This window comes from Tursiops truncatus, chromosome 4 (genome assembly GCF_011762595.2).
Source record: "Tursiops truncatus isolate mTurTru1 chromosome 4, mTurTru1.mat.Y, whole genome shotgun sequence".
Lineage (NCBI taxonomy): Eukaryota > Metazoa > Chordata > Mammalia > Artiodactyla > Delphinidae > Tursiops > Tursiops truncatus.
Window position 1 is genome coordinate 76,130,437 of NC_047037.1, and position 288,057 is coordinate 76,418,493.

At 40.1% G+C, this 288,057-nt stretch overlaps 8 protein-coding genes, 1 long non-coding RNA gene and 1 pseudogene across 19 annotated transcripts in view; 5 read left to right on the forward strand and 5 right to left on the reverse strand.

The window, feature by feature from the left end:
* PARP14 (poly(ADP-ribose) polymerase family member 14) overlaps positions 1-12,122 on the reverse strand; it is a 48,336-nt gene extending 36,214 nt beyond the window's left edge. For all 4 annotated transcript variants that reach the window (XR_004526392.2, XM_073804171.1, XM_033855760.2 and 1 more), the window contains exons 1-4: positions 11,921-12,122; positions 6,708-6,832; positions 5,925-5,958; positions 2,581-2,823 (exon numbers count right to left, since the gene is read on the reverse strand). Coding sequence is in view for 3 of the 4 variants with exons in the window: in XM_073804171.1 (XP_073660272.1) it covers positions 2,581-2,823; positions 5,925-5,958; positions 6,708-6,832; positions 11,921-12,107 (589 nt within the window). In the remaining variant the exon portion in view is untranslated. The remainder of the gene's footprint in view (positions 1-2,580; positions 2,824-5,924; positions 5,959-6,707; positions 6,833-11,920) is intronic.
* A 15,040-nt stretch (positions 12,123-27,162) lies between these two features.
* On the forward strand, positions 27,163-27,720 carry LOC117312225 (large ribosomal subunit protein eL30 pseudogene; annotated as a pseudogene).
* Positions 27,721-36,501: 8,781 nt separating this feature from the next.
* Positions 36,502-45,090, reverse strand: DTX3L (deltex E3 ubiquitin ligase 3L). Of its 2 annotated transcripts, none has more exons than XR_002173919.3 (5): positions 44,760-45,090; positions 43,708-43,910; positions 40,304-41,839; positions 39,390-39,877; positions 36,502-38,817 (listed from the first exon to the last, which is right to left on the reverse strand). XR_002173919.3 is itself a non-coding variant. In XM_019923199.3 (5 exons), the coding sequence occupies exons 1-5, from the start codon at positions 44,959-44,961 to the stop codon at positions 38,748-38,750; spliced, it is 2,229 nt and encodes a 742-aa protein (XP_019778758.2). In that variant the 5' UTR covers positions 44,962-45,087; the 3' UTR covers positions 36,502-38,747. The 2 variants fall into 2 exon arrangements, 1 of the variants encoding a protein (XP_019778758.2); XM_019923199.3 differs by having other exon boundaries at positions 39,660-39,877; positions 44,760-45,087.
* PARP9 (poly(ADP-ribose) polymerase family member 9) lies at positions 45,011-77,214 on the forward strand. Of its 3 annotated transcripts, none has more exons than XM_019923197.3 (11): positions 45,011-45,135; positions 50,182-50,263; positions 51,067-51,100; positions 53,734-54,578; positions 56,575-56,802; positions 58,086-58,286; positions 61,288-61,351; positions 64,111-64,476; positions 68,231-68,367; positions 68,981-69,155; positions 76,725-77,214. In XM_019923197.3, the coding sequence occupies exons 2-11, from the start codon at positions 50,249-50,251 to the stop codon at positions 77,093-77,095; spliced, it is 2,436 nt and encodes an 811-aa protein (XP_019778756.2). In that variant the 5' UTR covers positions 45,011-45,135; positions 50,182-50,248; the 3' UTR covers positions 77,096-77,214. The 3 variants fall into 3 exon arrangements, with proteins under 3 accessions (XP_019778756.2, XP_073660274.1, XP_033711657.1); XM_073804173.1 differs by having other exon boundaries at positions 45,078-45,135; positions 50,185-50,263; XM_033855766.2 differs by lacking the exons at positions 45,011-45,135; positions 50,182-50,263 and having other exon boundaries at positions 51,072-51,207.
* Positions 77,215-90,218: 13,004 nt separating this feature from the next.
* KPNA1 (karyopherin subunit alpha 1) lies at positions 90,219-161,868 on the forward strand. Its single transcript, XM_019922367.3, has 14 exons — positions 90,219-90,358; positions 116,317-116,450; positions 129,555-129,662; positions 132,651-132,750; positions 134,822-134,916; positions 141,625-141,756; positions 143,002-143,090; positions 143,456-143,555; positions 144,284-144,447; positions 146,518-146,596; positions 150,355-150,480; positions 152,833-152,960; positions 158,731-158,909; positions 160,377-161,868. The coding sequence occupies exons 2-14, from the start codon at positions 116,322-116,324 to the stop codon at positions 160,562-160,564; spliced, it is 1,617 nt and encodes a 538-aa protein (XP_019777926.1). The 5' UTR covers positions 90,219-90,358; positions 116,317-116,321; the 3' UTR covers positions 160,565-161,868.
* LOC141278586 (uncharacterized) lies at positions 155,202-169,767 on the reverse strand. The gene is made up of 3 exons (XR_012331505.1): positions 169,638-169,767; positions 161,103-161,939; positions 155,202-158,415 (listed from the first exon to the last, which is right to left on the reverse strand). It is a non-coding gene; the product is annotated as an uncharacterized lncRNA (long non-coding RNA).
* Positions 169,768-169,858: 91 nt separating this feature from the next.
* Positions 169,859-172,656, forward strand: WDR5B (WD repeat domain 5B). Of its 3 annotated transcripts, none has more exons than XM_019922368.2 (2): positions 169,859-169,938; positions 170,388-172,656. In XM_019922368.2, exon 2 carries the CDS (start codon positions 170,461-170,463, stop codon positions 171,448-171,450), a length of 990 nt encoding a protein of 329 aa, XP_019777927.1. In that variant the 5' UTR covers positions 169,859-169,938; positions 170,388-170,460; the 3' UTR covers positions 171,451-172,656. The 3 variants fall into 3 exon arrangements, with proteins under 3 accessions (XP_019777927.1, XP_073660275.1, XP_033711658.1); XM_073804174.1 differs by having other exon boundaries at positions 169,879-169,972; XM_033855767.2 differs by having other exon boundaries at positions 169,882-170,001.
* Positions 172,657-174,345: 1,689 nt separating this feature from the next.
* On the reverse strand, positions 174,346-210,512 carry FAM162A (family with sequence similarity 162 member A). The gene is made up of 5 exons (XM_019922369.3): positions 210,357-210,512; positions 183,325-183,447; positions 180,468-180,576; positions 177,290-177,398; positions 174,346-174,568 (listed from the first exon to the last, which is right to left on the reverse strand). Exons 1-5 carry the CDS (start codon positions 210,388-210,390, stop codon positions 174,476-174,478), a joined length of 468 nt encoding a protein of 155 aa, XP_019777928.1. The 5' UTR covers positions 210,391-210,512; the 3' UTR covers positions 174,346-174,475.
* A 1,143-nt stretch (positions 210,513-211,655) lies between these two features.
* MIX23 (mitochondrial matrix import factor 23) lies at positions 211,656-233,710 on the forward strand. Of its 3 annotated transcripts, none has more exons than XM_019922371.3 (6): positions 211,656-211,782; positions 212,574-212,781; positions 221,493-221,618; positions 226,375-226,521; positions 231,196-231,255; positions 233,389-233,710. In XM_019922371.3, the coding sequence occupies exons 3-6, from the start codon at positions 221,508-221,510 to the stop codon at positions 233,437-233,439; spliced, it is 369 nt and encodes a 122-aa protein (XP_019777930.1). In that variant the 5' UTR covers positions 211,656-211,782; positions 212,574-212,781; positions 221,493-221,507; the 3' UTR covers positions 233,440-233,710. The 3 variants fall into 3 exon arrangements, with proteins under 3 accessions (XP_019777930.1, XP_004315195.1, XP_019777931.1); XM_019922372.3 differs by having other exon boundaries at positions 211,666-211,782; positions 212,574-212,731; XM_004315147.4 differs by lacking the exon at positions 212,574-212,781 and having other exon boundaries at positions 211,662-211,782.
* A 15,128-nt stretch (positions 233,711-248,838) lies between these two features.
* Positions 248,839-259,695, reverse strand: CSTA (cystatin A). The gene is made up of 3 exons (XM_019922868.3): positions 259,540-259,695; positions 252,520-252,621; positions 248,839-249,085 (listed from the first exon to the last, which is right to left on the reverse strand). The coding sequence occupies exons 1-3, from the start codon at positions 259,603-259,605 to the stop codon at positions 248,957-248,959; spliced, it is 297 nt and encodes a 98-aa protein (XP_019778427.1). The 5' UTR covers positions 259,606-259,695; the 3' UTR covers positions 248,839-248,956.
* Positions 259,696-288,057: the final 28,362 nt, after the last annotated feature.

A 288,057-nucleotide genomic window follows, 5' to 3' on the forward strand; every position in this document is an offset into this window, starting at 1 on the left:
CCTAAAGCTTCCAGTCTCTGAACAGCAATGCACATAGGAACGTGTTACCTGGACTGCTGACACTGAGTCTTGCGCCTGCCTCTAGTCACAGCCCCTTCCACCCCTCCTTGACATCACCACCTGAAGGCACTCTCTACAATACAAATCTCCTCATTTCACTCCTTCCTCGGCTCCCCATTACCTGCAGGCATGAGTTCAAGCTCCTTGGCTAGGCTTACAATGCCCTTGGCTATCTGACTTCAAACTAATTTCTAAATGTCATCTCTTGTTATTACCGACCATTCATTTTATTTTCCACACTGCCACAAAACCCAGTGATTATTTTGAAAACTACATTCTCTTTTGCCTTTGTATATACAATTTCCTCTGTCTAAAGCGCCCTTCTCCAATTTTTTTACCCTGGTCCTGTTCCTCCTTCCAGACTCAGCCCAATTATCTCTTTCAAATTAATAAATATTGACGGTGAGCCCATGATGTAACAGGCTCCGGGCTAGGATCCGGGGATAGAGGGGATGGATATAACAGCTCCTTGAAAGTTCACCATCCAGGAGGGAGGAAGTCTTGAAAGCAAACAAATGGCCTATTTGGGGATCAAATGAGGTGGGAAGATTAATACTGGGAATCAGACAAGGATTCCCAGAGTAAGTAGTCACTGATCTGAGTTTTGAAGGATGAAGAAGAGTTTACCGGATATTTAAGGGGAGGAAACATTTCAGGCAGAGGGACCAGCAGGGGTGTGTAGCAACACAGCACATCTGAGACCTGATAGCCTGGTACTGCTGGAGTATAAACTTCAAAGAAAAACCAAGCCACCATTCTTGTGTCCTCTTTCCTCCCATTCCCCACAGCCTGCTGTTCACAGATGAGGGAAGCAGCTTCTCCTCTTGCATCTTCATTGTTCACTTATGAATGGATTTCCTCCCTGCTCCACACAAGTTCCTCAAGAGCAGGAACCAAAAAATTCATCTATGTACCTACAGCAAGACAAGTACCTGGCACGTAGTAGGTATCAAGATTTTTGATCAATGAACAAAAGCAAGTCAACTTAGTTTTACCTTTATAAGAAATAATCATAAATTTGAATAATAGCTCCCTTTATTGAGTCCTTATCATGTCTCAGGTACTATGTTAAGAGCTTTTCAAATACCATCTTATTTGATCCTCACAGAAACTGTATTAGGTAAGTATTATTGTCCCCATTTTATAGATGAGGAAAGTAAAGCACACAGAGGGTAGTAACGTGGTCAACCTCAGATAATTAGTTAAATGGTGGAACTAGAATTTTGACTTCATGACCTGTGCTGGTTGATTAAGATCAACCATTCCACTGCCATGGCCGTGGAATGGTGAGGGCTTGGATTTGGAAAATTTCCTTGACTTCCAGAGATGGCTCTTCCAATCTCAGAAACTGTCCACAGACTCCTCACATAGACCTTAAAGAGCACTCACTTTCTGCGTCACATGCACTTACTCATCCCTGCATATGTGACAACCATGAAAGTATTTCCGTAAAATGTTACAAAAAACCCAAACGAACTTTTTAGCCAACCCCACTAAGGAAATATATGGTAAAGGGGTAAGAGAACAAGCTCTATAGAGGTGGGCTGCTTCAGTTCAAATCCAGTTCTTCCAGTTATTAGCATCTCTGTCTCTGATTATCATCTCTGTGTCTCTGTCTCCTCAACTGTAAGATGAGGAATAATAATAATCTCAAAAGGTTGTTGAAAGGAACAAATAAATTAATACATGGAACAAACTTAGCATAGTACCTGACTCATAGTAACACTATATGAGTATTTGCTGTTATTATTACTCTCCAATAAGTCCAGTTTAGTAACACAGATCAATATTTACTCCTCCCAATGAGATAACACATGGGAAAACATTGAGTCCTTTGCTTGGAATCTCTTTAATAACCTGACTTTAGATTTCTGTTTCGGTGTGTTATTTCCGTCTTTCTGTCTGTCTGTCTCTCTCTCTCATGCACACACAAACTCATACAATAAAGTTTGACTTATTAAACATATCAGAGGGACTTCCCTGGTGGTGCAGTGGTTAAGAGTCTGCCTGCCAATGCAGGGGACACGGGTTCGAGCCCTGGTCCAGGAAGATCCCACATGCGGCGGAGCAACTAAGCCCGTACACCACAACTACTGAACCTGCACTCTAGAGACTGCAAGCCACAACTACCGAGCCCTGTGCCACAACTACTGAAGCCCGCGCGCCTAGAGCCCATGCTCTGCAACAAGAGAAGCCACCACAATGAGAAGCCCGCGCACAGCAACAAAGAGTAGCCCCCGCTCGCCACAGCTAGAGAAATCCTGCGCACAGCAACAAAGACCCAACGCAGCCAAATATAAATAAATAAAATGAATAAACTTATTTAAAAAAATCAGAATTTGGTTTCAGAACGAATTTGCTTCTCTTTCAAAATAAGAAAGCATCTGTATTAACTTGGAGTCCTCTCTTACTAGCTATTAGAAAGAGTGAAGCTTTCAGAAACGTTCCGTAATCTAGGTGTCCCAAATCCCAAAGTGTAGTGCAAGGTAGGCTGACAAATGGAGCATCCTTCGATCTTACCAGTATATTTTTGAAAGGTAACTACAGCAACATTAAAATCTTGTATTAATTCCACTTCAAAGTCATCACTGGTCAGGCCACTTATGTTCTCCACTAAGAAGATTAGCATCATATCAGTCACATTTGCCTTCAGATTTTCAAATGCAACCAAAGAGGAAATATTTTCACATTCTTTGGGGGCGTCTTCCTTTTTTTCTGATCTTCTGTTGAGAGAGATATTTGCATCTAGTTCTTCTGATGCATCTGATTTTAGGGAGACAAAAAGGGTACAAGATGTTATATTTATCTACCGTGTTCTTAGCAAAATAAATTATCATAAGCTAATTACACTGCCCTGTTCCCTTCCTGGTCTCTTGGCTAACTCAAATAAAACATATCTTAGGGGACTTCCCTGGTGATCCAGTGATTAAGAATCCCCCTTCCAATGCAGGGGACATGGGTTCGATCCCTGGGCAGGGAAATAAGATCCCACATGCCGCAGGGGCCGCAACTAGAGTGAAGACCCAACGCAGCCAAATAAAAAAATATATTTTTTAAAAAAAACAGATCTTAGAGGACTTTTAGCTTAATATAATTAAAATAAAAAATAGTACTTAATTGTCTATTAATATGATGATGATTATGTTCAATTTTATTACACTCTTTTCTGCCTTGTTTCTCTAAGGAACCTGCCTTGTTTTTCATAGCACTTGACATATATTTCTATCACAGCACCAAATTACAGTTATTGAACCAAGCTACTCCAAAGCAAGGGACATATTTATTCATCTTTGTATGGATGGCATATGGTATATAGTTGAGGCTCAATAAATGTTTGAATTGGAGAATTACTGCTTAGGTCACTGGAGAAGAGCAAGACTATCCCATGCCCATATTTGGGCATCACCTAACACATTATGCTCTGAAAAGCAATAATTTCCTATCACTGGAGAGAAAAAGGATACTTACGGTGAATGACTAAGGAATGCACATGGAAGATAAAATGGCCCAGAGAATTATGGGTATACCTCAAACTTACAGAATAGCAACCACCCAAGCCAGCTTGTTCTGCTTCATCATTGGCCATAAGTGAGTTACATATACAGTTGACCCTTGAACAACACGGGGAATAGGAGCATCAACCCCCTGCACGGCCAAGTAACTGCGTGTAACTTTGACTTCTCAAAACCTTAACTACTAATAACCCACTGTTGACCAGAAGCCTTACTGATAACATGAACAGTACAGTCGATTAACACATATTTTTGTATGTTATATGTACATCTACATATATTTTATGCATTCATGACATAGCTAATTTTTTCTTAATTTGTTCAATATTTCTACGCTATGCAGTTCATCTGTGAGTTTTTTCAAATTTCCAGAAATTTTTCAAATATATTTATTGAAAAAAATCCACGTATAAGTGGAGCCACGCAGTTCAAAGCCGTGTTGTTCAAGGGTTAACTGTATACAGGAGGTCAGTCTCACTCTGATTGTGCAATGAAGCATAATGAGTATGTTATGATCTTTAGACATTCTGTGAGCAACTATCCAATTAGCACCCTTATGTTCAAGGCACTGGTTGTGTGGAGATGGGTGCATACAAAAAATGCTAGAAAAGGAAATTACCAGTTTTCTAATGGATGTATACAAAAATAAATAAATAAATAAGAAATGGAACTGACATTTGTAAATGTTTATCATGGCAGAGTAAAATGCTATGTGCTCACCAAATCCATTTTGTTTCCTTCCTAGGCAACATTTCCCAGACTTCCTACAGTTGAGTTCCTACAGTAGAGTTCATGTGGCTAATGGAATATGGGTGGATCTGGTGAATTCCATTTTCCAGACCTGGCCAATCAAATCTCCTTTATGTGAATCTCCTTCTCCCTTGCAGTGACCTTGAAGGCCACATATCACAGATAACGGTGTCAAAAAGATGGAAGGAGCCTGGATTCCTGAATAATTGTGTGAAGCAGTCTAGACTCCCCCCACCACCCTAGCTGCCGACTACACTGAACTGTGATCTGGGGGGCTTGTTTGTTACAGCAGTTAGATGACCCTGACAAAAACTCCTGTTATGTGCTGGATGTGACACCACACAAACACACACTCATGCCAAATAAAAAATAGCTTAAGGATTCGATAACAACATAAATTAGCATTCAGTGAGACAGGCATGACAAACCAGAACGACTACCGGAGTCGGGGTGAGCTATATGAGCTCGACCCTTGACTCTGCCACTCTTTAGCCACGTGACCTTGGGCACATCTCTTAATTACAAAATGAGATGATTGGACTTAAGTGAATGGAAAGAGCCTTTCCACCAATATAGTTTATAACCCCATGACTATTAGAAGCTTCATCACAAGAGTGGCTTGGTTGACTGCCAAATAAAGTCAACTTGATTGTGTCAACGATCAAGCCAAGAATCAAACCAGGGAGATGAAGGAACTGGGCTGGCCTGGAGTGGCTTCAGAGAAGAGGAAGAACCTGAGTAGATCCTGAAGACTATCCTAGAATTTAGGTAGAGAAAAGTGGAGTAGAATGTATTGTGAGCAACAGAAGTATAGGCAGAGTGCCGAGACTACACCAAAACCATTTAGGAAATGGTGGCAATTTGACAAATGAAGCTTAAGGAGCACTTGTGCAGAGGTGTAAGAAATGAGGCCACGTATGTGATATCATATGGTATTTGTCTTTCTATGTGGAATCTAAAATACGACACAAATGAACATATCTACAAAACAGAAACAGACTCACAGACATAGAGAACAGATTGGTGGTTGGCAAGGGGGAGGAGGGGTAAGGGAAGGAAGGATTGGGAGTTTGGGATTAGCAGATGCAAACTATTATATATAGGGTGGATAAACAACAAGGTCCTACTGTATAGCTACTAGGTTGCTGGCTGTTTCCTACAGCAGATGGGACGAGAAGAGCTGCCGCTGGTCTGGAGAGCTACACCCACATCCTGCACCCAGCGCTCAGAAAGCAACACTAACTGACTTAGCCACACACAGCACCCACTGTCACATCATGTCCTTGCTTCACAATGGCTGGATGGGCACAGGTAGACTCTGAAGGTCAGTTCATCCACCTCCCGGGTACCTCTTTATCCTCCCATCAATTGCAAGGTGTCTCCCAGCCCCCACAGAGAGAGCTGTTCCCATCCTTCTGACCTGAACCCTTAGGGCTCAAGAGGCAACCCTTGCACAACTGGCTAGGAGGATGGAGATGATGCAGCCCAAAGCATCTCTCAGCTAACAAACCCTGCCTTGTGAAGTCAAGAAGAGAAGGATGACCTCCGCAACACATAGTGTTTAATATTGAAAGCAAAACTGCCTGGTGGATGAAAAGTTACCTGATTCTTTGACACGTTCTTTGGTCTTGGATTCCTGAAACCCAAACAATAAAGTAGCATTAATAAATTACTAATAATCTCTTTACATTAAGAAAGTGTCCCTAGGACCAGACTGGAGATGTAGGGTCTACAGAAATTATAACTAAAAGCACAGGCAATGATGCTGTTTAATATATAGCACACAAATCACCTGTAAAAACGAGTCACAAATAAAAGAAACCCCAAAGGAGCACCAAGTGTCTGAGGTAAGACCTAAGTCAGAGAAATAATTTAGCTCATGTTCGTTTTCCCATTTAACATCTATTGAGTGTGTACTATTAACAAGCACTAGGCCATGTGCTTTCCTAAGGCTGTCTCATTTAATCCTCACAACAACCCAATAATCCAAAGAGGTCAGTACTACTACTATCCCATTTTACACTTGAGGAAATACTTAGCACATTACAGTATAGATCGCTGGCCCCTCTAAACCATGTGAAAATGAAACCAATATAGCAAGTACCTGGGACAAACAGACCCAAGATTTTACATCTCAAACCACCATTATGGTAACCCCCCAATCTTGAATTTTCAAAAGCGTCAAAAATCAAACAAAAAGTGCTTCTTCTTCCATTATTTCATACCTACCCTATCACCACTCTCACTCCCTCCACATCTGTAAGTTGCTTTCCTCACCCCAATTTGAGTTGTACTTCTCATTCCACTGTATTTCCTCATCGTGGTTCCCATCCCACACACCTTGGGAGAACACCCTACTTCCCTTGTAATCACCCCTTTCCTTACCATTTTTGGAATTTTCCCCTCCTGGACTTCATCCGTGGCTCTGGGCAACTGGACAGTTAACTTGAATGTTCCTTTTCCTGGCCATACTAACTCGTGGTTCTCTCTCGCCAGAACTTGCTGCCGAACTGAAATTTTTTAAAAAAAAAAGGCAACTGTTAAAGCAATCTTTGTTCACAAAATTATTCTGTGATTTCTGTAGGCTTCATCATCATCAGTCAACGGCTTGGTCAGTTTCTCAAGAGAGGCTATGTGTGGTGAAAAGGGGGAAGTTTAGCAAGCAGACACAGATTTGAATTCTATCTTTAAACTTACTTTTTTAACCCTGAGCGTGTTCCTTAATAAGCCTTATTTACAAAATCTCAGTCTTCTTGTCTATTAATTGATGAAGACTGTCTTGTGTGGGTGTTAACATGGATTAGATTCAAGAAACATTATAAAGAACTTAGTACAGTATGTGATGCCCAGTAGGCACTCAGAAAGGTAACATTATTTATTCTACAGTGAAAGGAAATAATTAAAGCATCCCTCACTGTGAGCCAGGGATGCTAGGACATGACATTATGAAAGCCATGTTTTAGGAAAGTGACTCAGGTGAACATAAGCAGAATAGCGAGGAGCCTCATTAAAAAGGTATTTCAATCAATTCTTTAACCTGTGATGATAAGATGGGAGAGATTCTTACCAAAAAAAAAAAAAAAATTAACACATATTTGGCAGCTGGGCTGTAGTGGAAGAAAAAAATGAACAGTGGACATGAGTCCAAAGACCTGGATTCAAATTCCAACTCTGCCACCAACTAGCTGTGTCATTGAGAAAATACCTTAACTTCTTGCGTCTCAGTTTCCATACGTGAAGCAGTGTCTGTGAATGAATTTTGTGACACCCATAAGAGCTGTGTAACTGTAAGTTATTGTACAATTATAAGAAGGAGCAGTCAGAGAGAGAAAAGGAAAAGCGGTGTATCTGAGACAGTGGAGAACAGGGAATGAGTGAGTTTACAGGAGGAGGCCTGGCCAACGTAGTCAGGCGGTACGAAGAGGTCAGGGCGAAGGAGAACCCTGGAGAGTGCCCTGCATTCACAGGTGTGGCTCTGCTATGGATGTTGGGCTACTATGTTGTATTCTGATATGGTTGCCTGCTGAGGCTGAAGATACAGGTAGAATCTTTCATCAAAAGGGACTTGAGGCCTTCCCTGGTGGCGCAGTGGTTGGGAGTCCACCTGCTGATGCAGGGGACATGGGTTCGTGCCCTGGTCCGGGAAGATCCCACATGCTGTGGAGCCGCTGGGCCCGTGAGCCATGGCTGAGCCTGCGCGTCCGGAGCCTGTGCTCCGCAAGGGGAGAGGCCACAACAGTGAGAGGCCCACGTACCGCAAAAAAAAAAAAAAAAAAAAAAAAAGGGACTTGAATAGCTTTCCCACCTCAACCATCCATGCAGAGGATGAGGGAGGTAATGACTTAATTGGATGCCACCTCAAAAACAGGCCTCAAAAACAGTATGAGAAGGAATGCCAGACTCTAATTTCATTCTTTGTGAGCAGGGTGGTGTTTTTGCATGGACTCCTGATAAGCTGTCCTAAGCTGGAGTGAGGACTAAGGACTGGATAGGACCCCTGAGCCCAGAGAGCAGGCTAAGTTTTATAAGCCAAGCTATCTAGAGTCATGGACCTCTGTGTTACATTCCTTTTATTATTCCCTATACTTTGGTAGAGTCCTGTCCAGGTATCTACATGTGCCAGCGTGTTCTGAGATTGTGTGTAATATGTATGGCACAACTATTTTAAGAGAGCAAGTGGTAGCAGTAACAGCAAGTGATCCGCAACAAGGAGAAAGTGAATCTGGGAGGAAGAAGAGCTGAAATGCTGCCATCTAAACACCCTTACCCATGTGGACAGGCTCTCTTCTGCACCAATCTCAGACCATCCATATTTAATTTAAGGAGAAGCTGACAATAATCAGGAGCAAAATTATGACCAGAAAAGATGATAAACGTACACATCTGAAACAGGATTTAAAATCGTTTTTTTATATAAATTTTTTTTTATTTATTTTTGGCTGAGTTGGATCTTCGTTGCTGCACGCGGGCTTTCTCTAGTTGCAGCAAGCGGGAGCTACTCTTCGTTGCGGTGCGCACGTTTCTCATTGCAGTGGCTTCTCTTGTTGCGGAGCATGGGCTCTAGGCACGCGGGCTTCAGTAGTTGTGGATCGCAGGCTCCAGAGCTCAGGCTCCGTAGTTGTGGCGCACGGGCTTAGTTGCTCCGCGGCATGTGGGATCTTCCGGGACCAGGGCTTGAACCCGTGTCCCCTGCATTGGCAGGCAGATTCTTAACCACTGCGCCACCAGGGAAGCCCGGGATTTAAAATCTGACAAGGCAATTTACACTCGACTTTTCGGAAATTCAGCCAATTATACAGAAGTACACAGCTTCCAAGTAGTTTCTGTTTGCTATCCACTCATTTCTACAGAGGAGTGCTTTGGGGCTCATTCTTATTATGTGAATGATAAGAATCAAGTTGTGTTACACTATAGGCCTGCACCTGTTGTGGCCACTTCCTTCCCTGGAGGGCAGAGGGTGTTCCTGTGGAAGAAGACCTTTGTCCCAGGGACAGTGCTGGGGTAGGTAATATGATGTTAGCAAACTCCTGACCACTTGCTTCTGAGAAAGCCATTCCTCTGGGAGGAAACCAAAACTGAACAGGGACTTTCCACGCCTAAGAACTTTGACCATACAAAGAGCTGCACTAAGCTGTGAGTGTGGCTGGGTGGGTACTACTGCAAGAAGGGCATTAGAGCAGTCTAGAGGTGGGTGAAGGGAGAAAGCAGGCTGGGAGATGGGAAGGAAGAAACCTCGCAGGGAGACTGAAATCACTTCTGCTTTGAGGACTAGAACAGAAAGATGTTATCACCACACAATTATATTTTTGCTGTTTGTATTTTTACGAGGTTTGTATTTTCTACAATTATTTCCCTTTTTGTTCATTCAGGGTCATCAACAAACAACAGGGATTCTCAGACTTTAGCGAATCAGTGTCACCTGGGGTGCGGTTAAACATGCAGATTCCCACCCACCCCACACTCAGGGTACCTGAGTCTCTAGGACAGAGCTGGGAATGTGCCTGTTTAACCCGTTGTGATTTGGATGCAGGGGGTCTGTTGCCGCAATGTGAGGACTACTCTGGAGGATAATGGGATTTTAAAGAAGAAAGAAGTGTCCCTAAGGGCCAGGTCCATGGTGGTGTTGATAATCGGAATCAAAATGGTAAAATCCTTTGAGGAAAAGTGAAGCCCCGGGGAAACGGCTTACATTGCACAGATGCCCTTTTGAGCATTGCTTGGTGAAATTAACCCTTGGAAAACTTTTTGACATTGTTCTAAGGGCTCTGAGTCAGGCAGGTCTCCTGACCCCTGCCCACCTCGCTTCCTTCACACGGGTCTGTGCACCCCTCTCTTCTCTGGGTTTCATTCTTTCCTTTCTGCATCCCTGCCCTAGAGCATTCCAATTGCTCTGATGGCCTCGTAAGGCTCCTTGCTTCTCCTCTGACCCAAATGCTTCTCCAAATCCAGCAACAGGAAGGCAGGGTCAGTGGTTGCCCACATCCTTGCCTTTGAGATCCTGATGAAAAAAACTGTGCACTGGGAGAACAGCAGGTCATGTGCTTCCCAGTGCAGACCTGGTAGGTGTCTCGAGCAAGCAGATAACTGGTGGGTACTTGTCCTCCCGCTTCCCTAATAGCAACAGCATGAGGAGAGGTTAACTCAGCTGCTCAATTGCCTATGGGGAGGGAACTTCCCCCTCAAAGTTCAAAACTCCTAACCCTCAATCAACTCAGAATGCCACCCCTGCTCCCAGCCTGAGGACCACCCTGAAACCGACTGGAGAGGTTCCAGCAGACCCTCGACGAAGATACGGTGCACTGATCAACAGTACCTGCCTTTCCCCTCCAATAAGTCTCTATATTTACATGCAGACAATGAGATTCTAGGCAGTGCTTCTGCCCCTCTCCCAAGTGATCCCAGAATCACCGGGAATCCCCACCATGGGGAAATCCCTGTGACTCCTCACATTGCTTAGCTCCCTCCATCCTTCCCCATCTAAAAAATAAGAGAAAGCACAGGGGCTCTCCCTCTCTCTCTCTCCCAAGCGGAGCATCCTGTAGAATCAGTTACCAAATCCAGACGGTACGCAAACATGCATCTTCCATCCCCATGCTGACTTTCCTTGTTCAAGGGCTCACTGGTCCTCACTTGGACATTGCATGACACTCTTCAAAGGTCTGATGTCCATGGTCTCTCCCAACAGAAATCACTGTACTTATCTGCAACCAAACTTATCTCCCAAAAGTATATTTGGACATGGCTCTCCCCTGCCTCCCTGTGGGGGAAAGTTCATACTCCTTAGCACGTCATGCAAGGTCCTCTTTTATCTCAACCCAATATTCTATTAGCCTTAATTTCCACCCCACTTCTTTTTAAAAAGGAAGTTTAATAAAAGAAGGCCTAAGATTTTTTAAAATACAAGCACCCCCTTTGTAATCTTATAAAATTTCCCAGATCCCACCTGTTCTTTTTAGAGCCAGTCTCCAGACCTCGCTTGTGCACAGAGATAAGGAAAGGGCTCATTCCTCAAACCAAAGCTGCCCAAGGGCGCCCAGCACTTCCCTGCAGATGCCTTTGCTCTCCCGTCCCCAGCACTGTAGTCAGCTCCCATCTGAAGAGCCCTCCCCAGTATCTCGCCTATCAAGAACTGAATTCACCCTCAGGAGTCAGTTTAGATGTGACTTTCCTGGAAACCTTCTCTTCCCTTCAAATTGTGTTCCCATAAAACCTCTGGAGTTCCAGAACTGCGGCTTTCATAGGAAGAAGACAAAAATTGCAATGGCATTGCAGCTCTGCCCCTAACACACGATGCCACTACACGATGTAGCCTCGTAAAATGAGGTGGGTGCACCAGCTCTCAGGCAGCTCCCTTCAGTCACACGGTGCTAATGTTTATTTAAACCACCTGGGAGGTCTGCCACCAGCTCCGGGAGCGCCTGGAAGCGCCGCGCACGCAGCGTCCCCGACGCGTCTTGTCTATTCTGCGCGCCCCACGCTCTTTCCTACACCTGCTGCCGGAGCCGGACGAAATCTCCCGCCCCGCGCCCCAGCCCCAAGTTTCCCTGGAAGGAGAGCCCCCGCTGTCCCCTCTCCCCCGCACCCCTTGCCCCCCTCACCGTCGTCGAGGTAGAAGAGCACAAGGTAACGAGGCGGGCTCCCCGGCGCCTGGCGGACCTCACACTCCCCGCCTCCTGATCTCTTCTGGCTCTGGAAGTACATCTGCAACTTGGTGCTCAAGTTCTTCGGGGGGTGAGGACCCCAGGACCCTTCGACCAGCAGCGGGAAGGAGCCAGGCGCAGCCATCCTCCTCTCCGCTGGTCTGGCTCCGACTGCAGGCCCCTCCCAGATCCCGGTGGTTAAACATCTTTCGCTTTCGTTTCCCAGAACACTCCTCCCACCTTTAGTTCCTGCTTTTGGAACTTCCCCAGCTGCCCCAAGCTGGGACTAGAAACCACCGTCCTCCCGACGCCTCCTCCCCAATTCTTCACCTTCATCTCTGGACCACGGCAGAAGGTGGTATCGCCTTCGTGGCCTCCCTGCATCTGTATACGCGGGACCCTAAGCTCAGGGCACTCTCTGCCACTCACCCAAGCCACAGGTGAAATCAGCAGCTCTGGTCACTGGACCTTGCGGAAACACGAAGAAAGCTTAATTTTTGCCGCAGGCCGCCATTTTACAAACTCTGATTCTTTAGAATGTCTGGGGCCCATTTTCAGTCTTCTTTCGACAGTCACCTAATTATCAGAATTTTACCTTGCTTCCCTCCTGACCTGTTAATATTCTGTGTCTAGAGACGTGGGGGAGACAGTACATTCACAGCTGTCTTTTTATGGAATACTGGCTAGGTGCCACGCACGCTGAATGGATTCAACCAACAGACACCGTCTGTGCCCTCCCTGCGCTCATGAAGCCGTGGGGATGCAGAGCAGTTAGGACACAGTGGAATAAGTGCTTTTGGAAGGAATACGCAGGTGTTCCTGGAACAAATTAGGAGGGGCTCCTAGCCCAGGTGTGGGAGCTCAGGGAGGGTTTATGGGGAGGCAACATGGAACCTGAAGCCAAGGGTGATTGGAGATAACCTTGGCGGGTGGGGAAGAGGGGAGTTCCGTGTGATTTACTTGTATGGGATCCCTTGAGCTGCTGGGCGGTAGCCAGAATAGAGGCAGGAGGCCAGCCAAGTGGCTACTGTAGTGTCGCAGGGGAGAGATGAGGGTGACTGAGACCAGGGTACTGATCCAGGAGGACAGAGAAGGGGTGGGGTTCCGAATTGATACTGGACTTGCGGAAGGATGTGGAAAGCGAGAGCAGACACTCAAGCGTGATTCCATGGTCATCCATGCATGGCCTGAGCAGCTGGCTAGATAAAGTGGCATCTACCCGATGGGAGCACTAACGTGGGACAGACGCTAGGAATGTGTGTATCCTTGACCATAGTAAGGGAATGTTTCAAGTGAGAAGGAGGGATCATCATTCAAATCAAATACAACCAATACATCAGGTGAGAGAAATGTCTCTTGGACTCAGAGGACCTGGCAAGCGCTGTCTTCTGGTGAGGAGGGAGTAGAGGGCGGTGTACAGAGATCCGAAAGGAAGGGAAGGGAGGCAGCAAGCGCTGTCAGCTCTTTCCAGAAGTGTGACTGTGAAAGGGAAGAAGTTAGGTAGCAGCTTCTGGGGTTATAGGATCTGGGAGGTGTTGTTATTTTTGTTTTTTGGCTTTTAAAATATGTTTAAGCTGGAAGAAGCTTAGAAATGTTTAAATAGTGTTAGAAAAGTAAAAGGAAGGTTGAGGACACAGGTTGTGGGAGAAGGTGGGAGGGGATCCTGGGGGCATTGGCCCAAGGAAGGGACACTTTTCCCACTGCACCAGGAAGGAGGAGCTGGAGTACAGAAGTAGGTGATTTTGAATGACTGCCGATGGGAAGGTCTGTAAGTTCTCTCCTGATAGATTCTGTTTTCTCTGTGAAGAAGGTGATGAGGCCTCTTAGGCACTGCCAAAATTAGAGCTGCTTCTCCCTGTAGGGCTGGACCTTATGTATTATCTCTTAATCACAATGAAACAAAATTTCAGGAAGAAGAGAACCAGAGATGGGCCAAAGAGAGGTTACAGGACTTTAATTTCTGATGCATAATAATGCTAAACAATATTCAGCTATTTTCTCCTACTTGCAGCTTTCTTCCTGCAGGTGGCGCTCATCATCCAGTCCAAACCACCCTGGGCCCCTGCAGGGGGAAGTGGGGAAGATACAGAACGGCCAGCCAGGGCTCTCAGCCACAGTGGTGACTGTTTCTCTTCAGGGCATTGTCACCCTTTCCCTTCAAACCACAACTAAAATCAGCACTCTCCTTTAACCAGTTTGGGTTAAACTGGGCAAACAGTTTATCTTTTTCCTCACACCATCGTTTTACAAAAATAAAATCAGAAATAAACTATAGTAGAAGTTGTGGCAGGCCATTTCTGGATTGCTTTCAAGGATTTATTTAATTATTAGCAGTGTATTTTGTCACACATGGGCTGCTCATTATTCCTGGGTTGACTGGGAAGAATCTATCAGAGGATCGGGATGTCAGGTCTTGAAAGCCAAGGGAAAAAAAAAATATTCTAGAAGGAGCAAATTGCTAACCATCATTAGCCCCTGAAGTACTTTGTCTTCTCTCCTCAGTCGTTTTGACCCTTTTCATTTGTTGAACCCATACCCTCCCCCCTCCCCCAGTGTGCTTATCCTCTCTCAATTCTCTGTCTCCATAGGGTGTTTGCCTCCTGAAACTCACTTCCTTCCAAGGAAGCAAGCATCCTCTCAGGGCCTGGGGGAGAGCAGATTCCAGCAGAGAGGCGGCCATGTTTACGTGGCTGTTCCCTGTTTGTCTTTCCACCAAAAAGTCCTGGCTGATCTTAATAGAACAACCCACATCCGCATTTGGGGGCTGAACTTCCCTTTCTCTGCTTCATCTAAATTTCCCCTTTCAGCCTCTCTACAGACTTCTATAACCTAGCATCAGACTCCTTTCAAGTTCTCCACAAGCCAGCATCAGGCCCCCCATTTCTCCCGCTGAAGTATATATTGGGGAAGGGGTTGGCTTTCCCATCTGTCCTGAATCAGTGAGTTGTGAGCACCTCATGCCGAACTCTCTGCCTCACTTTGCTCCTGCAACTGCTGGCCTGGTCCCCCAAAACAGAATGTGACCTCAGAAGTGAGGCAAGCTCCCCTGCCTGTTACCACTCCAAGTTCAGTCCTCAGATGGAGTCACCTGATGGACACGCACCAGTTTGTGGACTTATTCCCTGTGCTCCAATCCCTTTTAGGAGTTTCATCTTCTTCACTCTTCCACAAGGAATGTCTCTGATGCCCCCACTCTCTAGTATGGTAATCCCTAATGGTATATTTTCCCAAATAAGAGTCATTTAGGGGCTTCCCTGGTGGCGTAGTGGTTAAGAATCCGCCTGCCAACTTAGGGGACACGGGTTTGACCCCTGGCCCGGGAAGATCCCACATGCTGCAGAGCAACTAAGCCCGTGAGCCACAACTACTGAGCCCACATGCCACAACTACTGAAGCCCGTGTGCCTAAAGCCCATGCTGTGCAACAAGAGAAGCCACGACAATGAGAAGCCCACATACCACAACGAAGAGTAGCCTCCATTTGCCTCAACTAGAGAAAGCTCATGCGCAGCAACGAAGACCCAACGGAGCCAAAAATAAAAACAAATAAATAAATGAATTTATTTTTTAAAAAATAAGGGGTGTTTCCAAGTGAAAAAAGGTCATTGAGGTTCATTAATACTATAGTTGCTGGGAAGTGGAGGGAGACTTCTGCAGAAGAGTCCAGAGCCGACTTGATCTTTCCAAGTTCATGTGATGGGAAGAGTAAAGCAGAGTAAAGATCCTTCTTGGCCATTCAGTAGGTACTGAATCAGACAGACATGCACGTGTCTCAAGACAGGCATTAACTATCAGAGAGAGTACAACCTAGATCATACTAAAAAAGAAAAGCATACAATATTTTATTCCTACACCATATCATGCATGATCACCAGTGATGTGCTGTTAAATATTGAACAACTTGCTCTCTGGGAAAAAAAAAAAAGTTTACATTTATGTGTACGTTATTATAAATTTTACTGACATAAAGGTTGTATAGCACATAGTTTACAAATAATAATAAAATGTATAATATTCTTTATTGTAAATTTCAGATAGTTGATTCTCACTGAATGTTTCAAAGATGTTTGCCCAACTCTCATATTTGTAGCCAATCTATGGTTGCAATTGATGAATGAGGGTAGTTCTGATATAAACGTTGGTCGTTGGTCGATACTTTTGTCTACACTAAAAAGGGAGATGAAGATGAAACAATGAAGACATGTGTCAGAATTTGTTATTTGTCAATGCCATGGGCTCCTTCTTTGCTGAATGGGATAATAGTTTTCAACTACCAGAAGAATAATTCCTTTACAAGGTTATGGCTACAGACATGACATACTTTTAAATTTAGTCTGCCTTATTAACATATTCTCCATTACTTTCTTAAGTCTTCATCAACAAAACAATAAATTAAGCCCTGATTTGTAGCGCTTTTCAATTCCATGGTGTAAATATTCTCACCATGGCTGATTTTAAGCTCCCAGTGTGATAGCACTGAATGCAGAGTTGGGAAGAGATGAACAGTAGCATACCATTGTATAATACTTCTCCCATACAGTAGACACAAGTAACTCAAGAGTACAGATAATAGTAAAGTGTAGTGAAATAATTAGAAAGTGATGAATCTTTTAAAAATATAATCCATTTTATTATAAGTTTATACAATGTAATTCTAAATAATGGTTTTTAATAACTGGCTCACAAAATTTTTGAAAATTGAAGAATCAGTTCTGGTGAGCCAGTATGACTTGTACCTCCAGCACAAAACCGTACTACTCTTTTCACATCAGAGGTAGTATTATCAGATAGAGCAGCTGGTATGCTCTCGCCCCTCCCAGCTCCTCCCACACACACCTTAGTACAAGTGTTATACTGATATTCTCCTAGTCAAATAGGCTTTAAAGCTGATTGCTTCCTTTCATTCCTATGGACAATTAGTCACCAAGACATTCATTAATCTGTTCATTACTTTTGAGAATTCTACCCTGGAAGAAATAAAAGGGTAATGAAAATCATGAAACAAGGACAAATGTAGTTTAAAATGTTAAAGTGTAATAATTAATACAACAAACTTATGAGAAAATTAATATTACCTCCATTTTACTAAGAGGAAACTGGGGCACAAAAAACGTTAAATATCTTGCCCCAATGTCACACAACTAGTTAAAGGTTAAGCTGGGATACAAACCCAGGCAACCTTACCCTAGAGCTCAACATTACGATACCCTTGCACAGTGATGTTCTGCTCAGATCCCTTCTACAGGGTAATAAACCCACTCCCCAGCTGCTGGTCATATCAGCTGTTGACAGTTCACAGCAGGATCTCTCACTCGCCTTATCTTTGCTTCATCTTTCCCATCAACAGTTTCCTCATGGCAGAGAATATTTATATCTCCTACATTTGAGTCCAGTTCTACCCACAGGCTACGTTAACCATATCATACTTATGTGGCCCAAATAGCAAAGCTGTGATAGTGAGGGTGTAGGGAAATGGGGTCTCTCATGTGGTGGGTGATTTGTTAATTTCCCCTTGTAATTTTGCCACTTTTTGCTTATCTGCTTTTGCTTAATTTAAGGCTATATTGGTTCAAGATTTTTATATCATCCAAGTGAATTGTTTCTTTTTGTCATTAGTGAGTGCTGTTCTTTCTCCTTTATTAATTCTCATTGTCTTAAAGTCCATTTTGTCTTATATTAAAACCACTTTAATTTGGTTAGTCCTTGCTAAGTGTTACAGATATCTTGAGTAGGTTGGCCGCTTACTCAAAGGCAGTCCCTCCTTCCTTGTTAGGAGCAAAGTGCTGAGGTAAAGGAAGTGCCCCTTCAGACACACACTTGACTCTCGGTTCCCTTCTCATGGAATTGGTTTAGGTACGACCTGTGATCCAGTTCTAGGCAAAGAGATACAAAGGGAGTCTGCCATCCATTCCTTATATAGAGACACTTAACAAGAAATCTCTGTTCCCTCCTTTTTGGGGGATGTTATCCGGTGGGATATGCTGATGAGAGATACTGCAGCCAGAAACACTGAGAATGGCAAATTGAAGAGAGAGAAAGAGTCCAGGTCCTTGAGGGCATAATCGAGGTACAGAATCAGCTCTAAAACCACCTACCTCCAGATTTCTTATTGAGTCAGTAAACGTCCTTGTTGTTGAAGCCCCCTTTAATTTTATATTCAGTTGCCTACAGCTGAAAACATCAGCCAGTCTTGGGGGAGGCAGTTCTCTGCAGGCTCAGATGAACTTCCAGGGAGGGATGAAGCTGTGACCTGTCAGCAGCAGATGTTTCGAGCAACTGAGAGAAACGCTAGTCATTCCTGAAATGAGGATACAAGAGGAGACACCCTTGTATCCTCTTCAAGGTATTAAGAGTTAGGGTAATATGATGGTTAAGGTCTGGGTCAGACAGACTTGGGTTCAAGAGTTATTCTGGATTTTACCAGCTATGTGACCTTGGGCAAATTAATCAAAATCTATAAATCTTGGTTTTCTCAACTTTAAAAAATAAGTTTAATAGTACTCACCAGGAAAAGTTTTTTTCAGGATTATATAAGACAAAAAGATAAGTATATAAAGAGTATCATATACTGTCTGACTTCACGTGTTTCAATTATGCTGTTTTTTTCCTCTACTCTTTCTCTATTTTTGATTGCATTGTTTTCTGCTTTTATCTCTACGGTTGTCTTTCTTTGGTTTGTTTTGGGTTTAACTTGCTCTTCTTTTTCTAGTTTCTTAAGATAGAAATTTGTACCATTGACTTGGGACCTTTCTCTTTTTTTTGTAAGCATTAATGTTATAATGTTATAATTTTTCCACTAAGTACTGCTTGAGCGGCATCCCATCCTTTGTTTGAGGGGGAAGGTAGGGAGAGGGTGATGAGGAGTGATGAGGTGAAGGCTTCCTTCTGGGGCTCCTTAGAAAATGCAGAGGAGGGAATCCCCCGGTGGTCCAGTGGTTGGGAGTCAGCGCTTTCACCGCAGGGGCCCATGTTCGATCCCTGGTCAGGGAATTAAGATCCCGCAAGCTGTAAGACATGGCCAAAAGAAAGAAAGAAAAGAAGAAGAAGAAGATGCTGCACTGGAAATCTTGGTTACCAGCTCTTGCTCCCAGATCATATCAGTTCTGTGGAAATGGCTAATAGTGGATTTTAGCCCTTAAAATCTATCCTTTGTCTTCTATATAAACCACAAAGTTTTCATTCACTTAACTTTATGAGTAAATATGACTACTTCTGGCTTTAATTAAGGAAAAATTGTAATTGAGAACTACAATTTACAGGTGTAGACCATCAGAGAGAAAAATATGATTTAAGTACATGTACGACAATGACATTGTGTTGGGGGTCCCTATACCACCCCTTGGCTTCAGTAATTCTCTAGGAGGACTCAAAAGATTCAGAGTACAGAAACACTCAACAGTTGCGATTCATTATAGTGAAACGATACAAAGCAAAGTTAGCAGTGGGGAACAGAGCATGAGGAGACTCTGGAGGAGAGATGGTCTTCTCCCAGTGGGGTCACATAAGACGCACTGAATTCCTCAAGCACTGAACTGTGACCATGCATGTGAAATGTCTACTAGGGGGCCTATTACAGACTCAGTGCCCAAGGTTTTTATTTGGAGCTGATCATGCAGGCAGCCTCTACCTACCACATACCAAAATTCCCGACTCCTTAAAGGAAAGCAGGTATTCAGCACAAATCCCGCTGTCTGTACAGACAGGCACTCTGTGAGCCACTCTTTTTATCAGTTAAGGAATTGGGAGACCCCTCCCCAAATCAAAGATCAGACGCCAACCAGGATCAACCTTACAAGCAGGCCTTTCTAAGGATAACTGTGTTAATTAACTCTTTCTGCATAAGCATGTTCCTGTCAAATCAATTGGATTAAACCACATTCTTCAAAGCAGTAACTTGAAATATAATGTGGTCACCTGGAATTACAAGCTTTTTATAACTAAATAAGCCATAGGGTACAGGAAAAGTGACTTTTAACAATGCACTATCCAAATCTGTTTTTATTAAATCCTGTGCCTTTACTAATTTTACTTTAAAAATTTTCCTCAAGTCCAGTGAGCAGTGGTCAAATCCAAACTCAGCCAAAAAGAGAGTCATAAAAATGCAGTTCACAGCCAGAAACTAAAATATTCAATTCACAGACTTGAGTTGACACAACTTTGCCCACAATTTGGCCACATAGCCAGAAATTTCAGAATAATTCAGAGGTTCATAAAAATCATTCCCCAAACTCCAGGGAGACTATGTCATGTTCTTGAGTCTCCTCTCTTATAGCTCAGTCAGTTCCACTTGAAACTCATTGCTCTGGTGGGAACCCTGAGGTTTGAAGTCCAAAGTCACTCAGAAACAGAATGGATGATCCATACTCAGCCACAGTTCTAATCTTTTTTTTTTTTTTTTTTTTGGCTGTACGCGGGCCTCTCACTGCTGTGGCCTCTCCCGTTGCGGAGCACAGGCTCCAGACGCGCAAGCTCAGCGGCCATGGCCCACGGGCCCAGCCGCATCACGGCATGTGGGATCTTCCCGGACCGGGGCACGAACCCGTGTCCCCTGCATCGGCAGGCGGACTCTCAACCACTGCGCCACCAGGGAAGCCCAGTTTTAATCTCTTTTGAGGTGCTCACAGTGATGCACCACCCAGGGTCCACTTTAAGGAGGGACTTGTTGACTCAGCTGCAGGAAGTGCTATCAGCCAACAGCCTTCAGCTTTCAGCCCACTAGGGATTACAGCAGCCGCAGAGCTACCTTGCCCAGGGTCACGCCCTTCCTGGGGCAGCCCCCATCCAATGACTGATTCAAGTGGGAATATAAAGACCCAGCCTTCCCAGCCAAACGTGGGACAACTCTGATGGACCTTTTTTTTTTTTTTTTTTTTTTTGCGGTACGCGGGCCTCTCACTGCTGTGGCCTTTCCCGCTGCGGAGCACAGGCTCCGGACGCGCAGCCTCAGCGGCCATGGCTCACGGGCCCAGCCGCTCCGCGGCATGTGGGATCTTCCCGGACCGGGGCATGAACCCATGTCCCCTGCATTGGCAGGAGGACCCTCAACCACTGCGCCACCAGGGAAGCCTTGATGGGCCATTTTAATGCTCAAGCACCCCTTGGGGTCAACTGAGCCTGTCTTCAGGCCCGCATTGCAGCTTGACCTCTTTGCCCAATCCAGCTTTCTCTGTCTCTCTTCTACAGGTGCTGACCCCGAGGGCATTCCTTAGTAAACATCCTGTATGTTACATTTTATGTCAGCAGCTGACCCCTGGAGAAGCCAGCCCATAACGTAATTGGGTAGGACATTTTGAAGCATCTTTTCATTCCATTGAATGAAGGCAGATCAGCAACTGGGACCAAGGGCCATCCGCTCAATCCATGTGTCTTTCCCAGCCCAACCAGAGCACCTTCTGAAGAAATCAGCAGTGTCCTTCCTCCTCGCAGTCTCAAATTCAAGGTATTTGGATGTTATATTATCTTCGGTCTGAAAGTACAATCTTGTGAGTTAGTCTACATACAAGAAGGTGCATATCTTACAACCCTTACATTCTAGAGGTCTTTGTTCTATGGAAGAGGTTTGGTAATTTTTTCTGTTTCCATAGGCCAGTCTTATGCCTGAATTAAAAGAAATAAAATATCTATCCTACATATCAACTTCTTCCCTAATTGCCGTAATCTGTCAGTGAAATCAAGACATGAACGTAAAGAAATTTCAGTATAAATTACTCTCTTTCTATATCCAGCAGTGAACCTAACTTTTAAAAATTCTTGGCACACAGCAGGAGCTGAGTACATTATTCCAGTTATCTTTTGCTGTTTAACAACCCTCCCCCAAATATAGTGATATAAAACAATGACAATCACTTGTTACTATTATCTCTCCAGATTCTGGGCTCACATAGGCAATCTCCCTCAAGTTCTCTCGTGTGCCTGTGGTCAATCTGTGCGTGAGGCTTGAGTCGTCTCAAAGGCTGTTTTAGCCTGACACGTGTCTGGTGCCAAGACTGGGACAACTCAGACAGCTGGGGGCTGGAGCAGCTGGGGCTCCTCTGGCACCACCATCAATATGTGGGCTCATCACGTGGCCTCTCCAGCATGGCAGCTTCAGGGTAGCTGGACTTCTAACACGGCAGCTCAGCTCCTAAGGCGTGTTGAGAGGGACAGGGAGGGAAAGAGAAAGAGAGAAGAGAGAGACCAATGCTGTATCACTTTTTATGACTTAGCCCTCAAAAGTTACGCAGTGTCACTTCTCAGCATTCTGTTCATTAGAAGTGAGTCACTAAGGCCAGCTCAAATTCAAGGAGAGAGAAATAGACTCCACTTCCTCACAGGAGGAGTATTTATAAGAACTTGATGACTTTTTTTTTTTTTTTTTTTGCTGTACGCGGGCCTCTCACTGTTGTGGCCTCTCCCGTTGTGGAGCACAGGCTCCGGACGCGCAGGCTCAGCGGCCATGGCCCACAGGCCCAGCCGCTCCACGGCATGTGGGATCCTCCCGGACCGGGGCACGAACCCGTGTCCCCTGCATCAGCAGGCGGACTCTCAACCACTGCGCCACCAGGGAAGCCCTGCTGACATGTTTTAAAGCTACTGCATATGCCAAACCTTCTCCTTTTGAGCAGAAAAGCAGTTGAGCCTCCTTTGTTTCTTTCTTAGCTGGTGTTGCATTCTGACCACGTGATCCTGTTTCTGTGTACATTCCAGAAAACTTACAAGAAAAATGACAAGAGCCAACATTTATTTAGAGCTTATTTTGTGCTGGTAATCTAAGTTCCCAAGTTCTCGATCCTGTTTTGAATTATCCTTCACTTAGTATCCAAATAAAATATCTCAAGTCCCCATCCACTGCACTGCGGGACAGTCCCTCCCCAGTATAGCTCTTTTCAGTGGACTACATTTTCCAGAGAAGGTCCACATTGAAATCTACTTCTTGGCTCCTGTTTCCACACTGCTCCTGTGCTAGAGACACCATCCCCTCTTTTTCCCCCAAATCATCACTAGCACGTTCACTGAAGGTTTGGACTAATTACATCTTAGTGCAGGAATCAACTTCCAGGTCAACGTCACTCATAAATATTTCCAGGAATTCATCAGCCATTTCCTACCTAACCATCTCCTCGCTCCGTGTTAACATGGAGAGGTCCTCTCCCACTCTCTAGATCAGCAGTTAAATGTTGGTAGCCACCCAACTGAAGCCTGCCCCAAGACCTGCTTTCGAAATTTGCATTAGATGATAACATTGTAACAGTGTGAGTTTCCATTAAACCTCAGATTTCCAGCTTCTCTCGGGAAAAGGCAGGACAGGTTACCAACGTTCGGTTTACCTCCTCGCATGTCAGCAATCAAGTAAGTGTAGCCAGTATCATCCGATCCCTGGCTTCTGGTCATTGAAAGTTCCTTTGGCCCACTTCATTCATTACAGTAACCTCCAGCTCCTCTAGACATCTGGGTTTGCAACCCCTTGCCCTAAGATCCACTTCCTCCTCCACCCCTTCCCCATGTTCCCAGGCCCCTATCGCTCCTCTTTAGAACCCACACAAACCCAAAATTCCACTCACTTTATGATACTAAATAACTCAGCTTTTTCATTATCTTGCTCATACACCTGGTCAATTAGACCAGGGGTCAACAAGCTTTTTCTATTAAGAGCCAGATAGTAAATATTTCAGGCTTTGCAGGCCATATGGTCTCTGCTACAACCATACAGTTCTTCTGTCATGGACCAAAAGCAACTGTTGGGGAAATATTAAAAAACGTATCTTCTGCCAACCCAGAAGACCTCTCCACAAAGTAGAAGAGAAAGAAAATAGTTTTATTATTGATTAAGTATTAAACCAGAGTGTGGTACTCATCACAGGCAATCCACTAAAGGAATTTAGAAGACAGACAGAAATCTCACCTTTATATATAGCCAGGCAGATACAGCCCGTTAACACGCATGGCCTCAAGAAAAATAACTAGTCCTCAAGTGAGAGGCCCTGACAACACCATTTGTTACACACAATTCATCCTAAATTCACCTGGTAATTGGGGTGTCCATCTGTGTTAGCTAATTGCCTTTATCCAAAAGAATAATACAACTTCTCACATCTCTATGACCGGTAGGTAGTTACAACTTGGAGCCAGTTGCTGGTGAAGTTAGGCTCCTACCCTCCCAGGGAAATTGGGAGATGGAGTTCCACATTCCTTGATGACTGCATTTCAAAGAGATGGTTCCCATATCTTTGAGAAAACACTCTTAGGTTGTAAAACTGACCAGAGGCCTTTTTTAGCTTTCAAAAGTTTTATGTACATCTCAAAGGGACAGAGAAAGCATTAACAATTGCAAGTTTTCTAAAGCTGAAATGGAAAGTGGAGGGGAGATTTCTTCCCTTTTCAACACCTGAGCAAGTTAATTTTTAAATTCATCTTTGATCTTATGCAGCCATAGAATGTATGTAAACAAAGGAGTATGGCTGTGTTTCAATGAAACTACTGTGGACACAGAAACTTGAATTTCATTTAATTTTCACATGCCATGAAATATTATTCCTCTTTTGATTTTTTTTTCTGAAACCATTTAACAATGTAAACACCACTCTTGGCTTGCAAGCCGTGGGGTGGATTTGTTCTGCGGACCATAGTTTACCAACCCCTGACCTAGACTCTGACAGTGATGGGGATTCCACATAAGGTGCTTTCCTAAAAACAGTGAACCACGGATTTTGCCACTGCCTTGGAAGCCAGTAGTCAGCTGCTGTCAGTTTTTTGTTTTAATTAGTATTTCTACTAGACTGTACACATTTAGTCCCTGTATTAATTTCCTAGGGCCGCTGTAACAAAGTATCACAAACTGGGTAGCTTAAAAGGAAAGAAATTTATTCTCTCACAGTTCTAGAGCCAGAAGTCTGAAATCAGGGTGTCAGCAGGGTTGGTTCCTACTGTAGGCTCTGAGGAAGAAGGCTTTTCATGACTCTCCCCTAGCTTCTCATGGTTGCCCTCAGTCCTTGGCATTCTCTGGCTGGCAGCCTCACCACTCCATTCTCTGGCTCCATTGTCACATAGTGCCTTCCTGGCATCTGCCTGTGTCCAAACGCCCATCTTCTTGTAAGGACACTAGTCATCAGATTAGGCTTCACCCTGATGCAGTATGAGCTCCTTTCAGCTTGATTACCTCTGAAAAGACCCTGTTTCCAAATGTTACAATTATGGGGTTGGGGTTAGGACTTCAACATACCTTTTGGGGACAAAATTCTACCCACTGCCATCCCACTTCTCAGATTACTTTGTGGCATGTGGCTAAGACCTAAGAGTTCCTTTCTGCTCATTTACTAGGAAACATTCCTTTTTTGCTAACAGTCTTAGTTGAACTAAAGGGCTGCAGAATATGCCACCCCAAAATATGACTGTAGGAGTTCAAGGTGTGCCACCCCTAAAACATCCTGCTTTGGTATCTTGATTATTCTGAGCTGTAGGCACATATAAAACAGCGAATGCAGGGCGAGGCTTTCTCTGATTCCCCTTATCTGCCTAAAGACAGATCCTCCAAAAGGAACTCGGTTGTCATAAATCCACCCACACCCAACCCCACACCCCCCAGAAGTTTCATCAGCCAGGGGTGATCAACTCTTTTTGCAGGAGAGGGTACTGGAAGTTAACACCTCACCTAGACACACTTTGTCACAAACTATGATACCATTCATCTATCCTTCTAAGGGCCCTTCATTTTTCCTAAAATTCATTTACTCTCACCTAAGAGATCTACATCCACCTCCTCTTTCCCTATTAAGATGGTATTTAAGTCTGGATTCTAAACCACCTCGGGTAGTTATTCATTCTCTCTGGGTATCTCCCACATATACATGAGGTATACATGCAATAAACTTCTGTTTGTCTGTCTGTTGTTAATCTGTCTTTTATTACATGGGTCTCAGCCAAGAACTCAGAAGGGTAGAAGGAAAGTTATTTCTCTTCCCCTGGACTAGGGTGAGCCACTCGATCATCATTTACCTATGACCTTTAGCTGCAGTAAAGTTCACATAACCAAACGGAAACAACACCATCTTTCCATCTATCCGATCAAGAAGGCAGCAAATAACTGTATTTCTGTAAGTCAGTTCAATGTCCTGCAAAGAAAATCTTGCTCTCATTAGAGCAATATTAAATTCTTCTGAAATGTAATTTTAGCAACTTTACAGAATAATTCACTCCAAGTCTGTTGATCTTAACCCGACTAGAAACATCCCCTCTATCTGTCCTTTTGCCTCCTTTACCTCTACGTATTCATTGTTCTTTTACCATTATAATGGGTGTGTATACACAATTTGGTATTCTTCCTCTTATGTAATGTGATTTAGCCAAATGTTTTCTATTTCCTGCATCATATTTATATTTATATTTTTAGTATATCACTAGAGTATATCATTTTGATATATCACAGTTAGCTTCTATATTTTGGCGTTGTTAGGATCTTAGCTTTCTTTCAGTGTTTCAATATCATAAAATAAACATTGTTTATGTAGACTTTTGGTTTTTATTAAACATTATTTCCTCAGGATAAATTCTATTACTTAGTGGGGGGGTTAGGCATATTTATGATTCCTTCAATAAAGTACCATTTTGCCCTTCAGAAAGACTGGCTCCATTTGCATTGCTATCATTAATGGATGATATCTACTTTCCTCAAGATTTGCAGGCTTTGGGTTTTATCACTTTTCAAAAGTTTTTCTAATTGTATTTTTAGGTACAAAATGAAACTTCCCAGTAGGTGAAGTATTACCAACAAGGTTGACTGACTATTTTAAAAATCATGATTTAAGATCATGTTTCTCTTGTGGGACTATCTTTTAATTATTTGTTTAAGGGACAGTTGGTATTTTTGCCCCTTTATATGAGCTCTTTATACTTTTCAGTTATTGAACTTTTGTGTTTACGTGCAATTTCTCCATTCTTCTGAATTTTTAAAATCTTAGCTTTACTGATGTACTTTCCACCAAAGCTAAAACTATCTAAGTAATGAACCTGTCCAACTCTTTTCATTTCTATTCCATCAAAAGTCAAAAAGTGATTTCCTCTAGTGCTAGTCTGTTCACATACATGAGAGTGTATTTGTTTTGATTTTTAAGCATTTAACTTTCAATCCATCTGGAATTTTTTGGAGAGTATGGTGGAGGGTGTGGGTCTTTTTAATATTCTCATTATTGATATTCTTATAAACCAAGGGTCTCAAATTGGTTACCAACAGATTTCAACGTCTCCTTTCTCGACCCCTGGCCATCTTGGCGGCTGCTCTTGGTTGGGGGTGTCCCGCACCCGAGGCAGGGAGATGGTGGCTGCAAAGAAGAAGAAAAAGTCACTGGAGTCAATCAACTCTGGGTTCCAACTCGTTATGAAAAGTGGAAAGTATGTGCTGGGGTACAAGCTGACTTTGAAAATGATCAGACAAGGCAAAGCGAAACTGGTCATCCTCGCCAACTGCCCAGCCTTGAAGAAATCTGAAATAGAGTATTATGCCATGTTGGCCAAAACTGGTGTTCATCACTACAGTGGTAATAATATTGAATTGGGCAGAGTGTGTGGAAAATACTACAGAGGATACACAATGGCTATCACTGATCCAGGTGATTCTGATATTATTAAAAGCATGCCCGCACAGACTAGTGAAAGGTAAATCATGCACAATTTTTCTTTAATAAAACTGGCCAGAGCTTGTTTTTAAACAAACAAACAAACAAAAGATTTTAATGTCTGCTAGGAAAAATTCTTCTCATGACTCCTTTTGAACCTAGAATACTCTGATGTTCTTGCCCATTTATTTTTCCACATAAAATAAAAATTACGTGAATTCTATGAAGCATTTTATTTCTAATCAGTGGCTGGTCACCTGAATCCAATAATGTCATGTCCTGTTCTGAGTTGAGGCTGAGTTGCAGCCCTGGTAAGGCTCGGTCTACCTCAGTTTTACTCCTGTCTCTTCAGGATTTTTGGCAGAAATCCCCCTGATGAGTCCAGAATTCTAATCCTTGTCTCACAAGATTTTGGAAGGCTCTGTTCTGCTTGCAGAAGTTTTCTGCTTCTGTTTTCAGAACTCTAGACTCGTGCATCCCCAGAATTTAACAGATGTTCTGAAGGGACCTCCCAAATCTCCTGCCATAGCTCTGCTGAGCTGCCTCCCAGCTCTGCTGATCTGGTCTTCCCTGGGTGCGAGCCCTGGGATCATCAGCCTCGGGCCCACGCCCAGAATCAGCAACTAACACCTGGGTGAAGTGGCTGCAGAAGTCAGCCCTCCCTCTCCAAGATTCTCCCTTTCTGGAGTCTCAGCCCCTCCGGTTCTCTCTCGTTGACTCAGCAGCTCTCCTCTGCCTGAAAATAGATGATTTCTCTATTTTGTTTCAATTTTCTGGCTGTTTTAGGTATGAGGGCTGGTCTGTCACAGTCTAATCCAACTCAGTTAGAAATAAGTTCATTTCATCTTAAACATTTTCATTGTATCTTCTTATATTTTAAAACCAAAAAAGTTTCTAATTGAGATATATATTAAAAAAAAACCCACCATGCCACTTCACACCTACCAGGATAACTAAATCAAAAAAGGCAGACAATAATAAGTGTTATCTAGGATGTGGAGAAAGTGCAACACTCATACGTTGCTGATGAGATATTAAATGATACAACCACTTAGTAAAACAGTTTTGCAGTCCCTCAGAAAGTTAGAGTTTACTACATGATCCACAAATTTCACTCCCAAGTAGGTACATATTCAAGAGTGAAACATATGTCCACACAAAAGCTTGTACACATATGCTATAGACAAAATCTTTGTGTCCCTCCAAAATTCATAAAGCCCTAATCTTCAATGTGATGGTATTTGAAGTTGGGGTCAGATGGGAGGTAATTAGGTTTAGATGACATAATGAGGATAGAGCCTCCGATGGGATTAGTGCCCTTATGTGAAGATGAAGAGAACAGATCTCTCTGTCTCTCTCTTTCTCTCTCTCCACTATGTGAGGAAATAGCAAGAAGGGGTCATCTACAAATCAGGGAAAGGGCTCTCATGAAGAACCCAATCATGCTGGCATCCTGACCTCAGATTTCCAGCCTCCAGAACTGTAAGAAATTAATGTTTGTTTTTTCAACCACTCAGTCCATGGTATTTGTCATAGCAGCCCAAGCTGACTGAGACAACAAATATTCATAGAAGCTTTATTCACAACAGTCAAAAATTAAACAATCCATCATCTCCAAAATATACAAATAGCTCATGCAGCTTAATATCAAAAAAACAAACAACCCAATCAAAAAATGGGTGGAAGACCTAAATAGATATTTCTCCAAAGAAGATAGATGGCCAAGAGGCACATGAAAAGATGCTCAACATCACTAATTATTAGAGAAATGCAAATCAAAACTACAATGAGGTATCACCTCACACGGTGAGAATGGCCATCATCAAAAAAATCTACAAACAATAAATGCTGGAGAGGGTGTGGAGAAAAGGGAACCCTCTCGCACTGTTGGTGGGAATGTAAATTGATACAGCCACTATGGAGAACAGTATGGAGGTTCCTTAAAAAACTAAAAATAGAATTACCATATGACCCAGCAATCCCACTACTGGGCATATACCCAGAGAAAACCATAATTTAAAAAGACACATGTACCCCAGTGTTCACTGCAGCACTATTTACAATAGCCAGGTCATGGAAGCAACCTAAATGCCCATCGACAGACGAATGGGTAAAGATGTGGTACATATATACAACGGAATATTACTCCACATAAAAAGGAACGAAACTGGGTCATTTGTAGAGACATGGATGGGCCTAGAGAGTGTCATACAGAGTGAAGAAAGTCAGAAAGAGAAAAACAAATATTGTATATTAACTCATATATGTGGAATCTAGAAATATGGTACAGATGAACCAGTTTACAAGGCAGAAATAGAGACACAGACATAGCGAACAAACATATGGACACCAAGGGGGGAAAGGGGAGGTGGGATGAACTGGGAGATTGGGATTGACATATATATGTATATATGTATAAAATAGATACATATATGTATAAAATAGATAACTAATGAGAACCTGCTGTATAGCACAGGGAACTCCACTGTACAGTAGAAACTAACACGATATTGTAAAACAACTATACCCCAACAATTAAAAAAATTAAACAATCCAAATGTCCATCATAAATGAATGGATAAATAAAATGTGGTATATCCATACAATAGAGTATTATTTGGCAATAAAAAGTAACAAAGTTCTGATACATTCTACAACATGAATGAACCTTATTTGATCACTGTGGTTCTACTTATATGACAGTCTGAAACTACAGGGACCAAAATCTGACCAGTGTTTGCCAGGGGCTCACCTGGAGTGAAGAGGTTGATTACAAAGGGACTGGTGGGAATCTGGGGGAGTGTTGAAGTTCTTTTATATCTTTGTGTCTTGTGGTTGTTACACAATTGTATACACTTCTCAAAAGCCACAGAACTATATACTAAACAGTATGAATCTGCTGTATGTAAATTATACCTTAATTTTTAGAAATATAGGAAAAGTCAATTAGTTAAATAATTAGTTAAAAGATATAGTGAATGAGAAAAGCTCATTTACAACAGCAAGAAAAAAGATAAAATATATAGAAACAAACTTAAGAAATTTCTATGTAAAAAAGCATGAACACTCTTTAAAGCACAAAAGTAGATCTGAACAAACGAAATGGTGAGAACACCTCAGCACCATCTCAAGATGTCAGCTCTCTGCAATCTAATTTACAAGTTTAATGCAATTCAAATAAAAATCCCAGCGAGCTTTTTTTTTGACATTGGTCATAAATCAGAAGCCTATCCTAAAGTTCATAAGGAAAGAAAAGTACACAAGAATATGGAGGAGAACATTGAGATGGAAGAGCTCTGTAGGGGGACTAGTCCTGACTTTAATGTATATACAAAGCGTCTCTAAAACGGATGAATAAACAGGTCAATGGAGCAGTCAGTGGAACAGAAGTTCCAGAACAGCCAAACTACACCTAAAACTCTAGTATATGATAAATAAAGGTGGTATCTCAAGTTACCGAGGCAGTGATAATCTTTTTAATAAATGCTGTTTGGATTTAAGTATTACCAGAGATAAAAATATGGATACCCATTCAGAAAAAAAGATAAAATTAGATCCATTTCTCAAAACATACACAGGAATATACAGGAAACATACACAGGAAGTTTATTAAGGAATAAACTTCAAATGGATCAGAGATCTAAATGTAAGAAATAAAGCATTACGAATAGAAAAAAAAAGCATGGGGAGACTATAACCTACATGTGATGTAGGGGAAAGCTTTTAAAATGTGACTAAAAGTCCAGATGCAATAAAATGAAAGATTGGTAAATTTTACTACATAAAAATAAAAAACGTTTGCCTGGCAAAAAAAAAGCCACAATAAACAAACTCAAAAGACAAATGACAAAATGAGAGGAAATATTCATAGGATACATCACAAAAAATGACTAATATCCCTAACTTATAAGGAAAGTTTAAAATCTTGGGGGAAAGAGACCAAAAATGCTATGGAAGAGACTACGCACAACTCTCCTCTCCCAGGAAAAGCCAGGGTGGTGAGCACCTACCCCAAGACAGGTGTAGAAGGACCGAGGCCTCTGCACCGCTTTGCCCACTGCGAGGCAGAGCGTCGCGCGTGCGCAGGACGCCTGGTGGGACAGCAGGATCTCCCCTTCCTCCCCGCCCCCCTGGAGCCCCTCACTATCCAACCTGAGGAAAAGCGCCAGGAAGAGGACGGGATCCCCGGCTCCTGGCGGAACTCTAGCTCATGGCCTTCAGTCTTTTTGGGCTGAGGAGGTACAACTTGGAGGTCAGTTCTTCAAAGGGTCGGGGGCCCCAGCACCCCAGGACGCTTAGACCAGCAGCGGCGGGGGCGCAGGCTCAGCCCTCCTCAGCTCTGCTCATCTGCCCGCACTGTCGGGCCCTGCCCCACCCAGCAGGCTGTGCCTTGATCTTCTTTTGCTTTCTTTTCTTTTTTTTTTTTTTCCCCCCCCGGTACGCAGGCCTCTCACTGCTGTGGCCTCCCCCGTTGCGGAGCACAGGCTCCGGACGCGCAGGCGCAACGGACATGGCTCACGGGCCCAGCCGCTCCGCGGCATGTGGGATCTTCCCAGACCAGGGCACAAACCCGTGTCCCCTGCATCGGCAGGCGGACTCTCAACCACTGCGCCACCAGGGAAGCCCTCGCTTTCTTTTCTATGAAAATCGCTTATAGCTGTTTTACGATTATGTCACCTTTTTGGGACAGATGTTGCTGTTAGACAAATTCTGGGGTCAAAATCCTGGACTCTATAATTCATTAGTTGTGTAGACTCAGTCAACTGCATCTGTACAATGGGCAGAGCTGTAACTACTTCATGATGTTGTCATGAGGTTTAAATGAGATAATGTCTGTAGAGTGCCTCGCATATTTTATTTTAAAAAATCAATATTAGTTCCCATTTCTGCTGGGCAACCCATTTCTACCCCACCCCACTTTCCCTACACACTCATCCTCAGAAAAATACACTGGATCCTTTACATGCCCCCTAAGACAGGGATAGAATCAGGTGTCCCTCCGGCCTGACATTATTTAATGTCATTCAGCCAACATGTAGTGAAGGCCCTGGCATCGTGTTAAGATTATAAAGATGATTTAGACACGGATCCCTTCTCTCTGGGGTAAGTGTATTAGTAAGGGGAGAGAAAAGCAAAAAGAAAGAATACACATTTACTTGCTGTACCTTGAAAGGTCCTGGCGGGATGTAGATGGTATACTCAAAATGGGTAAGTGGATTTTGATATCACATCTGCATTAATAGAGATATGTGTAATATATTAGGAAACCAGAGAAAAGGTGGTTCATAATTTGGAGACAAATTAGAAAGAAAGTTTCTATACTAGTGGCATTTGAGTAAGAACTTGAGAGATGAAGAGGAGATTTGTAAGAGGAGAATGAGGTGCTAGGCCATGAGAGGGAGAGAGAGCAAGAGAGAGTGAGAGCACACCCTTGTGCGCAGAGCAAAGGCCAGAAGAATAAAAGTATAGACTGTGGTTTGGAAGAGTTGGTAGCCTGGTGTGAGTGAACCATTAGTGGCTTGGCGGGGAGGAAGGGACATGAGGTAAGCAAAGTAGAATGAAAAATACTTGACGGCCATGCTGTGGAGTTTGAACTTTATTTTCTAGGTCAGTGTCCTCAAAATGTGGTTCCCAGACCAGCAGTATCAGCATCATCTGGGACCTTGTTAGGAATGAAGATTTGGGGGCACAACCTCACATCTACTGGGTCGGAAACTCTGGGGGTGGGTCTTAGCAATCTGTGTTTTACTGAGCCCTCCAGGTGATCTGACACGAGATCAGGTTTGAGAAGCACTGCTCTAGACATCAGGGAGTCACTAAAGGCACTTCATCAGAGGAGTGATGCAATTAGAGCTGTTTTTTCAAAAGATAGTTTGAGGTGAGAGGAAGAAGGGGGAAGGGGACAGAGTCTTTAGGGGGCATTCCAGTGATTCTGGTGAGGGAACAAGGAAGATGCCAACTGGACAGTGAGCTTTGAAATGTGGGAGAGGCAGGACTGGTGACAATAGATTTGTGGGGTATGGGTGTGGACAAAGAATGTCACCTGCCATTTCAGTGAAGAAAGGATGTTTTGGCTCTGAAGCCATCAAACACTGCAGCTGTCTTCCCCCACCCCTGACCCCCACAGTGCACCCCAAGGGGAATTCAGGGTGGAGAAAAAGAGGATACTGGCTCTAGATAGTGAAGATGCATAGTTTCGTGCTTTTCTATGTATATGGCTTATTGAAATTTTCCTTTGATATGCATCTTAACTTGAAAAGCAGTGGCACAGGGTGGGGTAAGGGGTGAGAACCCAAGGTATTGCATAGCATTTTATCTTAGTTTGTTCTCACCTTCACTGACCTGATGTGCACCTCCCCAACAAATTGTTACCATCTTACTCTTTGCCTAGGGCTCTGTGTTTTAGAGGCTGCAAGTCTCAATTAATAGAAAAGGAAATAGTGCCCAACTCCCATATGGAAATCAAGGCAAAAACAGTACCAAACCAAAAGATAAGTGTAAGGAAGTCCAACAAAAGTTTGGTTTTTCTCCTAATGGCTGCTTTGATGCTATCTGTGATGTTGTGATTTATAATAAGAATATATGTTTGGTCTTCATCCCCATTTCTGGCACTGAGCTCCTAAAACCCTTGAAATTTCCGCAGTGCTGAGAGTGAAAAGTGTTCTTTTGTTATGTTAATGAGGTGACTTTTGGGAAGCACCTAAGGTTGGGGGCTGGTTGCCAGAGAAACCAACCGTGATTAGAGGGTTGGAACTTTCAGTCCAGGGAGAGGAGAGGGACTGGAGATTGAGTCCAATCACCAATGACCAACGACTTAATCAGTCATGTCTATGTTTTTAAGCCTACATAAAAATCCAAAAGGACGGGGTTTGAAGAGCTTCTGGGTTTCAATTCACTTGGAGATTTGGGGAGAGTGGCTGTTGTCCAACTGAAGTTCGTGTGCCAGATGCACAGTGAGGCCAAACAAACTGAAATGTTGGAGTTTGGAATGGAGAAAGGTTTATTGCAGGGCCAAGAAAGGAGAATGGACGGCTCACGCTCAAAAGACCCAAATTCCCTGATGGTTTTTGGGGAAGAGTTTTTATAGGCAAAATTGGGTTGGGGAGAGAGCTGCAGGGTGTGTGACCTCCCTCTGATGGTTTGGTGGGGAGGTAACTGGGTGGTTGGTGTTCCTGGAATCTCAATCATCAGCTGTCTGGTTCCACCCAGTCTGAAGTCCACATGCTTGTTTTCAGCCTGAAGTTACCATCCTCCACCTGGGTGGGGACCTTAGTTCCTGTAGAAGAACTCAGAGATGATAAAAGAAATTTTCACATGTTGAGGTAAAGGGAAGTCCTTCTGGCTTATGCATGAGTTAACTTGAATTTTATGCTAACTAGAATAGCCAGTTTGTGGCCTATCAAACATACACTGTACATCTGCTTTAATTATTAAAGAAAAGGGTGCATTGACCAGAAGTAAAGAATGTCCATGTTAAAAATAAAGATTAAATGCCTCCCTTCCTGGGATGCCAATGCTGGTACTCCTTTGATGATGAGAATACCTTCCCAGGTGCGAAGGCCATACTACTTGCTGTGTACGTCTTGATGTTTTTTGGGTTTTTTTTGTTTTTGTTTTTGAAACCTTGAAGGAATGTATCCCTGACTTGTTGGATGTTCTTTGTTCTGACAAGACATAAAACTGTGCTGAAAACCATGCTTCTCCAGAGCAGGTCTCAAGAGTTATCTGAGAGGCTGTCTTCTGGGCTATAGCCCTCAGTTTGGCTCAGATAAAAGCCTTTTCTATTCCTATTATAAATCGTTTACTTATTATTTTTGTGGACAGAGATATGTATCCGATTGTTATGTATGCCCCTTGAGGAGGAACCAGGAGCCTGCCCATTGCTGCATTATTGCTTCTTGACTGCCTTTCCTTTGTTTCTACATTCCCTCACTCCTCTAATTAGTAACTGTTTGAATCTGCCCTTTGGAACTCAGGGAAGGTCTAGGAGGCTGAAACCTTTTTCCTACAAACAAGAAATGGGGGACATGGAAATGCTTTCATACCCAGAAGAGCCCCACAGGGTTCTGCTCGGTTTCGTGGCGCACCTGGAAAAGGCATGGAAGCTCCATGCCCTTTCCCCATAGGCATCTCTTCCATCTGACTGTTCCTGAGTTATATCATTTTATAGTAAACCAGTAATCTAGTGAGTAACCTGGTTTCCTGAGTTCTGTGAGCTGCTCTAGCAAATTACTTGAACCCAAGGAGGGGGTCATGGGAACCTCTGATTTTATAGCCATTGGGTCAGAAGCACAAGAACAATCTGGACTTGCAATTGGCACCTGAACTGGAGGGCAGTCTTGTGGGGCTGAGCCCTTACCTCTGGAATCTGATGCTATCCCCAGGTGGAAAGTGTCAGAATTGAGTTGAATTGTAGGACACTCAGCTGGTGTTGGATTGCTTCGATGTATGGGGGAAAATCCCACACATTGAAACTGGATGCAGAAACTTACTATCTTTAGGGAGACATCAAATATCTCAATATTATTTGTAATTCTCTTTTTTTTTTTTTTGGAGAAAAAGGTGCCCTAATTTGCTGGGGCCTAGTGAGCCATTTCAGTAATCCAGCACTAATGCTAGAAAGGTGAAACAAAAACTCTTGCAGCAAGGAGGGGCAAGTGTAGTTCGATGGGTTATTATGTAGAAGGAGAGAAGTGATGAAACCTGCAGCCTACCTTTACCTTTGTAGTAACCTATGTGTTAAGGAGGAAAAATACTAAGAAATGTGATTTTTACAGCTGAACGTGGCAGCAGTGAAGTCAACAGTAAAGTTCTATTGTGATACTATTTAGCAAAAGCTACACACAAAATCAAGCAAAGACCTCTGCCCACATGGTATGTTGTACACTGTATGTATTGTAGGAAACACCCAGAATCTAAACCTAAGGAAAAAGAAGTGGGAAGGAACGCAATCTGGTCCTAAAATGGATATAACTTTATTTATAGCAGATATCAATGATAATACCTTCCACAGAGCAAGAGCAGTAATCCGAAGGCTCACCAACCACACTAGGAAACTTGCGTACACGTTGCAATCAAGGATCCAGACCTTAGCAGGGACCAAACTTTTGCTTTTTTGAAGCAAATTTAGCTAAAATATCCATAGATACAAAACAATCATAACTCTAAGACTTTAATGAATCACCAAAAACTAAATGTCTAATCTGATTTTTTTAAAAAAGACATATCATTTACCTTAAACTTCCTCAACTCTCTGGACAAAGAAAAAGATTCTGGGTTTTTAAGTTCTTCAAACAGGAATTCCTCAGAGGAAATCTGCTTTGAGCACTGTGCAGGAATCCATTTCTGAGAGAAGCTCAGAATAATGGGGAGTCCTCAGCCTCCTCCATGGAGGAAAAGACCCCTGTAGGAGACAGTACAGCTCTAGGGCACAGAAGCCTTGGAGCCAGACTAACTCCTTCGAATCCCAGAACTTCTGCTTATTAATTATGTGATCTTTGTCAAGGTACTTATCCTCTCTGTGCATGTTTTCTCAGTTATGAAACAGGGATGCCAATAGTATCAATCACACAGATATAAAGCTCTCATAAAGGGGACAAAATAAGTATACAATATTAACTATTACTGTCTGACCAAAAAAACTGTGTGTACACGTATCTTTAGGAAAAGAAAATGACATCTCTTTCATCATTTTTGGAGAGAGGCTGGGACATGGATAACGAGATAGTATGCTATTAAAACTTTCTTCTGACTTGAGGAACCATTTAAAAGTAAATTTTGACATGTCCGTATTCCTTATGGTAGGCACGACTCTAGCCTTTTCTCTGTCCAGACAATTTTAGGGAGACATATTTTAAGGGAGAAAGCACTGACGTGGTAGGACTTAGCAAAAGGGAGGAAAAGGGTTTTTTCTCATTTTTCTCATGAGAGTCTATGGAGATTCCTGTGATTTATCTGTTAAAACTGCAAGCGGGGTATACATAAAAGTACAATAGGGCTTCCCTGGTGGCGCAGTGGTTGAGAGTCCGCCTGCCGATGCAGGGGACACGGGTTTGTGCCCCGGTCCGGGAAGATCCCACATGCCGCGGAGCGGCTGGGCCCGTGAGCCATGGCCGCTGAGCCTGCGCGTCCGGAGCCTGTGCTCCGCAACGGGAGAGGCCACAACAGTGAGAGGCCCGCGTACCGCAAAAAAAAAAAAGAAAAAGTACAGTTATATCCAGAGGGAAAAATGTTCAGAGATGGGTAGCATTACTGGGGCAGGGGAAGTGCACACCATATGGCAGGTTATAGGAATCAGCAGGGAGCAAGGACAAAGTTAGAGGCCGGTCAGAGTTCAGAGGTCATGAGTTCTGGAGTAAGAAACTCCGTTTCCCAAATAAGTGGTGAGGACTCCAGAGCTGTCTTCCTTACTCCTGCCTCTGCCAAAGATTTAGGGAACATGTTTCTCTGCGGGGTTACTAGCAACTTGAGTCAGGCAGCAAACATTTATTAAGCACCAACTGTTCACCAGGCTCTGTGTTGTCAAAAATAATAGCCTTATTCCCTTTATTACCAAGGTTGCTCTGTCTCTGTCCTGGCCACTCCTCTGGCCATGGTGCAGGGAGGTTAACGGAGGTCTCTAATTTTCCATAACCAAAGCCTTCCTCCCACCCGACCACCCTTCACATTAAGGTTTTACTTTTAGGGTGGGGATCAAAGAGCAAACAGACAAAACTGAGGGACTACCCGAGAGATGGCAATAAAAGGAGGATCCACTGACAGCTGGTACTTCAGCTGAACAACACAGAAGATGATTTCAGATCCACAGAACTCCACCCCTCTAGCCTCCACAAAGATGACACGAGAATGAGGCACACTACCTCTGCAGCAAGATTACACAGATCTTCCAGAAAATGTAACACTCCAGAAATGACAGACCAGCAGATTCTTACTCTTACACAAAGCACTTCTTTTTTTTTTTTTTTCTGGCTGTGCAGCCAGGATTTTAGTTCCCCAACCGCAGGATCGAACCTGTGCCCCCTGCAGTGGAAGCGCTCGGAGTCCTAACCCCTGTACCGCCAGGGAATTCCCCACAAACCACTTCTTGAGATGAAACAGTTTTAAAGGTGTTTTTACATAAGGATTTAGATTAGAATTTACTCTGCTTCTTCAACTGTGCCTTTTGCAAGCTTGGCTCAACTTATCCTTCCAATACTCTTCTTACTCAATTCCTTTATCCTTCAGCTCCTGTTTGACGCGTTTCAGATAGCCAGGATCAGGGTAGCCATACCTGCAGAAGAAAAAGGCCCTTAGCTTCATCACAGATGGTTTTAAAGAATCTGTACAGTAGGTCCCTGGCATTAGCATTCAGTGTTGCAAGTATTCACAAGCAATCCTGAAGGCTGATTTGTAAGTGTGCTGCTGTGAGTCATTTCGCTAGTGAGCAGGCCTAGCTGTCTGCCCAGGATCTGCATTCCAACAAGACTTTAATTTTCAGCTCATGGTAAGCAATAACTCTTATAAAGTTATAATATACTATATTTTTAGGGACGGTAATCATTTTGCTACAGGAAGATTTTCAAATTTGGGAAATTAAGTCTTAAGATGTATTCCCTTTTGAATATTAAGGGTCTGAGGTATTCTATCTGAATTTCATAAACAGCAATTGGATTGCCCATAATACAACTTCCATCCCCATTAAGTAAGACTTTTTCTAGAGTTCTGTTAGCCAAGTGAATTTAGGATCTCTATGGACTCATGGGAGGGGAGGGTAGAAGAAAGGGTGATCTTAAAAGAAGACGAAGTAAATAACATTCCTAGGATCTACCCTTCAAATAGACATGAAACCCCAAATTAAATCACCTTAGATACCATTCATCTTGGATTCTGAAGATCTGCTGCCCACTGATGCAAAATTTATTAACTGTATGATGCTTTGTGGTTGGGAGGGTAGAAGGTCATAGGAAGCAATCTTTCTGTCTTTGAGATTATCACCCCAGATGAGCATCTGTCAAAACACTGCATCCAATCCCACTGCTAGAAACTGTCTCCTTGCAGTCACATCCTCAAATTGCCATGTTTTACGACCTCTAAATTCTGTTTAGCAGCCATTCTGTTTCAAAAGCTTCTCACCTTTCTGGTCCCCCAAACCTGGACGTTTTGTGGTGGATATCATTCCACGTAATGACATCTGAGACTCCTAATACTCGAGAGTCTCCCACTGTGAAAATCAGTTTTTGGTCAAAGGCCCTACGAAGCAGATGCAAAACCTCTCTTCCTTCCTCGTTATCAGGCAAGTATGCAGTTCGACATATTCCAGAAAATCTCTTTCCTGGGTTTGGGTGCTCTTTCTATATGAAGGCGAGAAAATGTCACATGAAAACATTGTGTCAGAATTTTATTAGATGTGTAGATGTGTTCATATGCATATAGAACAAACAAAAATCAACAAAAGTATTCAAGGTTTGCTCACGTTCCCCATATAATTCATATTTCTCCTCTTTCCCCAAGTTCATGCTGGGAACACTATCCACCTTCCTGACTTCCCCCACTCCAGTGCACAATCACCACCCACCCTTTCTCTGCCTTAACAGACACAAAAGATACCTAAATTATAAGTAAACATTGTTACCGTTATCAGCATTTAAAATCCTTGCATATGACCATGGAGGTAACTACCTGGGAAATCCACTGTCTAATTGGTAACAGAACAGTCCCCGTGGCTCTGGTGATCCCAGCACACTGGAAAGAAACCCATGGACCTCAGAAACACTTACTGTTTGTATGCCTCCTTCGATACTGTAAGTAATCACAATGGTGCCATGGGATTCATAACCTGGAAGTGAGTCTCTTTTGAAAATGACATTCATGTTTCCGTCTGGCTGATTCCCTTTCTGGACACCATAGGAAGTCTGGCACAAAGGACAGACTGGCTTATATGACAAGGCTTTCTTGATACAAGGGCTGCAGAAATCATGCTTGCACTTTGGGAGCACTTGTCTGTTACTAATGGTGTTCAAACAGATGGAACAGATGTCCTTTTCCTTGTCCACTTCTGACACCTCAGAACTGGCAGAGCGCTGCGATGTTGGTGAAGCTGTTTTTGAATCATTACTATCCGTGTCCGTGGGTGTTTCATTCCATTTCTCTCTAGCTAATGGAGACGTTCCCCCTCTGTTTAAGACATACTGTTTTGCCTTTGTAAGGTGATTTGGCAACCCAATCAAAGTCACTGACTCTTGATTTAGCACAAAGTCTACACCTGGATGCCTTTTTCGAAAGTCATCAGAGAACTTGGTCCCATGTAAGTGCTTTCTCTCCTTGCCCAAAAGTTTCAGCAAAAGAACTTCTCTCATAATCTGACCTGAGACATGTTGATAGGCATCAATGAAACTTGAATAAGCATGCACAGATAGATCTAACTCCTTGGTTTTAGGTTCAAATAGAATGTAGGTTTTCTGACTTGTTCCCAAAACCCTACTTTGAGTGTCGTACTTCTTTTCTATCTGTGATATCTCCTGGAGTAACTCTGCTTCTAAAAGCTTATAGTGAGCAGTGTCAACCTCAATTCCATTCATCATGTGCTTGGGAGTCGATATTTTCACAGGTGCCTCGACAAGACTTTCAGAGATTTCTGAGGCAAGAAAACGTTTGGCAGCTGCAATGTCATATGTGGTCCCAAGGAGAGTTAATTCTCCTCCTTTCTCCTTTATAAGGAGCCTTGTAAACTGGTGACTTAATTCCTGTTTGATTTTGTGTGCCTGCTTACTGTCTGCCAGAGTAACACATTCCTGCTTCAGAGTCTTCACACGCTTCTGAAATTCTCTGACAAAAGACTCGCAAGCTGCTTCGAGGTTACCTGATTGACTTGAGGTGATGTCTAAACAGACCATATTCGGAGAACTCTTCTGAGTTTTAATTTTTATCCCAAACATTTTCTCTATTGAGTATATTTTATCAGGGCAGGTGTATGTGAAGTATTCAAAGAAAGCCAAGGGAACTTCAAAATGGTTGCTTTTTTCTTCCGACCTGGTTTTTGGTTCAGAGGGAGAAACACAGCTGTTCCCGTCCTGCTGATGGAGTGGCTCCCTCTCTGTTGTCAAAGGGGAAGATTCTCGTTTCTGCTCCTTTTCCAGGAGTTGTTCACTCAAGAAGCCATGTATTTTTTCAATATCTCTGAAGTCACCACGCACTTTCTCAATTCCTTCATGGCCCTTCACTCGCTCGACACTGGGGCAGAGAATGGCGATGTGTTCCCTCTGCTCTTCAGAGAACAGGTGACAGTTCAGTTCAGCTGTGACAGTAAGAAAGATCTGAAATTTTAAAAGGGAACAAATAAAATCTATTAGACATCCAGGTCTACGCTCCTCTCAGGAGAATGTCTAGAGACTAGAGAAATAACCGCTGTGACTTCTTTCCAATCCTTTTTGCAAAGCATGCAATGTATTACAACCCAGAGGCACCCAGCCCTGTCTGTATATTAGAATGGCCTGGGGAGAAAAAAAAAAAAAAAACACCCAAGGCCCAAGCACACCTCCAGAGATTCTGATGTAAATGTAGAGCCCGGGCACTAACATTTTTAAAAGTTCCATGGACAGGAAGTCCGGATTCTAGAGCTGCCACTCTTGCTTTGACCTTGGGGAGTAGGGCAGGGGGAAGGCACTTTGTTCGACTTTCTGGGTAAATTGCTGTGTCTCTCACTGAAGAGTGTGAGCCTGGGAGGGAGCCATAAATCTGAGGATGATGTTTTTTCCTATTATTGTTTTTTCTCTTCTGCCCTCATCCTTCTTTCTTTTTTTCTCTTTTTAAAAAACAAAACAAAACTAACCCCCTAACTGCATGCAATGTTGCTGGGCCCTCTAAACCCTGGCCTTTAGAAGCTCAAGTATAAGACAAACACCAGATTAGGTGAAAAAGGACAGAGGCAAATTGAATGTAATATAAAAGCAAGATTTCTAATGTTTTGTTCTCCCTCGAGGTCTTTGCACAAGCTATTTCCTCTGCATATAACATCCTTCCTCTAGATCTTCAAAATGTTTCCTGAATCCAGCCACTTCTCACACCTCCGTCAGGACCACCGGAGTCCAAACCATTGTCACCTTGCGCCTGGCTCACTGCAACCCCTCCTAACTGGACTCTGACCTTCCACTTCAGCCTCTTCCTAGATTCTGTTCTCCACACAGCAGCCAGAGTGATCCTGCAGAAATGTGAATCAGATCACTCTATTGCCCTGCTTAAAACCATCTAAGGAATCTCCTAACATTTAAGTTAAAATCCAAAGTCCTAACCTTCATCCCTCAAAGACCTGACTTCTAGGTACCTCTCCAAGTTCCTCTCTCACTCTCTCTCTTGCTCTCTGCCCTCCAGCCATGCTTATCTCTCTCTTTGAAGCTCTTGGGCTCAGGATGTGAGCTCCTGTCTGGATGTGTGTGGGGAGGGGGGGAGGGGGGGTGTCAACTTTACACTTGTTTTTTTCCCTCTGCCTAGAACCTTCTTCCCCTAGAAATCCACTTAGCTAGCTCCCTTACTTCATTTGTGTCTCTACTCAGAGGTCACCTCATTTGAGAGGTTTTTCCTGATATCCTCTTTAAAATAGTAGTCCTGTTACTATCATTTATCCTGCTTTATTCTTCTTCCTAGCAGATATTTATCACTGGCAGATATTTTATTCCGTATCTATATGTTTACTATTATTGTCTGGTTCCCTCACTAGAATGTAAGGTCCCTGAGGGCAGGGTCTGCTGTGCTCCTGGCTGATCTCCAGCTCCTGTGACAGTGCCTGGCACACAGTAGGCAGTTGATTTGTCCAATGACTCTGCATGGCTGGCCCCTGCTCATCATTCAAGTCTCAGGCCAAATGTCACCTCCTCAGAGACTCTGACTTCTGGTCGGAAATAACACAGATTCCTTCTCCTTCCTTGCCCTGGCCCTGTCAAGCTCTAAGGCGAAACCCCATTATATTTTCTCCTTAGCACGTATCACTCTCTGAAATGGTTTTATTTATTTTGTTTTCTTGCTTATTGTCTTTCTATGTACCTCTCCCCAGCAGGGACCTGTCTGTTGTGTTCACCTCTGTGTCCCAATGTCTACAACAGTGCCAGGCTCATAATGAATCCTCAGCAAATGGTCCTTGGACTGGAGAGTTAGCTGCAGGAACATACCTAGCTCCTTCAATACTCACCTTCTGGACACAGGAATCCACAGCGCTAGAAATGTCCTTTTCATTTGAATGCTTCTCACCGGGGCTTGCCCCTTTTTGTGACTGTGTCAAAGAAGACATCCTGGTGTTCTCTGCTGCATTGTCATTGGGTTCCAGGAATATAGTCACAGGTTTGTTGTCAACCACAATTTGGTGCTTTCCTTTCTTCAACACTCCCTCCTTACCTTCAGTGGAGACATTAAATACATACATACACATAGAAATGGGAGCAATTTCAAATAATCCTCTTACTCATGCATCTGTACCTTGCCCCAACAACCCTGCCAGTAAGGGCTGCTCCCTGCATATCCTGGAATGGTGGGTTGGTGATAAGGTGAGGGAGCTATTCAAAACTCTAAAGTAGGCAGCCTAAGTTCTACTGTAGAAAGGAAAGCTTAATGATAATGGAGTATCGTCCACTCATTAAAAGTCATGTTCCTGAAACTGTTGCCAGTTCCCCATTTCCCTGACACTCATTCTGAATTAAGTGAAAACAGCAGGAATCAGAAGTGTAGACTCAGTTTTAGAACTACTATGTGTTTACTGACATTCAGAGGAAAAGGCTGGGAGGAAATATATCAAAATGTTCACATTGTTTCTCTCCAGGTGGTTTTCTTTATTCTTTTCTCCCTTTTCCCTAGTGAGCATATATAACTTTTCGAATTCTCAAAAACAAAAAAGTGGAATAATTATGTAAAACATAAAAGTGAAATTCCTAAGTGACAAGGGCTGACAGGCATCTGGGGGTGGCAAGCGTGTTCTGAGAGCTGAGACATAGGAGTCACGGCGAGGAGACTGCGAAGTATCAACTTTAAGGCACAGTCGGCCCAGGTCAGAGACTGGGCACTTGTGAGCTCTGTCCTACTCTCTGGGTTTGCGCCTCTTGCCAGCAGGACCCCCAGGTTCCTGTCCCCCACCAGACTTTCTCCCGCCCTCTCTCCTAGGTCAGCTTGAACTGGGTCTGCATGGAGCCCCCCACCCCTCCCCTCTTCCCAAGGACGGTGGTTGCCCCCCAGCCCGGGCCCGCAGCTCACTCGCCCTATGCACGAACTGCACCCGGAAGGTGTCCGAGTTGGGGTCGTTGCGGTCCCGGGCCTGCACGATGCACTCCCCGCCGCCCGACTCCCGGCTCTGGAAGTACTTTTCCAGCTTCCATGGTAGGCGGGTGCCGGGATGCGACACCCGCACGAGCAGCGGGGACGGCGGGCAGAGGTTCGAAGCCATGGCTCTCCGCATGGGGATGACGCCGCGACTCGCGACGCCGCTGTGCCGGGCACTGGCAGGGGTGCGTCGGGCCCCGCCGCCCTGGAGCGCAAAGTTTCAGTTTCGCTTTCCCGGAGATCTCTCTCGGTTCCCGGCAGAGCCGCACCCGCTCCTCTCTTCGCTGCCCTCCCTGCCGCGGACTGCCGGGTGAGTAGGTCCCGTCCCCTGTTCCCGGGGCGGTAGGGCGCCGAGGCGCCCGGGTCTCCTCTCCTGCGGACTCGGGCGGGGAACGGGCCGGGGAGAAGCGGTCGAGAGACGCGCCCAGGGCCAAGCCTCCCCTGGTGAGGATGGAGGCTGGGCAGATGCTCAAGTCAAAGAAAGTTTCTCCCGAGTTTTTGATTCCTTTTAACTCTTACTGTTGTTACTATTATTTGCAGCTGAAATGTAATTCATATTCTGAATTCAGGTTAAACTTACCTACATTTTTTAAAAATTTGAATTTGTTCACCTGCGTTGTGACACATCACATGTTACCTTCTCTAACGCTATGCTTTAGACTGGCTCTTGGGGCTTTTCTGCTCTCATTTCTCTGTTTGGCCAATACTGAACTGCATGCTGTGCCCTGTGTACTAGGGAATAAAGGTGAAAGGGGAGGCACCTGACCTCACCGGCTGGTAAGGTGAGGTAGACTTGTGACTAAAAAAGCAAAATCTCTTGAAGGCCTTGATAGGAAGTTTGAAGAAGAATCTTAAAAGAGAGAAGGAGAGGGAGGGATGGGGAGCATCAAAAGCACAGAGACCACTGCATCTGAAGCACAGAGGGGACACTGAGGCCTTGGGAAGCCGTGATGAGTAAGGGAGATGACAGAGGAAGGGTCTAGACCAGTGCTGTCCGATAGAAATATAATGTGAGCTACATATTAATTTTAAAATTTTTGGTAGCTATAATTTTTAAATTACAAACAGGTGAAATTAATTTTATGTTATTTAGCTCACTATATCCTAAATTAACCATTTAGGCATGTAATCAATGTTAAAAACTTATTAATGACATATTTTACATCCTTTTTTGTCATCCTGAGTCGTTGCAATCCAGTGTTTATCTCACATTTACATCACCTTTCCGTTGTGATTAGCCACATTTCAAGTGCTCAAGAGCTACGTGTGGCTAATGACCCACACTGGACAGCACAGTTCTAGACAGTGAAAAGTCTTCAAGATCGGTTAACGAGATATGGAAGGCTCGTAGGCAGGGCAAGCAGGAGAGTGACATGTAGATGTGCATTTTAGAAAGCTGGTGTTGACAATCATGTGAAGGACACATTTCCATGCAGGGATGAATGGAGGTGGAGAGGCCAGAGGTAAGGTTTTTTTGCACGTGGCTGGTAAGACTGGAAATGGGTGAGTCTTTATGAAGAGCAATTTGGCAGTGCTATCAGAATTACGACTGCATATACATCCCTATTCTGCAGTTCCACTTCTAGGGATTTGTCCCGTTTATTGATTAGCACCTCTGTGAAGTGACCTATGTACTAAGTTGTTCTTTACAGCCTTTTTTATAATAGTAAAAGATTAGAGGGCTTCCCTGGTGGCGCAGTGGTTGAGGGTCCGCCTGCCGATGCCGGGGATGCGGGTTCGTGCCCCGGTCCGGGAGGATCCCACGTGCCGCGGAGCGGCTGGGCCCCCGTGAGCCATGGCCGCTGAGCCTGCGCGTCCGGGGCCTGTGCTCCGCGACGGGAGGGGCCGCGGCAGTGAGAGGCCCGCGTACCGCAAAAAAAAAAAAAAAAAAAAAAAGATTAGAAACTCCTTGTGTCCATAAAAGAGGGTACTAGCAGTTGAATAACTTATAGTGCATCTATGCAATGGAATGCAATGAGCAGTAGAAAGAAGGAAGACCCTCTCTATGTGCCAACATGGAAAGATCTCTAGAATACATTAAATGGAAAACGGAAGATGCAGAGCAGTGTGTATAACATGCTACCTTTTGAGGATGGGCACAGGCTCTGAAGAGCACTCTGACCAAGGTGAAGTCCCAGAGCTTCCTCCCCATGAAGGCAAAGACCCAGAGGTGAAGGAGAGTTTGGAGAACATCGAGTAGTTTCGCAGCACTGTAGTTCCGCCGGAGCATTGGGTATGTAATGGGGAGGCTGGGAAACGGATATGGCAAAGAGACCCTTGAATGCCAGGCTGAAGAGCTTGAGCTTTACCACAGGTGATGGAGTCTGCTGAAGGTTTTGAGCAGAGAGTGCTTTTCAAATAAATGCCTTCTTTGTGAGGAAAAAAAGATGCTTTTGTGTAAAAATGCTTCTGGAAGGACACAGGAGAAGCTAATAACAGTGATTGCCTCTGGGAAGGGAATTTAGTGAGGGGAGTAGGAGGGAGCCTTTTATAGTTTCAAAATTTGAACAATTCAAACAATAAAACATAAAATTAAGTACATTTAAATGTTTAAAAAGAATGTATTGCCATAGCTCAGGCAAGGGGCCCTGAGGCCCTGAAGTGAAGTGGTAACAATGGGCAAGGAGGGTTGGGCCGTATCTGAAAGTGATTTAGGTGGACAAGACCCAGTGATGAGTTGAATATGGGACAGAAGAGAAGATTCTAGATTTCTGACTTGAGTGGATGAATGGTGTATCATTTACCAAGCTGTGGAATCTAGGAGATAAAGCATGGATTTTGGAGGGGGTTGGGTGAGGGTAGGTAGCGGTGCGGGGAGTGGAAATGAGGAGACTATGGGTCCAGTTTTGCACAGGCTGTGTTTGAGGGGACTATGGGACGTTCAGGTAGTCTTGAAAAGTGAGACTTAGGAGAGCCTAGAGATACAGATGTGGGAGTCATATTTGCATCTGGTGAGTTGAAGTCGTGAGAGTGGATGAGATCACCCTTTGAGGGTGTACAGAATGAGCTGAGATGTGCCTCTTGACAAAATCCTGGGACAGTTGACTGAGGCTGAATCCAGGGGAAAGGTCTGTAAAGGCAAAGTGAGAGATAACAAAAGAACCAAGGGAAGATGGTATAGGAGAAGCCAAAAAGCAGAGGTTCAGGAATCAGAGAATGAAATGAAGAATGAAACTATAGAGAGAGGTCAAATAAAGATTAGGACAGAAGAGAGTCCACTGGGGTTAGCCACGTGGAAGACACTGCGAGCAGTTTCAGAGGAGGCTGGGGATGAGCTGGGAGTCAGACTGCAGGGGGCTGAGCAGACAGGTGGATGGAGAGTCAGCTCCTTCATGCTGCCCATGAAGAGAAAGGAACATAGTAGGAACCAGTGATGGAAAGCTGGGAAGGCTTTTGTTGCTATTGTTGTTAAAATAAAATAGAAGAGATTGAATGTTTTGGACAATACGCTCCTTGTTTTTAATTTCTTTGGGGTTAAAAGAGTGTCATCCGCCACTGTCAAGTCTATCCCAGAGCCCTTGAAGCCTGGTCTGAACAAGAGTATACCCAGAGAAAACCATAATTCAAAAACAACACATGCACCCTATGTTCATATCAGCACTATTTACAATAGTCAGGACATGGAAGCAACCTAAATGTCCATCAACAGAGGAATGGAAAAGAAGATGTGGTACCTATATGCAATGGAATATTACTCAGCCACAAAAACGAACAAAATTGGGTCATTTGTAGAGACGTGGATGGATCCAGAGAGTGTCATACAGAATGAATTAAGTCAGAAAGAGAAAAGCAAATATCGTATCATAAAGCATATATGTGGAATCTAGAAAAATGGTATAGATGATCTTATTTGCAAAGCAGAAATAGAGACATAGACATAGAGAACAAATGTATGGATACCAAGGGGGGAAGGGGTGGGGAGGGAGGGCTTGGGAGACTGGGATTGACACATATACATTATTGATACCATGTATAAAATAGACGGTTTCTGGGAACATACTGTATAGCACAGGGAACCCTACCTAATATACTGTGGTAACCTAGATGGGAGGGAAGTACAAAAGGGAGGGGATATCTGTATGTGTATGGCTGATTCATTCCGTTGTGCAGTGGAGGCTAGCACAACATTGTAAAGCAACCATACTCCAATAAAAATTAATAATGAGAAAAAAAGAAAACAAGTGCAACATCATCTAAAGAAAAACCCACTGGAAGCCCACAGTGGGAGCAGATGCGGCAGTTTTCCTTCTTTTGTGAAAACAGCAGTGCCCTCTGGAGGCAAAAATGCGTCTTCTCCCTGCATTTTTGGATTATACTTGGACTTGCAGCTTTTCCTGACATGTAAGAATAATCCTCCTGCCAATGCAGGTCACACGGGTTCGAGCCCTGGTCCAGAAAGATCCCACATGCTGCGGAGCAACTAAGCCCGTGAGCCACAACTACTGAGCCTGCACTCTAGAGCCCACGAGCCACAACTACTGACCCCAGATGCCTAGAGCCCGTGCTCCGCAACAAGAGAAGCCACTGCATTGAGAAGCCCGCGCACCACAACGAAGAGTAGCCACTGCTGGCCGCAACTAGAGAACCTGTGCGCAGCAATGAAGAACCAACAAAGCCAAAAATAAAATAAATAAATATTACCAAAAAAAAAGAAAGAATGATGGTGCTCTGATGCTGTAGAGAGTCGCACAAAATTTTCCTATTGTAGAGGCATCAGAAATCATTTCAGAGGCCTAGAGGCAACTATGTGGAAACAAGTGTGGGCAATGGTGTCTTTAAGCATTTTTATTATTATTCTCCTCAAAATTCACAGTCTTTCATTCCTACCTGTTAGAAGGAAAAATTATTAAAATATGTTTTCCCACGGTCTCTGATTTTTATCCAGACAATCCCCTTTCTAATTCGATCAGAGATATTTATCACAAACTCAGTAACGTATGTCCTCCACAGGCATAAGCACAGTTCCCTCTCTTTGGACACCTTCAGGGGTCTTCACTCACCCATAGGCTGGTTTTTTCCTCATTGCTCTTTGAATGCTGTGCATAGTTTTACTATTTGGTATCATCATCCTCTTCTAAATATGTAAAAGCCTGCTTCGTCCTTTAAGGCCTGGCTCTAGCCTCACCTTCCTCATAAAGCTTTCCCTGCTGTAGCCCATACAGTTATTTCCCTTCTTTGAATCTCTCTGTAAAGGATAGAGGGTAAACAGTAACAACAGCAGCAAAAGCAATGTGTGCATCTTCACCAAGTGAAATTAAAAGTCACTCAAGATCAGAAATCTTGTTTAGTCTTCCTGTTGTGTATTCTCACCAAATTCCCTAAGATGCTCATCATATTACATCCTATTCATTCCTAGAAGGAGGCCGCCACATTTGGGAAAGACAAAACAGAGTAAACATTGAAAGACCCCAGAGACCTGGAGGATGGACTTTTCCAAGGTAAAAAGCATAAATGTATATAAGTAATAAACTTTGATCAGCCCGTGAATAGTTCTTCCTGTAACAGCAAAAAATCTGGGGTCTTCAGTTATAACTGGTATACTTATTTGGTTTTACTCTCCCAGTAAAAGTTTTCTCTTTCCCCATGCGAGAGATGGGGACTCAGAATATGCTAGTATAATCAACAGAGTCAACATGAGGATGGGTGATTTTTAAAAAAATGTCACCTCAGTATCATTTTTATTCTCTCTACTCATTCAACAATTCTACTTTTGCAGCACGCAGGGAGGAGGAGGATGGAGGAGGAATAAAAATAAGGGACTAGGGAAAAGGCACCTCATTTGTTTATCCTGAAAATTCCACATTCAGGCTTGTATCATGAAGTAAGCAATTGAAAGTGGTAGATGGGGAGGTGTAGCTGATGAGGCTCATGTCCCCATGTTGTTCTGTCTAGAGAAACCCCACAAACCTTTGGAGATTGGATCCTGTGAGAGTTTTGGGTCATTTTGGTCTGTGACCTTTGAGCCTTTTCAAGTGGTAATCTCCAGACCCTCATCCCATCCAGAATTAAAAGTGCATTGGCCTCTAGGGAAGCGGGGTAGAGTCAGTGTTGGCTGGAACATTTAGTATTTCAGGTATCTCAGGCACACTGATTAAACAAACAAACGTGTTCCCCTTCCCCCTCAAACCCAGTGTTCTTAGGAAGGTTTCTGTTGCTTTGTGTTTATGAAGCGGTATTTGTTATCAGTAATCTGTAAATCATTCGGTCTCAATTTTTTTTAAACCACTCTCACTTTTCACAGGGTGTCGGAGCAGCAGCTTACAATGAGAAATCAGGTAGGATCACCTCACTCCCACTCTTGTCTCAGAAAATCTTTGCTCATATCTTTCCTCAGTGGAGAAAGGGGAATACAGAGGAGACTATCTCCCCCACAGATGCTCAGGTGCGTGACTGCAGGACCTTGTGGGGACCGGGCATATGCCTCAGAAGGGGGACTGCTTCAGAAGCAATGTGGCACCAGCAGATGTGTTCCCTTAGGGCTCCCGTTGATCTTATCCTTTGCCCACAAGATGTGAGACCCTTCTGACCACAGCCCTAGAACTGAAACTGTTGATAAGAGGTGACCCACTGATTGTCTCCTTGCTCAACAAGGCTTGTAAGAGCCAAAACGGGGGCTTCCCTGGTGGCGCAGTGGTTGAGAGTCCGCCTGCCGATGCAGGGGACGTGGGTTCGTGCCCCGGTCCGGGAAGATCCCACGTGCCGCGGAGCGGCTGGGCCCATGAGCCATGGCCGCTGAGCCTGCGCGTCCGGAGCCTGTGCTCCGCAACGGGAGAGGCCACGGCAGTGAGAGGCCCACGTACCGCAAAAAAAAAAAAAAAAAAAAAAAGAGCCAAAACGGAACCTGCCTAAACTTGGGTGGCCCACTTGAGATTTTCAACCAAAGCACAAGCCTGTTGGCTCGGACTACTCATGTGCTGCTGCTTTTAGGTGATTGTAATTGAGGTCACCAGAGGTCTTTCTAGGTGGCTCAGATTAGAAATGGGAATTGAAGTAAAAAATAATTACTACACTATAATCTGTTTTAGGGCACACATTTTTTTCACATCTCTGAAGTAAGGCTACTCTCTACCCACTGATAGGTTTAGTTGGCATCGTTTTTCCTTTCTCAGTGGCATATAATAATGATGCCCTAGACCCCATGAAATACACTGGCACAGGTTGGGTTCTCCAGGACGCGGAAACTGAGATGGAGTTAGGAATGCAGAAGGTAAAAGGAAAAGAGAAGAAACTGGATTGGGCAGGTGGAACCATCAGACTGTAATGTAAACCTGGCGAAGCTCTGCCAGTCCGGGCTTCCCTGGTGGTGCGGTGGTTGGGAATCCGCCTGCCAATCCAGGGGACACGGGTTCGAACCCTGGTCCGCAAAGATCCCACATGCCGCGGAGCAGCTAAGCCTGTGCGCCACAACTACTGAGCCTGCGCTCTAAAGCCCGCGAGCCACAACTACTGAAGCCCGTGCGCCTAGAGCCCATGCTCTGCAACAAAAGGAGCCACTGCAGTGAGAAGCCTGCGTACCACAACGAAGAGTAACCCCTGCTCACCGCAACTAGAGAAAAGCCCACATGCAGCAACTAAGACCCAATGCAGCCAAAAATTAATTAATTAATTAATTAAAAAAAAAGCTCTGCCAGTCTGAGGTTGCTCATTGGCGGAGTCCCACATTGGACATCAATGGCCTTGTTCAACCATTGATGGGAGCCACCCTGAGAATAGCGTGACCTGGGTTGGAAGGCTGAGATGGGCCCTGAGGGGCTAACAACTGGAGGCTGTCAGCTAACCATACTGCCCCCTTCACTGAAGGGGGATCTGAGCAGCACATCATCTTGCTGCCACATGCAGTAAATAATTTTTAGCCAATCAGTTTTTGTGTTTTTTTTTGGCAGTATGCGGGCCTCTCACTGTTGTGGCTTCTCCCGTTGTGGAGCACAGGCTCCGGACGCGCAGGCTCAGCGGCCATGGCTCACGGGCCCAGCCGCATCACGGCAGGTGGGATCTTCCCGGACCGGGGCGCGAACCTGTGTCCCCTGCATCGGCAGGCGGACTCTCTACCACTGTGCCACCAGGGAAGCCCAGCCAATCAGTTTTAATTCCACCAAAATCGCGCTACAAAACTAGAGTATGATGGAGAATTGTTTACTGTCATATCATCAGTGCTCCGCCCATGTGCTGGACTATGTCCCCAGGAGCATCCTCGACCAATGACTGATAAAAACTGGACAAATATCCCAGCTCCTTTACCCCTCTGGTGACATAATTCTGAGACACATGGTCTAAACTGTCCCCCTGTGGAGTTAAAGCTTCATTTGCTTTGTAACACCCATTTTATTCATTTCTTTCCTTTCCCTGTCTCACTTTCCCACTCTCCTCTTCCCATCCCACACCCCTGGTGTTTTCTGGGATAACCTCCCAAATAAACTTACACTCAAACCTCCGCCTCAGAATCAGCTCCTAGGAGAACCCAAGCCAAGACACTGACAAAGGCTAATGAGTTATGAATAAAGCCTCCACATATTTTTGACTCATAAGTAAGTCCTTTCTAATACTTGTGCCTTAAGCATGGGTCTTCCCACACTTGCCATTTTTATGTAGATTTTTAAAATCTATGAGCCCTGATATGCACAATTTTAAACCACCATCATTGTATCATAGTAGCTACCACTTATTGAATATTTACTGTATGCCGGGCACACGACTAAGCACTTTATGGTGACTTACCATTGAAAACTCTTGGATATCTTTGGTCTAATTACAGGTCTAGGTGAGAGGGAGAATCAGGAAGGGGCCTAGAGGAAGCTTGTCTTTCCTCTTGCACAGAAGAAGCTCAGTCTCCTGGTGTGAAGTAGAATTACATCCTTTTCAAAGGGACGCTTGCTCATTTCTTTATTTTTTATCTTCTCTCCCTTTCCAGAGATTGATAATCTCAGAGAAAACTACAGTCGGCAAATTTCCATTAATCACAATGACTTCAAAATTTTAAAAAATAATGAGAGTCAGCTGTGGGAAGTCCTCCAGAAAAAATTTAGCTGTATCTTTACCCTAGTTTCTCCAGCCCAGGAAGGTAACAGTGAGTCTCTACAAGTCTTCAGAAAAATGCTGGTGCCCAGGCTAGAGTTATCTGTCTGGAAGGATGACCTCACCAGACATGTTGTTGACGTTGTGGTGAATGCAGCCAATGAAGACCTCATTCATGGGGGAGGCCTGGCCCAGGCCCTTGTGAAAGCTGGCGGCCTTGAAATCCAAGAGGAGAGCAGAAGATATGTTTCCTTATGTGGCAAAATTCCAACTGGTGGCATAGCTATCACAGGAGCAGGGAAGCTTCCCTGCAAACTCATTATCCATGCTGTTGGGCCTCGGTGGGGGTTAATGGATAGACAGGAATGTATCGATAAACTGCGTAGAGCCATTATAAATATTTTGGATTTTGTCAATCATAATGGGTGCCTTGAGACAGTAGCTATTCCAGCCCTGAGCTCTGGGATTTTCCAGTTCCCTCTGGATTTGTGTACACAGGTCATTGTGGAAACTATCAAGCGTTATTTCCAAAACATGCAACTAGCCAATAATTTGAAAGAAATTCACCTGGTAAGCAATGAGGACCCTACTGTTGCTGCCTTTAAAACCATTTCAGAAGCCATCCTAGGGAGAAACGAGCTGGGGTCCCGGGTGAGTCAAGAAGCCACCGACCTTTTCAATACTATGGTTGTGAACAACCTGACTCTCCAGATTGTCCAGGGCCACATTGAAATGCAGGAAGTAAGTCTTTGTTTTATTCTCTTGCACTCCCAAAGGGTATCCCTGAACTGTTTGTTACCTATCAAGTATGTTTTGAGCATATACTATTTCAAACACGGTTTAGAAAGCATCTTCTTAAGTAAGGTTAAGAGTATGGATTTCATAGCCAGACCATTTGGATTTCAATACTAGCTTTGCCACTTACTAACTGGGTGACCTGAACCAAATTACTTTACGGTTTGATCCTCAGTTTCCTCATCCGTAAAATAAGGATAATAATAGCACTTATATCTTAGAGTTGGAATCAATACACATAAACTGCTTAGAATAAAACTTGGCATGTGGTAAGTATTTATAATTATTATTGCCATTATTCTTAGGCACCATGAGGAAATAGAACAATCTTTGATTCTGAGGAACTTAAAATCTATTTTATTCTTTTTATGTAAAAAGATTCTCTATTTGAAAAATCTCGTTAGGGAGACAAACCATCTGAACATTTCTAAAGCAACCTAGCAATAATAAACAAAAAAGTCTTAATACAAAGTGAATTCATATTTAAGAGTATATACATTTGTGACAAGAGTGGAGTGTAGTAGATCAAGAAGGATTACTTCAGAAGATGTGAGTTTTAAATTGGCAGAAGAGGCCTGGGTGGTTAGAATGACGGATCAGAGAGATACAGAGGAATTGACAGATCAAAAGTAGTAGGCTGGACCAGTCAGGAGACCTAAGCGGAGCTGTAAATCATATTCTGAGTATATGGCTCTGTGCCAGGAGCTGTGGAGGATACAAAGTGTAACGTAGCATTTAGCCAGGGATCATAGGGCACAAAGGTGAGGACCCTGACAGGGAGGGGAGAGAGTCAGGGTAACAGTGAACCTAGGTACTTCTGAATTAGTGCAGCTTCTCTGCCAGGCAGGGAGTAGCTCGAAGGTGGAAATCGTGGCTTGTTCATCTCTGTAGCCGTGGGGCTGGTCTCTGGGCATGCAACTGGGTGTTCAACAAATTACCGATGAGTAACTGAAGGGGGCAGCAGGGAGCAAGGGTTGCAACAGAGGAAGAGAGAGAAAGAATATAAGGCTATATTCTCTATTTTTCCCCTGGATCTGACTCTCCTATGGACACAATCAAATAGACTTAATCACAAGTGAAAATATGCCATTTATTGCCTGCAAGACAATTAGAAAGAAGACTGCGGGGACCCCATGAGATGAAATATTCATTTGATAAATCATTAATATGCCAATTTAAAATTAAAGTGGAAACATCCTGGTTGAGTAACTTATCCCTTTAACTAAAATTTTATTGTATTTAATTATTGCCAACACAAGGAACTTTAAAATTTGTAAAGGATGCCAATGCCCCCGACTTGCAAATTCTGATTTCACTTTCAAAGTGACACATTCATTAACATCCATGAGAAGTACCGAGGTTACCCCCAAAGGGAGCCAAAGCCATCAGGATAAATTGGGGGATCTGGGGACCCCACCAAGAAGGAGGCCTATTTCCCACCAAAGACTTTTATGTCCCATTTGTGCTTTCTTTCACCATGTACTACTTACCTTAAAAAACACAAACTTTAGGGGATAGAAACTGCCTGAGAAATTTTATTTTCACTCTGTAAGACAAAATGAAAATTCACATAGAAACAGCAAAAAGTGATGACAGTGGGGCAGAGAGTGAAACCACTTATGGATAAAGCTTAAAACAAATCATAGAGAATGCTGTGAATCTGGGATATTGGGGGTATAAGCCAGCAAGGGGCTGACAGATGTTTGCAATAAAACTTGTATCATCTACATACTTTACCTAATTTCTGACTAGGACAGACAGATTCATGGCAGTCAAATGATCACGCTTTGGAAATTTTATATCCATTATTAAGTGATATTTCTGTGGATTTAGGATTTTCAAATGTATTTTTCAAAGCTCTTCAGGGAAATAAAGATTTAAATTAGTCATTTAAAAAAAAGTAATTTAACACTGAATCTTGTTCATTTTTTTCCCTTTTCAGACGAATGTAATTGTTAATTCTGTATATACACATGGTGGTCTTAGAGCTACATCTGTGTCAAAATCAATTCTACAAGCAGCAGGAGATGAAATAGAAAGGGAATTTAGCCAAAATATGACTAACACACCACTAGATTCCCAGTTGGTACTGGTCACAAAAGGATTTAAATTGCCCTGCAAATATGTATACCATGTGTTGTGGCCTTCAGGATATTCTGAACAAAAACTGGTAAGGTCAAAATAAATTTATCTTTCTGTATCTCCAGAGTCTATGTTGTCTGTTGAATTTCCATCCTGTGATTACATTCATGAAATGTTATTGTCAAGTGGAATAATCCCCATTCTCTAGTACTCCTGTGAATACCTGAAATACTAAACAGGTATTGCTGTCACAAGTTATCTTAAGAAGTTTAATTTAAAATACCACCTAACCCATGTCTAAATTTTAAGTGGACCTACCGCAAATAGACACAGAAACATCAGGGCTCCCTCAGTCTGCACACTTGTTCACGTCAGCGCACCCAGTGACCCTGTAGGCCTTTTAGTAGTGGGCCTGGGATTCAGCCTCTCCATATCTCCTGCCATCTGTTAAATTCCAGGAGTACCTGGATCTCCCTTCCAATACCATTCCAGTCAAATCTATCGCCTGTGGCGTCTGTGCCTGTGGTGGAGCTTAGCTTTCTGCCTGACTCTACAACTGAGGGACGTAAATTACATGCATTAAAGAATAGGGGGAACCTACTGACAAGTGGAGAGAGGGAAACTTAATCCCCTTTTCTAACTTTGTCTATCTTTATTTTGTCTCCATTTCTGGTCTTCTCTTGTTTAGAGAGCCCTCAAATCCCAAATTGGTCCTCCAGTCACTCTCTACCCCTCAGTTTTTACTACATTAGTAAAACCTTCCTACATTAGTATAACTAATATATATTAGTGTAATTAGTATATGTAATTAGGATAATATATATTAGTATAATGTAGGAAGGTTATTAGATAACCTTCCTACATTAGTATTCAGTTTGAATGTTGAAACATTGATGGAAGTGTAAATCTGCCAAAAATAAATTATGTAACAGATCTTAATGACATTAAATAAATGTTGCTTACTTACTTTAACCTTTACCTCCTTTTATTAAAGCTCTTTATTTAGAGCTTTAAATAAAGCCTTTTATTAAAGCTCTTCTGACCCAGAAGTGGCAGGTAAGTGGGGATAAACTGAAGGTTGGCTCTCTAACCTGGGGAGAAGGCTACATAAACTGAGGGAAATCACGATGCTCAGACGTACTGAATGGCACAAAATGGACCACTTTCTGAGCCCTTTCATTTCTCATCATCTAACCTTATAGCTATAATGGGTCCCCTATGGAGTGGTACCTTTCCTGTCCTCTGAGGAGGGATGGACATGGCCCTGAGGAATAGTGGAGGCTGGCATTGTAAAATACAGGCAGGATTAAGGGGTAAGTGAAGTCTTATTTTTGACTCAAGGCTGATGTTGAATTTGTGTTTTTCCTGCAGACATTGGAAACTGCAATGAAGAAATGCTTGGGAAAATGCCTTGAGCTAAATATAACTTCCATTTCCTTTCCTGCCCTTGGGACTGGAATCTCTGAAGCAGCAGAGATTATGTTTAATGAAGTTTTAATGTTTGCCAGACACCATTTGCAACAATTAACTGTAAAGTTTGTGATCTTCCCAAAAGAACAGCAGTTATATAAGGTAAGTTAATGTCTTAGAAATGTACTTCAGTTCGTTTGTTCATTCATTCACTCAACAACATCTGTTTAGTATCTCCAGAGTAAGACACGGGGCCTGTTAAGTACTGTACAGCATGGTGATGGTCTAACTTGGTGAAATTTAATTTTTATAAATTGCTCACTTCTGACCTAGTAAAGAATGTCATTGTACAAGCCATGTTAACCTCACTACCTAGCTTCTCTTTTGTCCTTTATTGGCATTTATTCTTCCCTCTGCTCCTTAAAGGTAAGGAGCCTCCTAGTTTTATGGGGTCCCCTACTCCTACCCCTTCTCTTTCCCACCTCCCAGGCTGTCTCCGTGTGGGTGGTTGCCATTTTCTCTCTCCCTACAAGGAAACAGACTTGTTCTATCTTGTTCTTTTCTGGAACAAGTGTAAAGGTTCTTATTCCTCTTGCTGCCTCACTAGACACAGGGAGGTTTGTAGTGTTTACTGATTTCCATTGCTGATGTCAAGCTAGCCATGTTACATCACTGAAGAAGGAATTGGAAAGAGGTGTTCACAGTGGGGTCTCATGAGCCAGTGTAAGCCAGCTCCAGTACACCACTGTCTCATCCACAGCTGACCTGAAAGATTGGTGAATTACCCAATGAAGTAGCTTACCTTCTTGACAAAATTAAACATCCTGTCATTCGAATGAAGTTCACCAGTCCTCCCCCCGCCCCCAGCAGAGGACTGTTACTGGGCCCAGATAGGTGCCCTGAGTACATCTCTGGACTGTCCATAAAGCACCACATCCCTGTAAGAGGAATGAACCACAACTAGAAAAGAAGGCTCTCATTCTCTTCAACATACAAACAGAAATGTAAATGGCGGTTCAACAATACAGAAAAGATCAACCACAGTCTGAGGGCTCCCCCAGGGGCTAATAATAACAGTAGTTGCCATGAGTTGCATCAGCCAGATACTGTGCCAAGAAGAAGCTGTCTCTCTTCATTCTCCCCTCAGTCCCATGATGAAGCCACTATTGTCATCTCCATTTTACAAATGGGACCAGAGGTTAATATGTACTCACCAATCCAGTGGCTGAGCCAAGATACCAACCTGTGTCTGTTGGTCTGACCCCAAAGCCTGTGTTCTGAACCACTAAGCAAAACCACAGAAAAAATAACTTGAAAGATGATACAGCTTTCAGTTTTGTAACTCAAAGGAGAAGATTATCTTACAAAGTAACTTATGTTATACCCTGAACATTGACCATTCCTTCAGGCTTTTTTCAATGTTAACACTACATTATATCCATGTGGAGGTATGACGTGCACATACACATATGTGTACACCTCTGGTCTTCTGCTAAGCACATCTTTTCTTCCTAAATAAGTCTTTCAATGAGGGGTGTATGTTCAGAAAGATCAGAGGGCAACTTACACAGTTCTTCACAGGGGGCATTACCTTGGCAAGGTCCCTACATTCCAGAAAATGGATTTGTCAGGCATCTAGAGTGGACCTGACTCAGGAAGACCAACCCATACTGAGCTCACAATAAAGTGATATTTATGTTCACACACTCATGAATTTCCAGTTCATGGATGACAATGAGTAAATAACTCCCCAGCTGACTGAAATACTGTGTTCACTCGTATTTCATGATGATAAGGGTCCTGGGTGCCACTGAGTATCTGTAAAAGGCCATGAACAGTCATTCATTTGGTTATTTAACAAATATGTATTGCATATCTACCTTGTGCCAGACATCACGTCTCAGAAAAAGGAACTCCTTACTAGGAACACATTCCTCACATGAGGTGTTAGTCATTCGTGGACAGAGCTGGAAAAACTGCCAAATTCTTGTCCTTTGGATCTACTTTTCCAAACTACTTGCAGCCTGTCTGCTTGTTATCCACACCCTCTATGTTATTGATACTGATTAAGTTACAGTTTTCTTTCACATTCAGTTCAAAAGCCTTGCCTAAATGATTTCTAACCCTGCAACACACACTGACTTTGAAGTGACTTTGTAAGAGAACTGATTTTTATCCATGTTGTGTTTGGCAGCTGTTATTAGTCTGTTTATCAGCAGATAATGTTATGTCATTTGTTTTGAAGGGCAGGGAAGTCCCTCCTTGTTATGACCTCTCCAGGTACTAAATAAGCATGGTAAGATTGAGGGCTTTTTTGCTCTGTAAATAGCAGCTGCAAATATAATTTATGAAGAAAAAGTACTACAGATTAAGAAACTTCATTATTAAAGTTCAGATGCAATGAAAAATGTAGTCTTTACTACGTTATTTACCATCTTTTTCAATGAAGAATTACTGCCAATTGCATCAACTTTAAACAAGGAAGACCCTGGGCATGGTGGTTCCAAACCCTAGGAGAGATGAGTTTTTTCAAATAGATACTATGTTAAACGATCTACCTGGCAATATACATAAATCTTTGTGTGTAGACTGTCACATACTAATAATTATAACAATAGCTAACATATTGAATAGTTATAATATGCTGGGTACAATTATAAGCACTTTACAGGAATTGATCATTTATTTAATCTACAAACAAAGCATGGTGTGTGTATCACTTTTTAAAATGAATTTGTTTTATTGATTACAAGAGCATCTTCCTCTGTCTTCTTCAGTGACATATCCACAGCTTTAGTTCAGTGCCTAATGTGCAATTAGCAAGGCATTAATATCTATGAATGAATGAATAAATGAAGAAATGATATTTTGCCTTGGGATGTACATTCTCCTTCTTTGTATGCCAGATTTTAAGGTGTTTTTGTTTGTTTTTTCTTTTCCATTTTTCCTATACTTGTTTCCCCTACATGTTCTAATAGAGTGCAGTGCCGCACTTGCTGTTCCCGAGGACTTTCCTAAAGGCTGCTTTAGATTTGTGGCAGTGGAAATGGGGGATGAAAGAGTGGATGAGGTCAAGTATGTGAGTGTAGGCAGAGAGAGGGATTTTGATGACAGTGGCTAAAAGCCCCACTTAGGACTCTCGTCTCTGTTTTGCTTCTCGTAGGTTTTCAGCACTGAAATGGAAAAGAATAAGTTGAAGCTGCAGGGTCTCAACAATTACCCTGGTGGTGAGTAAGAAACTCACGGATCTAGAAATAGAGTCTACCATCATAGGCTCATTCTATTCTTGATCATCCGAACTAATGGAGGGGAGAAGATGAATAAATAAGCCAAACATGTTTCATTGTGCTCCTGCCTGGATACCAATGTGCTCTATACCTGACCATGATTCTGTTTTTGCTCAGTCTAGTTTCATGATATGAACAGAGAGAAGCTAAGTTGAAGTAGGTAATCCACAGTGTGGGTAGTTCGTTCACAAATAGATGTCTATTTTTTTTTTTTCCATAAGCTTACTAAGCCAGTTACGCTTTCTGATTTGAATGGAGTGCCATCTAAATGGGGTTACTTATTAGTAATCATAGAAAATACATCTAAGTAATACCAGATAATAATAAGTGGATTAAACCAATGCTACCCAAACCTGAGTAATCATTGGGATTGTGATGGAAACTTTAAAACAAACAACAAACAAAAATATGTATGGCCCAACTCTACAGATTCTGATTCAGGAACTTTGGGTCTGGGCCAAACATGTATATTTTTCAATGCTTCCTGGTCAGTTTTGCTGCAGAACCAGGTCTGGGGATCACTGGATTAAACCAATCCTGGTAGTTGTTGGAGAAGGATTAACTTTGTCTTATAACTCCATTCCTGTAGAGGAGTTTGAGTGGACTGAGATGGAACTGTGTCATGACAACTAGGATGTGTACTTCTGAAATAGTCTTTTAATCCACAGTGTTCTATAGATGTTAAGAACACCAGACATTCAACCAGCAATAGAAACTATTAGGCTATTTTCTATTAGGGTCGAAATGATTTGCTTATACCCTTTATTAGAAGAGTTCACTTTTGGACATTCAGTGTCCAGCAGTGTTGGAAATGAAGAAGAGGGAACTTGAAGAGCTCTGGCCTGTGACTGCACCTCTTATGAACCTATTTATCTATCTGTAAAATGGTGATAATGAGAGATTGTTGTGAGGATAACTGGAGATTATGTAAAAATGTTCTGTAAATTACGAAGCATTAAACAAATGCCAGGGGATAAATAATGAATGAGAGGATGGACAGACTCCCAAGCTGGCCTAGAAGAGGGAGAGATGCCCTTTGACTGGAAGGGAGCAAGAATGGCTTCATGGACAAGATGGTTCTAAGTTGGGCTTTGAGGATGGCAAGATTTTCAATGGCCAGAGTTGGTGGGGGTAGGGCACCCAAAGTGAAGAAAACTCACAGAAGCAAACAAATGCACTGCATGTTTGGGAAACCACAGTGACTCTAGGGAAGTTAGATAAGAGGAGTTTTAGGAGAGGATAATATGCAAGAGGAACATACAAATGTCCCTATATCATTAATCTGAAAAATGGGGCCAGGCGTTGCCATTTACTTCAGTAATTTTTGAGGACATCGATAAAGGAATTATAGTACAGGACAGTAACAGACATTAATAATGATTAATGACGATGATCTCAGATTATTAAGGAAAAGTTAAACTATTTAGGAAGGCAGGGAAGTATGTTTCTATTATAAGTATTTAACTAATAAATAGTTAGAGTGAATTATGTTTTGGTGCTAGAAGAGACTCCTTGAGTGATTTCAATAATTTAGTTACCTAGAAGAACAACTCTTCTTTCCTAATAATGATGGATAAATGAAATATCACCATGCATTGTTTTTATTTTCTCCTAAAAATAATATAAGCTCCCAGGCAGAACAAGCGTTTTTTTAAAAAGTATGTCATCAATATAAGAATCTCTGTCACTTTTTACTGTTGTCTAAAACTTTGGCTTTTATTGTTACCAGAGGGAGGCCATTCTCCCCCTCCTACTTTTAGGTATGTCCTGGTACTTTTTCATAGCTCCTGGTACCACCCAACTGCTATAATCAGGGGAAAAGATGCTAATGACCACTACTGTCCTGAGATCACTCACTGGGAAGCAGAATTGTATGAGCACTGGAGTCAGGTTGCCCACACACCTACCAGCTCCCTGGCCACCACTTACAAGTCCTATTACTATGGGCATGTTACTTAGTAACTTTCTGAATCAGTTTCCTCATTTGTAATATGGGTCCTACTAATAGTACGTATTTCATAGGATTGTGAGAATTGAATAAAATAATACATGTAAAGCACTTAGAATAATGCCTAGAAATATTAAGTGTTCAACTTACTTTTTCCCCTCAAAGTATGTTTCTGAGATTTATCCGTATAGTTAAAGTTCACTCCTTTTCATTGCTGTAATATTCCATTGTTTAGCAGCACTAAACTCCAAATGTTGGTTGTGGAGGTGCAAAATGTCCTGTCATATACAGATAAGACATAAAAAGGAATCCCAGGTAGTGAAATTATGGGTATTTCTTTGTTTCATTATACTATGATAATTTCCAATTTTTCAAAAATTGGCTTTATCTATGGCTTTCAGAGATATTTGATTTTAAACCTGGTGGTAACAAGAGTTTAGGGAAAATCCCATTCAGCAAGAAATAATAGTTGGTTAGCATCCAGGATGAGATTACAAGGTGAACTCATCTGTAAATTGACAAATGCAACACAGCAGGGGCAAGACATGATAAGCTAAACTCTGTGTCCCCAAGGAGACTGTAAACTATACATTTAGATTTTCTTTGTACCCAGCAAAGCTCTCAGAGGTAGGTACTTAATTGAGGCTGCTACTGCTAAGGATGCTCAGGGCAAACAGTGGCTATGGTGTTTTGTTCTGTACTGGTTTAAAACCCACCTGCCTTCTGTGGTTGCTTATGATAGTGTTTTCAGTCCCCCAGGGGACCAGAGAGAAGAGAGAAAATAGATTTCCTGTCTTCAATCTGATGGGATCCGATCAGGAAAAGATAGATGAGGCCCAAGCGTGGATCCAGAGGATACTGACCCTCCAGGACTACCACATCATTGAGGATATGCATATCCTCTACCTCGGGAAAAAGAAACATGACTATTTGTCTGAGCTTCAGAAAACCTCATGTGTCTCTATCTCAGAGATGATCAGCCCGGGAAAAGCACAGTTAGAGATTAAAGGAGCCCAGGCTGACCTCTTTAAGGCAGTTATGAACATTGAACTAATGCTGTGTGAAGTTCAAGAGGAAATGGCAAGAAAAAAGGAGCACATCCTTTGGAGCTTGTCAGGTGAGTAACTTTCAATTAAGTTGGAAAGTCAGCCCTTCCAACTTTTGGGCGTGAGCGTGCATGTGTGTAAGTGAGTGAGAGATAGAATGGAAGAGGAGAGAGAGCAAACCATGCTGGGTCTGTTAGGCCATAACTTTTATAACCGTTTTTTGGCTCTTTCTACCAGCAGGGTTAATTATTAGTAAATGAACACACACACACACACACACACACACACACACACAAACACACACACGATTGGGTTTACTGATGATGACATGGATTGCCTAAGAGGCAATTATGAGGAAAGCCCAGGATAACCCAAGACCAGGCTCTAGGGAAAAAAAGTACATCCCTAATTCTGCAGATGGAGCATTCAAATGCAGACACATTCCACTTACTTAATTCATTTCTTTAATAGAGTTTTATTGCAATTATTTATTGCTGACAGCGTTAGGAGCCCTAAAATTACTTTGAGCCTTCCCACCAGAGTAAATTTCATTGGTACTGTGAGGTCCACTCAAGTATCACTCATTCAATGGGGCAAAACCCATCGGGATGACTGTGGGAATTTGGGTCTGGAGAGATCCTTTCAACTTAGCCCTAGAGCTAATTGAGAGATCATACCATTGAAAATACTGTCTTGGGAAATTGAGGCTTATTTCTTTCATTTATTCAACTAATGTGTATTGCATCCGTGTTATGTGAAGCATTGTGCTAGGTGCTTGGGATACAGTGATAAGATGAACATTGTTCCCACTCAAAATCTAACTGGGGGGCTTCCCTGGTGGCGCAGTGGTTGAGAGTCCGCCTGCCGATGCAGGGGACGTGGGTTCGTGCCCCGGTCCGGGAAGATCCCACATGCTGCGGAGCGGCTGGGCCCTTGAGCCATGGCCACTGAGCCTGCGCGTCTGGAGCCTGTGTTCCGCAACGGGAGAGGCCACAACAGTGAGAAGCCCGCGTACCGCAAAAAAAAAAAAAAAAAAAAAATCTAACTGGGGAAACTGAGAGGTAAGCAGGTTAGTTATGAACAGGAAGGTGAAAGTGCTCTGGAAACAACTAGGTGAGGCACCTAACCCAGACTTGGGAGGTAAGGGGAAAGCTTCGCAGGGGATGTGTCACAAATGGAGAAGTGAAGAATAGGTAGGAGTTAGTAAGGCAAAGAAAGAAACTTTCAGGAAATCAGACCATAGCTGGGCCTAGGTTATGCAAGACTTTATAAATCACATGAAAGTATTCAGAGTTTTTCTTGAAACAAATGGAGAGCCTTGAATGATTTTAAGCAAAGACAAGGTCAGACTTGTATTTTAGAAAGATCACTGGTTGTAACATGGAGAGTGACTTTAGTGCAAAAATTCAGATGTAAAACTTCAGAGAACGTCTTATTTTCACCATGTGTTTGTAAAAATAGTTCAGGCAGATATGGTCGAAGTGAGTGGGAGTTTGCAATAAATGTTGTATCCATAGTCCACAGAAAACCCAATGTCAAAAAACATGGACAAAAACAATACTTAAGAATGAGACCCAAGATTATGATTTCTACTTAGCTCTTAAAACATAGTGAATGTGGGTGTTTAAACTGACATTGACACTTCTCAAGACAACAAGGTAGAAAATAACACTGATGTCCTGTAATGCTTGTGGCATTACTTTAACTGCATTCGTAAAGTTGGCCCATTCTCCTAGCTGTTGGCAATTTAGTCATGTTAAGTCCCTTGCTCTGCTGCAAGGTGGCATTTTTTGGCAGTTGATGACTAAGCATATTATTCTACAGCAGCGTTTCAGAGGTTCATAGAGACTCACCCCCTCTTAATCAGGTTAAGATCTACATTAACAAAATGAATAATTTTTTTTTTTTTTTTTTGCGGTACGCGGGCCTCTCACTGTTGTGGCCTCTCCCGTTGCGGAGCACAGGCTCCGGACGCGCGGGCTCTGCGGCCATGGTTCATGGGCCCAGCCGCTCTGCGGCATGTGGGATCTTCCCGGACCGGGGCACGAACCCGCATCCCCTGCATCGGCAGGCAGACTCTCAACCACTGCGCCACTGGGCAAACCCAAAATGGGTAATTTTCAAATGAGTTATTACTACAGGGAGCATCAGCTATCCACCAGAACAGTATGTTTTAAATAATAGAAGTTAGGCATATGCTCCTCTTTTATGGTTCTCTTTTAATCCTTCCTGGTGAGTGTTTCTGATGGCAGGACTTCGTGGATCTTTGAGTTTCCGGTGCCCAGCTCAGTGCCTGGCATGTAATAGGAGCTCAGTAAATGTTTGCTGAACTCAAGAGAACTGAACTCTAATACTATACTTTATAAATGTGAGCTATTGCTCTCCAGATTTAATTTACAGTCTCTTTGAAATGTCTTGGCTTTGGTGTTCCTCTGCTATGGAGTTATGTTCCTCCTGCTTTCCTGCTTTCTGGATTTACAGCTTGGCCCTCTATAAGTTTCTCTGAATTTATCATCTGCTTTTTGTGGTTAAATTGAGCCCACTCAATTAGATAATGTGCTAGGGATTAGGTCATTTTAGTATACTTGGTCTTAAGTCAAATGGAAAGTAAACTGAAAGAAAAGAAGCCTTTTTTGGTGTTTTCATATGTCCATCTGTGTATTTAGTCCAGTAAGGAGCTCCTTTGGGCAATAATAGGTTGTCCCTTGAATGTAAAGTAGGAAAGAAGTTAAGGAAGGAAAGAAGGAAGAAAAAGAGGGAAAAGGAAGGAAGGGAGGAAAGACATGACACCACAAACTATTAATCTCCAAATTTTGTTCTTGGTTGGGTGGCCTATGAATAACATATATACTAAATATTCTGCCTTGCCCCTTACAGAAAGCACTGGTGAAAGCCAGGTTTATAATCTTGGATCTGTACTTATTAACTTTGTGATATTGAGCAAGTCACTTAACTTCTCTGAGTTTCAATTTCCCTATTTGTAAAACTGTGTTAATTATTTCAGTGGTGGTTTGTAATACCCAAATGAGGTAGAGATACAAAACTGTTTCGAAAACTTTGAAGTATTACATAAATGTCATACCATTTTCCATCACCCCTTAACATTTTCTTATGCTTATGTTTTTTGTTGATTGGCATCCTGGCTAGAAATACAAACATTTCCTATTAGCAATACAACTATATATCATCATTACAGCATTGATGGGGGGAGTATATATTAATGCTCTTTTTTCTCTTATCCCCTCAGCTTCATAATCCAAATCATCTGAGGACAAATTTATTTATTTATTTATTTATTCTGTGGGAGATTCTGCCTCCCATGGGATGTAACTTTTTTCTTGAGCTCGATTATTTTATTTATTTATTTATTTACCCGCACCCCGCGGCATCTGGAACTTCCTGGACCAGGGATCAAACCTGAGCCCCCTGCAGTGGAAGTGTGGAGTCTTAACCACTGGACCACCAAGGAAGTCCTGAGGACAGATTTATTAACCCCCTATTTTATCCTATGACTTCTCATGGTATTATAGCTGTCCTTGCATGTCCTAAACATATGAGGCATACAAGTTAAACTGCTTATATATTCCTCCAAGTTTTTATAATTTGTTTCATTTAATTTCTGTTTATTTATTTATTTACTTATTTGGCCACGTGGCACGGCTTGCAGGATCTTAGTTCCGCGACCAGGGATCGAACCCAGGCCCCGGCAGTGAAAGCACTGAGTCCTAACCACTGGACCGCCAGGGAATTCCCTCATTTAATTTCCTTACAAACCTTTCCCTCTCACAGAGCACTGAGACAAAGTTTTATGTTACCCATTTTCAGGGCAGCAGACTGATCAGCAACCAGAAAACCAGAATCCAATGAAGGAAAATGCATTTTTGAAATGCCTGAAGATTTCAACTCGAGAAATTCAGGATCAAAAGAAACAGTTTGAAGACTGTGGTTTGTGGGTTATAAAGGTATACTTAATTAAGGGAAGAATTTGACTTATCTGCTCTCACTTGGTGCTACAGCCAAAAGAAGAACTCCCCTGCTAATGTCTCTAAGCTAGCTGCTCAATGACCTGGAATCCTAGGAATTAGTCTGAAAGGAGGGCAGGGATGGGCAGGTATGAGAGGTATAATTGGAATCAAGTGGTAGACATGATGTCAGGATGTACGGAAGCATAGACCAAGACTCAGAGATAAGCTATCTGCCTGTCTTGAAGCAAAATAAAAGAAACGCAATAGCATTTATCACACTTATAATTATTTACCTATTTTTAGCTCTCACTAAACTATGAGCTTTAACAGGGCAAAGACTGTGTCTGCAGTTGACCATTTCATTACCAGCTATCACATAATGATTGCTCAGGGAATTTTTATCGAAGAGGGACAGGGAATTTTGAAGAGATAGAAGTCAAAATAGGAGAGGGTTGGGGTCAGGAGAGACTCTTAGCAACTTTATGTGAAAAGCAAATCACATGCAAAGTAATATGCACATAAGTGCCTTTATTTTTGAAGCAGAGTAGCAGGCAATTTAAGTAGCAGTTCTCCAGTTTCTTTTTCAGTTTTTCATTTCCTTGGGCTGTAGGTGGAGAAGGTAGACAATGCACTTCTCATGGCTGCCTTCCAGAGAAGGAAGAAAATGATGGAAAAGAGAACCCATGGGAAACCTGTGAGCCACAGGTTGTTTCAGCAAGTCCCACACCAGTTCTGCAAAATGGTATGCAGAGTCGGCTTTCACAGAATGTACTCCGTGCCCTGCGGTAGGTGTCAGTCCCTCATAATCGGGGTTACTCTATGCGGGAATTGGTGAGCAGACATCAGCAGATGACTGACCACTAACAGCATTTGTTGCTTTGGTAAGGGGGTCATTTACAGCTGGGATTTAGTGGTAAAGTTATTTGGAAAGGGTCATATTTAAAATTTTTCCTTCACGTATACTGTGGCTGGTGGCTTTTATGTTGATGAAAGTGTTTGCAGTAAGAGCTACAGTTCACTGTTTTTCCCCTTTCTGTGTTTGTGTCCTATCTGCAGAGAGCACCCTGGAGCTTTTTTTTTTTTCTTATCTCAACGAAATTATTATCAACACTACCAAACAATCTTCCTCCCTTAATTAAAAGAGCATTTTCCTGAATATAATAAAGTTGGTTCTTTCTCTTTTTTTTTTTTTTTTGCGGTACGTGGGCCTCTCACTGTTGTGGCCTCTCCCGTTGCGGAGCACAGGCTCCGGACGCGCAGGCTCAGCGGCCATGGCTCGTGTCCCCTGCATCGGCAGGCAGACTCTCAACCACTGCGCCACCAGGGAAGCCCTGGTCTTTTCTCTTCCATCCTCTTCATTTCCAGTAGCTGCCAGCGAATGAATTAGGCATCACCTTAGTTATGGGGGTTCTACGTGTAGTAGCTTCTATGTCTCAGCTGTACAAAAATATTTCATACTTTACTGCTATATTTTCTCTTTTAAATCTCTCCATAAGAAGCTAAGAAGTTTAGTAATCATCATGGAGGATACTAGCGAGGCAGCTTGATTTTGCCTGGTCCATTAAATATGTCGCTTTTGATCTTCACCTTTCAAATACATAGCATGATCCTTGCTGCAGAGCCTACTCCAAGGCTTGATTTCTGGAAAGCAAAGGGTCTGGAAATGATCTCTTTGCCCCAGAGAAAACATAAGCAGTACCCAGGGTAAAAATTGGACCTGAACAATTTTTCACCTGGGGGTAAAAATTGATAAATGAATCCCCACCAAGAAGTCTTGGAGTGTAACCAGGAAAGCGATGATCAGTATGATCCTTTCACTGGCAAAATCTTAAAAATTCACGACTTCCATTTGCTCCTAAACCCATTGTAACTGGCATCTCTGCACTCCACCCCTGCCCCTCCTATTTCGACTTAAACTACTCTAAGAACATCACAATCCTCATATTTTTCAAATCCGGCGAGTGCCCTCTTTTCATTTCTGTGGTAGACACTGCTAATTGCCTACCCAACATCTGTGCACATGTTTCTTCCCCAAGTAGCTAAGACACACACCATCCTCCCAAGGAAGACTGTCACAAAGTCTCATCTTAGCTTATCATCAGCCTCAAGTCCAGACAGTACTTTCTTAAAGCTTAAAGGCAAGGTAATTTTCCTAATACATTCATTACACAACGATATGCGAGGGAGCAGGAAAACCGCAATAAGAACTCCCAGTTCGAAAGGGGAGAAAGGAAAACACACAAGTCACTGGTCTATACCACTAACCACGTGCTGCTGGACCGGTATAGTATTCTATTCTGGGAGTGGAGTAAGACCTTTGTTTTGCACTCTGGGAAAAATCTTCCTTACGTATTGCCGCCCTTGGTCATTTCTAGGTGAACTGCCTACCAGGGGTCTATGGATTGCCCTAGGGATCTAGAATGCTCCCAGGCTACTGATAGCTGGACTTGTAGTTTTTTTCAACCATACGATTCCTTTAAAAACTAAGCAGCATGAGGCCTGTTTGTTTCTGGTCAAGTTTGTGTCTTTTTAACCCAGCCAAATATCTTGTCTCCATCTAGTCTTTAAGCCTCAAGATTCTGGTCTTTTACCTACTGGCCTCTGTGCTCCGCCCACTTCCCTAGCCATTCGCTTAGCAGCTACTGTCTTGAGGGAATTCAGGCAATTCAGACTCAGTGGGGAGATAATACTCATAATGTGACCTGTGCCAATGTGTCTGGTGAGAACGTTTAACTGAACGTGCCTGAGAAACCCTGGAGACATCAGTTTTGTCACCACTGAGCAAACTCATTTTTTTTAACCTAGTTTTCATTTGGAGTGTAAAGGCTCCTGGCTTTTTCACACCTGCATGGTTCCAAATTATGGGACTCTCAGTAAACTTAGATGCCACGTGCCGGTAGAGGGGGCTTCTATTAACAAAGCTTTATTTATTTTTTTCTATCTTGCATTCTAGCCAGTTCTATTCTGAATTCATCTCTTGCTTGTAAGACTTGGATGAATGCAGCAAGAATGTGCCTGCTTGCAGTTTCTTTATTGGATTCATTCATTCATTCCATAAGTATTTATTGAAAACCATTCTAAGAGTCAGGCCCTTTGCTAGGTGGGAGGGATACAACAGTGAAACAAAATAGAGTTCCTGCCCTTATAATTTATAATCTAGTGAGTCCATCTGTTGTCCTTTTTTTAAATATTGGTATTTTCTGGAGTTCTGAAGGAACCTTCGCTCTTTTTCCTCTACAATGTCCCCCTGCGTGATTATACCTATTCCCATGACTTCAACTCCTACCTCTATGGTGATGACTTGCAAATTTGTAACTCTAACCCCCTACGTTTCTCCGGACCCACAGGCCCATATTTCTGTCTTTTGGACATCTCTACCTAGATGTGCCATAGCCACCTCAAACTGAACGCTTTTCTTGGCCATACTTTTCCTTAAGAAAGGGGCTCCCCCCACCCCACCCCCCATACTCCCTAAACTGGCTAATACCCCCATCCATCTACCAGGTCTCCTAGGCTGGAAACTTTATCATCCTCCATTCCTTCCTTTCTCTCACTCTCATATTGAGGCAGTCATGCAGTTCTAGTGATTCTCAATAAAATTCTCAGTCCAGACTTACCTCTCTGTTCCTACTGCTTTAGTTCATCTTCCCCTAAGCCTAGACCATTACCTGGTCCTTTCCTTGCCTCAAAACCATCTGACCTGTCCTTTACTCTGCTACCAGAATTAGCATGCTAAAAAATTACACGCCCGTTTAACATCTACATTTTTAGTTGCCTACAAGGTAAAAAACCCGAACTCCTTAGCAGAGCATTTAAGGCCTTGGACCCACGTTATTTCACCAGCTTATCGCTTACTATATTCCTCAACACACTAGCTGTGAACTTCTTAGAGCTTCCTAAATACGTGCTGTATGCTTTCATGCCTCTGTGCCTTTCCATGTGGAATGCCTTCTGTCCTCACCCTTTCTAGTCCTGCGAACTCCTCTTCCTTCTTCAAGATATAGTCCAAATGGCATCTCCTGTTTGACACCTTCTGCAGCTCCTGCAGGCCCAGCAAGTTGCTTCCCTGTGTGCTCCTGTACTTCCTTCATTGCTTTGTTACATCTGTAAATCTAACAAGTACAAAAATTTACAGTTCCACACATCTCAGGTGTGGGACTTGTTTTCTTTATGGTTCTATAACTGAACTTTAGCTTTCATGCGCCCATGTCCACAGATATGGAAAACTCCATCTTGACAGTTCAGGATGAACTCAGTCATTTTCAGAGTTTTCTTAGTCCATTTGGGTTGGTTTTTTAAAAATATTTATTTATTTATTTATTTAGCTGCATCCAGTCTTAGTTGCGGCATGTGGGATCTTTTAGTTGCAGCATGCGAACTCTTAGTTGTGGCATGTGGGATCTAGTTCCCTGACCAGGGATTGAACCCAGGCCCCCTGCATTGGGAGCCCGGAGTCTTAGCTGCTGGACCACCAGGGAAGTCCCCATTTGGTGTTTAAACTCAGTTCCTGCAAGGCTTTGCCCTTTCTTCTCCTAATATCCTTGAGATTGCTCTAGATGGTGGGCAGGCATTGTGGGGAGGGTGGTCTAGCTTATGGCCCCCCATCTGTCTTCTGCCCCCAGTGTCCTCTGGTAGGTAAGCCACCCTGGGCTTTGGTCATTAGCACCTTCCCAGACTTAAATTTCCGATGCCCTTTGCTCTTAAGTAGTGTCTACACAGGCTGCTCTGTTTTTCATGCCGGGGGAAATCGTTTCCCGGCCAGGTCTGTGCGCCTCCTGCAGCACAGGAAACTTTTGAGTGTGCTTATCCTCCAAGCTGAAATGCGGGCTCTTGCGGGGGGCTGTCCTCACCTGTTCTGGACATCTTCCCAGCCATTGCTACTTTCCACTCAAGTGCCAGGCTGGGTGAGGGGCTGCACTCAGCGGGGTCAGGCAATGGTCCCTTCTGCTGTGGAAGTTCCCCCAGTTTCTCTGAGATTTCTATTATTCTGCTCCATCTTGGCTCCCAGGGCTCTTTCAAGGGAGTGAGGCAGTAAAGTGAGCAAGTTCTCAGAGTCCCCAAGAGTTCTAGTCATGTCCTCTCTGATTCTTCTCTTACTACCAGGTAGAAGGAAAAACTTTTATCTTTCTTTTTTAAATTAACTTATTTATTTATTTAGTTTTGGCTGAGTTGGGTCTTTGTTGCTGCGTGCAGGCTTTCTCTAGTTGCAGCGAGCAGGGGCTACTCTTTGTTGTGGCGCGCAGGCTTCTCATTGCGGTGGCTTCTCTTGTTGCGGAGCACGGGCTCTAGGCGTGCGGGCTTCAGTAGTTGTGGCACGTGGGCTCAGTAGTTGTGGCTCGTGGGCTCTGGAGCACAGGCTCAGTAGTTGTGGTGCACAGTCTTAGTTGCTCCACAGAATGTGGGATCTTCCCAGACCAGGGCTCGAACCTGTGTCCCCTGCATTGGCAGGCGGATTCTTAACCACTGCGCCACCAGGGAAGCCCAAAACTTTTATCTTGAAGTAAGAAAACTGCTTCAGAATATCTTGTATTCTTTCCTCTCTCATATATGGTATAAACTCCATGCTCTAAATCCTTCAGGCTTTTAGCCTTTTGGTTCAAAAAAACTCCTTTTTCTCTCTCAGAAAACCTAACTCTGAAAGCCAGACTTTTGTGACTATATTCTCTGCTTGATTAAAAATAATTTTGTCATTTATGTATACATACATGTATATATCATATATATGTATATTCAATTGAGTTTGTTCTAAATTTTATTCTTTTTGCCTCTGAAGTGATAAGTAGCAAGAACTCAATGGGTAGAGGAACGAGGAGCAAGAAGAAACCCCCAAAAAAGAAATCTTTGAATTTTATCTCAAAATATGTTCTTGCCACATAAAATTGTACTGTATTTTATCTGTTTACATGTGGGGAGTTCTCTTTGTGAACATGTCTTAGCCACTTTTGAAGCTCAAGTCCATCGTGGTAGCCACTGGCCACATGTGGATATTGAGCACTTAAAATGTGGTTAATCTGAATTGAGATGTGCTGTAAGTATCAAATACAGACTGGATTTTACAGACCACTGCCAAAGAAAAGAATGTAAGATATCTCAGTAATTTTTATGTTGATTACATGTTGAAATGATAACATTTTAGATATAATAGGTTAAAAATGTATTATTAATTTTACCTTTTTTAATGCAGCGAGTAGAAAATTTAAAATTACATATGTGGCTTCCATTACATTTCTTTTTTTTTTTTTTTTTTTTTTTTTTTTTTTTTTTTTTTTTTGCGGTACGCGGGCCTCTCACTGTTGTGGCCTCTCCCGTTGCGGAGCACAGGCTCCGGACGCGCAGGCTCAGCGGCCATGGCTCACGGGCCTAGCCGCTCCACGGCATGTGGGATCCTCCCGGGCACGAACCCGTGTCCCCTGCATCGGCAGGCAGACTCTCAACCACTGCGCCACCAGGGAAGCCCTCCATTATACTTCTATTGTTCAGTGCTGCTCTAGAACCTGAAACAGTGTTTGGTTATGTCCCAAGTAAATGTAAAGAAAGAGAGAGGGAAGAATGGAAGGGAAGGAGGGAGAGAGAATATGGCTTCAAAGAAGTTTTCATTTTTTTCCCCCTCTAATAGGGGTAAAGAGGGCATTAAGCAGGGATTATTATCTTGAGGACCAGAGTTTGGCCCTCAGCTTCCTGAGAGTTCTTAATATTCCAGAGAAGAGAAGACAGATGACAAGCATATATATCAATGTGGCATATATTCCAGGGGTTGGAATAGGGCACATCCTCCTTGTATCACAGTATTAAGGATGCCTGATGAATGGAAAACTTCCTGGTGAGCATGGACCTAGATCAAAAGCGTGTAGAAATTCTCTGTGGGCTATTTTGCCAGGCTCATGCTCTGGGTGATCACTGCCTATTTCTGTTGGCCCCAGCCTTCATGCTGCTTCTCAGTGGTTCCCTGCACCCCACTGACCTGCTCTGGGACTGGCCCCAAGCCTGATAGCCATTCTCAGTGTCCATGGCCCCACTGATGCCACCCTGAAACCAGGACCTGTCTATGTGTATGGATGCAGAGTTCCCAGTTTACAGGCCACTGTGGGCTGGGGTGTAGGGAGGGGAGGACATGGACCAGAGCCCAGACTGTTCTAGGCTCAGTCCAGCCTTAGGAGTCTTTCTGTGACAGGGTTCATTCAGTAACTGCCTCAGGGCTTGGTCTGAAGTCAGGCTGAGGGGTTGGGATGTGACGGGGTCGGCCTCCAACTGTGGCTGAGGTTCAGGGAGCTGGACACACCTTTTCTTTCTCTAATATTCAGCCATGCTGTCTAACAGACGGGCAGAGTTTTAGTGCCCTGCATTGTGTCCAGGCCCAGGACACTTGCTCATACCCAGTAAAGTGACTTCAAGCCTCAGATCTAGAGAGGTTTCTGTTCCTCACTGGGGTGTGTCTCAAGGGCCAGAACTAATGGGGCAGGTGAATGATTATATGGAGTGATTTCAGGGACACCAGGGAAGCTGCTAGAACCCTCCAAATGCTCCTTCCATCTGTCTGGTCAATACTGACATCCCTCAGTTAGAGATTCATCTATTTGGATTAGCTTTTGGAACAGGGAAAAATCCCTAGACTAAGCGCCAGTAGATGAGGAACCAAGTCTCATCTTTGCCTCCTATTTGAGGTTGGTATTACCACACCTATCCCTGCCCCACAGTAGAGAATATCCCTCTAGTAACCAGATGTCTGTGTCCCCAAAATCCAGAGTGTCTCCTCCTGAACAATGTAGCATGCACACTAACGTTACTTCATATGCTCAGCATTCCCCTTATTTTGACATATTTTTCGTGTAATGCTGTCCATGAATTTGGAAGACACTTTGCCTTTCTTACATGCTTTTTTCACTAGCTCTATTCTCAAGAGTTCTAGACATATCCTTATTTGCAGCTTGTAGAAGTCAGGCCATGTTCTAATAGAAACAGAACCTTCCCTACATTATGCTGTCTTTATTAGCTGCTCGGCTGGTAAGTTGACTTAAGTCATACTCTCACTGAACCTCAGATTTTTCATGCTATATGGAGATCCTACCCAAATCACGTATTAATTGAAGATAATCAATGTAAAAATGCTTTGTAAATCATAGACTCCTCTATAAACTCTAATGGTATATTAAGATGTAAGCTATCATTATTTTCGTGATATTAGTGTTAATTTGCCACAAGTGAACAACTTTGGGTGTCTTTGCTACAGACACAGGGACTTGAGAGCAGGAAGTGGTGATTATTTGGAGGACTAGGGAGTGAATACATTTTAGTACCCAAATAGGCAATGTGATTTGTCAGATCATAATAATCTTTAATTTTTTTTCTCTTATCAGACCCAAAATATGGAGCTGGAATATACTTCACCAAGAACCTCAAAAACATAGCACACCAGATCAAGAAAACATCCGCCACAGATAAGCTGATCTATGTGTTTGAGGCCGAAGTACTCACAGGCTCCTTCTGCAAGGGTCATCAGTTTAATATTGTTCCCCCACCATTGCATCCTGGAGCCGTAGACTGCCATGACAGTGTGGTCGACAATGTTTCCAGCCCTGAAACCTTTGTCGTTTTTAGTGACACACAGGCTGTGCCCCAGTATTTGTGGACTTGCATCCAAAGTCATGTACAGGATTACTCAGGACAAATGATGCTGTCTCCACAGCAGCCTTGGAGGAAACTCTCAAGTGGCAGCTCTGTTGATTAACCTCCACATCATTTTAACAACAGGTATGACCTTCCTTTGGAGGAACTAACCAAATAATGACCATCAGTGACTCAAAGAGTGGTTTGAATATGTCAAATAAACTATCATCTTAGCGCCTTCATCTTTGTCTTCCTCTCTTGGGGTTGGGGTGGGTAGATAACAACTAAAACACTCTTAGGACCTCTCCCTCTCCTTCAAGTTGTCCTTTTATCTTCTTTACCATAGGCAATAGCAAAAATGTTTTACATGTAGTGAAGAGATTTTCCAGTATATAATCCAATCCTTTTATTTTGTAAAATGATGATAGTGTAACATATTAAGACGGCAAGATGATTCTAGATTTTCCAGAGAATCTTATAAAGTGCTTTATATATCAAAATATATCACCTTTGTCAAAGTAACTGGCTCTGAAAATTATGTGTAAAATGAACTTATTTGCAGTGGAAGGACACCAGATGGCCAATATTCTACTGCTACGCCTTTTGGATTCAGCTATTTCAAGTAATGCCACTCAGGCACCATGAGGCTAAATTATTAATTCACCAAATAGATCTTGGTCACCAGATGTATGTATTTCAGTCACTTTCTTGGTGCTGGGGCTACGATGCTGGACAAGACAAATGTCTTCCTAAAGCTTTCAGCCGAAATAATCAGAAAGGCAGCTATGGACAACTTAACAAGTGTGACTCGGTATAACAAAAGAGGAATTACAGATTCTTTGGAAAAATTTAAGGAGGAGAAGCATAAATTAATCTGGGGTTGGGAGGAAGTCCTTTTAAAAAAAAGTGAAACTCAAGTTGAGACCTGAAGAATTTTTAAGATAGGCAAATTAGGAACGCAGCACATTGGGAACACAGTTGGAAGAGTATTCTGTGCAGCGAGCTCTTAAAAAGGCTGAATCTACTGTGACTGTGGCCATATTTGACTTCAGATTTCTGCAATGTAGTGGCCAGCTAATCTCAGCATGCATCTCTTTCCTATTCTGAAATCAATATCTCTCTATACTTCCAAACTTCCCTGACCTTCACATCCTCAACCTCTTGTCTAGAATACTTCCTCCTCCTCATCTTACCTTAGCCAGCATTCTTCATCTTAAAAGAAGCATGTTTATTGTCTCATATGTTACTGCCCTTGAATATGGGCAAGAGGAGTCCCGCCTTGGACTTCTGGTTTGAGAGGGTCTCACTCTCAACCTTCCTCCGGCCATGCCCATCTCCACAAGGTGAGGAATGCACAAGGTCAAGAGAATGTGTCCATTTGGAACCTGCGCACCTCACTTCTAAGCCACCCACTAGGTACCTGGAACTCTAACTTCCCGCCTACACAGCTTCAAGTCTACTTCCAGGACTCTTCTTTGGGTCTCTCTCCCAAGGGTAGACTATGCCACAGTCTGCATCAAGAATGGCCATGGAGTGTTTTCAAGGATGGAGCTTGGACATGAGGGCTGAGGTGTTCACACGCCTGTGCATGAGGCTGTGGTACAGAGCTGAGGGTGAGAGGACTGATTTGAAAGATCTAGCATATGTTTAATAGAGATGTCAAAAGATAATGGAGGAGAGGCAGTGTTCACAAGGGTAAGAAAAGAAACAACCCATACCAAGAAACATAATGAAACTGTAGGCCACCAAAGAGGTGATCTTAAAAGCAGGCAGAGGGAACAGTCAAGCTATGTACAAAAGAATGACAACTAGACTGACAGTAGGCAGTATAATGTCCTCCCTCTGCTCATTGCAAAGATGTCCACACCTTAACCTCCTGAATCTGTGAATATATTACCTTACATGGCAAAAGGCATTTTGCAGATGTGATTAAAGTTACCCTTCAGGGTCAGGGGAAGGGATAGTTAGGGAGTTTGGGATCAACATATACACATTGCTATATTTAAGATGGATAACCAACAAGGACGTACTGTATAGCACAGGGAACTCTGCTCAATGTTATGTGGCAGCTTGGATGGGAGGGGAGTTTGGGGGAGAATGGATACATGTATATGTATGGCTGAGTCACTTTGCTGTGCACCTGAAACTATCACAACATTGTTAATTGGCTATACCTCAATATAAAATAAAAAGTTAAAAAAAAATGAAGTTACCCTTCAGATGGGAAGATTAACCAGGATTATCCAGGTCAGCCCAATCTAGTCACATAAGAGATGGCAGCATGAGAAAAATTTGATGCCCTGTGCTTGTTCTGAGATGCGAGGACCAGTGAGAAGCTTCTAGGAGCTAAGGGTGGCCTCTGACAATCAGTGAAGAAAGTGAGAAATCAGTTCTTAAACTGCATGGAACTGAATTCTACCAACACCTGGAGTGAAAAAGGAAATGGACTCAAAAGCTTCCAGAAAGGAGAGAAGCCTGCCAACACTTTGATTTTAGCCCAGTGAGACCTATGCCTGACTTCTGACCTATAGAACTGTGAGACAGTATAGTTGTGCTTTTATAAGTCACTAAAGTTGTGGTAATTCGTTATGGCAGTAATAGAAAACTAATACTGAAGCCTGAAGGCATTTGTTGAGGGCTGAGAAAAATGAACTGTTAACCTAGAATTCTGTAATTAGCTAAGCTTTTATTTTGCTTTAATTCTTTTTTTTCCTTTCTTTTTTTTTTTTTTTTTTTTTGCGGTACACGGGCCTCTCACTGTTGTGGCCTCTCCCGTTGTGGAGCACAGGCTCCGGACGTGCAGGCTCAGCGGCCATGGCTCACGGGCCCAGCCACTCCGCAGCACGTGGGATCTTCCTGGACCAGGGCATGAACCCGTGCCCCCTGCATTGGCAGGCGGACTCTCAACCACTGCGCCACCAGGGAAGCCCTTGCCTTAATTCTTGAATAAAGACACTCTCAGACCACTGAAGACTGAATTTACCAACAAAAGATAAACTCTTACTTAAGGAATTTAAAATTTAAAGGATATAATTCAGGGAGGAGGGAAAAAACAAAGAAAAATCTAAGCTTCAAGAAGTCATGGTAAACAAAAAAATGGTAAATGTGTAAATGGTAAACAATCACTGTCTTTGTAAACAACTAATAATTTGTGGAATAAAATAAGACTGAAATAAAATACTGAAAAAATGAACCATGTAAAATGTTGGATTAATGAATATAGTTAAATAGTTAAAGGGATTTAAAGTCCTTGTGTCATTCAAGAGATTAGCATTATTAAGGGAAGCCACTAAAAGAGAAGTAAAGCACCTAACTTCTAAATAGTAGACCAAAAATTTAAAAATTAAAAAAAAAAAAGAATTAAAAAATCCAAAAAAGGCAAATCAGGGAAGACGGAAAAAAAGAATCAGAGGGAAAAAAAGTGAGACAACACAAAATGGAAGAAATAGTTCCAAATACGTAAGTGATCATAATATGTGTAATTTGAACTAAACTTGCTAGTTAAGTCACAGATAGATTGGATTTTAAAAATCCAACTACAGAGCACCTAAATACATAAAGCAAATACTAACAGACATAAAGGAGAAATTGACAGTAGTACAATAATAGTAGAGGACTTTTAACACCCTACTTACATCACTGGACAGATCATCCAGACAGAAAATCAATAAGGAAATATTGGCCTTAATTGACACATTAGACAAGATGGAATTAATAGATATATATAGAACATTCCATCCAAAAGCAGCAGACTATACATTCTTTTCAAGTGTACATGGAACATTCTCCAGGATAGATCATGTGCTAGGCCATGAAACAAGTCTCAGTAAATTTAAGAAGATTGAAGTCATACTGAGCACCTTTTCCAACCAAAATGGTATGAGACTAGAAGTCAATTACAAGGAAAAAACTGCCAAAAACACAAACATATCGAGGCTAAATAATAGGCTACTAAACAACCAATAGGTCACTGAAGAAATCAAAGAGGAAATTTTAAAATGCCTGGAGACAAATGAAAATGAAAATGATCCAAAATCTATGGGACACAGCAAAAGCAGTTCTAAAAGGGAAGTTTATAGTGATACAAGCCTACCTCAGTAAACAAGAAAAATCTCAAACAATCTAAACTTACACCTAAGGAATTAGAAAAATAAGAACAAACAAATCCCAAAGTTTAACCTTAAGTTAAAGAATGTTATTAGGGGTAAATGACTACTCAATAACCAAAGATTCAATTAACTGGGGATAGATATAATGATAGGCATATAATGATGGTAATTGAGGTAATAACATAGCCTCACACTACATAAAGCAAAAACTGACAGAATTACTGGAAAACTGACAAATCCACTATCTTAGAGATTTAACACAGCTCTCTCAGGACCTAGCAGACACTCAGTTAAAAAAAATAGCAAGACTATAGAGGATTTGAAGAACACAGTTTTAACCTAATGAACATATACAGAACCCTCCACCCAGCAATTAGAGAATATATATATTCTTCTCAAGTATACACAGAACAGTTATACATATTGACCATATTCTAAGTTCAACACTTTTAAGATATTCTCTATTGGACTGTGTTCTCTGACCATCATCCATCATGTAATTAACTTAGAAATCAATAAAGAAAAAACAATAGCTTAAAAATAAATACATTTGGAAATAAGATATACACTTCAAAATAACATCTCATGGGTCATGAAAACTTAACAGAAATTGGAAAATATTTAGAACTGAATGTTAATGAAAATATTACTAATACAATTTTTGACATAAAACTAAAATAGTACTTAAGTTATAGAAACTTAAAGCTTATATTAAGAAAATCTATAGGCATAAATTAATCAGTTAAGTAACCAATTTAAGGTAAGAAAAGAAAATCAGGGGCTTCCCTCATGGCACAGTGGTTAAGAATCCACCTGCCAATGCAGGGGACATGGGTTTGAGCCCTGGTCTGGGAAGACCCCACATGCAGCAGAGCAACTAAGCCTGTGCGCCACAACTACTGAGCCTGCGTGCCACAACTACTGAAGCCCATGTGCCTAGAGCCTGTGCTCTGCAACAAGAGAAGCCTTGACAATGAGAAGCCTGCGCACTGCAACAAAGAGTAGCCCCCGCTTGCTGCAACTAGAGAAAGCCCACAAGCAGCAACAAAGACCCAACACAGCCAAAAATAAATAAATAAAATAAATAAATTTTAAAAAAATAAAAAAAAGAAAATCAAAATAAACTTGAATAAAAACAGAAAATAATTAAATAAAAACATACAACAGAGAAAAATAATAAAGTCAATAGCAGTTTCTTTGCAAAAATTTAAAAAAATAGACAAAACAATTTAATGCTAATACATTGAAAATTTAGACAAAATATAGATTTTCTTAGAAAAAACAACTTACCAAAATTGACTGAAGAACTAGAAATCCTGAATTTTCTAATATCTATTAAATAAGTTGAATTAGTAATTAAAATTTTTCCTAACAAGTAAACAAGTAAATACAACAGGCTAAGATGATTTAACTAGTGAGTTCTCCCAAATCTTCAAATAACAGATAATTCCAATCTTCTGGAATTATAAACATAAAATCTTCTAGAGAACAGAAATAAGGAACCCTCCCCAACAAATTTTTCAGAGCTAGTTTAACTTTGATACCAAAAATAGACAACAGTACAAGATAGGAAAAGTACAGACTGCTTCATTTATGTTAATAGATGCACAAATTCTCATCAAAGTATTAATAAATGTAATTCAGCTCTGTATAAATAAATCATGGTCAAGTTGGGTTTATCTCAGAAATGCAAAGATAGTTTAACTTTAGAAAACCTGAGATGTAACTTACCATATAAATATATTAAAGGGTATGCACATTTCAATATATAGAGAGAAATCATTTGGTAAAGAATTCATAAAAGGATATCTACCGAAAACCTAGAGCAAGGATCGTATTTCATGGTAAAACATTAGAGTGATTCCCTACAAAATCAGGAATGAGACACTGGATGCTTCCTATCACCACACCTTCAGCGGTGCATTAGAGCTCCTGTCAAACACGTTAAAGAACAAACAAAAAACACTAAAAATGGAGAAACAAAAATGTCATTAAATCACAGAAAATATGATTGTCTATAGAAAATCCAAGAAAATCTGGAGACAAATTATTAGAATTAATAAAAGCACCCTGCAAGATTCTAAATAGAAATTTATATAAGTCAATTTCATTTCTATGCATGAAAAACAATAAATGTAAAGGCTTTTTTTTAAACCAGTATAATAGCAACGGCAAAAAAATAAGGTAACTAGAATTAAATTTAACAAAAGTACAAAAACTTCCGAAAAAAATTACAAGACGTCATTGAAAAGCATTAGAGAAGACCTAAATAACTGGAGAGATATACTATATCCTCACTGAGAGGAAGACAATATAATAGCAATGTCTGTTCTCCAAAAATTAATCTTATCAATTCAATATAATTTCAATCAAAATCAGAGGAGATTTTCTTCATAGAAACTGATGGAGTAATTATAAAACATATCAAACAAAAAGGCCCAAGAAGAACCAAAGCAATTTGAAGAAGAAAAACAAAGTGGAAGTGACTTGACCTACAACATATTATGACTTATTATACAATTACAGTAATTAAGATGTGTTATTGGTGTAGGGATAGACAAACAGACCAACTGAATAGAATAGAAAGCTCCAAAACAGACCTGTGCCTATATGGAAACTTGAGAATATATGTATCTCGAATATATATATCATATATGTATTGAATACCCCCCAAAATACATAAATTTATATAATACATTTGTATATTTGTATAGTTGCGATATATATATCTCAAGTTTATATATTATATATACTATATAAATTTTATAAATATATAAAAAATTCTGCACATTTATGATGCACTTTTCACATTGCAGGTTTTACGGTGTCAATACTTTTATGATACATTAAAATATTTTCAGTAAATATTTGCAATTAGAAGCTAAGTACCATTTAGAAATCAGAATTTATGAGGTAAAGAATACAATTGATTTCTTATTCAAGTTTCCATGTTCAAGTCTAAACTATTTGTTTCTTGCATTTTTGCTCACTGGTTCTTTTTATTTTCTGAGTATCATGTGACTATAGGCATACTTTTCTCAATATGGAGCCCTGAGTGTGTATATATATATGAATGACAGAGGTAAAATTGCAGATCACTGGGAAAACAATGGACCAACCTCAGCAAGTGGTCTTGGACAACTGATTAAGGAAATGGAAAACAGCACATTAGGATCATGGCCTGGGGGGGTTCCCTAGATGCCAAGCCTGAGATGGGGATTCTTGTTCAAGTGACTTATTGGGAGAGTGCTCTCAGGAATGTGGGAATAAAGGAGACAGTCTAAGGCAGGGGGAAAAGCTAGTAAGAGTGCTGTCTCAGTTGAAGACTAGCTTTAGTCTGATTACATGGGGAGGCTCTAGAGCACACATAGTACCATTAGAGTAAGTTGAACACTGTAGCAATGGTTGGCCTTTTTTACTCTGATGTCAGTTATTGGCTGAGGTTTGTCCCTGGGGAAAGGAGTGGGAGCCTTGTAGCAAGCTGGCTCCTGTTAGCCCTGCAATTCGTCAGAGAAGGGGGCAGCTGAAAGTTATCAGCCAGCACTCACAGCAAGTGGGGGAATGGGTGTACTGGCCAGATGAATGGAATACATTTGACCAGTACAGGTGGGAAAGAGGGACAAACTGTTCTGATTTGCCTGACCTTCTGGGTTTAAGCACTGAAATTCCTACATCCTGGGAAACCTCCCAGGACACACAAAAAAATCCTGATCTGGCTTCCCTGGTGGCGCAGTGGTTGAGAGTCCGCCTGCCGATGCAGGGGACACGGGTTTGTGCCCCGGTCCGGGAAGATCCCACATGCCGCGGAGCGGCTGGGCCCGTGAGCCATGGCCGCTGAGCCTGCGCGTCCGGAGCCTGTGCTCCGCAACGGGAGAGGCCCCAACAGTGAGAGGCCCGCGTACCACAAAAAAAAAATAAATAAAAATCCTGATCTTTTATGATCGGTGTGGGAAGTTGGGGGAAAAGTACAAAACCATATATCCCCAAAAATAGAGGCTGAAAGCAACACTGCTTATTGTGTCAAATGGATACAGCACAGATTGTTCGACTTCTATAGTCTCTGTCGTTGTTTTTTTTCCCCTGTTCACTGATATTGGTAACCATGATTTACAGGTCACAGTAATGATCATCCATTGTTGCATCATTCTGAGGGATGCGACCAAAGTGTGCAGTTTAAGTGCATTGTAATCATAAACATTAGCAATACATCTTTGGCTTTGCCTATGGACTAACCATTGTGCCTCATACAAGTTAAATTTTTTAACATTATGAGTGCGATGATCATGTTTTATAAGAGAGTGATTATAATACCAGCAACAGCATGATGACATCGCTGAAAGAAAGCTCAACGACTGTGTAATATGAATTACATATGGAAGGACAATGTAACTGATTATGAAGGTAAATAACAAAAACAGAGCATACTGTGCAATATGCAGAAAAGAGTGTGGGATGTGTATGGCGGAGAAGGGGATGTAAAAGCACATATGGAGACTGAAATTTACAAGTCCAGGATGAGACAGACAGGTACTTCAAAATCAATCAAAAGTTTGTTTAATTTCTCCCAAAGACACCAATGCTCAGTTGAAAATAGTGGCTGCTGAATTAGCTTGGGCGTATCACATGAACCAATATGCATTATTGTATCATGCCTTTCATTGCTCTATGGAACGGAGTAAGGTTTTATTTCCTGATTCAGAAAATGTCTCCCCTAGCTCTTAAGGTAATTTTACTTGAAAAATGGAGTTTCAAATTGTCTTCTTGATGTCTAAGATTTTAATGAAACCACAAACACATAAAACAAAGTGTGTTATATCTGTCCAAAGACAAAGTAGACTTGGCTTATTTATTTGCTTTCAGGGCAAATGTTAATTTTGACAAATTCGATTCAGTCTCTAAACTTCTTACCGAAGAAAATGAAACGATCTCATCGGCTAAACATCTTATACAGAACACTGTTTAAAGAGGGGTGTGGTTTGCTTACCTGCGATACAGAAGTTTTCATAATGAAAGTGTCTGGGCATTTCAGCTTCCTCAAAACGTGCGGAAGCATTTAACGACATTTTTGACTATAGAAATGGCAGGAGACAGCTTCCTTAAACATGTACCTACAAGATGGTGATCATTGTTGCCAGCCATAGAAAAGACATTATAATGTCAGCCTGCCATGAAATCATATTTTCAAAGCGTGGAACAAGAAGAATGTCCTGCTCCAATTTGGAAATACATTGAGGATGAGAACGGAGAGAAGAATTACAGTGAAACAGAAATAAACATGCTGGTTCTCCAAAACTGTCTGATAATCCTTGAAGAGGTCATAAGAAGTCTAGAAAAGGATGAAGCATCTGAATCTCAATTATTCAATGTTATATGTAGGTTGCGACAAAAACTTCAAACAGAAAAAAAAGGACTAATTTTTGGAAATAAGACTTTCAGAACTTTAAAAAAAAGTCCCTAGAAAAAAGTAACCAAATTAAACAGGACTTTCTGAATTTCTTCACTAAAACTGTAAATTTATTTGAAATCTAACTTCAATTTCACAAGTTCAAATTACCTCTATGCTTTAAAACCATTTTTTCTGGGGAAGAGAGGTTTAACTTATGATAACATACAATGTGCTTCAGAATGTTTTAAAAACAATGGGCATTTTAGATATAGAAATGGTTAATTTATACATGCAAAGGACCTGACTGACAAACAGTTGGTTTACCAAAGCAAGTCTGTAGATACAAAATGGGTGGACATTCTGGAGAACCAGAAACAAATTCCTACAAGTTTAAAAACCTGCTGCATTAGTAATTAAAATCCTAACTGTTCTATGCTCAAACACTTTTGTTGAGGGAATGTTTAGCTTGATGTCATCTGTGCCAACAAGAATCAGTGCAATGCAGGCAGAGGAATCAGTGCAATGCAAGTCAAAACTAATTTTATATTTGGCTGTATTTGGTTTTACCATTACATAAAAGAAAAGATGTCCTAAAGGCTCCAGGCAGTTCAGAGAAATATTGATGAAAAAGGAAACAAAAAGAATAAAAAATATCCCACTCTATCATGGGACAGAAACATGTCATTTCTTAAAACTGTAATAGGAGTAATATCTGTTTAACAAGTTCTACTGTATATATACTCTCCTTCATAAAATTCCTACGTTTATGTATCTTAATATACATATAGAATATAGAATAATATAGCCTACAAAATTTGAATATGTGATAAAGAGTTTAAGAAAGAGTTAAAATAAGTTGCTGAACCAGAGGACAGGAAGAAACATAAAAATATTATGCTGTATAGCACAGGGAGATCAGCTGGGTGCTTTGTGACCACCTAGAGAGGTGGGATAGAGAGGGTCGGGGGGCGGGAGACGCAAGAGGGAAGAGATATGGGGATGTATGTATATGTATAGCCGATTCACTTTGTTATACACAGAAACTAACACACCATTGTAAAGCAATTATACTCCAATAAAGATGTTTAAAAAAAAATATATATATATTATGCTATAAAAGGTTGTATTTTTCTCACAAATTATTTTCTTAATTAGTCCTTGTATTAATTATTATTAATTGCCACTTTTAATGAGTCCTATTGCTATTTTAAGTAATAGCATTTATGCAACAGAAAAAAATACAACGGAATATATCATTGCAAGTAAAAACTTATTTTTCGTGTTTTTATGTTAATGTATGTGTCTAATTATTATGTATTTTCACACCCATCCATTTGGCAAAAATAAAAAAGACATTTCCAAATGTTAGCAAGGTTGTTTAGAAAAGAAAACCTTATCAGCTACTTGTGGAGCATAAGCTGGCACAACCACTTTATGAAATAATCTGGCAATATCTAGCATATTACTTTTCCATCGCTGTGGAAAAAAATACCAGAAACCTAGTGTCTTAAAACACATTTATTATCTCACAGTTTCTGTGGGCCAGGATTACGGGCACAGCTGAGCTGGTTCCTCTGCTCAGGGTCTCACAAAGCTGCAATCAAGGTGTAAGTCACGTTGTCTTCTCATCTGGAGGCTTGACTGGGGAAGAATCCACTTCCAAGCCGTCTCAGGTTGTTGGCAGAATTCATTTCCTTGTGGTTGTAGGGCTGAGGGCCCTGGCTTGCTTACTGGCTGTCAGCTGGAGGCTGCACCCAGGTGCTAGAAACCATCTGCAGCTCGCTGCCACGTGGTCCTCTCCATAGGCAGTTCTCAACGTGAAAGCTCGCTTCTTCAAGGCCGGCAAGAGAGTGTCGAGCTCTGGTCTGCTAAGACAGAGACTTATAATGAAATGTAATCATCCTTGCCATATTCTATTGGCCAGAAGTAAGTCAAAGCTCCCACCCACACTCAAGGGGTAGGGATTATACAGGGTAACAGCAAGGGGCAAAGATCACGGGGGCCATCTGAGAATTCTGCCTGTCACATCTCGTAAGGTTAAAGATGCAATGTCTTAGGATCTAGCAGTTTCCCTGTACACACAAAGACACGTACAAGAATGTTCACAGCAGTGTTGTTTGTAATAGCAAAACTACTGTTCTATAATTTAAAATTAAAAATAAATTTTAATACAAAAAGATATAGTCAGAGAGACATTAACTAACAAAACATCATGTATGGTATGATAACATTTTTGTAAAAGTAACATATATATAGGAATTCTGCTTCAGCAATGGGCTACTGTTGTTGTCTTGAACAAATCCTCCCACCACAGAGAATAGCTGGACAAAATATAAAAAACATTAAGGCACTGAAGAGCTACCACAGCAGTGAGAATCTGTGGATCCAAGATCTGGAAGAAAAGAAAGGGAACCCATGAGAGGTGAGCCTGATGTTTGCTGTTACTTTTCCACTTGAAGTGATTGCTAATTCTGAAAGCAGTGGCTGAAAAACTGAGTAGAGCTTCTGACTGTCCCATGGGGCTGAAGAGGTTGGGTCAAGGAAGAGAGGCCCTCGTAAATACCCCAGACTTTTGGTCCAGACCCTCACGGGATGCTCTAACTAGGAATAAGGGTGAACTAGAAAGAAACTAGTTTTCACAAACACTGAAGTCCAGCTCTGAATAATATTAGCTCCTGACTGGAATAAAGTGATCTGTCCTCAGCTTAGCTGCGGTCACGCACACTTGCCTCCAAGTCTCTCCCTTAGAACACATTCCCTTTCCCCAGTGCCCTTGCTCAAACTCAGCTCATCCTAGAAAACACACCGTTAGTGGGGAATACTGACGTGGCAGAAAGAGATCCAGGACAAATGAACATCGCATAGCCTAGGATTCAGGCAGTAAGGTCCTCTCTCCCACACTTATGTTATAGAGCTACCCCATTTCTTTCACCTTGCTTCTCCGTGGGTGTTTAGATTGATTTGATAAACCAGGTTGCATGTGAGACTGTATTCTGTGACCTTTGCTTGGCTGGCTTCAGTCTTTCTTCTTTTGAAGCCACTGCTCAAAAACAATTCGATTAAGCTCAAAGAGAATTCCATCAGATTTAACAGTAACAACTATTTGTCCCAAATTTTCGTTTGAGAGCATTTATTGAGAGTAAAGCAAGCATTTGTGTTTCATTTAATTTCTTAATGATTTTTGATACTGCTTATATACATTATCAGGCAAAGGGGACGGGAGAGAACTAAAAAAGGAAATACACAAAAGTTTCTCAAACATGCTGCATGTGAATGCCTTAGGCATGAAGCGCGGACTTATAACTCTTTTTTAGTAATCCCTCAGGCTTCATTCATTCCATTATTTACTCAGTAAACGTGTATTAGGTAACAAGCCTGTCAGAGGCTATAGACAGAGGTGAGCAAGGATCGATACGCCCTGGAAGAGCTTCGAAGACAAATTTGTAGACAAAACTTTGCAATTCAGCCTAAGAAGTACTGTTTCATTGTCACTCCAGAATGACTCTCCAACCTTCGCCACTAACTGCGAACCTTGTCAACCAGACCTCCTTCCCGACGCCAGACTCTCCACTGGTTCCCGGCTAACCGCTGGCGCTTCGCGAGAAGGACGGTTGGAAGACTACAACTCCCGGCAGCCTCTGCAGCAGAGTGGTGGAGAGGCGCGCGCAGGCGCGCGGGCCGGCCCCCGCGCGCAGGCGTACTGCGAACGCCGGCTGAGCTGGGTCTCGCTGTGCTGGGTGCGCGGCGGTGTCGGCGAGCGAGGCCTGGTGAGCACCGCCGAGGCGCGAGCTGGGTCTTCGAGGTTGTGTGCGGGAGAGGCACGGCAGGCGAGCGAGCGAGCCAGAGGCTCACCCCAGCAGTGGCACCGGGATCGGCTGCCTTGAGCTTGGTGAGTGCGGGGCCCCGGCGGCCCCCGGCCCCTCCCCCTCCCGCCGGGGACTCCGGCGGATCCGGTTGTGTGCGGGGGAGGCCCCGCGGTGAGGGCGGGCCGCCGGCAGTGCTCGAGCTCGGGTTCCTGGGCCTGGGCGCTTGCTGCGCGTCCGTGCGTCACGGGCCAGGCAGTCCCAACGGCCGCGCGGCCCGCTGAGAGGACGGTGGGGGTGGGGAGCATTGGTTCGCCATCGGGAACGCCGGTGGAGGCGAGGCGAGGCAGGGCGGGGCGGCGCGGCAGTGGAGCTGGAAGCAGCGTCGGGGACTGCGGGGCGCTGAGGCAGCGGGGCGGAGAGGAGGGAGTGCGGAGCCAGCGCCGCGGCCCGGCGCGAGCGAGCTGGGGGCGTGGGTGGGCCGCACGGAGTGCGGCGACTGAGGCAGGAAAGAGCAAGGGGTGGGGGGCGTGTAAAAATCCTAACCGAGGCCGGAGGGGACCGTCTCGGGAATTCACAAGTTACAGCCCGAGCCGGAGCCGGTGGTTTGGAAGTGGGGGGGGGGGGGGGCGGGCGCGGTGCGGGTGGAGACAGACGGAGGACTGCAGTTTACAGATGTCATAACAACATGGGCCTGAAGCGTCTGACAGGGGTGTGGTAATTATAGGAATGACAGAACTTCGTCTGCACACAGCGTGTGTCAGTGGTGATGCAAGGGAAGCGGCGAGGTATTCGATTAAGCTCAAAATGGGAGGATGAAACTGAAGGATGACTGGAGTCTGGGAAGTCGTCATGAAGGAATGTTTTAGGTTTGAATGGAAGTATATGTAATGTTCCACTTTTAAGCTCACGATGTCAAAATAGTTAATTTTTTAAGGTTTAAATTTAGAATAAACAGTTGGGAAGTATTTTTTTCTAAAACATACTATTAAATAACGTTTCTACCTTTTTCAAGCCTTTTTTCGTTTAGTGAGCACTGCCTTAAAAACCCCTATTTCTTCGCAGTAGATGAGTGATTCCCCGCCCCGCCGCCGCCCCCCCCCCCCCGCACGTTGCTTCAAGGCTCATTCTTGACATTGTTTTTTTCTTAACTTGTTCTTGTGTTTGTGATATTTTGAAAGTAATTCACAAGCTAGTCCCCCTCCATTTTAAAGATTGAAGAGATGAAATTTTAACTTTTCAAAGCAAATGGAGAATGAACTCTATTGTACTTTTACTGAAGTAATTTATTCTTGGAAGGCACTTTTATGTGTAATACCGGATTTTAAGGTGGAGAACATGAGGAAAGGTAAAGGAATTAACATTTATTGAGCTCCTTTCCAGATATTGTGCTAAATACTTTTTGTACAGTAAAACGTTAATGCTTACAGTAACTCTGAAGTATGTTATTTTTTCCTTTTCTGCAGATTAAAGCTTCTAGGGTCAGAGAAGTTAGGTAACTTACCTAAAGTGTTCCAGCTCTTGTTAGAACCAGCCTTAGAACCAGAATCACTGCTAATTTAGGAATTATTTCTCCTCTCCTTGCATACTTCTTGGTTGCATTTTCTTTATTTGGTCCATTAATTCAGCGAATACTTGGAGTGTTCATAGGCCTTGAGACTGGGGATGTAGACATGATCAAGACACTGTTCTTTTTTTTTTAAACATCTTTATTGGAATATAATTGCTTTACAATGGTGTGTTAGTTTCTGCTGTATAACAAAGTGAATCAGCTATACATATACATATATCCCCACATCTCCTCCCTCTTGCATCTCTCTCCCACCCTCCCTATCCCACCCCTCTAGGTGGTCACAAAGCACCGAGCTGATCTCCCTGTGCTGTGCAGCTGCTTCCCACTAGCGATCGTTTTTACATTTGGTAGTGTATATATGTCCATGCCACTCTCTCACTTCATCCCAGCTTACCCTTCCCCCTCCCCGGGTCCTCAAGTCCATTCTCTATGTCTGCATCTTTATTCCTGTCCTGCCTCTAGAAGACACTGTTCTTGTGTCATGGAATTTATAGTGTTGCAGGGAAGACTAACAAATAATGAGTAAAAATATTGACTGCATGACATTTTATCAGTCAAAATTGAGCAGAAACTGTAGCAAAGGAAGTTCAAATGGAATCAGACAACATAAGCCTTGAGGAGTTTACCTGTTGAATTAATGATGAAGTCTTGATGATTTATGATTTAGTGTTTTTAAGTCTTGTCAGATTGTTTCTAGAAGTATGTATGCTTTGTATAAAATCAACTAAGACTTTTGGCCATGCAAGTAAAGGTGACTGACATAGTGATGATAAAGATAATTCCCTGTTAATCTCTTTGTTTTAAGGTTTCTGTACTTTGCAAGGTATTCTGAATTCAGCCATAATAATGGAAGAAAACATTGGAAATGGTAAACAATTCAATTAGCTGACTGGGGGCTGACTTGCCTCTATTCTTGTTGCAGTGAGCAGGAGGTGGCCCCAGGATAGTGAGGTACCAGATAGGACCTTCATTAGGAAATTTTAAGTCCTTGCAGTGAAAGAGCAGGGATGAAGACTCGTGGAACGTACAGTTTTTTTTGTTTTTTTTTTTTTGCGGTACGCGGGCCTCTCACTGTTGTGGCCTCTCCCGCTGCGGAGCACAGGCTCCGGATGCGCAGGCTCAGTGGCCATGGCTCACGGGCCCAGCCGCTCCGCGGCATGTGGGATCTTCCCAGACCTGGGCACGAACCCGTGCCCCCTGCATCGGCAGGCAGACTCTCAACCACTGCGCCACCAGGGAAGCCCCCCGTACAGTTTTTTGTTTGTTTGTTTGTTTTTAAAGATGATAACGACCCTACATGACAGACCTTAGTGACAAAATGGTTCTGATCTAGTGTAGTAGACTAATTGGGACAGTTCTTGAAAGCAGGCAATAATCCAAATGTGGATAATGGGGATAATCTCCTTCACATAACAAGAATAATGCTGCTCTTCATATACAAAGATAAGTCTGCTTACTCATCATGATTGATTTTTCAGCATGAGGAGGGATATGTGCTGAGTTGTCCATGAGTCTCTGTATTCTGTGACCAGCAAGGCAGCTTGGGGTCAAAATGGGGGTTTTTAGCTAGGGAGCAGAAAGACAAGCAAAAGGTACTAACATCTGTTGATGGCTCAAGCACTGCATCAGGTGTTTTCACTTAATTACCCTTGCAAACCCACTTTGAGAAGGTGGCTACAGGTACAGGATGGTTAGGTAACTTGCCCTACTTCACAGAATAAGTGAGGGAGCTGGTATTCAATCACAGGGCTATTTGTACTATGTTCACATCAATCATTAAAGCTTGATTTTTGTCTTGGTTTGCAGTGCAGTCTCCAGCAGAACAAACTAGATGCAGTTTGTTTAACATCATGAAATGATATTGTGAAGATCTGATTTACTAAAAGCTGAAGGGCTATTGGAGTTCCTTGCTTTACTGCCATTAAAAAATACAATTTTTAAATTAGAATATTCTCTGAAAACAACTGTCCTGTCCTAGCCTCTGCACTTTAGAGGCCACCAATTTCCTTCTTTTAGCTGTTTCCTCTTTCATATTTATAAATAACTTCTATTGCTATTTCTTGATACAGCAGTTTTAGACATTATCTATTGACTTTCCTCCACATTTACACACTGCCTCTCCCATCCTTTTAATATAGTTATCACAGGTGTTTATTAAGTCAACGTTCAGTTATAACTATGTAAATGTTTATAGCTGAACCATGTAGTATATTGTGATATCATTTCTTCTCTTAACCAATTTTTGTTTTTCCAGGAGTAACACCTTTTTTTCCCACTTCCATTTCCGTGAGATAGCTGTCCTGGAACCTTCTGTTCTTTTAATGCAATCTGGACTGGTTACTTTCTAGGTATACTTCACAGCTGTTATCCTGGAACTTTTCTTTATGTCGCCCTTAAAATTCTCTTTGCCCTTCTCCTGTATTGGATCTCTTGTTTCCCATATTTTCTTAACTTACAGAGAAAGGGTACCTGGGAAGCGAAAACTTTCTGAGATCTTGCATGATTGAAAAAAATCTATATTCTACCTTAACATTTCATCAGTAATCTGGCTGGGTATAAAAACCTAGGCTTAAAAAGTTTGGAAGTCATAGCTCCATTGTTTTCTGCATTTTAATGTTGCTGTTGAAGTCCAGAGGTGTTCTTATTCTTCATTTGTATGTGACCTTCCCTGTCTTCTCCAATCTCCAGAAGCTTTTAGGGTATTATTTTTAACCCCTGAAATTCCATAATGTCCCTAGATTTGATTGTTTGTTTGTTTGTTTTCATTTAAGGTCACTTGATGGACCCTTACAAGCCGAGGATTTGTGTCCTTTAGTTTTGGGAAATTTATTTATTATTTATTATTATTATTGGGGCCTTAGGTAAAAAGAATTTGAGTTAATTATGCTTCCCAGTTCTTGACACTATCATCAAACTATACAAGGTCCTTTAAATTTTTCTCTTTCATTTCTGAGCCCTACTTCCATTACCCTTTCTAGTAGGCACCCACTGCATTGTGGCTGATACATTCCTTGATTGTATGTGAATCATTGTGAAATATGTAGTGCGTTTTGTGTATTTAGTTTATATATTGTGCTATAGACCTTGTTCTGTTTCTTACTCTTTTTACTCAGCATTGTTTGGAGACCTTTCTGTTTCGTTGTGTGTACATATAGTTGTGTATAATGTAGAATTCCATAATGTGCATCTACCACATTTTACTTTTTATTCCCTAATCACTGACACCTGAGTTGCCTCTCTGGCATCACAAGTGCACTGTGGTAAATATACTGTTACTTGTACATCCTTGTGGACCTGTGTGAGAAGTTCTTTGGGATGTATGCCCAGGAGTGGGATTCCTGGGTCATAGAATAGGAGAACTAGTTTATGTGCCTGCTAGCAGTGAGGAGTTTTCTTGTTTGCCCACATCTTTGACAGTACTTGGTTTTATCCAACTTCTTAATTTTTGCTAGTCGGGTATAAAGTGGTATCTCATTGTTTTAATTTACATTCTCTGATAATTAATGAATTCGAGCATCTCTTGTATCCATTCAGGTTTTCCCTTTTGTTAATTGTCTGTTTTGTACTTTGTCTATCTTTCCTTTCCGCGCCCTGTCTTTTTTGTTTGTTTGTTTGTTTTGGCCGTGCTGTGCTGCGCAGCTTGCAGGATCTCAGTTCCCCGGCCCAGGGATTGAACCCAGGCCACAACAGTGAAAGCCCAGAATTCTAACCACTAGGCCACCAGGGAACTCCTGTCTTTTTTTTTTTTGATTTGCAGGAGTTCCTTGTGGAGGTCTGTTGGTTTTAGGATTGGAAAATATCTTTTATAGGCCTGTCATCTTTCTGTTAGTTTTGTCCATGGTGTCTTTCATTGAATGAATACTCTAAATTTGATGCATTGTTTCTTTGATAATCTCTTTCTCATTTGATTTTTTGTCTGTCTTGGAATTTGTATTATTTGGGTCTTAGAATTCTTAGGTGGTTCTTTTAATTTTCTTTTCCTTCCTGTTTTCCATCACTTAGTCTTTTTGTTCTGTTTCCTGAGAGATTTCTTTAATGTTATCTTACAGCCCTTCTATTGAATTGTTAATTCCTATCCATATTTTAATTTCTTAGAGCTCATTCTTATGGTATCTTTATATTATTTTATAGACACTATAGTCTTCTTGAGGACAGTATTAATGATTTTTTTTTTTTTTAAAGTTTTGTACCCCTCATTGCTCTGTTTCTTCGAAGTTCCTTTGTTTCCATTGCAGTCTTTCTCTGTAGAGGTTCTCATGGATGTCTGGTAAACTTACGGTTGTCCATTCCTATTTAAGAGTGAAGTGCTAAAAACTGAATTGGAAACTATAGGTGTGGCTTGTTAAAGGGTGGACAGGGTAGCTGTGGCCATTTATAGGGGGAGGGGACTCTCATAGTTCTTTTCTCTTGGGCTTGTCAATTTCCTTGAGAAAGAGAGCCTCCAACTAACACAACATTGTAAATCAACTATACTTCAATAAAATTAAAAAAAAAAAAAGTAAAAGAGAGCCTCCAGTCTTGCCTGGAGGATACACACCTGGATGCCAAATTCTGAGAACTTGTCTTAGAAAAGAAGCTGGCGTTCTCACTGTTAATTGTGTTCATGTAATCTTATCTTTTGTATAGCACATCACCTACACTGGAGTCCCTCATTTTAGAGTCTCTCTAGTTTAGTTTCTTCAGAGTAATGCTCTCAACATCCATAGGGGCTTGGGGATGGACTGTTGCCTGGCTGTGCACAATGGAGGAGGAAGTCTGAATGTGATGGCTGTTTTGTAGACTTTCAGCTAACCTGCTAGTTTTTAGTCCTGTTCCTCACTCTACATTCAGAGATGCCTGGGGTGGGGGGGCGGGGGCTCCTGTCTGTGAAGCTTCCTGCTTGTGGGCAGTGTGAATCAGCTTCTTTACAGGTGCTTAGGCTTCAGAGTTCTCCACTTCACTAGTAAAATATCATTAGACCATCTTTTTAAAAAATTGATTTATTTGGCTACGTCAGGTCTTAGTTGCGGCACATGGGATCTTCGTTGCAGCATGCGGGGATCTTCCCTTGCTGCGAGCGGGCTCCAGAACACACAGGCTCAGTAGTTGTGGCACGCGGGCTTAGTTTCCCTGCGGCATGTGGGATCTTAGTTCCCCAACCAGGGATCGAACCCATGTTCCCTGCATTGCACGATGGATTCTTAACCACTGGACCACCAGGGAAGTCCCAGGGCCATCTGTTTTAAGGCTTCTAAAAAGTTTTTGACATCTCATCTGTCACCTCTGATTCTCTCCTTTTGTGTTCTATCTTTGTAGTTCATCCTTTTTTTTAAAAAGATAATTTTGGTATGGATTAATCTACCAAATCCATCATTTTATTTCTTTACATGAACTCTTTATTTCTGGCCTGTTCATTCTTTCCATGGCATTTGAGTGTTGTACGCTCAGTACTTTGTTTAGTATTGAAGATTAAAATTAAATTTCTGAGCTTCGAGTTGTTAATATGTTTTGGGAGGAAAGCACATACATCCTGTAGGTGCTAAATCTTAATTTAAAACATTAAAACCCTTATAAGTGTACATGTAATAGATATATTAGATTCAGTAATGGATATGAATTGGATAAAGGCAAGTTTGCGCTTCCCCCCCCCCCCCCCCATGAAGGAGTCCATTATGCCATTTTTGGGGAAAGATTTCTCTCTAAAAATATCCAGCTCTAAGGGGGAAGTAGTTTTTCCCTTTCATAAAGACCTGAAGTATTCAATTAGAACTTTGATGAAATAACAGCATGTTGAGTTGATAAAATTCTAGCCAAAAGTAAAGAAATTTAATGTTTTAGTTAGGCTGGGAAGCCTCATTGTAGTAAATATAATATATGCTTCCAGCTTTACTTTTTGAAAGTTTTTCTTATTGTGTAAGTAGTATATTGCTTACTGTAGAAAATTTGGAAGAGAAAGAAGAATATTAATTTCCACTTAAGATTTTTGTATTCTAAGTTATAAAATGTTTTAAAAAGTATAGAGAATAGTATAAATTGGGGTTTTGTTCCTACCACCCCGATTTGTCATGTGTTAATGTTCTGTTTTTCTTAATTCGCAGTATGTTATGATTATGTCCCATAGCCAAGCCCTCGTTTTGGAATTTTTAGGTTTACAGTTTTTCATTGTAAGTCATGCTGCTGTGAATATTCTTCTACATACTGCTGATTTTATGGCCTTTGTGTACATTCCGAAAGTGGAATTACTGAATCTTGGGGTGTGAATTCCCCAAATCTTTGGTAAATATTTTCCTTTAAATGTTTGGATATTGAGAATGTCTCTGGGGAACCTTGCATGTTGGGAACCTGTAGATACTGGAAGTGAGGTCAGAATTCAGGGTCAAAGGTTTTTAGTAAACATCTCAGTTGAAGAAGGTCTGAAGCTGGGGCATGAAAGAAAGTAGGGATTTCTATTAGGTTAATGGAGTTAGCGCTATGAGATGTAATCAGAGGTGAGCACCTACGAATCATATCTGTAGCATTGACTTCTCACAGAGGAGGCTTATTGCAGGGTTTTTCAAACCTTGCCTCCATTGAACGCAAGAATGTTGTCACTAAAATAAAGGTACTCTAATAATTTTACTGGGAAGAAATGGGTAGGATATTTTAAATGTCATTTTTCTTTCCTAATTTTTATTAAAATATTTTAAAGGGACCCACTGCTACTTGACTAGAAGTTAACAACAGATGAGTAATTAATATTTACAAATGGGAGAGCATGTACTCTGGGGTGCAGGCTCACACCTCTCCATTCTCTAATGAAAACATAGGTTCAAAAAACATTCGCAACTGAACTGAAAATTTTTTATACTTAAAATTCATTTATGCTTAAATTTATAAACCTGTAACTTGCTTTTTTTGTAGTCATACTTTCTTGTGGTCTTTGGTTTTTTAGTATTAAATACACATCATGTTTTCTAATAGAATTATACTCACTTTATATGATGGAATTAATAAGTATACTAACATTTTATAGTGTTGAACAAAGAATACTGTGAATGTTAAATATTCACAATGGTTAGGGGCTTACTGACTGCTTGGATTGACTCAGCACACTGAATATATATACCAATATATATACTTGAATATAATAAAAACATAAAAAGATCTACACTCAGTGTGTTTTGGGAATAGATTGATGAAAAATGAAAAGAGTATCAAAGCCAAGGGAACTTGTAGGACAAAGAAGTTCAGATTTGATCTAAGTAGTGCTAAAAACTCATTTTAGGTCCTTAGGCATTGAAGTTATATAGTGAAAAAGGTGTTGAGATAAATCTGAGAGCTGTGCAAAGGATGAATTGAAGAGCAAAGAGACTGAGGTTAAGGAAGGGTGGTTAGAGCTGTTGCAGTTATCTAGCTGTAGGATGACAGGGACCTGGATCAGACTGGTAGCAGTGTGAATAGATAGGAATAGATAAAATCACTCTGGATGGAATAATAAGCAAAATTTGATAATTTTAACTAAATAGACATGAAGGGGAAATTGGGAGATTTCATTTTGGAAGAGTAGAGTACACTTCTATTTTACCACCAGTTTTGCATCTTGTTTTTAACTTTATTGCTTTTTTGGCTTTATTTCCCTAGAAAACAAGAGGAAAATGGGGCATAATGGCTTTAATTTTAAAGGCTTCTGCTTCCTGAGAGAGTGAAAAGTTATTGACAATAACTTAAGTTTTTCAATTAATCACTTAGGTGATAATATCCTAAAAATATTTGCTTAGGATAAATATAATTTTCTCAATACTATTACATGTTTTTTTTAAATCATAAACCTCTATAGATTTTATTTCATTTGTTATCTAAGCTCTCTTCAATCCAACTGAAGCCTACATTTCAGCTGTATTTTGCATTATTTTCCAATAAAACTTTTGCTCTGCTATAGTGATTTTGAGTTGCATGCAGATGCATATCAGAATTCACTTGGGAGTCTTTAAAAGAAAAAACAACACTAGAGACCTCGTGTTTGCCTCAGACCTATTAATCAAACTCTTCGGAAGGACAGTTGAGGCGTCTTGTTTTTCAAAAAGCTCTCCCACTTGGCAAACATAATCTCTTTCCCCTGCTAAGAGGGGAACCCAGTCTCATTTATGAATATCAGAGAAGAAATCGTTGATTTTTTAAAAAAAATATTGACTTTATTTGTTTGAGCAATTTTAGGTTCACAGTAAAATTGAGTGGAAACTACTGAATTCCCATCTACTCCCTACGCCTGTACACCCAGTGCCCCCACCATTGACATTTCCACCAGAGTGGTACATTTGTTATAATCCAACCAACACTGACACATCATTATCACCCAAAGCCCATAGTTTACATTTGGGTTCATTCTTGGAGTTGTACATTCATTCTGTGGGTTTTGACAAATGTATACTGACATGTATCGGCCATTATAGTCCAACAGAATAGTTTCACTGCCTCCAAAATCCTCTGTGCTCTGCTATTCATCCCTTAAACCCCTGGCAACCGCTGATCTTTTAACTCTCCATAGTTTTGCCTCTTCTAGAATGTCATAAAATTGGAATCATTTGACAAATACAATACCCACCCCTACCCCCAAAGAGGAGGGTATTTTATTAAATAATCAATCTTATGTGTGGATACTGATTTAGAAATTTTTAAGAAAACTAACAGAATTAAAAAGAATGATACACTATGACTATTAAAAAAAGTAAAGCCAGATAAGGACAACATAAGAAAAAAAATACAGGCCATTATCCTTGAGGAACACATATGCAAAAATCTCTACAGTGATATATCACCTCACACCAGTCAGAATGGCCATCATCAAAAAATCTACAAACAAATGGTGTGGAGAGGGTGTGGAGAAAAGGAACCCCTCTTGCACTGTTGGTGGGAATGTAAATTGATACAGCCACTATGGAGAACAGTATGGAGGTTCCTTAAAAAACTAAAAATAGAACTACCATACGACCCAACAATCCCACTACTAGGCATATATGCTGAGAAAACCATAATTCAAAAAGAGTCATGTACCACAGTGTTCATTGCAGCTATATTTACAATAGCTAGGACTTGGAAGCAGCCTAAGTGTCCATCGACAGATGAATGGATAAAGAAGATGTGGCACATATATACAATGGAATATTACTCAGCCATAAAAAAAGGAAATTGAGTTATTTGTAGTGAGGTGGATGGACCTAGAGTCTGTCATACAGAGTGAAGTAAGTCAGAAAGAGAAAAACAGGGGCTTCCCTGGTGGTGCAGTGGTTGAGAGTCCGCCTGCCGATGCAGGGGACACGGGTTCGTGCTCCAGTCCGGGACGATCCCACATGCTGCGGAGTGGCTGGGCCCATGAGCCATGGCTGCTGAGCCTGCGCGTCCGGAGCCTGTGCTCCGCAATGGGAGACGCCACAACAGTGAGAGGCCCGCGTACTGCAAAAAAAAAAAAAAAAAGAGAAAAACAAATACCGTATGCTAACACATATATATGGAATCTTAAAAAAAAAAAAATGGTCATGAAGAACCTAGGGGCAGGACAGGAATAAAGATACAGACCTACTAGAGAATGGACTTGAGGATACTGGGAGGGGGAAGAATAAGTTGGGACAAAGTGAGAGAGTGGCATGGACATACATACATTACCAAATGTAAAATAGATAGCTAGTGGGAAGCAGCCGCATAGCACAGGGAGATCAGCTCGGTGTTTTGTGACCACCTAGAGGGTTGGGATAGGGAGAGTGGGAGAGAAGGAGATGCAAGAGGGAAGAGATACAGGGATATATGTATATGTATAGCTGATTCACTTTGTTATAAAGTAGAAGCTAACACACCATTGTAAAGCAATTATATTCCAATAAAGATGTTGGAAAAAAAAAAGAGTCATACGCAATGAGGCAAATGGGATTTATCCTTGGGGTACAAGGATGGCTCAACATATTCAAGTCAATAAATATGATACACTACATGAACAGAACGAAGGATAAATGTCATGAGCATCTCAATAGATGCAGAAAAAGCATCTGACAAAAATTCAACATCCTTTCATGATAAAAACTCTCATCAAATTAGGTGTAGTAGGAATGTATGTTAACATAATAAAGGCCATATCTGAGAAGCCCACAGGTCTTTTATCAAAAAGACAGAAGATAATAAATGCTGACAAAGATATGAAGAAAAGGGATCTCTTGTGTACTGTTGGTGGGAATGTTAATTAGTGCAGTTTACTGTGGAAAACAGTATGAACTTTTGTCACATAATTAAAATTAGAACTGCTGTATGATACAGCTCTTCCACTTTTGGCTATATATCCAAAGGAAATCAGTTATCTCGTAGAGAGAGTTGCACTCCCATGTCATTGCAACATTATTCGCGATAAAACAAAGACAAGGAAATAATCTAAGTGTCTATAGATGGATGGAAGGGTAAAGAAAATGTGGCATAAATGTAAAATGGAATATTATTCAGCCATAGAAATATGAAAATCCTGCCTTTTTAACAGTATAAATAGACCTTAAGGTCATTATGGTAGGTGATAAATCAGACAGAGAAAAATACTGTATGATCTCATTTATATGTGGAACATAAAAGAGTTGAACTCACAGAAGCAAAGAGTAGAATGGTGGTTGCCAGAGACTGAGGGGGTAGGAAAACTGAGATGTGAAAAGGTACATACTTTCAGTTATAAAATGAGTAAGTTCTGGGGGTCTAATGTGCATCGTGGAGACTATAGCAAATAATACCGTATTATATATTTGAAGTTTTCTAAGAGAATATATTTTAAGTGTTCACACCACAAAAAAGAGAAGACTATGTGATGTCATAGATAATTTAAATAGCTTGATTATGGTAATCATTTCACAATGTATACGTATATCAAATCATCACATTATATACCTTAAATATGTACAGTTTTTATTTGTCCATTGTATTTGAATAAAGCTGGGAAAAACACAACAAAAATGGTGTTGATACACCTGAACATCCATATGCAAAAGACTGAAACTTGACCCAAACCTCACACCTTAAACAAAAATTAATTCAAAATAGATCGTAGATGTACATATAAAACGTTAAGGCCGTAAAACTTTTAGAGGAAGATGTAGGAGAAAATATTGATGACCTGAGATAGAAAAGAGTTTGCAGATGTGACACCCAAAGCATAAAAGATAAATAAAAATAATAAATTGGACTTTATCAAAGTTAAAATATTTAATTTGTGAAAGATATTATGAAGAGAATGACGAGGAAAGCTATAGGCTGCAAGAATATTTAAAAATCACTTATCTCACAATGTACTTATATTCAGAATATATAAGAGCTCTCAAAACTCACCAATAAGAAAACAATCAAAAAGTAGGCAAGGACTTCCCTGGTGGCGCAGTGGTTGAGAGTGGTTGAGAGTCCAATTATATTGGCCATGAGCCATGGCCGCTGAGCCTGCGCATCAGGAGCCTGTGCTCCGCAACGGGAGAGGCCACAAACAGTGAGAGGCCCGCGTACCGCAAAAAAAAAAAAGTAGGCAAAAGGATTGAACAAATGTTTAACCAAAGAAAATATATGGGTGACAAATAAGCACATAAAATGATGTTCATCATCATTAGCCATCAGCGAAATGGAAATTAAAGCCGCAAGATACCATTATACAAGCTGTTAGAACGGCTAAAATAAAAATATCAAATGCTGCTGAGGATGCAGAGAGACTGGAAACCATGCATTACTGGTAGAAATGCAAAAGAGTATAGACAATCTGAAAACAATTTGGCAGGTTTTTTAAAAAAATCAGTTTAAAACATATATTTGCCATATGGCTCAGGCATGCCACTCCTGCTTAGGCTATGATAATTCATCTTCATACAGCAACCTGGACATCAATGTTTATATCTTCTCTACTTATGATCTCCTAAAAAAGGGAGTAACCTAATGTGATCAACAAACTGAGGTCCATCTCTACGATAGAAAACTATTTTGCAATAAAAGGGAATAGATTATTAACATGAGACAACTTGGCATTTTTCTAAGGGAAAGAAGTCAGTCTCAAAAAGTTATATACTGTATGATTCCATTAGTATGATGATCTCAAAAAGACAAAGCTGTAGTGATGGAAAAAAGATCCATGGTTGCTGGGAGTTAGAGGTTGGGGAGAGTGTGACTACAAAATTATATCACAAGGGAGTTTTCTGAGGTGATGGAACAGTTGTATCTTGGTTATGGTGATGGCTGAACAAATTTATACATGTGTTAAATTTATAGAACTGTATACAAAACAAGTCAATTTTAATGTATGTTAAATAAAATTTAAATTAGTGTAAAAAAAAGATAACTAACAGAATTAAAAAGAATGATACACTGTGACCAAGTGTGTTTATTCCAAGAGTCAAAAATCATTGACTATTAAGAAGTGTATTGGGGCTTCCCTGGTGGCACAGTGGTTGAGAGTCCGCCTGCCGATGCAGGGGACACAGGTTCGTGCCCCGGGTCTGGAAGATCCCACATGCCGTGGAGCGGCTGGGCCCATGAGCCATGGCCACTGAGCCTGCGTGTCCTGAGCCTGCGTGTCCGGAGCCTGTGCTCCACAACAGGAGAGGCCACAACAGTGAGAGGCCCGCATGCTGGGAAAAAAAAAAAAAAAGTGTATTAATATATCACCATATTTAATATGTCAACGGGGATAAACAGTGACCATTTTAATAACTGCCAAAAGGCATTTGATCTAATTCAACACACATTTCAGGTTTTTAAAACTTCAAAAAAATAGATATGGATGGGTGGTACTTAGATGTGATTTAAAAATATATATATATCTCAATACTATGACACGACTGGAGCTATAATAAATTGGTGATAGGAATGCGTGATGTTACAGCCACTTTGGAAAACAGTTGGACAATTTCTTGTAAAGTTAAACATGTACTTACTCTATGACCCAGCAGTTTCACTCTTAGGTTTTTACCCAAGAAAAATGAAATCATTTATCTAAACAAATGCCATATGTGAATGTTTATAGTAGCTTATTCATAATCACCCAAAACTGCAAACTAGATGTCCATCATCTGGTAAATAGATAAACAAATTGTGGAATACAATGGAATACAATTCAGCAATGAAAGGAATCAATTACTGATAAATGCAACAGTATGGAGGACTCTCAAATTAGTTAATACTGAGTAAAAGAAGCCACACACAGAAAGCTACCTGTTGTATGGCTCCATTTGTTTGACATTCTGGAGAATGCAAAATTATAGGGACCGATTGCCTGGGATTGGGGCAAGTGGATTTACTAGAAAGGGACCTGACAGAATTTTTTGTAGTGAGGAAAATGTCTATCTTAATTGTTGTGATATGTACTTAAATGGCAAATTTTACTCTATGTAAATTATACCCCAGTAAACATGACCCTTTGAAAAATCCCCACTATAGAGTGTCAGCTAAAGTATCAGAAACAGAATTCAGTAGCTGATTTAATTCAGTGGCTGGCTTTAAAAAATTAGCATATAGTAATGAATAATTTTCCTATAAAAAAACAGTAGCCAGTTAGAATATAATGGAAGGAAGCATCACATTTATCATTGTAACAAAAGAGATAAATGGAAATACATGTTTAATTTCTGACCAAGAAGATAGAGTATTGTAAAGATGTTTGCTTAATCTGTGAATTGAATGCTATCTGAATATCAAAGGTTTTCTTTTTCCCCCCTCTTAAGACTGAAAGGATTATCTGGACCAAGGGTTCTCATTTTCTTTTGGTCTCAGAACTTTACATTTATTGAGGACCCTGAAAAACCTTTATGTTACTGTGTATCTGCAAAATTACTGCATTAGAAATAAAAACAAAATTTTAAAACACAGGAATACACAGCAAACATCCCATTAGGCACCAGACTGATGCCATCACATTACCACGCCTCTGAAAAACTTATGAGTGAAAATGAAAGAAGCATATAACTAAGAGTATTATGAAAATAGTGTTCATGAGAAGCATTTTTTTCACATATCACATTGTCAAATGTCAAAAATTTTGATTCAGTCGTGGGTTAGTGATGGTGATGGGGAACTGTTAACACTCATATTCACTGGTACATTGATGCAATATTTTAGAGGGAACTTTGACAATATCAAAATTTTAAGTGAACATATTTTTTTTAACATCTTTATTGGGGTATAATTGCTTTACAATGGTGTGTTAGTTTCCGCTTTATAACAAAGTGAATCAGAAGTGAACATATTTTTGACCTTGAGGTTCCACTGTTTAGAATTCATTCATGGATACAATTGCAAAATATGTACAAATACATGAAAAAGTATTGGTTACAGCGTTATTTTTGACAGAAAATTGGAGTCAAGCTTAATTGTCAGTTATGTGTAGGGTCTAGTTATTATGCTACAACAATTAATTACTATATTGTTAAAAATGATAAAGCTTTATAGGCGTTAGTATGGAAAGTTGTCAAAAGTTGAAGCAAAGTGCAGAACTGTGTATAGAATTGTTCTGTCAGTATACAGTAATAACCAAAAGGGTGTGTATGTGCTTGTATAACCACTTCTTGAAAGGATATACAGAGAACTTGATGGTGGTTACCTTTAGAAACAATGGGGGAAGTACACTTTCATTTTTCTTTTTATACCCTTCCATACTGTTTGGATTTCTTTTTTTGTTGAAATGTTTTGAAATTCAAAGGCACAAGTGCACTGTATGAATGGTAGGTAGAAATTATTAGAATGCTGGAGTCATTTGTGATTTCTTGGATACTGAAATCTAACCAAACAAGAAAGAAAAAGAAAACCAAGAGGCCTTTGCATTTCTCTTGTTACCTACCTCTTTTAAAGAACAGTTTCTCTAATCAAACATGACTTACTACTGTTCTCATCAGTTGTTCTTTCTAACGTCTGTGCCTTTATCTTGTACTCTTCGTGGGTCTTTTGTACTGTTTCGTGGGTACTTTTGTACTGTTTTTTGTACTTCGTGGGTCTTTTGTACTGTTTTGTGGGTCTTTTGTATTGTTTCGTGGGTCTTTCTCTTTTAGCCTCAACTGATGATTCCTATCTATCCCTCACAACCTAGCTGAAACACCATCTTCTCTATGAAGCCACCCCTGATCAGTTTTGTCAGACAGGATCTTTTTTTGAACCTTTAGAGCTATTTATAGCCATTTCGTCACTACACAAATATCAGGTATGATCTATATATGGGCCAGACAGTGGAAGTATGCTTTCATATGTTATTTCTCTTTACCATATAAGGTATTATCTCCATAGTGCAAATAAGAGAAACCAAGATTCACAGAAGTTTAGTACCTTCCCTACATCTTGGTGCTAAGAAGTAAATTTGAAAATCGGGCTTCAAGGCCAGACATCTTCTCTGGACTTGCTTCTTACATCACTTTAATAAAAAGCAAATGAATAATTAATTTTTGTGTGACCATTTCTTTCCTTCTAGAGTTTTTGTAGTTTAAAAAATTTTTTGAAATAATTCAAAGCTTACAGAAGAAATGTACAAAGCCCTCCTGTTTACCTTTCATCCACATTCCCCAATTGTTCATTTTACCTTTTGCTCCATTTGCTTTATCATTTCTTCTCTCTGTATATGTGTACTATGTTCCCAACATTGCCTTTCCTTAACTGCTTGCCCTTCCAGCTCCATGTTGAATCTAGGCTTCCAATTATTTAAGTCTGATTGGTTTTGGTCTTGTTAAACTTTATCCAGGTCTTGCCCTGTTACTATACTACTATACCTTTAACCTGAAACTTCATTGCAACACTGTTGCTGTTATGCTATATTGTGGTATTTCAGAACCAAAATGCTGCCTGCCTCAGGAATACAACTCTTCTCTGTGTCATTTCTCAGCACCATTAGTTATGATTCCTTCAGAATTATTTGCAAATTCTCATCTGCGTTGCACCAATCTTTCAGTCCAATCTGACAAAATACCACTGGGTATATGTATTAGTCTGCTTGAGCTGCCATTAAAAAGTACCACAGATTGGGTGATTTAAACAACAGAAGTTCATTTTCTCATGGTTCTGGAGGCTTGAAGTCCAAGATCAAGGTTCCAGCAGGGTTGGCTTCCAGTGAGGCCTCTCTTCCTGACCTGCACGTGACCACCTTCTGTTTCCTCACGTGGCTTTTTCTCTGAGCACATGGCGGTGGGGCGGTGGGGGGCAATGGGTGTAGATAGAGATCTCTGGTGTCTCTTCTTCTGATAAGGACACCAGTCCTATTGGATTAGGGCCCCATCCTTATGACCTCATTTAACCTTAATTATCTGTGAGCCTCCTGAATCCTTACCTATGAGAATAATAATTCTTGCCCTGTAGGGTTGTTTTTTGTTTGTTTTTAAGAGATTCAGGTAAAATAGGTGATGTGACACAGCACAGTATAAATCAATGATTCTCAAACCAGGCTTGCATCAAAGTCATCTTCTTAAAAATAACTGTTTCTTTGACTTCCAGTCTGATAGCATAAGAGCCCTGCAGATCTGCTCCCTAGTACAACTGAGGAAAACTATTAAGAAACAACTATTTAGAGCTTTGGAAATGGTCCTAGGGTATACAGTAAATGTGGAGCAAAGGTTTTCTTTCTGGGAGAAGCAGGATGAGGATTTCTCATCCTGCCCCCAGCTGCCTGCTGTTATGGCTAAGTTTTGGGAAAATGTGTTGGAGAGGTAGGGGGCTACTGTCCAGTCGCCCCTTGTGGAACAGAGGCTCTACCTTGGTAACAGAGTTGCTGAGCATACTAGAGAACAGATCATCTTTTCCCTGTCTTATAAGATGGTAGATCCATGTCAGGAGAGACAAGCTGAGAAGACCTCAGGTTGCTACCTATCCCCCACAAAATACTCAGTTGCTAAATGTGTTGTCACTCAGAAGAGTGTGCTGTTGTCCACACCTTCATCTTGAGAGCCCTGGTTCAGAGATTTTGCTTGGGGGTAGGGGTGAGAAGCAAGTCATGAAACAGCTCCTAATCTCTTCCTCAAGGCACTGACTTCATTTGCAGTAGAGCTGGAGAAGTTCAAACCTAAGGCTACTTTCAGAAACAGTGGAGATTGTGGTGAAAGGCACTTGGGAGATTTGTAGATTCAAAAAGATCCAGGCTAAACTGCAGGCCATTGAGCTTGCAGCAAGAAACTGGGATAAGAGACAGCTGGAAGGAGGCTTCCTGGGGACAGAGTTAATGTCAAACACTGACCTGAAACTGCTCCTTCTAAGGAGCCTGAATTTGATTGGATTCCTCTGCAGAGCAATTTATGCCTGAAGCCGTTTAAATCAGTAGAGCAATCAACTGGCAGTTAGTGGAGGTTAATAGCTGGGAGTAGTCAGGGAAAGTGAGTCCTGACAGATTACTGTATGGCAAGATGACTGTGGGCATATCTAGGTTATGTCCCCCTGAGGACCAGCATCAGAGGCTTAACAGTGCAGGGGGCTGGGTGTGGGGTGGGATAGTAGACTTCTTTAAAATAAAACAGCAAGTTACTAAACAAGCAAATAAAAATATAAAACCTCATGGGTGGGGGAGTATACCTAGAGTTGCTACAGAGTATTATATAAGATGTTGAGTTCCCAATAAAAAGGTAAAAGATGTGCAAACAAAAACAAAACCCAGGAAAGTATGGCTAATACACTGGAAAAAGCAGACAACAGAAACTGCCTGTGAAAGAGAACAGATGTTGGATTTAACAGACATAGACTTTGAAGTACCCATTATGAATATGTTCAAAGAACCAAAGGAAACCTTCATTAAAGAAGTAAAGGAAGGTATGATGACAACTAATATCAAATAGAGACAATCAAGAGATAGAAATTCTAAAGAAGAACCAAATGGAAATTCTGGAGTTGAAAAGTAACATAACTAATGAAAAATTAGTTATAGGGGCTCAATAGTAGATTTGAACTGGTGGAAGAATGAATTAGCAAACTTGCCAATAGATTGATAGAAATCCAACGAAGGGAGAGAAAAAAATGAATAAAATTGAAAAGAGCCTCAGAGAAATGTGGGGTAACCTTTTTTTTTTTTACATCTTTATTGGAGTATAATTGCTTTACAATGGTGTGTTAGTTTCTGCTTTATAACAGAGTGAATCAGTTATACATATACATGTGTTCCCATATCTCTTATGTCTTGCGTCTCCCTCCCTCCCACCCTCCCTATCCCAGCCCTCCAGGCAGTCACAAAGCACGGAGCTGATCTCCCTGTGCTATGCGGCTGCTTCCCACTAGCTATCTACCTTACGTTTGGTAGTGTATATATGTCCATGCCTCTCTCTCGCTCTGTCACAGCTTAATTAAGTGTACCATGGTATACATGAGAGTACTAGAGGAAGAGGGGAGAAGAAAAGCGGAAAAAGTATTCAAGGAGATAATGGCTGAAAATTTCTCAAATATATTGAAAAACACTGACCTACATATACATCCAAAGAGCCCAAAGAACTTCAAGTAGGATTAATGTAAGAAAATCTGCAAATGGACATATCAGTGTGAAAATGTTGAAAATCAAAGACAAGGAGAGAATCTTCTGAGCAGCAAGAGAGAAACAGCCAATTACTTACAGCCGACTTCTTATCAGAAACAATGGAGTCCGGAAGGTGGTAGAATAATATTGGGTTGGCCAAAAAGTTCCTTCTGTTTTTAAGTAAAAATAAAGGACACATTTTTCATTTTTACCAAGAGCTTTATTGAACAACGTATGCACCGTTTTGTTCCACTACCTTCTCCCATTTTTCAGGCAACTTCATAATTCCATCTTCCTAAAACTTTTTACCTTTTTGAGCAAAGAACTGTTCCAGGTGCCTTTTACAGTCTTCCAGGGATTGAAATTTTTTCCATTAAGACAATTTTGTAAAGACAAAAATAAATGGAAATCCGAAGGTGCAATGTCTGGTGAATACAGCAGATGAATCAAAACTTCCCAGCCAAGCTGTAACATTTTTTGCCTGGTCATCAAAGAAACATGTGGTCTTGCATTATCCTGATAGAAGATTATGAGTTTTCTGTTAACTAATTCTGGATGCCTTTTCATCAAGTGCTGCTTTCAGTTGGTCTAACTGGGAGCAGTACTTGTTGGAATTAATCATTTGCTTTTCTGGAAGAAGCTCATAATAGAGGATTCCCTTCCAGTCCCACCATATACGTAACATCAGCTTCTTTGGATGAAGACTGGCTTTTGGTGTGGTTGTTGGTGGTTCATTTCGCTTGCCCCATGATCTCGTCCATTCCACATTATTGTAAATATCCACTTTTCATCACCTGTCACAATTTGTTTTAAAATAGTGTGTTTCTGTTACGTTTAAGTAGAGAATCACATGCAGAAATACTGTCAAGAAGGTCTTCTTCGCTTAACTTACTGGAACCCAAACATCAAAGTGATTAACAACCAAGCTGGTGCAAATGATTTTTAACGCTTGATTTGGATATTTTGAGTATGTCGGCTGTCTCCCGTGTGGTATAACGTTGATTGTTGTCAATTAATGTCTTGTTTTGATCTCAACTTCAACTGGTCTACCCGACTGTGGAGCATCATCCAGCGAGAAATCTCCAGCACGAAACTTCATAAACCACTTTTGACACGTTCGATCAGTCACAGCACCTTCTCCATACACTGCACAAATCGTTTTTTTGCGTTTCAGTTGCGTTTTTACCTTTCTTGAAATAATAAAGCATAATATGCTGAAAATGTTGCTTTTTTCCCTCCATCTTCAGTATTAAAATGGCTACACAAAAATTCACCAACTTTGATAAGTTTTTTTTTAATGCACGCTGATATGACAGCTGTCACAATATAATCTTAACAAAATTGTTTCGAATGAAGTTAAAGACAACTAAGCGCTACTAGAGCCAGCGTACAGAAAAAAACAATGAACCTTTTGGCCAACCCAGTATATTCCAAGTACTCAGAGACAAATACTGTTAACCCCAATTTTTTTATATCCAGCAAAGCTGTCCTTTAAAAATGAAGGTAAAATACTTTGCAGGTAACAAAAACTGAGAGACTTTGTTACTAGCAGACTTGCCTTGCAAGATGGCTAAGGGAAGTTTTTTAGGCTGAAAGCAAGTGACCGCAGATGGTAATTTCAATCCGCATGAACAAAAAGCACCAGTAAAGGTAATGATGTAATTTTAAAAGAGAGTGTATAACCACATATATTTTTCTCCTTTGTTCTTAAAACTGATTTAAAAAGCAGTTGTGTAAAATAATGTATATACAGTAAGTTCCCTACATACGAATGAGTTCTGTTCCAAGAGCATGTTCGTAAGTCCAGTTTGTTCATCGGTCCAACAAAGTTAGCCTAGGTACCCAACTAACAATCAGCTATATAGTACTGTACTGTAATAGGCTTATAATACTTTTCACACAAGTAATACATAAAAAAACAAAAAAAGAAAACATTTTTAGTCTTACAGTACCGTACCTTGAAAAGTACCATAGCACAATACCACAGCTGGCATACAGGGGCTGGCATTGAGTGAACAGGCAGGAAGAGTTACTGACTGGAGGAGGGAGAGGAGATGGGAAATGGTAGAGCTGAAGGATCATCAGCAATAGGGGAAGGAGGGCAAGCTGCAATTTCACTCACACCTGACGTTGATGGCACAAGTTCTGATTCCTTGCTGGATTCAATTCTATCTTCCCTCTTGAAAAAACGACCCAGTGATGTCTGGATAGCTCTTTTTTTTCTCATCATAGGTGACATGGTAGCACTGGATTGCATTCTGAACAGCTGCTGCAACCTTCGTGTACTGTTCTACATTTGGGTGATGTGCCTCAAAAACTAACTGCCTCCTCAAATAAAGGAAATGCCCTTGCCGTTTCCTGCATCATGAATCTCTTCAATTCTTCAGTTACTTTTTCTTCCTCTTGTTGCTCCACTCTCTCAATATTTTTACTTTTGTTTCCATTGTTATTGCTTGGCGCTTCTTAGTGGTACCAGCTACATTACTGCTGCTTTTATGCTTGCTTCTGGACATCCTGGGCTTGAAATAAAGATACTGTACTACTGTACTGTATGCAGTACTCTACAGTAAAGTATATAAAAGCACAACCACTTGTAGAGGATGCATACACGTGACAATTTACACCAGACACATGAACTAGCTTACATGATTAGACATGCAAACGCACGTTCACATCTTTGAAAGTTTGCAACTTGAAAATTTGTGTGTAGGGGACTTGCCGTAATGAATTCTTGGGCCCATAGAAATGTAATGTATTTGAAATGTATCTGCTAATAACAGCTCAGGAGGTGAGTGGGAGCAAAACTATCTTAAGCTAAGGAAGTAACTGTGTAGATGATAAAGTAATAATTATAACTGTGTTGTTGGATTTGTAACATTAACATGTATAACAACAGTATAATAAAATGGGGGGAAGGAAATAGAATTATATAGCATAACATTTCTATATCTCATTGGAATTAAGCTAGTGTAAGTCTGAAGCTGATTCTAAGTGAAAGTGTATGGTAAGCCCTTGAGCAACTACTGGGGGGAAAAAAACTAAAAAAATACAGTGAAAAAATCACTAAAGAAATTTAAGTGCTTCATTAGAAAATCAATGCAAAGAAAGCAGTAAAAGAGTAATAAAGGAATGAAAGACATGAGACAGAAAATGAAAAATGGAAAAGCAGTCATCACTCCAACTATATCAGTAATAACACTAAATATGAATTGATTAAACAGTCTAATTAAAAAGGCAGAAATTGTGAGGCTGAATCCAACTATATGCTCTCTATAAGAGACATACTTTATTTATTTATTTATGGTTGGCTGTGTCACAATGTGGGATCTTAGTTCCCTGACCGGAGATTGAACCCGTGCCCCCTGCAGTGGAAGCGCAGAGTTCTAACCACTGGACTGCCAGGGAATTCCCTGAGACATACTTTAAGTTTAAAGATACAAATACACTGAAAGTATAAGGATGGGAAAAGATAAACAAGTAGCAACCACAAGGAAGCTGGAGTGGCTATACTAATATCAGAAAAATTAGACTTTAAAACAAAAAAGGTTACTAGTTTTGAAAGAAGCAAAACTATCTCTGGCAGGGCTTCCCTGGTGGCACAGTGGTTGGGAGTCTGCCTGCTAATGCAGGGGACATGGGTTCGAGCCCTGGTCTGGGAGGATCCCATATGCCGTGGAGCGGCTAGGCCCGTGAGCCACAACTGCTGAGCCTGCGCGTCTGGAGCCTGTGCTCTGCAACGGGAGAGGCCACGATAGTGAGAGGCCCGTGCACCACGATGAAGAGTGGTCCCCGCTTGCCACAACTAAAGAAAGCCCTCGCACAGAAACTAAGACCCAGCACAGCAAAAATAAATAAATAAATTACTAAACTCCTACCCCCAACATCTTCTTAAAAAAACAAACAAACAAACAAAAACTATCTCTGGCAGATGACGTGATCTTGTATGTAGAAAATCCTAAAGAATGCACTAATAAAATAGCATTAATAAACAAGTTCAGTTCAGCAAGGTTGCAGGATACAAAAATCAATTATAAAAATCGATTGTATTTATATGGATTTGTCATGAACAATCCAAAAGTGAAATTAAGAAAATAATTCCATTTACAATAGCATTAAAAAATACTTAGGGGCTTCTCTGGTGGCGCAGTGGTTGAGAGTCCGCCTGCCGAGGCAGGGGACATGGGTTCGTGCCCCGGTCCGGAAAGATCCCACATGCCTGGGCCCGTGAGCCATGGCCGCTGAGCCTGCGCGTCCGGAGCCTGTTCTCCGCAACGGGAGAGGCCACAACAGTGAGAGGCCCGCGTATCGCAAAAAAAAACAAAAACAAAAAACTTAGGAGTAAATTTAACGAAAGAAGTGTGGAACACTCTGCAAACTACAAAACATTGTCGAAAGAAATTAAAGGTCTAAGTAAAAAAAAAATTGCGTTCATGGGTTGGAAGATTTAACATTTAAGGTGGCAATACTCCCCAAATTGATCTACAGATTCAGTGCAGTTCATATTGGAATCCCAGGTGACTTCTTTGTAGGAATTGACAAACTGATTCTAAAATTCACATGGAATAGCAGTGTATCACGGTGAGTCAAAACAATCTTGAAAAAGAATAAAATAGGACTCATACTTCCTGATTTTAAAACTTACTACAAAAAAGATACGATTGTGTGGAATTGGCACAAGGATACACATATGGATCAAGGGAATATAATCGAAAGTTGAGAAATAAAACTATAAATATGTGATTGACTAATTTTCAACAAGAGTGTCAAGACTGTACAATAGAGAAAGAATAGTTTTTTCAGTAGTGCTGGAACAACTGGTAGCCACATGCAAAATAATGAAGTTGGACCTTTACCTCGAACCACATAGAAAAATTAACCCAAAATGGATGACAAACCTAGATGTAAGAGATAAAACTCTTGAACTCTTAGAAGGAAACTGAGGGTTAAGAATCCCTAAGTATGGCACTAAAAGCATTGAGCAACAGAAAAAGAAATTGATTAATTTGGATTCCATCAAAATTAAAAACTTTTGGTGCTTCAAAATTCATGAGAGGGTTTTAACAGTAGATTTGATCATTAAGAAAGTGAAAAGACAACTATAAAATGGAAGAAAATATTAACAAATCATGTATCTGACAGGGACTTCTGTCTAAAGAACTCTTTAACAGCTCAATGGTAAAAAGACAACACAATTTTAAAATGGGCAAAAAATCTGAATAGACATTTTTTATGGAGGATATGTAGTTGGTAAATAAATATGTTAAAAGACATCTATCCCACTAGAATGACTAGAATCAAAAGGTTGTGATGCTTTGCTCTACACCTGAAACTAATACAATATTGTAAATCAGCTGTATTTCAGTTTAAAAAAAAGTTGTGATAGCAGGTGTTGGTGAGGATATGGAAAAATTGGCAACACTGTATACTGCTGATAGGAATGTAACATGGTGCAGCCACTTTGGAAAAATAGTCTGGCAGCTCCTGAAATGATTAAACAGAGTGTATAGGCATATACCCAAGAGAAATGAAAACATAAGTCTGCGTAAAAACTTGTCGACAAGTGTTTATGGAAGCACTAGTCATAATAGCCCAAAAGTGGAAAGAACCCAAATGTCCATCATTTGATGAGTGGATAAATATAATGGAGTATCTCCATACAATGGGATGATATAATTCAGCCAAAAAAAGGAGTAAAGTACTAATATATGCTGCAACATGGATGAACTTTGAAAATACTGTGCTTAGTTGAAGAAGCCAGGCACAGAAGATCACACGTATTCTAGTCACATGAAATATCCCGAATAGGAGCGATAGCTTTTTTGAGGTGGTGAAAATGTTTAAAAATTTACAGTGGTGTTGATTTGCACATAATTGTGAATATACTAAAAGACACTGAATTGTACACTTTAATAAAGCTGTTAAAGTAACCATTTGACATTCCTGTGGGGTGGGTCTGAGCATGTATATGTTTAAAAGATTGAGCTATTGAAGTAACAGAGCTCTTTATATTCAGCTGAGCTCATCTGTTCCCTCCCTCCCTCTTATTTTTGTAGAAGTCATGACTACCCCAGGAAGAGAGAACTTTCGCCTGAAAAGTTACAAAAATAAGTCCCTGAATCCTGATGAGATGCGCAGAAGGAGAGAGGAAGAAGGACTGCAGTTACGTAAGCAGAAAAGAGAAGAGCAGGTAAGTCCTTTACCCTTAATTAATTTCTCTTAAAACACTTAATGTTTCTTTTTAATCCTGACAGCACTGTCCTGTATTTTAATTTTAACAATGTTTAATATATATGTTTGTGTGGTGTATATCCCCCTCCCAACTATAAAATCAACATGTTTTAGGGGTAGGGGAGTGGAGGTAATGAAAAACAGAATACAAGAATGAAGAAATCTCTCAGGTTCTCATGTTCCCAACTACTATTTAATATTTTGGGGCTTCCCTGGTGGCGCAGTGGTTGAGAGTCCGCCTGCCTGTGCAGGGGACACGGGTTCGTGCCCCGGTCTGGGAAGATCCCACATGCCGTGGAGCGGCTGGGCCCGTGAGCCATAGCCACTGAGCCTGCACATCCGGAACCTGTGCTCCGCAACAGGAGAGGCCACAACAGTGAGAGGCCCGTCTACCGCAAAAAAATTAAAAAAAAATAATATTTTGGCCTATTTGTTTTATTTTTCTAGAGCTCCAACTTCTTTAAGATTTTATGTGTTTATTAATGAATTCTCAAGTGACCAACAGAACGTTGCTTTTCATTCTGAGTTTTAATCTGAAAGTTTATAAACATGTACAAAAATAAAGAATGGATAATGAACCTCATAAACCCACCCTTTGGGTTCAGTAATTATCAACAGTTTGCTGTACTTGCTTTGTGTCTTTCTATCTTTATGTTTCTTTATTAGGTAGTATTTTGAACAAAATTTCAAGGAATAAGTCTTTTCACCCCTGAATTCTGTATTATTCATAAGGACATTTAGGACAAGGATTTTTGATCATTTTTAACCTGAGAATGTCTACAGGGGAATCTGAGACTCAACTTCTCTTTACCTTTCTCTTAAAATGCTTAGGACAAATGGTCCATACCTTTTGGCAAGAAAATTTAAAGGCAGAACACTTAGGTGACTTTTTTTGCTAAGGCTTGAGCTTGGAAGGACCATTTGACCCCCACACTATGAAAGCTCCATAAAAGGCAAGTGAATGAGTCAGAATCCTTCATACCTGAGAAATAAGGCAATTTGTTATAAATAGTTTACAGTTATAAACGTGAGTTATTCAACATACACTGTTCTTTTGGGTAACACTGCACTAGATAATCCAATTATTTGAAGTTCAGGAGTGCATTACAACCTCAGTGTTTTATTTGTTTGGGCTGTAGATGTTTGAATCACTTTATCATTATTACTATTGGCAGGAGGGCAATGAGTTTGTAATATTGTAATAGAGTTTATATTAAATGCAGCAAATCAAGTTATGAGTTCTTAACATTCTGCTTTACTGTCTTTGAAAGCAATCACTTATTCATAAAAGGATGAGTTTCTCTTGGTTTCTTGTTGCATCTTTATTCATCTCTGTGTCTTATTCGAAGTGGAACCTTTTCTTTGCATGAGCTTTTATTTAGCTTCTATTTTGGGGGTAAATTTCAGGTATTACAACAGCATTATTTTATATTTACATGTAAATGTGAATACATGTATGTACGCACACAAGCACAAGTATAGGTCTGAATATAACCACTAGCTTATACATTATATTTGGCATAAAGGCATTTGAAGATATAGTAATGACAGTCTGCCATTAACAGTGTTTATTTTATACTGTTTCTTCTTGGTGACAGGGAATTCATGTTATTAGACTTCATTGTAAAATTTATATAAACAAAAAGTAAGTTTTTCATATTCAGTTGCCTGAAGGCAGATGCTCTGTCAGGTCGCAAGTATGGCCCCACTTACCTGACTAAAAACATTTGTAATTGAAGTACTGTCATCTTCATTGTATGAGTCTGAAACTGCTAGGGCTTTAATAGGTTTCTGTGATAAGTTTCTGGAATATTGCTCTATATAAAATCTTAATTTTGTTGTTTCATATGTGCCGTGTTATGTAAGGAGAACTGTAAAGCAAATCAGGCTTCTTAATATCACAGCAGTACTTGTTTCACACCTAATTTGTAAAATAGTAAACATCAGTAATATACAGATTCATTTAGGTACTGTTTGCCTTTCCACAGTTGCTTAGTCATCTATCTGGAGAAGTCACAGGCTTAGGCCAGCTGTGCAGCTAGATTCGAGGGTAGTACAGGAATTGATGCTGCCAAGTACACAAAAGATAACTGCATCTTTTAGAGCTTTCCTTTCAGCAGACTAGCACTTAATATTTGTTATTTAGGCAGCACTGTATAAATGACCTTTATTTATTTGACACCAGCAGACCAAACTAAAATTTATTTTTTGGCAAAAATTTTACTAGTTGATGTCATTCTGATTGAGCCAGTTTTATAATTTTTTATGTATAAAAAGATGAAATTTGCATTTACTATTAAAATATTTTGAATTAAGCAGACTCTTGCTAACTCAATGTGTGTAGGTAACATAATGATGCTAAGAAGTTTGTAAAAACCATAGTGATAAAGAATGGAGGCTTGATTGATGTTTTTAGTTACAAGAAATATTTTGTGAAGTAAGCAAGTTGATAAAACTTGTGGACAGCCAACTTTTCCCACTGAATAACTTGTTTACAATTTCAGTCAACATGTAGTCTGTACATGGTATACAAATCATGATTATTTTGGCCATTTTTGTCTTTTTTAAAACCTATTTTTTTGAGACAACAGGGATGGACTTTGAAGGCATTATGTGGAGTGAGATAAGCCAGACAGGGAAAGACACATGCTTATATGTGGAATCTAAAAACAAAAAACAATAATACCCAAACTCATAGAAAAAGAGATCAGACTTGTTATCAGAGGTGGATGACTGGGGAAGGGAGAATTGGAGGAAGGTGGTCCAAAGGTACAAACTTCCAGTTATAAGATAAATAAGTATGAGGGAGGTAATGTACAACATGACTGTAGCTAACACTGGTGTATGATATATAGGAAAGATGAATAATTTTTTTTCTTTCTTTCTATTGTATCTATATGAGAAGATGAATGTTAGCTGAACCTGTTGTGGTAGTCACTTCATAATATACGTAAATCACACCATCATGCTGTATACCTTGAACTTATATAGTGATGTATGTCAATTATTTCTTAATAAAACTGGTCAAAGAAGCAGATGAAAACAAACCAACCTATTTTTCTCTGAATAATACGTGTACATAGTTGAAAAAATTAAATAGTCCTAAAATACTTGAAACCAAACCAGCAGTGTTCTTGGTCTCATTCCCAAGTAAACCACTTTCAACCTCTCAGCTATTCAACGTGGTTTATATACTGCTACATTTCTGAGTAATATGTGTATGTTACTATATGTCTTTATCAATTTAAAGTATTATCTATTGATGTTCTGTTATAGTAGGTGAGGATTTAAGCTCTTAAACCACTCTTTCCCTTACCTGTGTATCTTCCTAGTGTAGAGTTATATTACAATATGTAAGAATTCACTGCTGAGCTGAATAGTATACTGTGGTTACATTTCCTTTCTTTTTTTTTTTTTTTTTTTTGTGGTACGCGGGCCTCTCACTGTTGTGGTCTCTCCCATTGCGGAGCACAGGCTCCGGACGTGCAGGCTCAGCGGCCATGGCTCACGGGCCCAGCCACTCTGTGGCATGTGGGATCTTCCCGGACTGGGGCACGAACCCGTGTCCCCTGCATCGGCAGGTGGACTCTCAACCACTGCGCCACCAGGGAAGCCCTACATTTCCTTTCTTAATACTTTGTTTTTTCCTGGGGTTAATTGTCTCATTTTTTAACTGCTTGGCTTTCTTCTAATTCCTGGCTGTCTTCTCTTTCCTACAGTTCTTTTAAATTATTTTTGTCTGATTTTCTACTTGGTTAAACTTCTCAGATAATTTCAGTTCTATTTCTTTACTCTAGAGGCCTTCATCTTATATTTGTTGTCCTCTTGCTCCAGTCGGTATTGTTTATCCTGTGGGCTTGTTGCATAGCTGTAGTCTTAGGTAATTTCTTAACTTCTTTTCTTGTCATCCTTGTGATGTAAATAGTATTGTGTTTTTGATTTTGAATTCCATCATACCATATTAAGGACCCTGCCTGTGAATATAAATTTTGCATTACCAGTAGATATAATTTTAGTGATTAGGTTTGATTTTTGAGTCATGTAAATGTTTTAAGTAATTGTAAAACAAAACTAAATCAACATGAGGGAGGCTATCCTTAAAAATAAAAGTAATTAAAGGACGCTTACTGTGTATCATGCTTGTTGTGGTTAAACTACATAGAAAGGAGTTATTTAATAAACTTTAAAATATGGCAATATGATTAATTATCTATATTGGGATATATCGTAAGGACAAAAAAGTATAAACAAATCTTTAACTGCTTTTTGTAATCATATAGGATTGATATTTATTCTGAAACTATATATTCTTATATATAAACAGAGCAAATAAGTATTTATGTATTTAATACTAGGAACCTGGATTTTTTTAGCTTAAAATATGGAAATGTAAAGTCAAAGAAGTTACATAAATTTGAATTGGTAATATCACTAGGGATTCATTATATATAGTCCTAGCCACATCAGTCAGACAAGAAAAAGAAATAAAAGGTATCCAGATTGGACGGGAAGAGGTAAAACTGTCATTATATGCAGATGATATATGATATACTCTATATAGAAAACCCTAAAAACTCCACACAAAAACTTTTAGAATAAATGAATTCAGCAAGGTAGCAGAATACAGGATTAATATACAGAAATCTGTTGGCATTTCATTGCACTAACAACGCAATATCAGAAAGAGAGTAAAAAAACAATCTCTTTTAAAATAGTGTCCAAAAAAAAAAAAAAAAACCTAGGAATAAACCTGACCAAGGAGGTGAAAGACGTATACCTTGAGAACTATAAAACATTGACGAAGGAAATTGAAGACGATTCAATGAAATGGAAAGATATCCCATGCTCTTGGATTGGAAGAATTAGTATAGTTAAAATGGCCATACTACCCAAAGCAATCTACAGATTTAATGAGATCCATATCAAATTACCCATGACATTTTTCACAGAACTAGAAATCTTAAAATTTATATGGAACCATAAAAGACCCAGAATTGCCAAAGCAATCCTGAGGAAAAAACACAAAGCTGGAGGCATAACCCTCCCAGACTTTACACAGTACTACAAAGCTAATCAAAGCAGTGTGGTGTTGGCACAAAAATGGGCATGGATAAATAGAGAATAGAGAGCCCAGAAGTAAACCAACACACCTACGGTAAATTAATCTTTGACAAAGGAGGCAAGAATATACAATGGAGAAAAGAAATTCTGTTCAACAAGTGGTGTTGGGAAAGCTGGACAGCCTCATGTATTGATAAATCAGTGAAGTTAGAACAGTCCCTCACACCATATACAAAAGTAAACTCACAATGGCTTAAAGACTTACATATAAGACATGATACCATAAAACTCCTAGAAGAGAACATAGACAAAACATTTTCTGATATAAATCATACCAATGTTTTCTTAGGTCAGTCTCCCAAAGCAAAAGAAAGAAAAGCAGAAATAAATGGGACCTAATCAAACTTAGAAGCTTTTGCATGGCAAAGGAAACCATAAACAACAAAAAAAGACAGCCTACATAATGGGAGAAAATATTTGCAAACGATGTGACCAACAAGGGCTTAATTTCCAAAATATATAAACAGCTCATACAGCTCAACATCAAAAAAACCCCAAAAAAACCCCAATCAAAAAATGGGCAGAAGACTTAAATAGACATTTCTCTGAAGAAGACATACAGATGGTCACATACGCATGCACACACATACACACGCGCGTGTGTGCGCGCACAATGGAATATTAGTCAGCCATAAAAAGAATGAAATATTGCCATTTGCGGGAACATGGATGGACCTGTAGAAAATCATAGTTAAGTGGAGTAAATCAGACAGAAAAAAAAGACAAATATATGATATCACTTATGTGAAATCTAAAATATAATCCAAATGAATCTATATACAAAAGAGAAATAGACTCAGACATAGAAAACAAACTTACGGTCACCAAAGGGGAAAGAGAGGTAGGGGAGGGATAAATTAGAAGTATCGGTTTCACAAACTACTATACATAAAATAGATAAGCAACAAGAATTTACTGTATAACACAAGGAACAACATTCGGTATCTTGTAATAACCTATAATGGAAAATGATCTATCTTTAAATCACTTCGCTATACACCTGAAAATAATACAATATTGTGAATCAGCTATACCTCAATTAAAAGCAAAACAAAACAGGAAAACAGACATCAAGCATTCAATGACAGTAATCTCTAGAGATGGGAAACAAATGAGGTGAGCTCTACAACTTGCATCAGCTTGCTGCCTGAGAGTTTCCAAGTTTCAACACAGGGAAGGGGAACTAAGGCAGAGCCCATAGATTGCTTGAGTTGAGACAGAGCTGAGTCCTGGGACACCAAAACAAATGGAGTTCATAGGATGGAATACCAGAAAGGACAGACCTTTATACATAGAGAACTGGAGATCTTCAAAGGATTTCCTTGAATATTCAGCATGTACTGATCACATATGTTTGAGGAAACTACCCAAGGCTGGAGAAATACCCAAATGGATTAGAGGGAACAGTGCCTGGCACTTGTACAGGGCTAAGAATAGTGCCTGTTCCCCTAACCAGACTGGAATAATACTTGGGGCATTAGGTATTCAAGAGAGTCTTGCCTCAGTAGTGGAGATTAATTAGCCATAGACTTAGTACTGCTTCAGACCTACCTAGCAAATCATAAAAGCAAGATCCAAGAAGATCACACTGTTTCCATATTACTTAGCTACATATCAGAACAACGCCCAAGAAAATTTATAGGAATACAAAAATATCCAGTACCCAACTAAGTCAAATTGACAATGTCTGGCATCCAAACAAAGATTACCAGGTGTACAAAGAAGTAGGAGAACATGATCATTAATCAGGAGAACAGTCAAGTAACTGTACTATGTTCAAAACATTAAGTAGAGGCATAGAAGATAGAAAAATGACTCAAATTGAACTTCTAGAGAAAAACTACGATGTCAGAACAAAAATACACAGATAGGATCAGTGGTAAATTGGAAATTGCAGAAGAGAAGATTAATGAACTTCAAGGGATAAGACTAGAAACTATCCAAAATGAAAAAGAGAGGTAGAAGAATACACGCGTGTGCACGCATGCACATGCGCGCATACACACGGAAGAGCAGACATCAGTGAGTGATGGGACAACTTATAAGAAACCTAATACATGGTTTGGGTCCCTGAAGGAGAGGAGAGAGGGTGGAAGAGAAAAAAATGTTTGAAGAAATAATGGCTAAAAACTTTTCATAATTATTGAAAACTATAAACCCACTGATCCAAGAAACTCAGTGAATTCCAGCCACGAAAGACATGAAGAAAACTACACTATGGCATGGTATAGCCAAACTACTTATAACCAGTCATAAAGAGAAAGTCTTAAGAACATCCAGAGAAAACAGTCGTGTTATATAAAGAAGAACAAAGATAAAGTTGACATCAGATTTCTCATTAATAGTGTATAATGCAAGCCAGAAGACAGCAGAAAAACATCTTTAAATTACTCAAAGAAAGAAACTGTCAACTTTAAATTCTGTAGCTGGCAAAAATATTTTTCAAAAACTATGGTGAAACAAAGCTGTGTTCAGGCATACAAAAACTGAAAAAATTCATCACTACCAGATCTGTACTACAAGCAATGTTGGAGGGTGTCCTTTAGACCAGGGGTCCCCAACCCCTGGGCTGCAGACTGATACCGGTCCGTGGCCTGTTAGGAACCAGGCCACACAGGAGGTGAGTGGTGGGCGAGTGAGCGAGTGAGCGAGCGAGCGAAGCTTCATCTGCCACTCCCTACCACTCCCCGTTGCTTGCATTACCACCTGAACCATTGTCCCCCTGCCCCAGTCCGTGGAAAAATTGTCTTCGGTCCCTGGTGCCAAAAAGGTTGGGGACCGCTGCTTTAGACAGAAGTTAAATAATGCCCTGAATTACTTTGAAGTAAATCCCAGACATCAAATTATTTCATTTATAAATACTTCAGTATGTATCTCTGAAAGATAAAGGCTTACCAGAGTAGTACAGGCATACCTTGTTTTATTGCACTTTGCTTTATCATGCTTCACAGATATTGTGTGTGTGTATGTGTTTAATAAATTGAAAGTTTGTGGCAGCCCTGCATCAAGTGTGTTGGCATCATTTTTCTAATAGCAGTCGCTCAGTTCGTACCTCTATGTCACGTTTTGGTAGTTCTCACGTTTCAAAGTTTTTCATTATAATTGTATTTGTTATGGTGATCTGTAATCAGTGATGTTACTTTTTTTTGATATTGGAAAAAGATTATGACTCGCTGAAGGCTCAAGTGATGGTTAACATTTTTTTGCAATAAAGTTTTGTTTTGTTTTGTTTTATTTCGGCCGCACTGCACAGCACGCAGGATCTTTTAGTTCCCCTGACCAGGGACCGAACCCGTGCCCCGTGCATTGGAAGCACAGAGTCTTAACCACTGGACCGCCAGGGAAGCCCCAGCAATAAAGTATTTTTACATTAAGATATACATTGTATTTTTTAGGCATAATGTTTTTGGGCACTTCCTATAATATACTGCAGTATAGTGTAAACATAACTTTTACATGCACTGGGAAACCAAAAAATTTGTGTGACTCACTTCATTGTGGTGGTCTGGAACTCAACCTGCGATATCTCCAAGTCATGCCTGTGTTATCATACCTTAAAAAGTTAACAGTTCCTTAATATCAAGCCTCTAGTCAACACCCATCAGTTTTTCACCTCAAGCTTAGTAACCTTTGATGGTCATTACCTAGATCCATTACTTTACCAGGAGTTGCAGTGATCATTTTATCATTCCTTCTGCTTTTATTAACTAGCAGGTCACTCTAAAGAGGAGCTTTTCCTCAACAAGTTTTTTGTTTTCCTGAATTACTAATCATATAGGAAAGAGAAATACTTGATTCTCTCCCTTTGTTTTCAAAATAATGAGTTGGTTCCTTAGCATCCTCCAAGGGGAGCAGTAAAGGGTGAGTGTGTATTAAGACATTATCAGGGGACTTCCCTGGTGGTCCAGTGATTAAGACGCCATGCTTCCACTGTAGGGGACATGGGTTCAATCCCTGGTCAGGGAACTAAGATCCCGCGTGACATGCCCTTGGCGCACCTAAAAATAAATAAATAATTAAAAAAATTATTAGAAACTCATAGTGTTTAACATAATAGAAGTATTTAAATTTATTTCAGCTATTACTCTTTTCTAACTAAAAAAAAAAATCTTTGTGGTATACAATATGTCATACGTTATTGACAGTGTCAATATGTCATTGATATATGTCAATGTAGTTGACATACAATGAAGTGCACAATTTGATGAGTTTGAACATGTGTGTATATATATATCTGTGAAACTATCACCATAATTAAGATAGTGAATATGTTTATCTCCCCAGACTTTTCTGGTACACCTTTATGGTACCTTTTCTCTACCCCTCTCATCCTATCTCCAAGCCACTTCTGATCTGTTTCTGTCACCACTCGTTAGTTTGCATAAATGAAATTATACAGTGTGCATTCTTGTTTGTCTGGCTTCTTCTTTTTTAATCTTTATTTTGAATGTTTTATAGAATTTATTTATTTATTTATTTTTGGCAGCATTAGGTCTTTGTTGCTGCACGCGGGCTTTCTCTAGTTGCGGCGAGCGGGGACTGCTCTTCATTGCCATGTGTGGGCTTCTTACTGCAGTGGCTTCTCTTGTTGAGGAGCACAGACTCTAGGCGCACAGACGTCAGTAGTTGTGGCATGCAGGCTCAGTAGTTGTGGCTTATGGGCTCTAGAGCGCAGGCTCAGTAGTTGTGGCGCATGGGCTTAGTTGCTCTACGGCATGTGGGATCTTCCCGGACCAGGGCTCGAACCCGTGTCCCCTGCGTTGACGGGTGGATTCTTAACCACTGTGCCACCAGGGAAGTCCAATTTCACTACCTTTTAACGATTTCTGGTGTTTGTCATTTCTTTTCTTTTTTTCTTTCTTTTAAACTTTATTTTTTAGGCTGTGCCTTGCGGCTTTTGGGATCTTAGTTCCCCGACCAGGGGTTGAACCCATGCCCTCAGCAGTGAAAACACAGAGTCCCAACCGCTGGATTGCCAGGGAATTCCTGGGTGTTTGTCATTCTTTTTTTAGATCTGTATTTCATCTGGTATCATTTTCCTTATGTCTGAAGAACATCCTTTAACATTTCCTCACAGAGCTGATCTGTTGGTGATGAATTCTTTTGCATTGCTGAAAAAAGTATTTTACTTCCATTTTTAACAGTTTCTCTCCCCTCCTTTTTTTTTTGCGGTACGCAGGCCTCTCACTGTTGTGGCCTCTCCCGTTGCGTAGCACAGGCTCCGGATGCACAGGCTCAACGGCCATGGCTCACGGGCCCAGCCACTCTGTGGCATGTGGGATCTTCCCAGACCGGGGCACGAACCCATGTCCCCTGCATCGGCAGGCGGACTCTCAACCACTGCGCCACCAGGGAAGCCCCTCCCCTTTTTTTTTGGATTTCTTTTTTTTTTATAATAGTACTATGGTTGATTTACAGTATTATATTAGTTGCAGGTGTACAACATAGTGATTCAATATTTTTATAGATTATACTCCATTTAAAGTTATTATAAAATGATGGCTATGTTTCCCTGTACTGTACAATATATCCTTGTTGCTTATTTATTTTATACATACTATTGATAGTTTGTGTCTCTTAATCCCATACCCCTATCTCATCCCTCTCCCCTTCCATCTGCCTATTGATAAACACTAGTTTGTTCTCTATATCTGTGAGTCTGTTTCTCCTTTGTTATCTACAATTGTTTGTTTTATGTTTTAGATTTCACATGTAAGTGATAACACAGAGTATCTGTTGTTGTCTTTTTCTGTCTGACTTATTTCACTGAGCATAGTACTCTCTAGGTCCATCCATGTTGTTGCAAATGGCAGAATTTCATTCTTTTTTCGTTTTTTGAGGAACTTCTATAGTGGCTATCCCAGCGGTCACTTGTGATACTTTAACTGTGTTTGATCCACACTCTCTGGTTTGCATTGTTTCCAGCAGCAAGTCTGCTGTCAGTCTTACCTTTGGTTTCCCTGCATGCATGTAAGATGTCTTTTTTCCTTTGGCTGCTTTATCTTTTATTTTATCTTTTTATTCCTGATTTTAAACATTGATATAATGTCCTATCATGTTTCCTTCATATTTCTTCCTGGAGTTCTTTGAGATTTTGGATTTGTGGTTTGTATTTTTCACAGATTTGGAAAAGTTTTGACCATTAATTTTCCAAATACATTTCCCTACCCCCATCCTTGGGGCTCCAATGCATGTGTGTAGTAGGCCACTTGATGTCCCACAGCTGACTTATGTTTTGTACATATTTTCTCAGCCTTTTTTCCATCCCTTTTATTTTGTGATGGCCTTAAATTCACTAATCTTTTCTTCTACAATATCTAATCTGACGTTAATCACCTCCAGCATACTTTTCATTTGAAAAATTGTACTTTTTATATCTAGGTGTTTGATTTGCCTTCTTTTTTCATGTATTCCTATCTCCTTCTCATGGTTATACTTTCTTCTACTTTTGAATACATGAAATATATTTATAACAGCTATTTTAATTCCTTGTCCAGTTCTTCCATGTTCCGTTTATAGGTGATTTTGATTGATATGATTGCTTTTTCTTTTCCTCGTGGGTGGTCTTTTCTTACTTCTTTTGCATGCTTATTAGTTATTGATTGAATGCCGAGCATTGTAAATTTTACCTCCTTTGTCGGAGTTTTTTGTATTCTTTTAATATGTGTAATTCTGAATTTATCATTGGATGTAGTTAAGTTACTTGAAACCAGTTTGCTTTTATGTTTCATTGGGCTGGACCAGAACAGTCTTTAATCTGGGACTAATTTATCTCACTACTGAGTCAATACCCTTCTGAGTATTCTCCTTAGTGCCCCATATATTGGGAGGTCTTTTCAATTAACAGCTAGGTGAAACATGAATGATTGCTTGACCTGTGTGACCTTCAGAATTGTTCTGCATGCTCCTTGAAGGCAGTTTCTTTTCCAGCTTTGGACCTTTTCATCACACACCTGCGCTTGTTAGTACTAAGCCAGTAAAGACTTAAGGGGAACCTTTCACAGATTTTTGGAGTTCTGTGTTGATCGCTTGTCTTCAGTACTCTGCCTTGTAGATTCTAGGTGTCTTGGCCTCATCAGTTCTGAATGCTGTCTCCTCACTTGAGGGGGCTTCTAGACCCTGTTTAGGTTCACCCTACCTGTGCTGCAGGCTGGAAACTCCATCCAGGCAATTGTAGGACTAACCTTGTTTCTTTTCTTCTGAAGGATCACTGCCTCTGTTGTCTGTTGTCCGATGTCTGAAACCTATGATTTTAGGGATTTCGTCTGCTTTTTTTAGTCATATAGGGTGAGAGGATAAGTTATTATTACTCTGTCATGGCTTAATGAATAAGTGTACTGCCTAGGATGTAACGGAAGGCATCTTAGTGAGTTGCCATTAGCGAGAACTATTCTCCTTTGCCTGCACAAATTAATGGGTGCTTTAAAAGTAGTGTTCAAGCAGAGGTCATTTGTCATCATTGGTTGTGGACAGGTTGGGAAGGTCAGGAAGCCTTGATCCACTGTCCTTTAGGGTTATGAGGGAGGTATTAAGTCATTCTAACAACATTTTTATCCCATTTCCCCTGATGTATTGGTAAGACTATCCTATCACCTACTTCAGTAGTGAAGAGGGAAATGACCAAGCATGCCTCAGCTCCTTTTTCAACCTTATGTGTTTTTTTTATATGTCATGTAGTGTCAGGCCTCTCTTAGTAAGTTTTACCTCATCAAGGGTTGGTGATAGTATGTTGTGATACTTAATTGCATTAGATTATAAGACTGGAGAATTCTGAAGTAGTTCCTCATCAGGAAGGGTTGAAGGTGGCACAAATGTTAGAATTTTAAAAATGATTTTCAAAAAGCTCCATCCTTATTGCTTTTTTAAAAGTGGGGTGCCTAGTGTTTGGATGTTGAACTACCTTGTGTTAGAATTATTTTAGTAACAGACTTTTATTTTTCAGTTATTCAAGCGAAGAAATGTTGCTACAGCAGAAGAAGAAACAGAAGAAGAAGTTATGTCAGATGGAGGCTTCCATGAGGCTCAGATTAATAACATGGAGATGGCACCAGTAAGTGGGATAATGAAAGAACCTCTTTTTACTCTTTTTCTGATGAAGATATGAGGTTAGATCTTTTTTGGAGTTTAAAATAAAAAGGTTAGGGGAGTTCCCTGGTGGCCTAGTGATGAGGATTCTGGGCTTTCACTGCAGTGGCCCATGTTCAATCCCTGGCTGGGGAACTGAGAGCCTGCAAGTTGTGTGGTGCAGCCAAACAAAAAAAAAGGTTAGATGGCTATGAAAAGTACTTGGCATTTCAGTTTTAAAAGGAAACTATATCTGTAAACTCGTGGTTCATAAATGTTTATTATATTTTGAATAACATGCAGTTAAACAGAATTAACTAATTATGAGATCAATTCAGCTATTAAAACTTAAAAGGATAATTATAAAATTATTCCTTAAAAGTTGATAATAAGCAATACTTTAAAGGAAATCCCAATTTGTTACTCATTCCAAGTACAAAATTGGACATATTCATATGATTTTAAAAACTGATTCCACATCACAAGAATTTTCTATTGTAACCCATTTTGTAACTTTCTTGAGGTTGCATAAACAGATAAAAATTATGCTTTATTTATATGGATCACCCCTGTCTAGATTTCCAGTTTATTTTGATCAATTGTATATGTTTTAATAGATCATATATATACATGGTTTTCAAAAAAAGAAAAATCTTTTTCTGCTGCCTTAGTCACCCAGTTTCTTTCCCCACTGGCAACCACTGTTAGTAGATTCTTATTATTCCTTTTGAGAAAAACCCCTCTCTTTTTTTTGGCAAATAGTAGCATATTCACAGTATTTTATAGATTTTTTTCTCTTTTTTTACTTCATAGATATCCAGTTTTTATGGACGAGCTTTCTTTTGGAATTAGAGCAGTTTAAATTGCTTTGGAATCTATGTAGACGTTATTGCCAACACTATTATTTTGTGAACTCTTCTAGGCTCTTCAGGAAGTTGAAGAGTTTTTTCTCTCTCTCTCTTTTTTTTTTAAAGTGGACGTTAAATGATTATGAAGTATTTTGTGGACTGTATTACTCAGGGTTCTACAGAGGAAACAGAACCAATTTGGGGGTGGGGGGAGAGGAAGAGAGAGATAGATTGATCCACCAGTTGTTTGATTTTAAGGAATTGGCTCATGCAATTGTTGGAGCTGTTAAGTCTGAAATATGTAGGGTAAGCCAGGAGGTTGGAAATTCAGGTAAGAGTTGATATTATAGGTTTTTTGTTTTTTTTTTTTTGCCACGCTGGGTCTTTGTTGTGGCATGCAGGTTCTTCTTCGCTGTAGTGTGCGGGCTTCTCTCGTTGTGGCATGCAGGCTTAGTTGCCCCGCAGCATTTGGGATCTTAGTTCCCCGACCAGGGATTGAATCTGCATTCCCTGCATTGGAAGGTGGATTCTTAACCATTGGACCACCAGGGAAGTCCCGATATTGTAGTTTTGAGGTTGATTTCCTTCTTCAAGAAACTTCAGTCTTTGCTCTTCAACTGATTGAATGAAGCCTACCCATATTTTGGAGGATAATGTGCTTTACTCGGGTGTACTGATTTAAATGTTAATCACACCTAAAAAGTACTTTCACAGTAACATCTAGATTGGTGTTTGTCCAAACAACTGGGTACCATAACCTAACCAAGTTGACACATAAAATTAACTGTCCCAGTGTATTCCTTGTCATTGTGGCATCCATACCCAACTCCTTAAACCATACTGAGTCTCAGATAAAGACAATGACAAGGTCATACCTCCTTGTAACATGATACAGCTATCCTGCATGCAGCTGAAAATGCACTAACCTTTTCCCCAGAAGGGGAAAAGTCCTTGGGTGATACTTACTTCTCTCTTGGATATCCTGTAACTTAAATACTCTGATGTGAAGTTAACAATATTTAAATACTATGAATGTAAAGTCAATACATCTTATGTTATATGATAAGGGGATAAGAGAGAGAAGAAAACAAAGATATATGTGGAAATATAATCATAGCAAAATCATACAGGTACTTTTGCTTATTCAGGAATCAGACTTACAAGTTTCAAAGTAGTTACTTTTCTGACTTGTAAGAGCAGAATGCTTCATTCTCCCCATGGGTTATTCTTAAGTGTTAGGTATTGCTTACCAACCACCTTGCATGTACAACTCAGTGCAGCTTTCTTCACAGTTTATCTTGTTGACTGTTACCCTTCATGAAATGATAAGAACTTTATTTCATTGTGACAAATGATCCTGAGAAGAAAGTTTAACCACTAATGCTGAGGATGGCTTGTAGTGGGAAATGGGAAAGTGCTAGTAAAGCAAGAAACTAGTGGGAAACTGAAAAGTTTTAATAAGGCAAGAAAATAGAAATTTTAACTAAATTTAAGAGTCAGCTGTTGAATTTGACAGTGGCTAGAATCTGTGATTTATATAAGACTACTCTATACTCATTCAGTAAATATTTGTTGAACGTCTAAAGTATGCCACCCATCAGGGATGTAGTGGTAAGATAGACAGGGTGTTTTGCTTTCATGGAGGTTACAGTATACTGGGGGAACCTAAGCAATAAACAGATAACTAAGAAGAATAACTGATAACTGAAAAGGGCTGGGCATAGGATTAAAATAAGAGTGATGTGATCACAGAGATAGAGTAGCTGCTTTAGATTTGAAGGTCAGGAAAAGCCTTCTTTTATAATTTAACATTTAATCTGAATGACAAGGAGCAGCCAGCCATGTGATGAGCAGGAGAGGAAGAATAATAAACACCTTGTCTTAGTGTTTACTACTAACATTACTTTCTCACGGTTGTGAGCTTTTTAATGATAGACAAAGATTTTTGGCTTCATCACATTATTAATCATCTCATACATTTATATATGCAAAGATTATCCTACCGTTGTGTAACTCTTGTAGATAAATATAATTAACTCAGTAACTTGGCCGCAATTTGTACTCTTCGTTTTCCTTTGAATTTAAGTTAAAATTTTATTATATTTGTTTTTTGTTTGTGATTCCAGGGTGGTGTTATTACTTCTGACATGATTGAAATGATATTTTCCAATAGCCCAGAGCAACAGCTTTCAGCAACACAGAAATTCAGAAAACTGCTTTCAAAAGGTGAGTTCTGAATATGTTAAGTATATTTTTCATTTATTTACAAAGTATTACTTTCCCATAATCTGTTTTTCACACTACAGATAACTTGCTTTGGAGTATCTCTATCAACAGAATAAAAGGACACATACAGACATAGGTATATTATGAGCCATGGCTAATTTTTGAATTTCCTTTTTTATTTGTGTGATCTTACCAGGACCAGAAGGCAGCATTATTTTCATTTCTGAGGTATCTTATAAAAGATCTTAAAGTGATAAGAACAGTAGCAGTATTTCATGTTAATTCAAATTGAGAAATTCCACTCTTTTTTAAGAAAAACTTAAACTATCACTTGAAAGAGTAGTGATTGTTGATTCTAATGTTAGCAGTTTATCGCTGAAATTTAAGTATGGATTTATTGGTGGACAGGATAACTACCTTTTTGGTGTGCGTGTGTGTATAATTAGGGTAGAATGGGATATGATACTTCTTGTTATCTGGGCAAGTGAGAACTCTGGAACTCTGAGCCATATTAAAATGTTGATAGTAAATCAGCATTAAAACAGTTAACCACCCCCTCCCCCGCATAATAAGTTATGGTTGTTTGGAGTCATCAGTGATAAATTAATATATCCCTTGAGGTTAACTGGAAAGAAAACCTACTACCAGAGCAAAAAGTAATTGCTTTTTGGATGACAACCTGTTAAAAATAGCTGAAGGCCATTATCATATTACCGTCCCCACCCTTCTAAAAATGTCTTATCTCTTTTCAGCATGCTGAGATGGGTTTCTCAGATAATGTGGTTTTCCAAGGTCTTTCAACACTCTGCTACTTTCCTGCATGTATTCTAGTTTGCCAGCCATTCCTCTTAAAATGTGATAATTAGAATACAGTACTCCAGATGCATTCTTATTACTCTAAGGTGTGGTGGGAGATTGCCTTCATTGTCCTGAAACTATACATTCCAATAATGTACTCCAGGCTAGCATCATTTATTTTGGTTTATTTTGGTAGTCATGGCATAGTAATGTTTCATTGCATTTTCAGCGATCTATACTCCCTAGTACTTTTCTTTATGAACTGTTTTGAGGTTTCGTCTGTGAAGTCATGTGGATTTTTAAAAATTGCTTTAAAAAAATCTAAAAGCTGAATTTTGCTTTATCCCTGCTGTTTTATTGCTATTTTAGGCTTATTGTTATTCTTTCTATAAGTTGTTTCTGTAATCTAGCACGTTAACTACTTCATTTTTATTGTCATCATCAAATTTATTTGTTGTGTTTATACGAATGGTTGATAAAAATGTTGAACCAGGCAAAGAACATGTCATTAGAGCTTGCTGCAAATTAACATTGAACCATTAGTCATCCCTTCCCAGTACAGGCCATTGACTTAGCTAAGAGTCCCTAGTAGTACTGTAATCCAGCTGCCATTTTTCTTGCGTAGCTACATGAATGTCATCAAAAACTTTGTCAAATGTCTTGCTGAAATTACAATGCTAATCGTTTAGGACATTTCTAATCTATTTGTCCAACAAGTTTCTATTGAATGATTTTATTTATAAGATACTCTATTGTCATAAATGAAAAAGATTAATTTGGCAAGTCATTCTTAGTGAATTTCTGCTGACTCCTGCTTATCACTACAGCAGTAAAATTAGATCCTGCAAGCACAGAATCTCCTAATCCAGTTTCTTCGGACAATTTATGTTAAATAAAAAAGAGAGACTTAAAACCCATACACAGAAAAAGGGTTAGAAGGAAGTATACCAAAATAATAACAGTGGTTGTCTTTTGATGTTTTTCCCCATACTTTCTAAGTTTTCTAAAATAGTAGAGGCAGTAATTTTAAGAATTCTGCCCATCATATTTCCATGTTAAGGCTTCCCTTATTATGAAACCTTTTAAGCTACCCTAGTCTCAAAGTGACTGAACTCAGTTTTACATTTTTTTTTCTGTTTTGGATTTACAATATGAAAGAGATGCTAAAAATGGAGGGAGGGATATTATGAAGTAAGTTTGAGCTTTATAAAGTCCTTGCCTTGAAATCAAAGGATTATTTTTCTTCTTTCCTTTTATTTTTATGGGGAGACAGAACCTAATCCTCCTATTGATGAAGTCATCAGCACACCAGGAGTAGTGGCCAGGTTTGTGGAGTTCCTCAAACGAAAAGAGAATTGTACATTGCAGGTGCGGACCATTTTCATTTCTTGCCTCATATCTTAATTCCCTTTACAGAGTTACATTTTGTATTCAGATTTGTTACTTATTTTAATCTATATGAAGGGTTAGTTTTTTGATACTGATGTTCCTGACAACCACATTGCAAGCTGCTTTGATAGCTTTGTTAACATCCAGGCTCTTGGTTTTACTCTTTAAAATTCTTGTTACTTTTTATTTTATGATGACTATGGATCATACTTACCTGGTAGGGAATTGTTTGCAGTAGAGGAGCCATTATAAGGACCTAAGTGTGGACTATGTAAAATCTGGTTCTGAAGGATTTTTAGATTGTACTTGTTGGGTTTCTCAGGGCTGTGTAACATGGGCTAGATCAGAGACTCACTGATCCCCAAACCTGGTACTAATTAATCCTTCCCCTGCACCCCTGGCCCCACCCCAAAAGAGCTGACAAGGATGTAGCCTTGTTGGGAATGTGTGTGCTTTCTCCTATGTTAGTTTACTGTATTAGTACTGTTGTAGAGGGGTTCCAAGAGAAAATTCTACAGCTTCTGGATTAGATAATTTTTACAGCAAAAAGAACCAACTATCAACTGACTCTCATCTTGGGAGTTATCTAGAAATTTAAAAATACTGTATTGTTCCTGAATAAAGTTGGATCTTAAGTAAACTAGTAATTAAGTAATTCAGTAGCTAGACTTCCTTGGAGTAACCAACTGAATCAATTTCTGAGTTATTCTTTAACAAATACCTGTAATTCCTAAATTCTCACTTGTAGGATCTAATCTGAGTGGCTCAGGCCCTTTAGAAAGATTCTGTAACTATAAAGATTGGTTAGGTCCTACATAGATTACAAAATGGGGTTATTTTTCCAAGTAAATATTTGCTAATAACAAGTTAATCATAAAGATAACTTTCACCGCCATGTTTACCTTTGCCTTACTCTAAGGGTGTAATAAGGACTGGGGCATCTTTATAAGTATAAGTAACAGCTCCTCTCCCCAGGTTCCTTACTGTCCAGAGCATTATTGATAATTCATAAGACTTGATGCTTTGTCTTGATATTTTCTCTCCTTTCCTCCCATCCCATCCTTCTCTCTCTTTTACTCTCTTTGTTGCGGTGATGAGTTCCTTCCAGAGGAAAAACAGGAAGTCCAGAAAAGGTAGAGTACTTCAGTGTCCCATCAGTTTTTCTTCTCCAGTTTGACATTTACTAATCCCCAAGTTCATTTGAATTAAGATTCTGTTTTGTTGGCTGCTTCCTGGATTGTAATTCTGGTCCCCATCTAAGGCCAGGATCACCAGACACCTGGAAAATAATCAGGTTCACCTAGAGAGCAAAGAAAGAGGACTTTTCTCAGAAAAAAAGGAAATCCAGACAACCAAGACTGCAGAGAACAGAGCCTGAGCCCCTTAAGCAACCTGTCAAGAGAACCAGAGGGACCAAATGAAGAGCCTTACTGCAGTTTATCATTTGAAAAGCTTTGTAGGAAGAGGGAGGTAGGGAAAATTTATCATTTTGTTCATGTGGAAGTATGTTTCTATCCTGCCTCTGACAATGAGAGTAATTCAGAGATATTAAATTTACGTCTGGACTTAGCAGTTTTTAGTAGGTGGTTGCAGAGGTCCAGTTCCTTAATGTGTTAAAGGAAGATGGTATAACTTTCTAGTCCTAAAAAGAAAAATGTCAGAGAATTTGGTCTTTCCCCATCCCCACCTTCTCCAGTATTCCCTAAAGAGCACAGTATATTCTCTCAGGCAGTGCCCTCTCCTGGCTAACACTTGTAAATTCTACATCATTTTTGATTTTGTAATCCTAGAGTTTGTATCTTAACACATCTGAAGATGAAAGCCTTCAGAAATCTCTAATTTGCTTCTATCAGAATTCTCAGATTCCACCCTTGTGCAGCCTAACTAATAATTAGGCTGAAAGATTGAGAAATGATTCCTCTGGAAGTGACCACCTCGTGATTTTCACCTTAGCGATCCAAAGACTCTAGAGATAATGAACCTGTTTATTATATAAAGGTCATCATCCCCAGCTTTTCTTCTGTGTGCATTTAAGCACAATATGGTGTTCTTTCTCCAGTGTGACTAATGGGTACCCTTGACTACCCCAGAAGCAGGAGGAGCAAATATATTGATGGAGACCTTAGAGCCAGGAGACTTCATTGTTAAATAATTAGACGTGCTCTGGGAAGCTTGGAGGGTATTCCTTCCTCTGTCTTCTTGGAGAGCGCTAGGATGTGAGTTATCCATGATATTCCTACCTGCTTATTAGAAGTTTGAATAGTGTGTCTTTGGAATGGGGTGTTTGCCATTTCTCTTCTAGAAAGAGAGTAATAATATGTAGTCATGATAGCTAAACTCAATAATAAATCACTGGACAAACTTATTCCCTTCATTCCATACATAAAGAACTGTGAATCCTAGTGAAGGGCTTCTTCACTTTCTTTCTGGCTTTCCTTATCAGTGGAATACTGCAAACCAGGGAGATAAAAATGCCTGCTTTTGGCAGTGCTACCTAGATACTCACTTGCCCTCAAATGAGATGAATATGGGTGGAATCTAGGACTTTGGAAGCCGACTCTGCCGTTTAACTAACAGCATTCTCAAACACAGTGACATGCAGGCCTCAGCCATACATGAGAGCCTTGACATGAGATTGGTCTGCCTTATGGTGTATTCCCTGGGCCCACTTGGTTTGTTTTTTTTGAGTCCAGGTCCAACATCTTTGTACTGTCCTTTGCAGTGCTGAGATGGTGTATTCCCAAACCTTCTTATAGAAGCTTATAAAAATAGCTAGAAATAAGTAAATTGCTTCCTAGTTCCAGTCATTAAACAGATACTCCTCTTAAAGTTGTAAATTTGAATTAAATTGGTTTAGTTTTCCCATTTCTACCTTTCTTGTCCACACTAAAAGCTTAATGTGGTAAACTGCAGTTAAGCCTTCATCTTCCTATGTTTTTTCCCCATCTTCATTGATCCCTCTACCTATCTTAAAAGGTTGCTCAGATGACTCAGGCACTGTTCTCTGCAGAGTTTGATATCTGGATTTATTTTTCTGATGTGAGCCTCTCTTTTCACTTGCTCTCCAGGTGAGCCTGGCATTTGCTAGGAACCAGAGTGGAACCGGCAAAGTGGCCAGCAACAGAGTCCTGATCCAAATGGAGAAAGGGAACCAGGCGTACTTCAACCTGGAGTGGGAAACTTGATAGGAGGTCAGAAGTACTTCAGTTTTGGATTCTCATTTTCCTTATTTTAAGGAACTGAGCACCAGAAGGTAGAGATTGAGAAAGGAAAAAGAGAACATACCAAAATCTTCAGCGTGCCCTTCAGATTTCAGTTGTAGCCTTATTTAGAAAGTTCTGGACAGTGAAAAATAATAGTGGAATTACAATTTGTAAGCAATCACAGCTGCATGACAGGTTGTTTCCTTGCATGATGCCATTCTTGGAACACTAAGAATATAGTAGTTTAAAACAACAAAGAGGAGTAAAGATTATAATAATTTTGGGTACTACTTTAGGTGATACCATTTCTTAAGTTTTTTTCATTTCATCTTGTTGCTGAGTTTTTCTTGAGTTACATGGTTACTTAAATTACCTTTTCTGGCCATTTCTGTTATAACTTTATGCAATTGCTTTTGGTATCAACTCTGGACATTCCCATTTCACAACTCTCTTTCATGTTAAAATCTAGTCTGGGACCTGAGACGGAAATGTTCACCCCACTCAAAAAAATAAAGACTGCGATACCCAGTGAAAGAGAGACTACATAGTTCAAAGTACAACCAGTTTTTTTGAAACATACTTACATATTAAACACATTTGAAAGTTGCTTCTTCCAAGACTTTAATAGGGGTCTATACTCATGAGGAATTCTCAGTCTCTCTTTCTCTCTGCCTCTCTCTCTGTTTCTGTCTCTCACTCTCTCTCCTCCCGCCTCCTTCTCATGTCACACATATACACATGGGTATAGAAAATTGCACAAATAGAGCTTGATAAGTTTTTACAAGGTAAACATCACAGTAATCAGTGCCGTGTGTGTGTGTGTGTGTGTGTGTGTGTGTGTGTGTGTGTGTTTTAATGCCTCATTAATCCATGAATATGATTTGAGTTTTCACTGGCCCTCTGGTTATAGTTATTCATCTACTTCTTTCCCTGGTAATGGCAAAACTACTTCCTGATTTCCATTCTTACCAAGAGAGACCTTGAATCTTGTTTGCATTCAGAGGTTATAATCATTATGTACTTCTTAGTGATAAACATAACTCTGGTACATTCTTCTTTTGCTGAGAAGTCCTAACTTCCGAGTTTCTTCCATTCATGTTCTGGCTATTATTTACTTATTCTCCATTCTCCTAATCATTGTCACTCTATTTTGTTTTGCTTCTCCATTTTATTCATTTCAGTGGCATCTGGAAATCTCTCTTTTTCTGGGAGACCTTTGGGGCTAAACCTCATCAGACAAACAGCAGTTTGACTTCTGTTAGCAATTATTATTCTAATTTCTTCTCATTGATAACTCTTTAATATATCCTTTATCTACTCAGTTTATTGTCACCATTTCTTTTGCATCAAAATCTCACTGCAAACCTTTTTCTCTTTGATATAGATTGCTATGTGTGCTGATCTTATTCATTCTTCACAGGTTGCTTTTCCTCAAAGTTTTCATTTTTTGACATGGTCTCAGATGCTGATGACTCTCTGTTGAACTTTGAGCCTTTCTTCTTGTAGGAAAGTTTGCTTTTGTACCCACTTCATAGTTCATTTTCCTAGTAAGCAAAAGAAGCTACATTTTAGGTGAACTGTGTTTTCCTTTTAGCATACCCTAAATAATAATAACCCTAAATAATCTGTCATATCATTATTTGAAATTTCTTGCCCTAGATACCAAAACTGCAAGCAATTGGAAGACTCTTGTCAGTGTTACAGGTGTGTTTCAGAGAGGAAACTATGGTTGGGGCCATAAGCCTACTAGATTAGGAGGCTGTAATCTAGCTCTCTTTGACTGGCATTACTCAAATGATTAGTGATCATTGGATCTTTTTCTGATAGTTTCCTCATTCATAAACTAGAAAAGCCAGGCTTCTCTGGGTTGTTGTAAGGAACACCTGAGAGTATGTGAATAATGCTTTGAAAGTATAAAGTACTGTATAAATGTCAAGTTTCAATTCAGACAGACTGAAAAGGGTTTGTACATTGGTTTGAGTAGTAATTTAATTACAGAGGTGATATGAGTTTTTATTTTATGATACTCAGTGTTTAAAAGTCTCCTGAACTTCTCTTATAGCAAAGAGTTATCAGGCAAAAAAAAGTTTGACTGTGGTGCTCCTAGTCTGGCCTCCCTGCTGCTGTAATATCAGTGTCCTAACTAGATATCAGACCACTTTATTTCACTTCTGTATATCAAATTTTAGGTTTCTTTGAATATCCCTTCTTTAAGTGTCTTCTGCTATAAATTTACTATCATTCATGTAGCTTTGGACTGGGCTAATCAGATTGTCTTCCCATTTCTTGCATTTTCCTGTACCCCAAGTGATTGATGATTCAGTTTTCCATATTACACCTGCCTTTCAATTGACCCCAAAGCTTAAAGGAGTCACAGCTCCATCTTTTGATGACTTTTTATTGATTTCTCATTCAAGGGGCATGTCACTGAATTTTTTTTCTTCCCCATATGTGCTTCATTAAAGAATATTAAATAGAAGACAGAACAGGAGAAGGAAACAAAACTAAAGTTTAATTAAGAACTCTAAATAGAATTGTAATATAAGAGTTCATTCTTGGATTTTAAGAGGTCATTCTTGGATTTCATCATATTAGGCTAAAGAGTCAAGTTACTGTAGAGATGTGTAGAATTAATAACTTGCTGTATTTTTTGTTGGCCATAATTTCCTTCATACTGTTTACCAGTTTATCAACCTTTAAGAATGCTCTTTTTAAAAAAGTCTTACCTCTGTGCCTTGGTTTGGAGACTTCTCATTTATTGGAAGCTCTTATGCTCTGAAGTTGCCATTTCTGTTAGTTGTATGCCCGTTAACTCCTTTCGGACTACTTATCATTTCAGTTGTCTTCTGCCTGTATTTTTCACTCTGCCTGTATTTTACACATTTTACAGTTTTATTCTTTCGCCATTTCACCTGCCCATTTTATAGAAATTATTTAATTTTATTTTTATTAGATAATAAACATGGTTTAAGGCCAAAAGGTACATAAAGGCTTTACTGTAAGTGCCTATCCTTCCCATACTTGTTTCCCATTCACCTCGAGCTCTCTATGTAAGTGACAAGTATTTACAGTTTATTGTGACTCCTTCAAGAGATATTCTGTGCAATAAGTAAATTGATGCATATATTCCTTTTTATTTGGAAAATACAGTATGGTACCATATTAATGTACATTGTTTTTCTTTTTCCTCCATTTATGTCTTGGGAGATCATTCCATGTCAGTATATGAAGCACTCCCTCATTCTTCTTACGGTCTCATGTCAGCTCTGCCTTGATCTGAAATTTTAGACACCCTGAGTATTCCTCTAGGCTAAGGTTATTTCCTCAGGAATTCTTCATTTAAAATTAATATAGTATTTACCTGATAGATTATGTGTAAATAATGATCTCAGATTCTTTTCTTCATGCACAGAAAACCTTATTGTTATAAGTAAACAAGCTATTAAATTCTAATAAGATAATGAAATTATTTTTATCTTTATAGTTTGAGTCAGCTTGGGTACTGACAAATATTGCTTCAGGAAATTCTCTTCAGACCCGGATTGTGATTCAGGCAGGAGCTGTGCCTATCTTCATAGAGTTGCTCAGCTCAGAGTTTGAAGATGTCCAGGAGCAGGTAAAAATTGAAACAAGTAAAGAGAAGCAGGTCAAAGAATACAATTTTTCCCTTCAGTCTTATATTCAGAATCTCAGTTTTACCGCTTGGATATGACAATCCATGGTTCATCACAGGGAGTGTTCTAGAAATCTAAACTTAACCAAAATAGAAAATTTCATAGTGAATATAGGCAGAATTTCTCCTAGAAACATAAAACCATTTTTCCCTTCCAACCCTGAAATTCTTTAAGTCCCATAGATATACATTTTAGACCATGTAAACAGTTGCTGAGTTTTTTCTTATAGTAATCTCTAGTGTTGATTGACATAGCAAGTCTTTGCCACTTTTGTGCAGAAAATCACTTAGAAAACATGAAATTTTAATTACCGTAAAGTTTGTCAAATTCATAAATATAAATCATTACTAAATGAATATGACTTTCTTCTACAGCTTTATTGAGGTATAATCAACCTACAGTAAACTGCATATGGTTAAAGTGTATAATATGATAAGTTTTGACATATGTATATATCCATGAAACTGTCATTACAGTCAAGATAATTAATATATCCATCATCCCCAAAAGTTGAGTAAAGTTTTCTGCATTTTGGTTGCTCTTAAATTCCTGGCTCACTGTTTTCTTTTGTAAGCAAGCTTAAAATACATTTGTAATCAGCTGAGTAAGCCATTTGGATCTCTGCTATGTTCCAATGGCTGTATGGAATGTTACTTAAGGGTAGGGCCCCCTAAGATTAAGAATATGTTTAAGGGGCTTCCCTGGTGGTGCAGTGGTTGAGAGTCCGCCTGCCAATGCAGGGGACGCGGGTTTGTGCCCTGGTCTGGGAGGATCCCACATGCTGCGGAGCGGCTGGGCCCGTGAGCCATGGCTACTGAGCCTGTGCGTCCGGAGCCTGTGCTCTGCAACGGGAGAGGCCACAACAGTGAGAGGCCCGTGTACCACAAAAAAAAAAAAAGAATATGTATAAGAACTGGTACCTCCTTTTAATAAGTTTACTCCCATGAGTATTCACATGTATACTTATATAATAGTATTGATCTTCTTCCACCAATCCCACAACTATTTCATTTGACTCCCTGTTGAGTGAACTTAGGGGTTTTAATAGTTAATGTCCATGTATAATATGTTGATTAACTACTGTATAATTTTGTAAAGAGTTATTGTGATATGTTGGCATCTTTTTTGAAAGAATTATGAGAAAATTAAACTCTACAGCCTGTCATTAATGAATAATTCTTTCACAGGCAGTCTGGGCTCTTGGCAACATTGCTGGAGATAGTACCATGTGCAGGGACTATGTTTTAGACTGCAATATTCTTCCCCCTCTGCTGCAGTAAGTTTCTTTTTCTTTTTTTCTTTTCTTTTTTTTTTTTTTTTTTTTTGTGAGTAATAAAAATACGGGAAGTTCCTCAGAAAGCAGTGCATCTTTGGAAATCATTTTGGATTTCCTAGTGTTACTTTTCATTACAGATATTTTCTTACTAACTTGTTCAGATCATTTCCTTGGGCATCCTATCTTATTCAAGTGCCAAAATTTTGAATTCCTTGTGTTAGAATTAATTAAGCTTTATTGTTGTAGAGAAGAGCTGTTTGAAGACATCTGTTTATCAATAGCATTAAGTGGTTAAATATTTATATTATGCCATCAGAGAATTAATGCCCATTATATCACTTACCATTGCATCATTATGCTTATAGGTTATTTTCAAAGCAAAACCGCCTGACCATGACCCGGAATGCAGTATGGGCTTTGTCTAATCTCTGTAGAGGAAAAAGTCCCCCTCCAGAATTTGCAAAGGTAAGGATTACGCTTGTGGGAAATTGGCAGAAAAAGTACAGTTAAAAGAGTCTAAGAGGGCTTCCCTGGTGGCGCAGTGATTGAGAGTCCGCCTGCGGATGCAGGGGACACGGGTTTGTGCCCCGGTCCGGGAAGATCCCACATGCCATGGAGCTGCTGGGCCCATGAGCCATGGCTGCTGAGCCTGCACGTCCGGAGCCTGTGCTCTGCAATGGGAAGAGTCTAAGAACCAATATTAATGTGAATAGAAAGAGAATAATTTATTTCTAGAAAAATAGGTCTTTTTATTTTTGTTTGAATTTGAAATAAATTTTCACTGCCTTTAAAAAGCTCTGAATTACTCTTAAAACATGGCATTTTTTGTTTGTAACAAAGTATCTAAAATGCAGAATTTCCTAGCTTTAACACTTAGGAAAATTCCTTTACCTCTCTGATCCACAGAGAGTGTTTTGACAAGGAATCTCACTCTGAGAATTGGTATATGTTAAACTTTGCTCTTTGAAATTGTTTTCCTTGGGCTCTGACTACCTCATCAAAGTAAACTGCAGGGTTATTGACAGCATTCCCAAAGATGGAAATGTCACTTGGCCACTTACTGCTCCATCTTCAGAAGTATTAATCACACCAGAAGTCACCAGGTGTGTGCCTGCTGGCTTTCTGGAGTTTCCCCCCTCATTTCTTGCTTTTTTTCTGTTGAAGTTCATAATCATATCATCTTCCCTTTATAGGTTTCCCCCTGTCTGAATGTGCTTTCCTGGTTGCTGTTTGTCAGTGACACTGATGTACTAGCTGATGCCTGCTGGGCCCTCTCATATCTATCAGATGGACCCAATGATAAAATTCAAGCAGTCATTGATGCAGGAGTATGTAGGAGACTTGTGGAGCTGCTGATGTAAGATATCTTAAAGTGTGTCTGTTCTTTTGTCTCTCATATTAGTTTTCTAGTTGCTGATACTCAAATATTAATGCATTATACTGATTTATTGTGCTTTAGGCTACTGTCTTTTGTTACTTTTTTATACTCATGTCAAATCTGTTTGATTGTTTTGAGGGTTATAAAGAACCTCTCATTCTGCTGTAAGCAGCCCTTTAGCAGAAACATTTGGAAAACTTTGATCTATGTAATTCTAGCTCATGATTAATGACCTGAGACCAACCACTGGATAGCAGAAGGCACACTGCCACTAAAAACGATCAGTTTTCATCTTTTTGTCTCATTTAGAGCTTAACCTAGATTGGTGTCAGACTTTGAATTTTATTTTGCTATATCTCTTTGTGATGCCTTTCATTTATGAAGTGGAAGATTTACTGATGGCATAAATAATTTGAGACTGTATTAATCAAATTTTTAGAAAATAGTATCAAATAAAAAAATTAAGAGTGATAACATAATGGGGAAATAGTATAATTAAAAGCCATGTGAAATTTATTGGAGTAAGTACAAAGTAAATGCAAGGAAACATTGCCCCAAAGATGACATGTGGAATGAATTAGATAGTATAATATATAGAATATAAAACTCTGGGGTTGTAAGACAGGAATAAAGACACAGACCTACTAGAGAATGGACTTGAGGATATGGGGAGGGGGAAGGGTAAGCTGTGACAAAGCGAGAGAGTGGTGTGGACATATATATACTACCAAACGTAAAATAGATAGCTAGTGGGAAGCAGCCGCATAGCACAGGGAGATCATCTCGGTGTGTGACCACCTAGAGGGGTGGGATAGGGAGGGTGGGAGGGAGGGAGGGAGACGCAAGAGGGAAGAGATATGGGAACATATGTATATGTATAACTGATTCACTTTGTTATAAAGCAGAAACTAACACACCATTGTAAAGCAATTATACTCCAATAAAGATGTAAAACTGTATATTAAAAAAAAAAAACTCTGGGGTTATAGACTGGGTACAGATCAGCAGCATAATGCTGTTGTGAATTAAAAGCAATATAATGCTGGAGGACTCAGAAGTACATCATTCAGAATCTGGGAGAGTAACCTTTTGTACTCTTTAGTCTCTAGATTACTAAATATTTTAACCATTTCTTTTTAGTCATCGGATCTTAAATGTGGAGAAACTGGCACAGTTTTGAGAAGAGTGATCAATCTCATTATACGGGGAGAGAAAATAAGATATTTAGGGCTTCCCTGGTGGCGCAGTGGTTGGGAGTCCGCCTGCCGATGCAGGGGACGCGGGTTCGTGCCCCAGTCCGGGAGGATCCCACATGCCATGGAGCGGCTGGGCCCGTGGGCCATGGCCGCTGAGCCTGCACGTCCGGAGCCTGTGCTTCGCAACGCGAGAGGCCACAACAGTGAGAGGCCCGCGTACCCCAAAAAAAAAAAAAAAAAAAAAAAAAGATATTTAAGGAAAGTTAAAGGATATTAACTTACTTAGCCTAAAATCAAGACTTAATATCTATCTTCAGATATATAAAAGATTTGTGGAGGGGTTTTTCAGACCAGTAAGTCAGCTGAGGTTTAGTAGAAAGAGTCTACTATTTGAAGTATGAGGCCTGGCTTTCATTTTCAAGTTAGCTCAACTGTTGATATATTTTTATTCCTGTGAAAATTAAGTGATTTGTAAAACTTAAAAAAAGTGCTGTATAAATGTTACTATCTCTTTCCATTATCTCAGCAACCATAGAGACCAAGTAAAGAGGAAATGAAACCTGCATTAATGAATAAGAGGGAAAACTTGGACTCCAGGTGATTGAATACCTGGGAAGGGTTATTAGAACAGATTTGTAGTTCTTATCGAAAAGTACCAAACAAAAGGAAAGACAGCCTTTCTTGGGGACACCAAAAACATTTCCTCATCATGATAGGGTTCCTTTAATAACCACCATAGGTGCCTTTCTGCTCCAAGAACCGATCACATATTAATTTCTTTTGGGTTTCAGCCCTAAGGAAAAGAGATTAAAGATAGAACTGTTGGATATAACACATCTTTTTATGGTTGCAGGCATAATGATTATAAAGTGGTTTCTCCTGCTTTGCGAGCTGTGGGAAACATTGTCACAGGCGATGATATTCAGACACAGGTATGAATAAATGGTATCTCTTTCTTTTTTCTTTCAGAAATAGCAGATTGACCCCTCATGATTATGTTTCTGTTACAGTATTTAACTCACATGGGGAGAAATGATACTTTGTTTCATTAATGTTTGTTAAAAGTGTTGGCTTTGGCAACTACTTTCAATACCTTCACTATCTCTGTCTTGACCTATTGCTTTGTGGCAATTTTGGGTTCCCCTATGGTGTAACTTATCCTTTTGGTTCGGTTTATTTCCCACTACTTCTACTTGAAGGGGTTCTTGTGAACATCAGAAGCCTCTAGTAGCATCCTTTCTGTCATCTTCATCTTATCTTCCCTGATGGCTTCCTCCTTTTTGTACACGGTAAGTTTCCTATGTGAGAAGTATCTTCCCTCCTGGTTCTTGATGTCACCTTCTGTTCCATTCAAATTTTATATCAAGATACATCACTCGCAGTGGATTGTTATAGCCATTTTTCTTCTTGATCTCTCAGATGCATTGGCATCATCTTTAAAATTATCTTCCTAGGCTTCTGTGGTGTTGAAGTATTTTGGGTCTTCTGCCTCATTGACCATTTATTTCTCCTTAGCAAGTTCCTTTACCTGTTCTTTTCTGTTTATGGGATTATCCCCTGGAGGGGATTAGTTTTAGCCTTAGCTCTTCTTAGCCAGCTCTGACTTTCAGCAAGACATTTAATGTCTTCACTTTTCTAATCTCTAAAATTAGGAGACTGAATTTGTTCTCAGGTGTCTTCCAACTCTTAATATTTAACTTTAAATTTATTCTGTCCGCAAGGGAACTGGTGTACCTGGACCTCTGCTTATTTATGTTCCTGTCTCAGTGAATGGCCCCAACAGTTACCCAAGCCAAAAACCTGGACATTAGTTTGATTATTCCCTTTCTGCCACCTTTCTCATCAGTCACTAATGACTGCTATTTCTACTCATTCCTTGCAGTGCTTAGTTCAGACATTTCTTGTATCATTCCCATATCACTAGAAGGATGCTTGTAAAATGCAAATTTGATCGCGTCATTCTCTTAAAATCTTCTTATGGCCTCCTGTTGTCCTTGGACAGTGTTTAAGATCCTTTAAAATCTGGCACCTGTATAATGAAATGCTGTGCAACAGAATGAAGAAGCTAATAGGCATGTATATGGAAAGGTTTCTAGGTTCTGTTGTTTAAAAAGAAAAACAAGGGGCCGAATAGTATGTAGGATATATTACTATTTGTGTAAAAAACGGGCAGGGAGGAGAGGAGAAGAAAACAATGTATGTTTTTGATTGTATTTGCGTAAAATTTCTCAGGAAGCATACACAGGAAACTAATAACATTGGTTGTCTCTGTGGAGAACCAGGTAGCTGGGGTATAGGAATGGAAAGGAGGCTTTTAACTATATAGTCCTTTTTATTTTCTGAATTTTAAAACCATATTGGTATATTTGTTATTCAGAAAAAGTTTCTGTCTGCCCCCTCCCATGCCATACTCTGTGCTTTTGCCATGTTTGTTCTGCTGTATTAGCTATGATCACGCTCACTTCTGAGATTTAACACATGGCTTGCTTCCCTCTGCGTGGAACATATGCTTCCATCCCCATCCCTGTTCTGACCAGTCCCTCACACAAATCCTCACTCTGCCACTAATGCCTTTTCATTCTTCAAGTCTTGGTATTAACATTTTCTCCAAGAAGCTGACTCTTAAATTAGGTGCTCCTTGTTTTGTTTCATCCATCATAGCACTTACCACACTGTATTGTAACTGTCTACTAGATTGTAAACTTGTAGAGGTGGAACTGTGTCATTCTTGTTCATTTTTGTTGCTTCTACAATAGTCCCTGGCACAATATATAGAAAAATATTTACTGAATATTTACTCAAAAAATATTTACTCAAAAAATATTTACTCAAAAAATATTTACTCAAAAAATATTTACTGAATAAATGAAGTTCTGAACCTATACATCTAGTTCCAACCTCTCTCAAGTTCCAGTCCCATGTCTCCAGTACCTGTCTCGCCTTCTCGTCTTGGTTTTTCCCATTTCAGTTAATGGTACAACTGTTCACCCAGTCTTGAAACTTTGCAGTCATATTTGGTGTCTCCATCTCTCACACTTTGTATAGCAAGTCAGCAGGTCTTAACTGATTCTTAGTGTTTCTGGATCCACATCAGATTACCTTAGTTTGGGCCCTGTTTTCTCACATGCAGGGGTTGTTGCTGTACCTATCTTACTCATCCTCCTGCTGTCCCAGGCATTTACCCCTCTCAGTGTATTCTTCCTAATAACAGCTTAATCTTTCCTAAAATAACTTTGTTCACATTATTTTCCTCCTAGAAACAATGCGCTTCTTTAATGCCTGTGAGATAAAGAACCATTTCAGCATTTTTTCATTTCTAACCCTTCTGTCTGCTGTGTCCTCCCTCTTCTTTGCTTATGAAATCCTGTCTGTGTTTCAAGGTGTTCCCCCACCACCCCCTCCCGTGAAGTGTTTTTTTCCTTACTACTCCTCCCCAGGTATTCTTTAACTTCCGACATGCTTATTTTCCACACCACATCTTTGGCATTTAAAAATGCTTTGTGATGTCTTTCACACTGTTATTTGGAAAGACTGTACCTGTTAAACCACAAGTTTTGTTATTTTTTGAGTTAATTTAATAGGCAAAAATCGGCTTCATTGTAATTTGCATTTCTTTTGTTACTTTGTGAGGTAATTTTCTATTAAAAATATAGTTTCTCTTACCAATTTACATATTAAAGACAGCAATGCTTTTTTCCATTACAAATACTTTTTCACATTGTGTGGTGTGCATTTTAATTTTCATATGAGTTTTTGACATGCAAAAATTTCTATTTGGTGAAATTTTAGTTTTTCCCTTATAATTTCTTCTGTTGTTTTTATGCTTGGAAAGTCCTTCACTGTCCCCAAACCAGCTACTAACTAATATTTTCTTCTGCTTTATGGTTTCTTTTTTATATTTACTCTTTAAATAAGTTGCAGATTTATTTTACTGTTTGGGGTTAAGAATTGATTTTTAAAATATTTTCAACTAGTTGCCCCTTATTCTAATACCATCTATTAAATAAGACTACCAGTCATTGGAGAAAGAAAGGATTAATCTTATTACATACTTATTAATTCTTTATAAATACTTGTATTTATTTCTAGACTAGATATCCTATTCTTTTGTTCAGTGATTGATTCTTGAGCCTGTCACATATTATTTTAATCATTATAACTTTATGATTTTAGTTTCTGGTAGAGTGGATCTCTTTGATCATGTATATTTGTCATGTATATCATCCTCACCTTTGTAAGCTGTTTGATAGCTGGGGGCATATACTTTCAATCTTTGTATCCTATAAAGCACCTGGTATACTTAACTAAGCATGTATTGATTCCTTGACTTCCAGGTAGAGAATTATCAGAAGACTTAAAAATCTGAGACCACTTATGAATTTCTGGCCACTTGATACACTTACCCAAAAGACATTTTCATATGCTATAGGCATAGGAAAGTGAATAAGGCATATTGTGCCATATTAAATATGTTTAGCAGTTGTGAGTGTATATAATGAAACTGCTTTGATAATCTTAGAAATGAATTCTTATTAGCAGTGAGTACTTTTATACATATATAAAGTTATTTCTAAAATTTCAAGGAGAGATGTTATTTCTTTGTATTTTCCAAAAATAAAGTCTTTGAGTTAAAGGTTTACTTCAGTTTGGATTAACACAATAAGTAAAATTTTCAAACTTTTTTCTTTAGGTAATTTTGAATTGCTCAGCTCTGCAGAGTTTATTGCATTTGCTGAGTAGCCCAAAGGAGTCTATCAAAAAGGAAGCATGTTGGACAATATCTAACATCACAGCTGGAAATAGGGCACAGATCCAGGTAATCTCATAGCACCTGTCTTTTGTTCTGTATTTTTATTAGTTAAGGTTTTTTTTCAGTCAGCCTTTAAAGTATGTATAATTTTTCATTATTGCCTTGGAGAACACTAATTTCCAATGTTGTCTTATTTAGTCTACTTCTTACTTTTTTTATCCAACATTATAGAGGTTAAATCTTTTGAAACTTACACTTAGGCCTTGGTTTTTTCTCTTTGCCTTTAATATTTGATGATTTGTCAAAATCTGAGACAAGATCTGTATTTTCAAAATGTTTTGATGGACTTTACGCTAAACAGATTGGCTTTACTCTTGCCAAATAAAATATTTCTTTTCTGGGCTTCCCTGGTGGCGCAGTGGTTGAGAGTCCGCCTGCCGATGCAGGGGACACAGGTTCGTGTCCCGGTCCGGGAAGATCCCACATGCCGTGGAGCGGCTGGGCCCGTGAGCCATGGCCGCTGAGCCTGCGCATCCGGAGCCTGTGCTCCTCAACGGGAGAGGCCACAACAGTGAGGAGCCCGCGTACTGCAAAAAAAAAAAAAAAATTTCTTTTCTAGTGGACCCATATGTTGGATTGCTTCAATTTTTCATGACTCTTTGGGGACCCAGTTTTCTCTAAATGGTTATCTGCCCTTTACTTTTGTCCTTGTATTAGTGGGAGAGTAATCGAAGTGAAAGGCTAAGCCATAGGCCAAATGGTTCAGAATAAGCCATGAGAAAGGCTGGAATAATGAGTTGGAAAAGATATACCATAGACTTATGGGACTTTGAGCTCAGTGGAATCATAGAGGTCATCTAACCCAACATTCTCAATTAAAGATGAAACTGAGGCTCAGAGAAATAAAATGATTTGCTCAAGGATACCTCTAGTAAACAGGACCAAGATGAAGCACCTTTCCACTAAATTTTACTGACTTCCTTCAGTGGTGTAATAGAAAGAGTTCTTGACCAGGAAAGCATGGTTAGTCATCCCCAGGAAGCTGTCAGGGACTGAGATTGATAACTGTGGCATTTTATAGCATGCATCAGGGTGATTTCAGCTGCACTTTATTGTCTGCTACCACCAGGCTCTCATATAGAATTCCTCAGTTTTTTGATAAATGAAATGATATGAACCCATTTTAGGTTCTAGAGCTAAGGAGAAACATGAAGAAAGCAATTTGAGGAAGACTGCTTTAATATATGAGAGGGATTGAGTAAAAGTACTCTGTCTAAAGACTATTCTGGTAATCTGTGTGGGAGGTGGTGGCTTGGAATAGAATGGTGGCAGTGCTGAAGGAAAGGAAAAGATGGACTTAGGACGTTCTGAATTGAGAATGTAAAGGAGACTTGGTGACTGATTGAATTTAGAATGAATAAATAAATAAATAAATATAAAAACAGCCTTTGTAAACTAGAGAGGTTTGAAAGGAGACCTGATACAAAGGGCAGATGATATGTTTAAGGTGGTTAGCAGATGTTAAGTCAGCTGTCAGCCACCTTGGGCTGGGGCCCCAGTGAGAAATGTGGACTGGAGAGGTAGAGCACACATGTGAGAGTGGATGCTATGAGAGAAATGAGAATGGCAGAGGAAAAGAAAGAAAATTGAACTTTTATAATTTGTTATAGTGAGTGGAACAAGAGAGAAAAATAAAAGAGAAAAGAACCCAGGTAGAAAACTAGGAGATTACAAGGTCACAAACTCCAGGGAGGATGTTGTTAGTGATACTAAGTATAGCCAAAAGGTTAAGGATAATGAGGAGTTAAACTCCTTCCAGTTTATTTATTTATTTATTTATTTATTTATTTTTTGCGGTACGCGGGCCTCTCACTGCTGTGGCCTCTCCCGTTGCGGAGCACAGGCTCCAGACGCGCAGGCTCCAGACGCGCAGGCTCAGCGGCCATGGCTCACGGGCCCAGCTGCTCCGCGGCATGTGGGATCTTCCCGGACTGGGTCACGAACCTGTGTCCCCTGCATCGGCAGGCGGACTCTCAACCACTGCACCACCAGGGAAGCCCCAGTTTTTTTTTTTTTGTTTTTTTTTGTTTTGTTTTTTTTTTTGCTGTACGCGGGCCTCTCACTGTTGTGGCCTCTCCCGTTGCGGAGCACAGGCTCTGGACGCGCAGGCTCTGTGGCCATGGCTCACGGGCCCAGCCACTCCGCGGCATGTGGGATCTTCCCAGACCGGGGCACGAACCCGTGTCCCCTGCATCAGCAGGCGGACTCTAAACCACTGCGCCACCAGGGAAGCCCCCCAGTTTATTTTTAACAGGGGAAGGGTGTCATTAGTGAAGCTAGCTGAAAAGTTATAATTAGTGTCATGAACAGTTTTACAACTCTTGTAATTTCCCTTTCCATTTAATTTTTTCATTCCAGACTGTGATAGATGCCAACATTTTCCCAGCCCTCATTAGTATATTACAAACTGCTGAGTTTCGGACAAGGAAAGAAGCAGCTTGGGCCATCACAAATGCAACTTCTGGAGGATCATCTGAACAGATCAAGTAAGTACTAGCCAAGTAGTATCTTGTAAATTAAAGGAAAATTACTGTCTCCCAATTAAGAATGCTCAGCTCTAGCCTCTTGGAAGATTGTTCTCAGTTTCATAATTAGACTCAAGCGTATATTTGATTCCTTATATCGCTCCCATTCTCTGTTGCTGAAGATAATTCTGGGATGTGAGAGGGAAGGCATATTTGAGGTTTGAGGCGATTGAAATACTTATAGGGGTGGCTTGAGCCTACTCTCAAGCTGCTTGATCAAAAACATCTTGGGTAGTCTAGAAGGTTACTTGTAGAATTCTTAGAGTCTAACTTTAATAGCTAACTCTTGCTATTTCTAGTTTAGATGTCTTAATAGTAGAATTGGACAGACTTGAAAGAGATGTATTGATATGCCTTAAAATAAAGTGCCAAATTTAGTAGAGGCAGGTCTCCTAAAGGACTATGTTATTCAGTAAAGGGAGAGGTCTGTGTATTAGCTTGAGACTTAAATGGCCCCTAGGGCAGCAACTTATAATCTTAATGGCTAGAGTAGGCATAAATATGGATAGGAATCAATTCCTCAAAGGAACATCATATAATCAGATGGTTAATTGTGGATATATACAGTATTTCAGATAGAAAAAAAAAGAAGAATGGAACCTAGACTCTTAGCCTGCCTTAAGATTCTTTGGGGAATTCAAATGAGAATATGGTTACCAATGAGTGTTAAAGCATTTAACTCCTTCTATATATGTAGTAATATGGGGGAAACATAGCTACTTCTGATATTGTTGCTTTGTGGGTTAAATGCAGGTGCTCAACCAGTGCTGATTTTTTAGTGCTCTGTTGGGAATTTCAACATGAGAAGGTAAAGTAGTCCTAAGATTTCAGAAACTGATCAGAAAATAAGATTACAGAAAATAAGTATGTACCTGAAATAATACAACTTAAATAGATTAACACATGCAGTAGCTATTTCGGTGAAGTTCATCATGGATAGGTTAGCCAAGGAGGACTTCAAGTGGTCTTCAGAGCATATTTGTAGGGGATTGGGTCTTTTTTAACCTCTAGAGTTCGGTCTGGGGTACTATGATTTTTAAGTATGCCACCACCAGATGGCAGTAATATGAAGTAATATAGAAGTTATTAGAACAGTTGATGGTTGTCTTATGTTCAAATTCAGATTTATAATTATTGTCACTATATTTTATACCAAATATGTTTTCTTAATTGAAATAGTGAAACTGTACAGGTACATATTTTAAAGACATTTTAAAATACTATGGTATCTTTCATCAGAAAGTATTCAGGGGTATTTTGCTCTGTTAGAGAGGAATGGAATGCCTACTATCCCTTTTTACAATTCAGCATAGCTATTTATAATAATAGAGTTAATTATCAGTCTCCTAGCAGTTTTTTATTAACTGGGTAAAGAGTTATCTTGAAGGATTATTATAAAACTATTATGGTCCAAATTATAGAAAATAAGCTGTCTTTATTACTGATAAAAGACATCTGTGTGGCTTCTGCTTATTGTTGAGAAGACAAGATTTAGATGCAAGAACCAGTTAGAATAACTTAGGAAGTACTCATAATTTTAGGTTAAATATAATCAAATGCTAATACATACTACAGTTCTTAAAAATGAAGGATAAAGAATGTTGCCTGGAATTAAAGTTTCATGAAAGAGATGAAACTTGACATTTGGGTAGAGATTTGGCAGTTTTGGAGGAGAGAGAATAGCATGAGGCAATATGCACAGTAAATGTTATTGGAAGAGGCAAATCAATCTTGCTATAGGTTATTCTGTGCAGGGATGAGGAATTAAGTAATTGATGGACTCTGAAAACTGGGATGAAGGCCTTAATCTTGGGAAGCAGGGAAGTCCCAAGAACATAGTGTTTTGAGGAGAGGAAAGAGAGCAATTAAGATGCCATTGCAGTAGTTTAGTATACTGTGATGGCCAGAATTAAGGTAATAGCTGTAGGGACTTCCCTGGTGGTCCAGTGGTTAAGACTCCATGCTTCCACTGCAGAGGGCACGGGTTTGATTCCTGGTCGGGCAACTAAGATCCCGCATGCTGCCAGGTGTGGCCAAAAAAAAGTGTTGTAGCATGAGGTATGGGTCTAGATATGGGAAATAACGATCTGTAGGATTTGGTGGCAGGTTAACAGATTGCAAAGGAAAGGAAAGAGCCAAAGATGACCGGAGAAAAAGGTGGTGCTGTTGATAAAATTAGGACACAGAAGAAGCAAAATCCTGTTTGAGAGGGATGGCTTTATTTATTTAATTTTGGCTGCGTTGGGTCTTTGTTGCTGCGTGTGGGCTTTCTCTAGTCGTGGTGAGCCGGGGCTAACTCTTTGTTGTGGTGCGAGGGCTTCTCATTGTGGTGGCCTCTCTTGTTGCGGAGCATGGGCTCTAGGTGTGTGGGCTTCGGTAGTTGTGGCATGTGGGCTCAGTAGTTGTGGCTTGCGGGCTCTAGAGTGCAGGCTCAGCAGTTGTGGCGCACGGGCTTAGTTGCTCCACGGCATGTGGGATCTTCCCGGACCAGGGCTTGAACCTGTGTCCTCTGCATTGGCCGGCGGATTCTTAACCACTGCGCCACCAGGGAAGTTCCGAGAGAGATGGTTTAAGACACAGTGAGTTTGTTTTTCATCAGAAGAAATATTTGAGAAATATAATTCACTTTTCCAGATAGTAAATTCTAGCGGACTAAATTTCCTTACCCAGAAAATTTTCTTAATGGAAGCCTTTTCTGCCACAAAAGCCAGCTAGCGTCAGTGACCAGTGATTGCTTTATCCAAGTGTTTGAAATACACCACCCATTGGAGCCAGTTCCAGACTTTAACCATAGAATTGTGCCTGTTTTCCAGTCATCTTTTCAAGTCTTCAGACTTTCCTGAGGACATACTTCTTGCAGTGCTTTTCTCAAAGTAACATGACTTTCCAACTCCTATACAGCCCAGGTCCTCTGATGACCTGTTTTGCTTTTTGGTGCAAATTACTATCTTTGGAGAAACTTGCATCAGTAGTGAAATACCACTATGGTGGTCTTAAATCTCCAAAGATGAGTGGTTGCATCAGAAAACAGCACCTTGAATTCCTCTGATCTTGTAAGGAGGTATAATTTAAGTGGCTAGAATTGGGAACCCAAAACTCATTTAATGAACTGTGCCATAATAATAATAATACCATATTTTTGCAAATATAAAACCTCACATCTTCAAAACTCTGGATTTACTTATTAGCACTTTTTTTTTTTTTTTTTTTGCGGTACGCGGGCCTCTCACTGTTGTGGCCTCTCCCGTTGCGGAGTACAGGCTCCGACGCACAGACTCAGTGGCCATGGCTCACGGGCCCAGCCGCTCCGCGGCACGTGGGATCTTCCCGGACCGGGGCACGAACCCGTGTACCCTGCATCGGCAGGCGGACTCTAAACCACTGCACCACCAGGGAAGCCCTTATTAGCACATTTTTGGGTAGAGTTTTTCAATAAGAAAGTTTTAGTCAGTATTTATTCATTTAATTATATACAAGTTCTAGAAGCTTTCTAGAACTTAAAATTTGTTTTTAATTCTGAATCATTTTCAGAACACTGGTTTTCATAATAAAAGGTTTCACAACCAGACAGTATTACAAAAGTAAATGAGGTTTTTAAAGGCGACGTAAGGATTAGAGGTTACTGAGCCAAGCTTTCTAGATGGGAGAGAAAATCATATCAAGCATAGACCATGATCAAGTTTGCAGACAATTTGGAGATTCTGAACAAATCTCTGAAATCCAGTTGGTGTTCTATAGACTTGCCTATATAGGCCAGTGAAGTTTAAGTGTAGACATGTAAGTCATCTGTTTAATTAACTACTCTAAAATTTTGCTGGGGTTTAGTGACAGACTTAGTCTTTGATTCCCAGACTTTTCCATTTCAGGAAACTGAGGCACAGAGAGATCAGATAACTTGTCCAAAGTCATCCAGCTTTTTTTTTTTTTTTTCCTCCAAAGTCATCCAGCTTGTATGTAGCACAGCTGGGATGTTGTAGTGGTGGTTATCTCTGGGTACTTTTTATTTTTCTTTATGCTTTTCTATGTTTTTCAAATTTGCAGCAACTAACATTTATAATCTAAAGAGGCTTGGTTTTGTTTTTTTTAAGAAAAACAGTGAGAATTATGTAAATACGTTGAAGGAATGGTTAACAGTTTTTAGTGACTAAAAACTGTGGTGTAAAGGAAGGGGAAATGGTCAGAAATGGCTTCATGCCTTACCTAGTCTCTTTATGACTGACCTAGTCTATTCCTAGGACATATCATCTAAATTGTCAGTAAATATTTAAATAAAATTACACACAATACTGTTAAATTCATTCCTTTGTAAATAATAAAGCTAAATATTACATAAAACTTTTTAAAAAATTAAGCCTTTTTAAAGAACATTTTTAGATTTACAGAAAAATTTAGATAATACAGAGTTCCTGTATACTTCCCTCCCTTCTAAGTTTCTTCTAGTAAAATCTTTTGCTTTAGTGTGGTTACATTTGTTATAGTTAATGAACCAGTACTGATACATTATTAGCTTAAGTTCATATTTTATATTAAGGATTATTCTTTGTGTTGTACAATTATAGGTTTTGATGAATGTTTCCACCATTGTAGTATTATTTACTGCTCTAAAAATCCCCTCTGCTTCACCTATTCATCACTACTCCCTTACTTCCATCCCTCAAATCCCTGGCAACCACTATTCTATTGCCTTTATAAAAGTTTTCTGTTTTCCAGAATGTCATATAGTATGGAGTCTTTTCAGACTAGCTTCTTTCACTTAGCAATATGCATTTAAGGTTCCTTCACATCTTTTCATGGCTTGATAGCTCATTTTATTTCTTTTTATCACTGAATAATATTCCATTGTCTGAATGCACTACAGTTTATTCAGTCACCTATTGAAGGACATTTTGGTTGCTTCTAGTTTTTGGCAGTTAGGAATAAAGCTCCTGTAAATAATTCTTGTACAGGTTTTTGTGTGGACATAAATTTTCATCTCAATTGGGTAAACGTCTAGGAGTGTGATTGCTGGATCATATGGAAAGCTTTGTTAAAAAAACCAAAAACCAAAACCTGCCAAGCTGTTTTTCCAAGTGGTTATCATATTTTGCATTCCCACCAGCAAAAAAAATGAGAGTTGTTTCTCCACATCCTTACCAGTGTTTGGTATTGTCAGTGTTTTGGATTTTAGCCATTTTAATAGATATGTAGGGGCATCATTGTTTTGATTTGCAGTTCCTGAATGACATATGATGTTGTGTCTTTTCATATGCTTTTTTGCCATCAGTATATCTTTGTTGAGATCTTTCGCCCATTCTTAAATTCTGTTTTCTTATCTTTGAGTTTTAAGAGTTCTTTGTACACAGTAGAATTGGCTTGTTGGGCTTGTGCCGGCGCTGGCTTTAGCACCAAGTGTGTCCTGTTTCAGAGGTGTGGTTACCTATAGAAACAAAAATGAAATTAATCAAAACTATACTATTTTGAAGAATCACTCATAGTCAAAGTAAGAGTATTCCAGTTTCTTTGAGTCTAATAATTGTGGAGGGAAAAAAAATGGTGATGGTGCCAGAGAACTGTTTTTTTTTAAAATTTATTTGTAGCTTTTGTTTTTTTGACAAGGTGTAGGTTGTATGGTTGAATGGGTGCCTACTTTTATTTCTACAGTGAATTTGAGGATTTCCCTCCTACCAGTTTCATAGAAGTTTTATGAAATGAAAAGCTTTGTTTGACTAAATTGTTCTTTGTATTAATTTAGGTACCTCGTAGAACTGGGCTGTATCAAGCCACTCTGTGATCTCCTCACAGTCATGGACTCTAAGATTGTACAGGTTGCCCTAAATGGCTTGGAAAATATCCTGAGGCTTGGAGAACAAGAAGCCAAAAGGAATGGCACTGGCATTAATCCTTACTGTGCTTTGATTGAAGAAGCTTATGGTAAGATAGATTGTTTAATAGATGTCCTGAAATTATTTTTTTCCTTTTTCTCCATGCTTTTCTGGCTCGTCTACATCTGTCATTAGCAAACTCATACAAAAAAGTTGTTCTCTTATGAGTAATATTTAGTATGCAGAATTGGAAAAGAAGATGCATTGTAGATGTGAAGAGAAGCAAGTACCCTTTTAAGTTGAGCCCTTTTTACACTGGGCTGTTAGGATCTTCCATTCCCTGACTCTGCTTGCCATTGTGGGTACTTCTGTATTCTTACTAGTCCATCTGAGCCTCAAGAGCATCCATATCTACTGTAGACAATGCCCGACTCCACTCCTTTTCTCTTGTAAGATTTTAGAGTTCTGATTTTGAGTTGCATCCCCCAATTCCTGTGTTCCTAAAGTGTTCTTGACTGTAAACTCTAAGAGTTTCATTAGAAACAGTAGAGTCACTATCTGCTGTTTGGTTTCCTCATTCTTCCAATCTCAGTTCTAACTGTACTCTTAATCACTGGTTTACCACTGTACTTTAAAACTTCTAAGTTCCCTAAGTGATTTTAATGCATAGCCAGGATTGAAAACCACTGCTCTAGGGTTTGTTTATTCCTAAAATTGGAATTAGGGATCATAGGGCACATTCATCTTCAAATTTATCAGATAATGCAGAATTGTTTTCCAAAATGACTTTAACAGTTTACCATTTTTTAAAGGCCTGATTATAAAAACTATATTCCTGCTTAGTGTAAGAAATTTTGAAATGTATGAAAAGACAAATGTTCCTCTACCCAGATCTTTTGCCATAGGAGAGAACTTTTGTTAATTTTTGGATGTGTATGTGTGTGTGTGTATATATATATATATATATATATATATATAAAAATATGGATACATATATGAATATGTATTTTTTTCTTCTGAGCAGTGTTAACATTTATTTCCAGTATCGCTGTAGCAGTTAGATTGCTTATGGCTATAGGTAAAAGAAAGCCTAGCTCAGATGTGCTTAAACTTAATAAAGGGAGGAGTATGTGTTGGCTAATTGTTCTGGTTAGACTTCTTAGTTTAAGCAATAGAAATTGATTCTGATTGATTTAAGGATATTACACATGTGTTGAAATGATATTGGATAGCTCAGGGCCTAGGTAGATAGAACCAGAGCAAAGAATAAATTAGGCCACAGACACAGTCCAATAGGAAAACTTCTGTTCCTGGCCTTGGGCACAGGATGATGTGACTGTTATGGAAACTGCTGCTTCTGGGGACTGGCTGTTTCTTGCACACATGTTTAAGATGTCAGTTTGCAATAGTATTATTCAGATGTAATCCCAGCAATGTTTTCTATGTTGCTGCAAGATGCTTATGAGATACAGAGAATCTTCCTTTTATGTCAAGGAAAGAGACATGGCAAAATATAGTTTTATTAGAATTTCCAACAGATATACAACAGATTTTTTTTTTTAATTCTTCATTCTAGGTCTGGATAAAATTGAATTCTTACAGAGTCATGAAAACCAAGAGATCTACCAGAAGGCCTTTGATCTCATTGAGCATTACTTCGGGACCGAGGATGAAGACAGCAGCATTGCACCCCAGGTTGACCTTAGCCAGCAGCAGTACATCTTCCAGCAGTGTGAGGCACCTATGGAAGGTTTCCAGCTTTGAAGCAATACTCTGCTTTCATGTCCCCGTGTCAGACCAGGCTACCCAGTCGAGTCCTCTTGTGGAGCCCACAGTCCTCATGGAGCTAACTTCTCAAATGTTTTCCATAATACTGTTTGCGCTCATTTGCTTGCCTTGCGCACCTGCTCTCTTACACACATCTGGAAAACCTCTGGCTCTCTGTGGTGGAATACCCTTCTAATAAAAGGGTAACCAGAACGGCCCGCTCTCTTATGGAAAACCCCTAGGCTGTGGAGATCCGCACTTATATATTAGAGTCATGGGAATATACACATAATAATGTGGCTCCCTTTTTTTTTTTTTCTGGGGGAAAAAAGAGGACTCCTCATTCCCTTTAATGTGGGAAAAAATACATTAAAAGATGAGACTAAACCTTTATCTTGAATTTCACACAACTACTTGCAACAAGGGAGATGTTTAGACCTGTTATGTACTTCAGAGTACTTTTCATGAGTTCTTCCACAGTGAACCCTTGGATTACCTGGTGGCTTTTTCTAGCCAAATTTGCATTAATCCTTACTGAGATTGGATGGTTTTCTTTCCTCTGTTGGCGCCATTCTCCACAGATATTCAACCATCCGCTCCCTCACCTTCAGCCTTCAGTGAATGTGCTTTCTAGTTGTCAGGAATGCTGAAGAATTAACACTTTGACTCTTAAATGTGATACTGGTTTGAAGATTCCCTTAGAGCAAAAAGGAGAGGGGCACATATTAATTTGTATGGCTACTGCTTCTCTTTGGTCTTATGTGTCTTAGGATTTGGAAGTGGTTCAATTCTATTGCTGGTATGAAGACTTAGAATCCTTAGTGATCGAAACCGTATCCTGTAATTCAATAAACAAGTTAAAAACAAATAGAAAAAAAAAAGCCCTCTGATTTTCCCAAACTTAACCAGTGTGACTAGAGGCTGTGTTTCTGCATTAAAACAAATGTTTCAGGCTTTGTGGTCCTGATCAAGGTCCTCATTAAATTGGAGTTCACCCTAGGTGCTTTTCCCCTCTGTGACTGGCAAGTAACACATGCTTTTAAAGGTTACTTAGGGAATTCTTTTTTTTTTTTCCCTTAGTTGGGTGCAGCTGGATTCTAATGTATTCATGCTGCACATAAGTAACATCTTTATCTTAAATAACCATCTTCTGGACATGACCTGTTTAACCCAAATAAGGGCAGTGATCTTTTTCTTATAACCTCATTGTTCCCTAATCATTTCATTTCATCTCCTACTAGTACTACCCAGTCAAGTCCCCTCCATAAAATAAAAACAGTTCTACGTTCTGGCTCATTTAATGATGACTGCAATCTCTACCTGCAAATGGCGCTTCCAGTACTGTCTTCAGTGATCCACATTTGTGCTCAGACTGGAATGAAAAAATAAGCTTAATTGCCAAGAGAACTGCAACTGAGTTCAATACGACTTCTTGGTGCTAGTTGGCCATCTTGACTCAATGTTGGGATATATTATCAGAGAAGATTTTTTGTTGATGTGCTGTTCAAAATGAATTCTGAAGGAAAAGTTGCTCACTTTTTCAGAGAATATCCTTTTATTAAACCTCTTTAATTTTGTCCTCTTCTAGAATTCATTATAACCCCAAAGCATAACTATTTGGAAGTTCCCCTGGCAAGCTGTTATGTCTCTGGTAAATCCTGCTGAACTTTAGGGACATTCAGAGCTTTCATACCTCATCATGTTATTTAAGCAGCCAACTTACGTGATCTGATTTAAACTTTAAAAAATCCACTTCATTCAAAGTAGAAAGATACAAAAACAGAGGACATTTATCAGCCAAGCGTGTGATGCATTTTTTGCATCTAGTCTGTAACTGTGTCTGTGCTCTGGATGGATACCGTCTGATGTCTGTCTGTTATTGATGGAGCAGCCACGCAAAACTAGTCAACTCCCATCTATAACTGTTACTTTTTCTAGTGCTGCTTTGTGCTGAAAGAACATTTTAGTTTACTGCACTTGACCTGTAAAAGACTTTGATTCTTTGTAATTTTAGGGACAAATTAGGTGGTTAATTTAAAGAAAAACTTTCAATGTTGCCTTTACATCACATTAAAATATAACTTCTTTCAGAAGGGTAATATAAACACTGATTCATAGTAAAAATCTTGTTTTTAGCTTTGACTTTTTCGTGGCTGAGTTTTTTTAAATTGTAAATTACTGGTAACACATTTCTCTAGGATGTTTTAAATCATGTACCTTCTATTGGATAATTTTAAAAATTTCAGCTCATTTTGATAAACCAATTTGAATGGAAAAAATATAAAACAAAATTATTTCCCCAAGTTAGCAAGAAGAGCATACATTGGGAATTTTTGCTAGCAATTGCAGGTGTCTCAATGAATGAATTAAAACAAAGAAAGTCCATTTAACTAATGTGGTCTATTTTCTGTCTAAAACAAGAGGAATTTATCTTGCTCCTGTCCTAGAAGTTCATGAGCCATGAGATAACGAGCTAATTTTTTGCAATGAATTTTTTTTAATATAAAAGTTGGAATTGATAAAAAGTTAAATCCCAGCATAATTGTTGTAACTGATAAAGCAGCCTTTTTGGTAATAGGATGACATTTAGGAGGTAGCTGTTAAGTCCTATTTTTAGTTCTCTACCTGGCAGATTGTATCAATTTACTTTATTGTATAATCTTATCACTAAGATGTTACTTATTACAAAAAAAGCATGCTAATTTCAACACAGGAAAACTCTTCTGTAGTTTAATATACTGATGGGGTGGGGGTGGGAAGTGGCTTGATTTTACTTTCCTTTCCTTTTCTTCCTTCTCCAAACTTTCAAAGTGTATTCTTTGAAATGAGAACTTTAGTGGGAAAAAAAGCATTGATAACATTTGGGATGTAAAGGCACTTTGTATCTGAAGGACCAGGAGGTAGATAACGGCCAGATTGAGAGACACCAAAAAAGGTAAAGATGATAGATACGAAGAATGGTGAGAATTAGGAGACAGAGTTCTCCATGGAACATTTAATTCATGTTGTCACTAAGTAATTAGAACCCTTTTGAACTTAACTTATATCAGCTGTACTGTTTTCGAAAATTCTATTGCCCTAGGATTGTTCCTTCCATCTGCCAGATAAAGCTGAATGGGATCTGGGTCATTTTTCATCGTTATTGTTACAGATATAAACTTTAACAGTTATCCCATAATAAATCTGAATTATTCCAGATTGTTGCTGACTTTGCATAAGGAAAAATATGTAGTATATTTTATTAATCAAACTTTGTCAACTATCCTTTGTTGTACATGGCCACCCACGGGCAACTATGAATTTACTTCTCTAGTGCTAAATAAATATTTCAGTTATTTAATACCCCAATTTGGGGTTGCATTATGAAAGAGTTTTCCTCAGGTTGAAGAATTTTTCTTTCTCGCTAATGAATTTTGTGAACATTTTTATATCAATAGGCAAGTCATTATAGCTGTTTAAGGGCTTGGGGCTTTTTACATATATTAGAAATTGTGATGTCTAAGGGTGATTTTCACTAAAGAAAAGGGATCCACTTTTAGAAAGAGGTATTATTTGCTTTTCATATTTATTTACTATGTTCTACCTCCTACATTCCAAAATTTGCTCATTTGCAGAGACAGGTATACATATATATGGAAGTCTCAAATCTGAATTTTTTGCCATCTGAAGTTAACAGAACCATTTTCTTCTGTTGTGAGGTGAGCAGAGTAAATATATATCTACCCCGCTGGGAAATATTCTTGGCTATCTTTTCCTATCATCAAAAGTTAAAGTTACGTATATATCTTTAAGAAGCTGAAGTAATTGAAGGCAGATGTAGTACTACTAGTACAGTAAGTCTGCTCTAACTTGGAGAATATTCTGTAACATGCTTTATTGTCAGAAAAGGATAGGTAGCAACAGTGGGTACCAGAGCATCAGAAGAATGTGATAAAGTAAAATAAATTATATGCTGATTCTAAAAATATCAGATTGCTACTGGACATAAAATTCATCTGGAAGTTTTGGGGTAATAAGAAAGGATTAAGGGTAGATGAAGTTCCATTCTGTTTTCAGCTAGGGGTAGACAAGGAAGTCCCAGTCTGTTTTCCTACAGGTCACATAAAGGCAACTAGTCGTTATTTGAACCATTGTTGTGTTCCAGGTGCCTGGCTAAGTAAGGGCTTTCACTTTTTCTCATTTAATCCTTCAACTGCTCTTTGAGGTGGATAATTGTCATTATGTTATAGTGACAAAATCAACACTTAGGAGAATTTACTTTGCCTCAAGGTCACAGCCCTTGGACACTGTCTAAAGGTGGGGAAGAGCCCTGCAGGTTGTGTGTCTTGAAGAAAGCAGCAGTCACAGTGAGGTGTTCTGTGCCAAGAATTCCCAGAACAAGACACAGCAACCATAGCGGGGCCAACTCTTGTTTTGTTGGGCCATTCTTTCTCGTTCTTCCTTATCAGTCCCCTTGAAATGACTAAATCGGGTATGAATTGCTTTTAGGTTACATAATCTGGAGTGTAGACCCTCTCAGTCCAAACATCTTTCCCCTTCTGTGGTGCTAAAATTCTGTATGACCTGACAAGTTAAAAATAATATATAAATGATTGATTTTGAGTTTAGAAGCATAATGGCTAAACTCAGAAACATGTTTCCATTCAACAAACTCAAATGTAGGAAGTACTGACAGAGAGGGAAAGGCTTTGGAACAAAGAACGCTGCCATAGAAAGCAGTGCCATCCATGGATGTGAATTTAACACAGCTTCCTAAAGGAGTGTCAACACAGGAGTGTCCAAAGTTTAAAAAAATGACCTTTTAATGTATGTTGTTGAGTATGTTCTGCTTACCTCGTCATTTTGACCACTCTGTCCTTTCTCAAAGTGTTCCTACACTTTGATTCGGAATTGGTTCTAATGATTCTTTGTACTTGAATGTGGTTGGTCAGGCCATGGATGAGTGCCTTGCACACAGTAGACATTCAATAAATATTAAATGACTGAAGGAATGTGCATCTATGTGATATTAGTAAAGGGTACTTGGGTACCAAAGAAAGCTCAAAGGAATTCCTTTATGCTGCTGTTTGAAACAAGGATTAGCAACTCTTTAGTGTCTCAAAATTTAAGTGTTTTATATGTAGTTCCCTTTCAGGAGACATAATTTGACCTGAAGTTTACAAAAGCAAACGCTGTCATAACACAGGTTTGTTATATTAAAACAAACAAAAAACCCCCCCCAAAAAACCCTATGCCTTCTGAGAAAAGTTAATGGGTATATTTTACAGGGTAACTAATATATAATCAATACCATGTTTATATATACACCAGAAATAGCTCATCAGTCTCTTCTGGCATACTCTAAGAAGAAAACATTTTTTTGCCAATTATATCCAACCAATGTGGAAGTGGTGGTTGCCTTATTAGGCTATTAAATGCTTTTCATTTTTACACATTATATGTATTGCTGCATGAGAATACTTTCTTTATACATTCTTCCAATTTAAGTGACAAATCAGTAGAAACAGAAAGATGTATTTATTCATTCTGTGATTGCTTCTCTACCATTTTTGACATTCCACTGACCAGGTATTTTTTCTGAAAACAAAAAATCTTAAAACAGTCTTAGTTCCTGCAGACTACACTATCATCCATAGTACACAATTGTAGGGTTTACAAGTTTATTAAAGCTAGCTTAGATGACTGTTGCCCCAATTTCATTTGCCATTTTGAAAAAAAGTATTTTTTTAAAACATCTTTATTGGAGTATAATTGCCTTGCAATGGTGTGTTAGTTTCTGCTTTATAACAAAGTGAATCAGTTATACATATACATATGTTCCCGTATCTCTTCCCTCTTGCATCTCCCTCCCTCCCACCCTCCCTATCCCACCGCTCTAGGTGGTCACAAAACACGGAGCTGATCTCCCTGTGCTATGCGGCTGCTTCCCACTAGCTGTCTATTTTATGTTTGGTAGTGTATATGTCCATGCCACTCTCTCACTTCGTCTCAGCTTACCCTTCCCCCTCCCCATATCCTCAAGTCCATTCTATAGTAGGTCTGTCTTTATTCCCATCTTAACCCCTAGGTTCTTCATGACCTTTTTTTTTTAAAAAAAGTATTTTTCTAATTAAAAATCAATAATGGTCATTTCTGTGATCTTGAATGTTTTTCCAAAGAATGAAATTACTCTCTAAATTCCTTTATCTATACCCACTTAACCTGAGGAAGCCAAAGGAGCCCAGCGGGTGCCCACAATATGGATCACTGCCCTATCTAAAACACTTGGCCCCAGCATTATTTATGGGTAAGGAGAAAATAGAAACGCAGAAGACCACAGTGGTGGGGAGAGATCTGCGAAGGCTGGAGTGCAAATTAGCATACAAAGAGTGTAGAATCTTCCAAGATTAACTTCTGATAATGAGGAGAGCCCTCTTGGGAAGTCCACACTTACTGTTCTGATTTGCTGGGGGCAGTCCCAGTTTTTAAATCAACACCTGTTAATTATTTTAGTGCCCCGTTTCACTTTAAAGAAGTCTCAGTTTAGATAAGTTGCATGGCCACCCCATATTTAGCCCAAAGAGATGCTTGTATATTTAAATTGCTAGTGGTCTTAGGCAACTGGGTATGTATAGAGTTCTATTATGCTTGATTTTTGAGGTCTGGATTTGGTAATCAGTTGCTACGAAGGACGTCAGTCAAGTTGTTCCTTAGTATAGGAATCACTCCCAGGCCGTGTTTTAAGGTCTGACACACATACCCACCCCCCCACCCCCAATTTTTTTAGAATTAAAAAAAAATGACCCATTTGTGGCAATATTTCTACTTAGAATTGCAACTTTACTGGGTGGCAAGGAGAATAAACCTTTCAACCACAGATGAGACTTTCAGTTCTAAAACTTCTATGGGAAATTTAAAGAAACTTTAATGGGAGAGAAACTTCCAAATCCCCTATCTGGTGAAGATTAAAAGTAGCAAAAATAGAAATGATTAAAAACGGGACCGAGTAAGGAATTTTGCTTGAGAGCCCCAAATGCAAATCTCTAGTTATGGTCTCAGCCACTTTGGATTTATTTGTATCAGTATTCCCTATTCCTACACCCTCCACAGTTGCTGATGCTCCCCTCCTCCCAAGGAAGTAAACTAATTCTTTGTCCTAATCCATACGGACTACAATATTAGGACTACATGTTAGTATTAGAACATGACTAATGAATAAAGACTTAACTAGTTATGTTCATAGCTTTTTCTTTACACGACTTCCTGATGCTATTCATAAAAACACTGCAGACACCAAGAAATGAATTTTAATACTGAAATCTCTCACTCAAATTTTGGGAAAATCTGACACAAAATCATTTCTGGATATTCCTGTCAACACATTCTTAATTGTGTGCCCCCTCTCTCCCTCATGCTTGTGGTATTTCTAGTGGGCTAAATATACTCCAGTACCAACACCCATCTTAGCCCTCAGACCATGTGTTTACCTTGTCTAATTGCCTTTCTTTACTCTGTTGCAAAAATACAGATTTACTTATATTCTTTGAAACAAAGCCTATGTTCTGTGAAGTGCTTTTAAATTTATTTTTTAATGAGTTATTTAGAGTGTTTCTAAGCTTCCCAGTAAAAATCACTCTAACCCTGGCAAATGGGAGGAGGACAGGAGAGGGAGGAGGTGGAGTTTAATCAGATTAAGATAATGTATAAAAATGGATGCTTCAAACCATTTTAAAGATGCTCTTCCCATTCTCAGCACCACATTGTGTTTACACTGTTAATTTGCACTAGCTAAGTCAATTCCTGTCTACATTTCAAACTAGAGTAGTACAGTCTTTAAGTAATGAGGTTTTTACTAGTTTATTCTAGGTGATCTAATTATGCTGTTGTGCCTTATGAAAGCAAGACTTTAAATTATCCCCAGTATGTATAGGACAGGAGACCCTTTATTTCCAAATGCTTTAATTGGTGACTGACAGAAAACATCATGAGACACATTTGCCTCTTCACTTCAACTGGCTACCAGGAAAACCTTTCAAACAACACTAACAGCCTCTCTTGGGCACTCTTTATTGAGCAATTACGATCGACTCTCCCTATATGTGGGTTACACATCCTCACATTCAACCAACCACAGATCAAAAATCTTCCCCCCCAAATCCTGAAAGTTCCAAAACGCAAAACTTGAATTTGCTTCATCCCGACAACTATGTACATAGCATTTGTATTAAGTATTGTAAGTAATCTAGAGACGATTTAAAGTATAGGGAAGGATGTGAGTAGGTTATATGAAAATACTCCAGCATTTTATACAAAAGACTTGAGCGTCCAGTGGATTTTGGTATGATGTGTGGCGGGGCGGGGGGGAGGGTGTCGTGGAACCAATTCCCTGTAGATACCAAGGGACAGACTATACAGGATTGGAGAAAATAGTCAGGCTTCCATTTTTGGTAAACTTATTCTTGTTTAAAGAGTAATTTACACCTGAAAAGCATCTATCCTTCACGTACTTCACAGCCACTAATCATTTCTTAAAAGTAGGGAGGGCTGGCTAAAGCCTAGTTACGAGTAACCTTACACATTTCTTAACCCATTCCACCTTTTCCGTTCCAAACACCTATGCAGATCTGAACTTTCTTTGGAAAATTTAAACCATAAGGAAGTGCTAAGACAAACGTTTTCTCCTTTCCCCCGGCACTACCATGTCGGGCTACCTGGTGGGCACTGGCCTTTAAAGGCCCCTAACACATATTCTTTATCCTTCCCGAAACGTTTAGGCAACACTTTTTAAATCAGAAGTCTTACAATCTGGGCGTAAATTTAGCTACGTCCCCCTCGCCTACTTGCAGCCTTTCGTACCCCCCACCAGGCTCTACACCACAGCAGGTGGAGAACAGAATGAAAGCCACCTGTGCAGCCGGAGCTTACGCAGAGTCATCGGCGCTGGGTGGGCACCGGTCTGCTAAGAAACGCGCGGTCTGAGCGCCTTACATCCAAATGCGGGCTTAACCCTGCAGCTACCGGCATCGCAAAATTCAGTCCGTTCTCGTCACACGGTTTCCAAAAAGTAATGAATGTTCTTCGAAATACTCACTGCTTCCTACGCTAGCCAGTGAGATCTGGAAGAAGCCTGTTCACTTTCCCTCTCGCCCAAGAACGCAGCTCACTGGCCGCGCGTGGAGGTCGAGGGTGCAGAATGCCGGAAGAAAACCTCAGGGCTTTCTTTTGCGCAAGCGCAAGCGGGCTTCCCCCACAAGTCACCTCGGTTCGGAAGTGGTCGTGGAAGGGCACCCTCTGCGCATGCGCCCGGCTGTGCTGCCCTCGCGTTAGTTCTCTACGGAGCGGTGTGGAGAGTGAGCCACAGGCCTGGACCTCAGGGAACCGAGCCCACGCAGGTTTTCGCTTAGCTTCTGAAATCTGTTTAAAGCGGTGATTCATTCATGCTCAAGTAGAGTTAGGTACTGGCGGGTAGGGGTGCTCAGTAGTCGCAAACATTTCAGAGGTGGGGGGAGGAGCGGTGAGAAATACTTTCTGTAGATTCCCACCCCCCTCGCCCCACCCCTCCGCGTGCAGCTTTGGACCGCTTTATACATTCGCAGAATACCCAGCAGTAATACCTTACTTGCCGACAGCGCACAGGACCCTTTTAATAGTATTTCTCAAGTATTTGTTTACAGAGGAAGAAGCGAGGAAAAACTGAAGCGGTCCAAGCCGTGCTGCTGTATCAGTGTATATGGCAGTTTAAAAACGATCCAGAAATTATTGTCACTAAAAGACCGTTTTTTAGTTTGTTGATTTTTTGTTATTTGAGTCCGATGTTTTTTATCTTCATTTTACTGGACAGAAGGGCCAAAATACTGGCTGCCTGGTTCAGGACCGGACATCTAGCCAGCCTACAGACTTGGAGCTTCAGAGTCATGACTACAAAGGAGTCAGGAGGTGCCAAAGCAGAGTCGGCTCTCTCATCAGCCAATCTGAGCAAGCGTGTGTCTGAAAAACCAAACTATGCTCTGAAATTTACTCTGGTGGGACATACGGAAGCAGTATCATCAGTTAAGTTTAGTCCTAATGGAGAATGGCTGGCAAGTTCGTCTGCTGATAAAGTAATTATAATTTGGGGAGCCTATGATGGAAAAAATGAGAAAACACTTAAAGGACACAATCTGGAAATATCAGATGTTGCCTGGTCATCAGATTCCGGTCGTCTTGTTTCTGCCTCAGATGATAAAACTCTAAAGATTTGGGATGTGAGATCTGGAAAATGTTTGAAAACGCTTACGGGGCACAGTGATTATGTTTTTTGCTGTAATTTCAATCCACCATCTAACCTCATCATTTCAGGATCTTTTGATGAGAGCATGAAAATATGGGAGGAGAAAACAGGAAAGTGCCTTAAGACTTTGTCTGCTCATTCTGACCCAGTTTCTGCTGTTCACTTTAATTGTAGCGGGTCCTTGATAGTGTCAGGTAGCTATGATGGTGTCTGTCGAATCTGGGATGCTGCATCAGGTCAGTGTTTAAAAACACTTGTTGATGATGATAACCCTCCTGTCTCTTTTGTAAAATTTTCTCCAAATGGTAAATATATTCTCATTGCAACTTTGGACAATACTCTTAAACTATGGGATTATAGCAGAGGCAGATGCCTGAAGACATATACTGGTCACAAGAACGAGAAATACTGCATATTTGCCAGTTTTTCAGTTACTGGTGGAAAGTGGATTGTGTCTGGTTCAGAGGATAACCTGGTTTATATTTGGAACCTTCAGACTAAAGAGATTGTACAGAAATTACAAGGCCATACAGATGTCGTAATCTCAGCAGCTTGTCATCCTACAGAAAACATCATTGCATCAGCAGCATTAGGAAATGACAAAACAGTTAAATTGTGGATGAGTAATTACTAAACCTTTTAGAAATCAAGTAGTAGAGTCAGATTGGCCAAAAAAAAAAAAAAAGGTTAGGTATTTTAAAAGATGGTTTCCTCTCAATTTTGGCATGGTTTTGTATTTTTTAAAAAACATTGCCTTGAATTACAAGATTTTAAGACCTATAACCTCAATTTGCAAAGCAACACAGTTGGAAAAGCAAGTCTAGATCCCAGGGCTTCTGACTTTAATCTTAAGGTCTGTTATTAATCTCTCGTGTCTGTCCTTGAGCAGATTCTCATTCTGTTCCTCTCAGTGACTATTCTAGAGGATCACTGTATTTGACAAAAATTTAGAAGTAAGGCTCACAAGACAGGATGACTGATTAAATGAGGGGAGCAAGGGAGTCTGCAATAACTCCAAGGTATTTGGTTTGGGCGATCAGGTGAATTAAGAGAATAAGCCTAGGATGGTGGTGGATTGGAGATTTATGTCAGATGCCACTCATACACTTTAAGTGATAGCCTCCATGATGGGACGTGAAATGGTCCATGGAATCAAGTTTGTAAATTGGGAAAAATAAGCAATGGTTGTGTTTGTTCTGAGGATCTAAAAGTTTTAAGTTTTTATCAAAATAAAAATTAAAAATAAACCAAATTAAAAATAAAACCAAATTAAAAAATTTAAATTTTAAATTAAAAATAAACCAAATTAAAAATAAACCAAATAAACAAAATTATAAAGGCATTTTACTGAAGGACCTCTCACTACCTCGTCAGACTGCCCTCTCCTGATTCTCAGGGCAAGCTCAATGTCTGAATGAGGCTGCTCTGTTTCATTAGGTCTGACCTAACCCTACCCATGCTACAGACTCAGTTCAGAAAATCACCACTTTGTGTAACCATCACTGGCTGCCTGCCTCCAGCCACAGCTGACAGCTGAATTCGGTTTTCTTGCTTCTTGCTATAGCTTCTGTTATAAAATTCAAAATATATCATTTACCAATTTGTGTTGTAATGGTTTCATGGGCCATGTGTCTGGTAAACTATGAGCTCTGCAGAGTCAAGTATGTTTTATTTATCTTTGTATTCTCACTTTTTGTATATAGGAGAGACTCAAGAAATGTTTGATGAATGACAATGAATTATACCACCATCACAACTTCATTCCTTGCCTGCTTTCAATAAGTTTTTGGAGTCAATTCCCTATACTATTATTTTTGTTGATTAAAAGTATCTAACCATAGCCTCACATGTTAACTTTATTCAAATAGGGCTTACAGGAAATATGAAGTGGAAAATGTTTTCTGCCCATTTTACCTATAGAGACATGATAAACATGAAAAAATAATCTAGGAATTAAGCAAAACATAGTACAATGATCACTTAATTGAAAGCATGTATTATAGAATACAAAAGAAGACAGTTTTGCCCTTGTTGCTTTTAATAGTGCTCATAAAATATCTGCTTGACAAGTTGTAAGCAATATAAGATACTAGAATTACTAGTGGTGAGTGACTGCTAAGAAGTTAATAAGTGAGGGTACTGGGAGAAGTGGGATTAGATAGGGGCAGGCCCTAAATACTGGTCATGAAATTTATATTTAACCCAAAAAGAGGTAGTCACTATAAGTTATTGAATAGGAGAGTTGACACAAAATGAGAAATGATTATATAAATTCTTGCTGTATGGTAGCATTTTTGAGCTTTGACTTAATCATACATTTTATTACAATATATCTCCAAGATACAACACTTTAAAATGCTTCTTTAGAAGTTAAAAATGGTATTGTTCTATGAAGAAAGATGATACACTTTTAAAAAGAAGTACATTAGATTTTACCCATATTTAAAACCCGTATTTAGATAAGACGTAACATAAGTGTTCCAAAATAATCAAGAAAAACTAATCTGCTAAAATGTATACAAAGCAATGCTTTTTGATGATAAATTTGCAAGTGATAAAAATCAAAGAGCTTGATATCTAAAATGAAGCTAAGGTTGAAGTACTGTAAAGTATATAGACAGACACAATTAACATCATCAGATAGATTATGAAGCTGTAGGTAGAGTGGTGCATTACATTTTACTGAGTATTTTATTAAACCAAATTCCCAAACAGCTGCATATATTACTTGTTAATCTGCTATAACCCTCTGAAGAGAACCAGCAGGTTGGGATGTTTATGCGGACCTGCCATCCGTTAATACTATTGAAGCACATGAGAATAAATGAAATACTTAAATAGAAACCAGCATCCATACCTAAATGTGAGACAACCTGGCACCCTCGTCGAACTGTAAGTAAGATACATACCAGGTGCAAATGCTTATTTTTCAGCACTAATAAGAAAATGCATTTGATAGATATTCATAACTGAGAAATTTAGTGTAAAGGCAGAAGAAAAAGGACCGGTTGGGAATTGTAAGCCATGGAGCAAAAGAGGTGACTGTGCTGGCCCCAAGCGACTCCACAGTGCTGGGATTTCAAAATCCTCAGAAACTTGTGGCCAGACCTCCATCATCACCTTGCCGGGACTTTTTCAAAGACTGTTCTCCTAAAAGCCTCTGTCTTCCAGCACACCTGACAAAGGCATAGTGTGGTCTGGCTGCTTCCCAGGGCTCTCGAGAAACACCAGGGTATTTGGGGAGGTTAGCTCTCCAACGTGCACCTGGGCAGTGTACTCAGCTGGCCCTCCTTATCTCTTCAGAAATGAGGACACTGAAGAGAGAGAAATGCAGAACTAGAAACCATTTGGCTTCTGGGGAGATGTCACTTTGGTAATGGGAATTAAAGTAAGGTACGGGACCTGACTCTCTAAAGAAGAGTTAATATTAAAGTTCAAGTAAGTTGTCTCACTTTTCATTCTTTCATTTTCTCAAAAAAGCTGAGGCTGCATTTAACCTGGATCAAAGCCGTAAAATATAGACAAGTCATTTCTTTAAGAAAATTTATTTGTAGCTCTAGAGCAGAATTAGGGAACTCATACCACATTCATTTTAATAAAGCCTGTTACTGCAACATTGTTTCTAGATTTTCAAAATCCAGCCAACATGGATATCTCTGCTACTCTGTTTTGGCCTTCACAGCAGCTTCTTCTCTCAGACGAGCTTTCTTTTCTAGGTTCAGGCTTGTTAAAGACTCGTGTCTTTTGGCACCCTAAAGTGAAACCAATTTGAACAAGTGATTATTTATGCTGGTCTGGGGAGGATGTCACTGCACTGACGCCAGCAGGCTGACACGGGAAGTACAGGCATGGAAGGGTTGGCTGCTTGTGCTCCGGGCACAGCAGCCCCTCCACGCGCCTTCTGCCTCCTCTGAGCCTTCCTAGAACAGCAGCTCACCCATTCAAGCACCAGAGAGAAATGCCACACCTCTACCTTCTCCTCCTTTCTGGCCTCCTTTCTTCAAATCTTCCAGCCTCTCTTCTCCCTTTATAATGTATTCCCTTGTCTTTCTCTTTTCCTCTTTTTAGTATTAAATACCTTCTTGTTTCCATTTCTATCCCTTTTTTCCCTCCTCTCACTTTTCTTTGTTGCCACCATTTCTCTTTCCCCAACTCATTTGTATATTTTCACACCCTTCTAGTTCCTTACTCCTCTTGTACCAAAAACATTCAGCTTTGGGAATCCCAGACTTCACCAAATACTACCACTGATGACTCCCAGCAGTGTCTACCCTGCTTTTCCATCCTTTGAGAGCAAACAGGAGTGGAGAAGAAACAACCATCCTCTTCCCTTATTTCCCTCCCTGTGACTTGTTACATCTCTTTGAAGCTTACATAAACAGACCAGTCTCAAATTTTTTATACCAAATGAGTGAAGACAGCACCCTATAAGGTGGTATTTTCTTCTGTCTGTGTGATTTCACATGTAAAGAATTAAGTATGGGGAGGGGAGGAGAATCGGACTGGTAAGTTGATGGAGAGGACAAAACACAATGGCTAATTTCTGTCTTCTAAATCACATTAAGTTCAAAAGTTCTTCATTCCAGTAGCATTTACCAACTTTTTAGAAACGGATAGTTCCATAAAAGAGAAATAATAAAATTTTATAGTATAGAACAGGAGAGGAACTCTTTAAGCTATACAGCGTATACCCTTGGATGAGGCTAGGGAAGACCTCAGAAATAATTTGTTTATGGAGTATTTAAACTCAGCTAGTAGGACTTCCCTGGTGGCACAGTGGTTAAGAATCCGCCTGCCAATGCAGGGGATATGGGTTCGAGCCCTGGTCCGGGAAGATCCCACATGCCATGGAGCAACTAAGCCCATGTGCCACAACTACTGAGTCTGTGCTCTAGAGCCCACGAGCCACAACTACTGAAGCCCGTACACCTAGAGCCCATGCTCCGCAACAAGAGAAGCCACCGCAATGAGAAGCCCACACACCACATGAAGAGTAGGCCCCACTCGCCACAACTAGAGAAAGCCCGTGCACAGCAACGAAGACCCAATGCAGCCAAAAACAAATAAATTTATTAAAAAATAAATAAACTCAGCTAGTATAATCAAGTAGACAAAAGCAATGCAGATTTCTCAGGATTCTAGAAAGCCCTATGTCCTGTCTACATGCTTCTGCAGGTTCAGTCTGAGAGCTAAGCATGAAAAGTCAAAGAGGGAGACAGAAAAAATACTGAAGTGGGGCAGGAACAGAGTAGTCAAGAGAAATTCACCCAGGCCTCCACACTTGCCCTTCGTGCTCCCATAACATCAGCCTAAATGGTCAGTATCTTCTATTCCAAGACTCTAAAGAGAGCCAGAAGTTCATTTCTTTTACTCTGGACTCACTGGGGATAAGGATGTCAGTTACCACTGGGTTTGCAGAAGAACCCTTTAAATATCTGACAACAGATATGAGACATCTCTTTCCACATGGAAGCTGTGATATATAGAATTAGACATGGTGTTAAAGTAACGCCTTGGCCAGTACTGCTGCATATAAAAAGAACTATTTTAATCACGAGACAGTATATATGCAGTTTGGTAACTGGCAAACTTGGCTCCACTTTTTTGTCTTGCCACTTATTAGCTATGTGACATTGGGAAAATTATTTAACATCTTTAAGTTTCAGGTTCCTCTTTTACAAAACATGGATAATAAGAGAACCTACCTCTTAGGTTCTTAGAATTATTGTGGTCATTAAATAAGTTTAACAATACCTGTTACATAATGAGCAATCAATAACTGGGAGCACTTTTACCATCACCTCAATTAGACAGGTCTAGGTTCAAACTGTGGCTCTGCCATTAGGGAGATGTGTGTGAACTTGGGTAAGTTACTAAAGGTTTCTAAGCTATGTTTCCTCATCTATAAATGAGGTCCTAATCAAATTATCTATCTTGCAGTGTTGTTGTGAGGTTTAAATAAGATAACCGCAAGGTACTTGGAAGACAGTAACATAGATGTTAATAATGACTGGATTTCTGGACCTGAATTCCTATGTACCACTTAGGAACTTAGATATATGGCCCAGTTTGAACATCAGGTAAAGAACAGTGATAAGAACACTCACCAAGAGCAGAGTGAGGATCAATAAAAAAATGAGAGTGCTTTACAGACATGCAAGGAGTTATTAGTAAGTATGCCAGTGTCATATTACTTGTTTTACATTACTTATGACATCTGTGATAACTAAACACTTTTTTTTACTTAACCAAAACTAATTTAGTCCTTCAACTTGCCAAAGTTAGGATTTGCTATTTATCTCCAGGCATCATATCTCAGGTTTGTTCCTACTGTGTTTTATTTTGTTTCTTATCATTTCTCATGTAGGAAGTAGCCTCCTCATCACAGAGAATAAATACAAGGGTCAACCCCTGACTTCCTCTAGGTTTTTTTGTGGAAAATACACAAAGATAGACGGCAAGTCCACTCTCACCTTCTTGCCCTCAATAACCATCCAGATGCATCCTGCCACTGTCAAGGCAATCATTACATAGCTGATCTTCACCCGGACCTTGTTCTTTGCAGCATCGAGCATCTCAAACCTAGTAATACAATGGGATCGTGAGAGAAAGTTAAAATTTCCCTTTCTGAAGTTGTCAGAAGGATATAAATCTGTGTCTCACAAATCAGGAGTAGAGTAGTGCCTGTACATATAAAAAAGGAGATGGGGCCTAGAGATCATACAGGACTTTGGGGAGGATGGAGCATTTTCACAATTCACTTTGTATATGAAACACAATAACGGGGTGTAGATGAAGATAGAAGGAGGTATTATAGAACTCACATCCTCCCATAAAGACATCAAAAATACATCTACATTTGGAATAATTCTCACAGAATACCCACCGAACACTTGCAGAAGATCTCATACAACTAAAGCTGCAAGAAAGATCACCAAATAACTGGGTAGGACAAAAGAAAAGAAAAAAAAAGGGAATTGGGACAGGACCTGCACCCTTGGGAGGGAGCCGTGAAAGCGGAAAAGGTCCCTCACACTGGGAGGCCCCTTAGCTGACTGGTAGGTCCACTGGGGACAGACAGTAAGCCTCAGAGGAGAGTGAAGCAGCCGGCATACAGTCGGCAGGACAGAGAAAGACCAGCACAGGTGGCCCTGGCCATCTTGCTGCACTTCCCAGCCCAAGACGTGCGCCTTTTGGTGTGTGTGCAGCAGCTCAGGGCTGAAACTTGGGCTTCAGCAGACAAACCCGAGGAGAAGACTCAGTTTGACTGTGCGGAGGCAGCCCGAAGGGCCTCAGGTGTAGTCCAGGCTGCAACCGGAAGTGTGTGGAGGACACAGCCCATGCCCATCACCGGAGCCCCACTGTCAGCACGCTAAGGTAGGGGCAGGGACTTGCCACAGCAGCCTCATTCTTGGTGAGCTCACAGTGGGTGTGGCTTAGCCGCTATGAGTTCTGGGAGTGTGCAAGTGCTGGGTGGTTGCCCGCATACAGAGGTAGGGCTGAAATCTGAGGCGATTCCCTGCGGGTGTGCAACTTCGGCGAATTTATGCCTGTGGCAGCGCCTGGGGATAATCTGAGCTGATTACTGGCTCTCCTGTAGCTGAGACGGGTCCTGTGCCAGGAGCAACAGGCTTCGTGGGTGCACACACACAGAAGTGGGGCTGAAATCAGAGCCAATACCAGTGTCTCCACTGCAGAGGCAGGGCTGAGGGCCACGCCAACAACAGTGTACTTGTGAGCCTGCACGGTGGGTGGCAGGCGACGTCACAGAGCACATGTCTGGGTAGTCAGCTCCTGGGGGGGAATACACAGCAGCTCCTTTCCCAGCCGGAGCACTCCACTCCTGCCTACCTCACATCATAGCTTAGAACCGGACCTGAGGGCTTCTCTTCCAACAACTGGGGAACAGACCTGCCCATGACAGGGCTGTGACAACAACAGAGCAAAGAGAAGGCCCCACTCAACACAAGATCCAGTGCAGACTCTGCTTACCACAACACAAATCACACCACTATGAAGGAGATAACAGCCAACACACATCGAGGAAAGATGTGGCAGACATCCATACCAAAAACAGCCCTCACACCAAAAATACTGGACTCACACAGGCTACACAGGGTCATTCCCACATAAAAATAGCCCTTCAAGACCACAGTAGATAACTGTTTCCCTTAAATTCATAGAGTCAGAGAAATATAAGTAAAATGAAAAAACATAGGAACCACTCCCAATTAAAAGATTAAGAGAAATCTCCTGAAAGAACAAACAAGTTGGTTTGTTTCTCTAGACTGAAGAAACAGACCTCTCCAGTCTAACAACCCGAGTTCAAAAGTGAGGTAATAAAAATGCTGGAGGAATTAAGAAAGGCAGTCACTAGAAATGCAGATCACTGTAACAAGGACTTAGAAACTATAAAGAGGAGCCAATCAAAATTAGACAACTCAACTGCTGAGGTGAAACCAGGCTAAAGTCAATAAAGAGCAAACTAAATAATGCAGAAGAACGAATAAGTGATCTGGAAGATAGAATAATGGAGATCACCCAAACAGAACAGCAGACAGAAAGACAAATGAAAGTAGCGGGACTTCCCTGGTGGCACAGTGGTTAAGAATCCACCTGCCAATGCAGGGGACATGGGTTCGAGCCCTGGTCCAGGAAGATCCCACATGCCACGGAGCAACTAAGCCTATGTGCCACAACTACTGAGCCTGCACTCTAGAGCCCACGAGCCACAACTACTGAGCCCGCATACCACAACTACTGAAGCCCATGTGCCTAGAGCCTGTGCTCTGCAACAAGAGAAGCCACTGCAATGAGAAACCCGTGCACCGCAATGAAGAGTAGCCCCTGCTCACCACAACTAGAGAAAGCCCGCACACAGCAACGAAGACCCAACGCAGCCAAAAATAAATTAATTAATTAATTAAAAAAATTTAATATCAGTTTATGATAAAAACTCTCCAGAAACTGGGCATAAAGGGAACATACCTTAAAATAATAAAGGCAATATATGAAAAACCCACAGCTAACATCATACTCAACAGTGAAAAGCTGAAAAGATCTAAGATCAGGAACAAGATAAGAATGCCTACTCTTGCCACTTTTATTCAACATATTTTTAGAAGTCCTAGCCAAAGCAATGAGAGAAGAAAAAGAAATAAGAGGAATCCAAATTGGAAAGGAAGAAGTAAAACTGTCACTGTTTGCAGATGACATGATAACTATACATAGAAAATCCTAAAGATGCCACCAGAAAACTACTAGAGCTCATCAGTGAACTCAGTAAAGTTGCAGGATACAAAATTACTATGCAGAAAGCTGTTGCATTTCTATACACTAACAATGAAATGTAAGAAAGAAAAACTAATTTAGTCACTTTCTGTAGCTAGGAGAGGATATCAAATCAGCTGACTTCAGAGTATCTAACAGCTCTTCACTAGTCACTACATAAGGTATCAATGATAACACATAGATTTTCCAGCACTGTTATTATTCCAGGTACTTGCCAAAGAGGAAACATTTAGAGAAGTGGAAACTGTTTTAAAATTTGGTTGAAAGGTTTTAAGTAGTCAGACTCAGAGGAACTGCTTTTCCTTTAAAATAGACTACTGAAAAATAAAAGCTGCTTACAACCCTAAATTCAGCACTCACGAGACAGTCTCTGGGATTTCATCTTCCTTTTTGAAGCGACCTGACCATATTAGGATCTTCTTCTCCCAATCCGTAGGCTTATGCAATGGCACTCTGTGGCTGTAAGTGTCTATGAGGAAAACAAGAGAAGATATCTTACTTATATGAGACTGACTCTCAAATTTAGCAACATTAAAATGCTATTTGTGCTTTTTAGCTATTTGCTAAACAGAATCATTGAGAAATCTCAAGCTAATTAGAGCTTTGTTTGGATGGAATTTCTTAGGTTGCTCATTTCTTAAATGAGATTCAAAAATTCTGTGAGGACTGAAGTAAAATAAAAGCATTATTTCCCAATATAAGCCATAGCCATTGAAAGCTGAAAGAACACCATGAACAAAGTTATAAAGGTGAGAAGGATGAACTAAAAAAAGAACAGTGAGGAGCCTGTTTGACTTCAGTAGAATTAAAAAAAAAGTTTGTAGGTAAAATCAGATTATAAAAGAACTTGAATGGCAGGCTAAGCTTTTTAGACCTGATTCAAGAACTACTGTACATTTTGAAGCAAGGAAGAAGTTAACATTCTAGAAAATTTAATCTGCATAATGGATGGAAAGCAAAAGGATAGGACAGAGTGGGCAACAAGTCCAAACAGAAGATTATAATACAAGGTAGTACAATACAAGGGTGAGGTGATATAGTCAGAACTAGAGTTATAACAGCAGGAAGAGAGACAACAAAGTCAATATGATGATGACTGAAAGAATTTGGAGATGAAGACAAAGAAGGATTCATGAAGAACCTAAAACTTGGATGAGTAAGACAATAACAGTATTGTTAACCAAAATAAGGAGATTGTGAAAAGAACCAGTCAGGAGAGGAAAAAGCATGAATGCCATTTTAGATCTACTGACTCTAAATTCATGCCATCTGAGTAGGTTTCATTAATAAGTTGGGAGTGGAGATAACCACTAGTGCAAAGGGAGAACCAGTGAGGATGACAGAGAAACACAGAAGACCAGGGGCTGAGCCTTGGGGCATGACCCAGAAAGGAGACAGGAAAGAGGCAGCAGAGGAAAACAGAGCAGCCAAAGATGAAAATGAACAAGAAAGGTAGAACCATAGACTATAAGAGAGCCTTTCAAAGGAAGGGGAAGTCACTGAAGGCAAGGAGCAGAAAAAGCTAGGGAATCACAGAATGTCAGGGTTAGAAAGGACCTTGGAGATAATCTCATCCAACTTCCATATAATGCCTACATCTCTCTTGCAGACAGACCATCTCCTTGACTACATACACATCACCTTTGCTTAAGCCGCACCTTTCACTTAACCAGAAGGCAACAGCAAAAGGAACAGGAAGGTCACTTGGAAAAACATCCATAAAGAACCGAAGTCAAGAAAAGAGGTTTAGAAGTACAGAAATAGAACTGCTGTGATTTTATCTTTTAACCATTCCAGTGCTTGGCACAACTTTCTCTAGAGTTTTTTAAAATTTTTTTCCATTTTATGTACTATATACTCATTAAAGACAATTCAGAAAGTATAGATGTGAAAAAAGAAAAATTTAAAAACCACCCCTAATTCTCCTGTCATAGCATGATCACTATATTTTTATTTTGGTGTGTTTCCTAAGTCTTATCCCCATACATATGTATATATATGTAATTTCTATATGTACCATGCTTGTGCTTACGCACAATATAAAATTTTGTATCCTGCTTTGTTCATTAACATGATGACAAACACTCTCCATGCCAGTATGCAGTATTTATAAGCCCTATTTCCAACAGCTGCAAAACCTCATCAAGTAGATCTAACATATATAATTAATCATTCCCAGATTACTTAACATTTAGACTAATTTCTCATTTTCCATATATATATATATATATATATAAATAGGAACATCTTTACATTCAAAGCTTTTTCCACATATAGGGATTATTCCTTAGGATAGATTTCCAGAAGTGAAATACCAAGTCAAAGGGTATAAACATTCTGAAGCTCTTGATAAATATTCTTTGAGAATAATTCTTTTCCACTCACCAATACCTGCCTAGCCCTAGTGCACTGCCATGAAGAAGCAACAAGCAAATAGTTCCTGGGACCCTACAGTTTATATATTATGCTCCTTCTTCCACAGTGGTGACAATGACAGGGTTTGGAGTTAGGGATAGGACTAAACATGGCTAAAGTCAATGTACAAGCCAGTGCGTAGCCCTAATTATATTTTACCCAAAACATCATTTTTTGATTTGGTTCATCTTTGAGGTTCCTTAAAAGATGATTTCTAGACCACTATTTACTTTGGTGCATCTATAGTCCTATAAAAAGCTCCAGTCAAATCCCTGAGGCAAGAGATGAAAATGACAAACGAGAAAAATGAAGAAATCACTGCCACATGTAAGCACAGCTAATATAAGCACAATTTGGGAGGCCTGAACTACATGATAGGGTATGATATAGGGACCCCTGTGACCACCTCTCTTTTAGGTTCTTTTTTTCTTTTCTTTAATAAATTTATTTATTTATTTTTGGCTGTGTTGGGTCTTCATTTCTGTGAGAGGGCTTTCTGTAGTTGTGGCGAGCGGGGGCTACTCTTCGTTGTGGTGCACGGGCTTCTTATTGCGGTGGGTTCTCTTGTTGTGGAGCACAGGCTCTAGGCACGCGGGCTTCAGCAGTTGTGGCGCACGGGCTTAGTTGCTCTGCAGCATGTGGGATCTTCCCAGACCAGGGCTCGAACCCGTGTCCCCTGCATTGGCAGGTGGATTCTTAACCACTGTGCCACGAGGGAAGCCCCTAGGTTCTTTTGATTCCAAGTTATTCTAGTCTTTGGGAGCTGCCTAGTCCATAACTGGAAAGACTAATAAAAACTTACGGGTTGGAGGCTTTGGACTTTCCTGGGGTTTGTTGCAAAATCCATTTATTCTCTTCAAATCAGAGTTTCTGGTAGGCCTTAAAGATGAGACAGCATCTCTTTCACAGAACCTAAAATAACTTCCTAGAAAAGAGAGAAAAATGTTTCAGAGAAAGGAAATCGATGTCTCAAAATGAGAAATACCTGCAAGACACAATTTCATTTATAAAGATTAACTCACTTAAAAATGAATATCCTACTCTATATGTAAGATACATGTACTATATTTAAGGGGCTATGCTTAGTGCTATCTTAAAATATGCATGTTTTGCTGACTAGGAAATTACGAATTTACAACATAAACATTTTATCAGCTGTAAGTTTTATAAAAGCACTTCTCACGTGTCTTATCATAACAATAATGATTCTGGTGGGAATATTATGGATTATGACCCTTGGCCATTGAGGTAAAGATCAGCAACCTCCCAGAAGTGCTAAAACAAGATGCCAAGTTGCCAATACTGTTCTGATAAACTCTGGGTAGGGGGCTGCAATGGCCAGCAAGGGGCTCTTTAGAAAGCCTTGTTCCTTCCAAGACATAATTCTCCAATTAGAAATCAACTTTAGATACAGTCACAATTTATGTATAATTTAAAAACTATATGTATATTTATATACATACAAATGTATAAAACTATGTTATCATATACAGTATATGTATGCAGTTAATTTTTAAAGTCTAAACTCTAAGCACCTATAGAGAATAGTATTACAAATCACTATGTATTCACCACCCAGTTTCAGCAATTATCAATACATGGCCAATATTGTGTCGTCTGAATCCCACCCACTCCCTCCCACCAACCGGATTATTTTAAAGCAAATCCCCAACAACCTATTAGTTCATCGATAAACACTTCAGTACTTATCTCAAAACAATAATAACTTCAAAATCATATCCAGAATACCATTAACATAACTAAAAAATATTCCTTTGATATCAGCACATTATGATCAAATGACATTATGATTCAATTCTCCAACGGACTCACAATTTTTTTTACAGTGGATTTATTCTAAATAGGTGCACACACTGAATACGGTTGATGCATGCCGTATAGGTCTCTCCCTCCTTTTTTTCTTGTCATTTATTTGTTGAAGAAACTAGATCATTAGTTCGAATTTCCCTCGCTTTAGGTTTTGCTGATTGCCTCCCCATGGTGTTATTTAACATATTCTTCTAATTCCCCTATTTCTTGTAAACAGATTTTTGAGGTTTCATCAGATTCAGGTTAGAATTTTTAGCAAGAAAATGTCATAGGCGGTACTGTGTACACCCTACCGTATGACATCCTAAGGTATACATCGATTTTGTCTTTTTGTGATATTAAGATTGAGCAGTAGATACTATCAGTGTGACTCATCCTTATAAAGTTCTCCATCACCTTTCATCTAATGTTTTATGCAGACATTGGTGACTGTTTCATTAGGGGTTGCAAGATGGTAGTATTTTTTTCTATTTTACTTATTTGGTTATCCTGAGGTAAAAGTCATATAAGAAATGTAGAATAAATGCTTGATTCTTTCCCTTTATTTGCCAGTTTTCAAATCAATGAATTGGTTTCCTTGCAACCTCCACAGGTAACCTTTTGTTTATAAGTAACATAAGGAACTCTTGCATTTAACACATGTGATGTGCTCCAGTCCATTCCAGTTATTTTTCTTTTTAATGCCCAGATGTTCCTATCTTTAGTCACTGGGGACCTTTCTAATTGGCTCCTGGGTCCTTTCAACATGCACCCAGTAATCATTTATAGCTGCCTTACTTTTTAACATGTTCTGTACTCATTTTAAATGCTTCCTGCCCCAGATTTGGAATCAGACATTCCTCCAAAGTGCTCTGGTTCCTTTAAGTAGAAAATGTTCTTAGAGATGCCTGAGGGAGGTTCATTGTTACTGAGTTTGTCACTGTTTCCAGACCTTTTCAGTGAACAAACCTAAGAAACACATTCCTTCTTAAAACGAATGCATGCTTAAGAACTTAGAAATTTTCACCTTCAGCGTTAGCATGAACATTTTTAATGTCAATAATTAATCAGAATTCAAAGCAGAGACAGCCATAAACAGTTCTGATGAGGGTAAAACGGGATAATTCTAAGTATGGGGGTGTCGTGGTATAAGAGAGAGCAGGACTGGTATAGGATTCAGTCAGAAGATCACAAAAGAGCCCTAAGGTCCTAGGACATGGAAGAAAGGGGGCACTGCAGTAGAATGAAACAGAAAAGAAAGCTGGAAAGGCACCAATGATAAATCTGACCAGGGTCCTGACCCTCCATGATGCTCTGGGTGACAAAGAAAAACATGCCCAAGACTTGCCTTTAATGCGACAAGAGTGTGCCCTCACAGCTTTGTGCTTAAAACATCACAGGAAGGCTTCCCTGGTGGCGCAGTGGTTGAGAGTCCGCCTGCCGATGCAGGGGACGCGGGTTCGTGCCCCGGTCCGGGAAGATCCCACATGCCGCGGAGCGGCTGGGCCCGTAAGCCATGGCCGCTGAGCCTGCGCATCCGGAGCCTGTGCTCCGCAACAGGAGAGGCCACAACAGTGAGAGGCCCGCGTACCGCAAAAAAAAAAAAAAAATCACAGAAGAATTCAAGCAGTTTTTAAAATCTATTTGTTAGTGGACAGTGTGTACGTTTGAAATTCCAAACTCCTAATTGAGTGTCATTGTACCTTCAGAGTTTGAAGCAATAAGGAGATGCAAGAGAGCAACGAAGAGTAAAATGTGATTATAGCACTGGACCTCCCATAGTTGGTGAGAAACATAATTCCCTTGCTTTTTTTTTCTCTTGCTGTTAAGAAAACTTTTAAACATAGCAATCTAAAAGATATCACTGTGGACTTCTCATAGGCATATGTTTATACATGTCTAAAGATGTTTAAAACAACACTTATTGATACATAATTCCACATCAAAAATTCATCCTTTTAAAGTGTAAAATTCAGAATCATTTCCTGCTTCAATCTGCTGCTGGACGGGAACCAATCAGAGAGAAAGAGGTGAAAGATGGAGAAGGGAGTCCAGGGCTTTCTCAATCACAAATCTCACCTCCACTCCAACTCTCTTTATACCTTTCTTGCAAAAATAATAATAGAAATGAGGAGGCGGTAGGGTTTCCAAAAACAAAAATTGTAAGCTTCAACCATCTGGGGAAGGCAAAAAGCTCATCCACCACAACTCTCAGTTTGAAAGTAAAGGAGGATTGGAGACATGGCGGCAGAGTAGGAATTGAGCTTACCTCCTCTCACAAAAACACTAAAATCACAAATAAATGCTGAACAACCATCAACGAAAAAGACTGGAAACTACCAAAAAAGATATTCTACATCCAAAGACAAAGAAGAAGCTCCACAAGATGGTAGGAGGAATGCATCTGCAATACAATCATATCCAATACCCACTGGGTGGGTTACCCACAAACTGGAAAATAATTATAACGCAGAGGTTCTCCCTCAGGAGTGACAGTTCTGAGCCCTGGGCCAGGCTCCCCAGCCTGGGGATCTGGCATCGGAAGGAGGAGCCCCTAGAGCATTTGGCTTTGAAGGCCAGCAGGGCTTGATCGCAGGAACTCCACAGGACTGGTGGAAACAGAAATGCCACTCTTAGAGGATGCACACAGGTCTCGTGCACACCAGGACCCAGGAAAAGGCAGTAACTTCATAGGAGCCTGGTCCAGACCTACCTGCTGGTCTTAGAGGGTCTCCTGTGGAGGTGGGGGGCAGCTGTGGCTTACTGTGGGGATAAGGACACTGGTGGCAGAGATACCAGGGAGTACTCATTAGTGTGAGCTCTCCTGGAGGTCACCATTTAGACAACAAACCTGGCCCAACCCAACAGTCGGTAGGTGCAAGTGCTGGGATGCCTTGGGCCAAACAACTAACAGGGTGAGAACACAGCCCCAACCATTGGTAGACAGGCTGCCTAAAATCTTCCTGAGCCCATGGCCACCTCTAAACACACCTCCTGACACAGGCCTGCCCAACAAGGGACAAGACTCAGCTCCACCCACCAGTAGGCAGGCATCAGTCCCTCCCACCAGAAAGCCTGCACAAGCCTCTTAGACCAGCCTCACCCACCAGGGGCAGACACCAGAAGCAAGAGGAAGTACAACCCTGCAGCCTGTGGAAACCGCAATCACAGAAAGTTAGATAAAATGAGACAAGAAAGGAGTATATTCCAGATGAAGGAACAAGATAAAACCCCAGAAAAACAATGAAATTAAGTGGAGATAGGCAACCTTCCAGAAAAAGAATTCAGGGTAGTAATATCAAAGATGATCCAAGATCTCAGAAAAAGAATGGAGCACAGACTGAGAAGATATAAGAGATGTTTGACAAAGAGTTAGAAGATACAAAGAACAAACAGAGATGAACAATACAATAACTGAAATGAAAAATACACTAAAAGAAATCAATAGCAGAATAAATGAGGCAGAAGAACGGATAAGTGAGCTGGAAGACAGAAATGTGGAAATCACTGCTGCAGAACAGAATAAAGAAAAAAACAATGAAAAGAAATGAGGACAGTTTAAGAGACCTCTGGGACAACATTTAACGCACCAACATTTGCATTATAGGAGTCCAAGAAGAAGAGAGAAAGGGCCTGAGAAAATATTTGAAGAGATAATAGCTGAAAAATTCCCTAACATGGGAAAGGAAACAGTCATCGAAGTCCAGTAAGTGCAGAGAATCCCATACAGGATTAAACCCAAGGAGAAACATGCTGAGAAACATAGTAAGCAAACTGACAAAAATTAAAGACAAAGAGAAAATATTAAAAGCAACGAGGGAAAGGCAACAAATAATATACAAGGGAACTCCTGTAAGGTTATCAACTGATTTTTCAGCAGAAACTCTGCAGGCCAGAAGGGAGTGATGATATATTTAAGGTGACGAAAGGGAAAAAACCTACAACCAAGAATAATCTACCTATCAAGGCTCTCATTCAGATTTGATGGAGAAATCAAAAGCTTTACAGACAAGCAAAATCTAAAAGAATTCAGCACCAACAGACCAGCTTTATGACAAATGCTAAAGGAACTTCTCCGCAGAAAAGCCCACATCTAGTAGCAAGAAAATTACCAATGGGAAACCTCACCAGTAGAGGCAAACATACAGTAAAGGTAAGAAATCATCCACACACAAATATGATATCAAAACCAACAATCGGGGCTTCCCTGGTGGCTCAGTGGTTGAGAGTCTGCCTGCTGATGCAGGGGACACGGGTTCTTGCCCCAGTCCGGGAAGATCCCACATGCCGCGGAGCGGCTGGGCCCGTGAGCCATGGCCGCTGAGCCTGCGCGTCCGGAGCCTGTGCTCCGCAACAGGAGAGGCCACAGCAGTGAGAGGCCCGCATACCGCAAAAAACAAAAACAAAACCCAACAATTGATAGAAGAGGAGAGTACAAAAAATGCAGGATATTGGAAATGCATTTGAAATTCAGAGACCAGCAACTTAAAACAATCATATATATATATATATATGGGTGTGTGTGTGTGTGTGTGTGTGTGTGTATATATATATGTATATATATATATATATATATGTATATATAGAGAGAGAGAGATAGAGGAGGGCAGAGGGAGAGAGAGAGAGACTGCTACATCAAAACCTCATGGTAACTGCAAACTGAAAATCTACAATAGATACAGACAAAAAAGAAAAGGAATCCAAACACAACACTAACATTAGTCATCAAATCACTAGAGAACAGAACAAAAGAGAAAGGGAAGAGAAAACACCTACAAAAACAAACCCAAAACAATTTACAAAATGGCAATAAGAACATATATATTGACAATTATCTTAAATGTAAACAAATTAAATGATCCAAACAAAAGACATAGACTGGCTGAATGGATACAAAAACAAGACCTGTATATATGCTGTCTACAAGAGACCACTTCAGATCTAGGGACACATATATACTGAAAGTGAGGGGATGGAAAAAGGTATTCCATGCAAATCAAAAGAAAGCTGGAGTAGCAATATTCATATCAGACAGAATAGACTTTAAAATAAAGACTGTTACAAGAGACAAAGAAGGACACTATATAATAATCAAGGGATCAATCCAAGAAGAAGATATAACAATTGTAAATATATATGCACACAACATAGAAGTACCTTAATATACAAGGTGAATATTAACAGATATAAAAGGAGAAATCAACAGTAACACAATAACAGTAAGGGACTTTAACACCCCACTTACATCACTGGACAGATCATCCAGACAGAAAATCAATAAGGAAACAGATCTTAAATGACACATTAGACCAAATGGAATTACTTGTTACATATAGAGCATTCCATCTGAAGCCAGCAGAATACACACTCTTCTCAAGTGGACATGAAACATTCTCCAGGATAGATCACATGTTGGGCCACAATGCAAGCCTCAGTAAATTTAAGAAAACTGAAATCATATCAAGCATCTTTTCCAACCACAACACTATGAGACTAGAAATCAACTACAAGAAAAAAACTGCAAAAAAACACAAACACATGAAGGTTAAACAATATGCTACTAAACAACTAATGGATCACTGAAGAAATCAAAGAGGAAATCAAAAAATACCTAGAGACAAATGAAAATGAAAACACAACAATTCAAAACCTATGGGATTCAGCAAAAGCAGTTCTAAGAGGGAAGTTTATAGCAATATAAGCTTTCCTTAGGAAACAAGAAAGATCTCAAATAAACAGCCTAAACTTACACGTAGAGCAACTACAGAAAGAAGACCAAACAAAGCCCAAAGTTAGTAGACAGAAAGAAATCATTAAGATCAGAGCAGAAACAAATGAAATAGAATCAAAAAAACAATAGCAAAGATCAATGAAACTAAAAGCTGATTCTTTGAAAAGATAAACAAAATTGATAAACCTTTAGCCAGACTCACCAAGAAAAAAAAGGAGAGGGCTCAAATTAATAAAATTAGAAATGAAAAAGGAGAAGTTACTACTGAATCCACAGAAATACAAAGGATCATAAGAGACTACTACAAGCAACTATATGCCAATAAAATGGACAACCTAGAAGAAATGGACAAATTCTTAGAAAGTACAGTCTCCTAAGACTAAACCAGGAAGAAATAGAAAATATGAACAGACCAATCACAAGTACTGAAATTGAAACTGTGATTTAAAAATTCCAACAAACGAAAAGTCCAGGACCAGATGGCTTCACAGGCGAATTCTATCAAACATTTAGAGAAGAGTTAACACCTATTCTTCTGAAACTGTTCCAAAAAATTGCAGAGGCAGGAACACTCCCAAACTCATTCTATAAGGCCACCATCACCCTGATACCAAAAACAGACAAAGATATCACACAAAAAAGAAAATTACAGGCCAATATCCCTGATGAACATACATGCAAAAATCCTCAACAAAATACCATCAAACCAAATCCAACAATACATTAAAAGGATCATATGCCATGTTCAAATGGGATTTATCCCTGGGATGCAAGCATTTTTCAATATCCACAAATCAACCAGTGTGATACACGACATTAACAAACCGAAGAATAAAAACCATATGATCATCTCTATAGATGCAGAAAAAGCTTTCAACAAAATTCAACACCAGTTTACGATAAAAACTCTCCAGAAAGTGGGGATAGAGGGAACCTACCTCAACATAATAAAGGCCATATACGACAAACCCACAGCAAACATCATACCCAACAATGAAAAGCTGCAGGCATTCCCTCTAAGATCAGGAACAAGGCAAGGATGTCCACTCTAGCCACTTTTATTCAACATAGTTTTGGAAGTCCTAGCCACAGCAATCAGAGAAGAAAAAGAAATAAAAGGAATCCAAATTGGAAGGAAGAAATAAAATTGTCACTGTTTGCAGATGATAAGATACTATACACAGAAAATCCTAAAGATGCTACCAGAAAACTACTAGAGCTCATCAATGAATTTGGTAAAGTTGCAGGATACAAAATTAATACGCATAAATCTGCTGCATTTCTATAGACTAACAATGAAAGAGAAATTAAGGAAACAATCTCATTTACCACTGCATCAGAAAGAATAAAATACCTAGGAATAAACCTACCTAAGGAGACAAAAGACCTATACTCCAAAAATTATAAGGCACCCTTGAAAAAAATCAAAGATGACACGAACAGATGGAAAGATATACCATGTTCTTGGATTGGAAGAATCAACGTTGTCAAAATGTCTATCGTATCCAAGGCAATCTAAAGATTCAGTGCAATCTGTTTCAAATGACCAGTGTCACTTTTCACAGAACTAGAACAAAAAAATTTTTAATTTGTATGGAAACACAAAAGACCCCAAATAGCCAAAGCAATCTTAAGAAAGAAAAATGGAGCTGGAGGAATCAGGTTCCTTGACTTCAGACTATACTACAAAGTTACAGTAATTAAAACAATATGGTACTGGCATAAAAACAGAAATATAGATCAAGGAACAGGACAGAAAGCCCAGAAATAAACCCATGCACCTATGGTCAATTAATCTATGACAGAGAAGGCAAGAATATACAACGGAGAAAAGACAGTCTCTTCAATAAGTGGTGCTGGGACAGTTACATGTAAAAGAATGAAATTAGAACATTCCCTAACACCATATACAAAAATAAACTCAAAATAGATTAAAGACCTAAATGTAAAACTGGATACTATAGAACTCTTAGAAGAAAACATAGGCAGAACACTCTTTGACATAAATCGCAGTAATACCTTTTTGGATTCACCTCCTAGAGTAATGAAAATAAAAACAATAATAGGGCTTCCCTGGTGGCGCAGTGGTTGAGAATCTGCCTGTTAATGCAGGGGACACGGGTTCGAGCCCTGGTCTGGGAAGATCCCACATGCCACGGAGCAACTAGGCCCATGAGCCACAACTACTGAGCCTGCGCGTCTGGAGACCGTGCTCCTCAACAAGAGAAGCCACGATAGTGAAAGGCCTGCGCACAGACATGAAGAGTGGCCCCCGCACAGAAACGAAGACCCAACACAGCAAAAATAAATAATTAATAAACTCCTACCCCCAACATTTTGTTTAAAAAATCATAATAATAATAAACAAATGGGACCTAATTAAACTTATAAGCTTTGCACAGCAAAGGAAACCATAAGCAAAATAAAAAGACAACCCACAGAACGGGAGAAAATATCTGCAAACAATGCAACCGACAAGGGATTAATCTCCAAAATATACAAATAGCTCATGCAGCTACCTCCAAAATATACAAATAGCTCATGCAGCTCAATGTAAGTTCCCTACATACGAACGAGTTCCATTCCAAGAGTGCATTCGTAAGTCCAATTTGTTTGTAAGTCCAACAAAGTTAGCCTAGATACCCAACTAACACAATTGGCTATATAGTACTGTACTGTAAAAGGTTTATAATACTTTTCATACAAATAATACATAAAAACAAACACAAAAAATAATGAAATCATTTTTAATGTCACAGTACCGTACCTTGAAAAGTAGAGTAGTACAGTACAACAGCTGGCATACACGGGCTGGCATCAAGAGAAAAGGCAAGAAGACTTACTGACTAGAGGAGGGAGAGGAGGTGGGAAATGGTAGAGCTGAAGGATCGTGAGCAATAGGAGATGGAGGGCAAGCTGCAATTTCACTCATGCCTGACATTGATGGCACAGGTTCTGGTTCCTTGCTGGATTCAATTCTATCTACCCTCTTGAAAAAACAATCCAGCGATGTCTGGGTAGTAGCTCTTCTTTTCTTGTCATAGATGACACAGTAGCACTGGACTGCATTCTGAACAGCTGCTGCAACCTTTCTGTACCATTCTACGTTCGGGTCCTGTGCCTCCTCAAATAAAGAAAATCCCCTTGTCATTTCCTGCATCATAAATCTCTTCAGTTCTTCAGTTACTTCTTCTTCCTCTTGTCTCTCTTCGTACTTTCTCTCAGCCTCCAATTCCATCAGGTCTTCATTAGTAAGCTCCTCGTGTTGCATAGCAAGGAGTTCAATGAAGTCATTCTCTTGCAGATCTAGCTTGAAATAAAGATACTGTACTACTGTACTCTGTATAGTACTGTACAGTACATAAAAGCACAACCACTTGTACCGGATGCATGCACGTGACAATGAACGCCAGACACATGAACTAACTTACGTGACTGTACATGCGAATGCACATTTGTATCTTCGAAAGCTTGCAACTTGAAATTTCGTATGTAGGGGACTTACTGTACCAGAAAAACAAACAACCCAATCAAAAACTGGGCACAAGACCTAAATAGACATTTCTCCAAGAAGACATACAGATGGCCAAAAAGCACATAAAAAGATGCTCAACATCGCTAATTATTAGAGAAATGCAAATCCAAACTCCAGTGAGGTATCACCTCACACCAGTCAGAATGGCCATCATCAAAAAGTCTACAAACAATAAATGCTGGAGAGGGTGTGGAGAAAAGGGAAGCCTCCTACACTGTTGGTGGGAATGTAAATTGGTACAGCCACTATGGAGAAAGGTATGGAGTTTCCTTTAAAAAGTAAAACTTGAGCTACTGTGTGATCCACATATCCCACTTCTGGGCATATACAGAGAAAAACCACAATTTGAAAAGATACATGCATCCCAATGTTCAATGCAGCACCATTTACAATAGCCAACACATGGAAGCAACCTAAATGTCCAATGATAGATGAATGGATAAAGAAGAAGTAGTAGGGCTTCCCTGGTGGCTCTGTGGTTGACAGTCCGCCTGCCAATGCAGGGGACACGGGTTTGTGCCCCGGTCCGGGAAGATCCCACGTGTCACGGAGCGGCTGGGCCGGTAAGCTATGGCCACTGAGCCTGCGCGTCCGGAGCCTGTGCTCCGCACCAGGAGAGGCCACAATAGTGAGAGGCCCGCGTACCGCAAAAAAAAAAAAAAATAAGAAGTGGTATATATACACGATGGAATACTAGCCATAAAAAAAAAAATGAAATAATGCCGTTTGCTACAACATGGCTGGACCTGAAGATTATCATACTATGTGAAGTAAGTCAGACAGAGAAAGACAAATATCATATGATATCACTTAGATGTGGAACATAAAGAAATGATACAAACGAACTTATTTACGAAACAGGAATAGCATCACAGACTTGGAAAACAAACTTATGGTTACGAAAGGGGAAAGGTGGAAGGGAGGGATAAATTAGGAGTTTGGGATTAATATATACACACTACTATATATAAAATAGATAATCAACAAGGACCTGCTGTATAGCACAAGGAACTCTCCTCAATATTCTATAATAACCTAAATGGGAAAAAAATCTGATAAAGAACAGAGGTATGTATAACTGAATCATTTTGTTGTATACCTGAAACTAACACAACATTGTAAATCAACTAGACTCCAATATAAAGTAAAAAAATTTTAAATATATATACTAAATAAAAAATAAAGTGTACAATTCAGTAGTTTTTTCTATATACACAAAGTTATGTACTGATCACTACTACAGTATTTAATTATATAAATGAAATCACACAATATGTGGCCTTTTTAACTGGCTTCTTTCACTTAGCATGTTTTCAAAGTTTGTCCATGTTGTAGCATTTATCAGTACTTGATTTTTTGAAAATATTTATTTATTTATTTCATTTATTTATTTATTCATTTATTTGGCTGTGTCTGGTCTTAGTTGCCACACATGGGATCTTCACTGCAGCATGCAGTATCTTTCATTGTGGCGCACGTGCTTCTCTCTAGTTGTGGCGCACAGGCTCTAGAGCACACAGGCTCAGTAGTTGCGGGGCATGCGCTTAGTTGCCCCACGGCACATGGGATCTTAGTTCCCTGACCAGGGATTGAACCCGCATTCCTTGCATCAGAAGGCGAATTCTTAACCACTGGACCACCAGGGAAGTACTCAGTACTTGATTTTTTTAACTGATAAATTTTATCCCATTTCATGGATATCCAAAATTTTGTTTATACATTAGTCAGTTGATGGACATTTAAGTGGTTTTCACTTTTTGGTTATTATGAATAATGCTGATATGGACATTTGTGTACAAGCTTTTGAGTAAACATCTATTTTAATTTCTTTGGGGCATATAGTAAGAGGTGAAAGTACTGGGTCATATGGCAACTCCACAGAATTACTTGTTTGAGAAACTTCAAGACTCTTTTCCAAGTGTTTACATTTTACATTTCCATCAGCAATGTATGAGGGGTCCAATCTCTCTACATCCTGCCTTGTTTTTTTGTTGTTGTTAATTAAAAAGCCATCCTAGTGGGTGTGACATGGTAGCTCACTGTGGTCGTAGAGAAGCGAAATTTGCCACCCCAAAATGTCTTCTTTGGCATGTGGATTATTTTAGCTGAAAACAATCAAGGCCCAGAAGACTCAGGAAGAAACTTTAGCCTTCCCCTAATTTCCTAAAAAAAATGTAGATAGAGGGTCTATTCCAGGAAGAGAGCTATCATCAGAGATATCTGTAAAGAATATGGGCTAAGTGTGGTGGTGGAAACAGCCTGGACATCAGAGTCCACCCTGTTTCCCATTGTCTCTGCATGGCCCAGCAAACATTTATTTACCAAACATTTGCTATTCCATCTCCATGTCAATTGCCTTCCTCCCCTTTGAAGTTTCAAACCCCTAATTCCAACATCCTCTTTGTCTTTACCTGAAGATGGTATTTAAGGTGAGGGTTTCAGCCATTTCAGCAAATTACTCAGTTTTCCAGGGTCTCTCTCATGTATACATGTTAGTTAATGTCAACTCATTATGTCTCATGTCAACTTAATTCTTAGACCAGCCACAAGAACCGAGAAGGGTAGAGGAAAATTTCTTCCTTCCCAACATAGTCTTGATTTGTATTTCCCTACTGGGTAAAGAGGATGAGGATATTTTCACATGTTTATTGGCTCTTTGCATATCTTCTCTGGAGAAATGTTCATTCAGCTTCTTTGTTCATTTCTTAACTTGGTTGTCTTTTTGTTATCGGGTTATAAGCATTCTTATATATTCTAAATACAAGTTCCTTGTCTGATGTACGATTTGTAAATATTTTCTCCACTTCGCAGGTTGTCTTTTCATGATGTTGATGACATCCTTTATTTTTATTTTTTTTGCGGTAGGTGGGCCTCTCACTGCTGTGGCCTCTCCCACTGTAGAGCATAGGCTCCGGAGGCCCAGGCTCAGCAGCCATGGCTCACAGGCCCAGCCGCTCCGCAGCATGCGGGATCCTCCCAGACTGGGGCACGAACCCACGTCCCCTGCATCAGCAAGCAGACTCTCAACCGCTGCGCCACCAGGGAAGCCCTATTTATTTATTTTTGACTGTGCTGGTTCTTGTTGCAGCACGTGGGCTTAGTTGCAGCACGTGGGTTTCTTAGTTGTGGCATGCATGTGGGATCTAGTTCCCTGACCAGGCATGGAACCTGGGCCCCCTGCACTGGGAGCGTGGATTCTTACCCACTGGACCACCAGGGAAGTCCTGATGATGTCCTTTATTTATTTATTTTTATAAATTTATTTTTTTATTTTTGGCTGCGTTGGGTCTTCGTTGCTGCGTGCAGGCTTTCCTAGTTGCGACGAGCAGGGGTTACTCTTCATTGCGGTGTGCAGGCTTCTCGTTGTGGTGGCTTCTCTTGTTGCAAAGCAAGGGCTCTAGGTGTGTGGGCTTCAGCAGTTGCGGCACGCAGGCTCAGTAGTTGTGGCTCACGGGCTCTAGAGCAAAGGCTCAGTAGTTGTGGTGCATGGGCTTAGTTGCTCCGTGGCATGTGGGATCTCCCCGGACCAGGGCTTGAACCCATGTCCCCTGCATTGGCAGGCGGATTCTTAACCACTGTGCCACTAGGGAAGTCCCTGATGATGTCCTTTAAATATATAAATTTTTAATTTTGATGAAGTCCAGCTTATCCATTTTTTCTTCTGTTGCTTGAGCTTTTGGTGTCATATACAAGGTTACAAAGGTTTACTCCTATGTTATCTTCTAAGAACGTTACAGTTTTAGCTTTAACATTTAGATCTGTCATCCATTTTCAGTTAATATTGGTATATTATGTGTGGAAGGAATCCAACTTCATTTTTTTGCATATGGATATCCAATTCTCCCAGCACCATTTGTTGAAAAGACTATTCTTTCCCCTGTTGAATTGTTTTGACACAATATAGAAAATCATTTGTCCATAAATATGAGGGTTTATTTCCAGACTCTCAATTCTATTTCCAATGCTCTGTATTCCCCAATATTCTTTGTTGTGTTTTGCCACAGAAGTCTATGTTCTATGTTAGCTTAGTATTCCACTAATAACTGGACAGAGACTTCCTTAAATGCCTTGCACCAATAAGTTTGCCTGCCTTTGCTGGAGGGATATGTGTGCATTTGGGGGCATGCTCTGGGGTGGGTGAGAAAGAAGCTGTTCGAATTGTATTAGCTCTGAGTCAGGTTAATAAAAAAAAAAGGCAAGCCCTGTGAGTGAGCATTTCCATGGAACTGCCACACAGGCCAAATAGTAACAGTCCTCTGGGGCTAGGGGTTTGGGGGAGCTCCAAATCCATTCTGCCTTCTTCAGTGTCTGCTAGGTTTTTAGAGCTACTGCAATTTTGAGGTATTAGTTTTCAAGGCTACTGTGAAGCCAAGAGGAAACAGGAATCAGTTAAAACTCCATTAGCCTTGTTGCCCTTACCATGAAGTCATTTTCTTCGACAAATGCCACACAGACTGTCACAAGCCTCTGGTTATTTCCTAGAGTTCTGAAAAAGTTGATTTTAAGACTTTATAGTAATGTTTTCATTGCTTTTTATAGGAGTGAATTTTCAGAGGTCCAAACTCTGACATACCTTAAGTTAGAACCTCTACTTGTATCAAGATTTGTGGTTGTCTGCAGTCTGATTTCTTTCTTAAAAGGCCTCATTTATTTCAGTTTTCTAGGCAGGTAGTCCCAGAAAGCTTTGCCTGGGTCTGAGTAACCACACCACCAGTGCCACCTAGTGACAGTAAGTATACACTGTAAGAAAAGTAGATAAATTATAACTGATCTCGGCTTGTTTTAAATGTATAATAGGTAATGTAGTATTTACTTCACCAGGGCTGATTTGAGGGTTAAATGGAAAACAAGTGTGAGAGCATTTGGCAAGATGCTTGAAACACAGCAGGCACTCTAAGCGTTAAGTTCGTTTCTTGAAATATTACTTAAAGCACTAATCCTCAAAACATTTCCAGAGCACTTCAATTTTACCCCTTGGTCAGTATTTCTGATCAAGGTAATTTTATACAGTTATCAGGGCATGAAGAAATTCTATGAACCTCTTCAAAAGTTTTCCATAGCTCTAAGGATTAAAACAAGTGTTCAATGCTGTGACTCTCAAACTTCAGTATGCATCAGAACCACCAGAATGGCTTGTTAAAATGCAAATCACTAGGCACACCTACCTCCAGTTTTGGAATCAACAATTCTGGGTTGAAGGTTGGGAATTTGCATTTCTAACAAGATCTTAGGTGAAGCTGCTACTGCTGGTTTGAAACTACACTTTGAGAACCACTGTGTTTGGGTTTCTTTTAAAAAAAAAAAAACTGTGGTAAAATACATATAACACAAAATTTACCATTCTAACCATTTTTAAGTGTACAGGGCTGTGGCATTAAGTACATTCACATTGTTGTGCCACCATCACCACCATCCATCTCGACTTTTTCATCTTCCCCAGAGAACCACTGGTTTAACGTGACCTATAAATCCCCATCTCACACCATCCTGTCCCATTGCCTTCTGGCAGGTGCTGAGACAGAAAGCAACAAAGTTAACTGGCAGTGAGCTCTACTGTCTAAAGAGGAAACAGAAAGAGAATCAATATTTATCTCCTTAGGTACTGTCCTTCCCCATCCCTCTTAATTAGAACAGAGGCAGTTTAGAAGAATAAAAGACAAGCTGCCTCTCAGCTCAGTTTGGGTAATAATGATAAAGCAAAAATGTTACCATGTACACCTACTTACTGTCAGTCACACAAATGCACGTTTGGAGATATTTATTCATTCAACAAATACTACTTGTTAGGTATTGTTCCAGGCAGTATAAAAAACAGATAAAAATCTATGCCAGCTGAACTTACATTCTACTAGAGGAAGGGGGAAAAATATACATATATACGTATATATATGTATATATATAGTTAGATAGTAAATTCCAGAGAGAAAAAATAAACAATGGGGAGTGACAGTGTTTCTGTGCTTGGAATGTGGTGTGTGTGTGAAATTTTAGATAGGGAAGTAGAAGTTCTCTTTGAGAATGCTACTTTTGAAGGAAGTGAGGGGGCTAGTATGCAGGTATCTGGTGGAAGGGTATTTCAATCAGAAACAACAGCAAGTGCAAAGGCCCTAAGGGACACAAAGAGGAGGCCAGCATGGCTAGAACAGAGGAATAATGAAAAGAGAAGCAGTACTTGAGGTCACAGACATACCTGGGGGTGGAGGTGAGGAATGGGACTTAAAGGCATGACAGGTTTACCTAGATCAGAAAATATCTCCCAACTTTTCTTACTACAACTTCATACTGGAGGCCAGGAATTTGTACCTCCTTAAGGTATAAACGGTTATTAAAACATAAACAAACATGATATTATACACATTAGAAATAACAAACCATTGTAAAAAAAAATTTTAAAACCCGACATCACTAAAAAATATATATATATATATGAAGTCTTGATGTGATTTCGGTCTTCATTTTGCAATTACAAAAAAATTAAAGCATAAAAAAGTTTTAGTATCATTATTTTTTTAACATCTTTATTGGAGTATAATTGCTTTACAATGGTTAGTTTCTGCTTTATAACAAAGTGAATCAGTTATACATATACATATGTTCCCATATCTCTTCCCTCTTGCATCTCCCTCCCTCCCACCCTCCCTATCCCACCCCTCTAGGTGGTCACAAACCACCGAGCTGATCTCCCTGTGCCATGCGGCTGCTTCCCACTAGCTATCTATTTTACGTTTGGGAGTGTATATATGTCCATGCCACTCTCTCACTTTGTCACAGCTTACCCTTCCCCCTCCCCTAGTATCATTATTAAGACCACTTTTCTAACTCAAAGAGATAGAATATATTGCCCCAGACATCCAAGCCCAAAATTTTCCATCCTCTGGTGGATCACAATTAAAAACAAACAAAAAAACCAAAAGAAAACCAGCCCTTAAAGGGCTGTTAAACCCAGAGGGTTAAACCATCCGGCTACACTTGCAGCCTGTCCCTGGCTGACCAGTTCTGTGTCCCCAAAGCCTTAGCAAGAAGTCAAGATGAAGCCTCACTATGCCCGTAAGGCTCTGACTGGCAAATGGCTAGTTAATCTTAAGAATAGAAATCCTTAAGCTCTAGTGTGCAACAGAATCACCCAAAGGACTCGTAACACACACTAGTGGACCCCATTTGCAGAGTTTCTGATTCAGTAAGTATAGGTGGAGCCTGAGAATTTGCACTTCCAACAATTTCCCAGGTGATGCCAGTACTGTTGGTCTGGGGGCTCACAATTTGTAAATCTGTGCCTTAGAGTTATTACTGCTGGCTGGAGGCTCTAGTGGGTCAGTCTCGAGGCTGATTCAAGTACTGCCTTCTGCCCTGTTGTCCCTTCCTTCCCATTCTTTCCAACCCATGATGGACAGTGCAGAGTGGTGGGGATGCTTTTTTTCTCAGAATCATTCAAGACTCTCCTGGAGATAACCATCAGTGACGTTACCTGGAACATGACCAATCTCTGGGAACCAGTGATGATAAATGAAGGTTCAATGAATGCTGGTGAGGAGGCTTTTAGAAGATTATCTAAGTTATTGTTTCTTAACCTGTGTGAAGATCAGCTGCCAGGTTTGTTGCACGTATGTTGCTAGTTATGAAGTCTGCCAATGATCTGCTTAAAAATGAAATCATGGCATTTGTCAAAACCCCTAAAACTACATCACAGAGAGCTTTAATATATGCAAATTTTATAATATCAACCAGGGTGTTGGATCATTCCCAGGATGGAAAGCAGACTGTGACAAATGTATCTAATTGTATTAGAAATAATGTGTGATCTAACCTTATAAACTTCAAGGTGGGAAAAAAGGAGCTGACCTAAGTAACTTTGGAAAATATTGTTTTGACTGGAAACTGTAAGACTAAAGACAAAGAGAAATGTACTTTAGTTAGCAAATTTGTTTCTTACAGGAGTACTGGTTAACAATTCTGAAACTACTTTATAGGATTGAACTAGGATTGAACAAGTAAGTAACTAAATGGTAGATAATGAGAGCCAGGTTTCTCACTGTCAAAGAAAGAAGTTCCAAAAGCAAGGGTGGAAGGCTAGAATGAATGTGGTGCTGGGTCAGAGTCAGAAAACTCAGTATGTGCACCTTTAGTTTTCTATATATACATGTGTGTATACATATAGAAAGATGATATGAGACAGAGACATAATTATGTGTATACACATGGTTTAGTATACACACATGTATTTTCCAGCTCTACCCACTGGGAAGGCCTGGAATCAGTGACACTTGAGTAGCAACAAGCACACTCATTGCCAGATCCTGGTGTCTAAATACCATTATCCAATGAAAGGAACCAGGGCTCCTTGGAGAAAACTGGCTGATTCTATGTTGGGGCAGAGAAAATACAAGATGAGTCTGGAACATCCATCCTGTAGTGCCAGAAAGTAAGGAAGTGTCCAAAAAACAAAATGATGAGGGCCTGTAAAGGGACACAAAAGCTGATCTGATAAAGCCTAAACTGGCATAATCTGAACAACAAAATAAATAAGAGTAATAGATTATAACAAGGTAAAAAATATGAGTCCATCAATAAAAAATAAAATGAGTCCAGTAATAAATCATGTGGATATTATATACTGTCTAATATGACATGATGAGAAGGGCACTTTACCTCTGTGCTATTTATTCTTCCCCCAAACCCATAACCCTAGTCTTACCATGAAAAAGCATCAAACAAAACCTAATTGAGGGACATCCTACAAAATATCTGACCAGTATTCCTCAAAATTGCCAAGATCATGAAAATCAAAGAATATGAAACCATCACAGATCAGCAAAGACTAAGGAGACACGACAACTAAATGCAATGTGGTATCCTGGATTGGATCCTGGAACACAAAATGGACAACAGTAGAATAACTGGAGAGAACTAAATGAAGTTTGTCCTTTAGTTGATAGCAAAGTATCATTGTTAATTTCTTAGTATTGACAAATGTACTGTGGGTTATGTAAGATGATGACATTAGGGTTAACTGGGTGAGGGGTACACAGAACTCTGTACTATCTTTGCGACTTTTCTGTAAATTAAAATTATTCTAAATAAGAATATTTTTAAACATGTGTATTAATTACATCTTATTGTTTTTTACTTTATACATAGTTTATAGTTTATGAAATTTTTATATTTACTTGATATTTAATATTTTAAAAATTGGAGAGGATTTGATGTTATCTCTATAAAAATGTCACTCTCACTCATTTGTACTCCAATATGTTTTTGTAATGGGATAGAAAAGGAAAGAAATGGGGTATAGTAGGAAATGTGCCCAATTCAGGGTAGACCAAAGATATCCAGGTGAAGGTCATCTGCCTAGTGCACCTTGGTGGAAATGAGATGAGAAGATTACACACGATACATATCTTGTTACACCTTGCTGTTCTCAAATGTTGTTGCCATCACCTGTGAGCTTGTTAGAAATGCAGACTTTCAGCTCCCACCCCAGACCTACAGAATTTGAATCTGTATTTTTAATGAGATATCCAACTGATTCATATGAACATTAAATTTCAAGAATCAAATAGCTACATTCATTCAATAGCTGATGAGTACACACTGTGTGCCAGACATAGGAAAACCAATACCACACACTCTAAAGTCTAGAACAGTGCTATTCGGCCTCAGCTGGGAGCTTCCTGGAAATGCTAATTCTCAGACCCCACCCCAAACCTTCAGAATCTAGAAAAATGTCTTTACATTTTTTACATCAAGCCCTTCACATGATGCTTATGCATACTAAAGTTTGAGAAGCACTACTCTAAAAAGATGGACTTCGAACTCTGTATACTGGAATCACCACAGAAAAACAAAAACCCAACACACAGGGCCATCCCACACCAATTAAATCCCAATTTCTGTGACGAGGACTCTGGCATTAGTATTTTTTAGAAAGATTTTCTAAGTGATTCTAATGTGCTGCCATGTTTGAGAATTGCTGCTTTTTAGCACAACCAGCTAGAGCCCCTGTTGAACATAGGCTACATGAATGACCAGGGCACACCTGCAGAGCTAAATACCTATGTCTCTGGCTGCATTCAAAATCCCTCTTTTTGATGAAATAATGCCACTTGCAGCAATGTTGATCGACTTAGAGATTATCATATTAAGTGAAGTAAATCAGACAAAGAAAGACAAATATCATATTACATCACTTATATGTGGAATCTAAAAAATGATACAAATGAATTTATTTACAAAACAGAAACAGACTCACAGACATAGAAAACAAACTTATGGTTACCAAAGGAAAAAGGGTGAAGAAGGGATAAATCAGGAGTTTGGGATTAACAGATACACACTATCATATATAAAATAGAGAAATAGCAAGGACCTACTGTATAGCACAGGGAAGTATATTCCATATCTTGTAATAACCTAAAATGGAAAACAATATGAAAAAGAATATAAATATGTACAATTGAATCACTTTGCTGTATACCTGAAACTAACACATTGTAAATCAACCATAAACCAATTAAAAAAAATGCTCTTATAAAAGATGTTATTAAAATTTCAGGGCTTCCCTGGTGGCGCAGTGGTCGAGAGTCCGCCTGCCGATGCAGGGGACGCGGGTTCGTGCCCCGGTCCGGGAAGATCCCACATGCCACGGAGCAGCTAGGCCCGTGAGCCACGGCCGCTGAGCCTGCGCGTCGGGAGCCTGTGCTCCGCAACGGGAGAGGCCACGACAGTGAGAGGCCCGCGTACCGCAAAAAAAAACCCAAAAAAAAAAAAAAAAAAACTTTTTGATACCTGTATAACATCAAATGGATATAACCTGAATTTAATCATTCCCTATGGCTGGATTTATTTCCCATTTTTCACTATTACAAATAATATTTCAATGAATAGTTTTCTACATAAATCTTTAATGGCATTTCTGGTTATTTTCTTATATAGAATCCTGGTAGTGGAGGGCTAAAGGATATGATGGTTAAAGGACATGAACCCTTTTAAGATTCATTTTTCTTCTTTAATATTTTAATTTTATTGGAGTATAGCTGATTTACAATGTTGTGTTAGTTTCAGGTGTACAGCAAAATGATTCAGTTATACATATACAAATATACATTCTTTTTTAGATTCTTTTCTCATATAGGTTATCACAGAATATTGGGTAGAGTTCTCTGTGCTATACAGTAGGTCCTTGCTGGTTATCTATCTTATATATAGCAATTGTGTTCATCCCAAGCTCCTGATTTATCCCTCCCCACCATATTTCCCTTTGGTAATCATAAGTTTGTTGTCAATATCTATAAGTCTGCTTCTGTTTTGTAAATAAGTTCATTTGTATCTTTTACAAATTAGTTTCCACGTATGAGTGATATCATATGATATTTGCCTTTCTCTCTCTGACTTACTTCACTTAGTATGATAATCTCTAGGTCCAATCTTAAGATTCTTAAAATATATAAAAAACTGCTTTCCAGAAAGGCTGAATCAATTTATACATCTACGGGTAGTTGATGAGAATTCCTGACTTATTACACCACAGTGGTACTGAGGGCCCACTATCTCAAACAAAACATTCACTTGCTCTCAACAGCTCCTATAAATAAAATACTACCTCCTTCCTTTCATAGTGGAAGTGACTGAATAAGTGGCATGTATTTACTACCTTGACCCCATCACCCACACGATAACTACAATGTTTCTTCCCTCACTCATTTTACTAAAATTGCTGTAAATTAGTGATCTCTTTCTAGTCATATGAATATGTCTTTTAGAATCTTTTCATTAGCTCATCTGACTCTCCTCTTCCCATCTTTGTGGCCATTTGACTCTAATGATCTCATCCTTCTACAAGGACTCAGTCCTCCCTTACATTACACCACCACGTTTTCTCCCTTCATCTCCGACCTCTGTGATCTACCTTCTTTAATATCCTCTGCCACTTCCTATTGCTTACACTACGTCAGGCCTCCAAGGTTCAGTTTTTGCCTCTGTCCCGCACTGCTCTCAGGGAGGACTCCTCCATTCTGTTTTAATAATCAGCTCTACACTGATGGCTCCCATATATTTCCCTAACTTTACCCCTCCTTTGTCCTCAGGTCTGTGACTGAGGTTCCATCCTCATCTATAACTCAATGCCACCTCCCACTCAATAGTGCACCATCCTCTCTGCCAAATCAGTAAGCCTTCCCAACTTTCTTATCTCTGACAACGGAGTAGCACTCCTTCAGTCCTCCATGCTCAAAAACTTCAGTCTTTATGTCTTCCTTAAATTACTCTGTCTGAAAGTCATACTAACAGTTTCTTCAAAATACTTCCTAGATACATTCTCTTTTCGTCATTCTCATCATCACTTCACCTACGGATTACTGTAATATTTTCACAGGTAGTGGGTATTCATGCTGTATGCAGCGACCATGTTAATTTTCCAAAAATATTTTTTAATGACTTCTTCTTGAAGGTTTCCTTTTTGTCCAAATTCATCTGGTTCAAACCCTTGAAGGCCAAACTGCATCTCCTATTAGTACCTCCTGAAATCCAAGATAATCCTCTCTCCTTACTGCCCTTTCTCCCCCCACACCCTCTGCAGACTCATTACTGCCCCCACCTTTGCTCGTGTCACTCTCCCATCCCTTCTGTTTCAATGGAACCTTCAGTAGGTAATCCTAACTTACACTACTTTTCCTTTCTCTGAATTCTTTTTTTTTTCCCAAGGGAAAAATGCATTTTATTTAATGACCAAGTACACCAATACAGACACATACATTTATATATATGTATACCTATGTGTGTGTCCACATATATGACTAAAACAATATTTACTCTTACCATTTGGGATGAATTGTAAAATTTTCTGTTCTATGTACTTTCATTAAAAAAAATGGGGGTTGCAACTTGAGTCAACACTAAGAAAATGAGGATGAAGTGGTAAAAATATTTAAGGTCAGATTATGCTCTCAGAGGCTACATGGTTTAGGGAAAAGAACCCTCAATCTCTGAATTCTTAAAACCAGTGGTATGCTGGCTCTTGGGAGGGGGGTGGTGGGTAAAAGCCCTGATTTGTAGTGTTTGCCAATAACCCTCACCATGGCAGATCTCAAGCTACCAGTGTAACATGACTACCTGTGAAACTGGAAAGTGATATGCACAAAGCCAGGAGGAACCAGCTTCAGGACACAAGAGCAGCATTTAAAATCTGTTCTGCAGGGCTTTCCTGGTGGCACAGTGGTTGAGAGTCCGCCTGCCGATGTAGGGGACATGGGTTCGTGCCCCGGTCTGGGAAGATCCCACATGCTGTGGAGCGGCTGGGCTCGTGAGCCATGGCCACTGAGCCTGCGCGTCCAGAGCCTGTGCTCCGCAACGGGAGAAGCCACAGCAGTGAGAGGCCAGCGTACCGAAAAAAAAAAAAATCTGTTCTGCAATCTAGAACTTAATATATACTGTCTTGTATAAGCTCTCCAGGTGTATTATATAGGTCTGCTTATTCATTGCAATAAACTTTATTAGCCCTAGGAAGAGTGGCAGTCCACTCATTCCAGAGGTTTCATAGTGAACAGGGCACACAGTGTTTGCTCAGTAAAAACCTGTTGGCAAGACCTGGAGGGAGTGATAAGCAAAGCCAAAGACTGGAGGCATAAAATGGTAAAAATGGGCATGTACTCATTTAGGGCTGATTAGTAAGAACAAACAAAAAGTACAATGAAGGAGCAGAATGTAGTAGAAATAAAATCAGAATGGGAACCAGGAGATATTCCCAGCTTTGTAATTGTGTGACCCTTAGCAAGTCAATTTCCTTCCTGGGCCTTAAGTTTCCTCATCTGTAAACTTAGGGTACTACATGACTACATGACTTTTACGTTATCCATTGATTCTAATGCTCTAGGATGTGGGTAAAACTGACAAGGAGAATGCCCATGGCTCACTGCATTGATAAAATAACAATAATAAATTCATTTAAAAATCTGCTGTTAAGTCAAAGGAGTTTAGGCAGTAAATCTTTTCTGAAGGTGTGAAGAAACATTCTTATAAGACCATTCCATTCCTTTGATCTAATAATTATTATATAGAAAGTAATAATTATAAAAAACAATTATTTTATTAAAAATAATAAAATATTAAAAACAATTATTCCAAAAAGTATCTATTGCCTATCTATTATGAGCTGGACACTGGTAAGTGCTGAAGATTTAGTAAAAACAAAACAGACCCCATCTTTACCCTCATGGAACCCACAGTAGTGTGGATCAATAGCCATTTAGTTCCAAATCATCATAAAAGTGCTTTTTAGCTTAGCACAGATTGCTCTGAGTAATGGATGGAAGCTATGGATCCTCTCTTCCCCAAACAGGCATATAATCATAAAAATGTGAATGCAATTTCAGAGGTTCACAGAACCTCTCATCTGTGAAGAACCAAAGAACCGAGAACCAAGAACCAAAAGTTAACAACCCTGACCTATTTCTACAGGTACATCTACAAAACAGTAAACAAATTCAAGATCGTAAAAGCCTACATTCTGTTTGTTAAGGGAGTATAGCAAAAGATTTCCAACAGAAACAATTAAAAATAAGGGTCCATCATTTAAAGGATTAAGCCTTGGGTTTTTGAAATTTCATTCACCTAAAGTACCTTCTTCCAAATAATATTCTGGATAAATGACGTATGCCTAGATTATGTTTCCATCTGATCTACCATTCCTTTAGTAAAGTTGCCAGTTAAATCGTTCTTACTTGAAAACTATTTGCATATGAATGACTGCTTCCATTTCACAAGTAAATCTGCATTTCATGACTCTTCCATTTCACACCAAGGAGACCCTATTAGCTATGACAAATACATGTACACATATATCTGAACAAGCAGTCTGAACAAAGCAAAGAGTACAGTTCCAGAATTAGAGGGCACTGACTCATCTCCTGACTCTAACATTTTATGGCGGATCAACCTGGGACAAGTCATCCAACCCTCGGACCCATGTTTTACAGATGACCCATGTTCATCTGTAAAATGGAGAGGAGACGATAAGACTTACCTAAGAGGGCTACTATGAGAAATCAATCAATCAAGTAAAACAATGTAGGTCAAAGTATTTAGAAATAAAATGGGCAAAAGTGGGTGAAGGAGCAAATTGCTTGAAGTTGCTCACAAAACATCAGACATTCAGAGATCCTTTGGGAAGAGTTGCTCATATAACATCCTTAGTGGATCTATCTGGAGTAAAATAAATTGTTCTTAAATTGCTCAAGGAATTTTGTTTTGACTGACTGCCCAATGGTAAAGTTCTTAAACGTCAAAAGTTTGGAGAGCGGTTTTGGAATCCTTATAGTACATAAATATATTCTCAAGGCAAGAAGATGAATTACTTACAAACACTCAGTCTTGGTTCTGTAGTCAAAGTCCCTTTTACAGGGTTTTTTTTTTACAGAGCAATGATTCTTTCACTCATCTTGCTGAAAAGGTTAACAGGATGTGTACAAAAGATTTTAGGGGAATTAGTTCATGTAAACTGAACAAATCAATGAAATCAATCTCTTAGCAGAAAGGGTATTTGTTTTAAAGGAAGTAAATAATATTCAGCATGAGACATGTTTTCCAGTCCATTCTCCACTGAAATGCAAAATAAGAAATGTCAAGGAGGGCTTCCCTCGTGGCGCGGTGGTTGCGAGTCCACCTGCCGATGCAGGGGACATGGGTTCGTGCCGCGGTCTGGGAGGATCCCACATGCCGCGGAGTGGCTGGGCCCGTGAGCCATGGCTGCTGAGCCTGCACGTCCGGAGCCTGTGCTCCGCGACGGGAGAGGCCCGCGTAACGCAAAAAAAAAAAAAAAAAAAAAAAAAAGAAATGTCAAGGATAACTTTTTTTTTTTTTACATTATTTCATTTACATTTACAATGTACATTTGCATTATCTCAATAGTCAAGTTTAGGGCGATTCTTCTGGTAAAATCTGAATTAAACAACGTTTTGGTACTAAGGAATCAATCATTACACCTTATCAAAGTTCATAAAGGTAACCAAAAGTGTGATTTGCCCTGGTGCCTAGAAAACAGCCAAGAGGCAAACACTGATTTCTCAGCCCCTACTAAGCAAAGGCTCTACTGGTTCCCCAAGAAGGCAAATTAAACCCCGACTCCAAATAGTCACTACACAAATGTCTACAAGGGAAACAAACCACAGATCCTGCATTTACATAACACTTTCCTCCAAGAAATTTAAAGCACTTTATTGTAGAATTATTTAAAAGAAGTGTACCCCCCCATTTTAGGAAAACAATTACTGTTATTCTGGGAGACCATACATCCCTTGCCTAATCAGATAACAAATAGGTAGGAAACCCTAGACTCAAAATTTTCTCTGAGAGATAAACTCTAGAGATGGTGGGGGTGGGAGTGGCGGGGAGGGGGAGGCTCAAGACTCGTGGAAAGCTGAATGAATCAGGCAATGGGGTAGTTTTAGGGATGGGAAGCGCATTAAGAACTGAGCTCACAGGGGCTGGGGGTCGGAAAAGTGATCCGGGAGCAAAACGGCTCGTTAAGTTGGTGGCAGCTGGTTGGATGCAGAGGGTCACTCTCGGCTAGCCCGCAGTGTCTTGCTTACCAGTTGCTCGCTGATCCCTTGCTCTCTCCCCCTATTACTACCCTGCGGTTGGATTCCGAACTACCTCAGGGGAAAGCGTAATGGAACAGAGCAACTACCATGCCTGAGGAGGCTGCAGGCTTCCTCCACCCACAGCGGCCGAGCTGGCTTCCCGCCCACCCTCTGTCCGACCCGCGTCTCACCAGCCGCCAGGCGCAGGCCGCGGAGGCTCCCCATGGCCGCCTACTCCGCCGACCAACACAGTGCCGCAAGGCCGGTGGCGCAGGTAAGCTGAAGGTCGCCGAGCGTAGCGAACTCAGAGACCCGAGCAGGACTCTGGGGAGGGGCTTGTGGGAGGTGAGGGCAGAGCGAACGGGTCATGAGTGACGTCCGGGCGATGGGCGGGGCCTACTAGAAGCGTGGAGCGTGTGGGTCGTGCTTGGCGCTCAGACTGTGCGGGCAGCGTGCCCTACCCAGCCACGTCTCTGTTGGCGCCGCGTCTTGGAAGCGGCCGCAAAACTGCTGTCTTGGAGTCTTGGTTTCGAGGGCCTTTGCAATGGCCTTCTCTGCACCTAGGAAAGCATCCGTTTAAAATAGAAGAGAAGTGGGGCTTCCCTGGTGGCGCAGTGGTTGAGCGTCCGCCTGTTGATGCTAGGGGACAGGGGTTCGTGACCCGGTCCGCGAAAATCCCACGTACTGCGGAGCAGCAAGGCCCGTGAGCCATGGCCGCTGAGCCTGCGCGTCCGGAGCCTGTGCTCCGCAATGGGAGAAGCCACAACAGTGAGAGGCCCGCGTACCAAAAAAAACAAAAAGGAAGAAAAGTAATATGCTTACTAAGTAGGACTTTTGTGACCTGTAGACCCCGAAATCACACTGCCTAGATAAATCAGTATTTCAGTACACTTTTTTCAGTATTTTCAATGAATGTGTACATGCCTTTTTCAAAACTGCGTAATTGGGTTCTTAGTGACCAGTGGCCTTCATCTCTTGGTTGGCTTTAGGGAGTATCTCTCAGGCTACCTGAGAAATTCACATGTATGCTTCCTATGTTGGTTTCTATTTGCCTATTTTTATAAAACTAAACATTTTATTATTTCCACACCTAAACACCTTATTCAAACCTTAACCCCCACTGCCATCAATGTCTTTTCTTGACATTTCTTGGTGGGCGCAAATTCTTAACAAAAGCCCCTCTGATCAAGGGTCGGGACGGGAGGGTTAAGAAAAACCTCACTTCTACTTGAGAGTTCCTTCTCGAACCACCTTGTTGGTGCGACCAGGAAACTGTTTCCCCTTTTGTTAAGTAAATGGGATTGGAGTAAAACGATCCCTTCAAGTTCTGACATTCTTCGATCTATGCACCTGGGCCAGTTCCAGGAGGACATGTTAAAAGCACAGGAGTGAAAAGAAGGATAGCAGCATTACGCGTTTACATGTGGGCGAGGCTAAGGGGAAAAGACAAACCTTGAGCTCAGCTTTCTTGCTGAGATTCCTCTCAATATTTTTTGTTAGGCGGTGCCGCGGACACCTTTGCTTCGCGATGATTGGCTCGCGGCGGGGGCCTCGTGTGTGTCCAATATGGCGGCGCCCAGTGGCGGTGTGAACTGTGAGGAGTTCGCCGAGTTCCAGGTGACGGGGTTTTCCTCACGCGGCAGGCGTGACCTTCCTTTTGTCCCCGGACCCTGTTCCCTATTCTGGCCTGGGAGGGAGTGCGGACCAGTTGTGGCAAAAGCGGATATTTCAAAACTCCGTTTTCGAGACATTGGAGGTCACAGGGGCGCGGGCTTGGCCTTAGGGAGCGAGGCTGCTGCCTTGGGGTCATGGCTCTCCCAGGCCTTGAGTAACTGCACCCAGAAACTCCAGTGGTTCCTCGGTGGCAAAGCCGAGTCCGGCCGGGTGGGTAAGGATTGCAACAACCATTTAGCCATTCTCTGAACTCAGTTCTTAGTCTCTGTCATTCCCCTCCTGTTTAAAGCTGAGTATTTATAGGAGAGAAGAAAGTGAAGGAAAGCTTATTTACTTGATAAAACAAAAAAAATTGTACGAGTTTCACTATTTTGATGGGTCAGAACGTTTGGAGGTTTGAAGGGTCGATTAATCCTAGTACCTGCGCTGGTTCTCTGCCTTCCCAACCATTAGAGAAAATGTAACATTTAAGAAAAAGGTTATGTCTTTTATATATTCAAACACCAGAGGTCTAGGGCTGATTATTAACCCACGAATTAAAGAACAGGGGGTCTGGATTTTGACGAAGTTTTAATGAAAGTTATCTGTTCCAATGTAAGCATAAGTGCTGCTGTCTTGATAAGAGTGTGGAATTTAAAAATAATGAAAAATGTATTTTTAACTAAAGATAATGAAAAATCATTTCACGTATCACTGACCTCTGTAGTAAGCTGTGTGCTTGCATCCGTTTTTAGGGAGTGATATTCTTGAAGATAATCTCAACAGATTGAATTATTTGACAAACATCATTTGGTCAAAGAAGTTTCTGTGGAGTCTTTCCAGCATTATATACACCCTTTTCACCACTTCAGCTGCGCAGATTAGATCAGCACAACAGCAGCAGACTTCAAATGTGATCAAAGTGCCTAACAAATACAAATATTTGTAAAAATCTTAAATAAGGTAGAAAAAAGACTGTTGGATTCTAAGGTTAACCAGCCCATTTGTGGCCTTGGTCTTGTCACGTTAGTCCTGTGATTTAACTTGGGTTAATGAGCTCAGATAATTGAGCTATGATAGCCTTAAAGTTTATCTGAAAGAACCCTGGTTAGGGAGTTGGTTGTTCTGGGTTCTAGTACTACTTCTGCCATTAACAGCTTTGGGACCTTGAGCTAATCACCTGACCCCTTCCATAATTAACTTTTGAATCTGTAAAATAAGATTATGTTAAATAACATTTAAAATGCCTTCCATCTCTATAATTATTTAAATCTCTAAAATCAAATTTCAAAGGATCTCTTTGAGTTGTTGAAACATTCAACAGTGCTTAAAGAACACTTTCATTTTCTTTTGGAAGTTCAGATGAGATGTTGTAAGTGGGCAAAAGCTAAACTGTCTTGCAGAACCATTTTATTCACAGAGATAATGTAAATTAAAAAGTCATAAAATGAATCTCATTAGTGAAACCTGGAGAAGTTTTTAGATTGTTTCTCTAGGACTTTTCCAAATGTGTGGTTTATAATGGAGAATACCCTGGGTTAAAAGTCAGAAGATCAGGTTTTCCAGAGCTGGCCTTGGCATATCATTTAACCTCATTGTGAATGAGTATAAGAACATTTGCCCTTACTGCTTCAGAGGCATACAAATGTAAAAAAAAATATATATCTGAAAATAAAATTTTAGTATAACATTTTCATTTAAATGAATTTTGTAAAATTATAAACTGTAGTTAACTGGCACACTCACAAATTATTAATCAAAGTTTATGTTTTTTAGAGCTGTGAAACCGTTACATTTTGTATGTAGGTACCTTATATGTGAAAAGCACTGCACTGAATACTGTGGAAGAGAAACAGAAAATTGTGTACTTTTTATTATAAAGATTTAGTTACTTTTTCCCCAGAATTTTATTATGAAGATGTTGAAACACTGTAGAAAGTTCAAAGAATTTTACAATGAATACTCATGTACCCACTGTGTAGATTCTACAGTGATTCACTATATTTACTAAATCACATACCATCCCTCAATCTATCCGTCAATCCACCTTTTTTATTTTTAATTTTTGATGCATTTCAAAGTAAGTTGCTACCTCATCACTGTATCCTCATATGACCTCTGTGTGCACACAGAGGGAGAGAGATCTCTGGTGTCTCTTCCTCTTACAATGACACCAGTTCTATGGGATTAGTGTCCCACCCTTATGACCTCATTTAACCTTAATTACCTCCCTAAAGGCCCTGTCTCCAAAAACAGTCACACTGGGTGTTAGGGCTTCAACATACGAAATTGGGGGCAAGAGGGGGGCCAAGGGGGGACACTGTTCAGTCCATAACAGAAACCTGCTAGGTATCAGGCACTTGGAGAGACTGAGTGGGCAGGATATAAAACAAGTAACTCAAGCAGAGATATAAAACGTGTAGAGGATATTTAGAATATGAACACAATGCTGTAACAGTTCAGAGAGAATTAAGTCAGTAGATGGGAATTGAGTTGTACCAGAGGTAGACAGAACCAGGGGAATTCTAGGTAGAAGGAATAGTATATAGGCAGAAAGTTTTATATATTGGGGGGGGGAAGTAGCAAATTGCTGGAATTCAGAATTTGCACAGGAGCACATTGGGATTACACAAAAGATTGGAACCAGGTTATGAAAGGCCTTGAATGCCAAGTGTGAGGTTAGGGAGTCAGTGAGCAGAGGCGGTGAATTGATCAAAAATGTTTTAGGAAGATTTATTACCACACCCACAGTCTTTGTTAGCGCCCTATCATTTTTGCAGTTAGCTTTGCTGTAGCTCTTATCTTCAGTCATTCCTTTCTCTAATATATCTCCCTTTCAAAATGCTATGGCTTCATACCGTTATCTTCTAAATTTTAGGATCTGAACCATGCATCTAATTTCAGGATTATACGACTAAGTCTAAACTACTTAACATGACATACAAGTCCTTTTAAAATCCAATCCCAAAGTGCCTCTGCTTAGTTAACTCTCACCACTGCCCGTATTCATACATACTTCTCTCTCCCCAACCCCTGCCACTTCCAATGTACATTTGAACTCTGCTGTCCAGCCACATAGGCCTACTTTTCCCTGAACACATGATGTTTTGTCATTTCTGTGTGCTTTTTTCCACTTAACACCCTGAAATCCCTTCTTCCTGACTCTATCTGAGACCCAGTTCATATATCACCTGAGCAAAATCAACTAAGTATTCCTAGAATGTTTAAGTCTTGGTATTTCTGGTAAGAATATTTATTTATTTACACACAATTGATTCTGAGTTGTTTGGTAATTAGGTACAGACTAAATAGACTATTTTCTAGCATCAGTGATGGTATCTTTTGCAGCATACCTAGCTGCTCCCTGTTCCCTTGCCTGGGAGTGCAGAGGACCGCACAGGACTCTGGCAGTTGTAGGCAAGTCTGTATTTTTGGCTTGGGGGAAGCACAGTGTGAGCATTGTTATGAAAATGGAGTTTGAGGAGCCAGAAAGAGAACCATTGAATGGGATCTACTTCTGGGTACCTTCAGGCAGAGAGTGAGGAGAAGAAAGGTTAAGAAATTTCAGATCATTCTGTGGAGTACATTTTAATTTTACTGTCAAGTAATAGACCTTTTACCACCCCCCCGTGTACTCTAAAAGCTTCCCAAAATAATAAAAAGAATTTATCTAAGGAGTAACCTTAGGAATATAGTATAATTGCAGGGGCAGTAGAAAATTTTCTCCACCCCTCCCTGCTGCTAGATATGGTCAGTCCTTCAGTACTGAAATTGCCTTCCAAGAGGGTGAGATTTTCACCCCACAGTTAAAGGTAATACATAAAATGCAATTCCAAGGTAAGTGCCTGAATAACTTTAAAGGGTTAGCCTAAAGTTAAAAATTCATGATATATCAGAATTTCTTGTTGTTTTGAGGAGAAAGAAAGGAGAAGCTGGAGGCACTACAAAGTTTGGAGAGTTATCTTCTGCTGTTCTTTGAAGCTGATTAGGGTTCCAGCTGATTAGGGTTCCAGCTCCTGTACAAAGCTGATTAGGGTTCCAGCTCCTGTACAAAGATGTAGTCTTCAGAGAGCCACTGAACTGTGTATATTTCTGTATTATCTCTGTGGACTTGTGTTCCAGTTTGTTGTATGCTATCTGCTCAGTGGTGTCTTCTTTATATTTTCTTGGTGAATTTGTGAGAGAGAGGGTATGCCATTGGAACAAAGTATCAGGTAGGTAGTTAGTAATTCCTTATGAATGATACGTATAGTTTAATGGCAGCACTTATGTGCCTGTATTAACCTTCATCTGCTCTCAGTCTGTGAGGATACCCAAGCTTTTCTCTAGACCCCCTTGGAGTTGCCTTAAGAGCTCTGGCACCTTTTGTACTGTAAAGATATTTGTGCCTAGTGAGGTAGTTTATAGTTCTTTTCCTTCTCCTTTTGCAATTTTGAAAGAAATTCCTTCCTGAGCCTTACCCCTTTTCCCCCCTTATCTTTAGCTTTCCTAGTATCTTTTCTGTGATAGTTAAAAGTAGCTTACAGTTCTCAGCAATTCCTGAACAAGTGCACTATCAGTTTGTCATTATATTATCTTGAATTCAACACTGTCCAGTAGAGCTTTCTGTGATGGTGGAAACTTGTGCTGTCCAATATGGTAGCCACTAGCAGTATGTGGCTCTTGAGCACTTGAAATGTAGCTCGTGCAATTGAACAATTTTGATTAAAATAACCTCATTTTATTTAGAGGTTAGATTGGATAGAGGTTATATAGATAGCTGGTGACTTTCATATTAAAAGCCAAGCTCTAGATCATATATTGATGATTCTTTAGCACACAGAGAACACATATACTTGAAAATTCACATTTGTAAGACTGAAATTGTTTGATTTATTACCTAGTTAATGCCAGTAAATTCCCATTGCTGTAAGGAACTTAACAGTATGTCCAGATTGTTTTATTGGAGGGAAAATTGGCTGTATTGCTAATGATCAGATTCAAAACTAGTTAAAGTTCAAAGTAAATCAAAACTCTAGGAAATGATAAAACCTTTCACCTGCATCAGTCTTCTAACTAACCTCTTTGCATCTACTCTTGTTTCTCTCTAATCCATTTTCCACACTTTAATTCTTTAACTTAGGCAATCATTTCAGAATACAAATCAGATCATGTAACTCCACTGTATTTAACCACTTCATTGGTTCCCTATTGCTTTCAGGAAAAAGACTAAAATCCTATAACATGATCTGTAATGGTGGACCTCATTTTACACCATGCTTTCTCTTATTCTCTGTACTTAAGCCACATTAACTTTTCAGTCCATTAAACACTCTATTTAAATGACTCTTGTGAAATCACCCATAGTTTCCATCCTGCTAAATCTAAAAAGTTAATTTCTGTCCACATCTTTATTGACTTCCTAGTAACATTCAACACAGTTGACCGTTTCCTTCTTGAAACCTTTCTTCTTCTGACTTCTGTGACATCTCAGTCTTTCTCCTGTAGTTTTAGATGCTAGAGTTCCTTCTTGATCATTAACCCCCTTTATTCCCTACAGTCTCCCTCAGTGATCTCTTCTTGTTTCATGGCTTTAAAAACATTAATTTGGGGAATTCCCTGGCAGTCCAGTTGTTAGGACTCCAAGCTCTCACTGCTGAGGGTCCAGGTTCAATCCCTGGTCAGGGAACTAAGATCCCGCAAGCCGTGCAGCATGCATGCATGCATAAATAAATAAATAAAATTTGTTAATATAAATTCAGCCCAGTTCAGTGTCAGACTGGTATATTCAACTTTCTGCTTAATTTTTTTACTCATATCTAACAGGCATCTCAAACTTCACATGTCCAAAACAGAATTTTTTAAAAAAACTTTTTATTATGCAAAATTTCAAATTTTACAAAAGGAGAGAGAGTACCATGAATCCCTGTGTACTCATCTTTCAGTTCCAACAATCAGTTCATGGCCACTCTTGTTTCATTTATATACTACCATTTTCCCCATCCTAACCAGATTATTTTGAAGCACATCCCAGGTAGATCTTTTGTTCTGTAAATATTTCAGTCTTTATTTCTAAAAGATTACAATTTTAAACAATACCAGTGTCGCAAACAATTAACAATAATCCTAAATGTAAAATATCCTCTGAGTCAGAATAGGATCTTGATCTTCCCACTCCTTCCAAATCTTTTCCTCTCCCAGTCTCTCCCCACCATTAATTAATGACTCTTACCATCCATTCGGTTGCTCAGGTCTCAATCCTAAGCGTCATTCTGTTTTCTTTTCTTATCCCCCAACACCAATTCATCAGCAAGTCCTATCAGCTCTCTCTTCAAAATATATCCTGAATCCAACTTCTTCTCCCTGATTCCACTGCTACCTCTTTGTCTCTTGCCTAGACCACCAGAGTAGTCTGCTGAATGATCACCCTGTTTCCATTCTCCACATAGCAGTCGAAGTTATCTTTTAAAAAATTAATCGTTATATCATTCCCTTGCCTAAAACCCTGTTTCCTTTAGGAAAAAACCCTTAATTGTTTCTGTTGTCTCTACTGTCCTTTATTTTCTCCTCAAATCTGATCTCACCTAATACCACTCTTTCCCTTATTCACTTCCAGCCCACTTGCCGCCTTTAGTTCTTCAAACATCCCCAAGTTTGTTCTTGCCTCTTAATTTTTGACTTGTTCCCCCAGATGTCCTTTTAGTTGGCTTATTTATATCACTCAGATCTCAGCTCAAATGTTATGTCCTGGAGAGGCCTTCCTTGATCTCCCTATCTAAAGTATTAGCCCCTCAGCCCCACCTAGTCATTCTTCATCCCATTACCAGTTTTCTTTTTTGTAGTACTTTTCAGTACTGAAATTATCTCATTTATTGGGGTACTTGTTTATTGTCTCTCTCCCCCTCTGAGAATTTTGCTCCATAAGAGCAAGGGCCTTTTCTATTTTATTCACCATTATAGCCCTGGTGTTTAGAATGGTGCCTAACCATTAGACATTAGTAAGTATTTTTTGAATGAAGAGTGAGTTAATGAATCAACTCTGTGGTCTCTCTAATTGCTGCATATGTTTAAAGAAGAAAGATTGCTGAGGACTCTCAGTCAAGGAAAGCTTTATCTAAAAGGTATAATGTAAACCTTGGCCTCAGGATCAGTTCGATTTAGAGAGAGGGAAAGACAAGAGGGATTTTAAAGGTTTTTTTTTGGTTTTGTTTTAATAGGCAAGTTGTAGGAGGTAAAGTTGGCAAGGAAGGTCCCTGTTTGCTACTTACCTATTTTTTGACTCTAAATAGTACTGACGCTGTTTGTTTGAAATTTGCCACTTACTGACATTATATATTCTCTACTGTACATAAAACATTATTTAAAATTGTGGTTGCTTAGTGAATATGTTAAGATTATCCCCTAAGAATTCCAGTTTACAGAGAATCTTGATACTATTGACAAAAATAGAAAGATACAAGAAGAGGGGATAAGATAGTGAAGTTGGTTTTAGATCTGATGTTTGCCTGTTTTTATTAGTCTAAATTATGAGCCTTCTACAAGCTGTTTTGCTTCTAGATTGGGTTCTAGAAAAGGGCATTAAATTACTAATTAAAGACTAATAGCCTGGTAGGAATAGAATCTAGGCTGCAGACAGACTGAATGGCCTAAATGGTTATTATAATTGGAAACGCCTAGCTGTTAATTATGAGGGAAATGGTCAAATAAGTTGTGATACCTCTACAGAACAGAATATTTATGCACCTATTAAAAATGTCTTCAAGGTAACAAGGGCAGAATGCTCATAATTCCATAAAGTAAAAACTTTTAAATGTTATACAGTACCTCAATTTGATAAAAATATTTGCAGATATGTATAGAAAAAACTGAACACAACATTGTAAAGCAACCATACTCCAATAAAAATTAATTTAAAAATATGGATGATTCTATTTTCTTTAAATTTTTTCCTAAATTTTCCAAAATGATTGTGTAATACTTTAATCATAATAAAAGTTTATTTTAACAAATGGATGATACAGCATAGGGAATATAGCCAATATTTTTTTAATAACTTTAAATTTAGTATAATCTATAAAAATACTGAATCATTACATTGTATGTTTGAAATTAATATAATATTGTAAATCAACTATAATTCAATAAAAAAGAACGGTAACTATAACTAATTCACAATCATGTGATTAAATAATGTATGCAAATCACACTCCTGCCAATTTTCAGATTAAAATCTGTCTTTTTTTTTTTTTTTTTTTTTTTTTTTTTTTTGTGGTACGCGGGCCTCTCACTGCTGTGGCCTCTCCCGTTGCGGAGCACAGGCTCCAGATGCACAGTCGCAGCAGCCATGGCTCACGGGCCCAGCCGCTCCGTGGCATGTGGGATCTTCCCGGACCAGGGCACGAACCGGTGTCCCCTGCATCGGCAGGCGGACTCTCAACCACTGCACCACCAGGGAAGCCCAAAATCTGTCATTTTTAATATGACCAAAAAAAAATGGATGAAAGGAATGAAGAAGCTGATTTCAGTGATGGATTTAAGTTTGTCAAAGAAATAGGTTCATATGTTGAACGAAGTAGAGGATCAAGCAAAGATGCTTTTAATACACATTAATATTAAATGTTAACTTCCTGGATGTTTTCATTAAGTATAGTCCTAGTATTATACACTTCTGTTTTCTTAATGATTTTTCTGTGATTGTGTTTTGTTTTGTTTTGTGGGGCCAGGGTGAGGTAAGGGTGGATTAAAAGAGAAAGAAAGGGGTATACTACTAGAAACCTTTTCTAGAGTTTATATCATCTGCAGACAGAAGGTAGCTGATGCCCAGCCTTTGTCTAGTGACAAGTGAAAAGAAGTACCCTAATCAAAATGTGGGGAGAAGGGACTATGCTGTGTTGGTATACTCATCAGGGTCTTTCTAAGATCCCTGCCCTTTTGGTATTATTTTTATTTTGATTGGGTTTTGAGAGTTGGAGCCTCTTTTAGAGGAGAGAGATCCTTGGGAAATGTGAACTTGGGTAACTGAGAAAAGGTAAAACTACTTGTTCTATGAACAAGAAAGCCACAAAGAGATTTGATTTCTTTTCTAGCAGTATACTTTATTTTTGTTACAAAAATAATACACAATCGTAGTAAAAAACTAAGAAAAAGCCTGAAAGGAAAAAAAGCTTGAAAGGATATAGATTAACATCTGCACGTTAATCACTGCTGATAGTTTCTTGTGTATCTTTCTAGAAAATTTCTGTCTAGCACCACATTTTAGAATGATAGACAAAGAGGGAACAGAGCAAGCAATGATGCTGGGTTGTTTTGGACAAGTTGGGGTAATCAAATTCAGTAGAATCCTTTATTGGCTGTATGCTGGAGATGGAAAGAACACAGTGTTTGCTAAGCCCCGTGCCGGAACATGGGGTTTACAAATGAATGAAACCATGTTTACACTTAAGATGATCACAGTGGGACCAAGGAAAGAGTTGTGCCAATTGTTAGAATTACTATTACATAACCTACCTCTCATTCTTGTAAAAAAGATTTTTCTGTGGTTGCACTATATATAGTGTGGTTTCCCCACTCCTAATTCACAGGGTTGTAACATATCCAAGAGCTTTATTTATTTATTTAGTTTTGCTTAAATGGTCTTTTTTTAACCACTTAACTTTCCATTCAAGTTACTATTCTTTTATTTTAAATATATATAGGAATTACTCAAGGTGATGAGGACGATTGATGACAGAATAGTACATGAATTAAACACTACGGTTCCAACAGCTTCCTTTGCAGGGAAAATTGATGCCAGCCAAACCTGTAAACAACTTTATGAGTCTGTAAGTGTATCTTTTGAGTCTTTTCTTTTGTGCTTCCTTTATGCCTTTCTCTGTAGGCAAAATAAGAAAACAATTGACATAATTAAACTGTGGATACAAGAATGGAATCTTCATGTTTTCTTGCCCACACCTGAGGGTATATATAAGTTTTGATCTGGTTTCTACAAACTAAAGAAAATGTGTGATCTTAAGTACAAGTCTGGGAAGAGACAGTTCTAAGGAATGAAAGCAGCCTTTTTTTGACCCCCTCCTGAGCAGCCTTTAACTTAGGAAAGCTTATGCTTCAAGGAATGAAGGAGAAAGTGAAACAGTCAAGTACAATAAAACAGTGAAACAGGAGCAGGGTCTTTGAATGAATCAATCTTAAGAAGCTAGACACCTGATTTAAGGAAGAATTAAAACCCTTCACACTTTTTATCAATATATCTTCTATCTTCCCTGACTCATCAGGAAAGGGAAAAGAAGCATTTGGCAGGAGAGAAGGAAAAGCCACAGATAAATTGTCCTTTTCTGAGGCTTCGGTTTCTCAAGTATATATTTTTTCATTGCCTCTTAAAGATCCTCTTTATTTCTCTTTTTTAATTTCTAAAAGTGAAAGGAAATAACGATGTAGCTGAGCATTTTTTATAGCTTACTTATATTTTTTTCATTAATTTGGAAGCTGATATATGGCATTTGCTTTTTTAGGCTCTACCAGAAGATTACTGTATTACTTAAAATCTAAAGTCAATTTCTCAATAATGAAAAAAAAATCAGTTTTGGATAAACTTATTCATATCACTTAAATTCAAAGCATTAACTGCTGATTTTTTTTCTGCTTTTATGTGAAAGTATGTTACTTTGTTGAGTGGTCAGGTAATTCTTGTGGCTTCATAAAATTGTAGGGATGGGGGCTTTAAGGAGTAGACTTCAGTATTGGGAGTAGAGAGCATGGGTCCAAGGCCTAATTTATTATGAGGTTGTTTGACAGTTCACTTAGTTTCTTTGGGTAGCTCTGTCTAAAGAACTATTGGTAGAAGTTTGTAATGGCTTTAGTGATCCACCTCACTACCCATATATATATAATCTCTATAATCTATTCAATTGTTTCCATTTAGAATCTTTTTATTAACCTAGAGGTTTATAGCATAGCGATTAACAACATGGATTCCAGATCTAGATTAAATCTCACCTCTGCTACTTCCTAGCTGGGTGACCTTGAAATAACCTCTGAGTCAGTTTCCTTATTTGTAAAATAGTATCAGAAAAGTATCCGGTCAATTGTTAGAGGATTAAATGAGTTAATATAAAGTGCTTACTGTACTAAATGTTTTACATATAAATGCTTGCTGCTTCTCTTATTGTTGTTATTATTTCTTATTCCTTTGTTGAACCAGGATAAACTGGCATGCTAAATTTGGAACCTTTCTGTTTTAGATATTCTTGTCTATGTGTTTGGGTTTTTCTTCATCTGTATTCTAGAGGGATCCAGCAACATGAATGTATGTAAAGGATTATTTATCAAGTAGCTCTGTTCCAGGGGTCGAGCCTGCAATAGAGTACCCATGCTAACAAGTACCACTGAGTTCCGTTAGATATTGTCTCAGTTAAGAAGTGGAACTCTGTGACATGTCCAAGTTGTTTACGGTCACCCTGACTGTCCTTAGTCCCTGACCCTTCCTTTTATAGTCGATGAAGGAATATTTGCGCACTCTAATGATAATACTTATTATAGATAATACAAATTATCTAATGATAATACTTCTTCATAGGAGAATACTTCTTCATAGGAGAAGATAAGCAGTTATTTTAGAATTTAGAAATTTAGAATTTTGATTTTAGAAATTCCAAATTTTAAAAGTATAATCTTAGTAAAAATGAAATAATTTCAGTAAGATTCCCTAATTAGAGCATATTCCCTCAATATATGAAGTTTTCCTTTATTGTTCAGTTTCAAGGTAAACGTAAAAATCAATACTGAACAGTTAAGGAGTCTATGAACTTGGAACAGTGCTTTACAAATGCAGAACTGTTACCAGTGTCATAATGATTGATTTAGAGTAATTCTTAAAGCTATCTCTTTAATATAATGAACTTTTGGACTATGTTTAAAAAATATGCTTCTTACATCCTTTTGTCAGAAGTTCTGGAGGAAGATTTAAAACACACAAAAAATGCCGTGACAAAAACTTACTAACTTTTTTTGCAATTGAGGTATAGTTGATGTACAATATTATATAAGTTTCAGGTGTACAACATACTGATTCACAATATTTAAGTGTTTTGCTTTTAATGATAGTTAAACTAAGGGTCGTTGTTAGGATTCTAAAATGATGTTTGGGAAATTTAGAATCAACCTTTGTTCTAGAAAGAAAAACACCAAAAAACTATAATCAGGAAAATGACATTCTGTTTCCCTTAAAGGCAAAAAACATTATTTTAAAATAATGATTAAAAGGTAGTAGGTGAAAATTTCAGACTAAAAGAAGTTCTCAAAGTTGTGGTAAAATAAAACTGGGAAGTGCTAGATATACCCGCTTTAGACTAGTTTTGAATCATTCTCCTGCCCCACCCCAAGCGTCTTCATTTCAGAATTGCTTACCCCAGATCAAAGGAAGTATGGTTATGATATGGTTATAGTTCAGGATTTTTCTCCTCTAACCAAAGTTTTACTTTACTGAGTTTCTTAATTTTATCTCAGTTCCTTTATAAGCACTTTAGGTATCAGAAATAATTCTCTTATGACCAAATCCTCAAGCATCTGATACTAATGAGCTAATAAGCCTGGGTTCATGTTATTTTTTCTCTAGTAGGCTTATGTCACCCCATCTGTTACTAGTTATCAAGCGTCCTCATTTCTTTGACATATATGTACAGAAAGAAGTCCATGCATATTCCTCTTGCATATGCTGTTAGTTTTGAATTTTATTGAAGGATGGTCATGAAAATAGACCACAATAATTGATAATACTGAGTAAAAGGTGATTTGCCCAGTAATTCCTGTTCACATAGGAGTGGGTTCACAGTGGGGCTAATCTGAAGGAAATGTAAGCAGGTGAGGGTAGGAGGGTAGTCTGCATCTAGAAGTGTATCCACAGGTAAGGGGCCAAGCTAACAAGGGGAATAATGGAGGAAAGCCCAGCCAAGGAAGGAAACTGTGTGGAGAGAGACCAAAAGAAAGATACTGAACGTTTTAATAAAATGTACAAAATTTGAAATTGATTTTAAAATGCAGATAGAAAAATGAGAATATTGTGATAGACTCCTAGTTAGTACTAATGCTGTTTCACTAATTGCTGGGGGGTTAGACAAAATACCAAAGTAATTAAATAGCATCTGGTATCTGAGCAATGTACTGAGTCATGTTGCCTCTAAATTTTAGAGGTGGAAAGGATATTAGTGATTATTTACTCATAATCCATAATTTTCCAAAAGAAGAAACTGAAGCCTGTAACAGAAGCAGCATATTAGCTAATAAATATGGGCCTTGAGGCTGTCCTTGTGAACCCTAAATGTTACACTGAAAAAAATTAGCTTATTAGAGAAATATACTATAGGTGGGATTAACGTCTGTTATGAAATTCCCTCCCTTCACATGGGTACAACTTTTAACTAATGCACTTTTAGTATTCCCCTCTAGAAATATAAAGGTTTATTCTTTCCTGGCGTGTATTAGACCAGTAGTTCTCAACCACGGGGTCCCAATATGACCATTTAAGAGCTGTATTTCAAATAACTTATGAGGAATGCTTATAGAATGGTTGTTAGTCCCATATTTTATATAAAATATATATAATGGGTTATTTCTATACAGCCATCACTAGCATAGCATTGGGATATTCCCCCTTCAGAGGGGAGAAGGAATGATATAACGTGATTAAATGGAGCAAGCCAACACTTAAATTTTAGTTGGAGGTGAACTACTGTTACTATGCACCATTAATTATAATGACGATTGCACATTATTTTAGTATTTTGCTCTGCCTCCACCCCAAGTTTTTGGGGTATCTTCAGAATTTGGCTATGATCATGGGAGTATGTTTGAATTGAAACATGACTATCATAATTAATGAAACAAGGCAGAAAATAGATGCAAATTATTGTATTGGATTTGTTACATTAAGATGAAGGCTGATAATTGCTCTGTTGGGCATCCTTTACTCTCCGTCAGCACACACAATTGATGGAATCGGTGACCTCCACTTCATGTACAATTTTTCCTTGTTAGTACTTAAAGTTTAAAATCTTGAAAAGGGTTCTGTCTGACATAGGTAAATGTAGCATTCTTTGTTTTTCTTTATTGTAACTAAGAGCTTCTCTATATCACTTACTTTATAATTTTTGGCACTGTTGACAACATGAGGCTGAAAAAAACAATGAAAGAACAAAAAGAGAACAGCAATAGGAAGTGGCCCAGAAGGTGTGTGAGGGTGGGTGTAGGGTAGAGGAACACACAGGTACAAGAATGGGAGAGAAAGGAGTGCAGGGAGGAGACTGAGATGAATCAAAGCACAGCGCAAGGAGTGCAGGAAGAGGAGCAGGAAGGCCTGGGAGCTTAGTGAGGAAGAGGACGGCCCAACCTCTTCACTTTCACCCTCACAGCTGCTGCCTTTGAGCGGGCTCATTCAGCACAATCTTCTCTTCCACAGATTCAGTTTTTAAAAACTGTTTTAGAAAGTATTACATTTCTGTAGCCTAAAAAAGTTTTTTTAAAACACTGAAATGTGACAAATTGGTGTGATTTTTTTTTTCTCATTTCCTTCTTTTGTTCTTTTAGTTGATGGCGGCTCATGCCAGTAGGGACCGAGTCATAAAAAACTGTATAGCTCAGACCTCATCAGTAGTAAAACAGCTCCGAGAAGAGAGAGAAAAGAATTTGGACAATTTAACATTATTAAAGCAACTTAGAAAAGAACAGACAAAGGTAAGTTGAACAGGGTTTACATTTCTGAGGCAAGGTTTCCAAACTTAGCCTTCAAAATAAAGCCAGTTTTTAATATGAAAAACTCAGAGTAAGAGATGGTTATTACTTAAAACCAAATGATCAGGAGATTAGTACTTCATTTTTAATGGACTTTATTTTATTACATTTCAATACTAATTGGTAAATTAATGTGCATTTCATGAACGTGTGGAGTGTAGCAAGTTTTAGCTAAAAGAAGCATGTAATCATGTTATTTCCATTCCTTTACATATTCCACAAAGATACAAGGATTAATATAGACCAACACCACATCGAAAAATCTAGGGCAATCACATCTGTATCTATGTTTTGAAGCTTGACTTGAGAAGAAACGTTTTTTAAATATATTTACATTTTGAAAATATTTACCTCTGGTTTCAGCTGTAGAAATCTGCTGAAATGTAATATAGATATTTAACTTCAGGATATTACCCCCTTCCGCCGTAAAAGTATAGTACTATTTAAATATAACCAGGGCCACCAGAGCCTCATTATGTTTATTTCTTTGCTGTGGAGAGGGTGGTAGGGGTCTTTGACTCTTTTCAGACTCTCCTTTGTTTCCACTTCATCTCCCATGCCTGCCATTTTCCCTTTTAGGAGAACACCAAGTGTCCACTGAGTTCTATGTCAGAGCAAGCTTTATTTTCCCAAAGTCAGCCGTCATGTAGATGGGGTGTGGACCTCAGAGTAGAGTTAATGAAGCAGAGCTATTTCTTTATAGCCCTTAAATGTGACACGTCAAGAAAACAGTTGAAATGTATGCCATATTTTATTTTGTGGACTGCATTGCTGTCTTTTGAGGAGGGTGGGGGTGGGAGGGGGCCTTCAGGGGTAACTTTTTATTCTGATACAATTTCAAACTTACAGAAAAGTTGCATGAACAGTACAAGGAAGTCCCATATACCCTTTACCTATATTCACCTATTTACATTTTGCTCCACCTGCTTTACAGTTCATTCTCTCTACTCTTCTTTCCCCCTCCATCCTTCCCTCCCTCTTTCCCTGTCTTCCTCCCCCTCCCCCATACACATTTTTTTTCCTTTACCATTTTGAAAATACGCTGGGCACATTATACTCCTTTACCCCTACATATGTTGGTTATTTCCTAAGAACAAGGGCTTTTTCTTACATGACCACTGTATAATTATCAAAATCATGTCTGTATTTTAAGATGGTGTAATAGGTGACTTACTGATCCTTACATGTCAGGTGACTGAAAATCCAGTGTGATATGGAATCATGTTTTGATACTGAACAACTTGTGAAGTTTGCTCTTTGTTTAGTAGATGTAGCCAAACTTTGAAAAAGGGATCTTGCTGTCTCTCTCAAGCCTTTGTTCTTTTGCTGCACACAGGTGTGCACTTTCTTAGTCATCCAGTTGATGCAGTGTGTTTCACTGGATACAGGATTCATCCACTGTCTTTGCTGTTCTCTTTGTTCATGACAACTGCTTCAGCCCTGTGTTCCACACCTGCTCATTCATCAGCCAGTGGTGGGTTCTTCAGACAGTGAACTTAGGCTATAATGGTCATCTTAGCCTACCCTCCATGTTGATGAAGGCTCATAGATAAATTATAGAAAGCTGGTTAAGATCTAGTATTTTTGGATTTTGTATTTTAACAGGCTCTTGAAGTATTGACAAAGGAAAGTGCAGGGCAGGGCTGTTAAATCAGAAACTGAAAAATGATTATTTGCAAATTAAGTCAGACAAAGAATAGAGTGACTCTTGTTAGCAGAGTGCAAAGTTCAAAAACCAGTGTGAGTGTTTGTGAGTGATGTGTCACACAATTTTGTCTGCCCTCTGTTCTGCCCATTTGCCTTTAGAGCCCAGCACAATCACTGCAAGGAGGAGTTTTAGAAACCAGCCAGTGAGTTAACGAAAGGTAGTTTTCTGGCCTGTGATATTGCATAGGACTAGAGTAGAAGTTAACCATGAGTAGTAGTATTTAAGCAAATAAGGAAACTTGACTTTCTTTTTCAAGTTTGCTATGGAGATTATAGAATCAGAAAGAGACAGCTCTTGGAGATGTTCCAGCTCTACCTCTTCATTTTCTATATATGGAAACAGACTTAGAGATACTGACATCCCCAGAGTCACAAGGTAGTACATGGTAGAACTGGGACTTTATAACCCATCTCATCTTACTCTAAATTCAGTCAGTGTTTTTACCTTAAGTTGTGACTAAGAGTCAAATTCTGATTACTTTAGTGAACAATTTATTTACATACAGTGATGCCCGTCTGAAAGTTCCCAGTTCTTTACCTGAATCCTTACCTCAGAAAAAGCACATTCCTTGCTGGAACTATATACCTGCTGTCACCTCTTAGTAGCTTTGAGACGAAGTTTACCTGTTTAAGACCCAGAGCCTCAAAAACAACCATCTCGGGACTTCCCTGGTGGTGCAGGGGTTAAGAATCCGCCTGCCAATGCAGGGAACTCAGGTTCGAGCCCTGGTCCGGGAAGATCCCACATGCCGTGGAGCAACTAAGCCCGTGTCAATGAAGACCCAACACAGCCAAAAATAAATAAATAAAATAAATAAATTTATTAAAAAAAAAAAAACCAACCATCTCAAAGGTAGCATTTTGTTGTTGGCACTGAAATTGCATTAGAAGCTGGCTGTAATATCTGCGGTGTTCAAGAATAGAAAAAACATGGATTTTAAAGGCAGACAGCTCTAAAGAAATAATCCCACCTACCATTTGGAGGTTTTGTAACCTTGTAAATTAATTGTTCTGAAACTTCTGATTTTCAGTTTGTAAAATGGAATTGATACATAGTAACTTCTTATATTTTCTTTTTTTGGTGAGGATTGAATTGTATAATATATGTAAGAGCTTGCATATTGACTGATAATGAAGTAGCAGTTTCTTTCCTTTTTGAGTCGCTGGGACTCCATATTTGTTATATTAATCCTCTTTACAATATCCCCCCCAACCAGTGGTTTCCACCTTTTGTTTAACCAGTATTAAGGGGGTTGGGGGGATATACAGTCTTATGTGGCAGTGCATTCTCTTTTTGGACAGTTGTAATTGTTCAGAGATTTTCTTACTTAGTGTGAAAATCTGTCTCCTTGTAGCATGTAATTACTGTTCCTTAATCTTCCCTCTGGATAAGTCTAAACCCATTTCTACACAAACATCCCTTTAATATTTGAGAGCAATTATGAATACTGTCTTAGTGGTCTGTTGTAACACTGTTCTTTAAAGTTGTTACTTCTTTGGCAGAAAGTCCAGGCTCTGACAGCAGTGAAGCTTTAATGATTTCTGGGTCGATATAACTGATTAAAATCTGAAACCAAGGTTGCTGTGATGTAAGCAGGCGGGCTTCCTCAGGCTTGTTACTACTCCACAGCACATTAGAAATGCAGTCCTTCCCCTTGTTCATGGTTTCAATCCTATATACTGGCCCATATTCTGACAGCAGTTTTGAGTCTACGAAGGGAGTTTACAAGGAGCGTTGGATCAGTACCATATCCAGTCTTATTAGTGTTATATGCATATTTCTCAAACCTCCTGCCTGAGCTGTACTCCTAATTTATGGTTAGGTTCTTTGGTCTGGGTGCCTAACTCATGGTTGCCCAGAATCCCTCTGGCATTTTGTTCCCAAATCTCCTGGCCTGGGTCTTGACTTTGGCCTGAAGAAATCATCCTGCTTTTAACCTCTTGGCTGCCTCAACCTGTACTGCTTTTTTTCTCCTAATTTTCCTGAATATTTTCAGGTTCTCCTGGAATTGGTTAGCTTCTTTCCTTTCAGGTCTCTCTGACCAGAGGCGACTAGGAGTATGATGGGCCTGCCATCTGGACCTGGCAATAGAATTGGCTACGTTTTTGATGGAGTGATTAGGTTGGCAGTTAAAAAGAAAGTTAGAAAGACTAGCATTTTTAGCCTCACACCTCTGGCTGTACGGTTAAGGTATGGAAAACTCATCCCTTTCTCAATTACTTGAGCTTTATATATTCTTCTTCTCTGTTTTTCTTCCTGTTTCTTTTTTCTTTTATTCAAATCAGGTTGCCACCTCCTTGTCCTTTTTTTTGTTCGTCTGTGCTATCTTTGCAAATCTATATGGTAGGATCAATAACTAGAACTGGAGTTATTGAGTTAAAGGACATGTGAATTTACATTTTTGGTAAGTCTTACCAAATTGCTCTCCATAGAAGTTGAAACAATTTGTACTCCTACTAAAAATATATGTGAGTGTATCTTTCTCCATGCCCTCACTAATACTAGGTTTTATCAGACATCAGATTTCTTGTATTAAAATTTTTTTTGTCATATTATGGCTTAATTTACATTTCTTTATACATGAATAAAATGGTACATTTTAAAAATAGGTTTATTGGCCATTTGTTTTCCTTCTGTGAACTACCTGGACATTTGAGATTTTTTTTTAAAAGCTCTCAAGGTGATAATAATATGCAGCAAAGCTTGAGAACTACGGCTTTATAAGATATAGCAACTGATTAAATATGAGGAGAACAGCTATGTCAAAGAAGGTTTTGAAATCTGGCCTAAGTATTACCATTAATAAGGAATGCAGGAGCAGCAGCTGGTTTTGTTAGGAAAACATAGAGTTTGGTTTTAGTTCTTTAATTTAAATTTTCGTAACTTCATTTTGTTTTCCTTTCTTGCAGTTGAAATGGATGCAGTCAGAACTGAATGTTGAAGAAGTGGTAAATGACAGGAGCTGGAAGGTATAAAATAATGTTGGTTCTTGGAGAGAACTAGGAAGGGAAGCAGAACTAGCAAAGGGAAACCAAGGGAGGGGGGAGGCAAAGAGGGCCTTGGGCACTTAAGAATAATAAAGATCCTTCATTTACAAGCAATTGAAGGCTTTAACTTTTTTGGGGGGCGGGTGCAGGTTGTGGTTAGAATCCAAGTTAGAGCCATCTTACAAAAAGTAGCTTTACAGTCATATGGTAGAATTGCATGATCGTCATGGGAACAGAATTGGAGACATTCTGTATGTTTCCTAATACTAATTATGGGCTATTTGATATTTAGAGTTATTAGTTGTTAACTTAGAACCTTCAACCAGGTTATTTGTTCAAGTTAGCTTTTCTGAGCTCAGTTACTTTCCATAAATTTTCATATCATTATCCTTCACATTTGTTTGTTTTCTAACATATCTGATCGTGAAACTTTGTTTGTATGTAGTTTTACTGGTATTTGATAATAGGGCTTTTTATGGCTCCTAGATTCACATGCTCCTTATTACCACCTACGTGGTTCTAATTAGGAATTAGATTGGGGGACCAGGATCCCAGGACTTTACATGTAGTTAAAAATCACAAAATTCTACACTATTGATACTATGTATAAAATAGATAACTAATGAGAACATACTGTATAGCACAGGGAACTCTATTCAGTGCTCTGTGGTGACCTAAATGGGAAGGAAATCCAAAAAAGAGGGGATGTATGTATATGTACAGCTGATTCACTTTGCTGTACAGTAGAAATTAACACAACTTTGTAAAGCAACTATAATCCAATAAAACTTTTTTAAAAAATTACAAAATTCCTGCTTTAGTTTTCTGAAAAAGTATGTCTGCATGTCCTCTCTAAAACTTCAAAGATTTCCAAAGGGCAAAATCTATTAAATCTGAAAGAATGAACTGAAGATTCTGTTTTACCCTTTGAAATTAACCAATGGAATGGGGCTGGATCCAGAGGGAGGCTAACTGAACCAAAAACTGGAGTGTACTGGGCTTCCCCGGTGGCGCAGTGGTTGAGAGTCCACCTGCCGATGCAGGGGATGCGGGTTCGTGCCCCAGTCCGGGAAGATCCCACACGCCGCGGAGCGGCTGGGCCCGTGAGCCATGGCCGCTGAGCCTGCGCATCCGGAGCCTGTGCTCCACAACGGGAAAGGCCACAACAGTGAGAGGCCCGCGTACTGCAAAAAAAAAAAAAACTGGAGTGTACCAACTTGCAGAGCCATGAATAAACTGCGAAATACAAATCGATTTCTTTTGCTTTATCACATTTCTTTATCCTATCCTCTTTGCCAAGATTTCTTATTTCTGCCCTTTCCACCTATGTGATAAGGTGTTTGCTCCTTGAAAGCACACACATTTTCCCCCTTTATCAGACAAATGGAAGTATATTGTCTACACTTTGTTTTTTTCCCTTAATATATCTTGGAGATCTTTTCAAATCAGAACATGAAGAGCTTCCTTATTTTTTATCCTTGCTTATATCCCATTGAATGGATGTACCAAAATTGTTATTTGACATAGTCCCACATGACACGTAATAATAGAATGTTCTTTTAACATTATGATATGTTATTTGTTTAGTTTTTAGGAAGCAAGATAAATAGAACAAAACATTATATAAATTTATACAGTTTAGCAAAAGACTGGACTCCCTTCAAGTATATCTCCATGTAAGAAGGATCTGGCACTCATTTAGAAAAGCATGACAGATATCTAAATAAAATCTTCATTATAAAAGGATTTTTAAAAAGCTTTATCTTAAAGGTAATTTAGATATTTTTGTCTAACTGTCCAAAATATGTCCAGAATATGGAACTAGCATATTTGTTAGTTTACCAAATAAGCTAGCTTGTGATGATTTTTTCCTTGAATAATTTAAATTTTATTAAAATATTAAAATTATCATATAAATGAATATCAAGGCCTTCTTAGCTCTTAGCACCTAGTAAGTCAGTTTGAACCAGTGAGGAAACACCTCTGTTTCCTAAACCTGTTGACCTGGGACAAGAAAAGGTTATATCCACCTGACCCATGCCAAATTTAATTGAATTCCAGGCCTGATTTATACAGGATGACTCAGTGACCTTTGTTTCTGTTCACATATCTTAGGTGTTTAATGAACGCTGCCGAATTCACTTCAAGCCTCCAAAGAATGAATAAAAAGATACTTTTTTTAAAAAAGGACCGGGTCATCTCTTAAGAGTTAAGCATGACAGACATCAACATGGTGGGCTTCCCAGGAAGATTTCTGAGCCAACAGTCCAAGACCTTTTGTTGATTTCAGCCCCACTTACCCAAGACCTCAAGTATAAATAATTCTGATAATTATGGAGAAATCAACTGCTATTTTATACTGATTCTGTAAAAAAAAAACAAAAAAAACAAACAAAAAAAGATATTTTGTAACTATTAAAATAATTTTCTGACTCAGTGTACATAATTATTTGATTGTTTTCCGAGTTGAGGCAGTAAGTTCTTGTAAGAGAATTTAAATACAATTTCAATATCTGATTTGATTTATATTGTACCTTTTTGAATTTTACAAATTTATTGGCATGAGCATAGACCTTTTTGGTCATTGATAGTTTTATCTCTTTAGGTTTATTGCTCTTAAGTTAAAGGGCAGTAATATAGGCTGGATACTGTCCAAAGAAATTCTCTTAGTACCTTAACTTAGCTCGTTTTCATATGCAAAAACTAATGTTGGGTGGAAATATTTTCCTGGATAATGTTTCCGTGGACCATGAAAAGGAAAGCAAAGTAAAACAAATTCAGAAAATGGAAAAGTAGAGGAGGGCTTGCATAATGGTATTCTAGTACAGGATGATTGTATTCGTTTTCTGTTGCTGCTTAACAAGTTTAGCAGCTTAAATTCACCCCTGTTTATTATTTTAGAGTTCTGTAGGTCAGAAGGCTAGGAAGCCTTGACTGAGTTCTCTGCCTGGGGTCTCACAGGCTGAAATCAAGTTGTGGCCCAGACTGGGCTCTTGTCTGGAGTCTCCAGGGGAAGAATCTGCTTCCAGGCTCATTCAGATCCTTTCGGTTGTAAGAAGAGAAGTCCCTGTTTCCTTGCTGCCTGTCATGGGCCACTCTAAGCTCCCTGAAAGCCACCCATATTTCTTGACACCATGGTCCCCTCCCTTTTCAAGCTAGCAACAGTGCATTGAATCCTCATTCTTGGAGTCTGACTTCCTTTTCTGCTATAGACAGACTGCTTTTAAAGGGTTTGTGTGTTTATATTAGTTTTACCATAATAATCTTCCTTTTTATTACCTCGAGTCAACTGATTACAACTTTAATCATACCTGCAAATCCCTTTTGCTGGGCAATGTGACATCACAGATGTAATGTCTCATATTCACAGTCTGAGGGATTAGGGTGGGACATTTTGGAGAGTCATTCTAGGACTCTGCTTACCACGATTTAAACAGAAGCTTCCTGGCTCTGGCACAGTTGGATTGACCCAGTGGGGTTGTGGATAGGCTTGTGTGTTCAGTATGTTGACTCTTATCAGGTGGTGCACTTGGAAGTGAGCAATAAATGTATAAAGTGCTCACCATTCTTTCAAAAAAAGCTTTTGAGCATCTACTGTGGCTCAGATACTGTTGTAGTTGTTGGGGATATTGATAGACAAGACCTACTTTTGTTAAGATTATAATGTCTTTTCAACAAAAAAATTTCCTAGTGCCAGCAGTGAAAAAGATTTTCTGTAGGACTTACCTATTAATGAATGGTGCATGACAGAAAGTCGATGTTTAATAATTTTTGGATGGATGAGTGAATTGAAAGGATACATGTGAGGATAAAAATAAAACTGAACAAAGATGCTCAACAGGGAATTCAGAAACAGAATCCTTGGAAAGGATTCATAAGAGCCTTTCCAGAATTTCACGTCTGCTAAAGTATTATCTAGAAAATCCAATTTTAGCAGGATGCTTGACTCATTCCAATGTACCATATTATGAAAATGTGCAATTATGATAGTATGGAGTGACTTTTAGTATAAATGAATAATAGTATGTTTAGTTGTGATGAATGGCATTTTAAGCCTTCAACTTTTTTTTGCGTTACGCCGGCCTCTCACTGTTGTGGCCTCTCCCGTTGTGGGGCACAGGCTCCGGACGCGCAGGCTCAGTGGCCATGGCTCACGGGCCCAGCCGCTCCGCGACATGTGGGATCCTCCCGGACCGGGGCACGAACCCGCATCCCCTGCATCGGCAGGCGGACTCTCAACCACTGCACCACCAGGGAAGCCCTAAGCCTCCAACTTTTAAGAAAGGGATGGTGCATTGCTTTTGAAAGTTGATTTGCCTGCTGAAACAGTGTTTTGCATGTAATCGCTGCCTTAAAACAATTCGTTGATTTTGTTGCTTGAAGGATAGGTAGGATTTAGCCAAAAAGAGAAGAAACAGAAGGTGCAAAAGTTGAGATGAGTTTGGCCCTTCCTCAGCAGAACAGAAGATAACCATAGAGGAAACACTGATGATAATCCATTTGCAAATTCTTAACAAGTATTGGGTTAGACAAAAAATTTGTGTTTTCTGTAAGACGTTATGGGAAAACCCAAACGAAATTTTTGGCCAACCCCGTATTTCAGTACCTTCCAAATCCAAATTCTAGGCACTATTAGCCACTGCTAACACATCAGTGAACAAAACAGAAAAAAAATACCTGCTCTGAAAAAGCTTACATGTAGTGAGGGGAGACAAACAATAGAAAGTAATTATATAGCATGCTAGGAAGTGTTAAAGTTCCATTCCGTCCCCGCTCTCCCCCCCGACCCCCCCCCGCAGCCCCCAAAGCAAGGAACCAGGAATGGGGAGTAAAGAGTGGGTTTCAAATGACTGTTCAGTCAGTCTCTTTCAGGTTGTGCTCCAAAGATACCAGTTTGGGAAACAGCAATAATGTACCCAGTGCTACTGCAGTAGACTGTGCTTCTGTGCCACACCACCTATTTGACCGTCCAGGAATAACTTGGAAGCTGGGAGATTAGTCAAACGTGTGGTCTCATTTCAAATCAAGAAAAAAATATTCCGCCTGGAGATGGATGATCTAATCAAATACATCAGAGATCACTTAGGATACTCATGATTTCTGTCTATACTTAACCTTTTAGGTAAGCCTTAATTGTTTCTTTTAAAAAAAATAGTTGAGCATGAACACTGCAGAGTAAAGAAAATAGTCAAAAAGTGATCACTTCTGGGACTTCCCTGGTGGCGCAGTGGTTAAGAATCCACCTGCCAATGCAGGGGACACGGGTTTGAGCCCTGATCCGGGAAGATCCCACATGCTGTGGAGCAACTAAGCCCGTGCACCACAACTTCTGAGCCTGCGCTCTAGAGCCTGCGAGCCACAACTACTGAAGCCCACGCGCCTAGAGCCCGTGCTCCACAAGAGAAGCCACCACAATGAGAAGCCCACGCACCACACGAAGAGTAGCCCCCACTCGCCACAACTAGAGAAAGCCCGCGCGCAGCAGCGAAGACCCGATGCAGCCAAAAATAAATAAATAGTAAATTAATATATTAAAAAAACTCCAATGTTTAAAAAAAAATGATCACTTCTGATAGGGATGGCATTTCCAGAAAAAGCCTAATTTACCCACAGCATTATGTTAGGGAGGAAGGCCAAAATGTTAGTAACTTTAAACAAAGATAGCTCCCAGCTTCTGAATGCAGTGGCCAGCTGAGGGCATCCCTGTAAAAGGGGAGAGGGCTTGGCCAAGTGAATTTGTGCATCTCCTGGCTGCATTAAAAAGGGACAGCAGATCCACTGGCATTTAGAAATAATTGCTATAGACAATGATTTTTCCATTCCAGTTTTTAAAACTAGCAAGAAAATCTGTCTCCTGCTTGAAATTCCTCACTGGCTTCTTAGTACCTTGAAGATAAGTACCAATTCTTCAAAACAGTTTGTGAAGTCCTTTGTGCTCTTGCTTACCTCCAACATCACCCCTCTCTATAGCACACTCTTTTGTCCACCAATAGGGAGCTACTTTCTGTTCCCAGAAAAGACCTGGTCTCAATTCTGAACTTCTGAACACACTCTCTTCTCTGGCCAGCTCCTACTTGTCTCAGTTATCACTTCCTTCAGCAAGCCTTTCCTGATCTTTGAAATACAAATTAGTTGTCTCTTTTATGTGCTCCCATGATAAACACCTCTATTGTGATCTTTTTATTTATTTATTTATTTATTTATTTATTTTGACTGTGTTGGGTCTTCATTTCTGTGCGAGGGCTTTCTCTAGTTGCGGCCAGGGTGGGCCGCGCTTCATCGCAGTGCGCGGGCCTCTCACTGTCGTGGCCTCTCTTGTTGCGGAGCACAGGCTCCAGAAGCCCCTATTGTGATCTTTATCACACTGTTCAATTACTGGTTTACCTCTACCCCACCAGCTTTCAAGGTTCTCGGTGCCTGGACGGATGAACCTGAGCAACTGCTAGTTTTCTACCCTATATCCATTTTCCCCTTCCTGATTTTGTCTAGAGTAGCAGTGTGCCCAGCTTCTCTGGCAGCCCCAGATAAGAGTGAGACAACTTAAGCCAATGAGATATAAGCAGAAGACTGCTGGGACATTTATGAGAAACTTACCTTCCTAATAAAGGCATTATCCCTTCCTCCTCCTTTCTACCGGAGTGTGGTTAGAGTGCCAAGGATGAGGACTATTTGCCTATGTGATAACAAACACAAAGATGAAAACCACATGTTAAGGATGGCTGAACAGAAACATAGGAGACTGGATCCTTGATGGCATTGTGGGTTGCCAATTCCAGCCGGGCTATCTGTGTCTCCAAATTTGTTATAATGTGAGGGCAGGGATTTTTTATCTGTTCATTCAAGGGATGTAACAGGAGTGGTTAACCTGTTTGGTTAAGCTTCTATATTTAGGATTTTGTTATATTTAGCCAAACGCAGCCCACCGTCCAAATATTTGTTCAATGAATGAAAAGTATGCTACTAATAATAGCTCATTTGCTCTGTGTGTACTACAAATTAGGCACATTTTAAGTACTTCTGAAACCAAGCGGGGCCCTGTGGGGCTCCCGGGCATGGGGGCCCTTTTTTCCCCCATTTCTTGTAGGCAAGACTACAGCCTCCATGACCTACCCTGAGTTCCAAAGGGTGGAACAGTTGCTAATCAAGGGGGGAGTAGCCAAGAAACCACCTGAGGCAAGATTAAAGGCACTAGAGAAGTTCATCAAGATTAGGAGACCCACCACCTGAGATGATTAAGGGAGGGCAGGCCCTGCATACACCCTGATCTTGTCAGAGACCCCACCTGTGAACCACTGCTATAAAACCCCTCACCAAATCCTCCCTGGTTAGGAGATACAGTTTTGTTTTTTTTGTTATTTTGTTTTCTTGGTTTTTTTTGTGGTACGTGGGCCTCTCACTGTTGTGGCCTCTCCCATTGTGGAGCACAGGCTCCGGACGCGCGGGCTCAGCAGCCATGGCTCACAGGCCTAGCCGCTCCACGGCATGTGGGATCTTCCTGGACCAGGGCACGAACCCGTGTCCCCTGCATCGGCAGGCGGACTCTCAACCACTGCACCACCAGAGAAGCCCAGGAGATACAGTTTTTTGAGGCAGAAGCCCAGTGTGTCTTTCTTTGCCTGGCAAAGCAATAAAGCTATCCTTTTCTACTTCACCCAAAACTCTTTGTTTCCGAGATTCGACATGTGTACAGAGCTTTCGGTAACATTTTACATGATTGCCCCATTTAGAGGATGAACTTTGGGGGAATTCCCAGGTGGTCCAGCGGTTAAGACTCTGTGCTTTCACTGCCGCAGGCCGGGGTTCGATCCCAGTTCAGGGAGCTAAAATCCTGAAAGCTGCATGGTGGTGGGCGGGGAGGTAGGATGGGGAAGTTGGGGAGGGAGGGGAATGAACTTTGGGAGAAACTAATAACTAGGGAAAGGCTGGTGAAGTCCAGGCCCTACATGAAGGAACAGCCAGAAGTGTGTGAAGCAGCTGGGGGGAAATCTGTCTCATTTCCCTAAGAAGGGAGACTTGGCATTAATAGCCAGTCCAGCCAGGATCAGTGCATTACTTGGTTCCTAAGGGCTGGAGTCAGATCTCATTCAAACATATCAATGTGCAAATGCAATTCTCTCTTTGCTCAGCTGTTCAACCCACATTCAGTTTCTGTCTCCCTAATCAATCATGCCTTACTTCTCTGAGGACAAATTGTTCCTGTCCGTCTGTCCATCCATCCATCTACCCGTCTATATACTTGTCATGTGATACCATACAAGAGCCCTTTCTAGGGAATACTCTCTGGTTCACAGCTCCTACTTAGAGAGCACTCCTTGGTAGCCCATTTTATACTATGTTGATTGGACCAGGACTGGGTGACTGACTCAAGAACTGCCAAACCTTAAGTTAGCCAGTGTTCTGTGACAAGTCCTGGAGCAAACAGGTGATCAGGACAATACTGTGAAAATGATGTACTTAGCAGTGGGAGGTGAAGCTTGAAGAAGAGTGATGATGAGGTGCAACAGGGACCAAGACAGTGAGTCCAGTGTTCCGAGAAAGCAGGGGCTGTGAGGATGCACGCCATGAGGCAGAGAAAGGTATATAGAATAGTAAAGAGAATGCCAGTTGGAGCTGGCATAAAGGTGGACAGAGAGAGAGATGCAGACAGCTTCTTGGGGAATAGCTGAGACCCATTAATGACGGGCCCCTAGAGCAAAAACCCACCATCACAGCTCCTCGGTTTCTTAGAGCTGCCTTGGATCCTGGTTCTGGCTGTGAGATCCAGTTCTGTGTGGGTCCCTCTTTTCCATGAGACCTAGTTGTTTGGAATGAATTCAGATTCCTCAGCGGATACATCTTTATGATAAATCCCTGCATTACATAAAATAAAGTTCTCTTGAACAGAAGGAGCCTATCAAGAACATTCCCAGTGACTCAGGTGGCCAAGCAGTATCTCCCTGTTTAAATAATCCATTGACGGGGCTTTCCTGGTGCCACAGTGGTTAAGAATCCGCCTGCCAATGCAGGGTACATGGGTTCGAGCCCTGGTCCAGGAAGATCCTGCATGCTGTGGAGCAACTAAGCCCGTGTGCCACAGCTACTGAGCCTGTGCTCTAGAGCCCCACGAGCCACAACTACTGAAGTCTGCATGCCTAGAGACCGTGCTCTGCAACAAGAGAAGCCACTGCAATGAGAAGCCCACACACCGCGACGAGTAGCCCCCACTTGCGGCAACCAGAGAAAGCCCGCGTGCAGCAACAAAGACCCAATGCAGCCAAAAATAAGTAAATTAAATTAAAAAAAAATCCACTGACATTAGGACATTTTTTCTTCATCCAATACTTTCTCATATTGTCATTTAGAACACAATGGATGTGTTTGGATACCTTGGAAGAAACTCCCCATGGTGTCTGAACTTCAGTTCCAGCAAGGGAAGAGTCAGACCAGCATCCAGGATGAGTTTTGGCCTTCTAAGTGAGAAACATGCCAGAAATTGATCAATTCACTCCCTTAGGTAAGTGGAAAAAACCTGTTTCCCAAGAAAGAACAGAGTAGACATTGCCTACAACCCTGGGCAGAATCATGCCCTCTGAATCTTCAGTTGACCCAATGCACAGTCATTTAACCATGGTCTTTGGCAGAGAATTCTGGAAGTGCCTGACAGATATCTGGGGTTGAGTCCCTCAGCTTTGCAAGGCAAGAGTGCATTCTGTCAGTCTTTCCTTTGGGGTTAGGGAAAATAACTTTTGCAGTAGAGAACAGATTCTTGCTCCCAGATTCCACTTCAAATTTGGTGGGGGAAATGTTTCAGAAATGTAATTTTTTCCTTTGATTGCAGTTGTTTTGCTAAGAGAAGACAGATCTTTTGGGGAAAATCCTGCTCCTTTATTTGGATAAGTCCTAAATGGCCAACCAACTTTTGAACACCCTTTCCATCAACAGTTTATCCAGTTGTAGGTCTATTTTCTTTTTTGTTACTCTGGGAATCCCAACAATTTGGGGGGAATACATCTACTTTTTCACATACCACTTCCTTAGCCTTTAAGTAAGCCACTCCCTTTTAAAAAAAATCATCTATCTTAAAACTGTTTTTAAAATATTCCAGTTTTCAAATTTAAACCAATTTGCAAACTGTTATGATATATACAAAATACAGATCCAAATGATTATCTCGCCCCAAATGTATTTTTCAACAAAACTTAGTAAATAAAAAATTATTTTCATACTATTTTTATTTTACCTGGTTTAAACAGATTTGGGTCACACTTTCCTACATTTTTTTTCCTGTTCCCATTGTCTATTCTGTTTTTAACCTACTATCAGAAAAATGAAATATTTTAAACTTTGAAATATATTTTCAGTTCCATTAGGGCAAGCATTTCCATTAAACCATTTTCTCTTTTCCTTTATATCCTAGAGGTATTCAACCCTAGCTAACATTAGAATCACCTGGACTGTTTCCCAGAGATTTTTATTTAATTGGTCTGTAGTGGGGCCCCAATCTAGGTTTTTTTTTAATTTATAAATTAAGTGGTTCTAATATGTAGGCAAGATTGAGGATCACTACACATATTACTTGATCTTCTTTCCTATTTATTCCTATTTATTATTATGTTTTCTTTAACATGAAGTCTACCTAACCAGCAACAGGATATGTTTATCCGTTTATTCAAGTTTTTAATTTCTGACAGTGAGGTGCTGTAATTGTCTTTGCGTAGGTTCTGTGTGTTCCTCATTAGACGAATTCTTTTTTTTTTTTATAAATGTATTTATTTATTTATGGCTGCGTTGGGTCTTCGTTGCTGCACGCAGGCTTTCTCTAGTTGCGGCGAGCGGGGGCTACTCTTCGTTGTGGTGCGCGGGCTTCTCATTGCAGTGGCTTCTCTTGATGTGGGACACGGGCTCTAGGCATGAGAGCTTCAGTAGTTGTGACACGTGGGCTCAGTAGTCGTGGTGCACGGGCTTAGTTGCTCTGCGGCATGTGGGATCTTCCCGGACCAGGGCTTGGACCCGTGTCCCCTGCATTGGCAGGCGGATTCTTTTTTTTTTTTTTTTTGCGGTACACGGGCCTCTCACTGTTGTGGCCTCTCCCGTTGCGGAGCACAGGCTCCGGACGCGCAGGCTCAGCGGCCATGGCTCACGGGCCTAGCCGCTCCGCGGCCATGTGGGATCTTCCCGGACCGGAGCACGAACCCGTGTCCCCTGCTTCGGCAGGTGGACTCTCAACCACTGCGCCACCAGGGAAGCCCAGCAGGCAGATTCTTAACCACTGCGCCACCAGGGAAGTCCCCTCATTAGACTAATTCTTAAACATGTGGTATATTCAGACTTTCTATATCAAAATCAGGATAAAGTAAAAATAAATCTAATCAATCTGATTATGGAGTTTCATATATCTTTGTCTAGCTCCTCTGTGTATACAGCTATAGATATTTGTTTCCGTGTTTGCATTGTTCAGAAAAAGATTCTTATTAGGCCAGTGCTATCATGTGGCAGTCCCTGTTACCTAAAAGCCCTATGACATTAATACTAGCTAGCCAGTGGAGATCTTTTAGATCATTTATTGAACTAAATCTCTATGTGCTAAGAGCTGAAGGCAGATGAATAGAACAGTTTCCTTATTAAGAAGCATTTAGAGTTGTCAGTGGTTACAAAAAAAAAAAATCACTATTTCAAGCTCTCACTTACCTCCTTCAGGGGTCAGAATAGCAGAGTAAATGAATTCTGAGCTTGTGTTTGTGAAGTGTATGGATCAAGAGCATTTGTCCTGGAGGCAAACAGCCTGGGATCATATCCTTACTTTACTAACTAGCCATGAGGCCTTGGGCAAGTAACTTAACCTCTCTACAGCTCAGTCTTGTAAAGAGGAGATAATAATAATAGTTACCTCATGAGGTTGTTATGAGGATTAAATGAGTTATATGTGTAAAGTCTTTAGAACTCTACCTGACACATAATAAGCACTTAATATATACTATATTATTATTTGGGGGTGGCGGATTGGCAAGTGGCACTAGCAGGGTAGTGAGCAGAGTGCAGAACACAGAGGGAGACATTATTTAGGGCATCTTTAAAACAAATTTCCTCTTCTCTTTCCCCATCCTCCTTTCCCTCCTTTCTCCCTTCCCACCTCTCCCTCTTCTTTCCCTCTCCTTCCTAAACAATTCAGTCCAAAATCCATTAGGTAAGGCCAAGGAAGGATTACTGTGAACAATTATATGCCAATAAAATAGAATATACAGATGAAATGGAAAAATATCTAGAAAGACACACTACTAAAACCAACTTAAGAAGAAATAGTCAATCTAAATAGACCTATAACAAATGGAGAGATTAAATTAGTAGTCAAAAACTTCCCACAAAGAAAAGCCCAGGCCCAGATGGCTTCACTGCTGAATTCTACCAAACATTTAAAGAAGAACTGATAGCAATCCTACACAACCTCTTACGAAAAATAGAAGAGGGGGGAATGTTTCTCAATTCATTCTATATGAGGCCAGTATTATCTAGATACTAAACCAAAGGCATCAGAAGAAAACTACTGACCAATATCTTTTAAGAATATGGATGCAAAAACCCTCAACAAAATACTAGCAAACCAAATGTAGCACATAAAAAAGAATTATACTCCATGACCACATGAGATTCATTTTAGGAATGCAAAGCTGACTTAATATTCCTAAATCAATTAATGTAATACACTGTATCAATAAAATAAAAAAACAAAACCACATGATCATCTCAATAGATGCAGGAAAAAAGGCATTTGACAAAATCCAATGTCCTTTCATGATAAAAACCACAACATATTACAGAATTTCCTCAGCTTGATAAAGGGCATCTACAAAAACCCCACAGATACCATCATACTTAATGGTGAAAGACTGAATGCTTTCCCCCTAAGGTCAGGAACAAGACAAGTCTATCTACTCTCACCACTTCTACTCAACTTTGTACTGGAGGTTCTAGCAAGTGCAGTTAGGTATTTAATTAAAATAAAAGGTATCCAGTTTGGAAAGGAAGAAGTAAAACTACCTCTTTGTAAATGAGCTGATTTGTAGTATATGAAAATTCTAAGGAATATACCAATAAACAAGTTCAGCAAGTTTGAAGAATTCAAGAAAAATTGCATTTTTTAATATACATACAATTAACAAAAATGAAAGTAAGAAAACAATTCCATTTACAAGAACATCTATAGAATAAATTTAACAAAAGAAGTGCAAAATATATACTCTGAAAGCTACAAAACATTCTCAAAAGAAATTAAAGAAGGTGTAAATAATTGGGAAAACATCCTTGTTTATGGATTGGTAGGTTTAATATTGTTTAGATGGCACTACTCCCCAAATTGATCTATAGATTCAACACAATTCCTATCAGAATCCTAGCTGAAATTTGTAGCTAAAATTGTAGAAATTTATTTGTAGAAATTTATAAGCGGATTCTATAATTCATACAGAAATTCAAAGGATCCAGGAGAACCAAAACATTCTTGAAAAAGGACAAAGTTGGAGGACTCACCACTTGTTGATTTCAAAACTTACTACAAAGCAACCGTAATCAAGAAAGTGTGGTACTGGCATGAGATAGACATGTAAATTAATGGAATGGAATTGAGAGTCCAGAAATGAACTCATGTGCCTATGATCAACTGATTTTCAACAAGCGTGCCAAGACCAATGTGGGAAAGAATAGTCTTTTCAACAAATCGTGCTGGAACAACTAGATAGCCACATTCAAAAGAATGAAATTGGATCCTTACCTCATACTACTTACAGAATTAACTCAAAAGTTATCAAAAACCTAAATGTAAAAGCTAAAACAACACAACTCTTAGAAGAAAACAGGAGTAAATTATCATGAGCTTGAGTTTGGCAAAGAATGCTTAGATCTGACACCAAATGCAAGAGCAACAAAAGAAAAATCAGATAATTTGGATTTCATTAAAATTAAAATCTTTTGTGTTTTAAAGAACACTGTTGGGGACTTCTCTGGTGACGCAGTGGTTAAAAATCCGCTTGCCAGTGCAGGGGCCCTGGTTAGAGCCCTGGTCCGGGAAGATCCCACATGCCATGGAGCAACTAAGCCCGTGTGCCATAACTACTGAAGCCCATGCGCCTAGAGCCCGTGCTCCACAACAAAGAGAAGCCACTGCAATGAGAAGCCCGTGCACTGCAATGAAGAGTAGCCTCTGCTCGCGGCAACTAGAGAAAGCCCGCATGCAGCAACAAAGACCCAACACAGCCAAAAATATTAATTAATTTTAAAAAAAGAACACTCTCAAGAAGTGCAAAGACAACCACAAAATGGGAGAAAATATTTGCAAATCATATAACTGATAAGTTACCTGTATCCAGAATATGCTAAAACTACAACTCAATAATAAAAAGACAAATAACCCAATTTAAAAATAAAGGATCTGAATAGCCATTTCTCCAAGGAAGGTCTGCAAATGGATGATAAGCTCATGAAAAGATGCTTGACGTCATTAGTCATCAGGGAAATGCAAATAAACACCATGATAAGATACCACTTCACACTCACTAGGATGGCTAGACTCAAAAAGTCAGGTAATAACAAGTGTTAATGAGGAAGTTGGAGAAATCCAAACCCTCATATACTGCTAGTGGGAATGTAAAATAAGGCAGCTGCTTTGGAAAACAGTTTGTAAGTTCTTTGAACATTTAAACATGGAGTTACCTTATGAACCACCAATTTTACTCTTAGGTATATACCCAAGAGAAAAAAAAACATTTGTATACACAAAAACATATACACAAATGTTTATAGCAGCATTGTTCATAATAGTCAAAAGGTGAAAGCAACTCAAATATCCATCAACTGATGAATGAATAAACAAAATGTAATATGTCCATAAAATGGAGTATTATTTGGCTATAAAATGGAATAAAATATTGTTATATGCAACAACATGGATGAACCTTGAAAATATTTATTAAGCAAAAGAAGCCCATTACAAAAGATCATATATAATATGATTCCATATATATGAAATGTCTAGAATAGGCAAATCCATAGAGACAGAAAGTAAGTAAATTAGTGTTTGCTTAGGAGTGGGGGTGTGGAGAAGGATGGGGGCTGACAGTTCATGGAGTCTCTTTTTGAGGTGATGAAAATGTTCTAAAATTCGTGGGACTTCCTTGGTGGTCCAGTGGTTAAGACTTCGCCTTCCAATGCAGGGGGTGCGGGTTTGATCTCTGGTCAGGTAGCTAAGATGCCACATGCATTGTGGCCAAAAAAAAAAAAACACAAAACAGAAGCAATATTGTAACAAATTCAACAAAGACTTTTAAAAAATGGTCCACATCAAAAACAAAAATCTTTTTAAAAAAAGTTCAAAAATTTGCTGTGGTAATGGTTTCACATATTTTTGAATATACTAAAAACCACTGAATTGTATACTTCGGGTGAATTGTATGGTATATAAATTATATTTCAATAAAAGTGTTAAATAAGAAAGAGAAAAATGGCAATTAAATGGAACACAAAGTTTTGGACTGGATCTTTTTGCAATAAAGGACATTTTTGTGGTAACTGGGGAAACTTGAATGTTGTCTGGAAGATTAGATGTTAACAAATGTTTTGATGCCAAAACCTGGCCTCTCTGCACCAGCACCAAATTGAATCTCATAGACAGAGTTTTGGATGAAGTAGAACAGAATAGCTTTATTGCCTTGCCAGGCAAAGGGGCCCACAGTGGGCTAATGCCTTCAAAACTGTGTAGCCCAACCCAGGGGGTTTGTGAGGAGTCTTATAGTCAAGGGGTGGGGTTGCTGATAAGGATCAGGGTGCCTGCAGGACCTGCATTCCTTCAATCTAGAGATCATCTGGCATCAGGTGGTATTGAACTGTGACCTTCTCTCTGGAGGAAGAATGCTTCACCAAGTAGTTAACGTCTTCAGTCTGGTGTGGGTTTTAGTTCTGCAGAAGAGCTCAAAGATATTGTTATGTATATCCCTTGAGGAGGAACCAGGACCCTGCCCAAAGGCTGCACTATTGTTTCTTTCTAAAAAATTAATTAATTAATTAATATTTTTGGCTGCGTTGGGTCTTTGTTTTTGCGTACAGGCTCTCTCTAGTTGTGGTGAGCTGGGGCTACCCTTCGTTGCAGTGCACGGGCTTCTCCTTGATGTGGCTTCTCTTGTTGCAGAGCATGGGCTCTAGGCACGCAGGCTTCAGTAGTTGTGGCACTCGGGCTCAGTAGTTGTGGCTTGTAGGCTCTAGAGCACAGGCTCAGTAGTTGTGGCGCGCAGGCTTAGTTGCTCCGCGGCATGTGGGATCTTCCCAGACCAGGGCACAAACCTATGTCTCTTGCATTGGCAAGTGGATTCTTAACCAGTGCGCCACCAGGGGAGCCCTGCACTATTGTTTCTTGACTCCTCCTCCCTGTCTTCACATCCCCCTCCTTCCCAGATTAGCAATAGTTTGAACCTGCCCTTTGGAACTCAGGGAAGGTCATGGAGGCTGAATGAAGCCTATTTCCTACAAACAAGAAACAGGGGACACAGAAAGGCTTTGGTGCCCAGGAGCCCCATGGGGTCTTGCTTGGTTCCAGGTTCAGTGTTAATTTCCTGATTTTAGTGGTTATATTTCAGTTTTTCAGGAGAATGTACTTATTTGTAGGAGGTGCAAAATGCAAAATTTGTTGGTGATGGAACATCACTGTAGATAACTTACTCTCAAATGTCCAGGAAAAAAGTTTTGGGGGGGGCAACTTATCTGTAAGTTTGAGATTGTTTTAAAATATAAATATGCTTAATAAAATACTTGATTTAATTTTAAAATGTGAGGGTAGAGGTGGAGCGTTGAATTCTCAGCAGCCCCAGGGCACTGATAACCCAAGATCTGGCCTGCCAATGGTGGGAGTGGTGGTGGTTTTATCCTTTAGCTAGTTGCATTAGGCCTCCGTAATTTTTCTAAGATTTCCAACTGACATCAGTTTGTATGGAATTTCTACTCTCAAGCTATAGCATTGATTTTGAGAAAGAAAAAGTAATTTTACTCTTATATAAAATAGACAAGAGGGCTTCCCTGGTGGCGCAGTGGTTGAGAATCTGCCTGCTAATGCAGGGGACACGGGTTCGAGCCCTGGTCTGGTAGGATCCCACATGCTGCTGAGCAACTGGGCCCGTGAACCACAACTACTGAGCCTGCGCGTCTGGAGCCTGTGCTCCGCAACAAGAGAGGCTGCGATAGTGAGAGGCCCGTGCACCGCGATGAAGAGTGGCCCCCGCTTGCCACAACTAGAGAAAGCCCTCGCACAGAAATGAAGACCCAACACAGCAAAAATAAATTAATTAATTAATAAACTCCTACCCCCAACATCTTTTTTTTTTTTCTTTGCGGTACGTGGGCCTCTCACTACTGTGGCCTCTCCCGTTGCGGAGCACAGGACACGCAGGCTCAGCGGCCATGGCTTATGGGCCCAGCCGCTCTGCGGCATGTGGGATCTTCCCGGACCAGGGCACGAACCCACGTCCCCTCCATTGGCAGGCGGACTCTCAACCACTGTGCCACCAGGGAAGCTCCCCACAACATCTTAAAAAAAAAACAGATGAGAGCTAGTAGAAGAGATTAATTTATTTGAAAAGGAATACTTCTTTATTGATAGTTACATTTATTAGCAGGGGCCATTAATCAGGAGACAGTGGAAAGAATCGACTGCTTTCAGAACATGTCGCTAGAAGCCGGTGAGCTCGTCATCCTTGCTTTTGTCAGCCTGGTAGCCAGTAAGTGCCAAAGACTGATTTTGTTGAGGAAGGCTCTGGAATACTATTATGTGAATATAACGATCATTACCTACTCGTATCTGGAAGTTAAAAAAAAAGAAAAAAAGAAAAAGGAGATTCATTCACACGGATCCATGTCAAATGAAAGATCTACAGACCTATAAAGATTTAGCTGCAATAAGCTCTTTTGGAATAGCATTCCTAGACCACCATTCTTAGACCCTTAGTTTACATAAACCTTCCATCTTCTTTTATGAGAGAAAGGGCAGGCTAAAGGCATGGCAAGAGACATAGGTCCTAGGTTTATTTTATTTTATAGTTTACTATATTCTGTGCACAAATGAAAGTCCAGAGTTGCATTTCATTTTCAAAGATGCACAGATCAAGAAAACAAGTGACAGTCTTTTTGAGGTTTCCATTTTCTGACTCCCAAATTGGGATACTTTATTTGTCACATGGTTTGAGCAAGGAGAAGAAAATCGGAATTGCCCTAGAGAATTTGGGATGTGTGGTTCCCATATCTATATTAGAACCTGCTTTATAAATGCCCATAGGTAAAACTGAGCAGGACCCAGGGGTGTAGAGTCTAGTTTCCCTTCTGAAGTAAAGGGATCTTGCTGGGAAATCATTGGTATGAAGATTGAAATGGTAATCTGGGCATGAATCTGGGACCTAGAAAACTATGGTAAGAATTCCCACTTTTGTTCTTGGTTCAGACAGTAAAAGTTTTGTCTTTGAATAATATTTATTGTGCTCTGGTGTCCCTTCCTAACCTAATTTTATTTTATTTAAAAAAATTATTATAGAAGGATGGCTTTATTTCCCTGTGCTGTACAATATATCCTTGTAGCATATTTATTTTATACTTAGTAGTTTGTACCTCTTAATCTCCTACCCCTATCTTGCCCCTCCCACATTCCCTCTCCCCACAGGTAACCACTAGTTCATTCTTTATATATAAATCTAACTAAACTAATTTTAATAAATGTCATTTATCAAATGTTTACCATGAGTCAGACACTATGATGACCATCTTATATACTTGATTATATTTACATTTTGTTCTAGGCAAGAAGAAAGGTGGAACAAGGACCATTTTACAGATGCAGAGCAGATTAAGAGAGATTAAGTAATTTTTCATAAATCTCTCAGCTAATAAGTGACAAAGCCAAACTTCAACATCTGTGTTAGTTTCACTCTATGGGGTAACATTTCAAAAACATTTATTCTGTGCTTGGAACAGGGCACCAGCTTTTGCATACATTATTAGAGGCAGCACAGCTAATAGGTAAGTATCAGACTACTTGGGTTCAAATTCTGGCTGTGCTCTTATAGTATTGTGACCTTAGTTAGTTAGTTCACCTCCCCAGGGGGCAATTTTCTTATCAGCAACACGAAGGAAATGATCATACTTATAGACATGTTGAGAGGATTAAATGAGATAATACATGTCCAGCTCTTAGGACAGTGCCTGGCACATTGTGAGTGCTTAGTAAACTTCTTTTCTTTTAAAAAAAATATTTATTTATTTATTTGGCTGTGCTGGGTCTTAGTTGTGGCACACCGGATCTTCGTGGCAGCATGTGTGATCTTTAGTTGTGGCATGTGAACTTTTAGTTCCCTGACCAGGGATCAAACCTGGGCCCCCTGAAATGGGAGCATGGAGTTTTATCCACTGGACCACCAGGGAAGTCCCCATAAGTGCTTAGTAAATTTCTAGTTCATTTATTCCACATAACACCCTGCAAAGTAGGTTATTATTATTCATGTTGTGAAGCTAAAGGAATTAAGGCTCAGAGAAGATGAGGGGCTGTGGATCGCACAGGTTTTAACCAGTCAAACAAGCCGAGTAAGTGTTCAAACCCAGGACTGTCTGACACCAAAGCCTACAATCCTTCCATTTTACCACCTGCCTCTTGACAGGTACTTGAGAAAAACAAGAGGAGGTCACATCACCAGCCAGATCTGAAATCCAGAGAGTGAGTGTCTCAGATCAAAGAGGTCAACAGCTAGATGGCCAGGAAGTAAGGAGGAAACTGTGGTCAGTGACTTTAATCCCATAGGAGAAAGTTGATAGCAGATGGAGGGTGAGGTAGGGAGGGAAGGGGACTGTGGTCTTAAGGGAAGAAATTTCCAAGATAGTTTTCTGATGGGCCTTTTAAGAAATGTATGAGCTGGTTAGTATGCGAAATTTTTGTACTTGGATTAATCATAAATTATTAAAATAATGATCCCAATTTTGATGGAATGTTTCTTATCTTTGAACAAAACCACTTTTAACTAGAAACCATTCTTTTCTAGCTGTGAAGAAAGCAGGAAGGGAGGAAACAAGACCATTGCTTTCTGAGGACGAGGCAGGATCTCACCCCTGTGTAGCACCCCAGCACCTGGCATGTACCAGGACCTCAAATGTGGTAGGACTGGGCTGATTTTTGTGTATGTGTGTGTGAATTCTGTTTTATTTATTTTTTTATACAGCAGTTCTTATTAGTTATCTATTTTATACATATTAGTGTATATATGTCAATCCCAATCTCCCAATTTGGGCTGATCTTTTCACATGACCCAGTCTTGTAATTTTTTCATGCAGAGCTGCTTAACAACACATTTTTATTTTTTTTGCTGAAAACATTAAAAAAAATTTATATCTTAAGTGGTTAATTGTTTGTTAAAGAGAAATAAGCCAGACTGTGCCCTCATCAAGTAGGTTAGTAAAGGTTAAGTAAATACATTTGAATGTCTGTTGTAATTATTTACTAAATGAGAATTATCATCTTCTCAATACAAAAGGTTGAAAATGGCTTCCAAATATCCATGGTTGATTTGCTGGATTGGTTCCCTCTCAATAACTTCACAAAAAAGTTTTCTTCATTTAGAACTGGATCAGTGCATCACTTAATTTTCTGATATAACTATAAAATTAATTTTTAAAAGACTTTTAATACTCCACTGCTTCAAACTACACCTACAGTGCCACAAGTTGAAACTAGTTATTTGAGTTACAAAAATAATATATTTAAATTATATTAATCAAAATTCTTATTTAAAGGGCAAAAGTTGTTTTAAATGATTTTCCCAGCTAATGATTCAAATCATTCCTTAAACCCATTTCATTTAGACACATAGAATCACAAAGCTTTGAGATGGAATAAGCTTCAAGATAGCATCTGGTCCAGTCCCACATCTTTAGGATCCTAGGATCCCACATGAAGAAGCCATGGCCGCAAGCTAATCATGCCCTGAATTCTGAAGTCTTTTTCTATACATTTTCTGGAAATTAAGTTAAGAATTGATATAAGAAAGGTTTCTAAATTCACAAGAAAAAGATGATATAAATATACCGTCATCTGCCAAGTTTGAGAGTTTACCACTTGGGCAGCACCATGCTAGGTAGGCATCTTGATTTAGGACAAGGAGAAAGAACAAATTATAAGGTAGGGGAGACAGGGAGCATTGCATAAAGTGAAAGATACAACAATATCTTTTAGTGCTAAAGCGAATGTTGAACTCTAACCTTAATGTAGTAATTAATTCCAGCAACCACTTGAGTTTTATATTCCACAGCTTCAAATTCTTCATAAGTCTCATTTGTTTTTTCTTCAAGCTGTGGTTTAACCTTAAGAAAAGAGTATGAAATAAAAGTCATATTTTTATGGCAAGACCAGAGAAATTTAAACAACAACAACAAAATCTCTCTGCCCTTTGGCCTCCCCTCTCCCCCCACTTTGCATTTTGTATCTGCATTATGCATCGACCAAACCACTCCCATCAGCAGGAATACCTGCTCAACCATAAACATGGTTTAACATGCTCCTAGCATCGACAAGACAATTCCTTAAAAGATAACATCCCTCCTCTATCTTGTAAGGAATCACATGACCCACCACCATGCTGCTTAGATCTGGATTAAATAAACTGTCAACTATACATCATTTGATGTACAACCCTCCGTCTCGAAAAACTTATGTACCTGTGCCTTGACTTCTAATGGGTGGAACAGTTCTCAGAGCTTTCTGAGATGTTGTTCTTCCTGGGTTATAATCCATAATTTGGCTCGAAAAAATTTCCCATTTCTTTCTTAAATCAACTGATTAATTTTTTGTTGACAAGAGGAAACAAATTACCAAGGCTATATCGAACTCCATTTATGTGATTTACACATCTGTTAAATATGTATTTACAAATAGGTAAACATGTCTTTGATTAATAAAAATGGGAGACCGTAATTACTATTTCATTACAAATTTTTTTTTATTTTGAAATGATTTCAGACTCAAAGTTGCAAAAATAGTATAGCATATCTCAAGGCCCTTACTTTAATCACACCCACAAGTCCCTTTGCCGTGCAAGGTAACATATTTAAGGGATTCAGGGATTAGGGCGTAGACATCTTTTTTTTTTTTTTTTAGAAGATGTTGGGGGTAGGAGTTTATTAATTTAGTTATTTATTTTTGCTGCGTTGGGTCTTCGTTTCTGTGCGAAGGCTTTCTCTAGTTGTGGCAAGCGGGGGCCACTCTTCATCGCGGTGCACGGGCCTCTCACTATCGCAGCCTCTCTTGTTGCGGAGCACAGGCTCCAGACGTGCAGGCTCAGTAGTTGTGGTTCATGGGCCCAGCTGCTCCGTGGCATGTGGGATCTTCCCGGCCCAGGGCTCGAACCCGTGTCCCCTGCATTGGCAAGCGGATTCTTAACACTGCGCCACCAGTGAAGCCGCAGCCCATAACATTTTATGTGCATATACAGCTTTAGTCAGGCCTCCAGTGCATCTAGGGTTCTCCCAAGGCCACACAGTCCTTCCCATCAGTGGGCAAGCATTTTGAAACCTTTTTTATTTGTGCCTCGGCTTGGGTACCAGATTGCTTTCAAAGATCTAGACATTTGCAAACTCTTTGTGTTCTCAGACCATTTTTGAAGGGCAAACACTTCTCGGACCACTACCCATTTCTCCTGTAACATTCAGAATAGATGGGAGGAATGTGATTGCTTTCCTGAGATGGAAAGTGAGGTTAAAAAGTGGAGAAAGGAAGGAAACAAATAGTGAAGAAAAAAAAGAAAGAAAGAAATGGGAAGAGGTAGGGCGCAGGAGAGAGAAGAGAAAAGTGGACAAGCATGCAGAGAGAATGAGTAAGGGAAGAGTTCATTGTCTTATTGCTCCCCCCTACCTAATCCTTTTGAGCCTTTTGAGCCACTGGGTACCAGTCAAGTTAGGAGCTGAGCTGGGAAGGGTTAATCTCTACACAAAACCCCAAATTATCTATTTAAGCCTCATTTTGCAGATGAGGAACCTAAGGCTGTGAGGAGAACATGACTGCTAATGGCTGAAAAATTACTGATTATAGTTATTTGGCGTTTTAAATGCCTTGAATAGTGAGTATCTGATTTATCTTTTTTTTTAAACTATGTATCAGACATTTTTATTTCTATCTGTCCTAGAAACACATCCAAATCTGTAACCTTTCCATTGTATCTATGCAGTCCACAAGTCCAGAATTTTCCATCAGAGAGTTGATTGCAAATGTCCTGGTTTGTTTCTGTAAGTGCTCTGGCACCTATCAGACTGTGTGCCTTGACTGCAGGTTCACTGTACTTATAACCCGTAGCCCTGCTCCCCCTTTCCAGTAAAACAGATTTGTATTGCTCTATTGTTGGAGGCTATGAACCTGGGATGATGAGATTTCAGGTGAGGAGGAGGAAAAGGGGCAGAGTTGGAAGGAGCTGATCAGTGAAACCTTATTCAGAAGGCAGGTTGTTGTTGAAAGACCCCCCAGGACGGGTGCTAGGAGGGTGAAGCGCACCTGGGAATGGTGGTCCGGAGTCTGGTGGTAAACAGACAGACCTTGAGCTGAACACAGTTGGCATTCACCTTCCTCCGCCTGCCATGCATGGTGGTGGTTGAGGTGTTGAAGGGAACAGTGTAGGTTTGTTACTTGGGTCCCAACCAGGGGAAGGATGGTTCCAGGGAGGAGCGCCTGGTAAAATGCAGTTACCCCAGAGCTGTTCAAGCATTTCTTGTTGCTGCAGAGCATGAATCTCGGTAAGCTGCTAGTTCTCCAGGATCTGAGGATTTAAGCCACACTGAACCCAAGACCCAGGCTACCTGTAATCATTCTGCAGAAACACTTGGACTATGCATAATTTAGGAAAAAATGCATAGAAAGATAATGGTGGCAGCATGGATAGGTCATATTTGGGAAGTTTTAGAGAGTAACAAAGGAGAGTTTGGGTAGCAACAAGAGAGTACAGCAGGGTTGGTGAGAGGTGATTTGTGGACATTTGTCACCTATGTTTTGAGGGCAGGGGAAGTATGGGGCAAGGCACCTAGCATACAAGAAATGATGGCACCTGGCTTAAGGAGTTCAAATTCTTAGATTGAAGAGAGGAATGAGATCAGCAGGGGATAAGTAATTCAGGGCATTCTTGAACAAGATAGCTGCAATCTTTTTTTTTTTTTTTTTTTTTTCGGTACGCGGGCCTCTCACTGTTGTGGCCTCTCCCGTTGCGGAGCACAGGCTCCGGACGCGCAGACTCAGCGGCCATGGCCCACGGGCCCAGCCGCTCCGCGGCATGTGGGATCCTCCCGGACCGGGGCACGAACCCGCGTCCCCTGCATCGGCAGGCGGACTCTCAACCACTGCACCACCAGAGAAGCCCAGCTGCAATCTTTTAAGAGAAAGAACTGAGACGCCATCTGGTTGGGCCATGGGGATGGGACGGATTGAGAAACTGAGGAGAGAGAAGGTCCAGATCCACCTCTGTGGGGTTTCTAGAAAAGGATCAACAGGATATGACTGAAAGGATGTCCTGGCAGCCCTAGGGTCCTGCTGTGGTTGTTCACTGGCATGAATCTGTAGATTTGTAATGGGTGAGTTTTCTGTGTTTTTACATCTTCCTTGAGCAAAGTTCTCTGAACCTGGAGTAGAAGCTGAGGAGGAAGTTGTGGCAGTGACCTCTAATTAAGGACTGGAATGCCAGAGCTCACGAAGCCATGGAAATCAGGGGTAGAGGAGAGTATGAAACCACCCATCATGTGATCCAGCTGGATGAGTGATAGAGTGGGCCTAGGCATGCTCTGATGAAGATGGGAGGTGAGTGTCTGAAGGATTCTGGTGTGGATGAATGGCAGGTTCTCTGGACGTGGGGACAATGGAAGAGGTGACTGATGAGCGGGCTGTAGTCAGAGAGGAAAACACAGATTTGTGGGTAAGAGCCATGACATGCTAAGCTCCTGGATGTGTCCATAATGGTATGCAGATGGGGTGTTTGTGTGGTGTCCTGGCAGACAAAAACCATGATCTGTGTGTATGCCAGGAATGGTATTCAGCAGTCACGTTTGACTTAGGGGTGTGTGTGTGTGTGTGTGTGTGTGTGTGTGTGTGTGTATGCATCTGTGCATGTGTAATAATAGCCCTTATTTCTAAAAATAATTATTGAAATAACATTTCCTTCCTGCACATAAACATACTCAGAATTCTCATCCAATGGTTTTTTACATATGGCATAAGATAATGGATCAGCCATATTGATCCGGAGGCTTTTGCCAGTGGGCCATTCATTTGCTCCTTAATTATGGCTTTTTATGGATGGGGCCATGTTTGGCTCTTTATTTCCTTGTGTGTATCCCTTTTCTCCAATCTATTTTATAAATTTCTCTGAGGGTAGGGACATTTTTTATGTCCCTTCTCTCCCTATAGCAATTCACACAGTACTGTGTACATAATCAGTGTTTTCTTTCTTTCTTTTTTTTCTTTTTTCTTTTTCTTTTGGCCACACTGCGCGGCTTGTAGAGTCTTAGTAGTTCCCAGACTAGGGACTGAACCTGGGTCTTCAGCAGTGAGAGCAGAGTCCTAACCATTGCACCTCCAGCTAATTCCCAAATCAATGTTTTCTGAATGAAGAAACCAGGCTTGTTTTCCTTCGTGACAACTTGTCTCCCCAAATAGGAAAAAGGAAAGAAGAGGGGCATAGAGAATCTTTGGAAGAGGGGGTTTTTTCCACGTGTACTCTGGACCCAAGTACTACTAACAGCCTTTAGTACCTGATACCAGCATTACCTTCCAGTCTCTGTTATCTTCAGAATGGAGAAACTCCTTTCTTCTGCCTCCAAAAATGTTCAAGTCTTCTCAACCCCAAGCCTTTTGTTTGATTTTCTTCTCTTTCTGAACTGATCCAACCTCTCTCTTTCATTCTGATGTCAAATTCCTTGAACCTGCAGTCATCATTTTTCTGATGCTTTCCCCTCTCTATGGGATGACCTTCCCCTCCTTCAGGCAAAAATCTGAAGTAAACAATTGTAATGCCTCACCTATGCACATTGCTTTCTCATTTCCAAGTCACGGCCTGCGGGATCTTAGTTCCCGACCAGGGATTAAACCCATGCCCCCTGCACTGGGAGCTCAGAGTCCTAACCACTGGACCACCAGGGAATTCCCTCCAAGTCATTTTTATGCAGGTGCTCTCATTAGTCCTTACGACTCTGAGGTCGAAGGGCAAGAGGTGTTATTTTCATTTCACAGATGAAATTGAGATTCTTTGCCCACCCTCTGATTTTAGAAAGCCCATCTCCCATAGGCCTCTCAGAATACCCTGTATCTGTAGTACTGCAGGCAAGTGAGGTCACGGACAGCCTGGGCATCACCACAGCTGGTTAGAAATGCAGAAACTCAGGTCCACCCCAGACCTACTGAGTCAAAATCTAGTCTTTCTTTTTTGTTTTTTTAATTGTGGTACGCAGGCCTCTCACTGTTGTGGCCTCTCCCGTTGCGGAGCACAGGCTCCGGACGCGCAGGCTCAGCGGCTATGGCTCATGGGCCCAGCCGCTCCGCGGCATGTGGGATCTTCCCAGACCGGGACACGAACCCGTGTCCCCTGCATCGGCAGGTGGACTCTCAACCACTGCGCCACCAGGGAAGCCCCAAAATCTGGTCTTTTAACAAGACCTCCAGGTGACCTGTGTGCACATTCAAGTTTGAAAACACTGACAATACAGGGATTTGAATGAAGGCATTAATAACTTAATATTACCTTCTTCAAGAAAGAAAAAAATGACAAGGTATTTACTTTTTTTTTTTTACTCTTAACATGGGTGAATCATCTAATTTATTATTAGCTATTTCCTTTGAAAACTTGCATCTGGATTACCATATCCTTTGGAATGTGCACTTTCTAAGACACCTTGTATCTTGGTGTCTAATTGAAACTTTTGATCTAATATTCTTTCACATATATTTATTCACATTATTGTAAAGTAACTACTTTTTTAAAAGAACTCTTGAAAGGGAAATACTTAGCCCCACAGAATGAGTGGTAGAATTTCAGGCATCTGCTCTCTTAGAGAGCTTCTCAGTGTCTTAACATAGAGAATCCCATCTCTTCCACTTACACAACAAGCTAATCTTTGCCAAACAGTGTCATAGAATGAAGTTTCAGCAAGAAAAAGCAAGAAGGAATGATACAAGAAAATAGGGCGACAATTTACAAACCTAAAATAGAAATTTATATACTTTTTCTTTTCATAAAATATGCAATACAATAAATGTTTATTATATAGGTAATAGCTAACCAGACAACACTTAGAAAAATGTATTAACCTGCTAAACACACTGAATTCTATTTTCACCATGATGAATTTTGGAATCACCATAGACTATGCCACTTCTCTACTAGTTTAATCATCTTCCAAATACTAAAACATTGTCCATTGAGTCAGATTTGTAGGAAGTCTGTAAGTGGATCATCTTTATGATATTGCTCTTCATTCAATCTATTAAAATTTTTTTTCCTGTAGTGCATTTGACGTCTAGTTCATCAATTATTTTTTTTAAAACCATAAGCAGTTTCTTTTTTTTTTCTTAATTAATTAATTTATTTATGGCTGCATTGGGTCTTCATTGCTGTGCACAGGCTTTCTCTAGTTGCGCCGAGCGGGGGCTACTCTTCGTTGTGGTGCGCAGGCTTCTTATTGTGGTGGCTTCTCTTGTTGCAGACCACAGGCTCTAGGCGCGCGGGCTTCAGTAGTTGTGGCACGCAGGCTCAGTAGTTGTGGCGCACGGGCTTAGTTGCTCCAAGGCATGTGGGATCTTCCTGGACCAGGGCTCACACCTGTGTCCCCTTCATTGGCAGGCGGATTCCTAACCACTGTGCCACCAGGGAAGTCCCTAGTTCGTCAATTGTTAACAACCTCAGACTTTAATTACATGTTGGCTCCACTTGGTGAGAATAGAAAAGTTTCATTAGAAACTGAATTAGTAATCCTAGAACCATACATTGTAAGAGCCTTAGAGATGATCCAATAAAAATTCTTCTTTTACAAATGGGGAACCTGAGGCTCAGAGAAGAGATATGACTTGCTCAATATCACTCTTACATTTAGAATTATCAGAGGTTTCATCTGAAAAACTTTTCAGTTGTAAGGAAACCTGAACAAAATCACACATTTCCCCATATTCTGGTTTTGATGTTCACCCACACATTTAACACAGGGCCAACCTAAACCAAGATTTGGGATCAAACCTTTTCATGGGCTGCATCCACTCACCGTGTTAGCGATCTCCTGGATTTCTGGAGTGGCAGGTTTGGCTTCAGTTAAGCCTCCAGATATCATTTTGGCTAACTGCGTCTTTTCTGGGCAGGATGCTGGCGCTGAAGTGGTCAGGTAAGGGTGGAGGCTCTGGTTTTTAAAGAAGGTGTTGTTCACAAGCTCCACCCGTAGAAGGTTTTATTTTCCTCAAAGAACAAAAGGCAAAGGGAAAGTACATCTTGAAGGGACAAAGGGAGTAGGTCTTGAAGTAAGTCTTCTTGCTTCCTCAGCAGAATATGCTAACAGGAGCTGGCAAGAAGGCGGGGCTGTGGAGGAACAAGTGGGTGTATACAAGGCGTAGCGCTGGAACAAGAGTCGAACTTGCCTGCGTTCTCTTTGACCTTGGTTCCATCCTGTTGCATCTGAAGTATGAAATCCGAAACCCCAACCAGAGAGTTTCCCAATGTTTAACTTCTAACAAAAACTTTATTTTTTAAAGGAATATTTTTTTAATAATGTCAAGGCTGATTGTTTAAAGTGGACTTGACTTTATAAAGAAAGTAAAGATCTATCTGGAGAATCTTGGCTGGATGTTTGTATTTTACTTTTATTTACATTTCTAGAACTGTTTAAAATACAGAAAAACACAAAGGATAAAACAATAAATACCTATATTCCTATCATCCAGAATGAAAACTTTTAACATTTGGTCATATTTGTTTCCTTTTCTTTTTTGGTAGTTGTTTTCAAGAAATAAACTATTGATATCACAAGTTCCCCACTCCCCAACCCCCAATCTTGCTCTCCACACTTGTAAGCTACATTGTGAGTTTGCTATCCTTCTAGCCCATTTTTTATACTTTTATTTAGTGTGTTTTTAAAAATCTACTTAAATTTTATGCTAAACATATACTCTATATTATGCTTTTTTTCTACTTAATATATTTTTCAGTCATTCCGTGTTGATACACAGAGAGATCAATCTAGTTCATTTCCTTTAAGTGTTATTCTATGATAGATCTATTTATCTATCTACTTATCTCTATCTATTTATCTATCTACCGTTTATCCATTCCCTCTAAGTGATATATACTATTCCATATTTTACATACTTATTCCCCTACTGATGAAGACTTTGATTGTTTCCAGTTTTTTACCCTTATAAACAAGAGGCATTTTTTTTCCTTTTATACATGTGTGAGGGCTTTTGCAGGCAAATTATCTAGAAGTAAAACTTGTTTTGTGTGCATATTTATTTGTATTATTTTATTCAGTTTTTGGAATGTGTAACACGTACACATGATAAAAATGTTCAAAAGGAACAAAAGAGTTTCCAATATAAGAGTGTTCCCTGCATTGGCAGGTGGATTCTTAACCACTGTGCCACCAGGGAAGTCCCTGGAATGCCTTTATCTATGTATTGAGAAAAATAGCAAATGTGGATGACATGATGCTCACTCAAGAGGCCACAAGTCATCTTAAGATTTTGGCTCAGCTCTGGCCACACGTAATCCAGACAAGGTGGAGGCGCCAGCCATCCTGGAGTCCAGGTGGTGACACCAATGACATCAGTGACACCAGAAGCAGCAAGGCACCAGAAAACCTGGAGGCACAAGCAGCATAATGAGGGTACGTGGTGACATCTTTGGCAGAGGCAGTGAGAGTGGAAAGTGCCAATTCTCAAGTATTGGGTTGGCCAAAAAATTCGTTTGGGTTTTTCCATAAGGTTTCTGGAAAAAGACGAACGAACTTTTTGGCCAACCCAATATAATGAGAGGCAGCTCAGGTAAGAGAAACCAGAAATGTGTTAAATGTCCACCTACTGAAAAACAAAAGCAAGGCTCCTAATTACTAATCTGGTGAATTGTTTAGAATCAAGTAAAAAAAAAGAAAAGCTTTACCTAAAGAAGAAAGGTGTTTGCCACTTCAAATTCACTGGCAGAGGAAAACTCATCAAGCACCGTGAAAAACCATGGTAAGATGGTATCACAAAAAGAAATGGACAATTCTCCAGAAACCAAACAGAAAGCCATGGAATATTGCAACCTAACTGATCGAGAATTCAAAACAGCTGTCATGAAGAAACTCAACGAGCTACAAGAAAACTCAGAAAGGCAGTTCAATGAGCTCAGGAATAAATTTAATGAACAGAAGGAGTATTTTACCAAAGAGATTGAAATTCTAAAAAGGACCTGTTTGGTGACCTGTTTGGTGGAAATTCTGGAGCTTAAGAACTCAATAAATTAGAGGAAGAATGCATCAGAAAGCATTGGAAATAGAGCAGACCACATGGAAGAGAGAGTGATCAGGAAGATAGAAATGTACAAATGATACAGGTAAATGGGGAGAGAATTAAGAAATTCTCTGAGAATTGTTTGACTCTATTAGAAGGGCAGTATTAGGATAATGGATATCCCAGAAAGAGAAGAGAGGGAAAAGGGAACAGAGAGTTTATTTAAGTTTATTTAAGGAAATAATAGCTGTGAACTTCCCAAGCCTGGGGAAGGAACTGGATATATAGATACAAGTCCATTAAGCTAAGAGAACATCTAATTACCTCAGTGCAAAAAGACCTCCTCCAAGACACATTATATTCAAACTGTCAAAATTGAATGTTGAAGATGGAATTTTAAAGGTAGCCAGGGAAAGAAGGATGGTAACCTACAAAGGAACCACCATTAGGCAATCAGCAGATTTCTCAGCAGAAACTTTACCTGACAGGAGAGCATGGAATGATATACTCAAATATTGAAAGATAAAAACTGTCAGCCAAGAATACGCAGATATGAAGGAGAAATAAAGGCTTTCCTAGACAAACAAAAGCCAAGAGCGTTCATCACCATTAGACCTGCCTTACAAGAAATATTGAAAGGAACTCTTCTACCTGAAACAAAAAGGCAAAAGTACACAAAACTTTGAGTAAAGTAGTAAATAGAATCAGAAAATCACAACTCTATATCAGAATAGGGTTTTTTTTCTTGTTTGTTTGTATTCAAATAGTCTGAATTATATTTTAGAGCAGATTAGTGTTCAGAGCAAAATTGAGCAGAAAGGACAGAGAGTTCCCTTATGTCCCCTGCTCCTCCCTGCCTGCCCCACGCCCTCCAGGCGCTCAGAGCCTGGCACTCTTCAACTATCCTATGAACATCCTGCACCAGAGCAACGTTTGGTCACAATGGATGAACCTACGTGGACACCTCATGATCACCCAGAGTCCAGAGTTTACCCTAGGGTTCATTCTTGGTGTTGTACATTCTATAGGTTTGTTTGTATTTTTAAAGAATTTTTTAAAATTTTTATTTATTTATTTTTGGCTGCATTGAATCTTCGTTGCTGCATGCGGGCTTTTCTCTAGTTGTGGTGAGCGGGGGCTACTCTTTGTTGTGCTGTGCTGCCTTCTCATTGCAGTAGTTTCTCTTGTTGCGGAGCACGGGCTCTAGGCACACAGGCTTCAGTAGTTGTGGCTCGCGGGCTCTAGAGCGCAGGCTCAGTAGTTGTGGCACATGGGCTTAGTTGCTCCATGGCACGTGGGATCTTCCCGGACCAGGGCTCGAACCCGTGTCCCCTGCATTGGCAGGCGGATTCTTAACCACTGCACCACCAGCGAAGTCCCCATTCTATAGGTTTTGACAAGTGTATCTCATAGTGACAAGTGTATCGATAGTGTTGTCGGGGAGGAAGAGCTTTTCCTCTGCTTTTCTAGGTTCTGCTGGCTGATCTAAGAATTAAATTGACACAAGACAGCAGATGAACAGGAGAAAGTCAAAGTTGAATAACACGTGAGAGAGTCCCAGGAAAACTGACTCACTCGTCAAAGTGGCTGAAGCCCTCATCTTCAATACCATTCTCAGCTAAAGACAAACGAGGATGTCAAGGGTGGAGAGAGTCCATTTGGGGAGGTGATCAGGGAAAACACAGTGGACAAGGGTGATTGTGATGCACATTTAAGTCCGTGCCTTCCCCTCTCTGGCCGTCCTTGTCCTCAATAAGATTTTTTAGAGAATGGGTGATCCTCCTCTTCCAGGTCCTGAGAGGGAGTCACGCTTACAAATGGAGAATTTCCTTATGAAAGGGCAACTCCTATTTGGTTTCCAGAGCCCTTTCCACAACTCAAGAAATAACCAGCTTCAAACAATATGCGAAAGAGACATAGGTGAGGGTGGCAAATTCTGCTCCCCTACACATGCATCCACAGGAGAAACCCTGCTGGGAGAACTGAGTCACTTGCCAAAATGGCCAAAGCCCTCCTCTGAAAAACACCTTTGGCTCCTAAAGACCGAAGAGGGTGTGGAGGGTAGTGGTTTGGGACTTCAAAGGGGAGGAAGGTCACTCACCCGGAGATGGAAAAGCAAAGGTTTGGTAAACCAGTGTTTGCCTCACTATGCAGAGATGATGGGACATAGCAGCATGGACTCAGATCTCTAGGAGTTTCTCCCACCACACCCAGCCCCATATTCTTTGGCGACCTTTCTGGTGATCACTTACCAGTCCCCCCTGCCCCCATGGAGTGGGGATGACCATGAGGAGGCAGCACCTGGCCCTGCAAGGGGGACAGGTGTGCCTCCCTTTCTGTCTCCACCCCCCAAGAGAGCTGCTCACAGGACACACCACTGCAGTGGAGACCCGAGGGGCTAGCTGGGAAAGGGAAACGACTCATCGCTCAGCCTCGGGCACCTGAGGGGAGACCTGGAGTGCTCCATGGGCACCACAGGGGGCCAGGTGAGACATGTTCACATGCTGACTGATGGGAGTGCAGTGCAGCGGCAGGATGGCCCTCCCCACCACGGGGAGGAGTTGAAGCGACAGTGTCTGCTGCATCAGAGGACTCCAGCACCGCCAGCTGGATGCTGCACCCCTGCCTTCCACACACGACCAATGGGCAGGGAGGAGAGGCAAGGGGCCCCACGGACAGAACGAGAAGAGTGGCCCATTTGCCACGAACGTCTGTCCTTTGTCTGGTGTGGCTTTGGCCTGGCCCAGGAGAGAGTGACATCACCACATCAATCCAGAATAGGTTGTTAAACACTTAATTAGAGTACACAGGTTAAAGGGGGAAAATCAATAAAAATAACTATAGCTACTTCAACTTGGTAACAAAATCACAACCTTACAAGGGATAGAGACAACAATAACAAATAATAATAATAAAAAGGGAAAAGGACAGAACTCGTATAGGCAAATGAAGATAAGATGCTATCACAGAAAAAGGACTATTTTATCTATGAGCTGTTTTATATAAACCTCATGGTAACCACACAACATAAATCTAGAGTAGAGATGCAAAACATAAAAAAAGGAGAAACAGAGAAAAAAAATCATAGAAAACCACCAACCAAGTGGCAGACAGAAACATAAGGAAAAAGAAATAATGGAGATATAGAACAACCAGACAACAAAAGATAAAATGGCAGTACTAAGTCCTCATTTATCAATAAACATCCTAAATATAAATGGATTGAACTCAACAACCAAAAGAGACAGAGTGGCTGTGTGGATTAAAAAAACAAGACCCAACTATATGTTGCCTCCAGGAGAATCATCTCAGCTCTAAAAACAAACAGACTCAAAACGAAGGAGTAGAAGATGATACTCCAAGCAACTGGAAGCCAAAAGAAAGCAGTTAGCCATATCTCATCAGATAAAATAGCCTTCAAGGTAAAAAATGTAACAGGAGACAAAGATGGACCTTATATAATGATAAAGGGGACAATTCATCAAGAAGACATAACAGTTATTAATACACATACACTGAACATAGGAGCACAAAATATATAAAGCAGAATTAACAGACTTAATGGGAGAAATTGACAGCAGAACAATAATAGTAGGGACTTTAACACATCACTTACATCAATGGATAAGTCATCCAGACAGAAAGTCAAAAAAGAAATAGTGACCTGAAATGAAACATTAGACCAGAAGGACTTAATAGATTTTTACATAACATTCCATCCAAATGCAGCAGAATACACATTCTTCTCAAGGGCATACGGAACATTCTGAAGGATAGACTGTATATTGGGACACAAAACAAATCTCAACATATTTAAGAAGATTAAAATCATACCAAGCATCTTTTTGAACACAACAGTATGAAACTAGAAATCAACTACAAGAAGAAAGCTGGAAAAAACCACAACTATTGGGTCAATGAAGAAATCAAAGGAGAAATAAAAAAATACCTGAAGACAAATGAAAACCAAAATCTATGGGATGTAGCAAAAGCAGTACTAAGAGGGAAGTTTATAGCAATAAAGGCCTATCTCAAAAAACAAGAAAAATCTCACTGAACAATCTAACCTTACACCTAAAGTAACTAGAAAAAGAACAAATGAAGCCCAAAGTCAGGAGAAGGAAATAATAAAGATCAGAGTGGAAATAAATGAAGTAGAGACTAAAAAGACAACAGAGAAGATCAATGAAACTAAGAGCTCGTTCTCTGAAAAGATAAACAAGATTGACAAACCTTTAGCTAGACTCACTAAAAAAAAAAAAGGAGAAAAGGCTCAGGTAAATAATATCAGAAATGAAAGAGGATAAATTACAATGGCTGCCACAGAAATACAAAGGATTATAAGAAAATATTATGAACAGCCATATGGCAACAAATTGGACAACCTAGAAGAAATGGACAAATTCTTAGAATCATACAACCTTCTAAGAGTAAATCATGAAGAAATAGAAAATCTCTAAAATAATAGAGCCAGCGTCTGAGGAGGGGTTGGAACATGCTGGGACTGAGGGAGCCCACATCAGGCCTGTCACTAACATCTAAGCAGGGCCAGGCCTGCAGGAGGGGCTGTGACAGTGAGAGGAAGAGGAAGGAAGAAGATGAGGAGGCCTCAGTGGAGGGAAAGGGGAGTTCACGGGCCAGTGGCCTCTTCCAGTGGATGTTTGCATATTAGAAACGCACGTGGACTGTTGAGGCAGTTAGAGGGTGGCTGCCTGTGACCATAGCAGATCCCAAAGCACCTGGTGCCAACACTCGTGTAACCAGAATCTCCCCTCCAGCCACTCCCTACTCCAGCTCTTTAGACACATGGCTAATGCCCTCTTTTTTTAAACTGCATTTTTTGTCACAGTTCTTTCCTTTCCTAAAGTTTAGTGCAGTGGTTTTCAAATTGTCCTCAAGGGACTCTAACGTTTTCTCAGAGCTCTCCCAGCGCCTGGAGGTGAAGGGGACGGGGAAGCTTGGAAGGAGAAATAGCAGTTAGCTTCCCCTAGAGGCTTTGCCTCTGCTCTTTGCTTCAACCAGAGTGGCATGGCTACGCACAGAGCAGAGAGGAGAATTCTGTATTTTCCAGAATTCCTTTTAGAAGGATTGCTCTATTCTTACAAAAGAATTTTCTTCTTCAGCCCCATTGAGGGAGGAAGCTGAGACCCTGTGGCCTGGGTGTTGGCTGGCTTCCTGGCTTGAGAAAAGCAGTTTTTGTTCTGCCTTCAGAAGGAGGGGGAACAGTTCAGCCCGCCAGGTGGCAGGGGGCCAGCCTGTGCTCCATGATGAGACCTCTCCCTGTGACTTCAGACCAGCAGAAAGGTGACTAAACTTGCAAAATGCTTGGCATGAGAGGATATTTTTTGAGGGGGAGTGCGCTGTCTCAGTTTCATGCCTGTATTGCTGTGGAGGAAAGCAGAGTGAACAGAAGAGAATCGGGAGACCTTAGGGCTCAGGAAACTCTTGGGGAGTCATAGGGTTTCCCCCAGCTCCAGAGTAGGGGTGTGGTAACCCTACCTAGATCTCTTTTCACGGGGGCTCCCAATTCCCATCTAGGCTACACGTACTTTGAGGTTCCAGGTGGGATTTCTTTCCCCCATTTTAAAAATTGAAGCATAATTTATGTGTGGCAAAATGCACACATTTCAAGTGCACAGCCCAGTAATACATGCCTACGTGTTTGCAGTTGTATACACCCATATAGTAAATTATATCCTATTTCCATCATCCCCCCAATTTTCCTCATGCCTTTTCCCAGTCGCTACCGTTCGCTCAACCACCAGTTTTGCCCATGTTAAGCGTCATATAAGTGGAATCATATAATAGATGTTCTCTTGTGTTTGGCTTCTTTTGCTGATGTTTTTGAGATTCACCCATGTTGTCGCTTTTATCAATAGTTTGTTCTTTTTTTGTTTTCTGTTTTTATTGTGGTGCACTGTTCCATTGTAAGAATGTACCACATTTGTTTATCCAGTCTCCTGCTGATGGGCATTTGGGTTGTTTCTAGTTTTTGCCTATTTTGAATAAATCTGCTATGAACAAGTCATTTCTCTTGGGTATATACCTAGGAGTAGAAATCCTGGGATATAGGGAAGGTATATGTTTAACTTTATTAAAAACTTCCAAATAATTTTCAGTGTGGTTGTACCATTTAAACTCCGTTGACAGTTCATGAGAGTTCTAAATGCTCCATCCACTTTCACACTTGGTTTTGTCAGTCTTTTAAATTTTAGCCATTCTTGTGGTTATATAGTGTATCTCACTGTGGTTTAATTTGCATTTCCCTAATGAGTAACAATTTTTGGGACCTTTTCATGTGCTTATTGATTATTTGGATGTTTTCTTTCATGAAGTGCCTATTTTAGTCTTGCCCCATGCTCCCTACTTTTTTTTTTTTTCTTCTGTTCCAGAAATTTCTGCTAGACTGCTAGTTGCTCCATACTACTTACTGGAAAAAAACAAAACAAAACAAAAAGCCTTCTTTCACCACTGAATTTAATCAATGCAGTTGTTGAAAATAAATTGATTATGTAAGTGTAGATCTATACACTTACTATTAAGTGTGTCTTTCCCATTAGGTCCTGATAAGTCAAGAGAAAGGGGAAAAGGGACTTCCCTTGTGGTGCAGTGGTTGAGAATCTGCCTGCCAATGCAGAGGACACCGGTTCAATCCCTGGTCCGGGAAGATCCCACATGCCGCGGAGCAACTAAGCCCATGCGCCACAACTACTCAGCCCGTGCGCCACAACTATTGAAGCCCGTGCAGTCTAGGGCCCGTATGCCACAACTACTGAATCCCAGGCTCCTAGAACCTGTGCTCCGCAGCAAGAGAAGCCACCACAATGGGAAGCCCGCGCACCGCAACGAAGAGTGGCCCCTGCTCGCTGCAGCTAGAGAAAGCCTGCACGCAGCAACGAAGACCCAACACAGCCAAAAATAATAAATAGATACATAAATAAAAGTTTTAAAAAAGAGAGAGAAAGGGGAAAAGACAGCAAATTTCAGGTATCTTTCCAAGGAAATCTAGATCTATAGAGTAAGGCACGTGGAAGGAAATGGTGCATGTTTGTTAAGTTTGTCCTTCCCTGTCCCTAAGAACTATATTCCTATAATGCATATAGTTTTTCTGTTGGTAAAGGCATTAAATGCCAGGTTTGTAACCAGGTTATGTGAATTTAGGGGGTGACCTAGCCTGTGACCGAGGCTCTCAGATTTTCATCCTTTCCCCAATCCCCTTTGCTGTTACTATACTCACCTACTTTCCCTGTCTCATCTATTAAAATTTACTCTTAGGAAAGAATCTGCAAATCTGTCACAAAAAGGTACAAATGACTAACAAAAATCTTTCATGGATATTAACATTCTGGCTGGAGTAAGTGCTTTGAGATGAAGAAATACGATGGTGAAATTTTATATATGAGACGAGCAAATACATTTTGGGAAGTATTTATAGTCTCTTAATCTATTAATAACACCAGTTAGGTGATCACCTCCCCTTTGTGCAGATAAAGCAGTGTTTCCTTGATTCAAAAACTTGTTCTGACTTTGCTAAACCACAAATGCCTCTTCTACCTCCATCCTTCTCCAGGGACCCACCTTTATTCATTCCAACAACCTAAAGTTGGCGGAAGTTGCCCACAAGAGAGGACGTAGTTTTATAATATGGGAAAAACATGTTGGATTGAACAATTTTAGAGAGAGCTGCAAACTTCGAAAAAAAGTATCTAGTTGTCCCCATGTGTTTACATTTTCTTAAATTTTCACTAGATTTTAAACTCTATTTAAATATACAATTTAGTGATTGGTGTCTGCATTAAATCTTCTTTAATTTTTTTTCATCTCTTTCTTGAGGTATAACTAGTGAATAAAATTGTAAGGTATTTAAAGTGTACATTGTGATGATTTGATATATATGTACATTGTGAAAGGATTCCAGCGTTGAGTTAATTAACACCTCCATCACCTCAAATATTTACCTTTTTTGGGTGGGGGTAGTGAAAAACTTCAGTCTACTCTCTTAAAAAATTCAATTATTCAATACAGAATTATCAACAATAGTCACCATATTTCTCATTAGATCTTCATACCTAATCATCTCATAACTGACAGTCTGTACCCTTTTACCAGCCTCTCCTTATTTCTCCCATCCCCAGCCTCTAGAAACCACCATTCCACTCTCTGTTACTATGAGTTCAATTGCTTTTTTTCCCCTTAGATTCCACATATAAGTGATACCATGTAGTATTTACCCAGTAATAAGCCAGATACCATGTCTGGCTTATTTCGTTTAGTAAAATGCCTTCTACGTTCATCCATGTTGTTACAAATGGCAGAATTTCCTTCTTTTTAAAGACCAAATAACGTTCCATATATCTTTATCTATTCAATATATCATCTATCTCACATTTTCTTTATCTGTTCATTTGTTGATGAACACTTAGGTTGTTTCGATACCTTGAATGCTGTGAATAATACTGCGATAAATATGGGAGTATTCTTCAAGATAGTGATTTCATTTCCTTTGGCTATATACCCAGAAGTGGGATCGCTGGATCATATGGTCACTCTATTTTTTTTAAAGACACCAATTGTACTTGAACATTTGTTACTTTTTTAAAAAATTAATTAATTTATTTATTTATTTATTTTTGGCTGTATTGGGTCTTCATTTCTGTGTGAGGTCTTTCTCTAGTTGCGGCGAGTGGGGGCCACTCTTCATCGCGGTGCGTGGGCTTCTCACTGTCGCGGCCTCTCTTGTTGTGGAGCACAGGCTCCAGACGTGCAGGCTTATTAGTTGTGGCTCACGGGCCTAGTTGCTCCGCGGCATGTGGGATCGTCCCAGACCAGGGCTTGAACTGGTGTCCCCTGCATTAGCAGGCAGATTCTCAACCACTGCACCACCAGGGAAGCCCTATTTTTAATTTTTTGAGGAACCTCCATACTGCTTTCCATAGTGTTTATACCAGTTTACATTCCCACCAGCAGTGTACAAGGGCTCCCTTTTCTCCACATTCTCCCCAGTATTTGTTATCTCTTGTCTTTTTCTCCCAGCTTTATTGAGAAATTATTGACATATAACACTGGGTAAATTTAAGGTATAAAAGGTGATGATTTGATGTATGTACATATTGTGAAATGATTACCATACAATAAGGTTTGTTAACACAACCATCACTTGGCATAGTTGCCTTTTTGTGTGTGTGCTGAGAACATTTAATATGTATTCTCTTAACAACTTTCAAGTATACAATTACAGTATTGTTAACTATAATCACCGTGCTGTACATTACATCCCCAGAACTTATTCATCTTATAATTGGAAGTTTGTACCCTTTGACCACCTTCATCCATTTCACGCATGCTTGCCCCTGGAAATGGCTGATTTACTCATTGACTCTCTGTTTCTGTGAGTTTGTTTTTTTAAAAATTTTATTCTTTTTTTTTTTGTTTTTTTAGCTAGCATATATAAGTGAGGCCATACAGTGCTTGCTTTTGTTTGTCTGACTTATTTCACCTAGCATAATGCCCTTGAGGCCCATCCACCTTGTCTCAAATAGCAGATTTTCCTTCTTTTTTAAATGGCTGAATAACACACACACACACACACACACACACACACACACACATGCATATATATATATATATATATATATATATATATATATGCTTTATACATACATAATGCTGTAATAAACATGGGGGTGCAGATATCTTTTCAAGATAGTGATTTTGTTTTCTTCAGAAAAACCCGGAAATGGAACTGCTGGATCATATGAATTAGAATTTAAGAATAAATCTTTCAGCAACCTGCAGCTTTTCTCACTTCAAAAGAGAGTGTAACATCGATCACCTTCTCCTTCTCTGCAGGACAAAGGAACTGTGATTTCAGCAAACCCAATGGCTTTTGGGAACTCTCAGAACAATGTAGAAAAGCTTGTATGACCTTTGCCCAGTAGCTTAGTTTCTGAGTTACATTGTGTTATTGCCCTTTGAGGGGACAGGGAAGGGAATTATAGGGGTTTACACACCCTGGATACTCATCAAGTGACCTGGCAGAATTGGAGTTGGCTCAGTCAATTTTTATGACTGATAAATGCCAGGGTGGAGTAGTATTATGCAATCAATGTTACCACGCCTCTCCCTAGGGAGAAAATTCTGTCCTGCTGCATATACTGTAGGATCATAGGTGTCTCCCAGCATGGCTTCGTGTCAGCTTACACCCTGGGAAAAATAGACTCATACATAAACTTAAGGCTGTGCTCCCAAAGCTTTCTTGTTATATGTTAATTTATGTTTGGCTTGGCATGGGCTAATTGTGCTGCCGGTTCAACTTAGTAGTGCTTTCCAACATATGATCTGGGGGCCACTTACACCAGAATCCCCTGGGATGCTTGTTCAATGCAGATTCTGAGCCCCATCCCACACTTATTAAATTACAGTCTCTAGGGTGAGGCTTCGAATCTGCATTTTAAAAAAGCTCCCCAGGCAAGTCTTGTGTGCATTAAATTTAGAGACCTAGCAAATAACAGCGTTGGTGTCCTAAGCTTACAGATGTAGTAGGGCAGTGAAAAGGAGGAAATCTGGAAGACCAGTCCATTGCTACTTGGAAGCCATTTTTACAAAGAGAAAACAAATGAACACAGCTCAAGGAAAGAGCTAAAGCGGATGTTGGTAATGTGTCGTTCATATCAAGTTAAAGGCAAGTCGATTCTGGGTTTCACATTGTAGCACATTCAGCTGGGGTCATGTAATGAGCCAGTCCTTAAAAGCGCTTGTCCTAGTCCAATGGCCATGGCCCCAATCCTAGCTGAGGATTCTGTGGCCAGGCAGGTTAATTTATTTTTGGCTGTGTTGGGTCTTCATTGCTGCACGCGAGCTTTCTCTAGTTGCAGCGAGCAGGGGCTACTCTTTGTTGAGGTGCGCGGGCTTCTCATTGTGGTGGCTTCTCTTGTTGTGGAGCACGGGCTCTAGGTGCCCGGGCTTCAGTAGTTGTGGCACGTGGCCTCAGTAGTTGTGGCTCGCGGGCTCTAGAGTGAAGGCTCAGTAGCTGTGGCTCACGGGCTTAGTTGCTCCGCGGCATGTGGGATCTTCCAGGACCAGGGCTCGAACCCATGTCCCCTGCACTGGCAAGCGGATTCTTAACCACTGCGCAACCAGGGAAGTCCCAGGTGGAGCTATTTAATCAGCAGAGGACAGAAGATGATAATAGCCTCACCACATTGTTAATCAAAACTCAAACTGATCAATATTTCTCTGCAATCTGTGGAATCCCTTTGCCTACCGTGTCATTTCCATTTTAACCTTTCTAGTGTTCCCTTTCCCCTGCACTGACTCAGCCACGCTGGGAAAGAAGGTAAGACAGAGTTAAACATTAAACCATCTCTTATTTTACATCCATTGATATTTAGAAATACTGTATTCTTTTTTTTTTTTTTTTGCGGTACACGGGCCTCTCACTGCCTTGGCCTCTCCCGTTGCGGAGCACAGGCTCTGGACGCGCGGGCTCAGCGGCCATGGCTCACGGGCCCAGCTGCTCCGCGGCATGTGGGATCTTCCCGGGCCAGGGCACGAACCCGCGTCCCCTGCATTGGCAGGCGGACTCTCAACCACTGCGCCACCAGGGAAGCCCCAAAATACTGTATTCTTATAGAGGGCTTTCTCAGGACTGAAATGGAGCATTAGCAACCCAAACCTAGCATTAAACTGAATAAATGAGGTCTTGGCATCATATTATTGAGATCCTGGAAAGCTAACTTAAAGGCTCAGTTGCACAGAAACCCAGGGGCAATATTGCCAGGAATTACTGAAATACACTGGCGGTTTATGACTTTACAAGGTCTCTCAAATTCACCCTTCCTTGATTTCACAGGTGTCAGTCCATCAAAACTGTCCTCCTCCCCTTACTGGATTATTGCTGACACTTCCTAGCTGGGTCTCGCCCTTCTAGTCCCTCCTGAAAATCAAACTCTTTCTCATTCACCATCAAAAATGTTGCTCCATAATGATTAATGATGTTGAGCATTCTTTCATGTGTTTGTTGGCAGTCTGTATATCTTCTTTGGAGAAATGTCTATTTAGGTCTTCTGCCCATTTTTGGATTGGGTTGTTTGTTTTTTTGTTATTGAGCTGCATGAGCTGCTTGTAAATTTTGGAGATTAATCCTTTGTCAGTTGCTTCATTTGCAAATATTTTCTCCCATTCTGAGGGTTGTCTTTTGGTCTTGTTTATGGTTTCCTTTGCTGTGCAAAAGCTTTGAAGTTTCATTAGGTCCCATTTGTTTATTTTTGTTTTTATTTCCATTACTCTAGGAGGTGGGTCAGAAAGGATCTTGCTGTGATTTATGTCATACAGTGTTCTGCCTATGTTTTCCTCTAAGAGTTTGATAGTTTCTGGCCTTATATTTAGGTCTTTAATCCATTTTGAGCTTATTTTTGTGTATGGTGTTAGGGAGTGATCTAATCTCATACTTTTACATGTACCTGTCCAGTTTTCCCAGCACCACTTATTGAAGAGGCTGTCCTTTCTCCACTGTACATTCCTGCCACCTTTATCAAAGATAAGGTGTCCATATGTGCATGGGTTTATCTCTGGGCTTTCTATCCTGTTCCATTGATCTATCTTTCTGTTTTTGTGCCAGTACCATACCGTCTTGATAACTGTAGCTTTGTAGTATAGTCTGAAGTCAGGGAGCCTGATTCCTCCAGTTCCTTTTTTTGTTCTCAAGATTGCTTTGGCTATTCGGGGTCTTTTGTGTTTCCATACAAATTGCGAAATTTTTTGTTCTAGTTTTGTGAAAAATGCCAGTGGTAGTTTGATAGGGATTGCATTGAATCTATAGATTGCTTTGGGTAGTAGAGTCATTTTCACAATGTTGATTCTTCCAATCCAAGAACATGGTATATGTCTCCATCTATTTGTATCATCTTTAATTTCTTTCATCAGTGTCTTATAATTTTCTGCATACATAACCTGGGAATTTCCTGTCATCGATCAAATCCACCCTCAATTCTTAAGAATCACACTCAAGTACTCAAGATCCTTCTTGAGCCAGCCTCCTCCCTCGGAACTCCCCTCCAGGTGAGTCCTAGTGTCTCTCACGCCCCTTCCTCATTCTCATCTTTGCCTGCACGTTCTTGCTCATACAATGCCCCTTCACATGGATGTTATCCTTCCTCTTCTCCATCAGTTTATGTTCAGTACTGCTTTCAAAAACCACACCACCCAGAGCTTTCTGTTTCCCCTTAGCTTTTGGCTTGCACTATATATTCCTGTTCTCGCAGGTATTACACTTCTATTTTGTTTATTTTCTCCACAATCTGATTGTAATCTCTTCCGTGGCAGACCCTGTTGTCTTGGCTGCTACCCGTTGTATTTCCGAGGTTATCAAACACAGCATCTGCCCAGCAAATGTGTGAGAAAATTCGTAAGTCTCACCACTTTCATTTCGGGAGAAGGGGTCAACCATCCACCATAGACCTCTGGAGTCCTTGAAGGTCATTTGCTGAACATGTTTTGGTCAAGTTCTCCATTTTTCAGTTGAGGAAACTGAAGATCAGTTTGGGTTCACGGTGCTTGTTAATCATAGGACTGGGACTGGACTTAACTACCAGTTTAAATGATCTTAAAAACCACAAAGAGAGAGAAATCCAGTCAATCACTTTGCCGGCAGGCTGTAACACCTTCAAGTGTCTGTCTGCTTATTTGTGTCTCTCTCATGATAAAACATAGTTTCACATATATAAGAATGATAAGGGTCACATTCTTCTTCTTTTCTTGTTTTGCTTTCTTTCTTCTCTTCATACAGAGAAGCTGGGCTTACATTTTACAGATAAGCTGAAAATTATTATCTGTATTTTCATACAGAAAATGGTTGGGCTCTAGAGAGACTGACAACTTAATGGCAAGAAAAGCAGGACACCCCTGGAAACTGTGGGTAGCCAGAGCCTTGGCGATCTCTGTCTTGCGCAGCAACTGAGGGCTAGCCAGGAAGCAGGTCAAAACGGATAAACCTGTGGAACAACTGAAGCAGGTTTCAAAACTGCAAAGGGAACCCTTGTTTGGCCCTGGTTATCATTCCTTACACATCTGGGTCTAAACAACATTCATCAACATTCATACAACAGCCTTCAATTTTCCATCTTGAACTGATGATCTATTCCACCCTGCAATATTCTAAAAAGGATTCCAATCTGCCTGCCCAGGTGCTTAAAACACATCAACAAGATAAACATGTACCATATGTAATTAAAGAAATAGGGAATGGAGGAGGGAAGAAAAATAAGGGTAAGAAGAAAAAAAAAATGAAGCCAAGGTGAGGTTATTACACTAAATGCTGGCATATCTAAGGTAGGGTTAGTTGCTGGAGACAAACTACAAATATGGCTTTTAAGGTCCTTGGAGCCAAAGCGAAGAAGGAAACAGGATTACTTACACGATTCATGGAGATGAGAAAATAATCTGAGAAAACCATAACTCAAAAAGACACATGTACCCCAATGTTCATTGCAGCATTATTTACAATAGCCAGGACATGGAAACAATGTAAATGCCCATTGACAGATGAATGGATAAAGGAGATGTGGTACATATATATAATGGAATGTTACTCAGCCATAAAAAGAAATGAAATTGGGTCATTTGTAGAGATGTGGATGGACCTAGAGTTTGTCATACAGAATGAAGTAAGTCAGAAAGAGAAAAACAAATGTATATTAACGCATATATTTGGAATCTAGAAAAATGGTACAGATGAATCTATTTGCAGGGCAGGAATAGAAACACAGATGTAGAGAACAGTTGTGTGGACACAGTGGGGGAAGGGGAGGGTGGGATGAACTGGGAGATTAGGTTTGACGTAAATACACTACCATGTGTAAAATAGATGGCTAGTGGGAACCTGCTGTATAGCACAGGGAGCTCAGCTCAGTGCTCTGTGGTGACCTAGATGGGTGGGGTGGCGGGAGGGAGGGAGGTGCAAAAGGGAGGGGATATATGTATACACATAGCTGATTCACTTCATTGTACAGCAGAAACTAACACAACATTGTAAAGCAGTTATACTCCAATAATAACAACAAAAAAGAGTTTCTAATGATAAGCATATCTGTTTCCTGATAGCAAGGCCTGATGGACTTTTCTCCCATGGGCCTAGAAAGAGAAGTTATGTAAAGCAATGAGGGCTGTCTTCAACACATCCTTATGGTAATTGCAAGCTCCACAAGGCTTACGAATTCTGTTTCTTGTATACGGATGGAAGGGCAATGCAGAAAAAGCAACTTTGGACTTCCCTGGTGGTCCAGTGGTTAAGACTATGTGCTCCCAATGCAGAGGACATGGGTTCAATTCCTGGTCAGGGAAAATCCTGCATGCTGCACGGCGAGGCCAAAAAAAAAGAAAAAATAATCAGTGTAAAAATCCCTTGAGTTAGTTTAATCCAAAGATAAAATCTAAAGAATCTAGAAAAATAGATCCATTGGATCTCCCCTGAAATAACAGCAATAGCTCCCCCCAGTCTCCCCCTTCAACCATGCTCCTTTTTTTTTTTTTTTTTTTTCCGGCCATGCCATGCTCAGCATGGGGGATCTTAGTTCCCTGACCAGGGATTGATCCCATGCCCCCTACACTGGAAACACGGAGTCTTAACCACTGGACCTCCAGGGAAGTCCCAACCATGCTCCTCTTTAATCCATTCTTCACACAACAGCCAAATATGAAACAGCAAATCTGATCATATTGTTTCCTTAATTAAAACCCTTCAATAGCGTTCCATTGTCCTTAGGATACAGTTCTCCCTCTTTAACATGGCTCACAAGCACTTTCTGATTTGGTTCCTGCTAAATTCTCCTAGAGTGCCTTTTTTGCTGCCTCTACTCATGCTGGAAACCTCTCCCAGTGTTTCCATGTGGCTGGCTGATACTTCTTCATCCTTCAGGCCTGTTATGGGCTGAAGTGTGTCCCCCCTAAATTCATGTGGTGAAGTCCTAGCCCCCAGTACCTCAGAATGCAACTGTATTTGGAGACAGGGTCTTTAAAGAGGTAATTAAGTTAAAAATGAGGTCATTAGGGTGGACCTTAATCCAATATGGCTGGTGTCCTTATAAGAAGAGGAAATTAGGACACAAATAAATAGAGGGAAAACCGTGTGAAGAAAAGGGAGAAGATGGACATCTAGATGCCAAGGAGAGAAAACAAATTTCTATTGTTTAAGCCATCTGGTCTGTAGTACTTTGTATGGTAGCCCTAGCAAACTAACACAAGACCTAAGCCCTGGGGACACGATCTCCCCCAACTCCCCCTCCCTCAACTCCCCCTCCCTCAACTCCCCCTCCCTCACTGCCTATGCCTCTGCTAGGTACTCCTATGGCACTTTGTGATGGTAATTTCTCTATCAGAGCTTTTACCACAGTGTATTGGAATTGCCTGTTTTGCTTTTTTTAGATTGTTTATTTTGCTTTTTTTTTTTTTGAATTGTTTATTTTGCTTTTGTTTTTTGGTCTGCACTTCTGTCTAAACCATAGCTTAACAGGCAGGGACCATGTCTCTTTTGTTCCCTACCTCATCCCCAGTGCCTAGCATAGTGTCTTACACATTCCAGGCATTCAATAAATAGTTGAATGAATGAATGAATTGAGGATGGTTAAAGTCCTACAAGTTAAACTAATGTTAATTAAAAGTCACCTAGACCTAGAGGCTCAGGATGTAATTTTGAGGCTTTCTCTGAATATTCAGTGTCAGAGATCAGTTAAAAGAACATTAACCAGCACAAGTCATAGAAATCGACCCTCTTCTACCATTCTGGTTACACAATAACCTTGAAACCAAGCAGAAGACACTAGAGGATGACATTGTTGATTGAAACAAACCACCTGATATCTCCAAATGGAGCTAACTGATTCAGATAGAAGAAAAAAAAATAAAGTGCTTATAGGTGAAGTCAGGCCCAGATTCAGCAATGGCAAGCGGGTTCTTGTCCTTCATATCCATCATTCTGCACTAGACATGCCTCAGCCAAGCGCCGTTCCTCCTTCTGAATATCATTGTTTGGCCTCATCTGCTCTGCAAGCCTGTGCAAGAGGGTGGGGATGTCAAACAGCCAGAGCAGAGCTCTGAGGATGGAGTCAGGAGCTAGGAAGTCCAGGACAAGTAGTCAGACCAGATTTACCCACCAGGTTCTCGATGACTCATTTAACCTGTGATCCAGGACATTCATAACCTGTATGACATATTCTGATTACTTCCTGGTTCTGCAGTCAGCTGTGGGGAGACTGCCGTACAATCTCCTCTTTGGATCAGTAATTAGTGTACATATGGTTTGCAAAATACTTTTCTTAGGCACAGTAGTATATGAGAATTTAAAAAAATGAGCATATTTTCCATGGGATAGCCAAGAAATTTAATTAGTACAAAAGATTTCTTTGGTGAGCAAGGAAGCCCAGTCAGGGCTGAGATCATCTCAGGAGATGTTTCTTTTCTTTCTTATTCTCCTTGTTAAAGATCTCTGCTCTTTTTTATTTTTAAAAATCTTTTTATTGAGGTATAGCATATATGTGGTACACAAATCATAAGCTCAATAAATGCTTAGTTTTTCAAATAACATTATTTCTCTGATTATGAAAACAACATATGTGCATTGTAGAAATATTTAAAAATATGGAAAGGAAATAATTATCATTAATAATCCCATCACACAGAGATCCTTTTTTTTTTTTTTTTTTTTTTTTTTGCCGAATGCGGGCCTCTCACTGTTGTGGCCTCTCCCATTGTGGAGCACAGGCTCCGGACGCACAGGCTCAGCAGCCACAGCTCACGGGCCTAGCCGCTCCGCGGCATGTGGGATCTTCCTGGACCAGGGCACGAACCCGTGTCCCCTGCATCGGCAGGCGGACTCTCAACCACTGCGCCACCAGGGAAGCCCAGAGATCCCTTTTAACTTTACAGCCTTTTGCTATAGACTCTATTGAAGTATGTCCTTCATAAAATTGTGACTGTACGGTTCATATTGCCTTTATTATTTTTATTGTGACTAGGTCCCTATATTATCACATATTCTTCTACAACTTGACATTTAACTGCTGCATAGAATTTTATCATGTGATCTTACTCTACTTAAACAATTCTTCATTATTGAGCATTTAGGTTGTTTCAATTTTTTGCCAATATAAATAATGCTGCACAAACATTGTTCAATATAATCTCCTGCCCACATATGTTCATTGATTATAGGATGTTAGTATATCAATTTCTTTAGTGAAGATGATCAGATGCCCTGATTTTTGGGGTTAGGTTTAGTTTATATTTTCAAGTCCCAGGATCCTTGGTATTACAGAAATACAGGGACAAAGTAGAGAGAATATTCAACTGAGAAAAATGGGGTTAAAAGTAGAAATTAAATTTGCCAACTTAGTTCAGTAAGTGGGTTGATGACAGATACAAAATTGTGCAAACAAGGCATCTAAGAGCCTATGTAAATACTGAAAAATAAAAGAATGGCCAGATAGTATTTCAGATATTTATCTATATTTTTGCTCTTCTTATACATCTCCCCTGCCCATTCAAGCTAGTGGTCACGCTGTCCTCATTGTCTTAAGGAAGGGATGTTGCATGTCAGAAAGCAGAAGTCTGCTAGACTTTCTGGCTTCTGTTTCTAAGAGGTTACGTTCTAGAATAGGGAGAGGTAGAAAAGGTGTTTGAAACCAAAGTGAGACTTGAAAATATTGTCCTGGCTAAGGGGAAGGGAAGTGATAAATGAATAGAGATCGTGGGGGCCTGGAGCAAAGGAGGGTGGTAGCAAAACCCTAAAAAGGAAGCAGCTTCAAGGTGCATCCAGGCATATGGGATGCTAGACAGCCTTGCAAAAATCCCTGTGCCCAAGTGAGGGGTGGGAGCAGAGGGGAAGGCTGATTGGAATGGTGGACATCTCTGCTGAGACTTGGAACCAGACTGTGACCCGTATTCCCCCATCTTCGGCATCATGTAAGGTTCTGGAACAATAGCACAACCCAGAGGAAGTAAGGGAAACCCCCAAAGAGTTAAAGCTGTTTCTCTGTGAGATGAGAGCTCAAAATAGGAATAGAAATACAGAAAATCAAGTTATATTTCTTTGATATTTAGACGATGGTTTGAAATTTATATCCACTCATTTGTTTTTCTACTTTCTGTAGAAATTAATAAAATTTTCCAAAATCCTAACAAAAGTACTAATGAGAAATAGGGTCATTCTCAGCTACATTGCTTCAAATCCAGGCACATATTTTTATGGGGCATAAAGCTTTATGGGGCAGAATGGTAAGATATAATCCATACAACATCTGATAATATCATGGAGTTATTTAAACAATATCTGACATTCCTTCACACTATTTCAAAGGAATGAAGCAGTGATTTGGATATTTTAAGAATTAATTTATAATAGTCAGAAACTTTAGGGACTTCCCTTTTGGTCCAGTGGTTACGACTCTGCTCCCAGTGCAGGGGGCCCGGGTTCGATCCCTGGTCTGGGAAATAGATCCCGCATGCTGCAACGAAGATCCCACGTGCCGCAACTAAGACCTGGTGCAGCCAAATAAATAAATATTAAAAAATAAGAAGCTTTAGAACTTTAAAGTATACTTTAGTTTTTATTAACTTTCAGTCATGTTAATGATGTCACGTTTTATAATTTAGTAAAGTCAAAGAGTGGCTTATCAGGGTCTCTAATGTTCTGACTTGATCTAATAGTCAAACTTGGAGTATTAAGAGCCTGAGCTCCACTCTCTCTGGCTATCCTGCAAAAATAACATTTCTCATAACCAGGTTTGTGATAAGGATTGGATAGAGAACATTGCAGGTAAGATTATCTGGTAAATTCCCAGTGGACAACTACTCTTTGGAGTCTTTTAACCTGGTTTGATTGGCCAAATAACTCCTAGGGGACTTTAATTATTCAAACATAAGTGACCTAATGCTTTCCAGGGAGGAGATGTTGAGATGAGATAGGTACATAGATAGCTAGACTGGACAGATGGATATGATAGAGAAACAGATAACTAGAATGAATGGATAACTGCTTTTCTAGGCAGATCTGAATTGAGTCCTAGCTCCTCCTTGGTACAGGTGAGCTGGGGTAAGTGGGTTAAACCTCAAGGCCTCATGTGCCCCAGGATGCTAATGGTCTGCATGGACTTCACACAATAAACAGGCTCACACAAGAGATGATGTGACCCAGTGCTGCTCTGCTGGCTCACCTTGGGCACTCAGTATTCACGCCCCCAGGGCATCTTTCTGATGAGGCTCCTTAACAGGGAAAGACTTATTTACGAAGATGGACCATTTTATAATGTCCCATCCTTCCAGGAGAAGTTTTAAGGCTGCTTGTCACCAGGTAGGGGTTTAAAAGCAACTAACTTCTTTCTCTCCTCTACAGTTTAAAGACATTTTATACACATGGTCCGTAACTGTAAACTTCCTACGTTTTATTCTTGTAGCAATTGTAACCAGTTACGTGGTCATCAAGCTGATCAGATCTTGTCTCATGGTCTTAGGCAAACAGGGGAGAAGGGCAAGTGCAGGAACCCTAACTCGCTCTCATACTGTGGATTCTGACGTGGAAGAAAGGAAGGACTGAGAGGAAGTGAAGTCCAGGTCTTACCTGGAACCCTCTCTGGTCCACGGAGTAAGCTTAAGTTAGCCATCCTCCCTTACATAGGATTTTGTGGAAAACTGGTGTTCTTTTCCAGCAGAAAGCAGAAGTGAGGCTTTTGGGGGGGCTTTCCCGCTGGGAGTTTTCAAGTCTAAGCAACTGTAAGGCATTGATTTTCAAATGCACGAGCACAAGCCTTGGATTCTCCTTGTGGTGAGTTGAGAGGAAGGACATGTAAAGTTGAAAACCCATATTTGTACATGTTTGGGAAACCAAAGTTAGCTGCCTTTAAAATATCGTGAACTACAGGGACTTCCCTGATTGTCCAGTAGTTAAGACTCCGCGCTTCCAATGCAGGGGGCGCTGGTTTGATCCCCGATCCCGGAGCTAAGATCCCACATGCCGCGCAGCCAAAAAAAAATTGTGAGCTACATATGATGTGACATTTTTCTAAATCTTCTCTAATGGGATGTGAGTAAATAAAGCTTGAGAAACTGCTTTAAGTTGTAAAAGAAGGTGTAAAAAGGGCTTCCCTGGTGGCGCAGTGGTTGGGAGTCCACCTGCCGATGCAGGGGACGCGGGTTCGTGCCCCGGTCCGGGAGGATCCCGCGTGCCGCGGAGCGGCTGGGCCCGTGGGCCATGGCCGCTGGGCCTGCGCGTCTGGAGCCTGCGCTCCGCGGCGGGAGGAGCCACAGCAGTGAGAGGCCCGCGTACCACACACACACACACACACACACACACAAAAAGAAGGTTTAAAGGAAGTGTAACCCCTGTGCTAGTTAAGTAGGGAATCTACAGCAGTTCAATCAACAGAGACATGGGGCTGGAAGGGAGCTCAGAGACCATCCAGCCCAGGGTCAGCAAACTACAGTTGTGAAAAAATCAAAAGAAGAATAATATTTCATGACATGTGGAAACTATGTAAAATTCAGATTTCCCACTGTCCGTAACTAAAGTTTTACAGGGACACAGCCCTGCTTATTTTTAAATGTAATGTCTATTGCTGCTTTTGTGCGACCATGACGTGGTTGAGCGGTTGTGACAATGTGTGGCCCACAAAGCCTAAAACATTTATTAACTGACACTTTACAGGAAATTTGCTGACCGCTGATCTAGCTCAGGGTTCAGGTGAAGAAAATGAGACCCTGATAGGGTAACTGGCTAGCTCAGATGGCTAAACAGTAAGTGGTCTCTTAATATTATTCATGACGTCTCTTTTCAGCCTATATCTTTTTAGTTATCATTACTATGTCAGCAGTTCTCTCCTCCCTTTGAACCTTTTCTAGCTCCAAAGATCTTTCCTAATGGAATGTTCTAGAATGTATCCATAACTGTTTTTAACAAAGACAGGATATGTTTTCTTTCCTTCTAATGCCCTTTTAAAGAATATTTGGGATTGTGCTAACCTTTCCAACTAAAGCACCTTGTGACCTGCATGAAATGTCGTTATAAATTAGTTTCCAAATCCACCCATTAAGGACTTTAAGACAATTAGGATCTATTGCCACCAAGTGGCCAGTGGCACCTTGGTTATGCTTGCCCAGCTGAGCTATCAGAGAATTATCATAGTATCACAGGGTTTCATCGTTGGAACCAATCTTAAATTCCAGCCTCTTAATAGTGAACATTGATTAAAGGGTTCATAATGCTGTCTAGTCAAGTGTTAGAAATAAAAATAGAGGGTTTTTTTTTTCTGTTTTGTTTTGTGTTTTAGAAAAGCATAGTCCTTAGTCCTTCCTTACTCACTTTTAAAGCCAGATGTAAAGAAATGCAAAATCACACATACAATTTGGTGCTATTTTGTCATTAATCATTGATAAAACTGACCTTGTTGTTAGACTGTACCACAGCTTTCTAACTCATTAGGTTGTTTTCAGTTAAGTACCACTCAGAAGTGTTTGAAACACCTGATATTCTTTGAAAGCCATTGCAGCTAGCTGGTATTTATTGTTTTATTAAAAGAGAAGTTGGTGGCCTCTAACTCTGCTTATAAACCATCAGGAGAGGAGCCTGCTCATCTTTATAGCCTTTTCCTTCTCTCACATTAGGGTGAATTGTGTGTTCATATCTTTTGCCTGTTTTTATATTGGGTTTTTGGTCTTTGTTTTCTATGATTTCTAAAAATAATTTACATATTAGAGATACTGCCCATTATCTGTGATATATGTTGCAAATATTTTCCCCTCAATTAGTGATTTACCAATATGACTTTACTTTTGGTATTTTTTTTTGTGATGTGACAATTTTTTATTTTTATGTAGTCAACTTTATCAGTATTTTACTGAATCTAGATTTCAAGTCATAGATAGAAAGCCTTTCCCCACATTCAGGTTAAAAAAAGAATTCACCATATATTTCTTCTAGTATTTTTATAATTTTATTTTTTACATTTAGAACTTCTGATGCATTTGGAAGTTAGTCTTGTGTATGGTTTGAGGTATAATCCAATTTGATCTTTTTTGGAATGGTTATCTTGTTGTCCTCCCATCATATATTTATTTGCCCCAGAAATTTTAATTTTTTTATTCTTTTAAAGAACATGTTGGGGTAGGAGTTTATTAATTAATTAATTAATTTTTGCTGTGTTGGGTCTTTGTTTCTGTGCGAGGGCTTTCTCTAGTTGTGGCAAGCGGGGGCCACTCTTCATCGCAGTGAGTGGGCCTCTCACTATCGTGGCCTCTCTTGTTGTGGAGCACAGGCTCCAGACGCGCAGGCTCAGTAGTTGTGGCTCATGGGGCTAGTTGCTCCGCGGCATGTGGGATCCTCCTAGACCAGGGCTCGAACCTGTGTCCCCTGCATTAGCAGGCAGATTCTCAATCACTGCACCACCAGGGAAGCCCTTTATTTTTTATTATTTTAAATTTTATTTATTTTTGGCTGCGTTGGGTCTTCGTTGCTGTGCACAGGCTTTCTCTAGTTGCGATGAGCGGGGGCTACTCTTCGTTGTGGTGTGCGGGTGTCTCATTGCGGTGGCTTCTCTTGTGGAGCACGGGCTGTAGGCACGTGGGCTTCAGTAGTTGTGACACACGGGCTCGGTAGCTGTGGCGCACGGGCTTAGTTGCTCCACGGCATGTGGGATCTCCCCAGATCAGGGCTCGAACTCGTGTCCCCTGCATTGGCAGGCGGATTCTTAACCACTGTGCCACCAGGGAAGCCCTGTATGATTCTATTTAAATGACATTTTGGAAGAGGCAAAACTTCTTCCTTTCTGGTTACAGACGGGGTGCCAGATCAGTCTGAAGAAATGCCTTCTTTCACTGGAGAAGCTGGTCTAGAGCCTGAAACTGCTAGTGTTGGAGGGTCTCCTGCAGAGGCGGGAGGGGTGGCTGTGGCTCACCGTGGGGACAAGGACACTGGCAGCATAAGTTCTGGAAGCCTAACTAATTCTATTCTTATCTATAGACTGACAAGAATCCTGTTCTTTAATTCCTTCTGATGCTCTCTTGTAGTAATATGTCCATAGGAAACTGGGTAACACATATTTCTTGCAATTTCCTTCTGCTTCTGATTCCAGGCTGTGGAGGCTCAGGGAATAATTTTTGTGCCTGCTTTCTTTTACTTGTCCATAGTTTCCACTTCTTATTTTCAGGGTTTCACTTTTATTCCTTCTATTGACAAAATCAAGAAATGAAAATCTCTGACCTGCTGAGACCAAAATCCCCATTCCACCAGGTTACTTTCTTCAATTAGAGAGCAGTAACTTTCCACTGATTCATAGGATGACATTACTTTTTTCCCATCAGCTTTCTAACTGGAAACTCGTTTAAACTATTTTACATATGATGGTACTTATCTTGCCACATTCTAACCACAAATCTGAATTGCTACAAATAATTTTAGAAAGAAAGTTCTATGCATAGAGGGCACTTTAAGCTAAAATGTAAAGTTTCTGAGCAGTAGCTTGACATTTATAAAGTTTTAAAAAGTAAATTCCTAACTTTTATTATAAAATTTCTACACATTCAGAAAAATAGTGCAATAAACACCCCACAGCACCACTCAGATTAAGCAATTATTAGTATTTTGCCATATATTTCAATATGTATGTATGTATCTATCTATATATATATATATATTTTTTTTTGCGGTACACGGGCCTCTCACTGTTGTGGCCTCTCCCGTTGCGGAGCACAGGCTCCAGACGCGCAGGCTCAGGGGCCATGGCTCATGGGCCCAGCCGCTCCGCGGCATGTGGGATCTTCGCGGACAGGGGCACAAACCCATGTCCCCTGCATTGGCAGGCAGACTCTCAACCACTGCGCCACCAGGGAAGCCCTGTATCCATATTTTTCATGAAACATTTAAAAGTAAGTTGCAACTACTGTGATCATTTACCCTTAAACAGTTCAGCCAGCATCCCCTAAAAATAAGGACATTCTCCTACATAACTATATCATCACCCCTAAAAAAATTAACAATACTTCCTTAATTTCATCTAATAACCAGCCCATATTCTCATTTCCCAAATTTCACTCAAATTCAAATTTCACACATTACTTTTGGTTGTTATTTAGAATTTTATAATCTACAAAGGCCTTTAAAAATGATACTGACTTTTCGAAGAGACCAAGACATTTGTCTGACTTTTCCTCGCAGTGTCATTTAACTCTAAGAGTAGATTGTCAAATTAATTTTATGACAACCAATTCCTATTACCATGTGAAAGTTTTCAGAAGCTGCAGTGGTTTGAAGCCACAAAATCTTTTGGTCTGACTCATTCTTTCATGGCTCCTGAAGGTTTGCAGCCATAGAATGTTGAAGCCAGAAAGCCCACCCGCCACTGACGCGGTAGAAAAGGTAAGTGTAATAGATTCCTATTGCTGGTGTAACAAGTTACTCCAAGTATAGTGGCTTCAAACAACACAAATTTGTTACCTTCCAATTCTGGGGGTCAGAAGTCCAAAAAGGGCTAAAATCAAGGTGTTGCATTCCTTTCTGGAGACCCTAGGGGAAACTCTTTCTTGCTTTTCCCAGCTTACTAGAGGCCACCTACATTCCTTGGCTTATGGTCTCTTCCTATATCTTCATAGCCAGCAGCATAACATCTTCAAATCTCTCTTTAAAAACATATATATATAGTTTTAAAAAATTGAAGCATATAGTTGATTTACAATATTATATTAGTTTTAGGTATACAACATAGTGATTCAATACCTTTACAGATTATACTCCATTTAAAGTTATTATAAAATAATGTCTTTATTCCCTGTGCTGTACAATATGTCCTTGTAGCTTATCTATGTTAGACATAGTAGTATCTTCAAATCTCTGACTCTGACCCTGACTTTCCTGCTTCTCTCTTCCATTTATAAGGACTTGTGATTACATTGGGCCCACCTGAATAATCCAGAATACTCTCCCTATATCAAGATCAGCTGATTAGCAATTTTAATTGCATATACAACTTAATTCTCCCTTGCCATGTAACATAACATATTCACAGGTTCTGTGGATTAGGTCACAGACATCATTGGGGGCCATTATTCTGCCTATGACAGGAAGTGGCTTGATAAAGATTCATTACTTACTCACAGGAGTCCCACTGCAACCTTATATGTTTGTTTGTTTTGCATTGGAATTTAGTAAAAGGTGATCCTATGTTGAACCCTATGCAAGAGAATTTAATATAAGAGGCATTAGAAGGTTTTTATCACAAAATTACATTCTCATAGCCAGGCGGAGCCATAATTTGGTTCTGGAGGAT

What these genes read in the sequence shown, in the direction of transcription:
- WDR5B (XM_019922368.2), top strand. Translation starts at nt 170,461, where the DNA reads ATGACTACAAAGGAGTCAGGAGGTGCCAAAGCAGAGTCGGCTCTCTCA.
- PARP9 (XM_019923197.3), top strand. An exon ending in TCTCAACAATTACCCTGGTG is followed by an intron (nt 61,352 to 64,110) that starts GTGAGTAAGAAA and finishes TAGTGTTTTCAG; the next exon opens with TCCCCCAGGGGACCAGAGAG. An exon ending in CATCCTTTGGAGCTTGTCAG is followed by an intron (nt 64,477 to 68,230) that starts GTGAGTAACTTT and finishes ACCCATTTTCAG; the next exon opens with GGCAGCAGACTGATCAGCAA.
- CSTA (XM_019922868.3), bottom strand. Translation starts at nt 259,605, where the DNA reads ATGATATCTGGAGGCTTAACTGAAGCCAAACCTGCCACTCCAGAAATC. An exon ending in TCCAGGAGATCGCTAACACG is followed by an intron (nt 252,622 to 259,539) that starts GTGAGTGGATGC and finishes TCTTTTCTTAAG; the next exon opens with GTTAAACCACAGCTTGAAGA. An exon ending in GAATTAATTACTACATTAAG is followed by an intron (nt 249,086 to 252,519) that starts GTTAGAGTTCAA and finishes TTTAACTTCCAG; the next exon opens with ATACGAGTAGGTAATGATCG.
- MIX23 (XM_004315147.4), top strand. Translation starts at nt 211,732, where the DNA reads ATGGCGGCGCCCAGTGGCGGTGTGAACTGTGAGGAGTTCGCCGAGTTC. An exon ending in AGGAGTTCGCCGAGTTCCAG is followed by an intron (nt 211,783 to 221,492) that starts GTGACGGGGTTT and finishes AAATATATATAG; the next exon opens with GAATTACTCAAGGTGATGAG. An exon ending in GTAAACAACTTTATGAGTCT is followed by an intron (nt 221,619 to 226,374) that starts GTAAGTGTATCT and finishes TTGTTCTTTTAG; the next exon opens with TTGATGGCGGCTCATGCCAG.
- DTX3L (XM_019923199.3), bottom strand. Translation starts at nt 44,961, where the DNA reads ATGCGGAGAGCCATGGCTTCGAACCTCTGCCCGCCGTCCCCGCTGCTC. An exon ending in TGGATTCCTGTGTCCAGAAG is followed by an intron (nt 41,840 to 43,707) that starts GTGAGTATTGAA and finishes TTAAAATTTCAG; the next exon opens with ATCTTTCTTACTGTCACAGC. An exon ending in TCGAAGGAGGCATACAAACA is followed by an intron (nt 39,878 to 40,303) that starts GTAAGTGTTTCT and finishes GCCTTCATATAG; the next exon opens with AAAGAGCACCCAAACCCAGG.
- FAM162A (XM_019922369.3), bottom strand. Translation starts at nt 210,390, where the DNA reads ATGGGGAGCCTCCGCGGCCTGCGCCTGGCGGCTG. An exon ending in AAGTCCAAAGCCTCCAACCC is followed by an intron (nt 180,577 to 183,324) that starts GTAAGTTTTTAT and finishes TTTTCCTCATAG; the next exon opens with ACACTTACAGCCACAGAGTG. An exon ending in GAAATCCCAGAGACTGTCTC is followed by an intron (nt 177,399 to 180,467) that starts GTGAGTGCTGAA and finishes TTGTATTACTAG; the next exon opens with GTTTGAGATGCTCGATGCTG.
- KPNA1 (XM_019922367.3), top strand. Translation starts at nt 116,322, where the DNA reads ATGACTACCCCAGGAAGAGAGAACTTTCGCCTGAAAAGTTACAAAAAT. An exon ending in ATAACATGGAGATGGCACCA is followed by an intron (nt 129,663 to 132,650) that starts GTAAGTGGGATA and finishes TTGTGATTCCAG; the next exon opens with GGTGGTGTTATTACTTCTGA. An exon ending in CCCCTCCAGAATTTGCAAAG is followed by an intron (nt 143,556 to 144,283) that starts GTAAGGATTACG and finishes TTCCCTTTATAG; the next exon opens with GTTTCCCCCTGTCTGAATGT.